A 288,358-nucleotide genomic window follows, 5' to 3' on the forward strand; every position below is an offset into this window, starting at 1 on the left:
AGCATCCGTGTGCGCCAAACCAGACCAGTGGCGTAAGGCACCGGGCAATGGCGCTCACTGGTGGCTCCCGCCTTCGCCCCGGTGTCCTTCGGGCTGGGGCTGAGGAGCCAGGGACCGCCCAGGCCCGGAAAGCAGCTCTACCTGGCGACCGCGGCCGCGCGCTCGGGTCCGGAGCTGGGCTGACCTCGGAAGGCCGGCTCCACCTCGGACTAGACCTGGTGCGGGAGGACGGAGCGCGCCCCGCCAGAGGGGCCCGGAGCGGCCACCCGCACGCCGCCGCCCGCGAACTCGCCGCGAGTGCTGGGCCGCGCTGGCCGCGTTTGAAGTCTCCGGCGCGGCCGCTGGTTGGCGGGCGCGGGTCACGTGGCCCGGGCAGGAGTTTCCCCGACAGCTGGAGGCTGCGTGGGCTCCGGCGGCGGCTCCCGAGCTCGGCGGTGCGGCCTTCCCCGCCCCCGCCCTCCCTCCTCCCCCGCCCGCTTCCGCCCGGCTTATTATCTTCCTTATTGACAAACAGAGCGGCCGCCGCGGCGACTCTCGGCGTGCGTCCCTAGCCAAGCCATGGGAGACAAGAAGAGCCCCACCAGGTAACGGCGCCCGGGCCCCGGGCCCCGGGCCCGGTCCGCGCCGGCGGCGGGGCCCTCTTGCCGGGCTTCGGCCGGCCGCCTCCTCGCCGCCCGGGCAGCGGGGCGAGAACGGGGGCAGCGCCGCCGCTGCGCGAGCGCTGCCGCGTGAGGGGCCGGCGCCGGCCGCCCCACAATGGAGCCGCGATGGCGGCGGCCGGAGCGGCGGCCCGGGGTGTCAGGGCGGCGGCGGCGGCGGCGGCTGCGCTGGCGGCTTCGGCCGCGCTCGCGCCCCCGTCTTCCTGGCTCCCCTCCCCCTCCGGGCCGGAGCCTGGCGCGCCGGGGGCCGGCGGGGCGGGGGTCGCGGAATTGGGGCGGGGGGCGGGGCGGGGGCGGCCGCAGGGCCCGGGCGCGGCCTGCTGGTGACCACGCGCCGCGTCGTGTCCGGGTTGTGTCCTGCAGGCCGAAGCGGCAGTCGAAGCCGTCCTCGGATGAGGGTTACTGGGATTGTAGCGTCTGCACCTTCCGGAACAGCGCCGAGGCCTTCAAGTGCATGATGTGCGATGTGCGGAAGGGCACCTCCACCCGGTGAGTCCCGGGCCTGCCCCGCCGACCGGGTCGCGGCGCCGAGGACGCCCCTGCGGCGGCCGCCCCTCCCGTGACACTAGCGGACCTGGCGGGCCGAGCGCGAGCGAGGTGGTGGCCGCGATAGGAACTGGGTCAGATTGGTCGCAACCCAAGCGATGGTTTGCGGTGATGGGTAATTGAGGAGGCGGTAAGGTTTTTCCGCTGCCTGGAGAGACTACATTATTTAAGGGAGGCATTAGCTACTGCGCTTTAAATTCGTATCGCTGGGTGTAATGCCACCCCCCCACCCTCCCCAGCACACACTCCGGATGTAATAATGTTGGCTGCATTGTTGTGTTAGTGTAGGAATCAAAAACCGTGAAACCCTCTTCAAGAGCAAAAGATGTAATTTAATTTCGTCCTCAAAAAAGTATCTGATTATAGAATACATAGTAGATTAGGCTTCTTTTATATACAGACATGTGGAAGGGTCAGATTAGGGTTCCGTGTAGTGTTTCTATTCTAATTATCTAATATTTTATAGGTAAATAGTTGGAGGGGAACTCAGTCACAGGGACACATTTTTACTGAAAGTATCTGAATATCTTTAGTTTGATTAAATGGCAATCCATTAGACTGTATAAATGAGATAAAATGATCTCTGCCTACTTTCAGTCTTTTATTGTAAGCTTACAGCACGATAACTCAGTCTTTAAAAAAAAAAGACAAACCACTTAAGTGAATTAAGTGGATAAAGAAAATCATTTGGGAAATTCAAAGTCAGAAGCATGCTTAGTCTGCCAGCACTTAGTTACTGTGATTTATAGCATAATATTTAGATGACATATATATTTTGATTAAAGTCTGTTAGAAACTAAATTATCACAAGTATACTAATATGATATAATGTTTTTTAAAAGGGCTATACAATGTTAATATTACAGTAGTATATTCAGTAGAAGTTAGATTTCTAAAAATGAGATATCCAGATTTTAAAACACCATTTTATAGCATTTTATTAAATGTTTTAAAATGTAGAGATAGAAATGATTGTCAATAGCCTGAAATTTTTAAGATTTGCTTAATGAGGCTAGCTGCTTTTGACATATCCCTCTTTTTGTAAACCATAATATGCTTTTTGTATATTAATTCCCATTTACGTTGGGTAAACTACTTTGAACATTTTCGTGATGTCCTTTAAAAAGTAAACTTTCAAACATCTGCTAAATTCAAGGAAACAGAACATTCTAAAGAGAAAAAAGTGCCATTTGCTAAAATGAATGTGGTAACTATTTTTGGACCCGTGATTTAAGTATTTTGAAAAGCAAAGTATCTTTATATCTTTATGTCTATATAAGATTGGATTTAGTTTAGATTGTATTTGTATATCTATGTTAGTACTTTGTACTTTTTAAAATGCTCAATAAGCAATTTTCAGAAAAATTTTTTGGGAGGCAGGAACTTTAACGTGGAGACAATTACTGTAATCAATATCTGGTACGATATTGTTGCTTTTTGTTGTTCCTTCTCTATTTTCTTGTAGCCATTAGAAAAATACTGAAACTAGAAGAGCCTATATGTTTATTTGCAGGGACAGCAAGGAAGGGGGGAAGCTGGTGTCCTACTCCACAGCCAGTCTTGGGGTTAGAGGAACCCTGAGAAATAGAGTAGGTGGTGGCAGCTCAGAAGAGGAGAAACAGGCCGAATACCTGGCACCTGGAAGAAGAAGGAATATAGTGCACAGGGGAGTTGGCCCAGGACAGAGAAGTGGGCCTAGTTTAAAAGAGGCTTGAGGCCCACGTGGGGGCCCCTGACATTTTTTACCAGTACATCTGAGCTCTTATAGATCCAATTTTTAGTGGTGGAAACATTACTTGAGGAGGACTCAGAGAAGCATTGTCATTTGGATTGAAACTGAAGAGGCTCTGGGCAACTCACCAGAAGTCTAAGGGACACTCTGTTCCTAAAAGTAAGTGTTCTACACTACGACCCTCTCAGCTTCTTCCTTCCTCTCTCTGAATTGTCTCTTCTCTTTTGATTTCGGCCCTAAGTTAAACCTAAGAGCTCTAATTTCTCTGTTGTCTTGTTATTTTTCTCCCGCTGTTTCCGAAATTCAGAGTGGAATCCACGTTTGGGTAGAACAATGGAACAGGGCATTGTTAATAAGGCAGATATTGATTGCACCACAAAATATTTTCCTCCCTGGTAATGTTAGAAAAACAGGATTAAAAGATCACATAACACTCTTGAGAAGCAAAAGTTTCAGCAGTTGGAAGAAATAATTCTCTATGACTGACGTGTTAATTAGCAGTGAGGGTAATTTCAAGGATAAGGTTGGCGATTACCCAAGCAGGGACTGGGTAGCTGCAGAGCAGAAGGATGCAGTTTGCTAACAACTTGTTTGCATAACCGAGAGAGACGGAACTTGAATCCCTTGGGTCAGAATGACCTTTGAACTGATTCTGTCTTAGTCGCCAATGTGAGGCCAAGTCTAAGCCATCCCAGACATTTGAACAGTCTTTTCTTTTTAAACCTCCGCAGAAGTTGAAGGTTTAAAAATGGTCTCCCTTTAAAGTCTTCCTGACTTTTTTTTTGTTGTTGTTTAAAGAATATCTAGCTGAAATCCTTTACATTGCAGCGGAAGACCATTTTCATCGGCAATATCCCTGGTAGGTCATGTTTTTCTGCAGAGTAACTGTATGGAATGAAGTGAGATTATATTTGTAGCAGTATTTCAGAATGAAATACGGTTTCAAGCAGCTTCAATTCCTGAATTGATACATTATATTCTTTAAATGTATGCCATTTCTACGACTGAACTTCAGTTTTGCACTTGCTGGCCTTAATTAGTTTAAATTTGATTAATCTTTGAAAAAATTCAGACTCTAAATAACTAGATAGTTCAAGTACTGAAAGTTTTCTACATTGTGCTTTTGTGACAGGATCAATGAATGATAAATGTGAAACCGACAGGAAAGATGTAAAAAAGAAAAAATTACAGTGACAATTATTGTCAAAGGTGCTACACAGTTTCCTTCATCTTTTATATTTCAAATTCTTTTAAAGCAATTGTGTCTCAGATATAAACCTAAGAAACTTTAAGAAATAAAGAACCATTCTGAATCATTGGAGAAAAATATTTAGTATAGTGTGTGAGTAGTACAATCAATGTATGAAGATTGAGTTAGACTGGTGTCTTACTGCCACTTCTTCATATAAGAATGTAAATAAATGCTTAATTCAGAAAGCAGACATTTAAAAATGAAAATGATAATGCTGTTTGTTTTGGTTTTGAACTGTGATTTAAATGAGAATATAAAAACACCTAGTCTGGAGCAGGCTTAAAAATGTAATTTCAAGTGTAACAGGTAGTAGTATATTTTCTCAGGGTAAATTGTAGTAGTTCCTTTAGGGTTCTCAGAGATGTTATTGTAGAGGATGATGAGAAAGATTTCATATATTAGCAAGCGTGCTTGATGTTTTACTAGGAGTCTCGCGACCTGGGTTCTTACCTCATTTTAACCACTTAAACATTCAGCATTCAGCAGTGTTAATTGGACATGTTTTGTACAAGGGCTGAGTTAGGTACTAGACATGCAGTGCTGAGCGAATAGATGTTTGTTCCTTCTGTAAAAATTTTATGATTTTGCTGTCGATTCAGAAACACTTTGTACCAAATTCTATACGTGAGGTAGTATTAGTAGATACTTACATGTGAGCTGAAGAGGTGAAATTTTCTTATTTAGAAAAACTAGTGTTTATGATTGAACACAGTATTATGGTTAGGCTCTGACTGTTGGTAAAAAGAATGAATTATTACAGCTTGTATAAAATGGAGTAAGTGGGAGTAAATGGTATAAAATTCACATTTTGAGGAAACCTTGAAATCAGTTATCATCAGATAAAAATCTTTTCAGTGTTACTGTTCTCTTGTCATACTTGCTTTCTGTCTTCTAATTTGAGGCTTGGCACAGGTTTTCCTAGACTCTCGTTGTGGGAATGTGGGAAAAAGTCAAAGACCATGTCAGTCCATCCGTTTGTCAGAAATGCAACATTCTGAGCCTGCCGTGCCTGGGGAACCTTTCCAGCCACCACGTGGGGGCTGTTCTGGGACTCCTTATTCTAGGAGGTCGGTTGGTTGGTTGGTTTTCGTCTCTGCATCTTGGGTTAGAATTAGTCACGTGGGTTCATTGTTTCTGGAGAAATTTTCAAAGTGAATTAATGTTTGGATAGTCCGGAGTGGTGGTTTTCAAAGTGTGATTTGATCAGCCCTGAGGGTCCCTGAGACCCTTCTAGGGAGTCTGTAAGGTGCAGACTATTTTTGTAATCATACTAAGATGTTATTTGCCTTTTTCACTGTGTTGACACTTGAGGTGGAGGTGGCTGTGCAGAGGCAAGGGTTGGTGCAACTTCTGGCCCCTTAGCATAAATCAAAGCAGTGGCACCAATTTCGATACTCACCGTAATCTTCACCAGCATGCACATGCAGTAAAAAGAATGCCAGTTTCACTTAAGAATGTTCTTGATGAAGCAGTAAAAATGACTGACTGTACAAAGTCTCGTGTCTCTTTTAATAATCTGTCTGATGAACCAGGAAGTGCAAGTAAAGCACTCCTGTTGTTTTCCAAAGTAAAGTGGTTGATTCGAGGGAGACCTTTTTGTAGTTGTTTGAGTTTTGAGCAGAACTGGCTGCTTTTTTCATCAAATATTTTTATTTGAATTTTTAATTTTTATTTAAATAAAATATTTTTATTTGCTGGCAAACTGGTTATTCAGATGTGGGTTTTTAGCAGATACTGCCTCAAAATTAAACACAGTTAAGTCTGTTACTTTGGGGAAAACAATTGATAGTATTTGTTGCCAATGATAAAAATTGAGCTGTCAGGTGAAAATCAGAGGTTTTGAAGACTTGGAACCATCACAGTGAGATCAAGAGCTTCCCAGGACTTTAAAAATGAGATCAGATGGTTATATCAATGAATGTAATTTTTAATATTTTATCATGAAGTTTGTCAATATTTGGAAGGTCTGCATAACTCAGTGCACTGTTTCCCAATAACAAGTGTATGATGTTTCAAAAACATCCATAGATAATTCATTCAAAGTATAAAATAACCAGTGGATTTTAAGGGAACACTATGTAAACTTTGTTGATGTGGTTTCAGATTTCGCATTCAACTAACTTTTAAGAAACAACTCCTTGTTGTGTTTTTATGCAGTATCAAAGAAGAATATCCACAATTATCTGAAAAGGCTATTAGAATTCTCCTCTCTTTTTCAACTACATATTTGTGGAAGTCTAGGTTTTCTTTGTATTGTTGAACGAAAACAACACATTGCAACAAATTGGAGTAGATATGACAGTCCAGATGTCTTCTATTAAGCCGGATAGTAGAGGTTTGCAAAAATATACGGTTACCACTCTTCACACAAAATTATCTTTGTTTTGGAAAATGGAAGATTTTCTTCATAAAATATATGTTATTTATATATTTTTAAATAAAGTAATATATTTAAACTTTTTCTCAGTTTTTATTTTCAATTTGGTAATTTGTTTTTTCTTGGTATAAATAAGACCTACAGAAGCAAAAGCTCTGTTAACTTTTGAGATGTAAAGAGATCCTGAGACCAAAAAGCGTACGTACTACTGGGGTAGAGTTTTACCGGCTCAGGTTTCTGTATATGATACGTTTACGTCCGCAGACATTCATTCTCTCCCATCCTTTTATCCTGTTGGGGGCGAGCTCTCTGATATAACCTAGTGACCTAGTTGTTAAACTCAGGGACCTAGTCTCAGTCTTCTTTCATGTCCCCTCAGCCGTATTTGATGTTGGTAGCCTTTTTAAAAAATCAAAATTCTCCTTCCTTGATGTCTCTAACACTCTTTTTTCCTAGTTTTCCTTGCACATCTCTGAAATCAAGTTCTGCCTATCCAAACTTAGCTTCTCTCTGTTCCTTATTTTGTGTGGGGCATAAACTTTCTGGAACCTGAGCTGATAACTATCATTTTTTCGGCTTTGATCCTGACTTACTGTCTTCTTTCTCATGTCCAGTCTCCCTTTGGATTGTCTCTTGAATCTGTCCTTTTTCCAATTTATGTTGCTATAGTTTAGAAGCTCATATCATTTCTCCCGAGTTATTGGACAGATGGGTCTCTTACAACCCTCCTTACACCCACCCCCACTATCCTATTGATTCAGTGTGTCTATCTATGTGTATGTGTGTATAGTTATTCCTAGAGAAGACCATCATGTCTGGTGGTTTGTCTCCTCTCCCAGGGAGGGACTGTCTTACTTTGGTATCTCCAGAAGCTAGGAAAGTACCTGAAATATGTGGGCATTCAGACTGGTAAATTAATGTTCTCTTACATTTGACTACTTCTGTTTGATACCTGCCATTGCTTTTCCAATAAATTTTAAGCCTATGTTTCTAAAAGTATTATCAGACTATTTTGTCCATAATTTGTAGATATGTATTAATTGTTTCAGCATTTTTTTTCACAATTTTGCTTTATATTTTTGTTTATGTTACTTGATTAAAAGTTTTTACAGTTAGATGAGTAACTGAGATGAGTCATTCTGAGTCTTAGTTTATGTATCTTTAAACATGAAAATAGTATTTTTATAACATAGTATTTTTATTTTGATGACCAAATAAGAGCATACTTAAAGAGCTTAGCACGTCTTATTTCTATTACCATATTTTATTTATTCTTATCATATTCTTAAAAAGGATGTTTACAAGAGGAAATTTAACTTTCCTCAGTTTTGGAACATTTTGCTTTCTCATTTTTTTAAATTAGCATATTACATTATACAAGCTTCATGTTTTAGCATTATTTCAAGGATGATACTGTACATGAATACTTTTGCATTTTTAAGGTATAAGTGGAAAGTTGTATGTTTATCTCACAACTTCCTATTTAGGTCTTTTTATTCAGATTTTTGAAATTTACATAGTAATCCTGAAAAGGAGAACTATTTCTTGACTAAAGTAAACTACTGAAGTCATGGAAGAGTGTAGTATATTATGAAATATATTTTATTCCTCAGTTAAATTGTCAGTTCTCTTTTCCATGATACTTAAAGTTAGTATAGTTGATATCAAGGGCCTATCAAAAAATAAAATAAAGATTTGTAGTATTTGAGATTATTAAACTTGAAAAATAGTTTAGAATTCAGATTTTACATTTGAACTCTGCTGAATTTAAAATGAATGGAATGGGTTAAATTTAATTATAATTAAAATGGAACTAATTCTTATGATTGTAAAAGTATTGTTTTTAATCTTTGAACTTGTTACTTTTAAAGATAAATCAATTATACAAGTTGGCAGACACAAGATGATAGAAATTAGGCAGAAATTTTAAAAAATGGAATTTTCCCTCATCTTGTGCTTCTTTACTATTTCTAATTGTCCAGAGTCAGGCTAATAGGATTAGTCACTGATCCCTTTCTAGAATTTGTTATTTTTGCCTGACTTGTTCAGTTCTTATTCTTCAAGATCCAGCTCATGTGTCTAGTCTCTGGGACATTCTCCTAGGCCTATCTCAAACCTGCCTTTCTTCGTGTCTTTTATTCATACTTCTGATTGTGATCTCCAACTAACTTCAGCATTTCCTCTTTTTTTAAAATTGAAGTACAGTCAGTTACAATGTGTCAATTTCTAGTGTATAGTGCAATGTCCCAGTCATGCATATACATACATCTATTTGTTTTCATATTCTTTTTCATTAAAGGTTATTACAAGATATTGAATATAGTTCCCTATGCTATGCAGAAGAAACTTTTTCAAAATCTATTTTTGTATGTAGTGGCTAACATACACAAACCTCAAATTCCCAAATTTATCCCTTCCCACCCCCTTTCCCCCAGTAACCATAAAATTGTTTACTCTGTCTGCATTCTGTTTCTGTTTTGTAGATGAGTTCATTAGTGTCCTCTTTTTCTTTTTTTTTTTTTTAGATTCCACATATGAGTGATATCATGTGGTATTTTTCTTTCTCTTTCTTACTTTGCTTAGAATGATGATCTCTAGGTCCATCTATGTTGCTTCAAATGGCATTATTTTATTCTTTTTTATGGCAGAGTAGTATTCCATTGTATAAATACAACACAACTTCTTTATCCACTCATCTGTCGATGGACATTTAGGTTGTTTCCATGGCTTGGTTATTGTATATAGTGCTGCTGTGAACATTGGGGTGCATGTGTCTTTTTGAATTAGAGTTCCCTCCAGATATATGCCCAGGAGTGGGATTTCTGGACATATGGTAAGTCTGTTTTTAGTGTTTTGAACAATCTCCATGTTTTCCTTAATGGCTGCACCAAACTACATTCCCATCAAGCAGTGTAGGAGGGTTCCCTTTTCTCCACACCCTCTCCAGCATTTATCATTCGTAGACTTTTTAATGATGGCAATTCTGACTGGTATGAGGTAGTTTGTAGTTTGGTTTGCATTTCTCCTGATAATTAGTGATATTGAACATTTTTTCATGTGCCTGTTGGCCATTTATATGTCTTCACTGGAGAATTGCTTGTTTAGGTCTTCTGCCCATTTCTGGATTGGGTTTGTTTTTTTGCTGTTAAGTTGTATGAGATGTTTATATATTCTGGAAATTAAACCTTTGTCAGTCACATCATTTGCAAATATTTTCTCCCATTCTGTAGGTTGTTGTTTTGTTTTGTTTATGGTTTTCTTTGCTGTGCAAAAGCTTCTAAGTTTAATTAGGTCCCATTTGTTAATTTTTGCTTTTATTTCTATTACCTGGGTAGACTGCCCTAGGAGAACATTGCTAAGATTTATGTCGGAGAATGTTTTGCCAATGTTTTCTTTAGAGGTTTATTGTGTCTTGTCTTATATTTAAGTCTTTAGGCCATTTTGAGTTTATTTTTGTGTATGGTGTGAGGGAGTGTTCTCCAAACATAAAAAGAAGAATTCGTACTGATCCTTCTCAGATTTTTCCAAAAGATTAAAAAGGAGGGAGTACTCCCAAACTCATTCTATGAAGCCACCATCACCCTGATACCAAAACCAGCCAAAGACACTAATAAAAAAGAAAATTACAGGCCAATATCATTGATGAACGTATATGCAAAATTCCTCAACATAATATTAGCAATCAAAATCCAACAGCACATAGAAAAGATCATACACCATGATCAAGTTGAATTCATCCTAGGGACACAAGAATGGTTCAACATATGCAAATCCATCAACATGATATACCACATCAACAAGAGAAAGGGCAAAAATCACATGATCATCTCAATAGATGCAGAAAAAGCCTTTGATAAAAATTCAACACCCATTTATGATAAAAACTCTAACCAAAGTGGGTATAGAGGGAACATATTTCAACATAATATAGGTTATTTATGACAGACCCGCAGCCAGCATAATACTCAGCGGTGAAAAGCTGAAAGCCTTCCCACTAAAATCAGGAATAAGACAGGGATGCCCACTGTCACCACTTCTATTCAACGTAGTCTTGAAAGTCCTAGCCACAGCAATCAGGTGAGAAAAAGAAAGAAAAAGGATCCAAATTGGAAGAGAAGAGATAAAATTGTCACTACATGCAGATGATATGATACTGTATGTAGAAAACCTTAAAAGCTCCACACATAAACTACTAGAGCTGATAAAAGATTTTAGCAAGGTAACCAGCTTTACAACAAATGTTAAAGAAACTTCTCTCGTCATCAAACAAGAAAAGAGAACAAAAGAAAGAGAGAGGAAAAAAAAAGACCTACAAAAGATTGCTTTGGCAGTCAGGATCTTTTGTGGTTCCATAGAAGTTTTGAAATTATTTGTTCTAGTTCTGTGAAGAATGCTGTGAGTATTCTGATGGGGGTTGCATTGCATTTGGGTAGTACAGCCATTTTGATAATACTGATTCTTCTAATCCAAGAGCACAGGATATCTTTGCATTTCTTTGTCTCATCTTCAGTTTCCTTCATCAGTGTTTTGTAGTTTTCAGAGTATAGTTAACCTCCTTGGTTAAGTTTATTTCTAGGTATTTTGTTATTTTTGATGCAGTGGAAATGTTTATGCCAGTTATAAAATTCTGTTTTTTGAAGTAAAAAAAAAGTGAATGAAGGGCCACAAATGGCAAAATATCCTTCTTTCTTATGGGTGAGTTGTATTCCATTCCATATATATGCTGCATCTTTTTTATCCATTCATCTGTGGATGTGCACTTAGGATGCTTCCATATCTTGGCAGTTATAAAAAATGTTGCTGTTAATAGCAAGGTGTATGTATCTTTTTGAATAAATTCTTACTTTGTGGTTGGCTTTATTCCTCTGATAACTATATGTAAGTTTAAAAAGCTAAAGCGCTAAACGTTCTTAGAAACAACAGTACATATATATAAATTTTAAAATATATGCAGTATGTTATGTATATGTATTTACATGCAATGCATTGTATATGTGCAGTCACATTGTAACAGTTCTACCTAATAAAACTGAAAAATGAAAAAAAATTCATCAAGGTAGCAGGACACACGATTAACATAACAGAAATCAGTTGCATTTCTTAACACTAACAATGGACATAGTAGGAAAAAAAGTAAAGAAATAATCCCTTTGAAAATCACATCCAAAACAATAAAATACTTAGGAATAAATCTGACCAAGGAGGTGAATGACTTATACACAGAGAACTAAAAAACATTGATTAAGGAAATTAAGATGACTTAAAGAAATGGAAAGATATCCCATGCACTTGGATTGGAAGAGTCAATATTGTTAAAATGGCCATTACTGATCAAGGCAATCTAGAGATTTAATTCGACCGCTGTCAAATTATCCAGGACATTTTTCACAGAACTAGAACACATAATCCTAAAATTTATAAGGAATCACAAAAGGCCCAGAATTTCCAAAGAAATACTGAAGAAAAAGAATGAAGCTTGAGAAATAACCCTCCCAGACTTCAGACAATACTACAGAGCTGCAGTCATCAAAACAGCGTGGTTTTGGCATAAAAACAAACATAGGGATCAATGGAACAGAATAGAGAGCCCAGAAATAAACCCACAGACCTATGGTCAATTAATCTTCGAGAAAGGAGGCAAGAATATACAATGGAGAAAAGATAGTCTCTTCAGCAAGTGGTGTTGGGAAAAGTGGACAGCAGTATGTAAATCAGTGAAGTTAGAACACTCCCTTGCAGCATTTCCTCTTAAACCCAGGACTGATTTTGTCTTTCTCCTGAAGCTGCGTATTCGCTCTCAATAGGACAGATTAACCAGAGAGAGAGAGAGGAAGGTGGCTGTATTCTCTTTCTAGAATCTAGAATCTAGAATCAAAGTCAGTTTGTGATGCTCATCTTTATTATGTCATTTAGTACACTGCAGTTCTGTTACATTATGCATTTTCTCTCTTGTTATGCTTTGAGTTTCTTAAGAGAAACATGAGATTTTCATTATCTGTTTTGAGGATGTTTAGTGAGATGCCTGGGAAGTAGTGGTGTTCAGTAAAAGTTTGTTGAAAGAGGAATATAGGTATTAGAAAGGAAAAGTTTTTTTTTTAATAGGCTTTGAAAAAGTTAGAATTCTGATACAGGTTAAGTCATCATTTGGAAAAGAACCCTCCTGTATACCTATGTGAATTATCAAAAGTAAATGATCAGAATTGAATAAAATTCTAGAGTTCTGTACATGCTTTTTGAACATGTACCAGAAATTATGCCAGAAATTATGCTGTAAGACTGTAGACTTGTAGGGGAGACCCAGTTCCAACCCCCGGGGAGTTTGAATTATAGCAGAGAAGATAGATACTTGCTAATGAGTAAAGAGAAGAATAAATTTAAAATTAATTTTTCAATGTCATTCTAGTTTTTGGAGACGTTCTATGCTAAAATTAAGTATGCGATCAGTTGTTGTGGCTGTTACCAGTAAAGTGCTTTTGGTAAGTTGTGCTTTGACATCACAGCCAATTTCCAGTTTGATTGATTGATTACCTTTTCCTAAGAAATTTCAGCCAAATGAAGCTGCCACTTCATTGCTGGGTCAAATCCTGTATGTTTGTGTGTGTATGTATATGTGTGTATACATATGTATGTTTTTAAGAGAAAATGATTGTTATATAATTGAAGTAAGATTTCAAAAAACTAAAATGATTACTTGCCAATGGCAGATTTACAAAGGATGGTTACAGATCGTTAAGTTTATATGTATTTAGTACTTATCCCAGAAACTGTTTTTGAGAATAAAATAGTTTATAATAGGAGTTCATTTTTAAACTTAATGTCCCTCTCTTTAGCTGTCTTATTGATTATATTGGCAATGATCTTCAGTAAGTTACTCAGGTTTTTTCTTTTCTTTTCTTTAAAAGTATTGTTGAGAAAATTAAATGAGTTAATTTCTGTAAAGCCCTTATAGTGGCTGGCACAAGTAAGTGCTCACTAAATATTTTGAAAGAATATTTGAAACTTATTGCTACCAAATTAATTTTTAGTTACTATAGGTTGTTTCTTTGGGTAAGAATTCATTAAAAACAGTATCTTTAAATTCTTTGTCATTCCTGTCATGCTCTACTGTGTTCAGAATGATTTCCTTTCTATCCTTCCATTTGCCTGTCAAGCCACCATACACTGGGGAGAGGGAGATGCTCATCTAACCATAGATTTAGTGTTAGAGCCCAGATTGAAATGCAGGTTGTTTGACTTCTCACCCTTCTGTCTCTGATAAAGAGGTTTATGAAACTGTCCTATGTGGGTGAAAGGCTTCTCTGCTTATTCCTCTTTCCTTCAGGATTCGATACTGGACCAGCATACTTAGGTAGAAAGATCAGCATTCTGGGTGTTAATCAAGTTTTCATTCAACGAAACTTTAGGTTACTGGATTTTTATCTTTTAGAGACACATTTTCCTTAAATAATCAGCTTTTATAATTTGTAATTTTAGTGATTTTACAAGTGTGTAAAATATTATGTCGTTTTGAGTTTGAAAATAAATTATGCATTTAACAGATATTTACTGAACACTGTAGTGTTTTGTTTATTGGCTTTCATGATTGCTAAAATCTGTACCTTTTGTTATATATGATCTATAATTGATAATCATCTGTTTTAAGAGATTCAGTAGGCATTTCATTCTGTAGTATCGTTTATTATGGGAATTTGCAGAATTACTGGGAATTTTCGAGCTGGAAGGAACCTTTCAAGAGCTTCCATAGTGTTTAATCATTTCCTGAGACAGGCTAGTTTTTACTTCTTGAAACTTTAATGGTAGAGGGATAAGACAGTCTTCAGAGAGAAGATGTTGAGGGGTATGGGGTAAAGATGATGGTGTTAAAACTTTTAAAATTGTTGAGGTCGCTGTTGTTTCCAAACCCTTTTGTTCAGGGGTTTGAATTCAGTGTGGCGAATCCTCGTTGGAGACAGTCTTAAGAGGTCTGCCAGGTCATGCGTGGCAACCTGCCTAGGGGACACCTTCTCTGTTCACTGGAACTCATGGCTCTAGTTCGGTAAGAGCCTGGCTCTCGTTTGACAAGAAAACAGGCCTGGAAAGATTGTGACTTGTTCAAGGTCATTAGCTGGTTAGTGTCAGATTCAAATGTTTGGATTTCTAAGTCCTTTTTCTTGTTGTGGTAGCCTTAAAATATGTTAGGAAGTAACTTCTTGGGGCGTTTTTCTTATGAATTTCTTTATACCTAAATCTAGTGCTGTACATCTTGATAACTTCTAACATTAAACCTAATAACTTAAAACTAATATAAGAACTTAATGTTAAAACCTGGGCTAGCAGTACAGTGAATGAAGAACTGAAGGACTGTCAGTTGTTTTCCCTATGTTAAAGGAATACTTTTGAAGTAGAAATGTTGACAGACTTCATTTTGATTCTTTTATAATAACATTTATTGTGCTGTATGTCATGTATCGTAGTATTTTTTTAGGAGAAAAATTGCAGTTCCTATTATTTCCCTCTTTTATTTGTGATATAAATACCAAGAATCACCAGTAGTGTAACTAATAACCGATTTGAATAGGTGTATGTATATGAACGTTGTGTGTATAATAAAAAGTTTGTACAGCCCTCTGACAATTTTGAGTTAGGGGTTAAATCACTTTATGTATTTTATCATCTCACCAGGGTTCTTCTGCACAACATCACCCTTTATAAGGTTTACTAGGAGCGATTACCTGCAGCAGCGGCAAGTGGAGAGTCTTTGATGCTGGAGACGTGGCTGCCCAGGAAGTAGAGCGCTGGGTGCGTCTGCACAGAGGGCAGAGTTGTTCTGGTCATCTTTCATCTTTTTCCATCCTTTTTGGTCTCCCCAGTACCCGAAGTCTCCTCCATAATGTTTCTAGCCTGCCTTCTAAAATGCTCTGATTCCTTTATTTTCTTCACTGCATCAGCAGTTCTTCCTTTACTAGAAAATCTTTCCTGTTTTATATAAATCTGAACAAAGTAATAGGTTTAAGTGTGAATGTAAACAAGCTGAACATGGAGAATATGATTGTTTTCCTTAATACAACAACTCTTTTTCTGCTGATAAAAGTATTACGTGTTCATTGAAGACACTAAACAAGTGCAAGGAGGGAAATAGGAATGCCCATCATCATGATGTCCCACTGCCCAGAGAGGCTTTAGCCTGGCACTAGGTGCACAGCCGTACATCTCTTCAAGCATACAGTTCATTCAGGGTCAGCTCTGGGAAGCCTCTTGTGAGAGAGCAAGTTCTGGAAGTAAGGGAAAAGGAGGACATAGGTTTGCCAGTTAGAATCAAGTAACAGGATTCTTGGCATAGAGAGAGCTAGCTTTGTCTCAGAAGGGCCCAGAGGTTTTGAATTGTGCTTTTTGGAGCCCTGAGATCTCCTGAAATTGTCTCAGTGGCTGCCAGGAGGAGCAAACAGACGGGGCTTTGTGCTCCCCTACTCCACTTGAGCCAGATCATCTATGCTCTTAAACATTTCATTTCTTAGCATTTCTCTTAATTTTTGTTTCCTGAGTGTGTTTTGCCATCAGAACATTTTTTAACCCTCACTGCCCTGTTCCATCCTTGTATCCTTCTCTCTGATTCTGTTCAACACAGGTTGGGTTGGTTGTGACTGGACTTCTTAGCCTCGCATTTCCAAGGGAAGAGCCAAAAATGAGTTTTGTATAGTGGTGGGGAGATTTGAAGTTTTTCCCCTTGAAAAGCCTTTTCTTCCTCCCTCCTTCTCTGTTCCTTTCCTTTTTTCTTACCATCTTCTTAGACACTTTGCTCTTTTTTTAAAGACCAGTGCTGGTTAAGGCCCAGAGTGCCACAATCATCAATTAGGTGAATAATGAGCAGTATAATTTACACATGAAAAATGTGTTAAATTCATTATGTCATCATTTTGTACTTTTTGATAAAATTTAGTAAGACTATTCCATTATCTATTTGAATGTGGTTATCAAATTTTCTCACTATTCCCTTGTTGCCAATTTTCTGTGAACTTAACGTCTCTGATTCACACAGCACTTTCCTGTACTACTCCTTTTTAATTAACATTTAAATTGTAATCTTGCCATCCTTCACTTATGTAGGATTTGATTATACTAACTTTAAGTGCAGAAAATATACCTAATTTTGTTTTTTCAACTGCATATTTGTTTTTAATTTTCATGTGTACTCATTATGATAATGGAAAGCAAAAAAAATGAAGAACGTCAATAGTTATGAGTTGCTTACTATTACATAGTGTAGTGGTGAAGAGTTGGGACCCTGGAGCTTAACTCTTTGCATATGTGTGTCTGTCTGTCTATCTATCTATCTATCTATCTCACCACTTACTGGCTTTGCAAACTTGTGAAAGTTATTCAACTTTGAGCCTCAGTTTTCATTTGTAAAATGGAATTGATAATAATAACTAAGGGTGGTTATGAGGATTACATGAAATAATTCTTGTAAAGTACTCGGCACAGTGCCTGGCATATAGTTTAAGTCCTCAAAAAATACTCACTAAAACAATCAAATACATGAGTGGTAATATAGTAATAAACTTCCATAATGACCATACCAGAGCATAAGAATAAGTGCTTTCTACTAAAAAAAAAAAAAGTATTTCCGCAAATTGCTTCAGGGATATTGTCAACCTGCCTACCCTTTTACCCTCCCTCCCAACCTCCCTCATTCTTCTCTTCCCTCTTTGTTCACGTGTGTGTGTGTGTGTGTGTGTGTGTGTGTGTTTTAACCAGATTTGGACTGTCACTTAAACATTTCGACCTTAATGTAAGTTTTAACATCTAGAAAGTGCTTTGGTAGTGGTAAGCAGTGTATATAGACTTAAGAATTGAGCAGTTAAAAGCAGCATTTTTTTTTTAACTACTAGCCATAGTTAAAGAGTAAGTCTGTTTCCAGGTTGGATTGTCAGACAGCATGGTTATGGTCTTTTTAAGCCACTGTGTCATGTTGTTTATGTCATTTCCTTGGCTTCATATCCTCCCATCCGCCACCGTTTCTTTCTTACTTGGTTTCTCAAGGCGCCATCTCTCTCAAGAAGCATTCCTTTATCTGTAGGCCAGAGTGAATGCCCTTTCAATTACTCTTGAAGCATTCTGTGCAAAATGTGATGGCTGTACTTACACAGTTTATTGAAAATACTTCATTTTGTTTCTCTCTCCTTCCCAGGACTGTAGTCTCCTTGAGAGCAGTACCACTGGTCCTGGAATCACATTTTAGTTTAAATCCCCACCTTGCCTTTTAATGGCCACATAACCATAGGGCTTTTTAGTGATGATTAAATGTGATAAGTGATGGAAGCAACTTAACATGGTTTTTAGTTAATAATAACGGTAATCACTGTAAATAATATTAATAAAAATTCCTGTGCCTGTCATTGTGTCTTGCATAGCACTGACAGTACTTAACTGAACTGCAGAGACTCTGTCATTTACTCATTCTATTGCTGCTTTAACCTGTTTTCCACTTTTTTTTTTTTAGTATCACTTACATCATTTCATTTCATGAACCTGTGAGTTTGGGTGGGATATATTTAATTGTGCCCTTTTACTTGATAAAAGAACTTGTGTCAACCTAAATTATGTTCATACTCAATATTTTTAGCAGTTTAAAAAATGTTTTCTTTTACAGTCAATACAATGCATCGTTGAAACCACAGCCAGTAGCATTTGATTCTGTTTTGTTTGTGAATCTTAACTAAAGGCATAGAAACCATTTAGTGGATGTCATTGCAGTAGTCTATGCAGGAGACAGTAGTGGCCCAAACAAGGATAATGCCAGCAGGAGAGAAAAATGAATGGATTCTAGATATGCTCAGGAGAAAATTTATAGGACTTGATGGATGTTGGATATGGCTGTGGGAGGTGGGAAGTTGGGTTGTAGAGAGGGAAGAATCAAGGATTAATCCCAGGATTCTGGCTTAATTACACAGCTAAGTAAAAGGTGGTCCTTCTCACTGACAGGAAACAGAAGGAAGGCCAGGTTTGGGGGAAGGTAGTAGTTCACTTTTAGACTTGTTGAATTTCAGGTCTCTGCGGGAAATCTGAGAGAGGAGATCTCCGCGGCAGTTGGCTGTATGGGGCTTAAGCTTGGGAAGGAGAACAGGGCTGTAAGTGTATGTTTGGTAGTCATCAGCGTACATGACCCAGTCAAAGCTGTGGAGTGAGTAAGACAGAGCAAGGAGAGAATAGACTGCACAGCTTGCGAAAGGAGAATCCAGGACAGAAACTTGAGAAACATCATTACTCCCTGTGGTGGTAGAAGAAGAGCATCCACAAAGAAGAAGAAAGAAATGGAGAAGAAAGAAAAATTAAACAAGGAGGAAGAAGCCCAGGAGAGTGTACTGGTACAGAAATAGGCGGAGAGAATGTTTTCAAAGGGGGTGGGGTGTGGTTGGCCATGGCAAATGGCTTTTACTTTTCCCCTTGCTTTCGGTGTAATGTTTATTTTAGCAAGTGTGGCATTAATGTTTACATTTCATGTTTAACAAGACTGTAATCCTGCATAGTGCTTGCACTAAGCTTTCCATGATAGTTACAGCAATTCTGAATTATTTATCTATATGTTAAATAAAGGAGGTTAATAATGGTAGGTTGGGAGATGAGAAAAATTATGTAGGTAACTAATTCTTTTCAAGGAAGAGTGGTCTAATTATCCAGTAAAAATTTATCAGTAAGCCTCTGCTTTTACAGGTAGCTCCTAATTGTAGCTATAGAAATTAATAGAATTAATTTCTAAAAATTGACTCCATGTTGGTATTAAGAATTTTTTAGGTGGTAAGTACAGTAACTTTGAACTCTTTTTGCAAGATTCTACAGTTAGTTGTGAGGGAGCAAGTATAGTTTGGAGTAGCCCTTATCTTCTGTTTTTAGAAGCAGTGAACCATACCGTTAGATCAGCTAACCAAGAAAATCACAGCACTTTTCATAAAACTGTACAGTATATTTGGTTTGTAAAGTGATAGTCATTGTGAAGTATGTTGGATTTAGTATGACCCAGATTCAGATTTTATGACTGCTGAATAATAAAATCATTATTTATAACACAGACAGTAGTTTGAAAACTATTACTATTGACCTCAAACTATTTGAAATTTATTCTGTTAGAAAAGTTTGCCATTGTTTTATAAAATCAGTTTCATATAGAAAATATGCACTTATATTTTAGAGATGGTTATTAAAAATTGATTTGAAAACTAATGCAGGGCTTAGAGTCCGGTCAGACTAATATTATAATCAGGAAAGGTGAGAAAAAACATAATTACAGAGTAAAGTTAGACTTCCTTATTGTGTTGACATAATTGTGGGCATTTAGAGTATTGTTAGCTATCATTTTTGTGTATTTAACTTGGCAACTATAATTAGTGTATAAAGGACTACATATAAGGCTGCTGATATTTTGGACTAGGATCAAGAAAATGTTTCCTTGAAGTAGAAACTATTAAGAATAGTTAATATTGACTTTCTACAGAAGTATCTGATTTTAAGATGCGGTTTATAAAATGTGGTACTTAATTAAGGGCCTGGGGTATCTGTCAAGTTAGGAAAATCAAAATATTATTGAAGATCAATTAATGTGCTTAAGGTATCCTTAGGAAGAATGGCTAGAACGTAAAATGATACAAAAGAAAAGCTGTACAGCATTGCAACACTGGACAGTTGGTCAGTGTTTAGCACAGTGTAGGAGGTGACAGGAGGTGAGAGATGCTGTTTCATGGTTGTTAGAATGGTGCTTTATTCTGGGATTATAGTCATGTAGACGTCTTTATATTTAACTACATCTTAAAATTTTTTTAATTTCAGTTTTAGAAAAAGTAGCTTGTAGACACAGCAACTAGTTTGCAGGGCTGCTGCACACTCAGACTGTCTGCATTATGCAGTTCTTTGTAATGCTTTGGCTCTGTCCAGATTCATTGATATTGAAACAGAAACACCCTGGAAGGTGACATCTGATTTATTAATCAGTTCGATGAGATTGGTTGGTATAATTCAGTTATTGAGCCTTATCTGCTTCAGCTTACGCTGAATTTTTGGACCTAAAAACCAAGAACCAAATTCAGAGTTGAGCCCCCACCCATCAACTCATAGGTAATGTTTTCCTGTGAGTTCCTTTTAGGCAGCTGATTGACATTCATTTTGCCACTTTTAGCTAAATAGTAATTACTTGGTAATGCTTTCTGTATTAGTTATCTATTGCTGTATAACAGATTACCCCAAAACTTAGTGGCTGAAAACAATCAACATTTATTGTCTTCCCTCCCTCCTTCCCTCCCTCCCTCCCTCCCTTCTATCCTTGTCAAGAATTCAGAAGCAGTTTAGCAGGTGCTTCTGGTTCAGGGTGTCTCGGACTCTGCTGAGGGAGGATCCACGTCCAGGCTCACTCATGCGGTTGTCAGCAGGCCTTAGGACACCTGCTTCCAAGTGACTCGTGCAGCTGTTGTCAAGCCTCAGGACTCTTGCTGTCGGCCAGAGGCATCAGTTTCTTGTCTGTGTGGGCCTCTCCCTGGGACTGCTCACAGTATGGCAGCTTAGCAAGTTATTTGGGTGAAAGTCCCCAAAATGGGAGCCACAGTCTTTATAATTTAGTTTTGGGAGTAACATGCATTGTTTCTGTTCCTTAGAAATAAGTCGCTAAATCCAGCCCATCCTCAGAGGGAGGAAATAATAGAAGAGCAGGCAGATTAGGATAGGAGGTGGGGTCATTGTGGACCATCTTAAAGGCTGCCCAGCACACTATCCTTTACAGTTTAAAACTTTGTGTTATTATTTCAGAATTCTTTCTTGAAAGGGAAGCTTATAGGGGAAACCCCAAATATACAAGAAATAAATGGGAAGCTTTTCTGTCCAGAGACAGAAAAGGGAACTAGGGTACCTGCTAGCATCCTTCTCCCTCATCTTTTCCAAACAGTTTGAATATTAGTACCTTTACCATCTAATAAATGTCAGACAAGAACATGAATATATACTATTTTTCTTAAATTTCTTTTTAGAATTTATCAAGAGTTGCAGTTCTCAATATCTAGCTTATAAAAATCAAATGTTGGAACATGGAAAACGATTTGCGTAAATGTTTCTGGCAACTTTTTAAGTCTAAGTAGCTCCCGTTGGTAAAGTGAACCTAATGTAATGGCTGATTTTGTTGTACTAGCAGATGTAATTTATATATTGGTAGGATAATGATAGTGATTTACTTAGTAACCACTGTCCAGAATGTTTTCCTAACTGTTTCCAAATTACATGTATTTTTAAAAATTACAGTAAGTGTGTTTGCAATTCAATTTTAATATTAAAGTATTCTTGTAGCTCTTTCTTGCTGCACATCATGATTCCTAATGAATACCATAAATTACTTATTTTCTTTATCTTGCAATATAAAGAATGTAGTCTCAAAATAATAGTACGATCATCCCTTGATACCCACAGGGAATTGGTTCTGGGACTCTCTTGGATATCAGATCCCAAAGATGCCCAAGTCCGTTATGTAAAATGGTGTAGGAGTTGTACAGAAACCTACGCACGTCCTTATGTATACTGTAAGTCATCTCTAGGTTATTTATGACACCTAATACAATATAAATGCTGTGTAAATAGGTGCTAGCATGGGAAATTCATGTTTTGCTTTTTGGAACTCTCTGAAATTTTTTTTCTGAATATTTTTGAGTCATAATTGGTTGAATCTGCAGGTGTGGAACCCCCAAATACAGAGAGCCAACTGTACCAAAATTAATACAAATGATAAATCTCCAAATTTAGAATTTTTAATAGTTCTTTAAAGATGTATAAAATCATTTGAAAACAGTTCCATTTCTGGGTGATTATGTTTATAGTTTGATATGCAGTTAGATTCCAGGCATTGTTTTTAAAATGCTTTATTGATAAGAACTTCGTTAATCCTTACAGCTGTCTGGGAAGTAGGTTCTGCTATTATCCCTATTTTACAGATAAATAACAGTTTTTTCCATCTTGATTGTAGGTTAATTTACATTAACAATAAAATAGTACTGTTTTGTTTGTTTCTTATGGGTTCATGTAGAAGTAGTGGGTAAAACTCAGGGAAAGGAGAATTTGATTCAGAAATGGATTTTTTGATAAGCTGTTTAGTGAGCAAAAAAAGAGGACAGTTTCTGTAAATAACATTATTTAATAAGTACATTTATAATTCCCTTTTGACCTTACTTTGGTTAATTGAGGTACACACATTTCCCCCATATTTATATGTGAACCGTCAATAATGTCACTTAAATATGTGTATATAATATTAAATTTTATTATATTTTACATTAGAATTTAACATCTTAATTGAGAATTAAAAAATAGTGTACTTGGAATCATAAAAATGAGTTGTAATTTAAGTTGCTTCCAAACTTAATATACTGTCCAAACCAATACATAGCATTAAGTGAAGGTTAGCTAAGTCACTTTTTTTCCTGAATGTTGTTTTCATAAGTTCAGATTGTTTTTATGGAGTAGATTCTCATCAGTGAACTGCTTGATTTGGTTCTTGATTGCTAAGGAGTAACTTTTTGTGGATGGGCGTTATAATTATTAGAGCTTACAAAGGGTACTTTTGAGTAGAGTATCCTAATTTCTGGAATTTCTTTTCTAAGGTGTTCCGATAAAATCCATCTTAGTTGAGCTTATGGCATAATAACAACAAACAGTTTTCAGGGCTGGTCTCTTAAGTTACCTTTTTGGTTACCTTAAAATCTTTTCAAGATATTTTAATTCTCTTAAATTATTTTTTAAAATGCAGTTGATTTTGTTTTAAATTCATAAGATCTGAATCTAAATGGAGACTGCATGTGTTGCTACAAATAAAAATTGGAAACTATTACTTAGTTCTTAATGACGTCTTTTATACTAGCTTAAATCGTGAAGAAAAAATATTTGGATTATTGCTTCTGTATGTATTTCATCAATCCAAACACATAAGACCTTCATGCCGTGTACTTGCTCACTCTTCAGGGAACTAGGAATGTAGTGAACTAGGAAAGTTAACTGGATGACCCTTTTGGCATTTATGTGTATTACAATTATAAACAGGTCTGTGCAGTGCTCCTGTTTGCATGATTGAGTCATTTAAAAACTAATGCATTAAGTATTACTGTCTTTTAAAACTCAGATTTATATAAAAATGGATGTAATTTATCCAAGACAATTTGTATCTTAAAATTAAGTTGTAATCTAGCAAAAATCTTAACATGGTACTGTCAACCTGTATTAAATACAAACATTACCTCATAACAAGGTTGAAATTTTCACTAGAATTATATTTTCAACTTGTTTTTGTTGAATAATGTTTTATACATCATTTTATCCTATTTGCTCAAAACAAAAGGAAAACTATACATTATCTTTAATTTTTTCCATAGAATGAAGAACCATGATACCATAGGTTTCTTGAAGGTATAGGGTAATTACTAAATAGAAGCATGATGGTAAAAGGAGGAAACATATCTGTGTATCTCCATCAGGGACTAGTGTTTGCAGTCATCACTGCTATAACACATTACAGTGAACGTGTACCTGATTAATGTGAATTGAGTTAAAGGTAAAGGATGTCTTCATGTGAACCTGAAGATTAAGTTCTGTTGAGGAGTCCTTTCTTTTGTTAGAAATCATTCTTTTGTTTGTTTTTTTTAATGACAGATCCAATTTTAAAAGTATAACAGTTAATCAAAAGTATTACTATACTATGTAGTATACATTAAGATCAGCATTATTATTTTTCAGTGGCCTGGCATACTTAATATATGTATATGTCTATGTGGTTGGTTTGTTGTAGGTGACAAATGGTTATTTTTAAAGATTTATTCAGTGATGAGTGGGAAATGCATTGATTTTTTTTTATCTGAAGTCGTACACATTGTTAATCCACTGTGGTGGCCTCTACACCAAAATTTAGTGACTATTCATGACAGTAGCTGGTTAAGAGGTGGTAGATTTTGATAAACTAATTATCCTTGTACTAATACTTTAAAATGATGGTGGTGTTTCAGTGAGATGGAATAGTCTGATAGCTGATATTTTTATATATTAAAATATAGCTGTTCCTATAATAGAAATTTTAAAATGAAATCATTGAAATCATTTTATTTCCCTTGTGTTTCTGATAATGCCAGAAGTTTCTATTGACTTATAGTTGGCACACAGTTTCTGTATTTACTTTGGTGCATATATATAGTTATCTGATGAATTTACAGCCCTTCCCTCTGTAGTTCTATGTGTATTAATAATCTCAAATAAAATGAAATAATCTTCTTATTCTGATAGAGAAGAAAAAGCTGGATCACTTACCAGTAACTGGAGTTCTCCTATTGGGTAATCTCCACAGATCCACATTCTTTGAAGTTATTGTGAATGCCTCGAGGACCAAGGAACCGTTGAAATTTCCAATTTCAGGAAGGTAAGCGAGCGCACTGAAGCATGTCTCTAGCATCTCCCAAATCCCCTTCCCCCAACTTTCTTACGTATACATCTGTACTGCATGCCCCCTCAGTTCCAGTGGATGCCCATCAGGACGATTCTCATGCTGGACAGAAGGGCAAGAGGTGGATCTGTGAGGGAAAAGACCCAATAGGATAACTCAAGTTGCTGGTAAGTAAGCTAGTTTTCAAAAACTTGAGATTTTTTTTGTACATTTCTTCTCTGTAGGAGTTCATTTAATTGCAAAAGAGAGGAACTGTTTTGGGATAGCTTATTTTTTGTAAGGTTGATGTGGATTATGGAGCTTATTGTATGGAAGATAAATACCTAGTTCTTAATGAGCATATGAATAAATGTGACAATAGTTTTAAAGTGTATCATTTACATAATAGTAGTTTATAAAAAGTGTATGTTTATCATCTTTTGGTAAATAGTATAATAGTTCTAAAGCAATGTGAGGAAACTGTGTTGAATTATTTTGTTAATTCCTTTATTGTGTTGCTTTTATTGAAGTAGATACTTGTAATGTAAAATTAATGCTTGTGTCAAATTTGGCAAAATTCTTTTGACATGGTACTTGAACAGCAAGAATAGTTTTATGTAAATTGACTAACATTTTTTACTGACAGTTTCCAGTATACCTTTTAATTTCATTGAAGGTATATTTGGAAAATAATTCAGGGTATGTTGCAATTATATTTATCACTTCCTTGCTTATAATGGGTGGGCTTATTGATGTGAAGGGTGGCACAGTTGGTTCAGTGTGAGCTCTATGGTTCCTCAGATACCAACCTGATTTGTTTCTTAAATGTTAGAATTGGACATAGTTCCTTGTTTCTTCCCCCCTCCCCCACTCATTCTGCATCATTACCAGGTTACCATTTCTAAAAGGGCACTTTTAGCACATAAAGAGCCTGTAGTGATGCCCTGCTCTTTTATAAAATTTTCATCCATTTGCTGGATATGTAGGGCCTCTCGTAATCCAATCCCATCCTGTTTTTCCAGCCTTAATTTCTTCAAGTCGAAACTTTTGTCTTGGTCTTACCTGGATACTTCTCATATTTTTGCTTTGGCTTGTGCTTTTTCATTTTCTTGAAATGACTTTCCTTCCATTCTACTTTTCTGTACTTTAAGGTTGAGGTCAAGCCCTACCCTTCACATAAATCCTTTTATGTTAGCATCTCTCAGTTACCTTGCTTTCTTCAGTGGAAAAATTAGATTGCTATGAGGATTGAATTAATTAATTCATGGAATGTACTTAGTGCTTAGCGGCACATAGTAAACTCTCTTGTTAGCCATTGTGTGATTATAGATTGAGCTTAAATATTTCTGTGATTGTAGGTGTAATTCTTATCTCTATGACATAGTTTAGCTTTAAATATTAGCTTCAGATTGTATTGCTCTGTCTTCATATAAAATTCTTAAGCTGACTTGTATGGTCTTGGGAGCAAGGATAGGATTTTATTGTTTTTTTTTAATCTTCCTTCCTAATGTTAGTGACTACAATTAAATCATACCCCTGAAAAATTAGTTTTTCATGTAGATTCACAAATATACTTACCAGTATTTTCATTTATAGAACAGGTTTATTTGGCTAATCAATCCTGTTTGTACTGTATATTTTTTAAGCCATATTGTATATTTTTTCCTTTGAAGCTGGTATAGTGTAATTATAATTGTTTAGTACACTATAAGCTTCTATTGCACATTTTAAAAGAGTGTATAGTTTTGAGAGTTAGATTGTATTCACAAGACTGTGTAATATTGGACAGCAAATTGGAAGTTCAGCATGCTTGATTTTTCAGGTTTGAATATTTTAAAAGATTACTGCTTGATTTTTCAGAAATACTTGGATTTAAGATACCTGTCCAATGATACAGTAAATGAAATCTAATTTCAAGATCATTGAAGGAAGGAAATACTCTTCAACAGTTTGAGGGTCACTTCTAAATAATCACCAGAGAGCCAATTCAGGTCCAATCAGACAAGCCGAAGTGAAGAACATTTAGTCAGGTGACTCAAGTGCTTGTTTGGAATCTGCCAACTGTTTGACCCCCTGGTTTCTTTGGTGTGATATGGTATGGTGGTTATACTGAGAATGCCTTATTCTTTAGAGATACATGCTGAAATATTAAGAAGTGAAATATCATGACAGATTCAGAAAAAAAATTGTGTGAGTATTTGGGTATGTTGTATGTTATGCGTATGTAAAAAGATAAAAGGAGAGATAAAGCAGATCTGTCAAATGTTAACAATTTTGAATCTAGGTGAAGAGTATACTGGTACATTGTACTTTCAGCTTTTCTGTGACTCTGATATTTTTCAAAAAAAGTTGGAGTATTTTTAAAAGAACTTTATTATGTGTTAGTTTCTCTAATTCTAAAATGGGAATAATAGAATTTATTCTTTCCATGTCTTGATGCAGGTAGGCACAGTGGGATAAGATTTGGTAGAATAGCAGTCAAGGCTTTTAAGAAGTCTTTTTTTTTGACATTAAAGAAGCATTTTAGAATGGAGAAGTTTTCAAAGAACATTTCACCTAGAAGTGTGTTAGTTTAAAATACGTCTGTTTCTTTTTTTATTATTCATAGTGTAGAATAATCAACAAGCAATAAATACATACAGATATACAAGTTAACCAATTAAAATCATGAAAAATACAGCTAGTTATAAAATAATCAATGGATAAAATAAGACTAGATACAACTTAAGAGGGAAGTTGTTAATTTCAAAATAACACTGATGATTCTTCCAAGACCAGATCACAGGGAGACAAAGAGAAGAAAAACATGAAAGAAAAGCTAAGGCGCCTTTGAGGATAGATTGAAAATCTCCAAAGTATATCTAATTGGCGTTTCAGAAGAACGAATACAGAGAATGGTAGGGAAGCAATATTGAAGAAGGAATGACAAAGAATTTTCAAGGATTATAAAAAAAATAATGAACATTATGAAATAATTGGAACTGAATCACAGTCAAAGCATTGTATCAAAACTTGAAGGATACAAGAAAAGTGGTGCTTAGGGGTAAATTTAACCTTAAGTGCATGTTTTTAGGTTGAAAGAAAACAAACAAGCCAAATAATACAATTCAAAAAACTAAAAAAAGGAAAAAGTAAAACCAAAGAAAGAAGGAAGAGGCAGGAAATAAAAATAGAATTTGCTGAAATAGAAAACAGTCAACAATAGAAGCAATAGCAATATTCATTCAAATCAAAGCTGGTTCTTTTCAGTCAGTTAAGTCCTGGAAACACTCATCAAGAAGCAGATGACACAACTAATAAAATTGTAAAATAGGATATAATTACAAGTAACAATTATGATTTTAAAAACCACAGGAAATCACTATTGATTTAAATGTAGATTAATTCAAAAAGCCTAGTGAAATGGTCAGTTTTCTAGGGAAAGCATCACTTAAAAATTGGCTGCACAAGAAAAGGAAAATGCATAGAAACTAAAAATCATTAAAGAAATTGGAGTCAATTTCCCCAAGAAGAGTAAGTTTTTTAACTTTATTGATACCATTTGCCCATTTGAAATGTACAACTTAATGGTTTTTAATATTTTTACAGAGTTTCACAACCATTCCCAATATTCAATTTTAGAATATTTTCATAACCCCAGGAAAAAAACTATGTACCTGTTAGCAGTCAATCCCAATTCTCCCCAAACCCTCCAACCTTAGGTAACCACTAATCCAATCTCTGTTTCTATAGATTTTCCTGTTCTGGCCATTTCATATAAATAGAATCATTCAATATACGGTCTTTTGTAATTTCCTTCTTCAACTTAACATAATATTTTTAAGGTCCAGCCATGTTGTAGCATGTCAGTATACTTCATTCCTTTTTATGGCCAAATAATATTTCATTGTATGGTATACCACACACATCAACTGACGGATATTTGTATTTTTCCCCTATTTTTTTGCCTATTATGAATAGTTCTGATACCAACATGTGTGTTCAAGATTTCCTGTGGACATACGTTTTCATTTCTCTTGGGTTATACTTGGGAGTGGAATTGCTGGGTTGTGTGGTAACTCTATGTTTAACCTTTTGAGGAACTGCCAGACTGTTTTCTAGAGCAGCTGTATTGTTTAACTTTCCCACCAGCAATGTACGAATGTTCCAATTTTTTTATACCCTCACCAACATTTTCATTATCTTTTTTTATGATAGCCATACTAATTGGTGTGCAGTATCAGAAGTAATAGTTTTAATTGTGATTTTGTAATCATAATTTCAGATATACTTTTGGGGAACAGATAATCTCAATTTTATATAAACTGGCCCAGATAATAGAAGATGGAGATCTGCCCTGTTGTTTATCACACAAGTTTAGCCTTGAAACCTAAATTGAAAAGAATATACAAGGGAAAATATATTACATTCAATCTCACTTGTGAACAGAGACAGGAATTTTAATTAGGATAAGAATGTAAGGATAGTTCAATATTTGAAAATTATACCAATGTAATTTATAAGATTTAGGAAATATGATACAAATAAACTTATTAACAAAACCAAAACAGACTCATAGACATAGAAAACAAACTTATGGTTACCAAAGGGGAAGGGAGGTGGAGGAAAAATAAATTAGGAGTTTGGGATTAGCAGATACAAACTACTATATAGAAAGTAAATAACAAGGTCCTACTGCATAGCATGGGGAACTATATTCAATATCCTATAATAAATCATAATGGAAAAGATTTAACAAAAATATGTGTATAACTGAATCACTTTGCTGTTATACCAGAAACTAACATAACATTGTAAATCAACTGTACTTTATTAAAAAAAAAAGATTTGGGAAAAAAAATCTTGAAAAATTGAGTAAAATTATATGATAAAACTCAATACCCATTAGTACATATTTTTTTTAAAGTAACCCTTCAACCATGAAGAGAGGTGAACTTTTTTCTTCCAGTAAAGACAGTCTTTCAAATTGTTTGTCAAACAGCAAGCATCATGCTTAATTGTGAGAAGACCTTAAGAGAAATTCTCATTAACATCAAGAATAAGACAAATATGTCTTTACTAAGAAGATAAGGAAAAAGAAATAAAATCCAAGAGGATTGGAAAGGAATTAAACATAAGATGAACATATTAGTAGAAAATATTTTTCAAAAAATCAACAGACTATATTAATAGTACAGTGTTACTGGATACAAGATCAATATTCAAATTGGCTACAGCTAATTAGAAAATTTAAAAATATGTCTTTTACAGCAGATTCTATAAAGTACCCCAAATTTTACTGAAATATAATTAGATATGAATAAAAGACAGGATATACTATATTTATGGGTGAGAAGTATAAATATTGCATAAAATCACTTCTCTGTGATTTTTATGTAGTTTCAGACAAAATCCCAGTAGAATTTTTTTCTTTTTCTTTGTGGAAAATGCCCTTCATATACAAAAGTAAAGGCACAAGAATAGCAAAGACAGTTCTGAAAGAAGAAAAAGAACAAGGAGGAGAGGGTTGGCACTTGTTAGATATCAAGGCTAATCTTAAAATTTCGATATTTAGAATAGAATCCTACATAGCAGTGAAAAACAATAAAGTGCTGCACACAACAACATGGGATGAATCTTCTAGACCTAATATTGAGCAAACAAATGAGACAGCAAAGACTTTCATATTGTATGATTTCATTTATAGGAAGCTCAGAAACAGGTGGGACTGATGCACGGTGATAGAGATTGAAATAGCAGTTAACTTGGGAGCGTGGTACTGATGGGGAAGGGATATGAGGGAGTGTTCTGCAGCATGAGAAGTGTTAACGTTTTGATCTGGGTTGAATCAAACAGGAGTATACATATTTAAAAATCAAGCTGTACATAGTATTTATATACTTTACTATATATAAATTATACCTCAAAAAAAAAGTAAAACCTTATAGTATTTAAAGTAGTGTGGTCTTACTACAGGAAAAGACAGGTTAATGCAACAGAATAAAGAGTTCAGAAATGGATCTATACATATTTGAGAAGTTGGTAGGTGTTAGAGATGTCATTTTCTATCAGCAGGGAAAGAAAAGGTGGACTGTTTAAATATACCACAACTTCTTTATCCAGTCATCTGTCGGTGGACATTTAGATTGCTTCCATGTAGTATATTTATACAATGGAATACTACTCAGCCATAAAAAAGAATAAAATAATGCCGTTTGCAGCAACATGGATGGACCAAGACATTGTCATTCTAAGTGAAGTTAGCCAGAAAGAGAAAGAAAAATACCGTGTGATATCAGTCATATGTGGAATCTTAAAAGAAAAAAACAGTGTGAACTCATCTACAAAACAGAAACAGGCTTGCAGACATAGTAAACAATCTTATGGTTACTGGGGGAAAGAGACTGGGAAGGGATAAATTTGGGAGTTTGAGATTTACAAATGTTAGACACTGTATATAAAAATAGATTAAAAAAAGATAAGGTGGACTGTTGAATTGTCTTTTCTATATGGAGGGAAAACTAGATTTCTACTTCAGGCTATATGCAGAAATAAATTCCAGTTGAATTAAACACCAAACAAGAAGAACTGTTTTTTGAAGAGAGAAGAATATAGAAAAATATGTGTCTTAGGCATATATAAGGCCTTCTTTAACAAAGTTGAGGAAAAAAAAAAAGAATGAACAAGCAGGGATTAAAAAAAAAAACCATCAAGGATTTGACTACCTCAGAAAGAAATACTGAGGTTTAATATAAGGCATCATAAACCAAACTAAAATGTAATGTCACAACTGGAAGATATGTGCAGTGTCTGTAATGTCTAGTGAATTTGTGTCCAGAATACGTAAAGGTCAAAAGAGTAAGACAGGTGACACAAGTAAAATGAACAGTGGGTAGTTAGGCAGTTCCAGGCAGAGGAAGCTGGAAATTGGACTGAGAAGATGCTTGGTTTCAGCTATAGGGAAATGCAGTTAGAAGCAGGCTTATGAGCCATCAGTTTTCACCCATCGTATTGCAGAGCTCTGCATCAGGTAAGTGTTACACAGTTGAAAATGTGCCTACCCAGCTACATAACGGTTGTTGTTCGAGGTATTGGTCTAGAGAAACTTGCACATTTTCCCAGGGAGATTTGTAGAGGGATATTCATTTGGAAAAAATATCTAAATATCTACAATAAAAGGCATGGATAAATAAGATATAAAATAGTTACATAGTGGGAAATTACCCAGATCTGTGATTGTTATTTATCATTAGTGAATTTTTTTTAATTTAAGAAACAGATTGTACTGCCTGTGCCTAGAAATTGTTCTAAGCATTTTATAAACATTAAGTATTTTAGTCCCCCTAAGAACTCAGTCATAGGCATTATCATTATCTCCCTTTCACAAATGGGAATACTGTAGTGTGGCGGGATGAATAACCCTCCTTACTCTCATAGCCAGGAAATAGCAGAGCTGGGATTCACAGCTAAGATTGAACCTTAGTCACCTGGCTTCAGAGTTCACTATGCCATGCTGCCTTTTGATGTTTATAAATGTGGAGAGACCTCATAAATGGAAGGTCAGGTTAATTGCAGAATGATGTATACAATATGATCCCATTTACACCAAATTCCTGGTGTTGGTTACCTCTGGATGGAGTTGGACAGTGAAAGAGATCTAGTGATAGTGGTGAGCGGAAACTAGCTTTATGGAGTGGCATGTTTTTCCTTAAAGAATATGTGTATTACTTTACTTAATGTATGTATATGTTTATTTTTGCAAAAAGAAACACTGGAAAGTTTGACCTTTATTGCTGTAATCTTTATTTATTCTTGATACTGGATTATACAGAAAAAGAAAGCAGTGACCCTCGCACAATGGCGGTAGTTTAGACCAGTTCTGAGATGGTGAGCAGTGGATGAGCACCGGACACTAGGTTAGGTGCTGGGGATGGGGTGGTTTCATCCTCTGTCTTTAAGGAGTTCAGAGTTTTACAGGAAAAGAGATAAGAAAAATAATTTTAATTCAGTTTGTTATGTGCACATCTCTTACCTTCTTCCTCATTTCTCCAACCCCACCCTTTCCCCTCCAAATGCAAATAGGAGGTAGAAATGTCTTGAATTGGGGCAAGAGAAACAGGCAATGAAATATTGATGGCGATCCTGCTTCCTACTCTTTTACAAAACTTTTATGAAAGAGTAGACTCGATAGTTGTCAGAGCTTTTAGCTTGTTCACCACTGTATCTCCAAAACTTAGTGTAATGCCTTGTGCTTAGTAGACTCCTACATGCTTGAATAAATAACTGAAGCACTTTCACACTTCATTCTCAAATTAATGACCGCCTGAACCCAGAGTTCTCCTTAAGCCTTCTGGGATATCTTCCATTGGTTCCATTTCTTCCACTGATGACTAAAGTCTGAGGGATTTGACCGAAAACACTATATGAAGTCTTGAACTGTTTCGTGCTAAAGAACTCTGACTTGAGAAGTATTTTAACCTGTAAGAAATTTTGGATCTCTAAAATCCAATGTTATTTTCATTGTGCTGAGTCCAGTAGATTTTTTTCAAAACTATTACTCTTCTATTATTGGGAAAGTATATACATATATTTTCAATTATTGTATTCATTGTCTTTGAGTCACCACTGTCTTGTAAAAGTTTTTTTGTTCTGTGTCTTATTTGTGAAATTCTTAATTTACTGAAACCACGTTCTTTTCAAGTTTACAGATGAGCTATGGATTGTTCCCAGATGGCCTTAGTGTTTATAATATAAGGATTCCGTTGTCTCTTAGCATCTGTCGTGGTATCTCATAAAAAGCAGTGACAGTTATTTCCTTTCACCCTAATGAGAGAGATGTGTTTTCCTTGGTAGCAGATTGGAATAGTGTTAGGGGAGATCTTTCCTCAGAGGGTGAATTTGAATATCTGAAAATTGCTGAGAATGGCTAAAGTTGAATAAATCATAGTGAAAGATATTTATCTTACATTGTAAGTTTAACACTTGGATTGTAATTGAGAAAAATCCTAAAACAAAGCACATTACTGTGCTGGGTGGATTTAGTTAAACTATTGGTCAGATCCTGTTCTTTGTGTACGTAGTGCTTCTTTCTTACTGTGTAACCCTTTTGCCAGAGATAACAGGAAGAGAGCCTGGTTAACATTTGGTGGAACAATCCTGCCGGCTCAAGCCCCAACCCAGATATTTGATTCAATCTATTTTCTGGACAGTCTGGTAAGCTGTCATTGTTCTTCACATGAAAATCATCTTATTCAGGATGTACCCAAGAGGAATTTAATACTAATTGAACAAACAACATTGAATTCAATGAAATGTTAAAATGGTCTTGTTAACTTACGGCTTCACGTTAAACAGGACTGATTTATAACAGTGCTATCCAATGGAAATATAATGCAAGCCACAAAAGGGAGTTGCATATGTAATTGTGAAGGTTCTTGTGACCAAATTAAGAAACTAAAATGTCACAGGCGAAATTACTTGTAATGCTATATTTATATAATCCAATATATCTAGAATATTACCCTTTCAGTTATTAGTGAGGTATTTCACAATCTTTTTCAGGACTAAACCTTCAAAATCTGGGGTGTATTTTATATTTAGAACATCTCAGTTTGGATGAGTACTTTTCAAGTGCTCAATACCCACACGTGGCTTCTGTACTGTACAGTGCAGAATCTGCAAAACATTGGGTTTTGTATAATTCTCCTTCTGTTACTTCTCATGAAGGTTGTTTTGGGTATCTGTTTTTCTTCTATTGCTTTGGCTGTTCATGGGTGCTTAGCTTTACTATTGATCATGGGTAACCTGAAACCCTACTGTGCATTCCTAAAACTGACAGAGCATTTAGGTCTTTCTCTTGTGTTCCTTGATATCTAGGTCTACTTGATTTCCTTAGGTAAAAGTATAAAGTTTCCTCCTATAAGCTTTTAACCAGGATATCAGCTCCTGCTTTCATCAGAATATCAGACTCAGACTTTGAACTGCAGGGGTCTGCTTATATATGGCTTTTTTTCAGTAGTGAGTACTGCAGCCCTACACAATCGGCCGTTGATTGAATCCATGGGTGCGGAGGAACCCTGGATGTGAAGGGCGAACTGTAAGTTATACTTGGGTATTTGACTGCATGGAGGTTGGGTGCCCCTAACTCCTGTTTTTCAAAGGTCAGCTGTACATTACTGTCATTGTCATCTCCCTCACCCCAGCAGGGTAATAAACCTCTCCTTTCTTGATTCAAAGTCATTGCTTTGAAGCAGGATTCCTTATATGATGACTTCTTTTTTGTAAGATGAGGTCAAACATCTTACTTTATGGGGAATTGGGTGTCCATTGTCTAAGACACTAAGTGCTCAGAGATTTTCAGATCAGCTCATTTTTTCCCCTGGTTGATACTAGTTGATTTCGCTAGGTGTTCATTTGAGAATGAACACACTGCAAAATAAAGCCATGACTAAGTTACAGCACATGTGACTTGACATTTTGATAGCCTATTAGTTTCACCTTTCCTGGATGAGGGGCATTTAAGAAGATTATTGTCAGTAATCCTACCTGTTCTGAGTTTCCAGTTGTTCTTAATTTATGTCTTTGTTACTCCATGTCCCTTCTGGCAGAATTTTAACCCCGTTCTGTTTTCTTCCCCACCCTGCTGTGCAGGCATACTCACTGTTAGAAGGCGTTGCCCAGCACGGTTAGTGCAGCATTTGACTGTTTCTTAGCCTTGATGTTAAGGTAGCAGTTTGATCAACAGTAGACAGCCTTAGCATTGGAGGTCCTGGCCTTCTGTTGAACATTCTTCTCATTTTCCCAACCACTGTGATTGTTCATCCTATTTAATTTCATTGCCCCTACCCAGATGCTAACTGTGATCACTGGTGTTTTGGCCAGATTTGAGTTAGAGACAGTTGAATATAGCCCAAAAAGGATCCTAGGTAGCATGTGGTAGCAGCTGACTGTGAACAAAACTAAAAACTGGTAGAAGAATGGACTAGGGTTGGAGCAAAGGGTCACTGGATTAGTTTTCTTTCTTTTTATCTTCTGTCCTCCACACTGTTTTATCTGGCCACCACACTGTTTTTTTTTTAATTCAATCTTTAACTTTATCTTTAAATATTCACAGAGACCAGTGAAGTGTCAGGTACTTTTTCAGCAATGAACAAGACATACTCTGTGCCTTCTCAAGTGGTGGTTACTTATCATTCCTTTTTAAAGTGTCTAGTAACTCTTCGCTGTTTTCAGGTCCAAGTCAGAGGTCTCAGCTTATTAGCCTTTGTGGTTCTGCAGTGGAGACTGGGAACCCATGACTAGTGGTGCCAGTTTGACTCTTAGTCTTGTTTTGTTTTTTCCCCTCAGTGCTGTTCTGTGCCATGTTTCAAAGAAACTGAATTGTCATTATTAAACATGCAGATTTCTTTAGAAATTTTGAATTTCCAGCTTCTTTTAAAAAATTGGAAGGTTGGCAATACTGAGCCATGCTGTTCGTTAAAACAGTTTGCCCCATTTATAGGGCAGTTCTTTTCACTCCTTATTGTCTCGGATTTTTGTTATACCTCACCCTCTTTACTCATTTTTGTCACTTACCTAGTCTCTATACATAATTGGGCTCATAATCCCTGTTCTTGATAATCTGGTCCCTCACTGCTCTAAACTCTATTTCTTTTCTTGGCTAGGAACCTTTTAGTACAGCCAAGAAGATATCCTTAGGTTAATCCTGTGCTCCTCCTCATGGCTTACAAATCCTTTCATGGGCTGGTTCCTGTTTGTTTCTTCAGCCTTAGCTCTTGCCATTCCCAGTAATGTTTACGTCCCAGCCGTAAACACCATCCACCTACCTCTGTTGTGCTCTGTTGCTCCTGGCCTTTGGCACAGTAATCTGTGAATGCTATTTTGCCTTTCCTCCTATTCTCTGTCCCCAACCCCCTGCCCCCACCGCAAGTTTGATTAATTCCTGTTATTTTCATTTCTTAGTTTAGCTGTCGCATGTCTCAGAAAGCGTTTCTTGCTCACATACGATCTGCCTGGGTAGCCATCATATGTATTTCCTTCGCTGCCTAAATTTAACCCAGCCTTAACATGTAATACAACTGCTCTCCATACCATTCTGTAGACTTTTTAAGGGTGCCTTCACCTTTGATGCCCAGGGTCTATAATAAAATAGTATACAGTAAATGTATCTTGAATGGATGACTCTTTTTCTGCCAGCTCTTTTAATAATTTCTAATTCTGAATTTGCTTATGTGGTTTCTGTTTATAGAATATTCTTTTCACTCTTCCAACACTTGTTCATCGTCTAAGCTTCAATTTGGAAGATATCCTAAGGGGGTTTTTGGTTTTGAGGGTTTTTTGGCTTAATTCAGTATCTATTGACCTTTCACTTCTTTAAAACTTTTTAGAAACCTCTCATTTTAGCACTTGACGTGGCTTCATTGCCACTTTAAAGTGAAGTTATAGTTAATGCCGCAATTTCATTCTTCAGGTGTTAGTGGCCAGTAGCCTGTGCTTTGCTTGTGGTATATTATCTACCGATTAAGTTCATTCATGAGTCAGACTTCTCCTCTTTTCTAGATTATTTGCTCTCATTCATTGAAAACTCTGACATCTAGCCAGAAATTTTTATTTCTACCTCAATTTCTTCCTCCATTTTGGGCTTCTCCGGTAGTGCATATATTTAAATTACTTGTGTATTTTTTTGTTTCTCACACTAAACTGCAAGCCAAGTAAGGGTTGAAACCGTGTCTATCTTGTTATAATCACCTGCTGGTATAATGTTTTAACAAATACTGGCATTTAGAAGATCTCAGTATTTAACCATATGCATGTCTAAGATCTGACTGTAAAACGGTGAGTGTTGTCAGTAAATTAGGCATGAACGTCTCCCATTTCTTTGCACGTGAAGTATTAGGCAGTTTTTTAGGCAACCCCACTTCATGTCTTATAGGTATTTCAGACTTAACACGTGCAAAATTGAACTTACATTTTTCTCCCCAGATTCCTTCTTTCTAATGACACTCTCTCTTTCCCTTCTCATTCTCTCCCTTACCTTTTACTTTCTGTTCATCTACAAATCCTCTGTGCTGTACCTCCAAAATGTGTAGAATTTTGTCACTTCTTCCCCTCTCCACTGTTGCCATCCTGATATAAGCCGCCAGCGTCTTCTGGCCGCCATTCAGAGTTTGTCCCTAATTGGTTTCTGTGATTACTCTCTACTCCCCGACCATCTAGTAGTCTGTAAATAATAGCCAGGGAACTTTTCTTTTTAAGTTTCCAATGCTCATATAATTTGATCCTTACAAACCCTTTTGTAGAATGACTGTTATCATTGTAATTATTTTCCCAAGGATGCAGTGTTCAGAGAGGTTAAGTGAGTTGCATAAAAACAGCAGTCACTCAGTAGTAGAGCCAGAATTTAATTACAGATTTTCATGTCTCAGAGCTTTGCCTAATCACAAATTCTAAATGTGATTGGCTTGAGAACCTATAAGAAGGACTTTACCTTAAAATCTCCCCAAGACTATTTTGCAAAGGGAGACGTCATTCACATCACTTTTAAAGCAATCAGTGTTTGTTTGTTTTTTAAATAGACTATTCTTTAGAGCTGTTTTAGGTTCAGAGAAAAACTGAGCAGAAGGTACAGAGATTTTCCTTAAATCCCCTACCCCCACACTTAACATAGCTACCCCCGCTGTCCCCACCAGAGTGGTGCGTATGTTAAAACTGATGAACCTATACTGAAACATCATTATCCCCCGAAGTCCGTTGTCTGCATTAGGGTTCATTTTTGGTGTTTTGACAGTCTGGGGGTTTGGACAACTGTATTATGACATGTAACCATTATAATATCATACAGAATAGTTTCACTGCCCTGAAAGTGTTCAGTCCTCTGCCTGTTCCATCCTTCCCTCCCCCCCAGTGCCTGGCAACCACTGATCTTTTTCACTCTGTGCTCTCAGCTTCTCCAGAATGTCATATAGTTGGGATCATATAATCTATAGGAGCCCTTTCAGATGGACGTCTTTCACTTAGTAATCTGCATTTAAGGTTCTTCCACATGTTTTGATGGCTTGATAGCTCATTTCTTTTTGGCACGGAGTAATACTCCATTGTCTGGCTGTACCACAATTTATTTATCCATTCACAGGATGTCTTAGTTTCTTCCAAGTTTTGAGACTTACGAATAAAGCTGCTGTAAACATCCATATTTAGGTTTTTGTGTGGACAGAAGTTTTCAACTCCTTTGGGAAAATACCAAAGAGCATGATTGCTAGATTGTATGGTAAGAGTATATTAAGTTTTGTGAAAAGTTGCAAAGACGTCTTTGAAGTGGCTGTACCATTTTGCATTCCTTCCAGCAAGGAACGAGCATTCCTGTCGCTCCACATCCTCTCCAGCGTTTGGTGTTGTCAGTGTTCTGGATTTTGACCATTCTAATAGGGTGGTCAGGTAATTTTTGTTTGAACTTTAGTCAGATCATGTTACTCTCCTATTCAGAACCTTCGTACCCTACTTTGTTTCCCATCCTACTTAGAATAAAATCCCAAGTTATTTCCATTGTATAAAGGAAGACTTTACATGATGTGATCCTTGGCTACCTCTTCAAACTAACGTTACCCTTTTTTCTCTCACCCATTGCAGTTCAGATATTTTGATCAGCTTCTTGTTCTTTGAACATACAGCCTCCTGCCTCAGGGCCTTTGCAGTTGAGTTGGTCTTGCCTTTCTGAGAATGTTTCATGTCTAGATCCTTGCCTGGCTTACTCCTGCATTTCATCGAGGACTCTGCCTAAGTGTAATCTCTTTGGAGGTACTTCCCCGATCTCCCTGCAGAAAAATAGCACTTCGGTGTCACTCTCTCTTCCCATACCCTGCTTTATTTTGCTTCTGCTACTACCTAATAATATATATGTATACGTTTGTTTATAATAATGTATATAAATTATATGTATGTTTGTTTGCCTGTCCTTGCTAGAATGTATGTGTGCTCCACAAGGGGATATTTCTGTACACCTATAGAGTAGAATCTGGTACATAAATGGTGTTTAGTAAATGTCTGTTGAGTGAATGAATGACTATATTATGTCAAAAAATGCTTTAATGTTGCCAACTTAGAATATTGCCATAGGACATAAGCAGATAATGAGGGCTTAGTTTTATTTTATTTCACAACATGTAAGCTGTGTAATCTAGGAATTTTTTTTTCCTTGTTTGCTATATTCCCATGCCTAGAATGTTACCTGGCAGTAATACACATTTGATAGATATTTACTGAATGAATGAGTTTATATAGCATGTCTTTTTAATAATCAACCAAGCTGTGCTATATATAAATATAACCTTGAAAAGAACTAAAAAGTAGGCTATAGGACTCTAAAATTGGAGGAATGGGAAGAGGAAGAGTGATAATACTACCGTGGTTAAAATCTTTGCATCTGTTCACTTCCACCCATCTTCACCTTTTGCCAGCTGCTCCAAGCCACCACCTTCTCTTGTCAGGGCTGCTCTGATAGTGTACCACTTGGTCTCTCCAGTTCTGGATGTGTCACACTTCAGCTCATTCTCTACACAGTTTTTAAATTTAGAAGTATTTTAGGATCCTGTTCTTCCTGCAGTGGAACCCAGAGTCTTTAACTTGGCCTATTTGAAGACCTGATGTGGCCCATTGTGGATAGTCTCTTAATCTCATGCACGTCTTGCCCCCAACTCCCCCAATATTCTTCAGCCTTTCTTTCAGTTTCTATAGTGTACTGAATTCTTTGCCCCTTTGTATACTCAGTGCTTGTATTCTGCCCGATATAATCTTTTCCCCACGATTTCACTGGGGCAGCCCCTTTGTGTTATTTAAATCTGACCACGTCAGGTCTTGTGAGCAGCCTTCCTTGAAATCCTTATCCACCCCCACTCATGCTGAAATTGCTCATGGTATTGGAGTGGGGTGGGAAGAACAAAATGACAGTTTGTAATTACATATATGTAGCTAACCTTTTTTGTTTACTGTTGTATTCTTAACACTAAGTATGGCACTTGGCACATAATAGGTGCTCAGTAAACATTTGTTTACTACGTGAAATAACTATATAGCAAAAGATGGAAAACAAAAAGAATGAGCATGAAAGGGGAAAAAATACCCCAGAAAACATAGAAAGAAGACCAAGTAAATAACCAAAACAATAAGAGCCAGTGACATAAACTCAGCTATTAAGCAAGACTCAGATTAGATAAAACACAGACCCCAACTTGATATAACAACATGTTACGTGTTGATGTTAGAAACACATTTAGAACAAAATTACTAAGGATGTTGGAAGTAAGTGGATAGTCAAAATAAGATACTAGGCAAACATAAACAAAAGGTTAATCACTGGATTGTATTATTGCTAGACATAGTTGAGTTAAAAGCAGTAAACATCAGGTGAGAGAAAAAGAGAGACACTTTCTAATAACCAAGGACATAGTTACTAATATGAAGATATCCTCAAGTCTGTGTTTTGGTTTTAAAAATTTTTTTAAATTGAAGTACAATTACAATGTGTCTATCTCTGGTGTACAGCACAGTATCCCAGTCATGCAAATACATAAATTAATTCGTTTTCATATTTTTTCCATTAAAGGTTATTACAAGATATTGAACATAGTTCCTGTGATATACAAAAGAAACCTTTTTTTAGAAAAGTCTATTTTTAAATATAGTGGCTAACATTTGTAAATCTCGAACTCCCAAATTTGTCTCCTCCTACCCACTTTCCCCAGTAACCGTAAGATTGTTACTAAGTCTGCAAGTCTGTTTCTGTTTTGTAGATGAGTTCATAGTGTCCCTTTTGTTTTTTTTAGATACTGCATATGAGTGATACATGGTTTTATTTTTTGAAGATGACTCACTGAAGTATTTAAAGTGAAAACTATAGATTTAAGGAGGAAAAGAAAGAAATGATAATGGGAGACTCTAAGACATTTTTCAGTCCTTGCCATATCAATGATATAAAAAGATATGGAGAATCTGGATTCTACAATCAATAAATCTGATATAGTAAATATATCATACTTTGTTATTGTAAAAAGAAAGACACCTTTCCATTTCCCCATGGGAGATTTTCAAAAATAAATACTAGAAAGAAAACTGGGGGGGAGGGAAGATATTATCAACCACATACTTTACAATGAAATTCTAAATTAATAAAAAAGCAGAAACCAGAAGCCAAACCACAAAATCCTCCCAAACTTCAAAATAAAAACCTTAGTTAATTGAGTTAAAAAATGTAAAAACATTCTTACAAAAAATCTTAGATTAAAGGTCTAATGATACTGCAAACTGGCAATTGTAATCTGTCTAGAAAAATAATTACAATAAAATAAAATATATAAATAACGTATGGGACACAGGTAAAATTATTTATAAAAATTTCAGTAGTATATGAAAATAAACAAGTTAAAGTTCACCTAAAAAATTTAATAAAACAACATAAACCTTAGGAAAGCTGGAAAAAGTAATTAATAAATATAAAGATAGCAAGTAATAAATTAGAAAACAGGAGAAGTAGTTAAGATAAATAAAACCAAGAGCTGGCTCTTTGATTAAAAGAAAAATAAGACTAGCTACTTTTCTTTTTTAATAAATGGCAGAAAGTACAAAAATTAATATTAGAATTATAAAAAAGCAACCATGGATGCAAATAATATTAACATAATTACAAAAGAATGGTTGGCACATGAATAAATTAGAAAATACTGGAAAAATACAGTATTTTCTATGATGATATGTTCCAAAACTGATCCAAGAAGACACTGAAAACCTAAATTTACCAGGCATAGATGGGTTTACAAGTGACTTCTTTCAAACCTTCAAGGAAGAGATAATTTCACCTATGTTTATTTAAACTGACCTAGAGGAAATAGGAAGAATTGAGGCTTCCGATTATTGTTATTAAACAGTAAGTGAACCTGCCAGAACCTAAAGTTGCTGTGAAGATTAAACAAGTTAATACAAGTATGATTCTTAGAACAGGGCCTGATGCACAGAAAGCACTCAATAAATGTTATTAGTGCTGCAAAAATAGAACAATGGAGTGGGCGTGATGCAGATAACACCTGATAAGAGAATCCTAATCAAAGAAAACTGCAGGTCAGTTTTGTTTAAGAATATTGATGCATCACATGTGGAATCTAAAAAGAAAAAAAAAGACGACGATGACAAATGAACTTAAATATAAAACAGAAACAGACTCACAGACATAGAATACAGACTTGTGGTTGCCAGGGGGGAGGGGGATGGGAAGGGACAGACTGGGAGTTCGAGATTTGTAGATACTGACAGGTATATATAGAATAGATAAACAAGTTTGTACTGTATAGCACAGGGAAATATATACAAGATCTTGTAGTAGCTCACAGTGAAAAAATGTGAAAATGAATATATGTATATTCATGTATGACTGAAAAATTGTGCTGTACATCAGAAATTGGCACAACATTGTAAACTGATTATAACTCAATTAAAAAAAAAAGGAAAAATGTAATAGATTTTAGAGAACTGAAGACTTTATTCTGGAACTAAAACAGATCAATTGACTGTGTTGTAGGATGTATAATAAATTGTCAGTTTTTCCAAAAAAAAAAACTGATGCAGAAATCCAATACTACATTCAAAATACAATATACTATGACTAATTTGAATTTATTCATAATATACTATGACTAATAGAATTTATTCCAGGACTGTGAAGATGTAATGTTTATAATTCAGTGTGTTAGTAGATAAAGGAGAAAAAGCTATGGGATCATCTTGATAGATCTTGAAAGGCAGTTGATAAAATCAGACATTTATTCCTGGAAATAGTCTTAAGTAAAACCTTAACATAATTAAAATATGCACCACGAAATCCTAGTCAGAAAAGTGCTTCATGGAGATACATTAGAAATTCAGTGATACTAATATTTAGAAACAAAGCAAGGAAATGGCTATCATGATTGTTTAACTTTGTTCTAGATGTACTGAAAGTTACAGAAGTTAGAGAAGCGTGATACAGAAGTAATCCCCAAACCCCCTGGGTGACGTCCAGGGCTTTGTTCTGGGCATTTAGTCGCTGTGTTAAAGAACTATGGCCTTGTTGAATTTGCAGCAATTTTATGGTAATTTCCACCCAGTGCAGTGTTTGCAGTTAGCTTGTTTTACCATTTAAAAAAATCTCATAGAGTTTTATTTGGAACTCCAGTTGATAAAGCGAAAGCAGAGGTGCTTTGGTTGCAGAGGGGTTAGGGAGCTCTGTACTCATCGCCTCTTTCTCCTCATCCACATCTCCCCTACTAGCTCTTGGGAGTGCTGTGTGCAGCTTTTAACAATTAAAACTCTATTCATTGCATGCAGCTTTTTTGTGCCACAGTTGTTAACCGTGACATAATTATATAAAATATGATCACCAACTTGATAATATTTTCTTCTTGGCAATTTTCAGTTCTTCAATTATGGTGGATGTTAAATTAGAAGCAGCTTGGGGCTCGGAGTTGTGAATGAGATGATTAATGTTACCAAAAGCAGATATGCTGCGAAGTGGTACCTGACACCAAGACAGGAGACAAAAGAATCACCAGACAGAATGACACAGCATTCTGAAACTGCCATTTCAAATAAGGGCAGATGGCCCAAAACATCTTAATAGCTTCCGAATGACATGTTGTATGAGATTCTGAATGCTGGTTCTGAGTGACATGTAGAAAGTGTAGGCTATAGAAAGACAAACGCTGCATGATGTCACATACATGTGGAATCTTTTTAAAAAAGTTGAACCCATGGAAGCAAAGTAGAATGGTCCCTTCCAGGGGCTGGGGAGTAGGAGAAACGGAGAAATATTGGTCAAAGGGTATACAGTAAGTTCTGGGGAGTTTAATGTACAGCATGGTTACTATAGTTAGTGATATTGTATTGCATACTTGAAATTTGCTAGCAGAGTAAATCTCTATATATTATCACCACCTCAAAAAAAGGGTGATGTGAGGTGATGGATATATTAATTACTTTGTTGTGACCATTTCACAATGCATATATATATGAATATATCATCTTGTACACCTTTATTGTATACAGTTTTATCAATTGCACCTTAACAAAGCTGGGGGGCGGAAATAAAAGAAAGTACGGACTTCAGAATCAGGCAGACCTGGAGTTGAGTATGACTTGGAATGTGGTCATTGCAATTTTCTTAAACATTTTGAGCCTTCGTTTTCTTCTCATGTAAAAGGAATTTGAAATTAAATAAGTTAGTGACTGTAAAGACCTTAGTATGATCCTTGGCACACATAAGACACCCTTAAAAATTAGTAGTTTTTATATGTTATACCATTTACTAAGGCACTGAAGCATGTAATACATTTTAGGAACAAAATAAAAAGATTTGATTTTTTTAAATGTGTATTTTAATCAGTTGGAAAATCAATTTTATCTGAATATTTCATCCTTATTTACTCATAACTAAAGTCTTGCGACCATTAGTTCTTTAATTGAAGTGTAACATACAATAAAATGCATAGGTTTTATATGTTCAGTTTGACTACACACTAACTTTGAGTATTAATATAGTATTTTCCATTTGCACTGAACTGCTTACTAATGAGTTGCTAAATGTAGTTGGTAACTGTGATAACTTAGTAAACTCTGCTAATAAATTTCTTTTATAGGAAGTTAATGTTCTTTTAAAAAACAATTGATTTGTATTCACTGTTGGTCTATTTTAACCCAGTAGCAGTGTTTTTTATATTTTGCATTTGTGTTCTAGTCCAAAACCAAAAATTTCTGCATGTGGCTTTTGTTTATTAGTACATAGTACATATTAACTGTTATAATCCTGTATAAGAATATAAAGTTTGTCTTCTCAAGTTTATTTTTTATTTATCTCACTTGGGGAGCCTAATATACTTCTGTTTTTCCTTATATTTTCCTTTTATATCAAAAAGCAAACATCCAAAGTAGTCATTTATGCCTGCTGGCTGATTACTTGCATGTATTTATGAATTGTCAGTTCAGCCATGCGTTTGTCTTTTAGCTCTATGTGCTAAAGTGATTTTGGGAAGCATTAGGCAGATGGGGGAGCTAAGGGGTGGAAGGGAAAATCACAACTATTTCCTCAGCTGATCTGGAAGGTAAACTTAAATCTCTTCGGCTCATTAGAGATGGAAGATCCTGAAGTGGCTCCTTACTGTCTTTGCAAAGAGAAGCTGGGAGTTCACTTGTGTTTGGCTGAGAAATGTTGAGAGTAGAGGCACATTTGTCCTTCCTCAGTCAGGATTCTGTGCATCCCTTCCCTAGTCTTTTCCTCCCCTTTTACTTTAGGTAAGCCTCTTTTTTTGTTGCATGTTTCTTTATGTTTGATGTTATTGGTAAACCTAAAATTCCTCTTCTCAGTTATTTTGGAATATATCATTAGGACCCTTTCATTCTAAATTGATGCAGTTCACTTCTGTACAGCTTAATTTGGTCACTTATTGTGATGTATTTTAACTGATTGGAGCTAAACCTGTCTTAGCAAACATAGGAATATTTATTTCCATTCAGAATACTGTTTTTATTCTAAGAAATGTGATGTTCTGCCATAAACTTCAAATGTAGCCATTAATCTAAATTTTGGAGAACTTTATGATGGCTAAATTAAATCTTCTGTTAGCGGATAGAAGATAATAACCATTTTTTGATTTCTTATGACTGAAAAATTAATATGCATTGTAGTCAAAAGGAAATAGATTAGCAGTGGTAAGTATTATTAGGTTCAGTATTTTAAAAAAAAATTCTGATTACAGATAGCTGTCTTTAAAAGAACATTCTTTAAATTAGGAAGAAATCTGATTGTGGGCATCATAAGTAGAAATAAGCTGTCTAAAGAAAATGACAAAAGTAAATTGTATGGCATAATATATTGAAACAGTCAATTTTGATCAAGATTTGTGTTTAACACTTAAAATTAGATGTAGCTCTTTTATTATTTAGGAAGTATATGTTACAGTGATATATATATTATTGAACCTATTTTTTATCCTGAACTGATGATTTGTATATGAATTATCAACAGAATGTGCTTATACTAGGGTAATTTCACTCTGACACCTAATGTGGGTTTGTTTACCTTCCCTGTTTATCTGTAGCATATACAGTCAGTTGGTACTTATGAAATCTCATCTAATATTAATATTAACCTAAGAAATATAATCAGGAATATAAAATTTCTAAGGATCTTATATCTGCTGCAAATACTTTAAGTATTATATATAATTTTTACAATATAAAATGTATATAACATCCTGTGTAGAAACATGAGATAACACATAGAGAACATGTCTGTATGTTCGCACACATTCACATAGGTAGTATATACAGGGCCAGATGGTGAACTTGAAGTCCATTTCCTCTGCTGTGGCATCATCATGCTCTTAGGCATCCAGTCTTAAACACTGAAGTCATTGTTTACGCCTCTGTCTCGGCATCCCCAAATCCATGTAGGCTTCTGAGTCTGTTTCCCACAAAGCCCGTCTAACCCCCGAAGCCCTCTTTAGACCCTTATCACCTCACTCTCGACTGCAGTCATGATTTCTCAATGGTTTGCCTTGTTTCCACTCAGTGCCCTTGCATTGTCCGCAGTGAGGATTCAAAAACGGATTCAACCTTTAAATTTTATTTATGTAACATTTTATTATTTAACATTTCAAGCATAGGCGACAGTAGAGAGAGTGGCATATAGACTGAACTTGTGATAGCTCCTTATTCCTTCAGAATGAAATCCGGACTCCAGACCACTGAGTGTGTTCATCAGAGCTCTCCACAGCCTGGTTCCAACTTGCTGGCCACCTTTGTCTTTACGCACAAGGCTCAGTTTAAGTACCAGCTCCTCAAGGAAGGCTTCCCTGACGGGTTTCTTTTCCACTCTGACTCTCCCGACTGTAGGTGTGGTCTTTCAGTATCCTACCTCTCATTTTTACTTAAAACAGATATTTATTAAGCATATACTGTGTTTAGGCAATTACTGGATTTCCTCCTGTTTCTCCTTCTTAAACTGAGGCCCCATGATGTTAGGAACCATGCTGTCTTCCTCTTTTGGTCTCCTCTTACATTTAGCACAGTGTCTTGCATACGGGGGAGGCTTTGAACTGAATAGTGAGCTCGACAGTTGACCTTCAGTCATGTTCAGCTGTATTATTACATGATAAAATTATGCATGTGAATACTTAGAATGTTTTTAAAATTAAAAAGATACTTCTCTTTCTATTTTTAAAGTAAAATATATTGTTGAGGGTGTGAAAAGTATAAAGACAAAGTAGAAAATTAAGGTGACCTTTGAAACCTAGATATGACAGCCAAAACATTTTTAACAGTTTGCATTGATGTATTCTGTTCACTTTGATCAGCTCTATTCCCTCTCCTCTCTCTCTTTCTGTCGTCTGTGTTCCCCTTTCCTACGCCAGAAACCACTATCTTTTCATGTGGATCTTTGACAAACAGATTTAATTACATATTTCTGTGTACCAGATTATTCTAAAACATTTATTTTCTCACCGTTTCTGTGAGCCAAGAATTTGGGAGCAGCTTGGCTCGGTAGTTCTTGCTCTTGGTTTATCACGAGGTTGCAATTAAGATGTTAACTGAGGCTGCAGTCATCTGAAGGCATCTGCTTCCAAAATGGTGCGCTCTCACTGGCTGTTGTGGGCAGGGAGCGTCAGTATACTGCTGTGTGTTCTTCCCCATGGGCCTGCTTGAGTGTCCTGATGACACAGCAGCTGTCATCTCCAGAGTGAGTGATCAAGAGTGAACAAGATAGAGGTCACAGTGTCTTTTATGACCTAGCCTCCAAGTCCTTCTTAGCTGTTTCTGCAGTGTCCTTCTGTTGATACAGGTCAGCCCTGTTCACTGGGGGAGGAGCCTGCACAAGGCCGTGAATGCAAGGGGTGTGAGACCATCTTGGAGGCCAGCAGCAATTGTCTAGCCCAGCTCTGGAGCTGGAAACACAGAGGGGAAATGAAGAAGCCAGATAGCTTTTAGTTTTTTCCAAATTGAGATTGTGTAATGTAGTATTGGCATTTTGTTTGAAATGACAAAATACGGAAGATTTGAACTTATAAGGATACAGTCTTAAGTCAAATTTTAGTAGTACCTCCACATATTAGCTTTCAGATTTTTTAATATACTCAGTTGTCTGAATAACTTCGAAGAATAAGGATAAATAATCATTTATTATTAATCTTTATTAATACTTATGTATAAGACAATGTGTTAATGTATTTTTGTGTGCACAGCTTTTACTCCTCACAATATTTACTCCTCACAATTATGATTTTGTAAATGAAAAATGAGATTTTAAATAAATAGCAGAGTAGGGTTAGACTTCAGATAATCTTACTTTAGAGCCAAACTCTTAAACACTGTGTCTATGAATCTCAATCTTTCAGTGTCCTTAGAACACAAAGAATATATAACCATACCACCAATTTGGGGTAAATTAAGAAAAAAATTATCACATCTAAAGTAATCAAAAAATAGTATTTTTAAAAGGAATGGTTATTATTTGTAATAAGTCAGATTGTAAAAGAGATGTTGTTTACTAGGTTCGCTGTAGGGATCACGAGCTTGAACTGTAGATCGGGTTCCCCATATTGTATGTTTCTTTGCCTGCTTAATTTCTGCTAACTTAAAATTCTGGGTTTCTGAAATGGTAGCAAGCAATGGTTTGACCAAATAATGCTGGCTATTCAAATTGAATGTGAAATTTCATGTTCCCAGAAATTACGGCTAGTTTCTTAAAGTGTTCTCTTGTACTCTCAGACTGTTGATGAACTTTGTCTCACTAAAATGCCAAAAGTGTGAGTATTTCAAATGTAGATATATTCCAAATTGAGGCAATGGCAAATGTAATATTAATTAATTTCCTGGTTATTTTTAGTGGGAAAGTCAGTCTTTCAGTGATCAACACTGTACACCATATTTGGCTTTTTCTTGTACTAAAAATTAAATTCATTGTGTTGTATCCTAAATCGGCATATTCATGCTGTTCAAGATTCTAACCATATTCCTCAGATGTGCATACTACTTGACCAAGTCTCTAGAAGTCATAGAAATGATCATTTCAGATGTTAATGACTTGAAGAAACGTAAACACTTTTTACTGCAACAGATAGTTTATATTAAGGTAGAATATTCAATATATTCTATAATGTTTTCTTTGCATAGGAAGAAAAATGACTTTTCTGACCACATTGAATCAAAATTGAGAGGTGTATTTTCTTTTTTAATGAAGGTACTAGGGATTGAACCAGAACCTCACGCATGCTAAGCACATGCTCTACCACTGAGCTGTTAGCCTCCCCCTGTTATTTTGTTTACCAGCTAGCCCTGAATATTAAAGCAGCATGTAGATTAGGCGATCAATTGCAACTTCTTTTATAGCTTGATATTTGACAAATAAAGTGTTCTGTCAGTACTGATCCCAACCCACCTTTTGCAGCTGATACAGTAGTTCACAGTTTTTAATGTAGTTTCATTTCTACTGGAAGTAACTTTTCTGTAGCTTGGGATGTCCATGATAAATCAAACAAAATCATTGATCATTTCTCTCTGAAATAGGTTGTCTATAATGACATAATAAGAACTAATTGATTTTTGTTTCACATTTGTGTTTTTTTCTAACTGTAAAACAAAAATACCTGCTAGTAGGCATGTTAATAGTGTTAACTCTTCTAATATGATGCCCAACTACATCATGTATTAAAAGAATTTTACGCCTTCTGCTTTCCCTTTAAACACATCATCAATTTTATGAATTTTTTAAAAACATTCTTGCTATAATGTTTTTGTTATTAGTACAACTATGAACACTGCCTTTGTAGGTATAGACTTCTGTCTGGTTTTGGTGACAGAGTTCATCAATTTTACACTGAAGAGCATATTTTGCCCTTGCTTTGTAAAAACTTACCTGGTTTGCCAGAGAAGTACTATGTTTTGAAAATTATTTAAAAGCTCTAATGCTTGACGCCAATATTTGAAAAAGGATTATACTGTGATCACTAGAGGGAACAGGATGATGGTTTATTCAGAAATAGTTTTCAGATTCATCAGGACACTTTCCGTTTACACGTTTCTTCTCCAGGCACCTGTGCATGCACACCAGTACTTGCGGTTCGCTTACCCGTCGTGCTGATTGACATTCCGTGTTCTATTGAAACCCTGTTCCATGAGTTCTGGCATTTCTGGAATTATTTTCATCTCTACTTTTATGAGCTACAATAACTTTTTATGAATTTGGTTTATACATTACAAAATAACAGTGAAGTTTCTATGAAACATCATAATTGTTCTTACCTCTCTAATTTATGATCATACCAGGCTGTCCGTGGAGCCCTTGATGGGGAACGCTGGCGGTATACAAACCAGGCTTTGACGGCATTGCGCTAAGCTGTGCCAGGAGCAGTTATTCAGATAGCCGGTCTGATTATTGCTCAGAAAGTGACAAGTCTGACTGGTAAAAGGTAAAGGAGAGAGAAGAATGAAAGGAGCCTGATGGTGACTCTGAAAACTGTTGTCTTACCCACTCCAGGCCAAGAAGTAGAGGAAAAGCAACAGAGCAAGGAGTAAGGAGAGACAACACGAGGTAAACTGCGTGCCAAGAATAGCTGAGAACACAGGATAAGGATGAACATTACAAGGGAGTGGAAAGAAACACCAAGTAGAACAGGTGTATGAGAACATGAGGACAGGTCAGGTATTTACCACAGTAACCTCAAGCAGAGGACAGCTTGTCCCGCACTGAAGGTGCTGTCATCCAACGGGTGATTTGCTGTCATCCAGTGGTGGGCTCGCTGCCTCCTGGGTGTTGGACAGAGGCTTCCTTGTCATGGTAGCCACTTTATGGAGGAACTCACAGTGTGGCAGGAAAAGGTGAGCAGGATGGAAGCTAGAGTCCTGTAGTCACCTAATTTTAGAAGTGGCCTCAGTCAGTTTTGCTGCATTCTATTTGTTAGAAGGAAGCACTTGACGAGGTCCAGCCCACAGCCAGGAAGGGCATTAGATAAGGACATGAGTGCCAGGGGATGAGATTGGGGGGGGCATCTTTTCTAAGAAGCAGGCTGCCTGCCACAATAAACATTTTCATAAATGAGCAAATGAATGAAGGAAAGAAGAGAAACTTAAGAAAAAAAGCTTGTACTAGTAAGTCTTCTATAAATACAGGTTACCAGAATGGAAGTTGAACCATAAAACAGAAAATAAATCTCTGGATAAGACTTGTTTTAGCTTAAAGTAGACATACTGATCAGTAAGTACACTGTACCAGTTCATCCATATCATAAGAGAAAGACTTAGAAAATATGAGTGCTGTTTCAGCAGACTCTGACTCAAATGACATCTTTGTAATACTGCCAATCTCTGTATTTAGAAAAGGTAGGGCATCTAAATTTGATGTGTTTCATTCATTGGTTCTCAGCTCTCCTGCACGTTGGAATCATCTTGGAAACTGAAAAACCAAACCAAAAAAGGATACGTGGGCTCTATCCCAGGCTACATAAATCAGAACTCCTAAAGGTGGGGTGCAGACGAGAATATAGCAACTTAGTAACTCCCCAGGTATTTCCAATCTGCAGTCAGTGTTAGGACCCACTGATTTAAGTGATTCTTAATGGAAAGATTTTAGTATGCACCCTTTCTGTGGTTTAGTACAGATTCAAAGAGGAAATAATTTTATGAGCTGCTTTCTTTATTTGGCATATATTTATTGTGTCCAGTATGTGTATAGCACATGTGGGGGATAAAAAAAGAAATATAAGTAGTTTCAAAGTGGGACTAGGTTACACTTCATGATAAAGTTATATATGTATGAACTGCGATTCCCTAATACAGCCTACGTGCACTGTAGGGTTTCATAGGGGAGAGATGCGTGTATGCTAGAGTAAATAAAGGAGGCTGCTTGGAAAGGACAAGATATGGGTGCATTAGGAAAGTGCAAGGTGAAATGCAGTAATTTGTTTCACGTGACAGATCCAGATCCTGGGGTCCGATTTGGAAAACTCAGGACTTCCTTTGATGCTAAGGTGCAGCCAGGGTTGGAAAACTGCCATAGGATCACCTAAGATCCCTGGAAACTTTTGAGTAAGAGGGTTTGATACTCACCTATCCATTAAAAATAAATTAGGTTGTTTTTGTGGTTTTTTTTTTTTTATGCCACTGGCACACGGCAAACAGCAGTGAACAAAATAAAACAGGACAAAGCCCCTGTCTATACTTAGGGGGTGGTAGGCAGCTTGCGTTCCTTTCTGGTAGGGGAAGACAGGCAGTAACTAATAATGCATAGTGTGGTAGGTCGAGAAAAAGGCTTTTTTTCTCTTTTGAAAATAGTTATTTATTTATAAAGTTTATTTTTCATTGAAGTGTGGTTGATGTACAACAGCACGTAGGTTACAGACGCACAATATAGTGATTCATAGGCTTTAGAGGTTATACTCTGTTTATAGTCATTACAAACTGTGGGCTGTATCCCCCGTGTTGTGCAGTCTATCCTTGCAGCTTATTTTACACGTAATACTTTGTGCCTCTTTGTACAGTGTCTGTGTTGCCCCTCACACCTTCCCTCCCCCCACTGGTAACCACTGGTTTGTTTCTCTGTATGTGTGAGTCTGGTCTTTTGGTGGTGGTTATATATTCACTAGTTTGTTGTATTTTTTAGATTCCACATGTAAGTGATATCGTAAGTGTTTTTCTCTGTCTGAGTGGTTTCATTTAGCATAATACACTCCAAGTCCATCCATGTTGCTGCAAATGGTATTCCATTGTGTGTGTGTGTGTGTATGTGCGCGCGCGTGCGTGTACCACATCTTCTTTATCCATTCATCTGTTGACTGACGTTTAGGTTATGGCAATTGTAAATAATGCTGCTACGAACATAGGGGTGGGTGTATCTTTCCAAATTACAGTGTTTTGGGTCTCTTTGGATATATAGCCAGGAGTGAAATTATTACTGGGCCATATGGTAGTTCTATTTTTAGTTTTAGAAACATGCTTTGAAGACAGCAAAGACTAATGAGGGAGACAGAGTAATGGGCAAAGGGGAGTAGAGTTGGAGAGGAACGTGCTACTTTGTCAGGCTAGGAAAGACTTCCCTGACAATTGGTATTTGAGCAGAGACATGGAAAAGGTGAGGGAGTGAGTAGGCAGAGGGGATGGCAGGAGACACCGTCAGGCAGGCGCAGGCCAGGGAGGCCGGGTGCTATAAAAGAAATAGTGCCCCAATTTTGTGTTAGTGTCTTAATCTCCAGTATGACAGCATATGGAGATAAGGCTTTTAGGAGGTAATACAAGTTAAATACAGCATGAGGATGCGGTCTGAATGGAATAGGATTGGTGGCCTTCTAAGAAGAGGAACCAGAGGTCTCCCTGTTTATGTGAGGAACAGTCAGGTAGCCCTCTGCAGGCCAGGGGGAGAGCATTCACCAGAAGCTGAACCCTGCCAGACCTTCATGTTGGACTTCTGGTCTCCGGAACTGTGCGAAAATAGCTTTCTGTTGTTGAAGCACCCAGTCTACAGTGTCTCGTTAGGACGGCCCACGCCAACTAAGACACCAGGAACAGAGGGCTCCAAGGGGGAGAGTGTAGACGATATGGTGGGAAGAGAGGTGACCCTGGGGAGGGCTGCTGACCAGAGCAGGAACTGTAGATTTTGTTCTCAACTGCCATGTACTCTAGTTGCCAGAGTGTAACTAGGGAGGGGGTTTGGGTGGGGAGGAGGGGAACCCATTGAATTGGATGATATAATTTGATTTACACATAGAAGATCAGCTGGCTGCTTTGTGGGAAAATAGTCTGTAGCCAAGAAGTTGAAGAATCAGGGACTTGAGTTATTCACATAACTATTACAAGGGGGTATCAGTAGGGGTGGCAAGAAATCACCTTCCCATTCTAGATCTGTTTTGAAGAGTGGAAAGAAATTACTGATGAATTAGATGTGGATGTGAGAGAAGGTGGGGAATGAATATTGTGTCTAAGTGTTTGGTCAGAGCAACTGGAAAAATGGAGTGCTATTTCCTGAGGAAGACTGTCAGATAATGGAGGAATGGGAGAAGGGAGCAGTCAAAACTGTAGTGTTGAACAGCCTAAGTTATTTTGAGCATTGCTACTAGACATCCAAGTAAAAATGTTAAGTAGGCAGTTGGTTATGTAAGTCTGGAGTTTAGAGATGTTGGGGCTGATGATATAGTATCATTGTACATGGATCATTTGTTTTCAACTTTGGATGTCACTTTAGAATCAGCTTGGGAATTTTCAAAAAATTTCTAAGCCTGGTTCCACCCCTGTGTATTCTCATTTAATGTGGGAGTCGGACTCAGGCATTCCTGTTTTAATTTGATTAATGATTAGGTTAAAAAAATTTTAAACAGCTTTTATTGAAGTATAATTGACATACAATGTACTGCACACAATTAAAGTGTACAATTTGATAAGTTTTGACATGTGAATACACCTGTGAAACCATTACCACAATTAAGATAGTGAGCGTATCCATCATCGCCAGAAATTTCTTTGTACCCCTTTTCAGTCCTTCCCTCCTGTGCCTGCCTCCTTCCCATCTTCAGTTGCTAGGCAACTACTGATCTGCTTTCTGCATAGATTAGTTTACATTTTCTAGAATTCTATGAATGCAATCATACACTATGTACTCTTTTGTGGCTTCTTTAAGCGTAATTGTTTTGATATTCCTTTTGTTCCATCTATCAGTAGTTCATTCCAGAAAGTTGCTGGGTAGTGTTCCATTGTATGAATATCTTTCTTTATTCAGCTGTTCATGGACATTTGGGTTGTTTTCAGTTTTTATTACATATAAAACTGCTGTGAACATTCATGTACAAGCCTTGTGGGGACATATGTTTCCTTCTCTGGATAAATATCTTAGAGTGGCATAGCTGGGTCATATGGATCACGTTTTTTCATATGTTTCAGCATGAGGGGTTTTGTGTGTGTGTGCTTGTATGTGTGTCCTTGAGGAAAACTTTTGTGCCCAGAAAAATTATTCAGAGACTACTTTCAGTATTAAAATTAATGTTCAATTTATTAGTTTCCATTTAAAAACTTAGTTTTCTCTTAAATGTTTTGTTCATTTTCAAATCCTTTTTTCAATTTAAAAGATTTAACAAAATTTAACTTCTTTTTTCCTAGGCGTAGTTATTTTTAAACGCATCACAGGTTAATTCTAATGTGGAGTCAAGGCTGAGAACCATTGTATGTTGTACAGATGGTATTTAAAGCCAAGGACTGAATGAGGTCACCTAGGACACCTGTTTCTCACGCTTTTGCTTGGATAAGAATACCCATAGTTCTGGGGCAAGTTCTGAGAATTTGCATTTCTCTGCGACTCTTAGGTGCCGATACCCTCAGTTGGGCTCCTCTGAGTAGCACCGTCCTGGAGGATTAGTGTAGATAGAAACCTAAAGCCGGAGTCCTGGCTCCTCCAAAGGTGGGATATTGGAAAGAGAAGAAGGAACCAGTAAAACAGACTGAAAGAGTAGCAGGTGAAGCAGGAGAACGGGAGTCTAGTGTTCTAGAGGCTTCTGAAGAAAGTTTTGCCAAAAGGAAAAGAGTGATAAACTCAGTAAAACATGGCTTGAAAAGACCCAGTGAGATGAGAGCTACTGTTGACTAATGGATGTGGTCAAGTGATTGTTAATGATCTTGAAAGAAATACTTTTGGTAGAATGGTAGGGACAAAAGCCTGACTGCTGTGAGCCCGTGAGAGAATGGAGGAGAGCAGTGTGGGGAGTGGGCATAGATAAATCATTTGGTGCTTCTAGTGGAAAAGAGAACGGAGAAATGGGGCAGTGGCTAGAGGGGGATGTGGAAGTAGGGATGGGTTTTCCTTTTTTTCTGGTTACGGCAAGAACTGTCATAATGTGTGTATGCTGACAGGAGTAATCTAGCAGAGAAGGAAATGTGCCTGCAGCAGGAGAGAAAAGACCAGTAGCAGGGATGGTGTCCTGGAGCAGGGCTCCAGCGGACAGACAGACGTGTAGCCTTAAATAGGAGAGTGGAGAGGGAAGTTAGAGTATATGGGCACACATGGGAGCGTGTGGAAAATTTAATCAAATAGGTTCTGTTTCCTCTGAAATAAGAGTCTGTGTCACCCCATCATAAATAAACAAAATACAATAAAAGTTTTGTTCAGTGCTCTGTGCCTGGTGCTTGAAACAGTGATTAGAACATAATGAGTCCTTAATAAACATTTGTTAAATAAATGAATGTAAAGAGTAACCTTGGATTGGAGGGGAGAAGGCAAGGAGTCAAGGAAAGTGGTGTGGAAGGCTGCTGTCTGTCGGTTAGGCTAAGTGGTGCTCGTGGGAATGATAAGGGGGAGCCCTTCCAATAACACGGAGGAAACATTGAAAGGACTTGATTTTATTGGGCTAAGGGAAAGGAAAAGGTGAAGATGACCTGTTTTTTGTTCTGGGGCACGAAGGTAGTCTTTTAAGTTAAGTGAATTGTGATGTTGTTTAATGATTTGAGGGTTTTTTCAGAACACGCTAACCTAGTTTTTATAAGGCTGATGCAGTCATCTGTTTTGTCTGTACTTAACCAAGGACTGTCTCAGTAGCTGCCTAGGAATCAAGTACCCCCGCTACCACCTCCCAAGAATTTAGGGAAAATTGTATCCTGGGCCTCTGTGGAAATGTTTGGTGCTGAAAATTCAATATATATAGACAGTGGAGGAAAAACTCATCAAAATACTCAGCATGAATCCTTGAAATGGTGAGGGACACTATTCCTTGCATTCTATATGCAAACTTGGGCAAGGGACTGGGAAGAGGACATTGAACCTGAGGTGTAAGTTGAACTGGTATAGTGTGAAAACCTTGACTTAGCGCTTTTTGAATCATTTCCTCCCGGGCACACTTCAGGGAAGGATGGGTGCTGAGCAGGTGGGGGCTCAGTGGTCTCCACGTGAACCCCAGGAGAAGTTAGTTTGTTTTCAGTTTTATAGATGGAGGTTCCTTGTAGGACTTTGTTAGCGTGGTGATTCTACTGCAAAAACAGTAACAAAAAACACTTGACTCTCATTAGTATATGTAACATTTGAGGTTTGCTGGTGCGTAAAATAGTGCTGGCGTTAGGGTGGATGACTTCATTGTTTGAAGGTGAGGAAAACCTCTTAGGACTCTTTTATCCTTTGATTTTGTAATCAGTTGTTATGGAAAGCAGACAGACATTAAACCATTCCAGTTTCATGAAAAAGGAAGTAAGTGACTCAATAGCAAGATGACACGAGCAGATTTTTCAAGAAAGTGAATCCTTGGAAGTTGGGACCTAGTTAAATCAGTGTTGACACAATTGATTAATAGTTGTATTTATGCATCATATTTAACTGTTACTTATAATGATTGTTATCTGATGTAAGATCCACTGCACAAGGTGTTGAGGATACAAAAATAGGCAAGGTATGATTTTTTCCCATGTAGGGGTTAGAGTCCAGTTAGTGGGGAGATACAGGGAGAGTGTAGAAGACCAGGATTCTGCAGAGCTGCTACAGGGGTTCCACAAATATTTGGTAGACATTTCTTTTTAAGGTACTAAATAGCCGGTTATATAAATGTGCTCTACACACCCGGTATTAACATGCACAGAAGGAAGATGACCGCTTAAGTTCACCAATTTATTTTGCAGATTAATTCACTTTTTCTTTTAAAATTTCAAAATAAAGTAGTAAATCCTTTATTTATATTCCTCAAAGACAATGAAAAAAGACACATATCCCTAGCAACATTTTTTAAGTCATCAATTTCCCTCTCCCACCTCTGCCCTCATGCAGTAGTTTTGCTCCCAAGCTACACTCCTCAAAACCTCTCCAACCCCCACAACAAATCAAAATCTCTTTTAGCAGTTTCCTTCTGTTTTCCTTTCCTTCTGATTCTTCATTACAAAATCTCAAGAACTGATCTGTCAGATAAGATCTACGTCAGACACCCTGGGAAGGGAAGGTACCCTGAGCCGGCCAGGTGGCAGACCAGGCTCCTCGGAGGGCCTGGGGAGGACAAACCCAGGTACTTCACGTGAAGTAGCTTACATCCCTTCATGCTTCTTAACCTTGCGTGGGCTGCACGCTGCTAGAGCGCTCTGACCGTGAGTCTTCTGGTGACAGTGTCCCACATGAGTTTTTCACATACTCAGGAATCATCTCATGAACAATACATTTTTAAGGACAAAAAGGAAATATGGTTTCTCACATGAATCATCATACAAAAGAAAGGACTTTATCATGCAGTATTTTGGAACAGTGAGCCAGAACCATCTTGTTTTGCTATAGGACATGTAATGGTATTCACTCACTAAAACTTCCTTGATGTGATTCACAGGAGGACAGATGCTGAAGGGTGGGAATGTGTACCTAATCTAGAAATGACTGTGATGATAATTTTGGAGCAAAGAAAATGGCTGTCCTCCCTTCAAAAAATTATGAGCCATCAAGGTTTCCAAAGTGAAGTGTTTTGACAGTGCAGGTGCAAGAAGTGGAAGTAAAGATAAGCCAAAGTCTGTTTAGAGATGTATTTGAAATCAAGAATCAGTGTTTACAAGATGGAAATGTTCCCAGGATTAGGCCTAACAGCTGATGAGGAATTAGTTGCATTAAAAAAACTTTCCTATTTCAGGTCTATATACCTTCAGAGCCAAGTTATAGTAAGGAATAAAAATTAGGGTTTACTCCGTTTTAAAGTCTTACTCAAATTTTTTTTGAGTTCCTTTATTCTGTTCCTTTATTTCTTACTTCTGTAAATTATTTGCAAAATGACTTAAAAGCAGGGGAGTGGTCCATGATGGTGGCTACTTTTCCTGGTGTACTGAAGGTTTAGCCATGAGCTAAAGTTCTTTCCACCTTATTTGTAGTAGGTCCTCTGTTTTTTTTTAAATCATAGCATACCATTTTTTTCCTTCTTGGTGCTTTTGACAAAATTTATTTAGTTAGCTTACTTTTATGTGGCTTCTGTCTCATCCGCTCAGCAACTACATGAAGGCGCAGACTGGGTCTGTCTTGTTCATGGTGAATCGCACGTGTGTCACTTGTCAGACAGGGTGGCTGCTTATGTAAATCTTACTTGGTTAGAGCTGTTGTTAGCAGTGTATCAATAGACTCACAACAGGTTTGGATTTAGTTCAGCCATTTTTACTCATTGAGATTTACTATATGCTTCAATTTACTATATATTTTAGTGTCGTGAAGCAGATTACTTCTTTCGGAGCATATAATGTTGCCTCCTTTAGAAAAGAAGGAGTAATTATTTTATCTTTTTTTTTTTTTGCCTATGCAACTTGACAAGCTAAATTGTGATAAGGTTAATCAAGCTTAAAACATTTTTCTTTTAATAGTTAACACATACAGTTTTTGTTGCAGGATGGTTGGGAGGAGGGCAGATGCACAGTTAGAAATGGCATATATCAAGTCAACATTAACCAGCCTTTTACCCACATGAAAGGTCAGACAGCTCCCAAAAATACTTTGTTCTGATGAATGGTAGCTATCCATAAATGGCTGCTGAAATGTTCTCCTTTTTATGTTATAGGAAGTCAGCAGACCTTCCAAACTTAGTCTGTTTGAACTATTTATGAAGGATACATAAGGACACACAGGGACCCCCAGATTTTGGAATGCCATATTTCACAAGTTACAGCTGATTGTGACATATGTGCATAAGTAGATGACAGTGGAGGACACCTGGAGTATGTCTGGATAGCACTTACTTCACTAACTTGGATGACCTTTTGTCCTCCTTGTCACAGAATATTTAGTGCTATAGGTGTATTGTCAAAACTGTGAATGATAAATCACTGAACATCAAAGGCATACCTAAATGAAAACGATTATATGTTTCACGTATGACTAAAGCATGATGCTGCACACCAGAAATTGACACAGTATTGCAAACTGACTGTACTTCAATAAAAATATATATACACAAAAAAGGCATACCTTATAAATAATGTACTGTCCCTTATATTCTGAGTTAACTATCTCCCAGCTCAAAATGTCCCTACTCTCCTCCAGACTCTCCTCATTAATAGAGGAGGGATCAAGCTAAACCTCTGTAAGATCCCTGGAGAGAGGAGGGCTTTCTTTTCAATCAAGCGCGGTGAAGATGAGTCACTTTAGGTAGAGTGAAAAGATCATCATAAGCTGTGGTCCTCCCCCCCTTCAGGGAAGTACTGTTAAAACTCACTCAGACCCCTAGAGAGCAGCAGAGAACTTCATGTTCAGTAATTAAACTCAGGTACATGTGAGCTTATGTGTACATATATTTGTACTTTGTGTATCTTGTCTCCCAAAGTTGTACCAGATCAGATAATCCTAGAACTGAGGAGCAAAGTCATAATCTTAAGTGAAAATAAACCATCTAATTAAGATAAGAATAGAAGAATGAATTAGTACACATTTAGGAAAATCTAGGATAAAAAGAGAGGGAAAGATTTAACTACTGAAGAACAAAAATAAATAACATTTTTCTTAAGGCAGAAAAGAACCACTATAGAAAACCTGCTGCTGATTAAAAACTAACACAATCAGCAACAAACAGTGGTACGGAAATTACATAGTTGCTTGTCAGAACACTAGTCCCACATTTCCACTTGCCCTAAGGACACCTTTGCTTATATTTTATAAAATCTACAAACCCAGCATGAGCAACACCATCGTTTCTAGTTTGATATGGTGGTCTTCCAGCTTGTCTCCTGATTCCAGTCTCTCATCTGGAGCATCCAACTAATTGTTATTTCTGTGTAATTTTTACCTTTTTACCTTGTAGGAGAGTATGCCTTTATTAAAATACTCAATAAAGAGTATTTTATTCCTACCACTGAGAATTTATTCTTACCACTTGGAAGAACTCTAGATACATAACTTGCTTAAAAATGTTAAGTTGTTTAACTCAACCCCATGGTTTTATGAAGCAAATCATGCTCTACTGATAGGCTTTCATTTTCAGATTGATGGGCCATATAAACAGTGATAATGAATCCAAGAGGATGCTAGAGAGAGAAAACTTGTTAAATATGAAGAAGACTTTGGGAGCAATTGTACTGTAGGATGCGTGAAGCTAGGGGGTTAGGGTTATCCTTTTCTCACATAAAAGCCGGAGTGAGGTACTCAGGAGCTGTGTCACACGATCAGTGGATTCCAACTTGGAGACAAGTGCTGGGGGGTAGGGGAGTGACTGATAATGTTATAAAAACCATTACTGTTTTAATGTTATAAAAACTAATCACAACATAATAGTTAAATTCCTGAAAATCTTCATGATCAAAGATTTCATGATTGAGATATTTACACATTATGGGAAAAACAGTATTGGGTACTGAGGTCATTAATGAATCCAGAAAAACCTAGAGTAACATTCAGTTTTACTTAAAGGCACCACTAAAAGAGAATATAAATAAATTATGTATCTTACGTTAGTAATAATGGCTTCTGAGTAACTCAATTTATTGATCGGTGAAACTTCTGGATTTCTACTCTAGAATGTAAATTTATTTTAATATTTGCAATTTTATTATAATTCACTTTAATTGGCACTTTTGTAAATTCATTTTGCATTAAATTTTGGGATGAAGGGAGCAACAGTACAAGACATAATAAAAGAAGTTGTCAAGCCTTCATTTGTTACGGCAAGAAGAGATTCGGAGCCCCATAATTCCTTGAGAGACAAATGGCGACTGCATCTCGATTGCATCGTATACCTTGGAGTGACTCTCAGTTTTGGGTGACTCACTGTCTCCTAGGCCCTCGTCGAAACACATCTTTTCTCACTTTACCACACCTCCGAGCTGTCTTTGTCCTTCCATATTCCAGCAAAATTAGAAGAGAAGTTAATTCTTGCTTCTCTTGCTTTTCACTGCTTGTTTACTTCTGTGCAATGAGTGGTTGATCCTGGCCAGTGAGTAAGCTTGGAGGCAGTATTCCTCTTCTTTTCTTTTTGATTGAGTTACTGTTGATTTACAACGTTGTGTTAGTTTCAGGTATTCCAGCAGATATATATACACACATACATGTATCTATTCCTTGTCAGATTCTTTTCCATTATAGATTATTACACAGTATTCCTCTTCTTAAAAAACATCTTCCTTCTTCCTTAAACCTTATTTTACCATTCATTCACTTTTCAACAAGTATTAAGTATCTGGTATTCTTCCAGGACTGTTCTAGGTACGAGTTATTCAGTGGTATATAAAACTGATATGAGCCCTTTCCTTGTGGAGTTTCTGTCCAAAAAGAGGAAACACACAGTAAAATTAAAATTGCAGCTTCTTTTCTTAACACTCCCTGTGTTCCTTACTTTATTTTTTTCCAGAGCATTTATCAACATCTAAGACTTTTTTTTTGTTTGTTTCTCATCCACAGCATGTTGGTTACATGAGACAAGAATTTCTGTATGTTTTTGCTAAAGGAATATTTGTTGGTTGAGAAGTGAGAAAGGCACGTCTAATTAGTCACCATGTGCCTGTGATTCTGCTTCTTCAGCCTGTCTTTAAATAACCCCACTGCTGTTTTCCTTTAGTTCAAGCCGTTTTAATTTTTGCTAGATCTTATTAAAATACCATTTCCCTCCGGATTGCTGCCAGTAGTCTTTGTAAGATTCAAGTTTGAATGTCTTCAGTGCTCTCCCATCTTTAAGGGTAAATCAGACTCCTTCAGCTTTTCAGTATCGGGTTCCTTCCTGTCTGTCCAGCCCTGGTTTTTTTCCTTCTCTGCCGCTCCCCGCTCGCCGTCTCAAACTCTATGCCATAGTAGTAACAAGATACTGCTCTTCTTCAGGCTTCTTTGCGACGTGTAGTGGCTAGCCCGGAGGCAGCAGCATAAGCTGGAGTGATGTAGAAATGCAGATTCTGGGCACTAGCCTGAGGCCTGCCGAGGCAGAACCCTGGGAGCAGGGCTAAGCAAGGAAATAAGCAAGCCTTCCCTGTGATCCCGGTGTCCTTAAGTTTGAGAACCACTGCTTTAATCCTTTTTTTGTTTGTTTTAGTTTATTTCTTTAACAACTTCAGCCATTAATTACCATGCTTTCAGTATCACTTTCATTTATGTAACTTTTATTAATCTGCATCATTAACCCTGCTGTCTACGTCAGTCCTACTTTTTAAATTGTGTATTGGATGTCTTTCCTGGAAATCAGACTCTGTAGGCTCTAAAAAAAATTCGCTATCCTATCAGTTGAGATCTGTTTTATATAATGTGTTTCCTATTTCCTCCTTCAAAGGATTTCCTCCTTGCAGCTTTGAATCATAGATTGTGCAGTATTTTCTCTTTGGTTTCTCTTTTGTCTTAACTCGAGAGGAGCAAAAAAAAAAAAAATTTTTTTTTAATAACTCTACTGACCAAAATAGGGTCAGGATTTTCCAGGCAATAGGTTACTGTTGTTTGTAGACCATCTGTTAAAGTGTATTTTTATCTTATTCTCCCTTGCTTTTCCCCTCCCACTTGTTTTGCATCCTCAGTTTTTCTTGCTATCATTTTAAGAATTTACAGACTTAAAATACTTTAATCTTGACTTCAGCTGCCCAAGTTCTGCTGTAAAGCTGGAGGGGTCCTGGACCCTGGACCAGTAGTGACAGCTTGTACCAGCCCCAGAGGGTGAAGCCAGGCAGCACCTCAGACATCTCGGTGCAATTCTGCAGTAGGTTCCCAATAAATATTTTTTGAATGAGCGAGTAAATAGGCAAATCTCAAAGGACTGAGCAGATGTCCAGGATCAAAAAAGCGTAGTAAAACTGTGGCTGGTTACATAAGGAACCTCAAGGATTTGAACAATAAGGAGTGAGAAATTTTGACACTCATATTTATTAAATGAATAAATCAAAGATTTTAAAGGAAGGAACAAAGAGCCATTGTCACAGATGGTGAGATATTTCCTTCTCTGAGGGAGGAGCGATAAATTTAAATGTTATTTCAGTGTAAATTTTCAAGTTTAATTTAAAAACTTCATGCTTATAAGTGTGCTTCCCCATGAGCACAGTTTGATATACATTTTTAATAATTTTCATGTCGATTTATGTAACAGTAACATTTTAATGGTTTGACTGTATCTCTTGGACTATAACTGTTATTATAGTTCTATTTTTGTTGGATAGGAAGACAATAATGTATGTGTTAAATCACTCCCCTGAATTACCTTACATTTGAGAAATTTTTATGTGCAGAAATTATATGTCTAGTTCATAATTTGAGCTATTCTCTCATAAAGAACATATATTCTTAAATTATAGTAATAAAAACAACTTTCTTTTTAACATGCACACAGGAAGCCTCGACCTGTCTCCCAGTTGGTTGCACAGCAGGTTACGCAGCAGTTTGTGCCCCCCACACAGTCAAAGAAAGAGAAAAAAGATAAAGTAGAAAAAGAAAAAAGTGAAAAGGAAACAACTAGCAAAAAGAACAGTCATAAGAAAACCAGGTAAATGTGAAGAGTGTTGTGCCTGCACTTTTGGAATAAAAAAATTAACCATTTAATATTGTCTTTTAACATTGATATATAAAGTAGTATATAAAGCAAAAATAGCAGATTTCATCTCCTTTACTGTAAAAGGTATCATGAAAGTGTTTTTCTGAGTTGAAGCTATATTAGAAATTAAACACAAAGGCCACAAATAAAAGTTTAAATGTGAGGATGCTTGCTTGCTTGCTTTTTTTTTTTTTTTAACTAGATTAAAAGACATTTGTGTTTGAACTATTTCTTTTTAACTCAGAGTGAAAAGCTCGGAGTGATTTTCACAATACTGAACAGGTATTTGCATGAGCTTTTTTTAACCTATCAAAATGGTCCTGGTTCCGGGCAGAACAGACAGTCATGATGCCCTTATCATAAGTGCATATCAGTGGAGTCACAGCCCTGCATATAACTCAGCCTTAGCTGTTACCAGCTGCTTCTGTGTGCAGCTATGTCAGTGCTGTTTTGAAGCATTTGTTTTAATACAATTGGTAAGCTGTCTACAAAATTATGATAAAGCTACAAAAGCACAAGTAGGAGATCATTACTCTCAGAGGTTTTTTTGTCATGGTGAGAAAGATGCATGAATGACTGGTTTGATTAATGTTGATGATTTCAAACATTTAATCATTTTTGTGGCTAGTTACACATGAATAGAGAGCTTTGAAGACAGATGCCTTCATTTTGCCATTTTTACCTAATTCATTATGCATCTGATGTTCAGAAAGTGGGTAGAAAGAAAAGCTAGCTTAAATTTTTATCGTCTTCTGTGTTTAGGCCAAGATTGAAAAATGTGGATCGGAGTAGTGCTCAACACTTGGAAGTTACCGTTGGAGACCTGACAGTCATTATTACAGACTTTAAGGAGAAAACCAAGTCACCGCCTGCATGTAGTGCTGCTTCTGCAGACCAGCACAGTCAGAGTGGCTCCAGCTCTGACAACACAGAGCGGGGCATGTCCAGGTCATCTTCCCCCAGAGGAGAAGCCTCATCACTGAATGGAGAATCTCATTAAAGTTTATTTTCTCCAGTTTCTTAGTCACTTGTCATACCATGCAAATACACAGATTATGCCAAGAAGTACCACATTTTCATGACAAACATACTCGTGCACAATCCATAATTTGCGTTTTACATAGAAATTTGTTAGAATTTGTTAGATTTTATTGCAATCTATGCCTACCAAACGTTTCCGGACTTAACATTTTGGTCTCCACCGTTAAAGGTGCCATGAAAATGTGGTTGAATTATTCATTATGCAGTGTTATTGGTAAGTCTATTTTCACTTTTAGTTTAGTGAATTCTAACACATAATTCTTGAAATCTCTACTATTGGCATGTAACGAATTTAAATTTTTATAACATAGTGCAAGCTGCCTAAATATGTATTATTTGAGAGTTGTGAAACAAATAGCTATATGTATACAAGTCAGAGATCAGCCTGATCAACTACGGCTGCAACAGGATTTTCTTGATGGTCGTCCTCTTAAATACACCTGCTGGTACTTGGTGTGGTCAAATAGGAAAATTGTTATTAAATAAAGAATTTGTATAAACCGTTGCCAATGCTTTTGACATGTTTTACTAAATTATTGTTCTTGAATTACGTTTTTGGTTTTATCTCTTTTTTCAGGGTTTTTTTTTTTTTTGCCTATCTTTCAAAATATTCATTTATTGTAATGTTTACTAGTGAACTAGTAAACAATAAAACTGATTATTTAGTTTTCTAATTCAAGTTTAGTGCTATTGTCATTGAACACTGGTATTTTCTGTATTATAGAGAACATTAAAATTCAAGTAAAGTATTTGGCAAAAACAGAAGAGAAAAGAAACCTGCCGCATTTTAAAAGCTGCAACTTTGGAAAAGCTTTAACTTAATAGTTTTATTGCTATTTCCTTGTCCCAGACTTATCCAGGGTCATAGAAACACGTATCTAATTAATACAGAAGTGGGAACTATTGCACAGAACTGGGAAATAACTAATCCTAAATCAGTTTAATTGGCCTCTTATTAAATATAACAATTCTTATGAAAATCATAGTGCCCTATTTTCAGAAACAATTAGCCAGTTTATGCATTTATCAATATTCTGAAATTTTAAAAGTATTTACAGCCCCCACTTACTATTATGTAAAATTACCAATAAAATATTTTTATGACTACAGATCTTGCATTTTTGTTTACAACTAGTAAAAGTGTTTTATGTTGTATTTAAAAATCCAAGTTAGAAACCACACAGTACTTCTTAAATTCTCCTGGGGTCTCCTGCTTTCTCTTAGCCATTTGCTTAATATATATCACCTATGGGAGACTGCTGAGCTATAAATGAACTTTAAATCGTAACTTGAATGCAAAATATCACATAAAAACATCATGATAGCATTTGAAGAGAGAAAGAAAACTGTAGACCCTGACAGTTGTGATATTTGGTGGTTTCACGTGGTAATGTAATTTTCTGTTTAACTGCAGTACTTTTTAAGGCACAATGGTACTGTCTTTTTTGTAAGATGCAAGTTGTGAAATACAGTTAATTGCATACAGTAAAAGTCTGTGATTAAAACATTTATATACCTCATTCTTTAGTGTTGTTAAATGAAAATTTATTTGTTTTGAAGATACTCTCAGTGGAACCCCAAACCATTGGTATGTTCTTTTAAAATATGAATTTTTGTCTTACTCTTTTTCACATGTTTCAAATGTTTATATATATATATATATATATATATATATGTTCATTTTTAGTCATAGTAAAATTACAAGTATAACTGTAATAGGAAAGAAATTCTAATATATAAGTCAAAACCACTCTTTGGAGATACTGGGTCTTCTAATGATGACCAGATACTTTCAGGATGTGTTTTAAAAGGCCCGCAGGAGAGAAAATCTGACAGAAGATGGGGTCTTACCTGATCGGGCCATAGTCCTCTTTCTGTGTAGGTGGGGAGACAGTATAGCATGGAAATTAAAAGTGCTCACTGGTGTCTGGCATTTGAATCCCTGTTGTAGAACCTAAGTGGGCCTGAGTGAATCACTCAGGGTCAGTTCCCATCTATTAAACAGGGATAATGATAATCATATCTAACTCATAGGGTTGTGGGGAGGATTAAATGTCAATCCATGTAAAATTCTTACAGTTACCTGACACATACGCAGTGTTTAGTAAATATCTTTATAGGTAAAATCCCATTACAAAAACATTATGTTTCCTGTAACAAAAATCATTTCCATGCCCTCTTGGATGATCAAAAGGAATTGTGTTACACTGAATTTTCTACATCAGATGTTTGCTCTGATCCCAGACCAGCCATCTTTCTGTAATTAAGGAACCTGATGGTATGCATTATGAGACAGGAGAAATGAGCTGAGTTGGCTGCGTTGAAATTTTGTTTTCCTTTCATCAGTCACAATTATCTTTACCTGCCTTCATTTCACCCTACCTCAAATACATTTCCAAACCAGGAAACAGACCCAACTCCCATAAATACACCTAATGTTAAAATATGCAAAAAGATTCAGAGCCTGGGCTTAAAGTACGTTTTTAGCTCTGTTTCATCAGTTTACCCTGTTTTTTAACAGTGGGTTCTTTTAGTCAAATTCTGCTCAAAAAGAATTTGGATGTTTTTCAGAGTTTATTACCTTATTTTGATATAAGTAAGAGTGAAAAATATAATTTGAGGCATACAAGAATATATGTTCTTAAAACTTTTTGTATTACACAGTAGAAATAGTTGACTTAATAACTTAAAGGTTTTATTTTTATTAAATGCTTTCCAAAAATTATAGTGATATAGCAGATGAAGTGAAAACATTTAAAAGGAAGGAAAATCTCAGCTTTTCTAAGTTGGTAACATATTTATTGCCTTCCTTTTAGACAAAAATCCTTATTGCCTGGAAAGAATGTAGTTTCTTCATATTATATGCATTCGTGCTAAGTGGTCTAGAATAGTTTCCACTGAAACCCTTATCTTACTTCATTTCTTGGTCTGCAAAATCTCTTTTCCAGAATCTTTTAAAGACCTGGGCCATTGATAGAAATTTCTGTACTGTATTTTGAAACCTAAGTGAAAACAGAAAAGTGAGTGTGTGTGTAAGAAGTATTACTTCGACTTATTAGCACTGGCCCACCTCTTCAACCGCTGGCACCTCCAGTTGTCTGAAACAACCAAAATGTAGAAAAATTGAAGTGTAGAAGTCATCAGTGACAAAACTAGTTGGGCAGGATCAAGAGACAATGGAGGTTACTGAGTACAGGATGTGACTGATCATTTTGTGAAGGCAGAAGGAAAAGACCGCCTCCCTGGCTATTGAGGGTGATGAAAAGTGAGCGCCCATAACAGCAAAGGCAAGGAGGGATAGAAATGGAGCGAAATGTGGGAGGAGGCAGGGGAAACAAAGCAAAAATACTGGCAGAAATTAGAAAGCGGGGGATTGGGATACAATCTGGATGACAGTAGAAAATCTACTCAGGAGGGGGAGAGAACAAATAGAACGTATAATATTGTCTCTCAAGAGTTTTTAAAACAAGCTACGATGAGTCCACAATGTCTCAGTCATTAGGGTTTCAGTCGTGGTTAGCAGACGGCTAAGGCAGCTGTATGTGTAACAGCTGTAGAGCAACTTTCTTCAAAACCAGTTCATTTTAAGAAGTTGTCAGATTTACCTGGAATTATATGAACACTTTACCTTCCTGAATGCACATCCCCGCTATCCCAGTAAATGTCATGCTTTCAGTGTGGCTTTGTAAGCAGCCCGTGCAGAGACTCCTGCCTTTATGGAATGGGCCAGTTCTGGAGCGTATAAAATGCCATGATAAGACCAGGTACTTCTATAGAAAAATTAGGTAGAGCTCTGAAAACTTTCAGTTCTCTGATACGTTTCGTGTTCTGAATTGTTTTGGGGTGGTGGTTTCTCTCCCTGCCCCGTCATCAGTAGGAGCTGTATACTGTACTAATGATTTTACTGCCATAATGCTTTTCAGTAATTCCTCATCTAGATTTTCTTTACGTCAGTATTCAAGTCCGTGAACATTTACAGAATATGTTTTGCGTGATAGGCACTGGTCTTCGGGGCTGGTTATAAAGAGGACAAAGATGTGGAAATCACATCTTGGAGGAGAGATTTGTAAATAAATAATTGTAAAGCAATTACTGCAAGAATTAATAAAAACAGAGCTGGACAGGGTATAGCTCAGTGGTAGAGCATGTGCTTAGCATGCACAAGGTCCTGGGTTCAATCCCCAGTACCTCCACTACAAAATAAATAAGCCTAATACCCCCCTACTCAAGAAAAGAAACATACAGAGAATTAACAGAGAAGAGGCAGGGCTTGGCACTTCTCCCTTTTTTTTTTTTTTTTCCCCTTTTTCCCCCTAGTAAATTCAGCTTGGCCTGAGTATCCACCCTAAGTCCCTACTAAAGATGTTAGGATCTCATTCTGATAGTTACAGCTGATAACAGGTATCACCAGTAGCTTTAGCTAGCTACCATTTCATTACTCCAGCTTGAATTTTCGAAAATTTAAGACTTTTAAGTCATGTAATGTGAGATGATCATTTTTCGATACTAATTTTTAAAAATCGATAAAACAGCTGAATAAGGTTTGCTATTGTCTTTCAGTGAGGATACTGAGAAAACTTTATGTCACTCAGAATCCAAATGAGAAATTTTATTCAGGAATAAATAAAGCTTCAGGAAAAGCTTTACTTCACCTGGGAAATCAATTTACCTTTTTCTTATGAACAATGCAAATCATTGATCACCCTCAGGTTTTGCTTTAGTTGTAAGAAAACTCAGACTATTACTTGCAATAATTATGCAGAACCCAATCACCTATATTCTAACTTATTCTTGATCTAGCTCTATTCTGCTAGATTCCAGTTTTTATCTACTTACCATTCCCCTTGTGTTCTTATAAAGTTCCTCAAATCTTTTTGTAAATAAGGCTAAACAGTAATACTTCAAAAAAAACTGCTTTATTTTAGGTATGAAGATAAGCCCCAGTGTGAACTTTTGGGGGCAAATCCAGTAAAATGATCTAACTGGAATTCCTGAGGAGTGGAAATAATACACGAGTTTGGCCGGTTTTGAATTACATCTAGGTTTAGATCTGCTGACTTACCTGAAAGTAGAGAATGTGGATAAAAGGTACCATCTCATCTTCATATGTTCATTAACTTTTACAAGAGAATTCAGAAACTAAACTGGGTACCAAGATTTATTAATTTAGACTTTTTCGTGTGTATTATTTTCACCATCCTTTTTTAATTCATAATAATAGCAATGATAAAATTAGCCTGTGTTTACTCTTGGGTCGGCAAGATTCAGAAGAGTTGGGATATCACATAAAATCAATTTGGGAGAAGAAAACTCCTGAAGGACAAAATGGTAGTGAAAGCATTAAAAAGGAAAGTAGGTGATTTTCAGAAGTAAAGAGCATGGTGATCTGGCCTTAGGCCCAAGAGGTAGTTTTTGATCTTTAATAAGAGAAAATATAAAAACCTATGATGTGCCCACTATAGGAGAAGATAAATAAATTAAGGGACACTTTAACTTAATTAGAAAGACACAGATAATCTTTTTTACTTTATTAAAAATAAACTATAGAAATATATTTTTTAAAATTAAACATAACATATGGGACTGTTTAGGATGTAATTATATAGAAAGGAATATGGATAACACGAATTCTGACTTCGTTTTTCCACTAAGCACTGTACTTCTGAAGTGTGATGGTACCAGAATTCTTAATTATTTTCATCTTTTAATTGTGAGCAACCTGGGTCCAGAGATTTATCTGTTACTTGATGTTGTTATAATCATGACCTTGACTGATGGCAGGTTTTGGAGAACTTGGGTATATATGTTTTAGTTCTAATTTTCTCCATGACTAAATTTCCCTGCAAATCTGGCTTTTAATTTTACTGACAGTATTTTGGAGGGGGAGGAGGGGGGATTAGGTTTATTTATTTATTTATTATTGTTATTTTTATTTAACTGACGTATGGGGGATCGAACCCATGACCTCATGCATGCGAGGCATGTGCTCTACCACTGAGCTATACCTTCCCCCCACTGACAGTAATTTTTTAAATAATAGATTACAATCTGTTGTATTAATGGGGATAAAATGTTCGGGAAGATTGAACCTGGGAGAAATACAAGGATGGTCCACAGGATATTCCTTCCTCCTCCCTCCCCACGCTGCTTCTCCACACTCTCCCTCCTTTGTGGATGGAAATGCCAGCTGAATTCTGGGATCATACAGGAGTTAAGATGTCCCCATTTATTACTTTTCCACTGCCACTTTGTCTAATCTTATGGCCTGTAATTGACTTTTCTGAGAATGAAGAAAATCACTTTACTCTTTTATCCTCCCCCACATTTACTAGTCTGAATGAAAACTTAAAATGAAGTGCTTTTTGCTACAGCTGACAGCATAATTTTCCAACTTTTTCCTCCAGCCCAACAAGGTCCCTAGGAAACTTTCAGACTGTGGAAAAAGGAGAAATTTCACTGGAGGTCAACTGGAGGAAAGATTTTCACTTTTAGTCTGTTTCTGATTTTTTTGTGCTCTGCAACTAATCTGATTTGTATTTCTCTGATTGTAAATTTTGTTTGCTTTAATCCCCAAGACCAGTCTAAGAGATTTTCATATAGCATTGATTTTTTTTTTCTTTCTGCTTTTACTTTTAATTTGCATCACTCAGTTTAGCATTTATTTGTTGATATTAAGCTAGCATGGTATAAGAGAAAAAACAAACATGCACATGCACTTTGAATCCTCAAAGATTTCCATTTGAATTGTGGACCTTCATTACTAGCCACATGGTTAGCAAACGTCTCTGAATTTCAGGTTCCCTTTTTGAAAAAGAATTAAATATCTACTTTGTATAATTGTTATAAAGATTAAATTAGATTATGCAAAGATCTTTATAAAGTGGAAGTTATATTTAAAAAAAGTCTTGAACTTTACTCTGAAAAGGCTTAGAATTTACCTTTTCCCTCATAGGATGTCTTGTGGTTTTTTTGTTTTTGTTGTTGTTTGTTTTTAAAGAAGTGCTAAAAGGTAGAAGTGGGAAGGAAATTCTGAGCAGGACCTACATTTGCTCTAGAGTGAGTTGGAAAAGATGTAAAAAATAAACACTCCTTAATTGAATGTCTGTTCCATATCCAACATGTACCAGGAGCTATATGAAAAATCAAAGTCAGTCCTTTGAATATGACTGTTAAGAATTGGATTATCTTGTATCTGAGAGTTTTCTAGATCATGGAGGAGGTCTCTATCTCCATGATTTAAACAACAACAAAATATTACTAACTTTACATTTCTTTTCGTCTATCAAAATTTATCTTTTTGACAGGTTGAAGGGAAGCTCAACATTGATTAAAAATTTGGATATAGCCAAACTATCATTAGAGAATTAAGAGGATGGTCTAGAGATGAAAAAATTGATTTAAGAATATGTACATACACAGTAGATGAAAGAAAAGTCTGAACATTATGACATAAAAATATTAAATCATTTTTAATAATGATATTTTAGGAATATCAAAATGTAATATGCGAATCCTGGAAGTGATCAGAAGGGTATGCACATCTCTCCTTATAATCCAAGACAACGGTTCGAACAGCATGTGGGTAATACAAAAATCCTTTCTATTTGGGGAATGCTTTATATACTTTTTCAACAGAATTTCCTTTTTAATTACAGGGTTAAAAGGAACCTAAAGGGATGATATGGTCCAGAACCCTGATGTCAAGTAAATGGATGATTATTCTTCTGGATATGCTCTTCCCATATATTATTGCAGAAACGAAAGCTGCCATTCCAGGATTTAACAATCTGTGGGTCCTTAAATTATTCTTTATTTTCATTACATTTAGTTCGTTGAAATAGAAACAATTGTAGTTAGCATCGCTTTCAAGTAAACATGTATTTGAGTACGAGCTCTTACTCCAGTTTCTTGGTACCATGTCCTTTGGTTTTCGCTCTCAAAATCTATTTTCCACTCTTACAAATGCTTTTATTTTCCATCTTTGTACCTCATTATTTCTTTAAGAACTGTAGTAGTGAAAGGATTAAGTTCATATTGCCATTCTTTTTACTTGCCTGTCTCCCCTTTGAGGGCAGTACAGTCTAGCCCCTTGTCTGGCATGTAGAATATATTCAATAAATGTTTATTGAATAAGTAAGTGTATGTTTTCATTCTATTCACACATCTTGATAGCATGCTAATTTTCTTTTCTTTTCTTTTTCTTTTTTTGGTCAGGTAAGGCAAGAAATTTAATCCGCATAGGGGAGAAACTGAGGCTTAGATTCGATTCGTGACTTGCCCATGGTCACAGAGCCAGCACTTGCTGCCGAGTTACACCACATTTCCCCACCTTGTTTCTCGTGGCAAACTCTTCAAAGTTCGCAGTGCAATTTGAACAGTTTAACATGTTTTTTCTCCATGAAATGTGTGTGTGTGGGTGCGTGTGCGTGTGCGTGTGTTTAAAGCCTCCTTCCTCTCACTTTTTGGCGCTGTGGCTGCTTTCTGGCTCCAATCTCAGTCTATCCCAGCCTCCACACCGCAGCCAGAATCTGCTCTCCAAACGGCAGATGTGATCAGGTTACTTCCTAATTTAAAACCCCTTCGGTGGTTCACCGTTGTTTGCCGGATGAAGTTCACACTCCTTGGTGTACTAAGAAGGCATTCAGGTATCTGGCCCCGTCAGCCTCTCGCCTTATGGCCCATCATCCTCTCTTGCATTCATTTAACGGGTGGTGTCAAACTTCTCTCAGTTCCCCAAACACAAGAGCCTGTTTCACTGATCCCTCAGCCTGGAATTACTTCCCTTACCCAACCCAAGACTCTCAGGCCACTTTGTTATGGTCAAAAGTTCATTAAAAAACAGAAGCAAAACCAATGAGTCACTGGAGTAGTTAGTAGTAAAGGTTTATTGTGCACACACCAAAAAGATAGCAAACCAGGATCACTCAAACCAAAATATGGAATAAGGTATATTGTTATAAGGCAGTATTTTTGACAGTGATTGGTTAAAATATCGTAATATTCTTTTTCTTTCTTTTTTTCAACAGTGTAAACTTAAAACATTAAACTGTATTCAGCTGCTTTTTTTCTTTTAAAAATTCTTCTGTTACGTAAGTTTCAAGTGTACAGCATTGTAATTCAACACTGTGTACTCTGCAGCGTGATCAACACAAGTCTAGTTGACCCGTCCATACAGCTGACCCATCACTTTACAGTTGACCCCCTTCACTCACTTCGACCCACCCCTCCTAGCATTTTCTTAAATGAAAGGGAACTGGTCAGTGGTTACCTCCTGACAATTTGGGGGAACTATTTAAGTCCTGCTCATGATTTTCAGATGCATAAGCAAGAAGTGGTGACCGAGGTCAAGTTAACCTCGCTTACCCTGCAAAATAAGCTAAAGTAAGCTTTGCTTGTTTGACTAACTGGTTTTGTCTGCTCAGGGAATTTTTAAGTCTGGTCTCTGTTTGGTTTTGACTTTAACAGCATGAAGTGTCTCTTGACCGTGCCAGCAGGTACAACTGATTGCTCCTTTGTATGCGTGCGCACACCTCTCCAGGCTTACATCCTAATGTCTGTATGGTTGTGTAGCACTTGCAAGTATCCATTGCCCAACCCCATACTCCAGCTCGGCGTCTTTGTACCCAAGGTAGTCACATTGTGCTTGGCACATACTGATAAATGTTCAATAAATGAATGGAGTGGAAATACGGCTGAGGAAGAGGGGAAAAGAAATGGAAAGCTAAAGACGAAGCTCTCTAGCGAGAACTTCGTTTTGGACGTGCAAATGATGAGTTCAGAGGAGGGACAAAACGTGAAAGGGAAGAAGCTCAGCCTTACAGGCGCTTACAGCCTCGCTGGGAGCAAGGATATGCATGCTCACCAGCGTTAGGAGGTAATTAGATGACTGGGTGAAAATGGCTCATCACTGTATTACAGACCAGGCTAAGAGGCTGGGGAAGTCCCTGCTGAGGAGGCTAGAGCTGAAAAACTTGATTAAGACCAAGAGCCTTCTAAGTGCCAGGCGTTTTTCGTGCGTTAAGCAATTTAATCTTTACAATCATCCTACGATGAGGATATCATCTCCATTTCAGTGACTAAGAATTTAGGTCGCTCAACGTCCCAAACGACCATGTGGAAGAACCATAATTTGCATGTGGGTCCGCTGCCTGCAACGCCCCACTCGTTTCGCCGCACCCCGCCAATGCACTTGGAAGCAGAGGGCTTGGGAGTCGCCGGTCCCCTGTTTCGAAGCGCCAGGACCCCGGGGCAGCCGACCGGAGCCCTCAGGACCTGTCGCGCTCAGTGCGCCGGCGCGTCGGGCGGGCCGCCCGCCCTCCCCGGAGGGGCCGGGGGCCGGGCGATTGCGCGCCGGCGAGGGTGGTGGGCGGGGCCGGGAGGGGCGGGGCCGGGAGGGGAAGGAGGAAGAGGGCCGAGCGGGAGGCCGCGCGGAGGAGGAACTTGTTGCGCCCGCGGCTGCGCGGTGCCGCTCCCTCCGCTCCAGTTCGCCCGGGCGGGCGCGGCGGCAACGGCGGTGGCGGCTGCGGCTGCGGCTGCGGCGCGGGGCCGGCGCGATGCGGCGCTACCTGCGCGTCGTGGTGCTGTGCCTGGCCTGCGGCTTCTGCTCGCTCCTCTACGCCTTCAGCCAGCTCGCCGTGTCCCTGGAGGAAGGAGCGGGCGGCGGTGGCGGGAAACCGCAGGCCGCAGCGGCTTCCTGGCTCGGGGGCGGTGGACGCGGCGCCGCGAGAGGGGCGGGCAGCGCGGGCCCCGCGGCGCATCCCGGCCGGTCGGACAGGTACGGGCCCTTCCCTGTCTGGGGGCCGGGGCGCGGGGGCGCGGGGCTCGGCCTGGCCCGGGCTGCTCGCCGGTCCGTCCCTCGCCTCCCGCCGCCTGGCCGGCGCCTCCCGCTCCTTTGCCGCGGTCTCTGACCCCCTTTGCCCGTTTCCCTCCTTCCCCTCACTCCGGGGGCGAACCCGGCGCTGCTCCAGCCTGAGAGCACCCCACGCTTTTTGTGTCTGCTTCGGACTCTCCCTTATGGACTCTTTAAACCAATTACAAATTAATTTTCAACTTTTAATTGATGATTGCGTTTCCCCCCCTCTTCCTTCTTAGGATTCGTTGAAAATGAGAGGGTCTTACAAAAGCCTTATTGCTGTCTGGCTACTGGGAATTCCCTCTTGTTTCCATGGCATTCAAGCTGAGATATTTAAACCTCAGGCAGGCGCCCTAGTTCAATCCCCCCGCCCCCCGATGAGGCGTCTAATTTTCGTGTTAACGCTTAAATTTTTCATTATCAGCTGGTTAGTTAAATCTGGACAGTGCATTTATGCAATTGTGAATTTTTCTTTAGGAAACAATCGGTCTATTGTGAAACTCACAGCAAGTTAAGAAAAATAAACGATACTTAACGTGCTCACGTCTTTTGTGAGATGAGAGAGAGGTGTCTTTTTTAAAAATCGGAATTTAAAAAGCAAAATAATTACTTAAGTGGATTTACACATATCACTGCCAGATCTGGAAATCAACATGAGATTTAAATGGAAAAAAGAGTGCAACGCTTTATGATTGCTTAACAAAATCTGAGCGCTTCCACTTCCTTGAAAAATAAGCTCCCCTACTTGTGGGCGCCTTTTTCCCGGGTGCTCCCTTAGGCAGAGGCAAAGGTTGCTTTGATACGGAAAAGTATCGGGTTGGTAGGAGGGGAGAGTGTGGGTCTGTTGTAGGCTGTTTAACCTTATCCTTAGAGTTGATGTTCATTCCCAAAGGGAAAGGGGGCGTTTGGGCAGAGGAGCAGCATTGGGAGAGGATTGTCATATTTTCACCAAGGGATTTGATTATAGTCAGAATTCCTGCAGTTCCTAGACATCAGAACTCTGCTCATAAAAGCAGAACTTGCTTCCACAGCCAAGTTTGTCTGCCCTCAGTTATCTGTCCTGGGAGAGGTTGTGACCAGAGACCTGGATGAGCTCATGAAAAGCTGATGGTGGTTTATTATGTTAGTGTGAATCATTTAAAGCTATGGGAAAGAAATTACTTTTGCACTGGGTAGAGCTGTAAGGAAGCAATATTTTAATGAAAACATTGAGTGAAAGTAGACTGATACTAGCATTTCAATTTGATAGAGTTAACATTCATTTTTAGTGCTTTGTTTCAGATACTTCTATTTTGTGACATTTTTATAAATTACATTTGCTGGGCCAGCTAATTTTAAGAAAACTATTTGAAATTCAGGAAAAAAGTGCCTCCATTTTAGTAAATACTTTATAGAGCCTTTACTGAAACGTGAAGTTTGATGTGTCAGAGTCCAGTCAACTGAAAAGATGTAGATTACAGGTTCTCTGAGCAGTGTGACTCATTTTTAAACGAGGCATACTTTTAAGGTGAAACTGAAGGTGTATCAGTCTTTGTAAAAATGTGAAGTGCCTTTCACTACATGTACATGTGTAGAAGTTCCTGCAGAGGAACAACATGGGAAAGCTAGATTGTCATGTTTTTCACCCCATGATTTGGCTGAAGTCAGGAGACATCAGGACTCTATCCATTTTAGATACTGTCATTTCTGACATCTTTTAAGATTTCTCCTAGAGTTCCATCAACTTTTTTGGCTACCCTGGGATATGGAGTAGGTATTCTTAACTTCTCTTCCTATGTGTAAATCATTTGGCCAAAGTGCAGAGGGCATCGGTACTTGGACCAGGATTGGAAACTGTGTATCCTTTGATGCCCTGCAAGTGCTCTTTCTCTAAAGCTGCTGTAATAAGGACCTAGTCTAGGTAGAGTTTCATTAGTGGAAAACAGGGCCAAGAGGCTAGCAGCATCTTCCTTTTCTTGATGGGACTTGGTTATCATTGCATTCTTAACTTTGTTTTGAAGCAGCCTTACCTCACATATTAAAACTATTGTTTCTCTCATTTAAAACGTGGGATTAGGGTTGTACCCAGTAGGCTGCACTGGTCAGATCTTACAGAAAATGTTCATTGCATGGAATTCCTTGGCTGCAATATACTTGGAAATGTCCTTCCAAGTTCTCAAAAACTCTAAAATGATGAGAACAATTTTTCAGTGAAATTTATTATTAATACATTTTGTTTTAATCCATTATTTTGGTATTTAGAAAATGGGTCGGTCTTAGAGTCAGACAAGCGTGTGTTCTTGTTCTGGCTCTGTTTGCTGTGAAACCTTGACCACCTCTCTGCTTCATATTTTTAACCTATAAAATGTAGATTATATTTACCTTAATTTATAGTAGTCAGAATTCTTCACTGTCAGTCGTCAAAAGTCCAACAAAACTTACTTAAGCAAAACGGATATTTATAGGCTTATATGGGTTCCTGAAAGGAACAAAATTGAAGGAAAAAGACCCGGGCAGCTCCAGGAACCTCGACGACGGGGAACTCTCTCTTCTCTCCTGCTCAGACAGGCTTTGTTCATGGGCTCTTTCCACTCCTTGCAGTGTTTCTTCTCTAATCTCACATAGAAAATTCTAGAAAAAGGCCCTCATCGGACTTGCTTGCATCACATGCCCATCCGTGGACCAGCTAGCGTTGGCTAGGATGGGGACCTCTGATTCTCCGGCTGTGCCCCTGCCGCAGACAGAACGTGCCTGGTGGTGGAGAGGAGTGCTGCCTCAGCGGCGGGGGATGCTGGGTGGGCTGTGGCTCTTCCACATTGACTCTGAAGCTGCTCATTATGGACAGTCTGCATTTCAGGTATGCGATCTAAAGCAGTTGTCTTTACTAGATGTCCCGATGTCAGTTACTTCTGCAGGAGTTACACCACTTTGTGGCTTCAGAGGCTCGGGGTGGTAAATCCTTACATGTCACTGATGCATCTTGACAGTGATGATCAAGATTTCACCCTGTTGTGGCTAGACAGCCTACTGGGGTAGTGGGGACTTGGTCAAGAGACTACTAAGCATTTCGGTGAGACCACTTCTGGACCGTCGTGCCCTTTGTGGGAATGACTGTCACACAGGGAGGTGTAGTCCCCTCACTCTCCCTTTCAGGTCTGGTCAGGCCATCAAGTTACGGTTTTCTGCTGGGTCTCAGGAACACAGACATACTGAATGCAAAGTGGAAAGAGTCAGGGCTTTGGAAACAGACATCAGCTTTGCCACTTACTGGCTGTGTTAACCTTGAACCCATTTCCTTATCAGTTACCAAGAACTAAGAGGATCTGTATTACTGGGTTGCTTGTGAGGACTGTAGTCAAATGGTTTGTGTAAATTCTTCAGTGTGGTGTCTGGCATAGTAAAATTACAGCTAATGTGGTGATGGTTTGGATCATTTAAATTTTTAACTGATTTCTTTTTTTTTCTTTTCTAATTTCTGACCTCTGGGAAAAATTCTGTCCTCAGGCCCCAGTCTAGACCTGCTGAACCAGAGTGCCTGGCAGTGGAGTCTGGGAATCTGTATACGTGCTTCAGGTTATTGTTATAAAACTACATATGGAAAACCATGGATTTAGCTGAGAAAGGGTTGGACCACTATTTTTGCACTGATGTTTTGTAGGGAGAAATTTTTTTCCTCTTCCTCGCAGTCATTTTTGAAGAAGAGAGGAGTTAGGCAGTGAACTGTGAGAAAGGCTAAAAGACTTGATAAAGTCACCTTAATCTCTGCTTTGTTAATGCGGAGACATCTTATATAAAACCAGTACTTTACACTGTGTATTTTAGTTCATTGAAGATCATACTTCACATAGCTGTAAAGTGCTTAGCACAAACCTGACTAGTAGTTAATTAATTAAAATAATATTGTTCTGTGCTTTTAGAGGGGAAAGTGATAAGGCTAATGAAAAACTAATGTGTATTTTTGACTTAGAAATCCTATTTTAAAAACGTTAAGGTTATTATTTATGTGTCATATCTGTTGGAAATGCTTCCCCCCACATGTTGACCTAAGTTTTTTTTCAACTACATGAAGTTGAAAGTTTTTATGTGTTCAGATTAGCAGTTTTTTCCTTTATTGTTTTTACTTTTGTCATGCATAGAAAAAATTTCTACCAATGAGGTTTTTCCTTTTTTTTTTTAACAGTTAAATATTTAATCCAGGGTTTTGTTTTGTCTTGTCTTTGAGAGGGGTTAGATTGCACAGTGTGATGCTAACTCAGTTTTGAAATGGCTAGAAAACTGCAGCTCTTTTCCTACTTCTTGAGTATTTGTGAAATTAGATATTTAAGAAAATGAAGTGAGGACCTGAATTAGAGCTAGAAATTAATCTAAGTTGTCTGGACACAGTTTTTAGTTAAAATATATATATTTTAAAGTTTTAAATAAAAACAATTTAGGGAGCATTCATATTTTAAAAAATTAATATATTACCATTATTATTTTATATTTAATGAAGGTACTGGGATTGGACCCATGACTTTGTGCATGCTAAGCATATGCTCTACCACTGAGCTATACCCTCCCCCCTAAAAATAATCTTTACCTGGTGGTGGGAATGGTCTCCTTGAACGTGGCTGTGAGCATCTTTGTTTCTCTCGCAGCCACGGCGCAGGTATCCATGCCTTGACGGTGCATCACTGGTGAGACACCTCATTCAGATTTCCACATTCTTATGCTGGATATGCCTAGACTTATCCCTGACTCTCCACGTTGTGCATGGTTTTCATTAAAGCCTCGTGGCTATCATGGACGTTTTGAAATGAAAAATACTGTTTCCAGTTTTATTTAAAAACATAAAAGACCTTTTGTTATTGGATTTAAGTAAACTTCAAGTTTGAGAACTGTTATTGTGGAAAGCATTATTGTTAAGTGCTCTCTTTAATCCAGAGAATGAAGTATCTCAATTTTTAAAACATTTTTCAAGTACTGAAATTTGGGGGAATTTAATTTTTGACTAGCTTTTTTTTTTTTTAAACTTTTGAAATAAGTATGAATTCCCAGGAAGTTGCATAGACACCCTGTTTATCCTTTAATTCAGTTTTTCCCCAGTAGTATCATCTTACATGAGCTTAGTGTAATACCACTGTGTCGGGAGTGTATGTGTATGAACATAGTGCCATATTAGAACCCCAGAAATTGACACTGCACAACCCGCAGGCTGTATGCAGACATCACCAGCTTTACGTGCACTCACGTGTGTATGCATAGTTTTCTGCTGTCACATCACACGGGTAAATTCCTGTAACCACCTCCACAGGCAGGGTACTGACTGTTTTATTACCACAGAGGTCCCTGTGCTGTCCCTTGATCAGTTTGCTTGTAGACAAGCCACCTAGAGCTAGAAAGATTAAGCCATGTGAAATATGAGGATGAGCCATGGTAAAGTTTTATTTCAGTTTGAGCCACAGTGGAGAAACTTTGCATTTATAGGCTTCACTGATGCCTGATGTCATTGTTCACTGAGGTGAGACCCACTTAGCTCAGCTACAGTTTTGGCCCATTAAGATTATGTAATAGCATTACCTCGTTGAATTTCATATGTCTAACACCCCGTTTTCAAAAGTTTTCAGAAATAAGGGGGGAGGGTATAGCTCAGGGAGGGGGAAGGTATAGCTCAGTGGTAGAGCGCATGCTTAGTATGGAAGAGGTCCTGGGTTCAGTCCCCAGTACCTCCTCCAAATATAAATAAATAAATAAATAAATAAATAAATAAATAAATAAATAAATAAATAGAATTACCTCCCCCTCATTAAAAAAAAAAAAACAGAAAACATTAGTTTTAAGGAGTAAAAACAACTAATAACTAGAAGTTGCGTAACTATCTTTACTTTTCTAATATTTTCAAACTTTTTTTTTTTCTGGCCTGAAGTACAAGTTCTGTCTCCAGATTTAGTTGCTTTTCCTAATTTATCGCTTGTAGTGATGGTTACTTACATACCTAAGGAGTTCTCAGTATTGAGTTTCTATTCTTTATCTTAATCTTTAAACCAAGTTTTCGTAAGTGAGAAAATGTAGATGTGGGAGATAAGAAACCTTAAATAAATTATACTACCTCTTGCCAGCAGCACCTCAGTGTTTTATTATTATTATTTTTTTAACAGTAGGCTGCATGTATACTCACTAGTACATGGGTTTTATATTTTCATTACAGAAGGACGGAAAGAAAAATGGTCTAGCTTGGTGAAGTATGGGAAACTGAGATAATGTAGATAATGAACTTGAGCATGATTTCTTACTTTTCAACTTAAAACACCATACAGGTAGCTTGGATTGAAGATGAATTTAAAAGCATTTAAAGATTCTCTGTTCCCTTTCCACCGGCATTTGTGGTTAAATTTTGCTTCAGGATAAGCAAATATTTTGTTGGGCTGAAATGGATTTTATTCTAGGGGGTATATATGTAGTCCCTGAAGGAAAATTTTAGAAGTATTCCAAATTTTCTTTGTCATCTGAGAAGGGAATCTTAATATATTATGAGAGTTACTGACCAGAAAATGTTTCCAGTCTAGTATTTCTGCCAGAAGTTTTGAAGTTCTATTGAAAATAGTGATCCCCTAAGTAAGGGAGAAATCAGTTTCCAAAAATCTTCAAATTGCCATAGCAAGTTGGATTTGAAATATCTGTTGCTGTAAAATAGAGCCGTAAGTTTTTATGTTGTTGAGTAAATCCCTTGTTAGTTTTAAGCTAAAATTCTCACCTAGGACTCTCTGTTTCTGTCTTACTCTGTTAGGTGTAAAGATTTCTCTCTGTGTTACTGGAATCCCTATTGGATGCTGCCCTCTGATGTTTGTGGAATGAACTGCTTTTGGGAAGCGGCTTTTAGGTAGGCACTTAACTATTTAATTGGTAGATCAGTGTAGGTAGGATTAGATAACCAATTTTTGACTGTAATAGGGCATAAAAATGTTTCTTTTCCTGTGATTTAATATTATCATACAACTAAGTAATTCACTTTTGATTGGATTTTCTGTTCCTTTCCCCACTTGAAGTAGTTATCACTATTTTTTGGTACATACTGTTTATAAAATGCTCGAAAATTTAAAAAAAATGTTATTAAGACAAACCATTGTTTTTAGGACAATTTATGACCTTATTTTTGGTAACAGGTGATAAATTGCTTAACAGGTGATAAAAACAGACTTCCACCGACATTTACAACCATACAGCATTCATCTAATTTAAAGCTAGTATACTGTAAAAACATTTTGTGGGTAGAGGGGGACAGCTGGGAAGGATTTTATTGGTTATTAGCAGAGAGGTTGAATATTGGGGACTGGGAGGGTAAAGTCAGTGTTTAATGAAGGAGCCAATAATATTACATTGTTTATTGACCATTTTTAAAAGTGGTGGAATAATTCAGCTTTGCCCACTTCTCTGGATGGTGAAGGCGTCGGATCGGCTGGCGCTCAGGTCCCTTCCTGCTCTGACCTTCAGTGTTGGTAGGAATGGGATATCAGACTGTCTCGGAGACAGCGGCAGGGGAGAGTGAGGCAGTTGCCTGCAGTGCCCTTCCCAAGAATAAAATTTCTTTGAGAGTCCCCTCTTTTTACTGTGTCTCTATGATGTATTTAAATTTTAATTCCATTCATTCCATTTGCCAGGCACAGTACCAATTGCTTAAGAATCAGACTGAGTCTGGTTAGTGTGGCTCCATCCTTCTGGAGCTTACATTCTGATGAGAGCTTCACCCTAGTAAACCTGGGACTGTAATAGAGGGTGACAAGTTATAGCTCTGATGATGGGAGAAACAGGTGGTCAGCAGGTGGGATCATCTTAACACATCAGGGAAGGCTTTTGGAGGGAGTGACTATGTGATGAACAGGAAATTAGCCGGGCTTAAGGACAGGAGGTAATGTGTTCTACATGGGAGGAAACACATTCCTAATACATAATAGTAGTATGTATTATTAAATTGTTGTATTCCTGATACATTATGCGTCCCATGAACAACTGGGAAAGATGAAATTAGATATTTTAATTGTATCTTGTTGCTATAGAATAGATTGGGTGATTGAAATTCTAATATGGGTCAGTCCAGTCAGCTTATTTAAACTTCTAAACTAACTTTTTTTTTTTTGAATTGAAGTATAGTCAGTTTACAATGTGTTAGTTTCTGGTGTATAGCATAATAAATAGTTCACTCATACATATACATATATTTGTATTCATATTCTTTTTCATTATAGGTTACTACAAAATATTGAATATAGTTCCCTGTGCTTTATAGTAGAAACTCATTTATCTATTTCATATATAGTAGTATCTGCAAATCTTGGGCTCACAGACATAGAAAACAAACTTATGGTTACTGGTGGTGGGTGGGGGGAGAGGGTGAAAAGGAATAAATTAAAAATTAACTTTTTAAAGATAATCTTAACCATTCAGTTTGTTCATAACTTTGGAGAATTGGAGCTCTATATTTTTCATTCTTTCAAGAGTTTGCTAATGAATAGAGTACTGACAAGCACCATTTTGCTATCTCCAGCCTTGTGATGTAAATCTGCTCACCCTGGAAGCTGGGTAAGCTTGAAAACTTTGGTGTACTCTGATTTCTACAACCCAGGCCCCCCTGTGAGTTATGGCGTGAGTGGTCATGTTCCTTCCTCCTCTACCGCGGGAGTACCCGGAGAAGTCAACCCGCCTGAATCCTGGAGTCTCTGCTTATTACCCCTTTTATTTGGGACTCTCTAACTCATTGTTTTCCTAGTGTTCCCAAGTATTCCCTGGAAGGGATGGATACACTATGTTGTAAATCCTTGTTACTGTTACTCTCCTAAATTTGAGACTTTAAAAGTAATACTCTCCACTTGCAGTATTGCATCCATAGTATACATGTGTAACCATTTCGTTACATGTATCATATCATTGTGCAAAATCTCTTAGTGTCTGTTCAAACGTGTGGACAAGCCAAAATGCCCTACAGTTACCACACCGTTCTCACCCTCCGTTTCAGTATTTACTCTAAGCGAGCACTCATTTTTGCCTGACTCTCAGAGCTCCTCTGCCCATCTGGAAAAGCTTAGGTCTCACATTTTCCTGGCGCCAGTGGGCCCTCAGCTGGCACCGTGTTCTTTGCTCCAGCCTTGTCCCAGCTTTCCCAATTTGAAATCTTTATATAATTTTGTTTTGATCAGACTTATCTTGGGGATTATTTCCTCCCCATTACTTTATTATACATTGAATATAAAATAATCCCAAGTATTTTCATCGTGCACATGCTGTTAGTCATTTGTGTCTGCATCTGCGTCCTCAGCCTGACTGACCGCCTCCCAGCCGTACGTCACAGTCCTCATCCCTTTCTGTCTGTCTGTCTGTCCTGGAAACAAAACCAAACACCAGGTCCCTACAACAGCTTGCCTTCAGCCCTTCTCCTTCAAGCATCCTTTGTTCTTTCTCTTCACTAGCAAACATTTTATATAACAGTGTTACTGGCTTCACTCCTTAAAAAATTCACACCTCAGCCCGCTGTGAGCAGCGCCAGCACCCGCCCCCATGGGAGTCACCTCTGACCTCTGGATTGTTCTTCTGAGGCTAATCTTGCTTTTCTTGGCGTTTGACATTGCTTAACACTTCCTCTTTCTTTCTTTCCACTGTGTCAGTCTCTGGCTCTTGAGACCAGTATCTCAGTGTTCTGTTCTCTCTGCTCCTGGACCCCTTTCTCTCTTCCCGACTCCTGCATAGTGACGTTGCTTCGGGCGCTGCTCTTTTCTCTGCCCATCCCCTGCACAGTCACAGGCTCATCTGTTTAACTGCTGTCTTCAGTCCCCAGCTGTCTCCTGAGCTCCCGGACTGCATTTCCAGCTGTGTGCTGCTGATTTTTACCTTGCTGGCTTGGTCTGGCTCCTCACACCTTCCTTCGTCTGCATTTTGTGGCCTGGTTGGTGATGGACTTTCCACACATCAGTCCACGGTGACGCTTCTCACCCATCTCCGCCCACATTGTCGTCGCTCCTGTCAACCTCTTCCTTTCTGCCCCTGACTGGCGCGCATCACTCCTGATACGGCCGCTGTGCGTGCACCGCTTCTCCCTTCTCTGCCCTCCCAGTTACCTGCTGCATCTGTTGTGGTTGTGGTCGTCATCCACTTGTAGAGTGTTGGCTTTACAGGTGAATGCCACATGGTGCTCATTATTTAAACCCCATTATTTAGCAGGTTGCTTGGCAACCAGTGAATGACTGACGATTTTCCCCAGCACTTCCAGGCTAGGTTAGAGGTTTGTGTAGTGAGCCCACTTACAGAGTCTCAACTCTGTTCTGTTTAAGCAATTCCCATGCTTTCTGATTAAATCTTTTAAAAATCTGTCTTTTCACAGCAGGCTGTAAATTGAATGAGGTCAGGATTGTGGTTTTCTTGCTTATCCCCAGTGTCTAGCTTATGAAAGGAGTTCAAATATTCACTAAAAAGAATGAATATCACTTAATTGTGTTCTAAGAATTATACAGATTTAAGCCTGCACCAGCATTATGTGAATGTACTGGTGTCACCATAACCTTAGTACTCACCACTGGGAGTTATAATACTGCCACTTATTAGAGTAAAGTGATAGCTTATTATTGAATTATATCCATTGATTATTTATTGAACATATTTCGTTTAGCTTTGTAAGTCCTTTACGTATTTTCTGTATTGATATTTACCTACTGAATATTTAATACTTATTTTATGAACTCAGAATAATACATTCCACTTTTGCCATTGATTGCAAATATTTTCCTAATTTGTTTTATTTTTAAATTTTAGTTATCGTTTCATTATGCAGTCTTTTAATTTTAATATTATCATATGACTTGAGTTTTTAAAATACTTAATTTTTCTCTTTTTGGTGGGAATTGATTTTCAGTGCATGGAGTCTGTGAATTTGTTACCTGAACAGTTATCTTGAGTGGTCCCATACTAGTTTTAAGAGATATATTTTTACAGGTTATTTTAAATTACATTTTAGCAATTCGTACTTACACTTACTGTTGGATTTTTAGATTTTTAATGCTTTGCATAAAACCTTGCAGAATTTTTTTTAAGTATTGTGTTTTGTTCCAAAAGTGATTTATATACCACCTTTAAAGTAGTTTTACCTAATATGATAATTCAGCACAACTCTGTTTTTTTTACACTAAGAGGAAAAACTTTTTTTTAAGCTACATAGTAAGGAAATTATCATTAGTGTTTCTGAATATAGTTTCCCAATTTTGTTTGACTGTAAGTTTTTAAATACAGGTTTGTGGCAGTTATTTTTTAGTTTGGGGAGATTGTTATCAGAAATTTAATTTGTTTACTTTGAGTTTATATACTTCAATATAATGCTGATTCCTAGTCTAAATACTATATATTGTCTTCTAGAGAGAACACTAGTTTAATAATAGGCTAGAAGAATACACTGGAAGCTTTTCATGTTGTCTAAATTAAAAAATTAGAAGAAAAAATATTATGGTTCCTTTATAGCAGAAATGTTACTTAAAATAAATTTATTCCTAAGGCTTTAAAGTCTGTTAACGGTGTTCGTATTAGAACTTGTTATCTAAAACGTTAAGTGCTAACTTTTTTTCCTGGCCCAGCCCGCTTCCGTCAACTTTTTGCTTTGATAAGTATTCAGATCTCCAGAAGTTACAAGAATAGCGAAGTGAGCAAATTACAGACCCTTCCGTAGGTACTTAGCTGTTGACATTTTTCCACTCACTTTTGGCTGAATTTGAGAGACAGCCATTATGACACATACCTAAGTCTTCAGCATGGATCGCCTAAGAACAGGGAAATTCTCCAGCATCACCATAGCAAAATTGGCACTTCATATCTCCTTATTTTCCTGTTAATGAACTTTATCTTTTCTTCCCCATTCAGGACTCAGTCAATATACATTGCATTCAGTTATTAGATCCATTTGTCTCCTTTTCTCTAGAACAATCTCAGACACTTTTTGGGGGGTTGGTGTCTTTCTTTTGTGACGTGATATTTTTGTTTTGTTTTGCAGAAAGTTCCTTTATTTGGATTCATCTGTCTCCTTAGGATTAGACTGAGGATTTTGGCAGGAGTACTGCATGGAGACATGTGCTCTTCTCTGGGCATACTGTTAGGAGGCATCTGATGCCACACGTTTAACGTTATTGATCGTTTGGTCATGTGGTTAAGGTGGTGGTGTCACATTTCTAACAATATCTTTATCCCCTTGGTAATGTGTGGGGATAATACATTGATACTCTGTGGTTTTAGCATTTGTTAATTCTTCTTGTTCAAACCATCTACTACAATAGAGAATTCTGTGCAAAACAGCACACGACTATTAAGGCTTACATTTTAAATCTCTTGGCTTTTAGATTTGGGGCTGAATCTAGTTATGGCCAGTTAAGCAATCCAGGCCCATTACAGAATCTCATCTTAGTGCCTCAGTGAGGGTCTTTATACCATCATGAGGAGTAGGGTCTGGAGGCATTTACCAGAAAGATCAGAAAATTTAGGGCTCTGTGAAACTGTTGTTTGTCTTGATTGCCTTGGCTTTTCCTTGAGTCATTGTGGCTTCCTCTGCTTTGAGGTGACCTGGGGTCACGTCCCCTTGTTTAGCTGTAGAGAGCGCAGCTCTTCTCCCCTCTGACCTGTCAGTTTTCCAGTGTTGCCGACTGAGGGGCTCAGCAGCAAAAAGGGGAATGGATAGAGGGTGCAGACAAGGAAGGAGGTACTGTTTCTTCCCAATTGCTGTCAGTGAAAAAGAGCAGAGCTTTGAAAAGACCCAGTTTTAGGCTACACCTTACTTGTAAAAGCTACAGCTCAGCAGAGGGGTGGGGAAAGACCAAGCCGTGGTGACTGACCGGAGGTGCTCGGACAGCTGGATAGCCACATGCAAGACTGTGCAACTGTCCCTTCTGCAAACCACTTGTAAAAACCAGTTCTGGGTGGATTGATCCAAATTTTAAAGGGAAGGTGTGTACCTGATATTGTATCTTAATATAATGATAATCTTCATACCTCAATGAAGAGTAAAATATCACCATGCTTCTCGAGTAGTAAATGCTCTCCTTCCAAGAACACCACTTATATGGGACTCCTCCACTTAATACTGTTAACAAATTGGCGTCATAATATTTAAGTTCATGGATTATCTAGGGGAAGTTTCTTTTTCTTGTTTGTTTTTAAGGAACCTCATCTTTAGACTAATTGGCCCGTTAGCCTGAGCAAAGAGTGAGTTATCAGGGTGTGGAGGAGTTTGAGCCTCCCCGTAGAGGGACCAGGGAAGGAAGCGATGCCTGTGTTTTCTAGGAGATCAGTATTTCTGCTGAAGGGCTTTTCTGCTCCTCTGCTGAAGGCCGACCGTTACCAGTGATCGTGTAGGTCAGAGATACCCCACGTAAGAGAAGCAAACCCATTTTCAGGCCTCAGGAACCCAGTCAGACCAGAAAAGCTTCAGTTTCTACCGCTGTCTTAAAGTTCTCTGGGCCCTTAGCAAACCCGCAGGTTAACAGGAAGAGCTAGATGCGCAGTGAGAGCAGGAGCACGTCATGTATATTCAGACTTAATTTATCCCGTTAATATAATGTGATTCCAAATGTTTCATGTTAAGACATTAAGAGGAATGAATTTGACATTCAGGTGTGTTTTACGTAGTCAGTTGTTTGTGTTCAGCATTACTTACCATGATTTTCTGATACCCACGAGCAAGGGACTGCCCGTGAGCAAGACCGAGACTTTCCCCAGGAAACAGTTCTTGATCCACGCTCACACTCGCACGCGGAGGCGTGAATACTCCAGATTCCAAAGGCCTGTGCTGAGGAACGTAACTGCCGAAGTCTTAGCTTGTACAGTAAAAAAAAAAAAAAGATTAATCACCCATCCCCTGCTACTGCGAAATCTCAGTAATGTGTACATACGGCTATTAACGTTAAGCTGTGTAATTTTTAGTCCCCTCCTACGTTTTACAGAAAGGATCTCTGTAAGCAGAAACTGAGTTGAAGTCAGATTGGTAATTTTGAGTTTGGAATGTTTGTGCTTCATAGTACTTTAGTGTGTTACTGGTTTGCTTTATGTTGTCTTCTATTCTTATGCAGCTGTCGGTTCTGAAATGATTATTTTACGCCGGAGTCACAGATGAGGTCTTTACTTCGTGTCGTGAGTGTTAATTGTTTGCAGACACTTTGGCCGCACATAGTTAGTTCTGCTCTTTATAGAGTGGCGGGTTACTGTTAGTTCAGTGTTAAGGTGCAGGAGGCGTGAAGGGCTCCTTAGGCCTGGCTGCTCGGTGTTAGAAGTGGGGTCTGCCGTAGTCGAGGCCAGTAACTTGGGTTTAGGGAATCTTTCCTTCCTTCCAAAATGATGTGCTTCTAGTGTTTGACTGGCATGTGTTACCTCTCATTGATTACTTGGTAAATGGAATAGGACAGCGAAAAAGGTTTTGTGAAGGAAACTTTTTCCTGTAATGAGCGTGGGTGAAGAAGATGGGACACAATACTGAGATGTTCCTGGATGAGTTTATGTCTGGGCTTGCTTTAGAATGAGCTGTTGATGGTGGAAGGGGCTGTGGGGCGGGGTTTTAGACGAAGTAAGGATACCTTTGAATGGATAATTGTAGCTCAGCAATGGGTACATGGGGGTTTGCCGTTGCGTTCTCTCTACTTATGTGTGTTTGAGTTTTTTTTTTAATAAAAAAGTTAAAAATCAAATTGGAAGACCTTCTAATCAGTGATGCTCCCTTTTACTTCTCAAGTGGAGGGATCTTTGGGAGCTCCTGTGCATCCAGCATGATGCTAGCTGTGTACCATTGTTGGGAGAATTGAGAGGTAGTCATTTTTTGTGTTTTGTGGTTCCTAGTGAGGAACATTAGCTGAGAAAGGCTGGTTGAGGATATAGAAATTATGTGATTGATTCAACATTGTACTGTTTCGCAATTTGGTGTCTCTCTGCTTTTTTAAAAGGAAGCTTCAAACTTCCATTTTTAAAAACGGTCAGAATACCACGTTGTTAACATGTTACCCTATTCTAAATCTTCTGGAAAATGTGATCTTCTCTTCTGTTAGGTACAGTGTGAAAGCGCAGCCCGTTGAGAGAATGCACCTAGCCGTGGTTGCCTGTGGTGAAAGACTGGAAGAAACCGTAACCATGTTGAAGTCAGCTCTCATCTTCAGCATCAAACCTCTTCAGGTCCATATTTTTGCTGAAGATCAACTACATGATAGTTTTAAAGGCATAGTAAGTATTTGAGACTTAGTGAAGACTGTAGAGTTGAACTGTCAATGATACACTGTAATAAAATGTTGTTGAACAAAAATATTTATTCTGCAACTCTGCCCTCTTAGAGTGGGTTGTGTTCCCTGCTGCCACTTCCGTCTGAGTCCAGCCCTAGGGCGTGGAGGAAGGCTTGTTTTTGAAAAGGAGTTAGGTTGCCTAGAGTCCTTTGCCAATAGTGGGTTTTATTTTACTGACTATAGTTCAAAGACATTTTGACTGAGAGGTCCTGTTTTAATTTTGTTGCCACCCTTGGCTTGAGCATGCGTCAATCAGTGTGTGCACAAAGGTTTTAATTCTGTTTTTGTTTTTTTCTTTTTCTTTTTCTTTTTTAAGGTTTAGGAATTTTTTTACTTTTTATTTCTTTTTTTTTTTTTTACTGAAGTACAGTCAATTACAATGTGTCAGTTTCTGGTGTACAACATGATGTCCCAGCCACGGATATACATACATATATTCGTTTTCATATTTTTTTCATTAAAGGTTATTACAAGATATTGAACATAGTTCCCTGTGCTATACAGAAGAAACTCTTTTTTAAAATCTTTTTTTATATATAGTGGCTAGCATTTGTAAATCTCAAACTCCCAAATTTATCCCTTCCCACCCCCTTTCCCTCGTAACCATAAGATTGTTTTTACTATGTCTGCAAGTCTGTTTCTTTTCTAGATGAGTTTATTACTGTCTTTTTTTTTTAATTCCACATAGGAGTGATATACAGTGTTGTTCTTTCTCTTTCTGGCTTACTTCACTTAGAATAATGATCTCTAGGTCCATCCACGTTGCTGCAAATGGCATTATTTTATTTTTTTTTGGCTGAGTAGTATTCCATTATATAAATATGCCACCACTTCTTTATCCAGTCATCTGTTGATGGACATTTAGGTTGTTTCCAAGTATTGGCTATTGTATATAGTGCTGCTATCAACATTGGGCTGCATGTATCTTTTTAATCAGGGTTCCCTCCAGATATATACCCGGAAGTGGGATTGCTGGATCATATGGTAGGTCTAGTTTTATTTTTTTTGAGGACTCTTCATTCTGTTTTCCACAATGGCTGCACCAAACTACATTCCCATCAGCAGTGTAGGAGGGTTCCCTTTTCATCACACCCCCTCCAGCATGTATCATTTGTGGACTTTTGAATGATGGCCATTCTGACTGGTGTGAGGTGATACCTCATTGTAGTTTTGATTTGCATTTCTCTGATAATTAGTGATATTGAGCATTTTTTCATGTGCCTATTGGCCATTTGTATGTCTTCATTGGAGAATTGCTTGTTTAGGTTCTCTGCTCATTTTTGGATTATGTAGTTTTTTTTTTGTTACTAAGTTGTATAAGCTGTTTATATATTCTGGAAATTAAACTTTTGTCAGTCGCATCATTTGCAAATATTTTCTCCCATTCCATAGGTGGTTGTTTCGTTTTGCTTATGGTTTTCTTTGCTGTGCAGATGCTTACGAGTTTAATTAGGTTCCATTTATTTTTGCTCTTATTTCTATTGTCTGGGTAGACTGCCCTAGGAGAACGTAGCTAAGATTTATGTCAGAATGTTTTGCCTATGTTTCTTCTAGGAGGTTTATTATGTCTTGCCTTATGTTTAAGTCTTTAAGCCATTTTGAGCTTATTTTTGTGTATGGAGTAAGGGAGTATTCTAACTTCATTGATTTACATGCTGCTGTCCAGTTTTCCCAACACCACTTGCTGAAAAGACTGTCTTTTCTCCATTGTATATTCCTGCCTCCTTTGTCAAAGATTAATTGACCATAGGTCTGTGGATTTATTTCTGGGTTCTCTATTCTGTACATTGATCCTAATGTCTGTTTTATGCCAGTACCATGCTATTTTGATGACTGTAGCTCTGTAGTATTGTCTGAAGTCTGGGAGGGTTATTCCTCCAGCTTTGTTCTTTTTCTTCAATATTGCTTTGGCAGTTCTGGGTCTTTTGTGATTCCATATAAGTTTTAGGATCATTTGTTCTAGTTCTGTAAAAAAAAAAATATCCTGGGTGATTTGATAGGAATCACATTAAATCTCTAGATTGCCTTGGGCAGGACGGCCATTTTAATGATACTGATTCTTCCAATCCAAGAGCATGGGGTATCTTTCCATTTCTTTAAGTCATCTTTAATTTCCTTAATCAGTGTTTTGTAGTTCTTCATGTATAAGTCTTTCACCTCCTTGGTCAGATTTATTCCTAAGTATTTTATTGTTATGGACAATTTTGTTCTGAGTGGAGGGAACTCTTGGTTGGCAATATGGAGGGAAGTGACTTCTTGCTCTGATAAGAAAGTTTTTTTGAGTTTTGGTTTTGTATTAGCTACAATCAATTTGTAATGGCAGAAAACCCAAAATAACAGTGGCTTAAAGAAGATAGAAGTTTATTTGTCTCTCACATAAAAATCGATAGCCTGTGGTATGCAGCAGCCCCATGTCTTCAGGGATTCTGTTTTCGTATCTCTTATGGCTGAGGCATCTTTAACATAAGACTTCTACCTTATGATCCAGTATGGCTGCTCAGGCTCCAGCCATCACACTCATATTCTTGCCAACATGAGGGGAAAGGAGTGAAGAAGGGCATTCTCCTCCTCCTCTCTAAGGACACTTTCCAGAAGTTACACATGACATTCCGGCCAGTATCTCATTGGTCTGAATTTAGACATGTGACTATACCTAGCAGTTTGTGAGTGCTGAAAATATATCCTTTTAATCAGGGCCGCCACGTAACCTTAACAACAAAAATTATTACTATGCAAGTCAAAAACAGATAAATACAGGAGGGAGAACATAGAAGAAAAAGAAAGTTCATGTGAAATCTCGCTACCTTGTGTTCTGAGATGGTGGTAAAGTTGATAATGATACTTGTGATGTCAAGTCTTTTAGTTTTCTGCCAAAATCTTTAATTCTAAGAAGCATGAAGCTTTAGTTACTGTTTTTAAAATAATGAAATTCAAACATTCTCTAACATCATATGCAAAAATAAATTCAAAGGGTCCGGATGTAAGATCGGAAACCATAAAACTCCTAGAAGAAAAACAGCCACTCTTTGACATAAATTGTGGCAATATATTTTTGGATATGTCTCCTAAAGCAAAGGAAATAAAAGCAAAAATAAACAAATGGGATCTAATTGAACTTAAAAGCTTTTGCACAACAAAGGAAAACATGGACAAAACAAATGACAACCTGCTGAATGGCAGAAAATATTTGCAAATGATACGACCGATAAGGGGTTATTATCCAAAATGTATAAATAGCTCATACAAATCAACATCAGCAAAACAAGCAACCTGATTGAAAAATGGGTTAAAGACCTGAATAGACTTTTCTCCCAAAAGGATATGCAGATGGCCAACAGGCACATGAAAAGATGCTCAGCATCACTAATCACTGGTGAAATGCAAATCAAAACTACAATGAGATATCATCTCACACCTGTCAGAATGGCTGTCATCAAAAAGAACACAGATAACAAATGTTGGTGAGGATGTGGAAAAAGGGAGCCCTCATACACTGTTGGTGGGAATGTAAATTGATGCAGCCACCGTGGAAAACGTATGGGAGGTTTCTCAAAAAACTAAAAATAGAATTGCCATATGAGTCAGCAGTTACACTCGTGGGTATATATCCTAAAAAACAAAAAACACTAATTTAAAAGATACATGCACCCCAATGTCCACAGCAGTATTATCTACAGTTGCCAAGATAGGGAAGCAGCCTAAGTATTCATCAACAGGTGAACGAATAGAGAAGATGTGGTGTATGTATGTGTGTACACACACACACACACACACACATACACACATACACACACACAAACACAATGGAATACTGCTCAACCATAAAAAAAGAATGAAATTTTGCAACATGGATGCATTTACAACAACATGGATGGACTTGGAGGGTATTGTGCCAAGTGAAATAAGTCAGACAGGGAAAGACAAATACTGTATGACATCACTTACATATATAAACTAGGGAATATAAGAAAAAAAGAAACAGACTCACAGATACATAGAAACAAAGTAGTGGTCACCAGTAGGGGGAGGGAAGCAGGACAGGGCAATGTAGGGGTAGGGGATTAAGTGGTACAAACCATTTGAATAGACTAGCTACAGGATGTGTTGTATCATACAGGGAATATAGCCAATATTTTGTAATAACTATAAATGGAGTATAACTTTTTAAAATTTTGAATTACTATATTGTATACCTGTAGCGTATATAATATTGTACATCAACTATACTTCAATAAAAAAATAACAAATTTTTAAAAAGGTTCACTTTTTAAAAAGGTTCACTTTTTAAAAATATTTCTATTCTCTTTTTATTTGACATATAGTTATTACAATGTCATGTTAGCAAAGTGATTAAGTTTTTGATAATGCGTTTTTGTGAACTTGATCTCATTATCTGGATTGTTTTCTAAAGTATTAACTGAGGAATTAAGCTTTCCTAACATTTCAGAGAATAGCAACAGATTGCTACCAACTTTGGAAGCCTTTGAGAATGTAGTCTAAAATAAATGTATTGCTTCATCTTATATGCAGCTTCTGTGTTTTCTTTTAATCTGGCTGAGTTACTGCTTGTGTAATATATACTGTATTTAAAACCTTAGTTTTTCTTTAACTATCATAATTAACTCTTGAGAATGTTTGGTTTTTCTTTTGATGAAAGAGTATCAGATATTTTGTGGAACATGCTCTTTCTGCAAAAAAGATGACTAGGTATTAGAATTTAAATTAAAGAAGACTGAGATTTCATTTTGAAGTTGGTATTCAAAGGATCTTTCAGTGATTTATAAGCCACACAGGGAAAATAAAATGCTAGTGTTTGGAAGTAATTAGCTGAGACATCAAAGCAATGTGTTAGAAGTGAAACTTTTCCCTGAAACTATGTTAGAAGGCATTAATATTTTTAAAAATTACTTGAACATAGACATAATTCAAAAAGAGATCACCTTCAGCCTGTTACATAAACTGATTAGTTTTTTCTCCCCCCCAATAGATTGTGAATGCTCTGTACAAAATTTAAATCAACAAATCTGTTGAAACAACAATGATAGGTAATACGTAAACTGAATTTGAAGCAATTCAGTGTCATGAAATGCATTCAGGATACAAAGAGTAAATCTGTTCATCATAGATTTGCAGATCAGAAAATCAGACTTTGCTTTTATAATCGTTTTTTAAAAAAATTGGCACTGGATATGTATTTATTGGAATATTTTATTGCCAGGAATATTCATGCATATTGAGACTACATAGATTAAATATTTTCTAATCAGTTTCATATTGGTCTGACTTGGATTCTAAGCATTTTCTGTTATACATACTATGGTAGTAAAGTTAGTGCTTCATCTTTCTGAGTTTAATTTGTTTAGGTGTTGGGAAGATTTATACATCAGGTCAGGTTAATGAAGGTGCACAGCTTGTAAGGCTCTTCCAACCTTCTGGTTTTGTGATTGATTTCCTTACGACTTTAATTGTGCCTCAGATCTTTATGGTGCTGTTTTTCTGGCAAATTAGAATGATTTTAAGATTATCAGATGAAAACAAAATGGTGGGAAAGAAAAACCTGACTTTCTCTTAATCTTGTACAACAAAATGTGTACTACCTTAATTATTAGCTTTTGAAAAATATTCTGTTTATGATTTTATAGCGAAAGTGAAACAAATCTAAACTGAATTCTTATTTTTTTTTAATATATTTTAGCTTGACAACTGGTCATTTCTACAAACATTTAATTATTCATTATACCCAATAACTTTTCCAAGTGAGAATGCAGCGGAGTGGAAAAAGCTCTTTAAACCATGTGCTTCTCAGAGATTGTTCTTGCCAGTAAGTTTTTTCCCCCATATTTTTTGTTTTTTGGTTTGAATCGTGCTTTTATACATGAGTTAATGAAGAGTTACATATAAATCGGTTAAGTAAACATACACGTATGATTTTTCCCTTTGAACATGAGAAGGAAAAAAAGTTCCCGTGGAACAAATAAAAGCTCCAATAAAAACCTCTGTTAAAAATGAAAAAGTTAAGTAATTTCTGTTGAAATGCTATTTCTTACAGTTTAATTTATTCAGTTGCTATAAACTGTTTTATCTCTAAGAAGGAGTGAGAGATCATCAGATCTTAATGGAGTCAAGTCTTTGCCAGGAGAAATGCAGTGGCAGGGTCACCTTCAAGTTGTAGACTGCATTTATAATGCGAGAAAAGAAGTAGAATGCATCATTAAAGGACCATTTCTGTCTTAACAGCAAGCCAGTTTACGTTTCCTAGGTTCTACCTTAACCCAGACACAAAATTTGAGGCATGTGAACTCAAACGGAAATGGGAACCATTTATTCAGTGGGGCTGTTCCTTGGTGGTGGTCTCCGGTGATAAACCCTGATTATTTTTTTTTCATTCTAAAAATACTCAGAAGCAAGGTTACTTCTTCCATCTTGAATTGAATTCACCCACAGTTTTAAAATTCTCAGTAGTTGTTAGAACCACTGTAATGTAGTTATGGTAGTCAAAATCCTGAATTTAAGAAGCTTACAAGTTTCTGGAAAGTAGAGAATTATGGGGAAGAAACTTAAGTTACTTGTTATTATTAAGTGGATTAAGGCAATTAATTCTTACTATATTAAGAATAGAGTTTATCAAATGCAAGATGTCAGTAAGATTTAAAGTTAAGTTACATTTTGATAGCTGAGTCTGCCAGACGAGTATCTGTTTCTGTGCATGAAAAAAATCTGGATCCTAACATGTCTTTTTCGTTATCTGCTTCCACTGTAAGAAGCACACAAATAAGGGCTTAAGATAGGGGAAAAGCCCAAGGAGTTTTAGGTGCTTAATGCAGCTTCTAAATTGTAAAAATTAAAAAAAATTTTATATTGAATCATTGCGGTGTTACATCATTTAATTATAGTTTGAGTGCCAGGTACCTGTTCTGAGGTGCTGGGTGTATAGGAGCAAATGAAACCGATTTCTTATTCTCATAGCACTTACTGTCTGTATGGGAGACTGACATTAAACAAACACACTGTGACATTAAATGAACACAGACATGTCACTGAAGAGCAAGGAGTGAGAAAAGGCACGTGAGGGTACAGTCATGGCTCTTCTGTTTTGTTCTGCATTATTGACAAGTGTAATTGATGTTGTGATGTGAAATTTGCCACATCATTTGATACTATAATCTGGGAAATTCCTAAATGGAATTTGAAATTCTAAAATTAAATCCTTGAAACCTGTCAAATTGTCCTCATGCTTCACCCTTAACTTCTGCATCTTTTTAACCAGATTTAAATAAACTGATTTTTTTCTAAGTAGAAAACTTTTATTTTTAACTAAGTTTCTCCTCCTTTAAAATAGCTGGATTAAAAGAACTAATGTGAGCTCTACCAACTCCTTCCCCCGAAAGGAAGCACAGAAAATACCGATGTGGGTATTATGTAACCTTATGTGTGGTCTCCAGCTGGCAGTGGCTCTCAGCAGTGGCCTTGGATCCTTTCATAGTGTCTTCCTAGACTGCTAACAATACAGTAGTCTGTAAACACACACTTGTCTCAGGGTACAGAAGCAAAATGTTGATATAAAAACAATTCCCCTCACTCTTCTGCCCCCTAAAAAGAGAGAGAGGGACAGACCTACAGACCTAATTGCAGTCTTTGAGCAAGTAAACCTTCCCTACTCAGGCTCTGTAGTCAGCTGTCAGGATTTCCCCCCAGCCTGTTACTAATATTAAATCAGTGAGGGGGATTGGAATGATTTCAGCCTCGTAACTGCTCATTAAGGTGATGGCTTAACCCTGGCTGCAGGAGGAGGTAGCAGCTTTGAAAAGGAGCAGAATGAAGATCAAGCTCTTACTCTCATTATGTTCTTAACTAAAAAGCTTGAGGTTAAGCTAATCATTTGAGTTTTCCTAATGTACTGGGATAGACAATAAATTTAAATTTGCAGGAGTCAGATTCTAAAGTTTGTGGGTAAAGCAGAAATAAAAACTAACCCTTGGAAATCCCTGTAGAAGACATGCTGGAGATTTAGCATCTCTCAGAAAGTAACATAGCCAGCCTTCCCTCAGAGACGAGTCTTGTCTGAACTCTTGCTCTGCCAGTGCACATTTTCTCTGATTCGCTGGGAGACAGTAAGCTCACAGTTAAGAGCATGGATCTGGAACCAGGTGGTCTGGATTCCCATTTTGGCCCTACCGTTTACTGGCTGAGGCCAGAATGAGGTAAAGGTGCGCCATTAGTGTTCTAGGCAGAGGGAACAAATTTAGAAGGTCTTCATTTGTATTGGTTAATTTCTGTATTTATCTCAGGAAATTAAGCTTTGATATGTAAATTCATCTAAGTTAACATTATCTTCCATTATGAAAAACATTTCCTCTCTAATCTTTGAGGATATTACTTTTATTTTTTTCTTCTAATTGTTAGTATTGAGTTTTTGTTCTTGTTTTCATAGCTTATCTTCTCTAAAAGTTAATATAAAGATTAGCTGAGTATCTTTATATACGCTCTTGTAAAAAAATAACAATTTAGGAAAAATTACTTTTAAAAATTAATGTAAATTAGCTTATCTACTAGATATTTTTAAGTAATTAAAGACTCTTCTATGTTTTATATTAAATAAGTAGAATTATAGTTAATGATTCAACTGTCTCTTCCCATAGTTAATCCTGAAGGACGTTGACTCACTGTTGTACGTCGACACCGATATCCTTTTTTTACGGCCCATTGATGATATCTGGTCTTTACTAAAGAAATTTAATTCCACACAAATTGCTGCCATGGCACCGGAACACGAAGAGCCTCGGATAGGATGGTATAATCGCTTTGCCAGGCATCCGTACTATGGAAAAACTGGCGTGAACTCTGGAGTTATGTTGATGAACATGACCAGAATGAGAAGGAAGTATTTCAAGGTAAGTCACTGATACAGGTAGTTGGTTAACCTGTCTCTGTTTTCCTTCCAAACTGTTGGGTTTCCAATTTAATTTTGCTTTACTGAAAACCAGATTGAACTATTCAGAATTTGTCCACTTAACCTGGAAGAGTTGAAGAAAAGTGTGTCCTCCGTGTTATTAGAGCATTATAGTAGGTCAGAGCGGATGGCATTACATCACGGTGAGGTGACGATGCAGTGAGTGGGCACCGTCTTCCTAGATTGTTATTCAGGCAGGCGTTGTCATTCTGTAGACGTGCAGCCACACAGTATTGAAGCTAAAGTGTGATACATCTCGGGGGAACACCGATTGCAGTTAAGAGCTTAAGACTCTGGATCCTGTTGGCCTGTTTCAAACTCTGAGACCTCGGATAAGCTTTGAACATCTCTGTTTTGATTTCCTCATCTGTGAAACAGGGTGGTCGATAACAGTACCTATGTCATAGGGCTTTCTGAGGATTCAATTAATTAGACCAGAGACTAACATGTAGTAAATGGTGGCTATTTTGGTGCTTTTGGAAGTTAACTTAAAAAAAAAAAAAACCCTGAGTATTTCTTGCCTCTCCAGTTGTGGGGTCAGTGGAAGAGTCAAACAATATTTGAGTCTCTCTGCATTTTAAACATATAGGTATGTTGTACTGTTTAGCAATTTCATGCCGATGAGTCTTAAGTCGTTGTAGTCTCGGGGCACAGGAGTCAAACTGTTTGGTCTTATGTTTAGCTTTGCCACCTGTTCACCAGTACCATAGCCAGCTGGTTAACCTTCAAATGCCAGTTCTCTCAACTGGAAAATAGTGGTAACAAATGGACTTCTGTAGGCTGGTATTTAAAAGAGACCCATTTAAAATGCTTAGTAAAAACATGACACAGTAAGCATTAGCACTTCAGTGTTAGCTGAAAACAGTGGCTTCTGAAACACTTACATAGACAATTTATCCCGTTGCATCTGGTTAGTACTAAGTTAAACATTGATGGATATTATGTCTTTTATGATATGAAAAATATATATACACATGTTTGTGCTGTGTGTATATTGGTCTCATGTTTTTCTTACGGCCTCTGGTGAACTAGAATTTACACCACTGTTTATTACTCCTTTCTGCAGGCCTGATTTAAACCTGTGCCTCACCTGGGGTTGTCCCCTCTCAACCCTTGATTCAGGCAGCAGTCCTCCTTGTAGCCATCGCTGCCCATGTCTCGACATTTCGGTCTTAAGACAGTTAGTACCCATCACTGCTGTCTTCTGTAGATCTAATCAACCTAGGTGTTTTTCGTTTTTTTTTTTTTTAGCTTTCCTATTTTCTGTACCTTTCTGAAATCTTGATTTCATTTCAGCTTTGTCTCCTGCAAATGAATGCATTAACGAGTCTAGTGTAACCTGTGCTGTTGCTTAATAGTAAACGTCTTTCTTCAAGTACCCAATTTATTAATGCATTTTGAGTTTTAAAATTTTCGTGTACCATAAAGTTTTACCAAATAAAACAGGTGTAATGCCATGAGTTCTCTTCTTTTTCTGATGGCTAGACTATGCACAGTAATATTATACCAGAAGATGGTGCTGTAAGATTATGTGCTAAGGAACAACGTCACTGCTTGGTAACTCTTCATTTGAAATTCATAGAATTAGAATTTTAGTGTTTCAGAGAACCTTAGAGATAATTTAACGTGACACCATTATTTGATTTTTAAAAAATTTCAAAGTACAGCTGTACAGTTCAAATCTATGATCATTTTAAATTGACTTTTTGTTATTTAAATATTATTCTTAAATACTTCGAACAGTTTCTCCCCTTTCCCTTTTTTTTTTTTTTTGTTTGTTTGTGGCGTGCTCTAAACCAGCTGGAGGTGTAGATATGGGAGTTGAAACAATTTCTAACCTTTCACACTTTTTTTCTGTGCCTTAATGACTTAATAAAGAAAACTGTGAGAGTATGTTTGTACGTTAATTTAGTAGGTACAGTTTACTTCTTACCTATCATCCCTGTTTCTGACAACTCCATTCTTGCCCAGTGGGGACAACACAGATTTGGTTTGTTTTTGAGTATTGTATTTATGATTGCTGAAATGTTACTATGAAATTGATTGATTTTTAGTTCCTTTTTTCGTGTATCTTTATTTTTCCTAATTGTTTTCCAAATGTGTCTGTAGCAAACATTGCCTTGTTTTTTCCTGTGAACTCTGTAATTGCTTCTGGCACAGATGTAAAATTTTAGAGCTCTGGTGGTACGACTCAGTTACTGGTAATAACTGTTCAGACTGTTTCGTGCAGACCCCTGAATGTCACCCCATGCTTCTTACTGTGTGAAAAGCTATGAGACTGCCCACTTAGGACAGTGGCCATGTGTTAAATTCTCAATTTGCTTTGCCGTTGCCCAGCCCCTACCGTTCATGATTATTCATTTCCAACCTGATGTGATACAATTATATATTTAAAAAATTAAAACAGTAAAAATTTCACTTTTTTGCTCCTTGCTTCTCATAATACTTGATAGACTTGGATATCACACTGGCCTTAGCCGGTGTTAGATAAAAGCGAAGACCCTACTTTGTATTTTATAATTGTATATATAGTGTTGAATCCCTGTTAGGATATTTCTTAACCTTTTTCTGTTTATTAGAGAAAAACCAGAGAATATAAATAAGGCACCTTGAGAATCCTTTTCTCATATGTTTACTGTACCCAGATAATGTCCTGCCGTTTATTACTTTGTAAAGTAATTTTTGCCTGTTTCCTCCATCTGCTGAGTGCAGGTTATGTCTTCTGCACAACTTTGTATTCAGAATATTTAGCGTGGAGTCTGGCATAAAGTATCAGCTCAGTAGATGATTACTGACAGAGGACAGGAGGAGGTTTCAAAAACCAGGCCATTAATGAATTATTGAAAAATATTAGAGAAGAACGTACTTATTTAAGTGAGGTGGCCATGATGGTTGTTTTTACGTATTTGAAAGATGTACGTGATAGAGGACTTTTATTGTGTTACATAAATAGCTTAAGAAAATGACACCAGTGAGCATCTTACCAAAAGGGACAGAACTTCTCAGAGGTCAGTGGAGTAACTAATCTTTGGTAATCGGCGAGTTCCTGGTTTCTAGCATTGCTGGAGCAAACCACGATTAGCCACCTGTCAGTTTATATTTATGTATAACAGACTGATGATGGTGATGTCTGTTTTCAAAGGCATACATAATTCTAAAAACGAAACTAATTTCTCTTAACATAATTCATGTGCATTTTGGTAAGTTTGCTGAAGTAGGTAGATTAGAACTGAATCTTTTTTTTTTAAACTATACCATGCTTATGAAAATTCAAACAGTTCACTGCATTCAGAGTAAAAAGACAAGTCCCCCTGTGCACACCACTCTCCCCAATTTCATTCCTTTGCCCAAGTGACACTATAAAGTGTGCTGTGTATTTTTCAGACCCTTTAAAAAATGTATTTTGAAGCAGGTGTACATGTACGTTAGCACTTACTTGTAGGATCCTTTTCTGTGTCTTCAGTTTGCTTTTCTCACTGAGTAAATACATAATTGACTGATTTTTTTATGTCAGTACACATAGTCTGTCACATTTAGTGTGTGTGTGTGATGTTGTGCAGTATCGATGATGTGGTTTTAATGTCTGTCTGGACTAGTATGAATATGTTGTTATATGGCTGAAAAAAATCTCATGTATTTTAATTTGTACTTTCCTGATTACACCACCAGTGTGGGTAGAAATCTCATGCAATTTTTAGCCGTATCTGTTTCCTCCTTTGTGAATAGCTGTTTGTCCATGCCCTTTTTCCATTTCTGTACTTTGTTTTTTTCTGTTTCTGTTGGCTTGAACTCTTTTTATATACAGTGCTTCTTCATTAAACTCACTTCTCATAGTTTTTAATGGGTTGTCTTGGATATTCTAGGTTATATCATCAGCACATAGTACTAATGTTACTGCTTCTTGTCCAGTATCTTTCCAGTAGGACTTTTCCTGGAAGTTATAAAGAATATTTTGCCCCCTTCAGTGTTTTTCTAAGACTGCCCTGCCCTGGGCCTTGTAATTTTATCTTTCTTTTCTTTGAATAGATGTATTTCTTTGAATAGGTGTATTTCTCTTTATATATATATATTTTTTTCTTTCTTTTCTTTTCTTTTCTTGAATAAATAGAATGCAGTGAAGACTTGAACATAATCTGGTACAGGGGGTCCACCAGTCCTGTCTGTTGAATGTGTTGCTGGTCTTTGCCCTTGTACAATTCCTGTTTTCCTTTTCAGAGCCTAAGAACATTTGCTTAACATGCTCAGTGACTTATTTCAGAGTCATCCTTTCAATAAAGTATTTTCTTATTATTTCCTTAAATAAAACTTGTTTTCAGTCATTTTCTAAACTCATCAGATTTTTGGAGAGAGGGATTTCTGGTTGTGTTATAGTTACTATGTTTACTGCATTCTGAGAGAAACTTCACACAATTATAGCAGATCATACTTAGTTTAAATACTTAGGGTTTTTTTTTTTCCCCCAGGAATCCTGACTTTCCTTACTCAAAGGATAGGTTGTTTATGTGTCCACTGAGTTTTTTATAAATCCTAGAGTAGCTTGTAACAATGTTTTTCAAAACTATTTGTGGAGAAGGATCAGTGCTTTTTTAAAATGCACTGTCATGAGCCAATGCTTTTGTAAAAATAATGTAAATAAGTTACTAGGAAAATATTACATTAAATAGATATAAAGTTATTCTGTTAAGTTGCTATAAAAGTTTCTAAATCTCACTGTTAATTTCTGTACTTAAATCTTATAGAGAACATAAATTCTCTGATTATCACACTGCAAACACTGGTTAAGTCTGGAGAATTTCAAAGAGTCAAACTGGTACAGAAGCTTAGTATTAAACTCCACCCCTTCTTACCCCGGATTCCCTGACCCCCAGCCCTCTTTCTGCTCTGTTGTTTCCTTAGGTACTTGACTGGGTTTTAAAATAATGAGCTATGAGTAATTTCACAGAGGCTGAAAAGGCCTCTGAGGAAATTCACTATCTATTTTTGATTTATCAATTTCAAGTGATCTCTTTGAAATGCCAATAGTGAAAGATTAGCGAATCAGTCTAGGAATAACAGCGATTATGCTGCTACGATAGTTAACACTGAGTCTTCACCGCATGCCAGGTACTGTTCCGAGTACTTTTTGTTTATATACTGACAGGTTTACTCCTCTGCAGCCATCTGACATAGATATGGGAGTATGTGTACACTTAGGACATGGACGTGGGAATATGTGTAGTCATAGGACATAGGTACTAAAGCGACCTGCTTTTTAAGATGAGTCACGGTTGTAGCACTTCAACTGCCGCCCTTCTCTTTCCCTTTCTTCCCCAGCTCCTGTGAGTTTGATCACTTACATGCGCAGCTTCAGATACTTTCTTCTGTTGTCTCCTCCTCTCCAGCTGGACAGCCTTACTCACATTTAGGTTTACGTTAGGGTCGCGTGGTGTTGTAACAAAGGAAGTTTGTTTCCCCTTGTTGCTCTGTAACGATTGGAAGGGCAGGATAGGGAACCATCCTTATGGTGCCATTTTAAACCTGGAAGCCTGAGAGTCTCTTTCTTGTATTTTCCTACAGAATGACATGACTGCTGTACGACTGAGATGGGGGGATATACTCATGCCATTGCTTAAAAAATACAAGCTAAACATCACATGGGGTGATCAAGATCTGCTGAACATCGTATTTTTTCATAATCCAGGTAATCATTTAAATTTCTGTTATTCTTTGCATTTGTAAAAAAAAATAGATAATATTTAGTCAGAAGTGAAGAAATGCATTTATCTGATTTTGGTTTATATTAACGTTATCATTCTTTATGTTTAAGACAGAGTAAAACTTTTCTTGAATATTGATTTAATAGGAAGAGATCTAAGTGCCAAACGTATTTTCTACTGTTTTAAATCTTATCTTGTAAGAGCTGTATATTTAAACCAAAAATTTTGCAAAATGTTAATTCTGTGGAGTTATAGGGTGTGTTTGCTTCTTTTTGTGTTCACACAGAAAGCCTGTTTGTTTTTCCGTGTCAATGGAATTATCGACCAGATCACTGCATATACGGAAGCAATTGCCGAGAAGCCGAAGAGGAGGGGATCTTTATTCTTCACGGGAACCGAGGTGTTTACCACGACGATAAGCAGCCGGCTTTTAGGGCTGTTTATGAAGCACTGAGAAATGTAAGCCTTTTTTTTTTCTTTTTTTAATGTCTTTGGAAATGCTCCCAAGCTTGCAGAGAAGCTGCGCATCCTTCACTCTGCCTCACCAGTTGTCGGCCCCAGCACGCGCACGCATGGCTTTGGCACTCTGCTGCGAGGACGAGTGCTCCTTTCTGCCCACTTGGTGATCTGCGCATGATCAGTGTGAGCTCAGTGATACGTATTTCTTCCGAAGATTTATGGTGCAATATTCACTTTTCCGTATATTGATGCTAAAGTTGTGGCAGATTCGGCGACTGAAAGCCCCTGTTGGCTCCCTCTTGTGCTTGGTTGCCATGTTCCCATGGTTATTTTGAGTGCCTCCTCATCCTCTGTCCAACAGAAATATTCCAGGCGCATCTCGTTGTGCCTTCCTTGCCCTGGCCCTAGAATGAGCTGTTTGTCAAAGGATCTCTGGTTCCTTTCCCGGGGCCCTGGGTGCTGGGCGTGCTTATTGCTACAAAAGTGTCTTCCCTTCTAAGCTCTTTCAGAGACAGACCTAGGAAATACAAATGTGCACAAACACACACACAGTTGTGCTCACACCGATGGTCCAGCTCATCCCCCACCCCCAGCCCCTTCCTTGCCTTCTCCTACCTTGTTCCTATGTTTTGTGTCCTTTCTTCCACAATTGGACTCATGGCTCCTAACATAGAATCTTTCCTCTTTCGCTTAATCCTACAATGCACCGAAAATAATGTAAAAAATGCTCTGTTTATACCGCCATCTCTACTCTCCTGTTTGTGCAAAATCAACCTGCTGTAAAACGTTCAGGGTTTGTGTCCAGCCCTCCCCCCGCCCCCAGACGGGGGTGTGTGCTCAGTACTGTGGGCAGAGGTTACTAGGATGAGTTCTTTTCTCCTCCTTTCAGTGTGGTTTTTTACTCATTTGAAATACAGTTGAGTTCTTTGTTTTCGTATGCTTTCAGTTTTAAGTTTGTTTCCCCTTATCCTTGTTGGTTTAACTTCCAGTTGGCACGTGGATCATATACGTCAACAAGTCAAAACAATGTAAGGGTTTACCTAGAAGTAACATTCCTTCCCCACCCCTCCACCCCAATCCCCCACCCTGCTGGTTACCAGCTTCATTTTCTGGTTTAACCTTCCTGTACAGATGAACAGATACATGTATGATTTGTAATTCCCCTTTTCTTACACGAAAGGTAGCATACTGTTGACCTTTGTTTGCACTTCGCTTTTTTTTTTAAACAATATTCTGAAACTTTGGGCATTTATAAATATCTTCCTCATGCTTTTTCTTTTTTTAAACAGCTGAATGATACTCCATTTTGTGCATATATTAGAGTTTATTCAACTAATCTCTTATATTTGAACATTCTGGTGTTTTCCAACATTTTAAATAGTGAATAGTGCAATAGTACATAACTGGTATATGTATATTTGTATTTTTGGGAGATGTATCTTCAGGGTAAATTCCTAGAAGTGGGAAAACTAGGTTGAAGATACTGGCTGTTTCCTTACGTGGGGATTATTTGCATTCCTGCCGACAATTCATGGCCCGTTACACGCACAGCCTCATCAACAGTGTGTTATCAAGCTTAAAAATTTCACCTCTCTGATGAGTGAGAAATGGAATCTTAGTTGTACTTTGCATTGTCTTATGAATGAGATGAGCATCTTGTTATATATTTAGCAGCTTTTTAAACCTCTTTTTGGGGGTAAGTTTTTTTTCACCTAGTCTTCTGTAGGTGTTAAAAAAATAACTTTGTTGATACATATCTCACACACCACACAGCTCACTGATGTAAGCACTTCAGTGGTTTCTGACGTATTTACAGAGTTGCACAGCCATCAGCACGAGGCAGTTTCAGTCTTTACTCCCTGCCTCCCTGCCATTTGTTACAAGTTACTGTGTATTAAAGATATTAGTCCTATTTCTGTGAAATCTGTTGTAAATATTTTCTCCCAGTTTGACTTTGTTTATGGCTTTTTTGCCATTCAGAGTTATTTGTCTTCTAAGAAGTTTTGTATTATCAAGTTTAAACCTTTTTTTTTTAAAGTCATAATTAGAAAGTCTTTTCTACCTATACTCAGGTTACACGAAAATTCACCTATATACTGTTTCATTTCTTACATTTAGTCCTCTGCTCAGTTTGGAATTTACTCTTTTCCGTGAGGAATAGATCTAATCTGATCTTTTTCCAAATGGCTATCTTGTCCCAGCATCATTTATTTATAAGCTTATCTGTAACCCAAAGATCTGAGACCCTGACTTTATCATGCTCAAAAATTCCGTGTGTAATTTCCGGATTTTCTGTTCTGTTCCGTTTGTCTGTCTGTCCGTGCGCTAATACGCACTATTTTAACTGTAAAGGCTTTGTGCTGTGCTTTGATGTCTGATAGGGCGACTTCCTCTTCACAGCCTGTCCTTTCCGAGTTTTCCTACCTATTGTATGTTTATTTTTCCACAAATATCAACCCATTTAACTACATTTAAACCTTGTTTCATTGGGAGTGTATCATCTTCACATAGTAACGCAGTGACTGCTGATGTTTTGATGAAGTTGAGACATCGTAAGAACAAGGGCTGTCTTTCCATTCCTGTCTTTCAGGGATATTTTAATAATTTTCTTCACACTATGAATTTTGAACATGTCTTAATAATTAATAAACTTAATACTTAACTATAATACTTAAGTACTTTATCTTCTTTTTTGCCTTCGTAGGTGGGGTTTTTCTCTTTTAAGCATTTACTTTATATTGAGTTTGGGAAAAAATTATCCTGTACTCCTCCCCTCCCCCAGATATCTGTTCGTCTCTCTTTTTTTCCTTTATTCTTACAGTCTCTTGTTGTGTAATTCAGGTGAATTGACAGGGGAGATGATTACACTTCCCATACTGCTAGATGGGTGCATGAACCAGGTCTCTGTCAGTGCTGGGGACCAAGACTTGGGGCAAATCCAAATGAGGATCGGGTTTATGATTTTGTTTAATGAGCTGCTCCATCACCATCCATGCAGCTGCTTGGCTGATACTGGGGAGGAGCGTCTGTGACCGCTCACCTCTCATGTAGATGTGCTCACTGTTCTGCTAGACCCTGTCTCATCCTGTGTGGACGTGAGGACAGAACCTAAGTAGAATAACAGGAGTGCTAGTTGGGAAAAGCGTGGAGGTTACTGCTTACTCCAAACTAGCTGTAGGAGGAGAGCCAACGCCCCTGTTTGCTGATGACTGAAAACCTCAGGTCTGCCACAGCCTCGATAATGGGAATGAGGATGGAGGTACCGCGGTCTGCGGAGACGGACTGCACTGGAGCTGTGAGAGAGTGCAGTGGTTTTGCCTTGAAGGGCCAGGGAAGGTCTTGTTGATACGGAAGTATATGAAGTGGGCTCTGAAGAGTGAGTAAGAGCTTGCCAGGAGGGCAGGCTGCCTGGGCTAGAACTGCCTGAGGAAAAGGCTCAGGCGTGTGGGACATCCACGGAGAGGCCAGGTGTTGAGCTGTCTGACTGCGGTGATGGGTGAAGGTTGACGGTGCAGGGCCGGGGTGGGTGTGGTGATGACGTGCTGTGTTAAGGTGATGATCTGCGGTGACGAGGAACTGAAGTTTTCTCCTGGAAATCAGCGTTTCTCAAACTCGGTGGTAGGCAAAGTGCAGACAGCATTGTAGGCTACAGTTTTAGTGTATTTACTAAGTTTCTTGTCCTATAAACTGACTTGACAGGCAAAGTTTCTGAATAATCAGTTTATCATGGTGCAGCTACACTTACTGAAGAATTATAAGATTTAGTGTTGACGTTCATTTTCATGTAGCCGACCTTGTGCGCCTTCAGAAGTCAATGCCGTGTTTGGATAGTGCTTTATCATGGGTCGTCAAGAGGTGATAAACAGGAAGAAAAGTACTTTTGGGGTTCTGAGACTTCGCAGGATAGAAAAGTGCATTCCTGTAAAAATGTGATTTCTTTGTTTCCTTTGAGCATTTAAAAAAATCCATTATTAAGGAATTAAAACTCACTGTTCTTTGATCTTTTGTAAATATACACCTTTGAAAGCTGAGTATTGGTTTTAAGCTGATTAATTACACTTGATTTTTTTAAAAAAATTTTATTTTAAAAACGATTTCAAATACTGAATTAATTAATGATTTTTTGTGTTTGTTTTGGGTCCGTATTAATAGCTGTATTGATCCATTTTTCAACTTAATGAAGTTAATCAGTCTTTTGTAGTGCTCTTGGTTAGCATTTTATCTTCCCTTATCTATAATTCAATGAGAAGCGTAATTTTTAAAAGAATTGCATTCAGACAAGAGTATTTATGCAAGTTTCAGACAGACGCTTAGTCACAGCCTTCGACTCCAGTGAACAGTATGACTTATAAGGAATGTGAACCATCTTTAAAATGTAAATGCATGGCTGTGTCTGCCAACAAATCAGTTTTTATGGTCCATACGTAGTTGTTAAATATTAGTTATTGAGTGAATAAAAATATTAAGATTAAAAATTGCAGATTTGCAATGGGAACAAAGCATTTTATTGCCCTGTGTGGTATTTTCTGCTTCCTAAATTTCTTTCTGAATTACTGTATTTCTTGGTGTTTCTGTGCTAACTTTGATTTACTTTACCTGCTCCTGTTTGCCTAAGTCTCTCCGCAGGGGCGTCTTGATCGTTTCCCATTTCCCTGAACACACCCTTGTACGTAGTTGGCACCCAGCACTCATTGGCTTGAACTCCCTGTCATTCTGCCTTATTTTAAAACATGTCCTCTTCTTTGAAAATGCCTCGAATGTTCTAATCGTGGTCATCATAACCTCACTGTTTATTCACTGCCTTCAGCTGAGTCGTATATATAAAGCTCCATCTTCCTAAAAGTTTGTGTCCTGGGTACGGTGCCAGTGAAGAGGGAGTGGTTAACTGCATCAGGAAGGCTTCTCAGAGGAGCTGACATTGGACGGGCTGAGCCGCAAGGACCAGGCGGAGGAGGCAAGGTGCAGACGGTCAGGCACCCAGGAGGTGCAGGAGGAGGCCTGCAGTCAGGTCAGGGCACCGAGGCCTCTGGGCAAGGGAGTCCCTGGGTGCAAGTTCCGTGCTGCACAGCTCTTGGACCTGCAGAGTCAGAGGACGGCAGAGGGCTGGGACTTGAGGCTGTGTGTGTATAGGTGGAAATTTCGGTAACCTATCATCTTCTCCCTTGAAGGTCAAATTACTTGTGCTGTATGGTGGACTAAAAGATGAGGCACTGCTTTTATTTCAGGAAAATATTCATCAAAAGACTGTCCCAGTGAAAAAAACTTTTTTTAGTCACCAACACTGGGATTTAAATCACATGAAAATGAATGAGCTGAATCTCAAGGATTCCTGGGAACTAACTTTTAAACGCCTTGTAACATTTTCATTTTTTGTCACTGTATAGTGAGAAAAAGATCACAGCTTGGCCTTCTCGTATTACTCGCCTCTCAGCCATGGTGGTCAAGGTGTGTGTTTGTGCGCATCGAAGTGTTACTTGGCAGTTACTTGATCAGGGTGATAAACCTCGGTGAAGGTCGCTTTGTCCAGCGTGGCTGCCACTTTTAACCCCAGACAAATGTAGGCACATCTTTGTTCAGCACAGCACAGTTCCCCACTGCTGATTGCACTTCATCTTTTAACGGAGTTTTTGAAACTGGCTTGGCACAGTTTTGTTTGCTCTTTTGGATAAGCAGTGCGGTTGGAGAGCTCTTGACTTCTGGATCTGAGGTGGAATCCTGTCTTAGCCAGTTACCAGTTTTGTAACTGTGGAAAAATTCTCTCTCCCTGCCTTAGTTGCTTCATTGTAAATGGTGATAATTATATGTCCTCTTTTATAAAGTTGAGGCATATGCATTAATACATATAAAGCTCTTAGAACAGTGCCTGAAAGCGCCATCTTTTTATTTTTTATTTTTATTTTTTTAATTTAATTTAATTTTATTTGTGGTATTAATAGCAATAGTAGTTTTTTTGTTGTTTTCAATAGATTTCTACAAACTTTTTTTTAAATTGAGGCAGAATTGGCATATAACATTATATTAGTTGCAGATGTACATATAGTGAATTTGATATTCGTACACTACAAGTATAGACCATGGTAAGTCGGCTACCATCATTACCATACAGTTACCCCCACTTCACCCATTTTGTCCACCCATCTATCCTTTCCCCTCTGGTAGTCATTTATTTTTTATTAAGACATGGCCCATCTAAAAGGAATGATATTGATGTGTTCAAACTGCATTTCTTCTTCTCCCCTATTGCAATTAATCTTTTCATTATTTTTTTATTCCTCTTAGCACGTTCAGGGCATAACATATTATCTTCCAGGTGTGGGGATGGGAAAGTGCAGGCAGTTAGCAGGAGGAGAGAGAGCATCCTCCTGGGAGTGTTCAGAAAGTGCCGTCTTTTTAACCAGTCCAGCTTTCAGCAGTTTCTCCCAGATCCCTGTGTACCAGCTGTTACTACTTTCATTACATTCTTCCTAGTTAAACTTCCCTATTTTTTTTTTTCTGGTCTTCAAACTGTTTATCTTCAGTGTATAGGATTAGGTTTTAAGAATCACACCAGGAGTGAAGGTGTCATGCAGTTAATGCTCACAGTTTTCTCGCACTAGAGGTACCAAGGTTCAGGATCTCTTCACGGCTCTGCACTGATGAAATCCGTCTTGTACATTAGCATCTCAGTTCGCCCTGTTTGCTAGCTGGGCTGCGGCTACTACAGACTCACTAATTGTGATGCAAATGGCGCGTCCGTTCCCTCCCCCTCGGGGGCAGGAAAGTGGGCCTCAGGCCATTTGCAGCGCTCTTAGATTTCAGGTTCTGAATTTTCTTCAGGCTCTTGCATTTTTCACTGACTTCATACTTAGCCATGAAATGTTCTGTTTTCAACCCCCATCAGTCTTTCTAATTAAAAATATACCTAGTTGCAGATTTTCAATTTACAAAAAATAAACCTGGTCGAAAATACTAAGATCACAAGTTATTTCCACTTAACTACTACTATAGTGCCTTCCAAAATATATTCCTTGGGATATTGTATTTCAGAGTAAAAAAGGATTCTGGTAAAAAAAATATATTGTGAAATTAGTGGGCCAAACGCCATTCAGCAGATGTATTTTCTGTTTTACTTTTTATTGTTTTTCGTGTTCTGGTGTCAAACATGTTTATCCTTGGGGCCTCTGTGCAGCGAGGGTCCTCGGGAAACGCTGGACTGTGCTGTCCTTGTGCATCCCGCCCACTCCGTGCCTCCGTCTCACTCCTTTCCAGCCCAGCCTCGGTCCTGTTACCAGAGCGATGTTTAGCTTTTATTAGTTTCTCTCAGACACCTTCAGAGCTTTCTGTTGCCATCTCACACCTGTCAGTGTCTCTGGGTCTTCTCTGCTCTTGAACGTGTTCTTGCGTTGGCTTGGAATGTCCTGCCTCCTTAACGTCCTCTCTGAAAGGCTTTCCCCGATGCCCCCGGAGATTCACCACAACTTCCTCCCTCCCTCCCCTGCCCTGAGAGCATAGTTCTGTTCAATCCATTGAAATTATTTGTTGGACATCCACTTTCTGTGAGACTTTAAATAGAGGTTGTCAATATAAAGTTGACTGAAGAAGTTGTTTTGGGATTACAGTTAAATTTTTATACGTCTCTTTGTCTTTTTATTTTCTTTCTCTAGTGTTCTTTTGAAGATGACAACATCCGTTCCTTATTAAAGCCTTTAGAACTGGAACTACAAAAGACAGTGCATACGTACTGTGGGAAGAGCTACAAAATATTTATCAAACAGTTAGCAAAAAGCATACAAGACCGTTACACTAGACCACCAAAGGAAAGGTGACTGTTGGTGACTGCTAAAGCAAATGACTTGAAGCAACAAATATCAGAGGGTGTGTGTGAAGGGATAGTCTTGGATGAAGTGTTCAGGAAAGAATTATTCATCTTCAGAATATCTTTTTCTTTTTCCTGAAGAAGTTCAATAGCAATATATTCATGTAATGAAGAATAAGTCAAAGGCTTGGACCCCAACGAGAAGATATTTTTGATGTCTGATGTTTTGTAATGTTATTTGATGTCATTCTAGTATTGATGAAAATATTATTGAATGCTTGTAGCCTACAGACTTTGACTGACCCCGATTCTCCAGTGGGTAAGAGTAGTGGGCGATGTATGGATAGAGAAAGTGTACCTCATCCATAGTGGAAACACTCAAGCTGTGAGTATAGCAATAATTTTATGTCGGCACTAACCTCACTTTAAACGTGTGAGAAAAAAGCTGTTTACAGGAGCAGAAAAGGTTCCGTTTCTAAAGAAATGTGATGTTAACTAATGTAACTATTGACAATCTGTGTGTGCCTTTATACATTTCATCTCTTTTAAAATATTTTTGTGACAATCACGTTTAAAATTATTTTTAGACGATAAAGTAAGCTTCATGTTTAAGACTGAGCTCTATAAGAAAGAGGGAAAACAGTGAAAATTTGGGAGTTTTAAACTGTGCACATTTGTAAAGGGTAGCATTTTCGTTTGTTATCCGCTAAACTGTCTTGCCAGAAGTCAGATCGAAGGCTATAATGCAGATATTGTAGGAAATTTTTTAATCACTTTAAATGAAACTTTTCAGCTTTACTGGGCATTCTGGAAGCAATAAATATGCTGTTAATAAGGTGAGAACCTAAATAGTATATGATGGTGGAAAATGTGACGGACCAAAATGCATGTTATGCTCTCCTGTGAGCAGGATCATGTTACAGCTGCAGTGGGGCGGGAAGAACGTCATCCACTGAAATGCTTTTCCTTCTACCTCAGAATGGCTTTGCAGGATATTTTTGAAGAAGCAGATGTATTGAGATAGAGCCTTACTTAAATAAGTGAGACAACTTTCATGGACGATCTGGCTTTAGAAGATTGTGGTATCTGCCTAGAGAAAAGTAGTTCTGGTTGGGCTAATGTGCATATTGTCCTTTTGTGACCATCACTTAAGACAGTTATTTTTCTTTCAATCTTGAAGGTAGGAAAAATGTTACCTCTCTTAGTGTTTCTGACCGCCCCCTGGTACAGCTAGACTCGGAGTACTTAGCCTGTACTGGGCTGGGGTGCAGGCCTCGTGGTCCCAAGTGCTCTGTGGCTAGCCTCTTTTTCTCTCTTTGGTATTTTAATGCTTTAACAGAGAAGAGAAAATCATGAAGGAAAAATGTCACCTACATGAAAATGGAGGTGCTTTGGCTTTATGAAGACGCGGGGCCCTGTGTGGAGACACGCAGCTGTGCCCTGTCCTTTGCAGCTCAGTCACAGGCAGATTGAGAGAGGAGGGTGTCAGAAAGGCAGATGAGAAGTTGACACCCAGCCCAGCACTCTTGGAACGGATGCATGTAGAGAGCACACTCCGTACGTCCTGGGCACAAAACCAGGGTGGACAGAAGACCTTGTGAACTTGTTGAAATTGAATTTGCTAAATAGAAAATGTGATGCCTAGAATTTTGAAGTTTGGAAGGTATAAGGTCATTTCTAATGGCCCCCAAATGAGACCACTGACTCCTTGTGGGGACCTTGACGAGAGCGGATTCCCGGGCTTCACCTTTGGTGACTGGGGCGCCGCATCTAGGATGGGTCTGCAGACATTCTCCTAAATGAAGAGACTGAGAAATTACACCGAAGTAGAGGGAATAGTGCAGTGATCCTCATCGTCCAGATCAGACACAGAAGTATCTCACCACAGCCGTGCCATTTCTCTCTTTTTTCTTTGCTGAAATACCTTAAGGAAAATCCCAGGCATCGTGGTGTTTCACCTCTGTGAACACCCTGGTAACTGCAGAGACATCCTTCCGCCTTCGGCTTCATTTAAAATCGGTCCTTAGGCAGATTTCCCTTTTGTCTTAAATGTTAGAATCAGAGTACAAACATAAGTCACATTATGATTCTGTTTTTAATAAGCACCTCAGGTGACGTTGATGTCAGTTTGGGCACCACTGGGAACCACTTTGCCAACTTGAAGGTTGAGGGTAGGATGTCACAATTCTTGGCACAGTTGGTGAATTATAAATGTGATTCTAAAACATTAGAGGAAATACTTGGGGTTATTGGCAAGGTATGAGTTTGTATTATTGGTAAGTTCCTTAGATTTAATTTTCTCAGTGAGCAGAGACTCAGCCTCATGGACGCCAGAAGGATTGGGTGGGGCCATGCAGAGTATGGTCATGTTTACCCGGACTGTGTTCTGGGGTCTCATGTGCGCTGTGCCTAATTTACACTGTCACACACTCCGCATCGGGGATCGGTTGGAAGGTTCTTCATCCGGTTTATTCAGACCTGACCTAATTGAGCATTTTACCACAAATTGGGTTATGGCGAAAACTCTCCACTTAGGGACCGTTTTTACGTGAAATTTAGAGTGTCACAGAAAGTCCTTAACAATATTAAAGTAAGTTTTCTGAATTTATCTTTAGATAAGGTAACTTTTTCCTTGAGAATTCTCAAGAAATGTAGTTCTCAGCATTAATGAGGTTAAATTCTAGAACAGCTTAGAGAATGTTTTGTATTTCTTTTCATAAAGCAGTATATCTATGCAGTTTATATGAAGTATCTTATATATTCTTTGAGGCTATGTGTTAGGACAATGCTGACCTCAGAACTCTCTCTGGGCTACAGCGCGACCAAAGTGGAACGACTTTAAAATGCAGGTAGCCTTCACTTGTGCGAAGTAGCCATCTTAGCAGAGCTTGGGAAACCTTTAGAAAATGTCTGGTGATTTACATTTTAAGAAAACACATACTTTTTTTCCCCCTGTGAAGAGTAGTTCATAACGTGTATGGTAACCTAGTTATCTCTGGACAGTTGAGAGCCTGAAACAGTATTACTGCTCACTGACTGCTCTGCCATCTTGCCTCAGATGTCAGATGTTACTGGTATAATGGAAAGAAAACCAGACTGTGAACTCGATCTGAATTCTCTTCTAGGTTAGGGACCCCCGGCATGTACATAACCTGCTCTGTGCCAAAAGTTTGCAGTCCACACGCCCTGGCGACCTCACGAGACTCAGAAGTTGTGAGTCATGACGCTGTGAGACCCAGAAGAGAATGGATCTGAGAGTGTGCTGCAGGTCTGGCTTCAAGCCCCAGCAGCATCACGGTTGAAGTTCTGTTTTGCCCTGCTGTCTCCTGCGCAGGTCTCTCTGTTTCCTTAGGCTGAATGTTTTCTGACAAGCATTACATCTCCAGCATGGATCTGCTTAGATTATGTAGGGAACAATTTTTAAGGAAGAGAAAGAGAATAGAATGATGGAAATGAATGATCAAAGGAAGAAGGGAAAGAGGGGAAGTGAGAAAAGTGAGGATGGAGAAGGGAATAAGTGAGAAAGGCAAAAGGCAGAGGAGAAGAAGAGATGGGATGAGAGGGCAAATGGAGAAGTAGAGGTGGAGAGATGGTCTGGGAGCTGTCACCCCGACCCTGTACCAGTCGGCTCGCCTTCCTCTGTGCCAGTTCAAGAGGCCTTCAGGGTCAGGAGGGGCGCTGGCCTTCATGGAAGGGGCAGCAAGGCTCCCTTTGTTTGACCTGTTGATGCTAGACTCATTACCTGTCACTCTACCCATTGAACATATCGTGTTATGATTCAACATTGTATTTTTTTTTTCAACGGATCCCAATTTGTGAGCTAAGACCTGTGTGGACACAATGACAAATATCTTCCTTTTTAACATCCTTTTAGTCCTCTCAGATGTTGGATTATGCAGGACTGACCACCTGGATTCACAGGGGAGGTTAGGGTGGAGGGGCGGCCGTGTTGGATCTGAAGGGCCGGGAATCTTCTGCAGCACTCTCGCAAATGGTGCTGATAAGGAGTCGGGTTTGGGAATCACCGCCCTGCCTCGAAAGGCAACTTAAATAACCTGCCACGTCTGTTGGTTCCTCAATAGGCGTACTTTCAGTTGGACTGTTACTAATGGAGACCACAGTATTAATGCTAGTATTTTGAGTAGTAATGATTCTCAAGCTGCTGGAAGGCATTTTGGTGTACTGCCAAGAGAACAGGAGACAGCAGGAATACATTAAAGGGGAAAACCTTAAAAGACAGTGTTCAGTGTCTTCCGAAGTTTATATTGTAAGTAATAAACACCTTAGTGTTAATCAGTAGTGATTTAGCAAGCCCACTGATCTGTTGTGTTGTTTTTTTTTTTTTTTAAATAACGTTTTTGATTCCTTAGAGTAAATGCAGAAGGAAAGTAGGGGTGCAATATGCCAGGTGTGGGGCCAGTTACCAGTTTATTAAATGTAATTTCAGGTGTCTTAAAACAATTGCCTTATTGCATTTGAATATTTAATAAAAGTAGATGAAATAATGATCAGTACTGTAACGGTTATCTTTTACCCGTTGCCAAAGCAACCCTTTTGGCCTGTTCAAGTCTGGCTAAACTGTTCTGATGTTTGTCGTTTCTTAATTTGTTGAACATCAAACTAGATTTTAAAATTAAGTTATATTAACTTCAGGCAGGTCGTACTATAATTTTTTTTTAACCAAAAGAAGACTGATGTTAAGTCAAATATCTAGCAATTACAGAATCATAAGAAGAATGTAGAATAGCTTATAATAGACAATTTAAAATTGATTACAAATCAATGTCAGACTTACTTCTAAATGGAAAATATCCTTTGGCACTTCATCTCTACCAATAATTCCAAATGCCTACTGGGATTATTTTTTTTAAGAATTTTCTATAATATATATACTCAGTTTTCAAACAAAAGAAAGCCTTTGAAAAGATAACAGAAAAAAAGAAGGAAGGAAAATTTCTCTCACTTGTAATAATGTGAATGCTGTTTGGCGAGTGTATGGTCAGGCATTTTAACATCAGGCTTAAGAACTGACGTGGAGCCTTTGATGATGTGTAGTTTACATGTAAAGTCTGAATTTGTCAGCATAGTCAAACACAGCATCGAACAACTCCTTGTGAAAGTTGAAGAGAAGCAACAGTGTACATTCCATTTAAAAAGTAAATTGACTTGGACTGTGATGGGAAATAGCTGTTTTCAACCTGTGTATAAAATCTCTTCAGGGAATCTCAGAGTGTTACACAGAAATAATGCGGGGCTTGCAGTACAGCCGGAGAGCGCGTGATCCGTTCAGAACTTAGCCCCGCACACGTGCATCCCGTGCGCTGTCATCAGTATGAAAGAGCTGGGCCGGTAGTTTTTGATGATGTTGCAACAGAAGATCCATGAAGGAGATGGTGTTTGCACCTGTTCCTGAAGTCAGAAACTGGAAGGTGTTTCCATTTTTCACGAACAGTTTGCATAAGTATGTTAATTTTTTGAGTAGCAGTGATTCTCAAGCTGCAGGAAGGCATTCTGGTGTACTGTGATACCCAGTGATTGCTGCTCTTAAACTGCTTTTTACCTTAAAGTACAATGGTTTTAGGGGAATTTGCTTATCTTCTTCCAAGTGTTTTGTGCATCCTGACGTTTATTAAAGGGGGAGTATAAGATTGTAGATTCGGGTGTAACCTGAGAATTACGGAAAGTTGCTGTGTTCTGTTTTGGAGGGAGTTCACCTTGTCTTTTTCTTCAGAAACTTTGTGTTGTTACTAAATAAACATCTATTCAATAAATGTCTAATTTCTTCCAATGACGTGTCTGAATGACTCTAGCAGTCAAGAGCAATTTTGGAATCTTTAGGCTTGGGGTGCTTGATTACTCAAAGTCTGGGCAGAGTGCCGTTCCTGGATTGGCGAATTCAGCAACTGAACAGCGTCATCAGAAACTTGGGTACCTCTGTCTTTCCATCACCGTTCTCAACACGCGAGCTAGGTCTCCCCACATGGCCCCCAAATGGCAGCCAGCGTTCTGGGGCTCAAATGACAACCAGATGCAAAAATATGTCTTTTTTTTTTTTAATATATAATAGGAAACTGCCACCTGTCCCCATTCACTTGCCCTCATAGCCCTAGTGTCTGTGTCTAAAATAATTACTCTGCAAAGGGAATCAAACTTTAATGATTGGCTCAGACCATGAAGATTTGCCCTGAATTTAAGCACAGCCTCCCTTGGAGAATGACAGCTCAGAGGGAAGGAAGCAACATCAGGCTTGTTTTAGAAATCTGGGGGCGGCGGGGGGCAGGCGGCTTGGAAGATAGCTGTCAGGGGGGCAACAGACCATGTGTTATTTTACTGGCCCAAGTATTTCTTACAGTTTCCTGGAAGATCAAGTTTCACATCTGGAGGAAGATCACCTTTTCTGTGCCAGGGTGTAGTTGTGCTTTAAAGGGTCTCTGTAATGTTACGATCTATCGGTTCTCAACTTTACATGTTTTATTCTTCGTACAAAAAGTTTTCTGGTCACAATCATAACGTAAAGGGTTTTGGAAGATTATTGAGGTGACACCTACTTCCAAGAAGAGTTTGAAAGGTCTTTTAAATTCACGATGAAAAATGTATTGATTAGCAATCTGTCACGTTTTCTATTTAATCATTTATGAGTTACAAAATGTCCTCATTGAAAAAAACTCAGACGGTACAGAAGAATTAAAAGTATATGAAGTGAAAAAAATCAAAGAATCTATCCATCCACCCCTAAAAACGTTTGGTGTGTATCCTCCCTGTCCTGCTGTGCACGTGTAGGCAAGACACAATCCCCACAGGCTCGGTTCTGAAATGGTCCCACTTTCTACAACTTGCCTTTTTCACCCAGTAGATATCTTTCCTTGTCGATATATTAGATCCACCTCGGTTTTTAGCTGCATGTTATTTCATGGCAGTGTCCTTAAGTGGAAATTAGCACTTGGATTTCTGAAATATAAAACTGTAAGTAATGAGTTTTTAACTTATTAGGGGAAATAGTAATTAACTACTTTTCCCATTTTTCTAGTTGTGATTTAATTTAAGGTACATTAAATTGTGAATGAACTATAGACCTCGAAAATCAAAGCAAATGTCATATTGTTAAAAAATTTTAATTAAATGGAAAGTTTTTGTACAGTTTACTCAGTACATACTAGTAAATAACAATAGTTATATTTTTGTGAGACTGGCATGTCTGAATATTGTCACTTCAGGATTGCTCTTCTATATTTACACTTTTCTTTCTTAAAAATACATTTTGAGTAGTAAAGTTTTAAAAAATTTATTTGTGGAAATCAACAGAATTTGGCCATCAGTTTTACCTGTGCTTTACCCACTGTTCTTTAGCATTTAAAATATTTTAATAGGGCCATTTAACTGGTTAAAAGAGCTTTTTAATCTATTAGAACAGTGCTGTCTAACAAAAATGTAATGGGAGCACATACTTAGTTTTAAGTTTTCTAGTAGCCATATTAAAAGCAGTAAAAAAACACTTGTAGTTCATTCTAATATGTTTTACTTAATTCAATATCGCCAATATATCATCTGTACACGTAGTCAAGATAAAATGTTAGTGAGATCACTTTTTTTTTCATACTGTACTAAGCATGTATTTTTCACAGACAGCACATCTCAATTCAGAGTTGCCACATTTCACATGTTCAGTGGCCGCTTGTGGCTAACATGCGGGACAGCACAGCAGGGGAGCAAGGTCTCCATGGGTGTTAAAGAATAGGACTTGGTTATAGGAATTGGACCTCAGCCAACTGGGGGGAACTGGAGAAGTGAAAGTCCTGAGGGGAAGTTGGAGGATCAAGGAAGAGCCACTAACCACCCTCCTGAAGCACCGCTGAGGGGGATCTGAGGAGCCCCACCCCGTCCCACCACTGCAGAGGCTCCTGCCGAGGTCTCCGGGAAGCTGCCTCCGTGCGGTGAGGGCCGGGAGAGGGGTCCACGGTGGCAGCTGCAGAAGAGCTGGATGTGGACTGAGAAGAGCTAGGCAAGCTGGAAGCCACCAGGGAAGTCCAGGTCTGTCTGGCAGTATATCCGACTGGGAATTCCTTCAGAGACCGAGGCTGCCCAGACTCCAGCCCAGAGCCAGACAGCTAAGGGGGTTCTGAGAAACACCGTTCTCAGGTTAACAAAATTGACGATAGCGTGTATCTCTGTATGTGTGTGTGTGTGTGTAAATTCATACTCTATGTGAATGAAAAATACTGCAAGCCACGTCCGTAAACAAAGACTGCTGTGGCCATCAAGTCCTCAGCCAACTCATGATGCAGATAAGCAGGCACCTGGCCTCTGCAGCCACTCCCAGTGATGCCCCCCGCAGGACATGAAAGTACAGGACACTGGCCCTAGACAGCTGGATGCATGTCAAAGGACGCATTTCAATGAGCCCAGACATTGCACCATCCCACACATACAACAGCACCAAATTATTTAACTTGAGATGTCTGGTTTTCTTTAGTTAACAGTAATCTTTTAATGTTCCAACTACCTGGGCCTTGTAATAAAACTCCTATATATCCTGGCTCCTCCCATACCTTTTGGGAGCAGTCCCTCCGAGAGATCTGGGAGGCTGTCATCCTGGGCTTGAAGAGGTTCGAGTCCTCAGAAATGTCCACCGAATAAAACATAACTCTTAACTTTTAGGTTGTGCGTTTTATTTCAGTCGAAACCTGCAAGGTGTTCTGTCATCTTTTTTTCTCTCTTCAGTCATTGTAAACACCATTGTTTATATAGATCTTTAGCATAACTTTAATGGCTGCTTAGTCTCCTGTCATTTAGAGGATTTACTTGATCTGTTTGTTAATCTTCTCAATTGTTTAACACAAAATTCAGGCTGGGGTGGTTCTGGTGATGCACTGAAGCAGTGAGTTAGTCAGGTGAAGGACACCAGGACATTCCACAACAGAGTGGCAGTTGTTAACTTGGAATATTCCATTATTCCAAAACTTTCAGTAATTTCTCATCAAAATTGACTAAATTGACTACACTTTCTCTAATTCAATATTATGAAATTAAGAGGGAAGATCATTTCTCTGAGGATGGAGTGATGGCCACATGACCTCAGCTCAGAGGCATGGTGAACTTACATGTGTCATTGTCATCAAATGCGGCAGCATGTGGACACGAGGAGCCCAGAGCAGAAGAGACTAAGGACCCTGCTCCTGGGTGTCCATGAGACGTGCCCCCACACCCCCCTCCCCCCGCTTGGGGACTGCTCAGATACAGCTAAAGGACGCTTAGGAGGGATTAATCTCCAAACCATAAGGCCAGGTGGAGGGGGTTGAGGGAAGGTGCCTGGGTAATTCAGGTTATGACTGAGGGTATCACCGTGCATTTTATATAACAATGTTCAGTTGCATTTTTATGTTCGATGTGAGCAATTAGAAAACCTGGTTCATGCTTCAGCCATCTTTGTATCTCTAGTGCCTAGGGAGAACACTGACGGCATATTCAACCTGGGTAACCAGGAACGGTCAGTGCAGAAACAAGTCACAAGAGTGTGATCAGGGTTTAGGGAGACAGCATCGGATGCTGGAATATCCAGGGCTCGTAACGCTGGGGAACTGTTACCACTTCTAAGCTTAAAGGAGCAGAGCAGGGAGGTGGAGGTTGCCAGAACCCAGGAGAGCATCTCCCTCTGGAAAAGTCCAACTGAAGACTACAGGACACAGAGCCCACAGGCAGAGTCCTTAAAGTGAGCCTCCCAGAGATCAAACTGAGCGAGGAAGGTGGTGGAGGTCGAACTGGAGGGGCAAGAGGAAGATACTTGGCACAAGGCGTCATTAAACAGGTGTTTTTGAGAAGATAAGCCCTGAGCTAGCCATTGTGTGTGTTTATATTTGTTATGAATTTTAGGTAACTTCTCATTTTGATAAATTTCAAACTAGAAAGTTACAAGAAGACCACAAGAAACCCCTTTATACCCTTAATTCTTCTGCTTTTTGCCTCACTTGCTTTATCATTCTCTCTCTTTTTTTTCTCTCTTTCATTCTGAAGATTTTTCCTCAACCATATGAGAGTAAGCTGGGCACATTATGCCTGCTTTACCCTAAATACTTCAGTGTGCACTTCCTAGGCATAAGGACATTCTCTTACATAACCATGGTGCAATTATTTAAATTAAAAAAATTTAACTATGATACAGTTCTGTTGTTTTAAACACAGCTCATACTCAAATTTTATCAATTGTCCCAATAATGTCCTTTATAGCTTTATTTTTCTTCCTGGCTCAAGATCTAATCTCTGCTCATACATCGTGTTAAATTGTCATGTCTCTTGCTTTTTTGTTTTTCAGGGGAGGAGGTAACTAGGTTTATTTATTGATTTAATGGCGATACCAGGGATTGAACCCAGGACCACGTGCATGCTAGGCACCTGCTCTACCACTTGAGTTATACCCTCCCCCTCATGTCTCTTCAGTCTCCTTTAATCTGGAACATTTCCTCAACTTCTCTTAGTTTTTTTTAATCTGAATTTTTTTTTTACTATTACTATTATATTTAGGTTAAATCTATCTATACCTTTGATTTCATGTTATCATAAATTAAATTATTAAGATGTCAGTTGATGAGCCAAACATAAAATGTCTTTGAAGTATTCTCAGTCCTATTTGGATATTACTTATGATGTAACCATGTTTATTGTAATTTAAAGACTAGTAAAATTTATTTATAGAAGGAAAAATATCAACAAAAATATAATTTCATTCAGAGCATTTTGAGACCCCTCCTTTTGCTCCCAAGTCCCAAACATGTAGAATTTATCCTTCCTTCTTCCCCTCCTACCTCCACCACCAACTTCCGCTGCCCTAATGCTCACAGACACAATTATAATCGCAGTCTCGTAGAGCGTCTGTTTCGGCACTTGGCCTTGGGTAGGTTAGATCAGTACCGAGAGTGACCAAATTAATATCAGGATAACAGAAACATCACAGTTAGAAAAAAAATCAATGCGTGAGACAAATGAAGACCTCAGAAGGTCTGCATCTTTGAATAACACACATGAAAACAATTTCCTGCTATAAAGCATATAATAGAGATGTATCTTATTTTTATGACTAATAACAGAAAGTCCATTGTAGTAAAGACCAAAAAAACCGAGTCAAGATTTTAGAAAGAACTTCCTTCCATCAGCACAGAAGCAGATGGAGCCAGGTAGCAGGAATAATGGGAGTCTCTTAATATCTGAATCAGAATGATGCCACCGAGGCATATTTGTAACCTCACATGGCTCCTTCTGTGGCCAGATGAAAAATGTAGTAACAGGATACCAACTGCATGTTCCCTGGTTCAAGGGGGAAAACCTTGAATAAAATAGGAGGTAAATCATATGTTTTGGAATTAGCAATAAAGGAGGCAGATGCTCTGACAATAATGCTGACGTATCCAGGGAGGCATCAAGGACCTTGTAGGATGCTTTCTCTTCCTAATTAAGACTCATTGAATTACGGGCACTGCTCGGGAGGCTTGGATCATTTGCCTTGTTGATAGCAACTCCGAAACACACCCACCCTTGAATTAACGCACTGGGAGTTATTGAAAGGGAAGTAAAATGGTTCCGCAGGCTGATCAGAAGGGCTGGACAAGTGGAGATGAACGCAGTGCTGTTAATTGCATACCGTGGCCCACCTCCAGCGTGGAATATGTCACTGAGTGGGTCAGTTGACCTCTCTGCCTCAGTTCCTTCAGGCTGAAGCTGGAAAACACGAGGAACTCAGACCTACATAGCCTTCTGCTCGTCTCAATCACTAGACTGAACACCAGTGTCAAGTCTATTGGCTTCAAATTCCACTTTGGTCACGTAGAAGCAGAAAGTGACATTTTGCCCTGCTGCTAATATGATTAAGCATTTCCTATACGACAGTCAGAGAAGACATGTAACTGACATAAACCAAAAATAATGAGGTTGCCTTGACTGGGTTTGGTCCCTGCATAGCAAAACCTTGACTATTTCCTGTAAACCATTTTATACCTGATATTTGCCATGCTGGTGTCTGAAGACACATTGTGACCTTTTGAATAGGGTAATTATGTGAGAAAGCTACTGTTTTTCCTTCACAGACAGACTAATGGAAACTCGATAACCTGGGTAATTTTGCAGCTTTTAAATTTAAATACTTGGATTAGGCAGTTCTTCCAAAGTCTGATTCTCTTGTTCTCTTGGAAAATAAATGTTTTCTTTCCTTTTCTAAATGCTTCTTTCTCTGTCTTCCTTTGACCATCAGCTCAAAAGCCTTTGTGCAAAACCTTTCATGGTTTTTTATTATTTACCCAATCAAATGCAAATTTCTTTGGCTGAGAGCTCATAGCTGCTGAAATCTGACCTTGAACTCTTTCTGCTAATTTATGTTCCACTGCTCCCTCACATGAATCCCATCGCAGCTAGACCATGATGCCTGGATTTCTACCTCTGAAACTTTGTTCAAGTTATCCCTTCCTCCTGTAAAATCCTCCCCATGTCCCTTTGTCAATGCAACTTATATCCATCTCTCCAGGCACAGCTTCTGTCCTATGTTGTCCCTGAACCTCAGAGGGAGGCTCACAGACCTTTTCCTTCCTCCAACTCATAGTCTGTGCCACGCAGTTGGCACTTAATCCTTTGTCCCTAGGTGAAGTATTTTGCATTAATGCCTGAGTAACCCATCTTCTAGACAGACTGTAAACTTCAGTTCACAAGAAAAACTGGGTTTTTGAATGTAGGTCTACTATTCAACTGAGAGATTGGAAACTGAGCACTGTATTTTTCTCTGCTTTTTACATAACTTTCACTGCCATATGGAGATAAGGAATATATTGGGGTACAAATTGCTTTTAATGATTCTGTGTGGTGGGGAGGGTTTAAGCTCAGTGCTAGAGGGCGTGCTTAGCATGCATGAGGTCCTGGGTTCAATCCCCAGTACCTCCATCAAAATAAGTAAGTAAATAAACAAACGTAGTTACCTCTCCCCCAAAACAAAAACAAAAACAATACAAAACAAAACAAAAATAAATAAATAAAATTCTAACAGAAAAATAATTCTATGCCAAATGATACTTTCCAACCTCCTAACACCTTGGGCAAATCCCGTAACTTTCTGATCAATTTCTGTTACTAAAACCGTCTAGTCCAGTTAAAAACTTCAATTTCATATCTCATTCAGAGCTCTCCCCCAGTGCTTGTCAGATCTGTTACTCTTCTTCTATCTTCGGCCTAGAGCTTGAGGAAGGGACGGCAGGGAAGGACAAACACCCCTTATCTCCTCTGGGCGATCACAGCCTTCTCCCCTTTGCTGTACTGCTGAGGCCGATGGCAGACGCGCCCCTCCAGGCGGAGCGCAGGTGCCGGCTCTCCGACGGGGCCCCCCCCGCTGCAAAGTTCCTGCGCGTGGAGTCTTTGGTTCCAGATCTCTTCCCTTGACCTCCTCTTGCTGCCAGACCACTTTCCTGGCAAATGGCTCCCTTGCGTGCGACGCTGGTTGAATGATTCCAGCCCAAGTACTTTCTGCGGTTCCACCAGGCACACGGAAATGTCGTGTTACTCATACGGCGGAGCACAGGTGCTGACTCCCTTCGCGCTGGCGCTCTTCATTATAAAAATGATAATCCAGTGAGTAAAATGTTTTTGAATGTAGGTCTGTGAACCACTCTAGCAAATTGATTGAACCCAAGGAAGAGCCTGTTGGAACCTCCAATAGGTTCCATAGGCCGTGGCAGCACTGGTGATAACCTGGAATTGTGACTGGCATCAGAAGAGGGGGGTGCAGTCTTGTAGGACTGAGCCCTTATCCTGTGGAATCTGATGCTACTTCTGGATAGATAGTGTCAGAACTGAGCTGAATTGTAGAACACCCAGCTGATGTCAGAGGTGGGAACCCCACATTGTCTCACAATGGAATTGGGTGAAGAATCTCAGTTGGTAAACAGAAGTGAGATCAGAGTGTGACTATTGTATGTGGTCATCATGATATGTAAATATATTCTTTATCTACCTTCTTATTTTCCTGTTCCACTAAAATGTAAGTTCAATAAGGGAGGAGTCATGTCTGTGTTGTTCCTAAATGAATTTCTCGTATCTAGGTGACCAGTTCCTAGTGGGCACTTGCGACATATTTGCCACGTAGATGAATGTAATCTATGCTATAGATAATATTGTACTTATTTGCAGATCAGAACCTGGGCCCAGGGAAGTAAAGTGACTTATCCAAGGTTATAGAGGTAGTCAGTGATATGTAATAAAATATCAGATGCCAAAGTCCATTCCCCCTGCCATTTGAGAAGCTATTTCTTTCATTAGTTTTGGGGAATCCAAGATGAATAGCTAAATTATGAAAGTCGTTTGATTAAATGATAACTGAAATAAATTCTTCCCATCATTAATTTCAAATTACATTTAATTTTAATATTGTTAGCTGATTTATACTGTCTAGAATTAAGGAAATTTCATAGAATCAGCATAACAGAGTAAAACTTCCAGGCCCTACTGTATATATTGTGCCAATTTTTGTCCTGTTTCTGAAAAGTGGATAACATTTATTTCGGGAAGTATATTTTGAGTTCCCACCTCATTTAAGAGAAATATTAAAAATTATTGTGCTTTATTTCTTCCCTCCCCAATTTTCTTAGTCCCTGATGTGAAGAAGATTGGCAAATTATTGTTTTTAGCTGAGTCCATTACAAAAATCAGTTTATTATTGTTTTTTTAGAAACCCACACAAATTAGCAAGTTCAAAATGTTTATTCTTAAAAGTTTCTCAAAATTCTAAAATAGATAAAAATCACCTTGCTTTGACTAATCGATTACAGTTTTCTATTCAAACTAGATATTTAAACTGGAGAATATTTTCTGCAACAGAGGATGAACTATCAAATTGGTGATTGAAGTCAAGTGAATATCACAAAGAATGTTCTGGAGAAAGTGTGCGTCAAAAATGAGATTCTCACAATAGAAGAGTAGATGTTGTATGCTCAGTAGAAAGGCCATTTGGGGTCTTTTCAGGATAAATCTGTACCAAATTGTAGGTCACCACTGCTGTGCTTCATTCTCAGATGGAAGTTAAAATAAATGAATACCTGTGCTCTCTGAGTAAAGACTGAACTATAGTGCCTTTTTCAGTTTAGTGCTATGAAAAAAGTGACTCCCATTGTCTGAAAGAGTAAGTGTTCTGTAGGGTCTGGAAAACGTTTTTATACTTTTAATGGTAAATTTTAAAATATTGTCCACAGGGTTCTATATTGTACAGCTGGAGGCAAAGTCTGAGCCCATTTCACAGAAGCATGGAGCCTTGATGATTGTATGGGTTTCCATGGTGACACACACAGGGAGGATCTTTTCAATCTTTATAGTCAGAGTGTGCGTTTGCTTATGTTAGGTTGTAAATCAATGGTATTTTAACTGCAAAAATGAAATGCAAAGTATTTTGGCAACGTAGTTTTTAAAAATTTTAATGCACAAGGAGTTGTAAAAGCTAGTAATTAGGGGAAACAATCTCTCCAAAATAGGACAGTTTTGAGTGACAGTATGATTTTGATGTGTCTTACTAATTCCCAGGCACCTCTTTATGCAGAGCACAGTATTAGATAGAAGGCAGAGGACATCTCTTATTCATTGTTTATCCTCCTATTCCGACCACAGCTGGTCAGCCTGGATGCAGGTCTTTGGAGACATCCATCTAAATGATGGTGGACAAGCCTCTGCTTAAACATGTTCCAACACAATTACTTCCCACTGCCCCAGCCAGCCCACTGTGGCTTTGACGACTCAGGCAGAAACTTCTTTTTCTCTTCAGTGAACGTGTGCTTTCCTCTAACCTCCTCGTGCCAGATCTGTCCTCTGAGGCCTCAAAGAGCAAGTCTGAACCTTCTTCCTTGTCAAAAGCCCTTTGGACATTTGAAGGCAAATACAATTGCATAAAATTTGATTTAGTCACATCATAAAGTCAGATTCTGACTTCTCCCTTCTAGGGCTTGGATTTGAAGAGGTTTGTTGTATGGGTCACCTTTTCACTCATTTAAATCATACGAATCTTGTAGTGAACTAAAATCCCAATGCCTTTTTCTCATGCTCTTTTTTTAAAAAAATTTTTTAATGGTGGTACTGGGGGTTGAACCCAGGACCTCATGCATACTAGGCATGCACTTACCACTGAGCTATATACCATCCTACTTCCCATCACTGTCTCAAGCTCTTAAACATCTCCACCCATCCTTGTGGGCTTTGAAATTTGCATTTATCCCTCTTAAATTTCTTCTTGTACTTAACCCATCATTTTGGCTTACCAGGATCTTCATGGATTCTTCTTATATTATCTATCCTTTAATGCTCTTTTATGTCACCTCCAGCCTCATCTCTCATTACCCTCACACACTTGGCTCCATACATATAGTCAGAAATATGATTGTTGAAACAGACCATGGTTTATCTCAATCTGAGTCATCACACATACTGTTTTGTACTACTTTTCCTCTTTTTTCATCTTCTAACCCGTATTCTTCAAGCCTTGACTGAGATCTCTCTTTTTCTAGGACTTTTTTTTTTTTCTTTATACTGGGTGAAATGGCCCATCTCCAATCTCCCATAGATTTTGTATTTTTGTTAAACCTAGAACTTATCAAACTATATTACAATGGTCTATATTTTTACAACCTTTCCTCACTCGCCTATAAGATGCTGAAGGCAGGAATATATATTTTTTTCACCATTGTAGCTCCAGTCCCCAGCACAACACATGTCATATAATAGGTCTTTACTATGTATTTCTTGAGTCAAGTGGCCTCACCAAAGTGATAATAAGCATGTGTATAGGACCAAAGAACCTGTCCAACGATGTGTCTCATTAAACCCTGCTCCCTCAGTCCATAATCTGTGTTTTAGACAATGGTCTTTCAACCATAACTGGGCTCATTACACTGAGCCACTTCCGGCGCACATGTCTTATCTCTCCATGTCTATAAGGACATCACCAAATATCAGGCAGCCCTGTTAAACACCATCCTGAAACTAAGAGATACTATGCATATGGACTTCACTTGATCTATCAACCCCAGAAGTGAAACATTTGTGTTGATCTTGAACTATAATGGTATTTAATTCTTACGTCCAGTTTTTTGTTTGTCTTTCTCTGTATTGTTTATAGAATGCTTTAATCTCATCTCAGTTTTCTGTAGCTTTTATTTGTATTTGCAAAACATCTTTAGTAAGCTTAGAATACCTACTTTTAAAAAAAATATTAAATGCATTTGAGTTATCACTGATCTTTGTTTTTTAACTCCACCTTATGACATCATGTCTTAAAGTGAAACTTTAAAATTTATAGTTTACAGGAGTCTAGAGAAAGGAATTAAGCTTGAGTACGTCCGTGTATGCCAGATAGTTTCCCTGCATTATTGTTTATTCTTCAGAAAAGATTGCAAAGTAGATTTTATTAAACCCGCTTTGTGTAAGAGGAAAGTAAGCCATGAAGCAAGGAAGGGGCGGAGTTGGCACTGGAATTCAGTTAGGTTTGGTTCTAAAGCAGAGGACCTCTGTGAGATCTGATGAAAGCCACAGCCCCCTTCCCAGTAAACACTCAGGAGCCACAGATCAGTTGAGAGTCTTAGTTACAAACTGTAGGAACCAATTTGATTTTGAAATAAGAAGGGACACTTTATGTTTTTAAAATATTGGTAGTTCCCAGAGTCACTGGGACAGCTGTAGAAACAGGAAGAGATCAGTCAGCCAGGAAGAAATGTCCAAACCCACCTTCCAGGCGTGTCTGGTGAGGAATCCATTGTTGAAATTCTGCAAAACACTAGAAGCTGCAGTTTGCACTGCTGTTTCTGGAATTTAGTGCTGTTGGAACCACTGCGGCCACCTCACTTTTTTTTGAAAGTGGGTAAAGTGCATTTATTTTCTTATGTGTGTATGTTTAAGGAAAAGGAGAAGCCGCCTTCCTTCCAGCACCCAATGTGCACTGGGCTTGGAGAGGGTGGAGCCAGGGCCAGCCCTTAGGAGAAGGTGTAGAGGCAGAAGGTGATGGCATTGACCTTGTAGTCCATGAGGAGGACGAGCCGGATGTGCCTGGCTCCTAGGCCATCCCACCTAGGGCGGGGGTGGCATCAGGGTGAAGCTAGCCATGGGGTTCTGAGCTGGAATCTCGCTGTCCCGGGTCAGCCCCGAAAGGAAACCTTCCCTCAGCAGCTCCCAGCTCTTCCACCCAGAGTCCACACACAGAATGGAGAGGCCAGTCTCCCACTGGAACAAGACCTGGTCAATCTCAGGCAACAATGCCCCATGTCTGCCCAGCCTTCCTGAAGCTATAATGGGGAACGGAAACTCTCTGTTGAGCACCTTCTGCAATTTTACGGCAAAACCCAGTAAACCTGGCATGTGAGGTTTCCTAGCTGATCTGGCACCTGCAAAGAGTTGAAATAGTGGCAAGTTCATGAGGAGCTAGGCTGTTGATGGTCAAACAAAAACATCCCATATACTTGGTCCTGCAGCAACAAGCATCAATACCTGTAACATTATAAACGCGGACCCATGGCAACCAACATCATCACCTTGTCAGCATCACAAATGGGGCCTGCTTCCCGGGCCTGCAAGCTGAGCGGTTGCACAGGGCCCCACGCTCAGAAGGGCATGCTCTTGCTTTAATGCTCTGTTGCCACCATCTTGGAATGCTTAATAAGTTTTGAACTGAGGGCTCCAAATTTGCCTTTTGCGCTGGGTCCTGTGCATTAGATAGCTGATTCTGACTACACACGTGGTCCTGTAGCAACCGCCACCAACATGGACCTGGAACTACCAGACTGCCACCACAGAGACGTTCTGCTGGGATTGCCAACGTGCCAACCTCACAGACAAAGTCCTGCAGCAACCCCGCTCCTACCTTGAGAGGGAGAGAGAAACCCATGGAACACAAATTTTGTCTGAATTTTAGGGGGTTATTGGATTTCTTCTCTGTGGTCCCAGGTTAAGACTCTAGTGCTAAAGCCCTTTGCACACCATGATACTATCTCCAGGACTAAAGGAATAAATATCTTTTTCCAGTTTTATGGAGATATAATTGATATAGCACTGTATAAGTTTAATGTGTAATGATTTGACTTACATACATCACGAAACAATTACCACAACAGGTCTAGTGAACACCCATCATCTCGTCTAAATACAACATTAAACAAATAGAAAATTTTTTTTTCCTTGTGATGAGCACTCTTAAGATTTAGACTCAACAATTTTCATTGCTAGTTTTGTATTAATTGGTTTTCTGTCTGCATGATCTGTCCATTGACATAAGTGGGGTGTAAAAGTCCCCTGCCACTGTTGTGTTGCTGTTGATTTCTCCTTTTATATCTGTTTATATTTGCCTTGTATGTTGAGGTGCTCCTATTTGGGAGCACATCTATTTACAATTGTTCTGTCTTCTTCTTGGATTGATCCCTTGATCATTATGTACTGTCCTTCTTTGTCTCTTGTAGCAGCCTTTATTTTAAAGTCTATTTTGTTTGATATAAGTTTTGCTATTTGGCTTTCTTTTGATTTCCATTTGCATGGAATACCTTTTCCCATCCCCTCACTTTCAGTCTGTGTGTGTCTTTAGTTCTCAAATGAGTCTTTTGTAGGCAGCATATATACAGGTCTTGTTTTGTATTCATTCAGCCACTCTATGTCTTTTGACTGGAGCATTAGTCCATTTTTATTTAAAGTAGTTATTAATATGTATGTTCTTATTACCATTTTGTTAATTATTTTGAGGTTGTTTTGTAGGTCTTTTTTGTTTCTTCTTTTGTTCCCTTCTCTTCTGATTTGATGACTGTCTTTAGTGTTATGTTTGTATTCCTTTCTCTTTTTTGTGTGTATATTGACTATAGATTTTTGGTTTGTGGTTACTATGAGGCTTATATATAGCAATCTACATATATCTGTGACTATGGTTAATTGCTGATCTTTAAGTTCAAATGCATTTTACCAACCCTGCATTGTTAGTCTGTATTCTATGTCTGTGAGTCTGTTTCTGTTTTATATTTAAGTCCATCTGTCTTTTTTTTAATTCCACATATGAGTGATACCATATTTTTCTTTCTCATTCTGGCTTACCTCACTTAGAATGGCATTCTCCAGGAACATCCATGTTGCTGCAAATGACATTATTTTATTCTTTTTTATGGCTGAGTAGTATTCCATTGTATAAATATACCACAGTTTCTTTATCCAGTCATCTGTTGATGGACATTTAGGTTATTTCCATGTCTTGGCTATTGTAAATAGTGCTGCTATGAACATTGAGGTGCAGATGTCTTTTTGAATTAAGGTTCCTTCTGGATATATGCCCAGGAGTGGGATTACTGGGTCATATGGTAAGTCTATTTTTGGTCTTTTGAGGACTCTCCATGCTGTTTTCCACAATGGCTGCAACAAACTGCATTTGGGTGGGGTTGATTCTTGACATGGCTAGCTGTGAAGTTTGGGGTGCCCACTGGTGTGTGGGGCTGGATCCTCATGTGACTGGCTGAGGGGCCCAAAGTGTCCCAGCACTGGTGCTTGCCTACTGTTGGGCATGGCTGGGGTCTGGGTTTCCAAGAGTAGTGCCAGCCTGCTAATAGGTGATCTGGGTCTTGACATGGCTGTCTGGAAGGCATGGCGGTCCTGGGGCTGGTGTTGGTCAGTTTGTGGGTAGGGCCAGTCTGATGGCTAGCTGTGGGGCCCCTTGCAGTCCTGGGGCTTGTTAGTTTCACTGGTGGATGAGGCCACATCCTGGGCTGTCTTGTGTGCGAGACTGGATCCCAGTTTGGTTGGACAATCAGGGGTCCTATGGCAGCTGGCCTGCTGGTGGGTGGTGCTGGATCCCAGCACTAATAACCTAAAGAGAGGACTTAAAAATAGTGCTTCCCAGCACCAGTGACCTTGTTGGGGATGAGCTTCCAAAATGACTGCTGCCAGAGTCTGTGTCCCCAGGGTGAGTTTCAATTGCCTTTTGCCCCTCTGGGAGGCTCTCCAGGATTATCAAGTGGATCTGACCCAAACCCCTTTCAATTTACTGCTTCTCAGAGTGTATGAGAGTTTTATGTGTCCTTTAAGACAAATGTTCTGGGGGCTTGTCTGCCCGGTGAAGGACCCCTGGCCTTGGGAGACTGCTGTGGGGCTCGGACCCCTTCTCCTTGGGGAGAACTTTTGTAATTGTAATTATCCTCCCATTTGTGGGTCACCTAGCTAGGGGATGGTCTCTGCCCCTACTACCAGTCTTGTTGTGGTTACTTCTTTATCTCTTTATATCTGAGCTGTAGAAGATCTTTCCTGCTAGCCTTCAGGTCACTTTCATGGATGGTTGCTCTGTAAGTAGGTGCAGTTTGGCTGTGGGAGGAGGTGATCTCAGGGTTTTTCTACTCCGTCATCTTGGCCACTCCTCTTTCTAGAGGAAGAAAGATTTTGCTTGCATGTGGACAAAGGACACTGTGATTTCTTGATCTTAATCTGAATGAGTGTAAACTTAGAAAAGAATGTAGATATTTATCATAGTAGAGCATATCCTTTCTGTAGAATGGTGAAACACTGAAACATATTTTATAAGTGAGTAAAAGCCTGGTGCTTACAGAGTGAGCATGGCTGGAGATCTGAGAGTCATCAACACAGATGCAGAAGCTGAATTAATTAATTCAACAATATGCATTGAGCACCTACACATGCTGGGTGTTCTGCTAGACATAGACATAAAATTTTGAGAATTAACACATGTTACTGCCTTTAGAGTTTCTATCTAGGCACTAAAGCCTTAGGGAGAACAGGTAGACCAAATATAGGAGATACTCAGATACTCATAATTAAAAGGATATGCTTGTAAACACAACTTTTAAATTTTCTAGGAATTGAATTGTAATTCCATCCTTGACAATTGAAATCTGTAACTGCAATTCAAAAATAGCAATGTCATAACTAAACATTTAGGAGGGGGGACATTTAAAAATATGACATTTAAATTTATACATGAACTAAAAAATGAAGCAAGTCCTGTCATAATTTGACAGGCATAATCACTTACCCTGTAATGCAGACAGTAACCTAATAGCAAGATGCTAATAGTACCGTGGTGCAGGTGTAGCTAATTAGCTATTGGATTAGGCTGAATCGAATCCTCTTCGTTTACCTGTGCATAATGTTTGTGCAAAATGCAAATGTGAGCTGTAAGCTGAAATGTTCAAGTGCCAACCCTGGCTCATGGATTGACCTTGAAACAATGAGAATTTTGAACTGGGCAGCAGTCATAGCTTAATTGTAGCTTAGAGCTCAGTCAGATTCCTAGTTCTCCTCTTGACGGTCAAGGTCTGCCCTGAAGTAGGAAGTTCAGTTACTCTGGGCCCTGGCCAAGTGACTAGGTGCGGAGACAGAAGTTATTTCTCATTCTCTTCCTATACGTTTCTAGTTGTCGGATTGCTCTGGGAGAAACGGTAGTAATTACTAGTATAATTAAGGATCATTCGTTTGTTTATTCAGCAAGTATTTCTGGAGTGCCTATCAGATTCCTGCATTGAAGATGTAGTAGAAATGATAGAGATACATGTTGAGTGAAAAATAATCACTTGAGAGTTAAAAAGGGCTTCCATTAATAATTTGTGAACTTTGGACTGAACTCACTGAGAAAATTATTTCTGCTTGTGTGATTCAAGTATAAAGACGTACTCAAGGAGTTTATTTTACTCTCCAACACTTTTCAGCCTCTTTTCCATTTAGTGGGAGAAAATGCTAGTTCTGGCTGATGAGAGCTGAGTCTACTTCTGGGCTGACACTGTGGGGGAACACCGTGATCACGGAGGGGGGTCTGTATTTTCCAGATGATGCGGGAGATGGTGGTATTGTGTGGAAGAGAAGCTCTTGCTGACTCCCGCAGGACATGTCACATGAAGGAAAAAAAATAACTCTCGATGCATTAGGAGAATCTGAGAGCTTTTTCCTTATAAAGGGTTTTGGGGTTGTTTTCTAACACCAGACTACCGAGTCCATCTTGATGAACACAAGCACTATGGTGTGTTTTCCATTCTGGAGGATTTGTTGTTGTTGCAGTGTCGTCTATTGCAGCAAATGACCGTAGATGGATGACCATTGCTAACAGGCAGCTTAGCTAAATCATAGCATCCCGTACCATAGATTATCAATCAGCCATTTCAAGAAATGTGCTAATATGGGATTCTCTCTAAGATATGTTGTTATGAGATGAAGAGAAGGTTCAGAACAGTGTTCACAGCTTCAATTAGTATAAAAAAGAGATCTATCTATTTACCTATCAATCTATCAATCATCTATCTACATTATCGGCACACACAAATGAACGTATGTGGTCTTTTTTATTGTGGGAAAACATACATAAAGTTTAACCATTTTTAAGTGTACTGTTTAGTGGAATTAAACATATTCACATGCTTGTGTAACTATCACCACCAACCATCTCTAGAACATTTTCTGTCTTCTCAAATGGAGACTTTATACCCATTGAACAATAATTTCCCACTTCCCCCTTACCCCAGTGCCTGGCAACCACCATCCCACTTTCTGTCTCTGTGAGTACTTCATGTATGTGGCATACACAGTATTTACTCTTTTGTGACTGGCTTATTTCACTTAGCATAATGTCTTCAAGGTTCATCCATGTTGTAGCATGTGTCAGAATACCTTTCTTTTTGAAGGCTGAATAATATTCCTATCATATGTATATATGACATGGTGTTTACTCCATCTCTATTGATGAATACTTGGGTTGCTTCTAACTTTAGGGTATTGCAAATAATGCTGCTCTGAAGAGATGGGTGTACAAATATCTGTTCAGATCCTTGCTTGCAACTCCTTTGGGCATATACCCAGAAGTGGAATTGCTACATAATATAGTAATTCTATGTTTAATTTTTAAAGGAGCTTCCATATTGTTTTCCACAGCAGCTGCACCATTTGCATTCCTACTGGCAATGGGCGAGGGTTTCAATTTTTCCATAGGGTCACCAATACTTGTTATTTTCTGTTTTTTTTTTTAAGATAATCATCCTAATGTGTGTGAAGTGTATCTCATTGCACTTTTGATTTGCATTTCTCTAATGATTTCTCTAGAGTATAAGTCTAGAGGATTTAAAAGTTATAAATGATAATAGGAAATCTTGCTTGAGTATTTTATTAAGCTATGGGCTAACATAATTTTCATTATTCTCTAAATTAGCTTTAGAAGATAAACCAGAAAAAGTAATTAAATTTTTAAAATTAAAAAAATTACCTTTCCCTTAAAAAATATCTGTTTCAGCTTTATTGAGGTATAACTGAAAATAAATCTGTGTATGTTTAAGGTGTACAACATGATGGTTTCATGGAAACATATATTTTGAAATGATCACCACAGTCAAGCTAATTAGCATTCATTATCTCATGTAGTTATCTTTTTTCTTTTCATCCCTCCACCCTCCCCTCCTCTGGCAACCATTAGTTTGTTTTCTCTATCTATGACTCTGTTTTCATTTAGTTATGTCTGTTCATTTGTTTTGTTTTTCAGATTCCACGTATAAGTGAAATCACATTTGTCTTCCTCTATCTGACTTATTGCACTTAGTGTAATACCCTCTAGGTCTATCCATGTGATTGCAAATGGCAAGATTTCATTCTTTTTATTGGCTAAGTTACATATATCTTCTTTATCTATCTATCAGTGGGCACTTAGTTTGCTTTCATATCTTGGCTATTGTAAATAAGGCTGTAATGGACATAGGGGTGCATTTATTTTTTCAAATTATTGTTTTTGTTTCCTTTAGAAAAAGACTCATTGGTGGAATTGCTGGATCATATGGTAGTTCTATTTTTAATTTTTTGAGGAACCTTCATATTGTTTCCCATAGTGGCTGCACCAGTTTACATTCCCACCAACAGTGCATGAGGGTTTCCTTTGCCCAAGACAATCTATAAATTCAGTGCAATCCCTATCAAAATACCAAGGGCATTTTTCACAGAACTAGAATAAATCTAAAGTTTGTACGGAAACACAAAAGACCCCAAATAGCCAAAAAAAAAATCTTAAGAAGTACAAACAGGAGGTATCATGACCCCTGATTTCAGACTATACTACAAAGCCACGGTAATCAAAACTGTATGATACTGGCATAGAAATAGACACACAGATCCATGGAACAGAACAGAGCACTCAGAAATAAACCCACACACGTATGGTCAGTTAATCTACAACAAAGGAAGCAAGAATATACAATGAAGCAAAGACATTCTTTTCAATAAGTGGTGTTGGGAAAGCAGGACAGCTACACACAAAAGACTCAGACTGAACTACTTTCTCACACCATATACAAAAATAAACTCAAAATGGATTACAGACTTAAATGTAAGTCCTGAAACCATAAAACTCCTAGAAAAAAACACAGGCAGTGTGTTCTTTGACATCAGTCTTAGCAATATTTTTTGGATCTGTCTCTTAAGGCAAGGCAAACAAAACCAAAAATAAACAAATGGTATTACATCAAACTAAAAAGTTTCTGTACATTGAAGAAAACCATCAAACAAAATGAAAAGACCACCTACTGAATGGAAGAAGACATTTGCAAAGGGTATATCTAATAAAGGGTTAAGACCCAAAATATACAGGGAACTCATGCAACTTAACATCAGAAAAACAAACAACCGGATTGAAAAATGGCAGATGAGCTCAATAGATATTTCTCCAAAGAAGACATATGAATGGTCAGCAGACACATGAGAAGATGCTCAACATGGCACCAGGGAAATGCAAATTAATACCGGAACAAGATTTCACATCACATTTGTCACAATGACTATTATCAAAAAGGCAACAAATTACCTTTCCTTTTTCACCTTCTTCAGATGCAGAGTGATGACTGGTATTTGAATAATTTTCATTTGCAATTTTGACCAATGAAATTTCTCACATTTTCCTCAGCATTTGAGTGGTACCATTGTGTAGTGGTTAAAAATACAACTTCTAGACGCAGGCTACTTGAGTTCCAAGCCTGGCTCTGCTACTTATGAGGTGTGTGACTTTGGACAAGTTACTTAACCTTTCTATGCTTCAGTTTACTCTTCTGTAAAACAGGGATAATATTGGTACCTAACTCAGAAGGGTGTTGTGAATATTTAACAAATAAATATATCTAAATCACCTGGAACAATTCCTGGGACATAGCAGATAGTAAATGTATTGGTTATTATTATGGTAAAGTTTAAATATCATGAATCATTTCGTGACAGTACAGCATATGTATTTGGAAAATATGTTGACAGTGTTACTTAGACCTCAAGTAAAGGAATGAAATAGTCTATTTATTATGGTTTCTGGAGAGAAGGCCATGGCTTTGAATAGAGGGATTTATCTGGTCTGTGTTAGTTCAATAAAAAGTAGTTGAAAGTCACCTTTAGTACTTCTCTTAAAAGTAACTAATCTTTTGATATCATGGGGCCTTGAATCAATGGTTACAGATCAATATTTTCTATATACAATTATTGTTCCCTTTCACCTTACACACTATGGGCTGAAAATCAACACACTGTAGACTGAGAAAAATCAATGGGGTACATTTGTGGTTTGGAGAACGGTGGATAGAAGATGTATGTCCTTTTGGAAAACACATACAAAGGAAATTATGTAAACACCTTCTCAGAGGAATCCTAGAGTAATTACTGGATGAATTTGTGATCCAACAGGTTTCTCCTCAATTACTCCTAGAGGGCATATCAATTCATTTACCTTGCAGTAAACAGGCTATCTCAAGAGTCCAAATGAAGACTAAGATTGTCGCTATTGGAGTAATTGGCTCTGGTGCACCCAAACTCAGAATTTACAAACTGCCTCTCATTTCTGGCCCATTTGGTCTTCGTTTTCAGGGACAATTACTACTTACTGCTTTGAAAGGAATCTTATTTTCAGCAGTCTCAAGGAAACACGTCTGAATGGTTTTGAGCTTTCTGTGTTAGGGGAACCAAATTAACTTACTATCAAAAGCTAATTCACATTGTGAAGTATGTCTCTCTAACAACATGCATTCTCTCTCGGGGAATTGAAAAAGCAGTGCCAGGATTTTAAAGTCAGGACCTCAAGAGGGTTGGTTGGCCTTTGTACTGGGAGTTAACTCTGTGACAACTTTCAAGAAATAAACACATTTCGGCGGCTCGGATGGGGAGTGAAATTTAGTGCTGTGCTCTGGCAATCCCCAGGTGCTGTTTACCACTTACCACAGGTGAAGTCTGTGGTATAAGAGCTGTGAGATCTTCTCAGGTGGACGACCACTTCTTTCAAACAGGAGAAAGCCTGAGAGGAAGAATTTGTATTTTCACTTTCTGAATATACAGGTTCCAATGACCCCCGTCCTTGGGCTCAATTCATTTGCTAGAGCAGCCCACTGAACTCAGAAACATTTAACTTTCTAGATATGGAAGAGATGTGCAGAGTGAGGTGTGGGGAAATGTCTTGGATCATCCACACCCTCCCCACGATTGCTACTTTTCCCAAATCTCTACCTGTTCAACAACCTGGAAGCTCTCTGACTCCTATCCTGCTGGTCTTTCATGGAGGCTTCACTACATAGGCATGATTGATGGAATCATTGGCAATTAGTGATTGACTTCAATCTCTAGCCCATCTCTCCTTCTTGCAAATCTGGGAGTAGGACTGAAAACTCTCCTGGCAACCAGCCCCCATCTTTAGGTGAGGGTCCAAAAGTCACCCAGTTAACATAACAAGAGACATCTTAATTTTGCTCTTAGGAAATCCCAAGGGTTTGAGGAGCTCTGAGCCAGAAATGGCGAAGAAGACTAAATATATATATTTTAATGGTGAATCACAATATCACAATTGCCTAGGACTGACTCTGCAGTGCCGGGAATAAGGGAGTAGTTCTTTAGACCTGGATGGGAGGCTGGATGTCATCTGACCAAAACCCTTTATTGTGTGGATGAAGAAAGAGGCCTGGACAGGTGAAGTCACTGGTGAACAGACAGAAGCAGGCTGGGGAGGACTGGACCCCAGGTATATCCATGAAGCATGTCTTATGCTTAGGGGACCAATACATATTTTTTGGGAGGGATGAATAAAAATATTTTAACAAAAATATTTATTATTCATCATGAGAAAAATAGACTATTGGATTTAGTTTATGACTTCGTATTGTTTTAATTTTTAATTACGTATTGGTGAGAGGGTACCATTCATGATTTATGGCCTCTGTAGGTCCTATTTTAGGCTGAAATATAGGTTTATTGGGTCCCAGTTCCTCGTTTTTTCCTCGTCAACATGCCATCTCTGTTTGAGCACCACTAGACGTTTTGATACACCAGAAAAAAATGACATTTCTGGCCCTTCAGTATTTATTTTAATTTTAAGTGAAATGAATACTGAAATAGATGTATCATCTATAATTTATTTAAAACAAAATTTCCAAATTCTTAAAAAAAAATTCAGTTGGACTAAAAGGTCATAGATTTCAAGTATGAAACTATAGCCTAGGAAACTCAAGCAAAATATAAATTTATGACAATAAATAAGCATGTATTATAATAGTATAAATAAATAAAAGGTGAAATATATAAAATCATGCCTTACTAAAATTGGCTCTGGGTAAAATGAAGAAAATTAAATTAGCCACAAAAGGTAAAATCATATGTCTGATGTAATTTATAGCTCTCTTAAGACATGCCAGCTTTAAAGAAATGAGGTCAGTGGTATCATCAGTCAGTTGCAAGCAGATCTTTGTACAAACTTTTCCAGCTGCTGATAATGCTTTTTCTGATTCCACACACGTCGGGAAGCGGCGGCGCAAGCTATAGGCTAACTCCACACGTTTACTTTTGACTCTTTCATCTTCAAATGATCCCATCTCTTTGAAGAGTACTTTTTGAAATTTTTTGTATTTTTTTTTTCCAGAGGGACAATCTTTTTCTGATGGTAAGCTGCAAAATATTTTGTTTTGAAGAAAGCATTTCAGGGTTGTCTTTGACTTTCTTAGTTTCATCACCGAGAGACCGAAGTTGAGGGATCTTTATCAACTTCCTGACAGATTCATATGTCACTTGTTCAGAGAGCCTTTGAATTAGAAGAAGACTTGACCTTTCAGTGGAAGCTTTGCGGTTTCACATCTGGTTGCTTATTGCAAACTTCAGGGCTGTGGTCTTGCCCAGACTTAAAAAAAAAAATGAGGTCAGATTTGTTTTGTGGCATAAATTGACCAACTGAGTCACTGATTTTTGAATACATAAAGGATTCAGATTTCATATTTTTTCAAATATTAAAACAACAGTATCATCTAGAACTAAACATGTATTTTAGTACTTAAAAGTAACGTAGTATATAGCAGAATACTGGAAATGGTGTCACCAACTCTAGGTATCACAATGCCACTTTTTTTTATGCTCCAATAAAACTTTATTTGCAAAAACAACCAGCGGGCTAGCTTTGGCTTCTGTGCCGACCCTTGCTTTAGCATATCTAACATGACAGCAAATACCACATTGGCCTGAGTAACCATGACACAGTCAGATTTACTTTTTTAAAAAAATTTAATTAATTTTTTAAATTGAGTTATAGTCGGTTTACAATGCTGTGTCAATTTCTGGTGTACAGCACAATTTTTCAAGTCACACATGAATATACGTATATTCATTTTCATATTCTTTTTCCCCATTTTTACCACAAGATCTTGAATATATTTCCCTGTGCTATACCATATAAGCTTGTTTATCTATTCTATATATACCTGTCAGTATCTACCAATCTTGAACTCCCAGTCTGTCCCTTCCCACACCGCTTACCCCTGACAACCACAAGTTTGTATTCTATGTCTGTGAGTCTGTTTCTGTTTTATATTTAAGTTCATTTGTCTTCTTCTTCTTATTTTTTAGATTCCACAAATTAGTGATAGCATATGGTATTTTTCTTTCTCATTCTGGCTTACTTCACTTAGAATGACATTCTCCAGGGACATCCGTGTTGCTGCAAATGGCGTGATGTTGTCGTTTTTTATGGATGAATAGTATCCCGTTGTATAAATATACCACAACTTCTTTATCCAGTCATCTGTTGATGGATATTTAGGTTGTTTCCATGTCTTGGCTATTGTAAATAGTGCTGCTATGAACATTGGGGTGCAGGTGTCTTTTCGAATTAGAGATCCTTCTGGATATATGCCCAGAAGTGGGATTGCTGGGTCATATGGTAAGTCTATTTTTGGTCTTTTGAGGACTCTCCATGCTGTTTTCCACAATGGCTGCAACAAACTGCATTTGGGTGGGGTTGATTCTTGACATGGCTAGCTGTGAAGTTTGGGGTGCCCACTGGTGTGTGGGGCTGGATCCTCATGTGACTGGCTGAGGGGCCCAAAGTGTCCCAGCACTGGTGCTTGCCTACTGTTGGGCATGGCTGGGGTCTGGGTTTCCAAGAGTAGTGCCAGCCTGCTAATAGGTGATCTGGGTCTTGACATGGCTGTCTGGAAGGCATGGCGGTCCTGGGGCTGGTGTTGGTCAGTTTGTGGGTAGGGCCAGTCTGATGGCTAGCTGTGGGGCCCCTTGCAGTCCTGGGGCTTGTTAGTTTCACTGGTGGATGAGGCCACATCCTGGGCTGTCTTGTGTGCGAGACTGGATCCCAGTTTGGTTGGACAATCAGGGGTCCTATGGCAGCTGGCCTGCTGGTGGGTGGTGCTGGATCCCAGCACTAATAACCTAAAGAGAGGACTTAAAAATAGTGCTTCCCAGCACCAGTGACCTTGTTGGGGATGAGCTTCCAAAATGACTGCTGCCAGAGTCTGTGTCCCCAGGGTGAGTTTCAATTGCCTTTTGCCCCTCTGGGAGGCTCTCCAGGATTATCAAGTGGATCTGACCCAAACCCCTTTCAATTTACTGCTTCTCAGAGTGTATGAGAGTTTTATGTGTCCTTTAAGACAAATGTTCTGGGGGCTTGTCTGCCCGGTGAAGGACCCCTGGCCTTGGGAGACTGCTGTGGGGCTCGGACCCCTTCTCCTTGGGGAGAACTTTTGTAATTGTAATTATCCTCCCATTTGTGGGTCACCTAGCTAGGGGATGGTCTCTGCCCCTACTACCAGTCTTGTTGTGGTTACTTCTTTATCTCTTTATATCTGAGCTGTAGAAGATCTTTCCTGCTAGCCTTCAGGTCACTTTCATGGATGGTTGCTCTGTAAGTAGGTGCAGTTTGGCTGTGGGAGGAGGTGATCTCAGGGTTTTTCTACTCCGTCATCTTGGCCACTCCTCTTTCTAGAGGAAGAAAGATTTTGCTTGCATGTGGACAAAGGACACTGTGATTTCTTGATCTTAATCTGAATGAGTGTAAACTTAGAAAAGAATGTAGATATTTATCATAGTAGAGCATATCCTTTCTGTAGAATGGTGAAACACTGAAACATATTTTATAAGTGAGTAAAAGCCTGGTGCTTACAGAGTGAGCATGGCTGGAGATCTGAGAGTCATCAACACAGATGCAGAAGCTGAATTAATTAATTCAACAATATGCATTGAGCACCTACACATGCTGGGTGTTCTGCTAGACATAGACATAAAATTTTGAGAATTAACACATGTTACTGCCTTTAGAGTTTCTATCTAGGCACTAAAGCCTTAGGGAGAACAGGTAGACCAAATATAGGAGATACTCAGATACTCATAATTAAAAGGATATGCTTGTAAACACAACTTTTAAATTTTCTAGGAATTGAATTGTAATTCCATCCTTGACAATTGAAATCTGTAACTGCAATTCAAAAATAGCAATGTCATAACTAAACATTTAGGAGGGGGGACATTTAAAAATATGACATTTAAATTTATACATGAACTAAAAAATGAAGCAAGTCCTGTCATAATTTGACAGGCATAATCACTTACCCTGTAATGCAGACAGTAACCTAATAGCAAGATGCTAATAGTACCGTGGTGCAGGTGTAGCTAATTAGCTATTGGATTAGGCTGAATCGAATCCTCTTCGTTTACCTGTGCATAATGTTTGTGCAAAATGCAAATGTGAGCTGTAAGCTGAAATGTTCAAGTGCCAACCCTGGCTCATGGATTGACCTTGAAACAATGAGAATTTTGAACTGGGCAGCAGTCATAGCTTAATTGTAGCTTAGAGCTCAGTCAGATTCCTAGTTCTCCTCTTGACGGTCAAGGTCTGCCCTGAAGTAGGAAGTTCAGTTACTCTGGGCCCTGGCCAAGTGACTAGGTGCGGAGACAGAAGTTATTTCTCATTCTCTTCCTATACGTTTCTAGTTGTCGGATTGCTCTGGGAGAAACGGTAGTAATTACTAGTATAATTAAGGATCATTCGTTTGTTTATTCAGCAAGTATTTCTGGAGTGCCTATCAGATTCCTGCATTGAAGATGTAGTAGAAATGATAGAGATACATGTTGAGTGAAAAATAATCACTTGAGAGTTAAAAAGGGCTTCCATTAATAATTTGTGAACTTTGGACTGAACTCACTGAGAAAATTATTTCTGCTTGTGTGATTCAAGTATAAAGACGTACTCAAGGAGTTTATTTTACTCTCCAACACTTTTCAGCCTCTTTTCCATTTAGTGGGAGAAAATGCTAGTTCTGGCTGATGAGAGCTGAGTCTACTTCTGGGCTGACACTGTGGGGGAACACCGTGATCACGGAGGGGGGTCTGTATTTTCCAGATGATGCGGGAGATGGTGGTATTGTGTGGAAGAGAAGCTCTTGCTGACTCCCGCAGGACATGTCACATGAAGGAAAAAAAATAACTCTCGATGCATTAGGAGAATCTGAGAGCTTTTTCCTTATAAAGGGTTTTGGGGTTGTTTTCTAACACCAGACTACCGAGTCCATCTTGATGAACACAAGCACTATGGTGTGTTTTCCATTCTGGAGGATTTGTTGTTGTTGCAGTGTCGTCTATTGCAGCAAATGACCGTAGATGGATGACCATTGCTAACAGGCAGCTTAGCTAAATCATAGCATCCCGTACCATAGATTATCAATCAGCCATTTCAAGAAATGTGCTAATATGGGATTCTCTCTAAGATATGTTGTTATGAGATGAAGAGAAGGTTCAGAACAGTGTTCACAGCTTCAATTAGTATAAAAAAGAGATCTATCTATTTACCTATCAATCTATCAATCATCTATCTACATTATCGGCACACACAAATGAACGTATGTGGTCTTTTTTATTGTGGGAAAACATACATAAAGTTTAACCATTTTTAAGTGTACTGTTTAGTGGAATTAAACATATTCACATGCTTGTGTAACTATCACCACCAACCATCTCTAGAACATTTTCTGTCTTCTCAAATGGAGACTTTATACCCATTGAACAATAATTTCCCACTTCCCCCTTACCCCAGTGCCTGGCAACCACCATCCCACTTTCTGTCTCTGTGAGTACTTCATGTATGTGGCATACACAGTATTTACTCTTTTGTGACTGGCTTATTTCACTTAGCATAATGTCTTCAAGGTTCATCCATGTTGTAGCATGTGTCAGAATACCTTTCTTTTTGAAGGCTGAATAATATTCCTATCATATGTATATATGACATGGTGTTTACTCCATCTCTATTGATGAATACTTGGGTTGCTTCTAACTTTAGGGTATTGCAAATAATGCTGCTCTGAAGAGATGGGTGTACAAATATCTGTTCAGATCCTTGCTTGCAACTCCTTTGGGCGTATACCCAGAAGTGGAATTGCTACATAATATAGTAATTCTATGTTTAATTTTTAAAGGAGCTTCCATATTGTTTTCCACAGCAGCTGCACCATTTGCATTCCTACTGGCAATGGGCGAGGGTTTCAATTTTTCCATAGGGTCACCAATACTTGTTATTTTCTGTTTTTTTTTTAAGATAATCATCCTAATGTGTGTGAAGTGTATCTCATTGCACTTTTGATTTGCATTTCTCTAATGATTTCTCTAGAGTATAAGTCTAGAGGATTTAAAAGTTATAAATGATAATAGGAAATCTTGCTTGAGTATTTTATTAAGCTATGGGCTAACATAATTTTCATTATTCTCTAAATTAGCTTTAGAAGATAAACCAGAAAAAGTAATTAAATTTTTAAAATTAAAAAAATTACCTTTCCCTTAAAAAATATCTGTTTCAGCTTTATTGAGGTATAACTGAAAATAAATCTGTGTATGTTTAAGGTGTACAACATGATGGTTTCATGGAAACATATATTTTGAAATGATCGCCACAGTCAAGCTAATTAGCATTCATTATCTCATGTAGTTATCTTTTTTCTTTTCATCCCTCCACCCTCCCCTCCTCTGGCAACCATTAGTTTGTTTTCTCTATCTATGACTCTGTTTTCATTTAGTTATGTCTGTTCATTTGTTTTGTTTTTCAGATTCCACGTATAAGTGAAATCACATTTGTCTTCCTCTATCTGACTTACTGCACTTAGTGTAATACCCTCTAGGTCTATCCATGTGATTGCAAATGGCAAGATTTCATTCTTTTTATTGGCTAAGTTACATATATCTTCTTTATCTATCTATCAGTGGGCACTTAGTTTGCTTTCATATCTTGGCTATTGTAAATAAGGCTGTAATGGACATAGGGGTGCATTTATTTTTTCAAATTATTGTTTTTGTTTCCTTTAGAAAAAGACTCATTGGTGGAATTGCTGGATCATATGGTAGTTCTATTTTTAATTTTTTGAGGAACCTTCATATTGTTTCCCATAGTGGCTGCACCAGTTTACATTCCCACCAACAGTGCATGAGGGTTTCCTTTGCCCAAGACAATCTATAAATTCAGTGCAATCCCTATCAAAATACCAAGGGCATTTTTCACAGAACTAGAATAAATCTAAAGTTTGTACGGAAACACAAAAGACCCCAAATAGCCAAAAAAAATCTTAAGAAGTACAAACAGGAGGTATCATGACCCCTGATTTCAGACTATACTACAAAGCCACGGTAATCAAAACTGTATGATACTGGCATAGAAATAGACACACAGATCCATGGAACAGAACAGAGCACTCAGAAATAAACCCACACACGTATGGTCAGTTAATCTACAACAAAGGAAGCAAGAATATACAATGAAGCAAAGACATTCTTTTCAATAAGTGGTGTTGGGAAAGCAGGACAGCTACACACAAAAGACTCAGACTGAACTACTTTCTCACACCATATACAAAAATAAACTCAAAATGGATTACAGACTTAAATGTAAGTCCTGAAACCATAAAACTCCTAGAAAAAAACACAGGCAGTGTGTTCTTTGACATCAGTCTTAGCAATATTTTTTGGATCTGTCTCTTAAGGCAAGGCAAACAAAACCAAAAATAAACAAATGGTATTACATCAAACTAAAAAGTTTCTGTACATTGAAGAAAACCATCAAACAAAATGAAAAGACCACCTACTGAATGGGAGAAGACATTTGCAAAGGGTATATCTAATAAAGGGTTAAGACCCAAAATATACAAGGAACTCATGCAACTTAACATCAGAAAAACAAACAACCGGATTGAAAAATGGCAGATGAGCTCAATAGATATTTCTCCAAAGAAGACATATGAATGGTCAGCAGACACATGAGAAGATGCTCAACATGGCACCAGGGAAATGCAAATTAATACCGGAACAAGATTTCACATCACATTTGTCACAATGACTATTATCAAAAAGGCAACAAATTACCTTTCCTTTTTCACCTTCTTCAGATGCAGAGTGATGGCTGGTATTTGAATAATTTTCATTTGCAATTTTGACCAATGAAATTTCTCACATTTTCCTCAGCATTTGAGTGGTACCATTGTGTAGTGGTTAAAAATACAACTTCTAGACGCAGGCTACTTGAGTTCCAAGCCTGGCTCTGCTACTTATGAGGTGTGTGACTTTGGACAAGTTACTTAACCTTTCTATGCTTCAGTTTACTCTTCTGTAAAACAGGGATAATATTGGTACCTAACTCAGAAGGGTGTTGTGAATATTTAACAAATAAATATATCTAAATCACCTGGAACAATTCCTGGGACATAGCAGATAGTAAATGTATTGGTTATTATTATGGTAAAGTTTAAATATCATGAATCATTTCGTGACAGTACAGCATATGTATTTGGAAAATATGTTGACAGCGTTACTTAGACCTCAAGTAAAGGAATGAAATAGTCTATTTATTATGGTTTCTGGAGAGGAGGCCATGGCTTTGAATAGAGGGATTTATCTGGTCTGTGTTAGTTCAATAAAAAGTAGTTGAAAGTCACCTTTAGTACTTCTCTTAAAAGTAACTAATCTTTTGATATCATGGGGCCTTGAATCAATGGTTACAGATCAATATTTTCTATATACAATTATTGTTCCCTTTCACCTTACACACTATGGGCTGAAAATCAACACACTGTAGACTGAGAAAAATCAATGGGGTACATTTGTGGTTTGGAGAACGGTGGATAGAAGATGTATGTCCTTTTGGAAAACACATACAAAGGAAATTATGTAAACACCTTCTCAGAGGAATCCTAGAGTAATTACTGGATGAATTTGTGATCCAACAGGTTTCTCCTCAATTACTCCTAGAGGGCATATCAATTCATTTACCTTGCAGTAAACAGGCTATCTCAAGAGTCCAAATGAAGACTAAGATTGTCGCTATTGGAGTAATTGGCTCTGGTGCACCCAAACTCAGAATTTACAAACTGCCTCTCATTTCTGGCCCATTTGGTCTTCGTTTTCAGGGACAATTACTACTTACTGCTTTGAAAGGAATCTTATTTTCAGCAGTCTCAAGGAAACACGTCTGAATGGTTTTGAGCTTTCTGTGTTAGGGGAACCAAATTAACTTACTATCAAAAGCTAATTCACATTGTGAAGTATGTCTCTCTAACAACATGCATTCTCTCTCGGGGAATTGAAAAAGCAGTGCCAGGATTTTAAAGTCAGGACCTCAAGAGCGTTGGTTGGCCTTTGTACTGGGAGTTAACTCTGTGACAACTTTCAAGAAATAAACACATTTCGGCGGCTCGGATGGGGAGTGAAATTTAGTGCTGTGCTCTGGCAATCCCCAGGTGCTGTTTACCACTTACCACAGGTGAAGTCTGTGGTAGAAGAGCTGTGAGATCTTCTCAGGTGGACGACCACTTCTTTCAAACAGGAGAAAGCCTGAGAGGAAGAATTTGTATTTTCACTTTCTGAATATACAGGTTCCAATGACCCCCGTCCTTGGGCTCAATTCATTTGCTAGAGCAGCCCACTGAACTCAGAAACATTTAACTTTCTAGATATGGAAGAGATGTGCAGAGTGAGGTGTGGGGAAATGTCTTGGATCATCCACACCCTCCCCACGATTGCTACTTTTCCCAAATCTCTACCTGTTCAACAACCTGGAAGTTCTCTGACTCCTGTCCTGCTGGTCTTTCATGGAGGCTTCACTACATAGGCATGATTGATGGAATCATTGGCAATTAGTGATTGACTTCAATCTCTAGCCCATCTCTCCTTCTTGCAAATCTGGGAGTAGGACTGAAAATTCTCCTGGCAACCAGCCTCCATCTTTAGGTGAGGGTCCAAAAGTCACCCAGTTAACATAACAAGAGACATCTTAATTTTGCTCTTAGGAAATCCCAAGGGTTTGAGGAGCTCTGAGCCAGAAATGGCGAAGAAGACTAAATATACATATTTTAATGGTGAATCACAATATCACAATTGCCTAGGACTGACTCTGCAGTGCCGGGAATCAGGGAGTAGTTCTTTAGACCTGGATGGGAGGCTGGATGTCATCTGACCAAAACCCTTTATTGTGTGGATGAAGAAAGAGGCCTGGACAGGTGAAGTCACTGGTGAACAGACAGAAGCAGGCTGGGGAGGACTGGACCCCAGGTATATCCATGAAGCATGTCTTATGCTTAGGGGACCAATACATATTTTTTGGGAGGGATGAATAAAAATATTTTAACAAAAATATTTATTATTCATCATGAGAAAAATAGACTATTGGATTTAGTTTATGACTTCCTATTGTTTTAATTTTTAATTACGTATTGGTGAGAGGGTACCATTCATGATTTATGGCCTCTGTAGGTCCTATTTTAGGCTGAAATATAGGTTTATTGGGTCCCAGTTCCTCGTTTTTTTCCTCGTCAACATGCCATCTCTGTTTGAGCACCACTAGACGTTTTGATACACCAGAAAAAAATGACATTTCTGGCCCTTCAGTATTTATTTTAATTTTAAGTGAAATGAATACTGAAATAGATGTATCATCTATAATTTATTTAAAACAAAATTTCCAAATTCTTAAAAAAAAATTCAGTTGGACTAAAAGGTCATAGATTTCAAGTATGAAACTATAGCCTAGGAAACTCAAGCAAAATATAAATTTATGACAATAAATAAGCATGTATTATAATAGTATAAATAAATAAAAGGTGAAATATATAAAATCATGCCTTACTAAAATTGGCTCTGGGTAAAATGAAGAAAATTAAATTAGCCACAAAAGGTAAAATCATATGTCTGATGTAATTTATAGCTCTCTTAAGACATGCCAGCTTTAAAGAAATGAGGTCAGTGGTATCATCAGTCAGTTGCAAGCAGATCTTTGCACAAACTTTTCCAGCTGCTGATAATGCTTTTTCTGATTCCATACACGTCGGGAAGCGGCGGCGCAAGCTATAGGCTAACTCCACACGTTTACTTTTGACTCTTTCATCTTCAAATGATCCCATCTCTTTGAAGAGTACTTTTTGAAATTTTTTGTATTTTTTTTTCCAGAGGGACAATCTTTTTCTGATGGTAAGCTGCAAAATATTTTGTTTTGAAGAAAGCATTTCAGGGTTGTCTTTGACTTTCTTAGTTTCATCACCGAGAGACTGAAATTGAGGGATCTTTATCAACTTCCTGACAGATTCATATGTCACTTGTTCAGAGAGCCTTTGAATTAGAAGAAGACTTGACCTTTCAGTGGAAGCTTTGCGGTTTCACATCTGGTTGCTTATTGCAAACTTCAGGGCTGTGGTCTTGCCCAGACTTAAAAAAAAAATGAGGTCAGATTTGTTTTGTGGCATAAAATGACCAACTGAGTCACTGATTTTTGAATACATAAAGGATTCAGATTTCATATTTTTTCAAATATTAAAACAACAGTATCATCTAGAACTAAACATGTATTTTAGTACTTAAAAGTAACGTAGTATATAGCAGAATACTGGAAATGGTGTCACCAACTCTAGGTATCACAATGCCACTTCTTTTTATGCTCCAATAAAACTTTATTTGCAAAAACAACCAGTGGGCTAGCTTTGGCTTCTGTGCCGACCCTTGCTTTAGAATATCTAACATGACAGCAAATACCACATTGGCCTGAGTAACCATGACACAGTCAGGTTTACTTTTTTAAAAAATTTAATTAATTTTTTAAATTGAGTTATAGTCGGTTTACAATGCTGTGTCAATTTCTGGTGTACAGCACAATTTTTCAAGTCACACATGAATATACGTATATTCATTTTCATATTCTTTTTCCCCATTTTTACCAAAAGATCTTGAATATATTTCCCTGTGCTATACCATATAAGCTTGTTTATCTATTCTATATATACCTGTCAGTATCTACCAATCTTGAACTCCCAGTCTGTCCCTTCCCACCCCGCTTACCCCTGAAACCACAAGTTTGTATTCTATGTCTGTGAGTCTGTTTCTGTTTTATATTTAAGTTCATTTGTCTTCTTCTTCTTATTTTTTAGATTCCACATATTAGTGATAGCATATGGTATTTTTCTTTCTCATTCTGGCTTACTTCACTTAGAATGACATTCTCCAGGGACATCCGTGTTGCTGCAAATGGCGTGATGTTGTCGTTTTTTATGGATGAATAGTATCCCGTTGTATAAATATACCACAACTTCTTTATCCAGTCATCTGTTGATGGATATTTAGGTTGTTTCCATGTCTTGGCTATTGTAAATAGTGCTGCTATGAACATTGGGGTGCAGGTGTCTTTTCGAATTAGAGATCCTTCTGGATATATGCCCAGAAGTGGGATTGCTGGGTCATATGGTAAGTCTATTCCTAGTCTTTAGAGGAATCTCCATATTGTTTTCCACAGTGGCTGCACCAAACTGCGAAACGCCACTGTTTGATCCTTTTTCTTCTTCTTTTTGTCTTTCTGCTTCCTGGGCTTGCAATTGATTCAGGTTTGTAAGATAACTTCATGATGTAACTGCATGATGAGTTGTGCCGTCTCTCATGAGTTGGGCTGTGAACTTGACCACTTTTTATTTCTTTGAGGAGATGCTTTCTTACTTTCAAGCAACTGCCTTAAAAATGGACTTTTGCAACATAGCATATCTATTAGTGGATCTAGGATGTTAATTTTGTATGTAGTTCTTATCTATTTGACAACAAAAAAGGTTTGACAGAAACTTAATTAGTAAACAAAGGTGAGAAACTAAGTCTTAACACCCAAACTGAGAGGCCCTACTGGAAGTTTATTTGCGTGGGTGCATTCTGCTGGGGGGGGGGTGCCATTTGATAAAACTCACATAGCCAGTTAAAATAGTTGACCAACTTAATGTTGTAGAAAGCATGACCCTCAGCCACGAACAACCTTTGTGCAACTACATAGAAGGTTATTCCCTAGGCACATCCATGTTGGTGTGCCTGACCTTGAGTTTCCTAAGTATTTCCTAAGTAGTGCGTGAAATTGCTTTATTTGGGGGTAAAAAATAGTCAAGTAGCAGCAGTTTCTTGTGGCTCCATCTATAATTTGTTTCATGAATACTATTTCTAGCGTCTTGTTCTCTCCCATTATTTGGGGGGAATATTTATAATAAAAAACAAACATTGTTTGTCTCCTGTTGTCACTCCCACCTCAAATTATAGGAATTGAGACTTGATAAAAATCAACGTCTGGAATCAGACATTGGCAGGAGGGGCGGGAGGAAGCTGCTCTGGGGCTTCTCTGTCCAGGGGTCTGCTCTGGTCTCCACCCAGAAGGGCTGGCCATATGGTAGGTGAGCATTCTGAGACATTTGTGCCATTCCGTTACATCCTGTTTACCATTTTTTTCTGGTCATATCACACCAGCCCCAATTCATCCAAGCTGGAAAGCCAATATCTAGTCCTAACCGGGACATATTCATTCATAGTTGAGTGAACCTCAGTGCTCAACTATCTGCTCTGAAAATAGGCTTTATTAAGATAGAATTACGTACTGAGTCCACTTAAGAAAAGGTCTGTAAACTCAGTGCACAATTTCAGCTTTTGTAAGGAAAGAAGACTCCTTTTGAACATTCTTAAAATTCTAATATGTTATTAAAAAAATTTATCTTACTAACTCAAAAGGTACAGTTTTATAACATTGTTTGAATGCATTTTCCCTCTTCAATAGTCCTCTTTGTGTATGGCATTGATATTATGTTTCCTAAAATGAATGCAAAGGGAAGGACTGTAGTTAAGTTTAAATGCTTTATTAAAAAATGTATGTTGTGGTTCTATGACATGCATAAGTATTATAAACCAGGTTTTAACTTCAAATTTCATTTTTGTCTGAGACCCTTAACTAGAAAATCAGACATAAATAAAATGATGATAAATAATAAAAATACTACAACAAATAAATTTCACGTATTCGTTTATATTAGAGAAAACTGCTTTACAAAACGTAGTCACAGTGCCACTGCGCAACAAGAGAAGTAATTCCTTCGCAGTGTCACCTCTTCCGCCAGACAGACAGCAGATGGCGCTGCGCTGCCCCTTTTGTCTGCCTTTGGTAACCAGATGGGGACCCAGTTCTGGCAGAGCTGAGCTGAAGACTGTAAACAACATGTTCAGAATTGGGTGAGCAATTGAAGCTACGCATTTAGCATCGTAATTCACCTCCCTTCATACCGATTTGTGTCCTCAAGGACATGGTTTTTGTTATCCTTGATCTAGGGGGCTTAATGCACTGGATTAACAGTGCTCATTACTGCTAAGGGAACCGGCTGCTGGTCAGGAGAAAGGACTCAGTTGTTGCTGTGGGAGGTTGGAAGACTGTTCTTTGCAGCACCCATCAAACACCAAGAAAAGGATGCTGTCTTCTTCCTCAGTTTGTATTTAAGGGTCATTTGGCGCTTGGTAGTGAGCTGCGATGAGAAGATGTGACATGTAACTTGGAGAAGTTTGTGGTTAAGAAGGCGACCCGTAGATAGTTGGTCAAAAACGATTTTCTGCCCATTGATACTTCACTACAGTTTCATTTTGCTGTGTTCCAGCCTTGTTGTGCTGATTGCCTCTGATGCTCACCAACAACCTCTCCTCTCTTTGGTCTCTTGGTCTGTGTCTGTTTCTTTATCTGGGTTTGTTTCTTTAGCTAAATTGTACTTGCTGACCTTGGCAAACAGATACGTTTAGCTTAATTTCCTGAAATATTTTAATAAAAGTGCTTTTTGTGGGAAAATGATGACAGCTCAGTATACTAATCATGTAATTTTCAGCTGGACGAGATCTTAGAGATTACTTAACCCACTTGGTTAAATAATATGGTGAGAGAGTGATGCTTAGAAATGTACAGTGATTCAAGTGCACATAGATGCAGAGTGAGAACTCTAACCCAGGTTTCTCCAGTAGTTTAACAACCCACTTTATGTTATGCTCTATTGCATTTTAAAACAGGTTCAGATCAGAAGCGTCAAAGTTAATTTATGTCACTGACATGATGATCATGGATGGATTTTGGCTGGTCACACTCGTCACTCACAGCCATACATGCAAAGCCGTCCCCAGCTTTCCTGCCTGTCACTGGTCAGCGCTCTGCCCCTGTTCCCTCTGATGTGCCTACGCCAGCCACAAGCCCCTTTGTAATGGGGTTTGACTGTGGTCTTCTCCAGGCTGTGAGGCTGTTGGGAACAGGCTTCCATGTCACTCATGTTTGTCTCTGGGCCCTGCATAATGTCTGACACCCCTTAAGGATTCAAACATGTTAACTGAATGAATCAATGAATGTTTATGGAGACTACTCTGACAATGGCAAACTTAGGTGCTATGGGAAGCCTTCCTTGGACTCTGAACACAAAGACATGCTGGACTAAAGATAAGAGAAACCCTTAACTAGCTGAGCTTGAAAGCAAGAATACAAATCCTCAAATACTAAAAAGCGAGCAAAAGCCATAATGCAGAATGCCGCAGAGTGAGAGCAGGACAGGATGTGTGTAGGAGACATTTTTCACTAGGTGAGTATCAGGTGAGTTCCTATTCATGGGCTCTTCCATGACAAGCAAACATTAAACTGAGCTACTTTTTATACCCTAATGAAGGGCCCTGGCACCAGGGCACAGAAACTTGCTTAATGACCATGTACCTTGGAAACCCCTTCTTTTGCATGTCTCCAAGGAGCCACACGAGCTGCACTGAAGTCACATACTTAGGATGGTAACTGGTGCAAGGGACAGCTGATCAAGTAAGTCAGTAAGGACAGGGGCCTCCAGAGTCTCTCTAAACACCTGAAGTCTGTACAGGAAGCCAAGGGAGAACCACACATTAGCCAACAGCCTAGTAAACTGAGTGTCTCATTCTGTAAGAAGATTGTTCTTATAACTCAAACACATGATTTTCTGGATGCTTGACAGTTTTTTTCTCATTCATAGGTGCGAAAAGATTTGCAATTGCAAAAATAGATCTGCAGGAACTTTCATATTTTGTCATTAAAAAAAAGTCAACACAAAAATTGGAAGCAACCAAGATGTCCTTCAGTAGGTGGATGGATAGATAAACTGTGGTACATCCAGGCAGTGGAGTATTATTCAGCACTGAAAAGAAATGAGCCTATCAAGCCATGAAAACACAGGGAGGAAAATGAAATGCATATTACTAAGTGAAAGAAGCCAATGTGAAAAGGCTACATACTATACGATTCCAACTATATGACATTCAGAAAAGGCAAAACTATGGAGACAATAAAAAGATCAGTGGTTGTCAGTGTTTGGGGTGGAGGGAGAGATGAACAGGCAGAGCACAGAGAATCTTTAGGGCAATAACAATACCCTGTATGATACCTTAATGGTGAATACATGTCATTATACATTCGTCCCAATCCATAGAAGGCACAACACCAAGAGTAAATGCTAATGGTAACTATGGACTTTGGGTAGTTATGATGTGTCAATGTCAGTTCTGCTGTTGCAACAAATTTTCCACTCTGGTGAGGGATGCTGATAATGGGGGTGGCAATGCATGTGTAGGGTAAAAGGCATATGCAAAATCTCTGTACCCTCCCAGTAATTCTGCGGTGAACTATAAATTGCTCTGAAAAAATTCTCTTAATTAAAAAAAAAAGCCAAAAAAACAAAAACAAAAACAAAAACAAAAACAAAAACAACCCCCACCCCAGACAAGTCAACAGAAACATGACTATGGATGCTCAAGACACTTACTTATGGTCATTACTCCAACTTCTTCCAACTCCTTTGGGTTGTACAAGAACCCAAGAGGCTCAGTGGTGCCTTCCTTATGGGGAGGACCATCCAACATCATTCCAGGGTGGTCACAGCTGGTGTCTGTCCAAGCCATGGGGCTTGGAGGCAGACAGCTCTGTGGCTTCTGGACCAAGCTTGGGCACAAGAGCCTTGCCCATCTCTGAAAGCTCCACTCCTAGGGGCCTGATCTGCCCGAGTCTTAACCACTTCATCCCTCCCCACCCCTTTCCCTGCAGCACAAATGCAGAGAGAAAAAAACCAATGTAGTATCTTAGAATATTATCCCACCCCAGCCACAGGGTAGGGACAAGCATATCTCTCCACCTCTCCCTTTCTTAGGATGTTACAAGATGAGGTGCGGTCTGTGAAAGCACTTTCTCAGCTGTACGCTGCTGGACAGAGGAGGAGCCCCAGCTCTGGGGAAGGTGCCGGGTGGGACCTGAAATTGGCCCTCGCTTGCGTTCTCCCTTCAAGATCTAATATATGGTTGTGTCCTTGGGTTGAGCACCAGATGAACTGATCGTGTTCACCTGTGTTTAGGAGTTTGTTGTCCCCAAACGCAAACCTTTAAATCTTAGAATCCCATTCAGTAAGATGAGATGCTCTCATTAGGAGAGCATCTGAGAACAGAGGTCAACTGAGTGAACAGTGTGGTCCTGCCCGAGATCATCTGCTCCTTCCGTGGCGTGTGTGCTTTGAAAGGATGGGTCAGAGATGTGGCCCACACTTCTCGGATGGTTCATTCCCAGCTTCTTCTTCTATCTGTACCTTCCTTTTCTTTTTTTTCCTGTGTAAATTACATTCAGGTTTAATCTGAATATGATGAGACCGACTGAATTAGAGAGAATCTCAAGATTTGAAACCAAAAGCCATAGGTTCTTGTTGCAAACCTGCTGCTTATGTGCCTATGATGTTGGCACATCACTTAACTTCTCTCGGTGTCCTTTTTCTTCCCTGTAAACTTTGGGCTAACGATGCCGAGCTTGTGGTGCCGTTGAAAGACAGAAGTGACGTCATGGGTCTGAAAGCACGCCAGGAAGGTAAAGTCCTTGACAGGAATTAGTTATTGTGGCTGCCTCTGATTTTTATGATTTTTTTGACTTGTATCTTTGATAGTCTGTGACCACTGTTCAACCAACAGTTAGGTAGTCGTTGGTCCCTTGCCCAAGAAAGTTATGACCATCAAAAACAAACTAGCTTTTTGGTCCATGGAAGGGCTTTTCTTAAAGTGAAAGTTCCTATTTTGAGTGTCTTGTAGTGGCTGGGGGTCCTGCTGGGAGTGGAATTTAAAGTCCTCTTTAAAACTCTCCTGGGAGATGGGCCTCCCCTGGGCTCTCTCCCCCAGAGGAAGAGGGGCTTTGACGGGGGTGCCAGAGGGATACACCTGGGCCGTAAGGCTCAAAGGCAGGTCGTTCAGAGTGGAGGTGGGGCCAGCAGTTGTTTACATCCTCGGAGGTGCTTCTCCTCCCAGACTGCTTCTCTTCCCTGTTAGCCCATAAGGCTGCTTCCAGCTGGGTGCAGGTGACTCGGAGGGACTCTTGCCTCCAGTGCGTGGGGGCTGGATAACCACAGAATTTAGCATCCACAACTGGATGTCCCTGAGAGAGAGCGTCTTATTAATAATGATGCAAGGATTGACCTAGTGGTGTGGTTTAGGGAAGGCCTTTCTCTTCTTCAACATCCCTTTTCTGTAGATCTTTCCATGGAGTGGAGGAACTTCAGGAGCCAAGTTCAGAGGATAGACCGAGGGGAAGAGGCTACGGAAATCTCCCAGCCTGGGCTTCTGGTCCAGGCGCACCAGGGTCGGGCATTCCACGTGAAGCTCCCACCCAGTTCTTAGCGTGACCAGCAGTGGATGTGTGACTGGCCTGGACTTCTGTCTCCCTCGGGGTCCCAGCTGGAGCTGGGGGCTGGCTGTGATAGACTGGGTATCAGATGTCCTCATTTCCATTCCATTTACCACAAGTTGTACTGGGGACACCACATGAATAATGATTATAAAAGCTAACATTTATGGATCACTTAAAAAGCAAGTTTGGTAAGCATTTCACATTAGTTTCACTTAATTCATACAACCATTCCTCCAGGGACATCATAATTGTGTCCATTTTGCATATGAGGAAGCTGAGGTCTAGAAGGTAAGTGGTCAAGCCCACACAGTCAGTAAGTGGCAGATCTGGACTTGAATTTGGGGTCTGCCTCTAGAACAAGCTCTTAACCAGTCATAAGTCCTGCTCTGAAGGGGCTTACAGACTCTTGGAGACAGTGAGCCATGAAGTAGACTCTACTGTAAAAAGCCCCGGGGTGTAGACATATCCTCGTGGCAATAGGAGCACAGAACAGGGGGAGTTCCCTGCCCCAGGAGTTGCTGAGAAGCCAGCGGAGATGGGACACTTCTAACCTCCTCTTGGCCTCTCTATTGGTCTGGCTTCTGCTAGCTTCCCAAGAAGCTCGCTTTCCCTCACCCGTTCCCTCAGTCTGGTTAGGCATCTCCTCCCACCTCCCCTTAAAGATGGGAACCGCTCAGGACTTGGGTGTGTTTCCTTCCGCTGTTGGTTGCCAGGAAATTGATGAGGCGGTGGTCACGAAAAAGCCAAGTGACTGGAGGCACTTGTTAAGTCTCTCAGGTAATCTCTGTGAAAATGTCTTCACACGTTCCACTAGGAGCGCCTTTGCATCTAATCTCTACTGAAACTCAGGGCTGGAAATAGATTTTAAATGCTTGATCATCCTCCCAGGCTTAGAAAAATGAGTTACCAAAACAACAGGAAAAACAGACACTTGCAGTAAAATTGGGTCAACTTATAAAGTTTGTCTTATAGAAACCTTTACATTGTTTTTTGTTTTATTTTTTAAAGTAAGAATGAGATCGCTGGAAAACAACTGATACTTTAGGTCAAAGCATGTCATGTAGGGTTCTTGTTAAAAATGCAGATACCTGCACACAATCCAGGACCTTTTAAATGAACATTTGGGGGGAAATGGGGTCCAGGAATCTGTATTTAAAAGATTTCAGGTGATTTTTTTAAAAATGCGAACTAAAGTTTGAGAGCCACTGCTTTAAGTTAATTAGTTGATCAGTCTAGCTATTTAATATTTAGTAAACCCTGTGATCTGCCGTTCACTGCATGCGTTACGAAGCCAGAGCCCTCTATTTCAAGTACCCACATTTCAGCTAGTGACATGCAAGGAGGGTTCACGGAGAAGTCAAGCTATTTAACCACGCTAGGAATTCTGGAATCTCTTGGCTGACTATGGAGGTATGCAGCGAGGACCCGGGAAATAAGCTTCTTGGATGAAATGCTGGAGAGGACTGAAATGGCATTTGGAGAAACATGGGCGGGTAAACTCTCATAGCAGGGTCAAAAGCGAGTCCTGAATTCTAGAAGGATCCAGAGGGCAGCCAAGGAGCTCAGCCTGCTTGGCTATTTGGTATATTTGATGCTGCCCAGCAAGCGTCTCCTAGCTTGGTGCCAGATGCCAGGGGAACGTAAAAATCATGGAAGAACTGGGCTCCCCTTTTGTGGACATTCTGGCTGTGAGAACCTTACCCCACCGGACGAGAGAGAAGCAGCTGCCACAGTAGCGATGGGAAACCACGAAGGGCTTTCGATTTGCATGTAACCACAGGCGTCAGTTCAGTTCAATGAGCCGATAAAATTGATTTTCTCACGGCCTTGACTGGTCGTCATACTGAGTCGCCCAGGTGATTGACTGGTTCAGCATCTCACAGATACAGCCACAGAGTTCAATGACTCGGTCACAGTCTAAAAAATAAATTGTAGAAATGCTGTTTTTTCCCTTTATCAAGTTTCAACCAATCTAAGAAAGTTGCAAGTTTGCTAGGAAATGGGTAAAAGTCTCTGATTTGGTGGCATTGGCCAACACTTGGTATCGGGTAACTGTTAACTCAGCTGAACTTTACCCTGATTTGACTTTGAGAATAGTATGAATGATAACTAAAGAAATTAGATATATTCTACTTTCATTCAGTAGGTTAGCTGGTTGGTTGTTTTTTTTTTTTAATCTTCTGTAACCATCTTCAAATTTTGTGTCATTTTGCTGTTAACTGAAGGTTGGGATCCAATTGTGAAGGCCCTCGATGCTAATCCCAAGGATGGCTTTTCTCTAAAGCATCATTTTTGCCTGAATTGCTAGTCCCGTTGGAGATTTTCAAAGTCTGTGTAGAAAACAAACACACTTAGCTTTCGAGCATGATGAGAACTCTCAAATGATATTAGTCCCACTCATATAGCATTAGTGAAATCCCTGTCATTAGGAAATGTTATTTTATAGAAAAAAGTTGATAATAGGATACAAAGATGCTAATATGGTTAGGTGATGAGCTGATAATGGGAATTTTTTTCATATCAGTGATTTTCATTTGTCACCAGCAAAGCTGATCTCCCTAATATGATATGATATTATAATAAAACCCAGGCAGAGAGTCAGCAGTGAAATTTATGATGCAAAAGAAAAGTCAATAGCGTTATAAATCTTAGAAACTGATTATATTTCAGCTGTCAATGTTCTTGGCTGGAAAAAAATCTCCTTTAATTCCCATGTCTTAGTCCTGTTTACTTTAGTGATACTGAGCAAGGAAATGAAATAGATTTAAATCTTTATCTTAAGGATAACTTTAATGAGTGACAGTCCATCCCCCATGCCCTGGTGGCTGCAGCTCTGCCACCTTCCCCTGGCTAAACTCCTATCCAATTAAGTATACATTTAAATGCGAGTAGTTGGCAGGGTGTAGTCAGCAGAATTTAATTCTATGAGATATAAACCTAGTCTTCTCTGATACAATGGTTTTAAGTAATGACTGGCTGCCTGGAGGTGTGGGACAATCATTTCAGCATCCTCAAAAGATTATGGGCTGGCTTGTGTCACTGACTAGGGAAAGCATAATCTTCTTTTCAATGACAATATAGTGTGGACAATGAGAATTTTTAGCAAAGAAGCTCCCTGGGTGGGGAGAGGAGGAGGGTAAAGCAATGAGATTCATTCAGACCACCCAATCATCCAACTACAATCTCCCGACTTTAAACAAAAATATATAAGAAATTCACATGGAAATCATGACTAGATGGCTGCTATGACTATCAGTGTATTGGGGAAATTCTCAAAGGGACCTGGCAATCCAAGCAGGCTGTTTCTTGTTTGGTGGCACTAACGGAATGGAAAATGCACCAGCAGGAATGTTAAATGACAGCTCTCCCTCCTGGCTTACAAATTAAGGAAGGGTAAGTATATAAAAGTTGCTCTCAACAATATAACAAATACTGTGTGTAATAAGACATGAAAATCTTAGGGCAAGTCTAATTTCAGTGGCTAATGCATGGTCTATAAATACATTTTTCAGCATTATTAATATGTAGCAGCACTAAAAGGTCCACACAAAAGCTACTAGAGCTGATTGAAGAATTCAGCAAGGTAGGAGGTTACAAAATTAATGTTCAAAAATCAGTTGCATTTCTTTACACTAATGATAAATCAACAGAAAAAGAAAGTAAAGAAATATGCAGCAGCAAACATGAAGATGATGAAGACAGGCTGCTTGGTGAATCTGTAGGTATAGTCCAAGAACTGGGAGATACACCGTTACTGAAAAAAGCCTTAAGCCTTGGTGTTCTAACATATAACAAGAGCTGCTGCAGTGTGCAGTGCAGAGGCAGGTGGATCTGTCAGCCTTCCATCAGGCTTTTAAAGAAGCTATATACTGGGGAGGCTAGAAGAGCTTTGTTAGAACCTTATTTCACCCATGACATGCCAGGGCTAAGTCACCCAGAGAGAGATCTGGTTCTTTGAACTTTCATAAATATTTTCACCCTCAGTTTCCTAAACTCTTTATAAAGCAGATTCTGTGTTTTCGCTCATGTGTGTAACTCTTGTTGGCTTCAGACTATGGGAGCAAAAGCTCATGCATTATGTTTGCTGGACCACATCACTTCATGAGATAGTCACTCACAACGTTTAGGGCCAGAGAGCTCCCCTCCTTCCTTCCAACAAAAGATCTGAATTTTGCAGAATTCCCACTTCTGCACTGAGCTCTTGGCTGGGCTGAACTTGGACTTGATCGGACCAAGCTTGGGTCAGAGCCCCACGGTGCAGTTTTCTGCTCCAGGTAGGGAAGAGTTGCTTAGAGCAGGCAGTAAGAGAGACAGCCCCAAGGAGGCGAGCAGTCTTTTCTGTAAAGTTCCAATACTTCTGCAATTGGACCGTTGACTTTCACCCAGTTTAATTTCCTGCCTCCCGTTTATTTAATCTACCCCTGTTCCCCTAACAACCCGGGCTGAATGCGGAAGTTCTTCTGGCTCCCGTTCATCTGCTCTGTGTTGGCCTGCGGCCCCTCCTGCTCCTGTGTCCCTGGGCTTGGGACCTCACGTGCCCACATGCACTCAGATACCGCTTAAACTCATTAGGTACCAGAGCCTGCCTCTGGTCAGTTTTGCCCCAAGAAATGTGGCAAGTGGGCCAGAACTGACTCGCCGTGCGTGATGAATATGTAGGAGTTGGCTCCTGGCTTATTTGTCAGGTATGGGCTTTTAAGAATTTTTGAAAAAAGATACTTGATGATAATAGGGCTGCTTTTTCAGTTTTTCATTTTCTTCCATCAACATCATGTCCCTTAAATTGTTTTGATATATACACACACACACACACACACACACACACATATATATACATATACATATATAGTATAAGGAAATGTTAAAATTCATTCCCCTAGTAAGTCTCTACCTATAGACTCTTCCCAGACAAAGCACGTGTCTGGCATTGCATCAATCTACCCACTTAAACACAGCGCAAGATGAAGGGAGAGAAGGGTGGAGGTTGGAGGAGGAACCAGAGAAGGAGGGAGCGTGAGCTAGCGCTGTGCATCCCAGCATTAATGATAACTACAGGGGCTCACTTACTCCGAGTACTGAGCACCTGCCATGCATTTTCTCAATAAGTCCTTGGAGCTGCTGGTGAAGTCCATTTCTGTTGCCAATTTAGAGGTAGAGAAATTGAGGCGTAGTGATTGTCTCAAGGCTCCGCAACCAATAGGTGTGGGTATTTAAATTCAGATCGGAGGGTGGAGGGTATAGCTCAGTGGTAGAGCCCGGGCTTAACAGGCATGAGGTTCTGGGTTCAATCCCCAGTACCTCTGCTAAAACTTAAAATAAACAAATAGATAAATCAGAACTGTCTGACAGCAGAGCTTGAACTCCTAATCAGCTTGTTAAATTACTTACACATTTTTATGAGCTGCTTGAAAAATATTTAATGACTAAAATTTACTGAGAATTCAATATGCCCTTCCATAAATTTATATTTTGTCTATTACACATAGAAAAACTTGAAAAAAATAGCTGTTCTTCTACCCAGAAATGGTCTAATTGCCCTCTGCCTGAATCAGGACAGCCCTGTGAGCTGTTTGACCAGTAGAATGAGGTAGAAATGACACTGTGTGGTTTCCAAGGCAAGATCATTAGACGCTTTGTTGCATGAAAAAGAGTATGAAAAATATATATATGTATGGATGTAATGGACTCACTATGCTGTGCACCAGAAGTGAGCACAGCATTGTGAATCAGCTATGTTTCAAATTTTTTTTAAAGAAAAAAAAAAGATGAAGCAGCTTCGTTGTGTCCATCTGGCTCTTTGTAATGCTCCTTTTCTGAGGTGCTACCTTTCGCAGTCACCGAACAAAGAGGCCCAACAGGTTACATGGAGAGTCCCCACGTGGGTGTTTCGGTTGACAGCCTCAGCTGAGCTCCCGGCCAAGAGCCAACCACAGGCAGCCACGTGAGTGAGCCATCCTGAAGGTTCCAGCCCAGTCAAGTCCCCGGATGACTGTGGCCAACTTGGTGCCCCAGCTCACAGTGGGTGGAGCAGCAGAACCCCTGGTCAACCCACAGAGTTATGAGAGAGGATAGATTGTGTCTGAAGCCTCTGAGTTTTGGGGTGGCCATTATCACTATGACACAATTATAGATAACTGGAACACACATCCTTTGTGACAGCATGCCATTGGTATGCTGCACAGAGCGAAGGATTGTGTTCCTGTTGGTTCGAGGATCCCTGGCAACAACTCTGTAGCTCGGTGAGGACTGAAGCCCGCTTTTGGGGACCAGGAAAGGTTCGTGGGACGCTTCCTATTGTGCCACATCCCACGCATACTGGCTGTCTCCAAATCCTTCCTGGTTCCCGACCAGATTCTTAACTGTCTGTCACCAGGGCAGAAAAACTCTTATGAGTTGCTGTGGAAGGTTGAGTTAAAATGTGCACATAGATACATACACACACACACACACACACACACAATATATAGATGACCTCAAATGAACACTAGGTATCTGGGTGACATTTGAAAGAAGCAGCCGTTTGGATTTTTCTCTTGCAAAGACAAGATACAGGCTAAGTGATGCATCGGTAAGTGCCTTTTGCGGGCATTCTTAATAGCTCCAGTTTATATGCCTATAATTCTAACGTGAGCTTTCAGGACGCAATAAACAAAGAACAAAGTGCAACCATTTTATGAGATCACTAAAATACTGCATATAATTATTGTCTAGTAATCAGAATATTTTAAAAGCTACTTGATTATAATGAGTGCTATGTTTTAAATGTTTGTCTTCTTTCAACATTGTTTCACTTATACGGAAGGTTTTAAATGTATTCTTTTAAAAACATAATTGAAACCGTTCATCCTTGGCAATATTCTTTCGGTTATAATGATAACTCTTCTTTTTTGAGCACCTCTGTGCCCTACATCTTGGTGCCTCCTTCCGCAGTCTTGCGAGGTAATGATTACCATCCACTTTATAGATGGGGAAACTGAGGCTTAAAAAGTTCGATCACTTGCCCAAGGTCACTCGGTTAATAAATGCAGAGCTGGAATTTGAACCACAGTCTTTCTGATTCCAACGCCATATACTCGTGCTGCACCTTCCACTGTCCTTCTAAAAAGCTTATGATTCAAAAGGCAATTTATAATAAAGAGCCAGACTCACATTGTGGCTTTAAAAGCATTGCCTGCCCTTTCAGGTATAAAACATTTTGTTAGAAGCAATAATAGCGTGATTATAGCAAATGTCTCCACCTTCACTGTTGTGGCTGTACATGGGTCTAGGTTACAAGTTTGAAATTTTACTGATTATTGGCGCATAATTGGCTTCGTGTAGATGATAAATGTATTCCTGATTGATTATCATGACTTGGTCATATTTGAAATGTCAAAGTAGAAAATTGAATTGTCATATTATCGCATGTTCTCATTCAAGCACCAGATAAATATTACAAATGATGATTTTCCACTGAGGACTATATAAAGAATTTATGGAATATTAATAATACTGTTATCCACAACCTTCATGCTTGGTGGATGACCCCAAACTGAAATCATGTTTGACTTTTGAGGAATAAACCTTAAGGATGATCTGTTTTAACTCACTTCTCTGCTGTCTACAGTTTAATAGTGTAACTCTTCCTAAGGACAAGGCATGCCTCCCTTAGAGAGAACTGGACATTTATGACCTACTTGACAACGCTTGTTTTTTTTTTTTTGCCTCAGCCTTTTACTACCCACCATGCTTTGTGCCAGCCAAGATGTCCTCTGGGATGAAGTCAGATCTTCGCAGAGGATGGAGTGGTTGCCCTGAGCCAGTCTAAGCTCGGTCCCCAGTTCTAAACATGGCAAAGATCCCGACAGCCTTAGCAAATGCTGCTGTACCATCTGCAGAAGCTCAGCGTTCCCGTGTCCTCACAGCTCTGACCTCCTTGCTCTCACTGGGACACTGGGGCTCTCTTCCCACAGACCAGTTAAGGAGAAGAGTCTGGGAGAAAATCCTGTGAGGTAATAGGCTGGGGCAACAGCTCTTAGCCTGTGGGACTCAAGCCTCTGCTTCAGGCCCTTGAAATGATTAAAGAGATCTTCAAATTCCCCGGTGCACCGAGCATGGTCTGTATAGCCTGAATAAGCCACAGGATTTAACTACTTTTTAGATCCATGTAGATTGCAGATATTGCTGTGCTTAATGAAATACTGGTTATTTTAAGATAATACTGAATTTATGTTACCTTTCAACAATAAGCATTTTCCTAACAGATATTAAAAAATAATGTCATAGAAGATGCATGGATTTTTTTGTTCTCTCAAATTATCTGAAGTCATCCTCTGGGCCAAGGAACCATTTGTTCAATCCCAGGGGCTCTGGAGAGCTTGGAGGGCTGCTAGGAGGAGGCAGATCCTGCTCCTGCAACCTTGCTGGTTGATGAGGCTGTTGAGGAAAACATGTTCCAGTGTTTTTATTATTTCTTTGATCAGACTGAACATAGATGCTCCCTAAATGCTCCAGATCTGCTCCAGGACTGATATTTTTAGGTCTACGTGGCATAAATCCTAAATATTTTCCAAATCGCAATTTCATTTTATGCTTTATACATAGTACGTGCTCAGTAAATGCTTATTAATGTTGACGAAGAAGCTCCTCCACTCTAAGTACGCCTGTCTTCAAAAAAATCACTGTTAATCATATCCCTATTTGGGAGAGGGAGCATCTCTGAAGTGAATGGAGTCTCTCTGGGTTAGAAAGGAAGGGAAATCAATGCTTCATTAATGTATTGAAAATGTGTCTATTCTGCTCCTCTTTGACATTCAGAAAAGAAACAAAATATATTTTAATTTGAATCAGCCACCTGGCTTTTAGAGGTGGCTTCTTACAGGACTTAATTTCAATCTCTGGGATCCATTCCATTTCCTTTCTGACTCATCTATACCTTTGGAGGAGAAATGCCAAAAGGGTGTGCATCCTCTTTGACTCGGAAACATGCAGTAAACATGAACCCCAGGAAGTAAGTGTTTTGCAAGCCATCATGTTCTCTCCTTCTTTGTGTTCTGTGCCTGATGTTTCTTCAGTTATTAGTATCAGGGTTAAACAAGTTCCATAGTTAAGCCACATTATGGATAAACCCCATTTTGGCTGGCTAACCTAAGAGCCCAATAAACATTTATAATCTTGCTTCTATGAGAAACACCAAACAGCTGACTTTGTGACCAAATCTGCTCAGAGCTGGTACAACTCTTGCCAGACTCGCAGTGTCCCTGGGTCACCTTGTAGTTAGCACACACGTTTCAAATGGCAGAATGCAGACCAGTGTCCTCAAACATTAGTGAGCTTCAGAATCCCTCAGGGACCTTGTTAAAATGCTGAGTGCAGCCCCACTCTCCTAGATTACAGTTCATTGGCTTAGGGATGGGGCACACTGAAACCAGCCACTCTGAGTCATTCTGATGCCCATGAAGAGCTGCAGGTGTGGCAGGGAAGATGGAAACTGGTGCTTTGGAATAAGACCAGGCTTTGGAGGGAAAAGGGTTTCAAGAGCGGGAGCCAGCATGAGTGGAAGTACAGAGGAGAATATTAGTTGGAGGTAATAAAGCGTGCAGTCAGGAGTGTGGGCTCTGTCTGACAACCTGGATCTGAGTCCCGCCACTCCACCATCACCAACCTGTTAGACTTGGACCCCCCTCCTTCACCCTCTCTGGTCCCCAGCCTCCTCATCTTTAAAATGGGATAATGACAGCATCCATCCTCCAGAGTGAATGAGAAAGTGCAGTCAATGTGCTCTGCACCAGTCAGGGCTTCGTAAATGCTGGCTTTTCTTGTGCATATGCACACATGAAGAAGATGCATTTAAAATTTCTTTTTCTTCCTGTAGTTGTAGAATTTATATTTTGAGAATTTTCCTTTTTTATTTGTTTTTGTTCTGAGAGTCACCAAGTCACATGGAGAAATAGGAAGTACCCAGAGTCTAGTGAAAGTCAACATATTCTTTTGGAGGGGGAAAAAAAACCAATTTCTGGAAGTCACGTATTTGGACAAGAGAGCCTGGGCTGAGCCCGGGAAAGGCACGGGCTCCAGGTCAGAAGGACTCGAATTCTGGCTTTGCCACTTGCCTGCTATACAGTTGTGGGTAATTAGTCAGGACCCCTGTCCATGCCTCAGTTTCCTCATTAATAAGTTGAGAGGATGCTAAGTGCTTGTGCCTGCAGAGCACGGTACAGGCTTCTGAGGGGGGTGTGGTACCAGCGCCTCTGCGCCTGCGCCTGACTCCCTCCGCCGTTACTAACTGTGCGACCGTGAGCCCCTTCTGTCACCTTTTTCTATTTCAGTTTCTTCATCTATAAAGCGGGCGTAATTATTACCAGACCTGTCTTAATGAATTGTTATACTCATAATAAGCAATTAGTACATATGAAGCAATTAATACATAACAAAACACTTAAAATAATGCTTGGCACCCATGCGTGCCTGGCAAATGTCAGCTGATGTCAAATTGATGGATTGGCAATTTGGGAGCAAAAATATTCCTTTTTGGGAAAATCTTTCTTATTGGCAGGATTTAAGTTAGTCTCAAGTCCTCACCAAGGACACCCCTTATCTTTCACTATTTCTCAGGCTGAATCTTTTCTCTCTGAGTGAGCTCTCCTCACTGTCCTCTCATAATTCCAGCACCCTTCCTGAGAGCTTAATATACACCAGAAATTCACTTTTCTAGCACTATCCCAGCTCATCTTCACCACAGCCCTATGAAGTGTGCAGTAGCTTCTCCACCTGAAGGTCATGTACTTAGTAAGTGGCAGTGACTGCTCCAAAAGCACACAGTGTTCACCTCTTTGTTTTGCTCTCTCATAAGCCTTCACATCTGTCCTACCCTCTACGCTACCAACCTCAATGTCTCTCTTTTCAAACTCTCTTCTCTGGGTGATCTCTCTTGGCTTTGAACTTCTCAGAGAGCACTTGCTTCCTCTGCTGGACCTCCCATTATCCTCTGTCTCATCCACATATGTCTTTCTAAGAGACGGTAAGTTCCTTGAAGAAAAGGTCTGCGATGTTTCCCTAACAGTATGGATTTCCATCAGGCACCGGGTGGTAATTATTTGTTTAATGGAATGTTAACATGCATGTGTATGAGTTTGCTGCAGCTGCTATAACAGCATATTACAGACTGGGTGGCTTAAACAACAGAAATGTATTTTCTTACAGTTCTGGAGGCTAGAAGTCCAAGATCAAGTTGTCAACAGGTTTGATGTCTTCTGAGGTCTCTTTCCTTGGCTTGCAGATGCCACCTTCTTGCTGTGTCCTCACACGGCCTTTCCTCTGTGCACACACATCCCTAGTGTCTCTCTGTCCGAATTTCCTCTTCTTATAAGGACACTGGTCGCACTAGATTAGGGCCCACTCTGATGGCCTCGTCTTAACTCAGTCACCTCTTTAAAGGCCTATTTCCAAGTATGGTCACATTGTGAGGTCCTGAGGGCTTCGGGGGACACAGTTCAGCCCATAACAGTATATATCTTTAAAATAGCTCACAGATGTATTGAATGTGAAATGCTGGTCAATATTTAGAATTTCTATAAATATATGATCTCATGTAAGTGTATGATCCCTATATGAGACATGCCTTGAAAATACCTCAAATGATACATTGAGATACCCTCAATGTATCTTCCATGTGGGGAAATTTAATGAAAATTAATTTCAGAATTTACCAGGCTGATTACAATAATTTCCAGGTGTCTAACAGGTAAGCTGATGACAGCTATGTGGTCTGCCTAATTACAGCCCATTGGAGATTTTTAAATAACATTTATTTTACACAATTAGTTAGCTCATATATCCCAGATCAATAAGGCCTTGCTACCCAGCCCCCTCGACTCCCTCCCTCTAGGTGTCGCATCAGCAGGTGTGAATCAAATTAGTAATTGGTGATGGAAACTGAATGCAATCAATTACACAATTTTGAGCTGTTCAAATTTAATTCCATTAAATTATATCATGCAACTGGTCCATCATGAAGAATTGAAAATAAGATGGAAAGAAGCAGGCATAAAAGTCTTTCTCTGGGAAAATACAAGGATGAGAGAGGGTATAAGAATATGGTCTTTTCAGGTAGTTATAAGTACCAGCTACAATCACATGACCTGTTACAGAAACAGGGGCTGCAATTGTCATGAGTGTTTACTTAAAAAAATTTGTTAAAAACTTATTTTAAAAAAAGAATATGGTCTTTTGATTCCTCCAGGCCTGGGTGTGAGTCCTAGCTCTGTCATTCAGTAGTTGTACGACTTTGGGCAAGTTTCTTAACTTGACGAATGCTCAGTTTCCTCGCCTGGAAAGTCTGGATAATCACGATCGCTGCCTATGTGTGTTAGATGATGATGGGACAAGCAGTTGTCCAGTACGTGAAAAGCACGGGAGCAAGGACTTTGTCTCTTCTCTTTGTTGCTGTATCCCGGTGTTTACAACAAGGTTGGAAAATGGACGTGCTACCTTTTAATAAACAAACAAATATTTTAATAAATGAACTGATGAATAAATGAATTAACAAAACCAAAGAAGAGCTCCCATAGAACAACAGTGAAACAATTTCCAAGGATGAAAGCAGCGGTTCTCAAGTCTGCTTGCACATTAGAATCACTTGGAGAGCTTTTGAAAAATACTGATGTCAGGGCCTCATACCCGCAGAACTTACTGGTTTGCATTTGGCCTCTAGCGTGGAGACTATTTTTAATAGCCTTTATTATCTTCTAATGTACTATTTAATCAGTACATAGACTGTATAATCTTATGGCATATATAATATATTAAATGCAATAATATAATAATAAGTAGCATATTTATTCTTTATAGCCAGTCTCCTCTCTCTGATATGTAAGCTTCATGGTGCAGAAATTTTTTATGTTTGGTTTCCAGCCATATCTGAAGTGCCTAGGTGCCTAGAACATGTTTGACACAAAGTAGATGCTCAATAGTAAACAAACATATAAATAAATAATCATGGTATATTACTCAAATAATATGGAGGTAGCTGAAGTTTCTTTCTTTTTTATGTAACAGATTTTTTTAACACCTCTATAGTGGTATGATTCTTGTACATTAAACTGCACATATTTCAGATGCACAGTTTGATGAATTTTGATAGCTGTGTACACCCATGAAACCACCACCACAATCAAGACAGCTAACATTTCCATCCCTCCTCAAGAGGTGCAAATTTTGAATTCCCAGTTTATTCCTTCCCACCCAGTTTACCCCCTGGTAACCGTAAGTTTATTTTCTATATCTGTGAATCTGTTTTGTAAATAAGTTCATTGTGTCCTTTGTTAGATTCCACATATAAGAGATATATGGTATTTTTCTTTCTCTTTCTGACTCACTTCACTTAGAATGACAATCTCTAGGTCCATCCATGTTGCTGCCAATGGCATTATTATTCTTTTTTATGGCTGAGAGTAGTATTCCATTGTATAAATACACCATGACTTCTTTATCCAGACATCTCTTGATGGACATTTAGGTTGTTACCATGTCTTGGCTATTGTAAATAGTGCTGCTATGAATATTGGGGTGCATGTGTCTTTTTGAATTAAGGTTCCCTCTGGATATATGCCCAGGAGTGGGATTGCTGGATCATATGGTAAGTTTATTTTTAGTTTTTTGAGGAACCTCTATACTGTCCTCCATAGTGGCTGCACCAATTTACACTCCCACCAGCAGTGTAGGAGGGTTCCCTTTTCTCCACACCCTCTCCAGCATTTATCGTTTGTGGATTGTGTAACTGATTTGATTGCTCTGAAAGAGATGTAAGGTCACTCATTTGGTGCTAGAAGGTAGAGTGGAGGGGCTATACCAGTTCATGGCAGCGGTTATACAATGGAAAGCCCAGAGAAGTCTGGGGGAAGACCCAGAGCAGAGTCACTTGTGCTTTGCTTCCCAGGACCCCCTGCACCAACCAGGTCCCCAGTAGACAAAGAATGGCAGAGTAGTATACCGAGACAGAGAAGAGTTGACAGCCCACAATCATCAAGTTTCCTCATCCTTGAAGTAGAGAAAGTTTTCTATGTCGTTAAGAGGGGTACAGCCACTTTCTGTACCTGAGAGGACAAGAAGGATGCAGGTGACCAATGTGGCCATGGTACCCAGGGAGCAGGGCGGAGCTTGCATGGTCAGCAGCAGCTGCAGTGTGGTTAGTGCCTGATGAATGAGAACATCTGGCCAAAGGTACTAGTCGTGGACACACATATGACCGAGGAAGAAGGAGGTGGAGGAAAGATGCTGTCTATCAATGACAGACGGTGGCCCCTTCAGCCTCCACTGACATAATTTCTGGGCAAAAAAAGAGTTAAAAGGAGGCCGTGAGAATGCTGCATTGATCGAGTTTTCCTGGAAATGAAGAGACAAAGTTTTCTGCTTCGGGTGAAATGAAGTTTGAGCGCTAACATAGGTTGCATTATAGGGAAACAATTTTTAAAAGTTCTATTTTTGTACATCTGAGTTTGTAACTGCAAAATTGATACCCACACAGTAGCTGCCTTATAACATTTTGTCATCATCACGTACTTGACTCATGCTTGTGCTGCGTTCGGCGGCCATGTGTCACACCGTCTTCACAGCCTCACCATCAGGGGAACACCTACATGGCTGACATGCGTGGATGGCTGATATGTGGCCCAAGTCAAAATTCCTGCCAGTATCTGGCCACGTGAGCTTCCTGGGTCTCAGGCAGAGCTTCCTCTTGTGTATAGTAGCTTCTAGATAGCAGCATGTTGGGTGGTCTCTGTGTTGTGCGTCAGCATCTCAATTTATTGCATCTGTTTGATTTCCGTGGCCAATCTTTCCTCAAACTCCAGGACGACTTTGGTGGCTATAGATTCAGGGACCTGGACCGGAGCCCAAAGATGATTCTAGAAGGATAGTGAGCTGGCTTCTCGTGCAAACACAGATCTGACCAGAAAATCTTTTGATTGTTCCAAGGTTCAACTCTTTAGATTGGCATTTAAGAACCTCCACACATCAGTTCCCAAACATTCCGTCAAGTACACACGAAAGTCTTCTATTTTCTCTGAGTGCCATGCTCTTTCTGCTGCCTCAGCTGTCTTTTACATCTGCCCCTTTACTGCCTGAGACGGAAACTCCCCACTTCATCATCCACTCCCATTCACCCTTCAAGTGCCAGGTCTGGTGTCACCTCCTTTTTGGGAAAACTTTTCTAACTTCCCTGGGCAGTCAATCACTTACTCCTTTGGGTTCCCACAAATTTGGCACACACTTTCTGTAAAGCATTTTGTTTTTTAAACTTTGTTCTCTATTTTTTTTTGTACCTTTCTTCCATAAGTCTGGGAATTATTCAAAGGGAAGGATTCATTGTGTTTGAATTATTCCCAGTGTGCCATGCATCTTTTTGCGTGTGTATGTGTGTATGTGTGTGTGTATGTGTGTGTGTGTGTGTGTGTGTGTGTGTGTGTGTGTATGTGTGTGTGTAGAATCCCCTGGGAATCACACGGCCCTGGAGTCTTCTTCTAGAATGTGACATGATCATGTCTGGTACTTTTTGAATTGTTCTGAGCACAACTCTATTCCTACCTGAGTCTCATCAAGGAAGCCTTGGTGCCTGAGAGGTTAGATGAGTTGTTCCCAAAGTGTGGCTCTCAGTCCAGCAGCATCAGCATCACCTGGGAACTTACTAGAGATGCAGATTCTAACAAACTGGGTACAGAAGGAATATACTGCAACATAATAAACATACAAGATGAGTGCACAGTTAACACCACACTCAACGGTGAAAGACTGACAGCTGTTTCTCCAAGATCAAGAACAAGACAGGGGTGCCCACTTTTCCCTACTCCTGGTCAACATATTACTGGAAGATCTAGCCACAGAATTTAGGCAAGAAAAAGAAATATAAGGCATCCCAATTGGAAAGGAAGAAGTAAAATTGTCTTTTTGCAAATTACATATTTTATATAGAAAACTCTAAGGAATCTGACTATAATTAACACTGTATTGAATATGCAAAAGCTGCTAAGAGGGTAGATCTTAAAAGTTCTCATCACACACACACAGGCAACTATGTGAGGTGATGGATGTGCTAACTAATCTAATTGTGGTAATCGTTTGGCTATATCTATCGATCAATCAATCGATGGATCGATCAGTCAATCAATCAAATCATTACATTGTACACCTTAAACTTAGACAATATTACAAGTCAGTTATACCTTAATAAAGCATTTCTTTTTTAGAAATGTGAATCCTTGAACTTTACCACACACCTACTAAATCAAAACTCTAGAGTGGGCCCAGGCAACCTGTGTTTCCACATGTCCTCCAGGGGATTCCGAGTGTGTCAACCACTGCCCAAGACCCACTCTAGGTTATCTCGGAAATTACCGAGGCAGGGAATTGGAGTTGGCAGGGAACTGGGGTTGGCAGGGAATGGGGAAGGTTGAGGTGGATGGAGGAGTGAACCTGGCTTCCCAGTGCCTCTCACTAAGACGCGGGTGCTAGTGAAATCCCGTCGGGTTGAGGTGACTCACTCTCTTGTCCCCAAACTGTTGCTGCCCTAGCAGATTTTTGCATCTCAGCATTTTTGCTAAAATTAGAGCCCTCGAGGAGGAAATACAGAGCTGTGCCATCTCGCTAGGGATGAAGCCACCCTGGTGCTTTGATGGATAGAGTGAGATCAGCGGCGCATGAGAACTGGCAGGCTCCCGGGGGTCCCACGTCGTCAAGGCAGCACCCGGGGAAGACTCTGCAGGGAAGAGCTGAGCCCCTCCGCCACCCCGAGGAGATGTGCTGCGCCACTCCTGACAGGCGGAAAGACAAGGAAGTGAATGTTTTAGTATTTTATAAATCATTTGGAGGAAATTATGTTTTATTTATATTCATTTTTGAATGTATTTGAATTTTTATTACCGATATTTTTCAAAGATGCAAGCTTTGAAGGCAGTCCTGGGGGAACATGCACCTCCAAAGGATGTGGCGGGGGGGTCGACCTGATTGGCTGAGGGGGTGAATATTATTCATATTTTAAAGAGCAGTCTGAAGTTGGCTTTCAAAGGGACCAAATCCAAGTGAAACTGGAAAAGTTTTAAATCGTTGACTACAAAGTACCTGGTTTTAAAAGGATGATTTAGTAAAGTGAATCACAGCGCCACCTAGGTGATAGGGAGAGGAATTCAGACGGAGAAAATGGAGGAATGAGGGATGAATCTTAATTAAAGGGGCTGATTAATTGTGTGGACCACATCACTGGCTCCTTTGTCAGAATCCCCCTTCTCTGGTATAATTGGGTTTGCAGTTGTATCCATTTATTGTCCCTAGACTCAGCTTGGTGACACTGTCTCGTCCAGCTGCCTTCATTACTAACGTCAGAGCTGCTTCCCCAGTGGGATTGATATGTGGCTACTGGAACCAATCAATGCAGTGGGCCAGAATAACTGTACTGGGAGAGTTACAAGGAGGTGCATTTCATGTGGAAGTATGATCAGTGTCTCACTCCTACTCCTACTTTTATGGCAAAGAACTTTGATGCTGTTGGGACTGAAATGAAAATGAACATTTTAATTTGCAAATTTTCATGTTGTGATTTTACCTCTACAAACAGAGATATTGGGTGAGTTTTTCCAAGAGTGTTACATTTTCGGATATAGGTTTTCTTCTCCATCATGTTATGGAATTAGTCATGGGGAAAATGTGTCCTCAATAAATGAGGGATGGCGAATAGAGACATTGAGCATTTCTTCTCCAATGTGTCACTGAAACAGGACACAGGCAAATCTTTTAGGGTGACAGATGCCCGCCAGTGCTGGATGCTGGTACTTCTCTTACAGTATCCAATTTCATAATTCACGTAATTATGCAACAACAACAAAAAATTGTCCAGAGAGAAAACAATGCTTTTGGAATGGAAAGCTAGAGTCAAATAACATTTTTGTTGATGAAAGCTATAAATTAAAAAGTTTTAAACAGGCATTTTGATTAGCAATAGTAGCTGGCACTTATCAATGATCACCATGTGGTAAATCATGCCCAGGACTTGATGTTTATTCATTGGTTAATTCAACTCATGTTTAGTGAGCTATTAACGTGTGTCAGGCACTCGTGTGAACTATGATGATTAACAAGCCAGACTCATGTATGCATTCACACAACTTGTCAAAGCAAGTGTCTCCTGTAGTTGACTACTGAGGAAACTTCAGGCTCAGGGACAAAAAGTCAGAGGCTCTGAACTCTGTTACAGTAGAATCATCTGGAGGGTTCTGTGTTTGGAAATACCGATGTCTGGGTTCTACCCTAGACATTAAACCAGAATTGCTAAGTATAGGGCTTGTGGGGGGCAGTATTTTCCTGTAAATTTCCATTGTGGGGGGTTCTATATGCAGCCAGGGCTTGGGGACACTGCTGCGAGGTCACCCTGGGCTGCCCGTGGACAGGAAGCCAGGAGAACGCAGAGCATCACTGACAGCTAAACTCGGCATCCGCGCGGTGGTGTTGCTGGGTATCAGGAGTCTGCTCCCAGAGCTCATGGATGCTCAGCGCAGTCTCTGCTGTAGCCTCTCGGTTTCTTGAGCAGTTCTGTCAAGGTTCCCGGCTTGCAGACAAATATGTGATCCTCTGAAGGCTTTCCACTTAATAGGCTACTAGGCGCTGTGCGGCATGTGTGCTTTGTAATTTCACTTACGAGGTTTGTTATATATATTCTGGTAATAGCAGTGGCAGAGATAGTGGCAGAGAGAAAGCGCAGCTGAAGGCTCCGCTGGCCCTCTCCGAGGAGAGCCAGTTATCGCTTTGTTTTCAAATAATGCAGTCGGTAATAAGTTTTTGGATGTGTGTGAGCTGTAAATCGTTCTGAAAATTGAACTGAAGATACAATATCGTAAATCTCTTCCTTGGTGGCGGAATATTTATGGGGAGAGCAATCTAATCAGTTATGTCGGTGTGCTGTGTCTGACGTCTGACTGAACGGGACCCTGTACTGAGGATCTATGCCCTATTAGGAGATTTCTCTAGGTGAGCACGCGTGAGCGCGAGTTGGAGGACTATTTTAAGTGGGAAGGATCAGATGATCCTTTAAAAGAATCAAACTGGAGTGCATTAGTAGAGCAGGTAGGGATGTCCCGGCAGCATGGTGCCGGGAAGGGCAAGGAGATGCAGGCTGTGGTCACCTTCCCCGAAAGGCAGCCTCCTCTCCTGTTTGCTGTGTAATTTGGCTCCGTAAATCAATGCTTGTTTATTCTAGGAACTCACAATTTTGCAGAAATGCACATGTCGTTAGATTTGTTTTGAAACTCATTAGCATCACTATAAATACCCCTGAGTGGAAAGTAATGAAATAAAGCCAAAAGAAGTAGTAAAATTGTGGCAAGCTGTGAGAGTGAAGACTCCAGGCTGCAGTACACAACACTCATGACTTTTCTTTGAATAATTAGGACAGTTATTTAAAAGGTAAGAATGTATAATGTACTATTTATGGTTTTTAGACTTTTTGGGGTGGGGATGTAGTGAAACACTTTTTTCAAACAGAATCTGATGTGCAGCCACATTATATAGAACAGATCCAAGGCTGAAGCTGGGGAAGTGATTCAAATCTGGGCCTCCTTAGCCCCGAGGAACATCATGTGCCTGCAGAGCCCCCAGTGTACCTCCACCACCCGTGGGGGGTGAGGGGCAACCACAGTTCTAGAACCGCTGACCTAGTGAGGACTCTCCCCTTTCACAGGTGAGGAAACCAAGTCCAGGAAAAGCCAACCGGCAGAGAAAACAGGCACAAGGGTCTTGAATCCATTCTCGTGCTCCTTCCATTAAACCACACAGCCTATCGGCAGAGAAGAGCGTGGTTACTTTGGGAGAGAGAACTCATTTGTCAAGGGAATGTGATTGATTTCCCCTCCTTCAAGTCTTTTCTTCAATTTCACCTTCACCTTCCTAATAAACTCTACCCTGATCACTCCATTTAAAGCTGCACTCTCCCTCTGGCCTCCTTGTACTCCTTGTAATGTTTGATCTATATGTCATAGGACTTAACATTTCCTTACGTATGGTATCATTTACATAATTTGTTTTTGTTTATTGTCTGACCTACCTGCTCCCCACCCTACTCTTCTCTGGAATCTCAGGGTCATGAGGGAAGGGCTTTATTTTTGGGTCTATTTGTTCACTGATGAACACCGATGTACCTAGAACAGTGCCTGGATATAGTAGGTGCTAAATAAATGTTTGCTGAATGAATAAATTTTATGAAGATTGACTATGTATTTTGAGGTTTTTTTTTTTTTTTTAACAGAGGCACTGAAGCTTGAACCCAGGACCTTGTGCATGCTAAGCGTGTGCTCTACCACTGAGCTATACCCCCCACCCGCAAGACTAATTTCAGATTAATGAGATGATCTTCCATGAAAATCTTGCTCATGACTATGTATAATCAGGTTTTACTGGGAAATAGAAAAGACTCAGCAAATCTAATTAGTTCTACCATTTTCTCCCTCCAAGTGAAAGGTTATGGCCCTCTGAACCAACACTCCTCTGGGGAAGCCGTGTTAATTTTGCTTTCGGTGGCATCTGCCTATTGTGGGCATGAAAACAGGCATGATAGGACCAGGCCAGTGGTGATTATTAATTCAGGGAGTCCATGAACTTGGATTTACCTCTGGCCAAAATTTAGTGTTCTCTTCAACTATAAATGTAGGCAATGAACCCCAGGAGATGTTATCAGCAACAGAAGTCACAGGCTTTTTCTATCGCGTTATTGTTTCAGATGTATCAAAATATTTTTATTTTTTTCCATTTCAACATTAAGGTATCTATTACGCCTATCTCTAGATTTTATTATTTAATGCATTAATAGAGAATCACATATTATACTCAATCACAAATTTGTTAAAAATATTTGATAATTCTATTTCAATATATGTTGCTGCCTTTGTAATGCCATGGGTTTTATTTTAGGTTTTCAAGAGACATTATTCTGAAAGGGAGTTCAGGCTTCACCAGATTGCTAATGAAGCCCATGGTATTGTCTGTGCCAGAAAAGGGTGCAGCAGGAGGAGCTCCAAAGAAGCAGCCAAAGACCAGATGCACAACAAAAAGAGCCAGCATCCTGCTCCCCTCTCCGGAGTGTTCTCCAGGTACCAAGTCTGGCCTCTGTGGGCTCAATCTCACCAGGCCAACCCAATGCAGTTCTGTAGAAACTAGGATTTCCAGCCCTCAAGGGGTGGGTCTCGATTTGATCAGTTAAGTGGAACCCTCCCTGGCTACTCTGCCTGACATTTCAACAACTCTATGAGCATACACACTTTCTAACCCCCGTCCTGCTTAATTCTTACTGCTATTTAATACGCTACATGTTTTGGTTATTTTGGTTATTATCTCTTTCCCTCACTGAAACGTAAGCTTCATGATGGCATGGAATTTTGTGTTTTATTCATGCTGGGTCTTCTAGAATAAATGTGCCTAGAATGATGTGTGGTACACAGAATAAATAGACATTGATTAAATCAATGAATGCATCTTGCCACCTTTATTTTGAACTATGCTGTGTCTGTAGGGGACATGGGCGTCTCTTGGCCTTCTAGCTGACCTTTCTTCCTCATATCACCCTACTGTGTTGAACAGATTGGACGATTAGATGATTGCTTTTGTTTTTTCCATGACCTCAGTTTCCCTCACTGGATTGGACACCTGGTTTCTCCTACTCAATGGAATAAAGTTCACATATTTGGGAAAAAAAATGGACTGGAGCCTTAATTCTCAATTACACTAGTCAAGACAGACAAATGGACAAATATAGGGTATCTGGGCAGCCAGGCCTTCACTCATAGTAGACAAAACTAACTCTTTTGCTGGGCTCAGGGTTGGTTTCACGGTCCTTCCTAACCCAATCATCAGGAACTATTACTCTTTTGGAATTGCACACAGCTTTCACCCTTTTGTCTAATCCTAAACTAAATCCTACTTCCCGTACCATTCGGCCACTGTCTGGGGTCCTGTTCCAACCTAAACTCACTCTTAGAATCTTGATGCATCCTTGTAACACTTGCCCCAGTCCCTGTCTCCCTCACCAGGGCCAAGTCATTCATTCAACAGACCCTGCTCTGGGTAATTCGGTGTATCCATGAGCAGTAGAAAGAAAATTTCCTGCCCTTGTGGTGCTTATATTCTTGCATGGGGAGAGAAGCGTTAAATAATAAACATACTGTAATTAAATTATGTAGTATTTTAGAACATTGAAATGCTACCGAAGAAACCTAGAGCAGGATTTAGAGTGAGATTTAGAATTTTCATTCCCCTGAAGGGGATCAGTCAGATTTGCTCCACTGGCTCTGTCCCTCGTGGTCCTGTCTTCCTCTGTTTGCTTTGTTTGCCTGGTCCTTAATCCCGGCCTGGTGTGGGGACAAGTTATGGAAGCGATGACACACATTGTAGAGGTTGCAAGGAGAGGCAGGGAGAAACAAGTCCAGCCGAATCACAGCTGAAGAGAGCTCAGAAAGTGGCTTCTGACATGATAAATGTATACGGAAAGGAAACAGAAGAAATACTGAAAACATGCTAAAGACAAACTATTCTCTCACGCTATCTCCTGGGGCTAGTTCCTGCAAAATCCATTTAAAAATTCAGAATCCCACAAGCCTTCATTCTTTTTCATCTTTCCCGCTGAGACGAGCTTTGTACCTTGAGGCTATCCAAATGAGAATTAATTAAAATGAAAAGTTCGTTTCCTCACTCTCCCTAGCCACATCTTAAGTGCTCAATAGCCACATATGCTAGTGGTTACCATATTGGACAGTGAAGACATAGAACATGTCCATTGTTACAGGCAATTCTACTGGACATCATTGCTCCGGACCATGAGCGTGGATGGGTCTGGAGCTGAGTGGGTAACAGAAGGTAAGCAGCATGAAGGCCTGAGATGAATGAGAGGTGGGCTCACAACCAGGATTGAGCTTCAGGATGATAGAGAGCTGGGGGCCTGGAAATGAGTCAGGTACTAAAGAAACCAAATCAGAAGTCAGCTGGTGGGCTGTCAGAGTAACAAGGATGAGTACAATAAGAAAAAAGTTGGAGTGAAATCCAGCTGGCTGGAACTTGTCTTACAAGCTCTGTGGGGAATGCATGAGGGGACTTGCTTGTCACTGCTCTTCTGTCCCCAAGAGCTGAGCTTCTTGCATCTCCTCCATGCTTACCTTCCTCCTTCTAAGTTTCCAGCCATCCAGGCCAGACATACTGGAATGATCTCTGACCCTTCGTGAAGTCTGGATCCCTGAGCCCCACCTCTCACATAATTCATCTGCTTTCTTAATCTCACACGTGTTGTTCACATCCTTATTTTTCTCTCCCTTGGACTCAAACCATCAAATCATCTTATTTATCTCTCAGATCACCTTATTATAAAATCTCTCAAATCATCTTACCAGCACTAATCTTTTCACTTTCCAATCTTTCTGATGCACCACTGTAAAATCAGACTTCTTAACCATAGCTTTGATCCTTGTCTGCTGGACCCTCAACTTTACTGGCCTCTCCTGCCTCCAAAATCAAGTCCTCAGTCTTTCCCTGCCGTTTGAGACAGTCTGTGAAATGTTCCAATCTATCTTTTCAAAATTATCTTTTCTTACAGACTCGTGCCCTCTGCTACAGCCAAGGTGGATTGAGTTTTGACCCCTAAATCTGTTTCCTATCTTGATTTACTCACACTGTTCTTTCTACCTGGGATACCTGCCCTTTCAACCTTGCACAACCCAACCATGCTTAAAGACTCATCTTAAATTCCACCCCTATCAAATCTTCTTCTGATTTCCTCAAGTTAAGTGTTCTCCATCTGCTTCTCCAGACTCACTTTCCACCCTTGTCCACTGTGCTTGGCACCTAGGAGGCCCACCTGTAGGGATTGTGTCATTTACCCTCTGGCTTACAGTTGGGTTTGGCCAACAGGACAGTGCTGGAGGGCCAGAGAGGTCAAGGGTTTGTTGCCCTGGCACCCTTCCCATGTGGCTGCAGGTGGCAGAGCCTGCAGTCCTTCCTGAAGGCTGCCACTCCTGTCAGAGGCCCCTCTCTGCAGCCCCTGCCCTTTCAGGTCTAGAGGTGGTAACAGTGCGCTGACATTTCTAACCCTGCCGTGCTTAACCATTTTTGTTTGTCTCTCTTAATTTGCTCCATACCTTTGTAAGTAGTTATTTCAAGAAATGCTCCTCAATTATTCCTTCTGGATGTCCGAATCCATTTCGGTCACTGTCCTGACTGGTATACCTGAACTGGACACTATTACTCTCTCCTTTAAGTCCCTTCTCTCTTAGGGCAAGTCCTGCCATCTTGGATTTTCCTACTAGACTCAAAGTACCTACTGAACACTTCTCATCTATCAGGCAGTATTCTGGATGCTGGGAATACAGTGATGAGCAATACAGATAAGTCCTTGCCACCTTGAACTAGAATAGTAGAACCAGTACTTAAGAAGTGCTTACCACATGGCAGGAACTTTTTTATTGAAGTATATTTGATTTAAAATGTTGTGTTAGTTTCTGGTATATAGCATAATAATTCAGTGATATATATATATATATATATATTCTTTTTCATTATAGGTTATAACAAGATACTGAATATAGTTCCTTGTGCTGTACAGTAGAACCTTGTTGTTTATCTATTTTATACATAGTAGTTTGTATCTTCTAATCCTAAACTCCTAAATTATCCCTCCCTCCACCATAAGTTTGTTTTCTATGTTGGTAAGTTTGTTTCTGTTTCGTAAATAAGTTCATTTGCATTATTTTTTAAGATTCCCCATATAAGTGATATCATATATTTGTCTTTATCTCACCTACTTCACTTAGTATGATAATCTCTAGGTCTGTTCATGTTGCTGCAAATGGCATTATTTTATTTCTTTTATGGTTGAGTAGTATTCCGTTGTATAAATACACCACAGCTTCTTTATCTAGCCATCTGTTGATGGACATTTAGGTTGTTTCCATGTCTTGGTTATTGTAAATAGTGCTGCTGTGAAACTTGGGGTGCATGTATCTTTTCAAATTAGAGTTTTTCCTGGATATGCCCAAGAGTGGGATGGCTGGATCATATGGTAAGTCTATTTTTAGTTTTTAAAGGAATCTCCATACTGTTTTCCACAGTGGCTGCACCAAATTACATTCTTAACCAACAATGTAACAGGGTTCCCTAAAGGGACTACATCTCAACATAATAAAAGGCAGGCACTTTTAAAAGTCCTTTACATGTAGTAAATCATTTACTCCACATGACAAACTTGTGATACATTTCACAGATGAGAAAATAGAGCCTCAGAGAAATTAAGTAATTTGCCTGAGGTCACACAGCCAGGAAGTAGCTGGGATCCTAAACCAGATAGTCTGACTCCAAAGCTCTTACTCTTAACAATATCACTTTATTGTTTCTTACTCGCTTAGTGTCCTTCACACACACAAAAGCACACAGATGACACTCGGCACATATTTGTTGAGCTGATTTGATTAGACAGTCCCGTTAGGAAAGGAGGACACCAATGGGATTATGCTTTCTATAGGTTCAACAAAATTTTGATTTCAATAGCTTTCAAGAATGATTTTGTGGGGTTGGGGGAGGGTATAGCTCAGTGGTAGAGTGTGTGCTTAGCATACACGAGGCCCTGGGTTCAATCCCCAGTATCTCTGTTGAAAATAAATAAATAAGCCTAATTCTTCCCCACCCCCAAATAAATAAATGAAAAGAAATGCCGCTTTAAAAATAAAATAAAAAAAGAATGATTTGGCTTTCTTTTAGTCTGTATCATTTTCAAGTGTTTATCTATAGTAGCAGGTAGTAAGAAATAGATTCTTTTCCCCATTTAATGGAGCTAAATAGCTGGTCACACGACTGGATCTTCATCACGAACAGAATTGTGTGCTCTGACCCTGGGCAGGAGACAGCCTCTCTTGTGACATAGCAAAGCTCAATGGAGAGTATTTGCAGCAAATGTTTAGTTACAACAGACTAGCACCCAACTTGAAATCATTCACAGAAACCCATGCAAGAGTTCACCGCAGCTGTGACTTCTTCCACTGGTGAATCATTCTGTTTGAAATATAATGTACTCAGAAAGCAGCAAAAACTGTAGTTAGAAATCACTGTAATGGCTTTCATGAAAGCTATCGCTAATTTAGGGCCCAATTAAAACTCGAAATCCAATTATTGCTGAATAACATAATTGCAAGAAAGTAACTTGAATTGCACGTATGTCAGTAATTAAGGAAGAAGCTTTAATAAGAGAATCTGTCTGAACCATTACAAGGAGGGGCCAAAGAGTCTGAAGATCTGCTTCCTTTCTCCTTCAAGGTGGTCACAGCAAAAAATGCCCCAGCCGCTGGGTGCTGGCAGTCAGCTCTGAATCTCGTAAACATGCTGTGCTTACCGGGTCCTGGTAAGATAAATGGAGAATTTATGAGCAGGTCAAGGTCGATATCTGAGTCCATATCCCAGGAACATCAAATACATTGTTAGCTCTGAAAATTAAATATCAGGAGCTGCTATTTGTTAAATACTTGAGACGATACGGACAGAAGTTGGCAGTATAAATGTCAAATGCTGTACCTTTCCAGTTCAAACTCAGATTTTTCACCTTGTGGTTAATTTCGCTGCACTGATTCTGTTGCTTGTAATGGAGTGTCCAGGCTGCTGGGCATATGGGCTTGGAGAGCCACAGACTGGGCACACCAAATGGGTCAACTATTGAGTGCTGACCTGGGTGGGGGAGGGTTCGCTGGCTCCTGGCTAAGGCGTGGTGTACGTCTCTTTACATCCCTGGCCTGCAGAGGGCGCTAGCCACAACTCTTCACAGTACCCCAGGTAGGTGACTTCATTTCTCTGCACAGCGCATCAAGCGGTTTGAACTCATACTGAAATACAGCAAGGCCACAATTCTCAGATTGTGTGCATCGCAATCACCTAGAAGGCTTGTTAAAATGCAGATGCTAGGCCCCATCCCTGAGTATCCGAGTCAGTAGGTCACTGAGTCTGGGGTGGGGCCTGAGAATCTGCATTTCTAATAGGTTATGCTGAGGTCACTGTTCTGGGGACCACACTTTGAGAACCACTGGAATAGGGCAAACGAGTCGGCTGGGTCCTCTAGGGAGGAGGTGGAGTTGGGAGTGTGGAAGGTTTACGGGGGCGTGAGACCTGTACAGGGAAAGAATGGAATTGGAAGTGAGTCGGGGGAGCAGTCTAACGTGATGCTGAGCTCACAAATTCTTGGCCCATGAATGAAAGTTGCCTAGAGGAGTCACCTCATTGGACAGAAATGCCAGGCTCTTGCCCCACACTGCTTGCTCAGTTCCTAGCGGCAGTCATCCCCACAAGAGCCCAATGTTGGCTGGAAAGCTGAGGTGACCCTGAAGGAGCAAACAGCTGGAGCCTGTCAGTGACCACGCGCTCTGTATCTGGGCAACAAGTCCCTTCTTTTTTTTTTTTTTAATTGAAGTATATTCAGTTACAGTGTGTCAGTTTCTGGTGTACAGCATAATGTTTCAGCCACACATACACATACATATATTTGTTTTCATATGCTTTTTCATTACAAGTTACTACAAGATATTAAATACAGTTCACTTTGCTATACAGAAGAAATTTGTTTTTAATCTATTTCATATATAGTAGTTAATATTTGCAAATCTTGAACTCCCAATTTATCCCTTCCCACCCCCTTTCCCCCAGTAATCATAAGTTTGTTTACTATGTCTGTGAGTCTGTTTCTGTTTTGTAGATAAATTCATCAGTGTCTTTTTTTATTTTTAGATTCCACATATAAGTGATATCATATGGCATTTTTCTTTCACTTTCTGACTTACTTTACTTAGAATGATGATCTCCAGATCCATCCATGTTGCTGCAAATGGCATTATTTTATTCTTTTTAATGGCTGAGTAGTATTCCATTGTATAAATATACCACAACTTCTTTATCCAGTCATCTGTTGATGGACATTTAGGTCATTTCCATGTATTGGCTATTGTATATAGTGCTACTGTGAACACTGGGGCACATGTGTCTTTTCAAATTAGAGCTCCTTCAGTATGTATGTCCAGTAGTGGGATTGCTGGATCATATGGTAAGTCTATTTTTAGTCTTTTGAGGAATCTCCAGATTGTTTTCCATAACAGCTGCACCAAACTACATTCCCACTAGCAGTGTAGGAAGGTTCCCTTTTCTCCACAGCCTCTCCAGCATTTATCATTTGTGGACTTTTGAATGATGGCCATTCTGACTGGTATATGGAGATAGATACCTCATTGTAGTTGTGATTTGCATTTCCCTGATGATTAGTGATATTGAGCATTTTTTTCTTGTATTTATTGGCCATTTGTATGTCTTCATTGGATAATTGCTTGTTTAGGTCTCCAGCCCATTTTTGGATTGGGGTCTTTTTTTGTTTGTTTCTTTGTTATTAAGTTTTATGAGTTGTTTCTGGAAATAAGCCCTTGTCAATCTCATCATTTGCAAATATTGTCTCCCATTCTGTAGATTGTCATTTTGTTTTGCTTATGGTTTCCTTTGCTGTGCAAATAAGTTTAATTAGGTCCCATTAGTATGTTTTTGTTTTTATTTCTAGTGCCTGAGTAGACTGCCCTAGAAGAACACTGGAGTCCTTTCCTGAAGGCATATCTGAGCAATGCATCTTTGTGTACACCCCGGATACCCATGTTCTCTGTGTATGGAGAAAGTGAGGTGACCTTGGTCATGAGACTTGCAGGGAAGTCAGCAACAGTGGCCAGTAGGGAAGGGCGGGTGGTAGGCAGCACCAGGGAGAGGAGGACTGAGTCAAAATGGAATAGCCATGATCCCCTTTCGTAGGTTTTTGACCCTGCCTGCACAGAAGAATCAGGTGGGGGAGCTTTGACAGATACTCATGCCCAGGTCCCTGAAATTCTGACTTAATTCAAAGGGGCCAAGAACTTGCATCCCTATAGTATCCTGGTAGCTCAAATCTACTGGGAGGAGCCCAGCAAAAGCAGTGCAGCATTTGGGTGACCAGGTCACGGAGGATAGCTGATTCAGGAGGGATGGGCTGGCTGGAAAGGACAGGAAGGGGTCCAAGGCCTTACTGATCAGATTGGGGTTCAACTCCAGCCCCACTGGGCATCAAGAGTGTAAACCAAAGAACCAGGCAGAACATAAGAGTAGTAGTAATAATAGGCACCATCTCTTGCGGTCCTTTGTGCCAGTTGCGTGATTTGCTTTATTTTTTTATTTTTAATTTTCTCCTAAGGGAGGGTATTCTGATTCATCCTGGCTCATGTCGGGACCATTACAGAGGGTAAGGTGCACCCAGTGGATGAAATGCCAGAATCTCAGAAGAAAGCAAGAAATCCTCCTCCCTCAGCGCTGGGATTTGTGAAGGACCATTTCACTCCACAGTAAATAAAGGGCAACAGAGGGAAAAATCAGTTTGACTCAGAAGGAATAAAATTAAGTCCTGATCAAGTCCAAAGACAGTATCCCAATTGCCTAGACAGGTTCATCTTTGATTCCTGTCCTGCTGTCCATGTCTCTCCACTCGGGACCTGTGCCTTCTGCTCACCCAGCCTCCTCCTGTGCTTGCACCCCCATTCCCAGTCCAGTGAGCACAGCCTGTCGCAGGCTGGGCTCCTCTTGTCCCAGTCTCTAGTTCCAGGTCCAAACTATCAGAAATTGGAGAATAGCCCCTGGAAGGCAGGGGCTAATGTCCACGGCCCGGTTCAGCCTCTCCTCCTCAGGGCAGGTAAGAAGCTGAGGAAGGAAATACCGAGGACAATACCATGGGGCTGGCAGGAGGGAGAAATGTTATGATGGGTACCAGTTGAGGGATCCTTCAAAAAATCTCCCACACATCTTTCATGAGTTGAACCCCAATCTGATAAGTGAGGCCTCAGACACTTTCCTGGTCCTTTCCAGCCAGCCCACCCCTCCGGAATCAGCTGTCCTCCATGACTCCCAACTGCTACACCACTTTTGCTGGGCCCCACCCATCAGAGTAAAAGAAACAGATCCAATATGGAGTTAGATTTCTTCTTCCTATTAACCTGTCGATTCCAAACTCCCTGAATTCTCCACAGCCTCCAGCAGTGTTTCCAGGTTGGTGGATCCTAAACAGGAGGGTGGGCCACACTCAGGTGACTCAAATGCTCAGTTTGCTGCTCTGTTTCTGGGGAGAGAATGGGCTGCACAGCTAAGGATGAGGCTGGTGGGTAAAGGGATGACCAGGTGACCGGCACGCAGTCTGGGGTGAACCTGGCCCGCCTACCACCATGTTTCAATCACTGAACCCATCAGAACTATGGATGATAAAGTGTGACAGACCTCAAGAGAGCAATGGTTTGCTCCTCTGCCATCAAGCCCATGGAGTAACTCCTCCAAGGTCATCCTCAGTATGGGCACAGGAGCTCCTGCTCATCCTTATGCTCGCTGACCTTGCTTTCCCACTGCCACAGCCACCATACAAGGGGGAGGAGGGTGCATGGCTGGGCACGGAGAAAGGCAAGGTTTCCACATCTCACACCCTTACCCGCAGCAGGTCTCACCTGGGGCTTGGGGGACTCACAATAAGATAAGGTTAAGAGGAGGTTCATGCAAGGGGGAGGGTATAGCCCAAGTGGCAGAGTGCATGCTTAGCATGCAGAAAGTCCTGGGTTCAATCTCCAGTACTTCTAAAGATGAATAAACCTAATTACCACCCCCCAAAATAAAATAATAGAATAATAAATAAAATATTGAAAAAAAAAGAGACAAGGTTCAGACAGCTCCAGAGTTTCTCTGAGCAGCCAACAACTGGCTGCACCACACCTTTCAAGGTTACAGAGGAGCCCCACCGTACAGATGTGGGCCAGCAGCGGATGACTCTTGCTGAGAGTTTACAACAAAGCCAGAGTAGGGGTTCCATAAGTTAACAGCACCAGGATGGAAACCTCTAGAAGCAGGCACCCAAGGAACAGCCAGAATACCTTTCATTCTTGGGCTCAGGGGACTCTTCAACACGGGGCCAATTTCTTGGGCATCGGAAAGCCTTCCTTTGTGGACCACAGGGGAGGGACGTGCAGGGCTGCCGCTAAGTGGGGACCTGGAGGAGGGGGCAGGTCCCTTGGACCCTGGCAGAGGTAGGCCGTGGAAGGCAAAGGGTTCAAGGACACAGGAAAGGCCATTTTCTTGGCGCCAGTTGATGGGGGTCGAGGGAGCTACTCCCCTTCTCTCCTCTTTTGGATTAAAAACAAAGGCCCACTATGGTGAAGGCTGTGAGCAACCTGAAAGCTTGTTTGGGGCTCATCCCAGAGGAAACCTGTCTGGGCCCTGCTTCCAGTCGCTGGCTGAGGCTCCTGGATTCCCCGTCTCCACGCTGGTGACCAGGAGGCGGCAGCTCCACCCTCACGACCGCATGGCAGCCAGGGAGGCGCGGGCCTGGCAAGGGCTGCCGCGTCTTTGCGGACCCTCGTGGCAGAGCCGGACCAGGCCGTGAGCATCTGCAGCCCCGGGGAGGCCAGGTGGCGGAGCAGGGAGCACGGGGCATGCGCGCGGGCGGGGTGGGGGCGGGGCTGGGGGCGGGAGGCGCCGGGACATGCGCGCAGCGGCGCCCGGGGAGCGGGCCTTGTCCTCACCTCCGTGCCCAGGCCCGCCGGGCTCGTGGAGCTCCGGGCCTCCGCGACTCCGACGGTCCCAGCCGGCCACCGGCTGACTCTTGAAACAGCTCTACGGGAAAGGCGACGCCATCAGGGTTTTACTGGGAAAGAAAGGAGCGCTGAGAGTTTCCAGAAGTCATCCCAGGTCTGGGTGTGCAGTCGCCACGGGAGCTCGGTGGTCAGGGAGCCGCAGCCTTGCGTGGGGATGAGCGACGTCAAGTCAGGGAGCCCCGCGCTCTGGTGACCTGGAGCCGCAGAGCTGTTTCCAGAAGGACCTGGTGAGACAGGCTTCCAAGTCCTGGATGCTCCACGCAGGATTGGCTTAGACCTGGAGAGTTTTTAGGGAAGGGCCTTTAGGCAGTATCTCTGGTGAGGGAGGTAGGAGCCACTGACCCAGAAATCTCAGTCGTAAAATGGGAGTGAAACGTTTATAGTAGTTCCCCCTTCTCTGCCCTGTTTTTGAAGTTTCCATTACCCTTAAGTCAACTATGTTCTGAAAATATTACTTGGAAAATTCTAGAAATAAACAATTCCTAAGGTTTAAATGGCACGCTGTTCCGAGAAGGGTGATGAAATCCTGCCGTTGCGCTCTGTCCTTTGGTCCCGCCCCTGAGTCACTGAGTAGCCGCTGGGTTTCAGATCTGCAGCCTCAGGATGTAGTGCAGGTGTTCGAGTCTCCTTTATTTTACTTAAAAATGGCCGCAAAGGCTTGAGGAGTGATACATCCAAGAGCAGCCCAAAAGTGCTTTCTTTAGGTAAAAGGGTGAAAATCTGTGACTTTAGGAAAAGAAAAAGCACCCACATATGCTGAGGTGCTAAGCTCTATGGTAAGAACAAATCTTTGATCTGTGAAATTGTGAAGAAAGAAAAGGAAATTTTCTCTCTAGTTTTGCTGTGAAACCTCAAACTGCAAAAGTTATAGCCACAGTGTGTGATGAGTGCTTGGTTAAGATGGAGAAGGCATTACACTTGTAAGATATTTTGAGAGAGAGAGAGACCACATTCACATGACATTTAACTGCAGTATATTGTTAAAATTGTTTTATTTTGTTATTATTGTCATTAATCTCTTACTGTGCCTAATTTATAAATGAAACTTTATCTTAGGAAAAACCTAGTATATGTAGAGTTTTGTCCTGTCTGTGGTTTCAGGCATCCACAGGGGGTCTTGGAATGTAGCCTTCACTGATAAGGCTGCTATAGTCTTAATTATAAAGTGAGAAGATCCTTGATTAGTGTTCTGTGGCTGCTGTAAAAATTTGCCGAAAATTGGGTGGTTTAAAATAACAGAAATGTATTCCCTCAGCTTCTGGAGGACAGAAGCCTTAAGTCAGTGGGGCCACACCCCCTCTGGAAGCTCTAACGGGGAATCCTTCTTTGCCTCTTCAGCTTCTGGTGGCTGTGGACGGTCCTTGGCTTCTTTGGCTTGTGAACACATCACTCTGATCTCTGCCTCTGTCTTCACATCACCTTCTCTCTGTGTTTTCTCTTCTTGTATCTCTTACAAGGACACTTGTCATTGGATTTAGGGCCCACCTGGGTCATTCAGTATGATCTTATCTCAGATTCTTAATTTATTCTTAATTAGCTTACTGACATCAGCAAAGACTGGTGTGACCAAATAAGGTCACATTCATAGGTTCTAGGAATCTGGACATCTTTTTGAAGGCCATCATCCAACCTACTGTAATTGTTAAACAAATGCTTTCTGGAAAAGCAAGGGTAAAAGACACTTAGAAACAAATTTTTTTCATGAATGGATGAGATATTTACTAAATAGTCATAATGAAATAGTTCACCATTGACTCTGAAACTCGGATTTTACAAATAATGTTTTTGGTACTTTCACAGATGGTCACCAACAACGCTTTGCGACGATTCCTCCCTGTCCTGGTGGGAGCATGTGCACATCAGGAGGTGGAATCTGTGTCCCTCCTTTTGCACCTGGCCTGAACTTGAGATTTGCTTTGACCAGCAGAATGCTGTGGAGGTGATGTGGACTTCTGGGCCCTTGTCTTAAGCTGCTGGACAACGTCTGCTTTGCCCTTTGGGACCCAGCTGCTTTGTAAAGAAGCTTGGGCCAGACAGCTGAAGGATGTGAAGAGAGAGAGAGAGAGAAGGGCCCAGACAGCCCCACCCTGTTCCAGTCACAACCTCCGATGCACCAGGCATTTGAGTGAAGGCATCTTGGACTTTTTAGCTGAGCACCTAGCTGAATGCAGCCGTGAGACTGATCCCAGCCAGCACCGCGTGGAGCAGAGGAACTTTCCAGCTGAGCCCAGATAAGGTACAGAATTGAGAGAAAGAACAAAGTGTCCCGTCAAGCCAGTAAGTTCTGGGGCAGTTTTGTTACAATAGATGACAAAAATAATGCGGTAAATTGTGTCATCCAGAATTAAAAAAAATTCTTCCATGGGCTAAGGAAAATGGTAATAGTCACGGTGTAAGCAGAAAATGTTTTGATCTTGGGAATGAAGGCTTTTTAGTGATTAGCCTTGGCTGTTCCAGGTCTGAAAAGAAGGTACGTTCAGGACACAGAGAACATGAGGCTAGCGGGGCGGTGTCGCATGTGCTTGCATTTGGGAAATATAGCTTATGGGAAGATTACTTTAGCCAAACTAACTTTAAGTTCTGTTTTTTAAAAATGTATTTTTATTGAAGTAGAGTCAGTTTACAATGTTGTGTCAGTTTCTGGTATACCACGTAATAGTTCAGTCATAGGGGAACATACATTTATTCGTTTTCATATTCTTTTTCACCATAAGTTACTACAAGATATTGAATATAGTTCCCTGTGCTATACAGTATAAACTTGTTGTTTATCTGTTTTATGTATATTAGTTAGTATCTGCAAGTCTCGAACTCCCAATTTATCCCTTCCCACCCTCTTTCCCTACTGGTAACCATAAATTTGTTTTCTATGTCTGTGAGTCTGTTTCTGTTTTGTAAATAAGTTCAGTTTTTTGTTTGTTTGTTTGTTTTTTAGATTCCACATATGAGTGATATCATATGGGTATTTTTTTTTTCTCTCTTTCTGGCTTACTTCACTTAGAATAACATTCTCCAAGTCCATCCATGTTGCTGCAAATGGCATTATTTTATTCTTTTTTACGGCTGAGAGTAGTATTCCATTGTATAAATATATCATGACTTCTCTATCCAGTCATCTGTTGATGGACATTTAGGTTGTTTCCACGTCTTGGCTATTGTAAATATTGCTGCTATGAACATTGGGGTGCATGTGTCTTTTTGAATTAAGGTTCCCTCTGGGTATATGCCCAGGAGTGGGATTGCTGGATCATAGGATAAGTCTATTTTTAGTCTTTTGAGGAATCTCCAAACTGTTTTCCATAATGGCTGCACCAAACTACATTCTCATCAGCGGTGCAGGAGGGTTCCCTTTTCTCCACAGCCTCTCCAGCGTTTAGTTGATATGCGTATTTAAACTTACTTTTTGATAATACTGGGTACTTTTTGGTTAAGATTCACTTCTAACAAATGGTGAAAATCATTTAGTAAAGTCCCAATTGAAGAAGTTTCACTAGCCTGGTCCTTTTTAGAAGTTCCCAATAGAACAGCACCAAAATCATTGCTGTCTTTGCTTAGACCTTCCGTGGAGCAAGAGGCCCATGTGGATTTCAGTGGGCTTTCATGCTGGACCAGAGCCCCTCTAGTAGGCAGAGAAGAAACAGTTGCTGTTAATATCCAAAAATGAAATCTAAGCTGATGTTGCTAAGAAAATATGTCAACAATGCAAGTCATTTTGATTATTTAACCTACAAACAGAACCTGCTTTGGAAGCCCTCCCCTCAGACATGGCCAGTTCTGGGTTCCAGGTGGGATTGGGAGTGGGAGAAAGATCTGTGAACAAGGATGAGAAAACCAGAATATGAATTCCTGAGTAGCTTTGCCTTCTAAAGCAAGAGCTCCTAAGGGAACAGGATTTTCTGATGTTTTGTCATCTATTCCAGGTGTTCCCCAGAATTCTCAATATCAAGGACACTTTTAGTGATCGACATCTCCCATTTTAAAAAATCTACAAAATAATTTTATTAAGTAATTATATGTATAATACATTAATCAAGCACCAACAACACATTTATCAGTCAGAATGTCTGATGAATGTGAGAGCTGATACAGTTCCAGTTGAACACAAATTTTTTGTTGTTGGCTTGTGCAGTTGTATTGTTTGATTTTCACTGGACCTTCAGAAACATAAAAATGCGTTAGGACCCCCTTTGTACTTTCCCAAATTGCTAGGAGTCTAGGGAACCCTAGAATTTGTATCAGGTTATTTTATAATCTTTTTAGAGAGGAAGTAACAATCCTAAGATATTAAAAAGGGTTAAATGTACAGTTTTGGGCATTACAAAGTTACGTGATTGACTTCTGCTGACTCCTGGTCAAAGACATGCCAAAGATAACTGAATCGTGAGCACTTAAAACTAATTTGTGCAGACCTGTCAGGAGAAATTTATGATTTCATTTCTAGAAATAGGGTAAAGGAATGAAATAAAGTCTAATTCCAGTGTGTAAATTAGGAAAATCAACCTCTTCCAGTTTGGTCCTGAATAAACTGCTTTCTGTTTGACATGCTCAAGAGTGTGGTCTTCCCTTTAATTCACATCGTGGAATAATTGCCCTGGTGGAAATCAGAAACATGCAACGTAATATATTAGTTTTACTCAATGATTCTTGAAAGGTGATACCTCAATTAACAAATCCTCAGGGAAGGAGCCAGTGTTGAAAAAAAAAATGTTCCAATCTCATCTTCATAAATCAAGCCATGCAAAACTGCTTCTAGGCACTGGCAAGACAGAAACACCCCCGAGCAGCGAGGCTCTCAACCCTGCCCAGATGTCAGTGGACAGGGCCACTCTTCAGCAGATTTATAAAATATGTCCACCTTTGTTGTTTCTCCAGCTTCCATTTCCTGATACTTCTTAACAGATTGCCCCCTCCTCTGACAAGGAATCCCACACCCTCTTTTTTTCCTTCTCCTTCATCAGACACTGGTTTTGTAATAGTTTTGTTTGTTGATTAATACACAAAATGTTAATGTAATGTGAATGAATTTTAATAGATGTGGTAAATCAAGCGGGCTTGAATTTGAGCCCGTTTACTAGCTATGAGAATCTGGGACTTGGAACTGCTTGCCGTGGTATCCCCAGCATCTGACTCAGTACCTGGCAGGTAAAGAACGAATTGCTGCTGAATGAACAATAAAAGACTTAACTTGCCTCTCACTTGAAGGAATTCAGGCTGAAGGGGTGAGAGAGGGGAAGGCACGGTGGAGTGTTAATGTCGGGGGCTTAGGGAAGTGGGTGAACTGAAGTCCCAGTAGGTCTCCTCTGAGGACAAACCGGACAGTCCTCCAAGGTGCCTGATGGCTATGTCAGAAACAAGTGGGTTTCTTCTCCTTCTTCCCATGCTTTGTCCCTTTGTGTCTCTGGGGAAAACAAGGCGGGACTGTGGCTCCTGGGTGCTGGTACTTCCTTTTTTAGTTATTTTGCTCCAGTTAGGACCAACTACATCGTTTGCTGGGCCAGAGGTAAAATAAAAATGAGGGGCCCCTTGTTTAAAATTTATTAAGAATTTCATGCAAATCAAAATGACAATGAAATGCCACTTCACACTAGGACAGCTGTAATAAAAGAGATGGACAATCACAAGTGTTGGCAAGGATGTGGAGAGATTGGAACCCTCATACACTGCTGGTGGAAATGTGAAATGATGCTAACACTTTGGAAAACACTGGCATTTCCTTGGAAAGTTAAACATAGAGCTACCATATGATCCAGCAATTCTGCTTCTAGGTAGGTACCTAAAAGAACTGAAAACATATATTCACACAAAAACTTGTACATGAATGTTCATAGCAGCATTATTCATTAACAGCCAAGAAGTGAAAACAGCCCAAATATCCATTAGCTGATAAATGGCTAAACAAAGTGTGAATATATCCATACAATGGACATGTTGTACCCATACAGTGGAATATTACTTAGCAATAAAAAGCAGTGAAGTACTGATGCAGGCTACACCACCAGTGAACCTTGAAAACACTCTAAGTGAATGAAGCCAGGCACAAAGGCCACGTACTATATCATTCCATCTTTATGAAATGTTCAGGATGTGCAAATCCTTAGAGACAGAAAGTAGATAAATGTGTGTCAGGGCCTCGGGGAGGGGAGGGTGTGGAATGATGCTGAAGGGTACAGGGTTTCTATTTGGGGTGATGAAAAAGCTCTGGAGCTAGACAGCGGTGATGGTTGCACAACCTTGTGAATAAACTACAAACACTGAATTGAATACTTTAAAAAGGTGATTTTATGGTATGTGAATTAAATCACAATAACAAATACTGAGAATTTCAAGACAGCAGGAGCAGAACATGAAACCAAGTGAGGAGCCCTTCTGAGTTTGGGGCCTGGACAAAAGTGTGTGCCCAGGACGCCAGCTCCCCTCAGCTTTTTAAGGGCTCTGCCCCTTTACCTCCTCTCGTCCAACCCATATTGCATATTTTCTCCCAATTTAATGCTGTGTTAGGTGTGGTGTATAAATGAGGATAGAGTGAACAGACATCCTGATTTGCCAGGGACTGAGGGGTTTCCCAGGATGTGGAACTTTCAGTGTTAAAACTGGGAAAATCTCAGACAAATTGAGACGTTGCTCTCCTTAGTGGCCAGTGAATAGTATTTATGTTGTTATTTCTCTTAATTGAAATCCTGAAACACATCTCCAGGCCTCTTATGCTGACCAGGGGTGATGGCAGTGTGGTATGGAGTGTTGGTTCCTGGCCCCATAATCACCAGGAACCAATTCCTGGTTGACAAGGACGCAGATTCCTAGGCCCCTCCCAGGCCTGTTGAATCAGAACCTGCTTTGTAACAAGATTCCCAGGTGACTCACTTGCACATTAAAGATGTGGAGGACGTAAGATGGCTGAGCAGACAGGATGTCTGGGTTCTGGTCCTGGAGTTGCCACTAGCTGCATTGCAACCTTGGGCAAGTTGCTTCACCTTTCTGGGTCTCAGTGTCTTAACCTGTGAAATGTGGGCGTGAGATTCTTAAAGCTAGTGCTTAACTGACATACAAACATTTGTTAAATTTGTAGTGTCTGGATTTGAACAATCCATGTCTACCTGGCTCTTAAAATCAGATAACACTGCTTTGGTAATTCACTAGCTTGGTAACTGTGTTTAAGTGTCTTTCAGCTTTCTCATCAGGGTTGTTGTAGAGAGTAAGTAAGGTAAGTAGCATTTACAAAGTGCCCTGCTCAGGGTAGACCCTCATTATATGGAAGCTATTGGTTTTTTGTATTATTAGAATCTAGGATTCTGATGAGAATGTGCCATTAGAGTACATCTTCATTAAAAGGCTTGGATCTGGATGTCTTTTTATAAACTGCAAGAATTCTTGTGTCTTGAAGAACATGTGGAATCTGAGTGTCAGGTGGGAGTATGTATTTAACTTTAGATTTCGTACTCAGGTTTGTTTCATTTGGAGGTACTTAAAAATCCAGTCTACATCTACCTGACATATAGCTCTTGTGTCTTAGGGTAGAGTCATCGATTACAAAGATAAAAAAATTAGGAAAAACATCTGCAAATGGGATGTATCAGCATGGTTTCCATGGTTAAGCAAACTAAGCTTTGACCTTTGAGAAAGAATGGTGATTGAAGCTCAGCGCTTCTTTTACCAGTTGACAGGGGCACGTGCCAGTTCTGAGTCTCCAAGATCTTTGTTGGATATTTTTTGTTGTTCTGTGGTCCCAGCACTCCATCAGATTTACGTGTTGGAGATATATTAGCCATAGACTGATTGCAAAGAATCAGCCATAATTTAAAAATATGAATTAACATAAAATGGCAAGCATTAAAAGTTAATGTTAACTTGATGCTCATTTATTTTTGCATCCAAATGAGCCTTATTAAGTTAGTCCATCTAAACATCCGGATTTTCTCTCATATGCTAAGTTGTGATAACAGTTTTTTTATATGCTAAACTCGGATAACAGGTTTGAAAATCGCAGGCCCAGTCTGCTTTTGATATTCAGTTTTCAGTTTCTCCTGTGTCTTGGCTGAAACAGACACCGCTATACAGTTTGGCATAAAGTTCGGAGTCTAAATCTGGACTTTCTGTTTTCTAAAGAGCTCTAATGGAAATTGTAGTTTGACTGTCAGTGCCCTGGGGTTTCCTTCACTGTCAGCACAAGCAATAACTTTGGGCAGGTGGAGGGCGTACAGATGGAAAAGGAGTGTGTGGAAATGCAGCAGGCCTGTGAGCTGTGGGCTTAAAAAAGCAAATCAAGCCAATTGGCTTAGAATTACGATGGCTGGCTTTCTAATGCATATTCAGAGAGGGCTGAAAAAAAATGCATGAAATTTAATTGTACCATAAAGCTGTCACAAGAAAATATATACTGAATATCAAGTAGGGTAACACTTCTTCTGGAGAGTTAATCTGAGAAAGTTAAAAAAAAGTTAAAGAATGTGATAGTTGAATAAATAACCGGAAGAAATAGATGGTGCTAGGGAACAGTTTTGGGCACAAGAAAAGAATTGCACAAACTCAAATTTAATAGGAGAAACATATTTTAATATTTCATAGGGATTAGAATTTCCCCGTTGAATATGTAGAGCAAATGTGGAAAAAGGATTTAAAGAGTGAGGCAGTGTTAACATTTCCTAAACCAAAGGTTTAATGGAGTTTTGTTCCTTTATGTTGAAAATCCAGTGTTTCTGTAATCCAGACTGAAAATGACTAAAAATACCTGATACTTCATCCAGTAGAGATTTGTCCTCCATCTTTAATGTGCTTGTAAATCACCTGGAGGTCTTCTTAAAATGCAGATTTTTTTTGCATTTTTTTATTGAGGTAAATTCACACAATGTAAAATTAATTATTAACTATTTTGAAGTGTACAATCAAGTGGCAAGTAGTACATTTACAGTGTTGTGCAACCATCACCACCCTCTGGTTCCAAGACATTTTCCCCATCAAGGAAACCCCATAGCTGTCAAGCAGTCACTCCCCATTCCTGCCTTCTCCCAGACCCTGGCAATCACCAGTCTCCTTTGTCTCTATGGATTTACCTGTTTTCCGTGTTTCAAATAAATGGAGTCGTAGAATATGTGGCCTTTTTGTGTCTGGTTTCATTCACTAAAATGCAGATTTTGATCTGGAAGGTATGGGGACAGAGCCTGAGGCCCTGCATTTCTAGTGCACTCCTGGACGATGCTGATGTTGGCGGTGTAAGGCTGGTGCTTAGATGGGGCTGGGACTCCTTGGTGTTGGGGCTGCAGCTCAGCGAGGAGCAGGCAGGCCAGAGCACTGACTGGCTGACTTCAGCAGGTTGTTAAACCAGCTTTGGAGTCAAATGGACTTGCTGGCTTACTGAGGCCTGGAGATTTTGAAGATCTCTGACAGATCTTTCCCACAGAATATGTAAGACTTTAGAACAAATGCCCTGCCATTTATGCTTTATTTTTGTTAAATTATTTTTGCCTTCTATATCAGGGATTGGCAACCTGTGGCTAGGGGGCCAAGTCCAACCCACTGTGTGTTTTTGTACCGTCTGTAAGCTACGAATAGCTTTTATTACCATTTTTTTAAGGTTGAAGAATAATCAAAAGAAGAATAATATTTTATGGCATGTGTATATTCTATGGAATTCAGATTTCAGTGTCCATAAATAAAGCTTTATTGGAACACAGCCACACTTATTTGCTTACTTATTGTCATTGGCTGTTTTCATATGTCTGCAGAGTTGACAGAGACCATCTGGCCCGCAAAGCCAAACATACTTTTATCTGGCCCTTTATAGACAAAGTTTGTCAACCCCTGATCTGTATGATTATTTCAGGGTGCAAGTACAGAATAAAGATATCAAGATGACCTGTAAAGTCCTTGTGAAGAGAAAACCATGTGGTATTAGGCATACAAACCGGAAGTTAAACACTATCAAGGAAAATCTGCTCATAGAGATGCGTTTGACAAAGCACGGCTTTTAAAGAAGTTGTAATTTCTTAGTCAAAGAACTGAAAATCAGACTTCTGCTCCTGACCAAGCATTAGAACCTTTATTCTTTTTTTTTTTCCTTTCTTTTTTGAAAAGCCATTCTTGGCCACTTCCTCACATTTCCATGGCTGTAAAGCAGCATGTGAAAATGTCAAGTGCTTTTTAAGAATGGATTTTACACTTGCCATTTTCAAGTGCAGTGGATTTACACTTCAAAAAGTCAGACACGACTTCATAATTGAATTGCACCTGATCTTTTCAAGTGCTGGGCACCGGAACTTGGAGTCAAGGACAGGCTCAGAACTAGATGAGTTTCTAGAGGCTGAATCGATCCTGAATTCAAGCCCTCGAAAGTATCCACAAAACACTTACGCAGGTGATGCAGTCATGGAGGAAGTGCTTTTAGTCCCAGCCCAAGTTGTTGATAAAGATTCACTGTTTTAATTTCCCTAGATTATTTTTTGACATTTGAAAAATAGCCCTAGGGTGACCTAGGATTTATGATGTACCCACATATGATTGGTGGGGCCACAAGGGCAATCTCTAACGAAGCAGTAGATTAAACTTTAGGGATTTTTCTTCTGCCTTACAGATAAATGGACTAGAAGCTACCATTATAAAAAGCCCCAGGCTGCCCCCAAGAAAGGTTCATTAGAAGTTGTTGACTCCCCAGGACCTCAGCCACTCAGAGACAGTCTCTCACACACATCTAAACCTTCACAGAGACATACTCTTTGTGGTTCTTTTGGAAAAATGGGATGTGTCTAAACCCTGACATTCTAGGAAACATTTTAAAAAATGGAGTAAGTCAGAAAATTAAATGAAACATGCTTTTCTAGAGAGCTATCTGGAAAATATTTTGACAAAATTTGTGCTCTTTGCATCAAAGGAATGCACTGATTTGAGTCTTTGAGTCCTTATTTGCTCCTCATACATTAAAGGAGAAACAGATTGTACATAAATCTTTCTAAGACAAAGTCACAAGTAAAATACGAAAATAATATTTGTAAATGCATCTTAAAGACATACCTTTCCTCAGGACAGCCGTGCATCGTTGTAAAACCTGAATGTACCACACGGTTATTCCGTCTCTTAAATCTGGTGGATGATGTGTGAGACTCAGAAGAAGCAAGGGAAGAAGGAGACCAGGAGCATGTGGTCTCACTGCAAACGGAGAGCTGAGCTTCCACCAACACGTCCGTCGTCTTCCCTCTTCTTCCTCTGAATGTTCCCGACGCAGCATTAGCCACAGTGCAAGGTCCTAGGGCACAGGCCTCCACAGGACCACCCTCGCTCTGACACTGCAGGTTCGGAGGGTTCGCAAAACCACCCTCTGGCACCACGTTTCCCTAGAAAGGCTCGCAAGAATTCATTGCAACAAGCCATACGCGTGGTTACGGTTATTACAAGGAAAGGACACGGGTTAAAATCAGCCAGAGGGAGAGGTGCTTAGGGCAGAGCCTGGGAGGGAACTGCACGTGGAGCTTCTGCTGTCCTCGGGACACTTTGCCCTCCTGGGGTCCATGTAAGAAAACACCCGCAGGGGACTGCCAGCCAGGACGCTCACCTGAGCCTTGCTGTCCAAAGTTTTGACGGGGACTTCATTATATAGGTGTGACCGATTGCCCTTGTGGTTGACTCAGTCACCAGGTCAGCTGATTCTTTGTGACCCAAAGCTCCCACCCGTGGTTACTTTTTCTGGTGTGGCCAGCCCCCAACCAAGGAATGTCAGGGGTGGCCAGCACCCACCCTAAACGAAAATACCCCCAGCAGATATGACAGTAGTTACTTCACAGAAGCCAAGGGCAAAGGCTAGACTTCTCTTTGGGGCAAGCCACGTTTTTTACTATACACTTTCCTTTCAAAGTAAAAGTAAAATAAATTATTTTTGGAGTCAGTCATAAAGCGTTGCCAGGCTTTGGATTCTCAGTCTCCTATACTTCCTGAATCTGTTTGTTTTACACATGTGTGAGTGGAGAAGACTTAAGATTCTTTTGTCCTTTGCTAACTTCCTCATCTTTATCCCAAAGACAAAAGATAAGAATTTTTGTTTGTTTATTTATTTAGAGAACAGCAAGACCTTTTATTTTAGGGAGACGATTTCAAAGACAAAACAAATTACTGTGAAAAATATAGAGATTTTCCGCTGTTCTAAATCCATTAGGATGACATGTTCAGTAGAAAATATGAATTAAACTTTTATCCTTTTCTTTACTTACAACTTTTTGAGACCAGCTTTATTGTTTTTAAGATGATAAAACATCCTTATGGTACAGACTTCAAACAATAAAGTAAGAAAGAATAAAGGAAGACTCATTAGCTATTTCACTAACCAGATAACCAGTGTTAATACTCCTATTTACTTACCAGTTTTAACTGACTGCTGTTGTTCTTTTGGCTTGCATTCTTGTCTGTGTTATCCACTGGACCATGAGCTTTCTGAGGGCAGGGACCAGATCTCTCTTTTTTAACCATTGAATCATGAGCTAATTATAGCATGGTATCTGGCACAGTCACCAAAGATTTGCTTAATGATTGGTGAACATCCATCTAATGATATTATTCATATGTGTGCATATAGGTAAGCAGCTGCAGAAAGTAGGATCCTTGGAGTCAGAGCTTTCTGTAGGTTTTGCATTACTTGTATATTCCAACTCTCCTGAACAGGGGTCAGCAAACTAACAACCAGGAGCCAAATCTGTTCAGCAGCCTGTTCTTTGTAAATAAAGTTTTGTTGGAACCTAGCCACACCCATGTGTTTACAGACTGCTTAGGTGGCCTTCACACTGCAGGGGCAGCATGGAGCAGCTGCAGCAGGGACCGTCCAACCTGCAGAGCCTGGGACACTTAGCACGTGGGCTTTTGTAGGAATAGTTTGCCCACTTCTGCTACAGAAGGATGCTTGTCACTTGGTGAGTGTTTGGTATATATTTGTAGCAGAAGTAGATATTATATGAGTTCTATATACTGTGCAAGATGTTTCTCATCAAACAGTATTTCAAATATCCTATTATTTTAAATAGTTCAGTTTTATTTGCATACCATTACTGTATTTGACTAGTTGCCTTTTATTGGACTTTTTTTTTTTTGCTGTTGTAAACAGCAGTACAGTGAACATGCACCTTTTTCTGTGTGTGCAGCTACATCAGGGTAAACTTATGAAGGTGAAGTTTCGAGGTCGAAGGATGGTCATAGTTTTACATTTTTGATGTATTTTGGCAGATTGTCTCCAGAAAGGTAGGACCAATTTACACTCTTAACAACAGTACATTTCCCCATAACTGCTCCAACTCTTATAATAAGATCAGGATTTTTATTCAGGCAAGACATAAACATGAAAAAAAAAAAAGAAGTCGGATGGCAAACAGATTACTTCCAAGCTTCTTTTGGTGATAAAGCTGACTTGGCCTGCCACAATGATGGGAGATAGAAATGGTTTCTAGGTGCCAAATTAAAAGCATGGTAGTGCCCTTGATTACATTTACATTTACCACTAATTCCCTGAGCTCCTGAACACAGGAGAAGAATCATTATGATAATGAAGGAAGCTATTTTTAGACAAATGTATGCATGTACATTTTGGAAATAGAAATGTTATGTTCTTCCTCAGAGAGCGATATGCTTACATTTCATTCATTTGTTCGAGGCAGAACTTAATATCCACAGTAAAATATAACTATTTTTTTTTAAAGGCTCATTTCACCTTTAGAAAAGAGGAATGAGATGGCAGTCCAATTTCTGGGCTCTCTGATGGCAGGCTAAAGGTGTGTACTGACAGTGATGTATTTGGAAATTACTCTGATTCAAGAGTTCACAAAGCTGGGGCCAGGGTGCCCCGTTGCAGGCCTGCCTTTCACCGCCAAAAGCTTGCTCGTTAGTCTTGTTTGGAGGTGTACAAAATCCTGAACCACGGGGGGGTGGGGGAGGAGGGGGAGGTGGGGACCATTCTGTCCTCATCAGCTTTTTTGAAAAGCCAGCTGGGAAGTGAAACCGAGCTCCATTAAGCAGTGCACCGTGAGGGCACGCCGGGTTAAGTTCCTGGACCTGATTGCTAAGCTTCTTATGTTTTAAATCTTCTGTCAAGAAGATTACTGACCTTCTCTTTAATGCAGTGCAAAAGTTAGCAGGTTGAGTAGTAAAATTTCAGACCTCTTAGTCACAGCTGAAACTAGTTATTCAGAAGGAAGAAAAGCTTGCCCGTGTGCTGAGCTGAGGAAAGGGCTGACTTCACTGTGCAGCAAATGGTGCTCTTTCCTTCCTGCCTAATGACTAAAGCTGCGAGGCAGAAAGTGAAATGGCGCGTGGAACGAGGGTTTAGGGGGAGTGGAGCAGATGGGGCACCGGGAAGTGAAGTCAGAGGGAAGGGAGCATCCTGCCACAGTACGTGGCCCTGGGGCACCGGCCATTCTGCCCTCCTCTGGACGAGTCAGCGCAAAATGAAATGAAGGGGTGGAAATGAACTGGTGAATAAGGCAATGAAGAAATACAGACAAGACCCTTCAGAACTGGAAGTCTTTTAGGGCCACAGCCATAGTGCAGAAGCCCCCAATAGATGCCAGTGCTCTGGCTTTTGTGGGATGAATGCCTGAGATAACTTTGTAGGAGAGTTGATGTCTCCCCGAAAAATAATGCACAGGAAAGACGATCTTCCTTGTTTGGACTTTCCAGCTGACTTTTCTTCGTCTTACTGTGCGGTTATTTCAACTGACTCATCTATTAAGGGAAGGAAAAAAATAATAGTTGGAAAAGATAAAACTGACTGTTTCTCTATACCTTGTGAATTCGAGAGACAGCTGTCACTACCTCTGTTTTGCAGATCAGGCATCACTGAATATCTTCATTTCGGCTCTACTTGTGGTTATCCATGCCACAGAACGGGCGAAAGAGCTTTAGCAATCATTTGGAAATGTCGTCAATGGAAATAGAAAATATTCTCAAGCATGCCTGATACATGTGCAGCCACACACAAACCCCAAATTAGCTGGATAATTGCCATCTTTGTTTCTAACTTCCTCCCAGTTTCTTTTACAAATTACAATTGACGAACTAGAACTTAACCAGAGAAGAAAATCCATATGATCGCTGATTAGATCACTCAGGAAAAAAGGAGTATTTGTTTGTTAAATGACTTGCACAGGTTATTTGCTGAGAGACAGCTGCTAAACTGGACCTCCTAAATCAGTATTATTGACTGTAACTCTTGGGTGAAGTCCATTAGAAACAAGTCAGCATTAGAAGCCAGTGGGTTGTTATTTAGGCTGAAGAATAGGTGGTGGATTTATGGGGCTATCTCATCTCAATCCGATGCAGCCCCTCAGCAGTCTTCGGTTACCTTGTTGTCACTCCCTCAAGTAGTTTGATTATGGCTGCTGTACTTGAAAGTAGCAAAGAGTCTAGCTAATTATTCTATGGATGTTTTATTGTGATTGATTTTTGGCAACATCTGCCTTTTTCAGTTTCTGGTTCTTGCAGGCTAAAATTGTGATGACCGCGTTGTGAGAGGAGATTTTTACCTCAGTGCACGCATTTATGTAGTAGAGAAGGTTCACAATTACTTTCAAAGGAGAATTTTGTTCCTGCCCCCGAATGCTCCCTCAGCTCCCCACCCCATGGAGGCGAAATCACCTTACTGGGCTTGTCGAGCTTTTCAATTTTCACCTAAGAATGTTAACCCTATCCCTAGCCCTGCTGAAGTGTGAGGATCTGTAGTGAACTGACAACATAAAATAGCCATAGCTGAGTTATTTTTGGAAGAGTGCACATTAAACTCAGTGCTGGATGCGTCGTCTCGCAAAAGCTCAGCCGAGATCGACAGTATTCATGGAGGCTTGTGTGAAGGCTGCATGGTTACATGTTCCTCTAGATCACCTAAAATATCCCTGGATTGGGCCACACCAGCGTAACCCTGTGTGCCTGGGCTGATTCATACTGGTCCCTTGCAGATTTGCCCCTTTCACTGGCTTGGTGTTGGAGCCGGATTATCGCCAGGGTGACCAACGATCCTAGTTTGCCTCAGGTAGTCCTGGTTTTAGAACTGAAAGTCCATGTTGCAGGAAGCTTTTGTTGTCTCAGACAAACTTGGACAGTTGATTACTGTAGCAGCCACTCAAACACATCCCCACAGAACCTGTGCATCTAATGTAGGGTTGTGAAAAGCTTTATGTGAACTCTTAGGAGCTATTTCTCTTTGGTCTTGGTTTTTTCCTGGGCAACTATGTGTGTAACCAAACATCTTAAGGTTACTGTGAATTATAGGACAGAAGAATTTACTTTCTTTTGCATTGGTGAAAAAGGGCCAGATTTATGCTCAGCTAAGGGAGTCATTCATTTTTGGGTTAGCTACATGCCTGGCTCCATTTTACATGCTTGGTTTCTTTATTTTTTATTTCTTTATCCTTTCCCTGCCACCTCTAGTATGCTAACTTGTATTTGCATATTCATGAAGATTGCCTTTGATGCTTTCGTTAAAGAGGAGGCATAAATAAAAATTGCTATGTTGGACCACAGACAACGTTGTAGTTCAAGTTTTCCAAAAAGCAGACCCAGATAAGGAAATTTACATAGGAACTTTATTAGAATGTGCTTTCGGGAGTCATGCAGTGGAGAGAAGGGAAGGAAACAGGACACACAGACGGAGAAGCTGGCTCCAGCCTGTCCCCGGGGAGCTCTGGAGCTGGGATGGCCCTTCAGGATGGTCCCGGGTGTGGACAAGGAGGCTGGCCCTTACACTCCCTACCCCTTTGATGAGTTATGGGATGTGGCTGCCCCTGCAAAGAGGTATGACCTGGGGTGAGGAGCTCTCTTCAGCTGCCGGCAAATCTCAGAGAGGCCCAACAGTGAGGGCTGTCAGGCGGCAGCAACCGGTAGATTGGATGGATAATGAGTCCTCCAGCATTGTGACCTCTACAGCTAGCACTTCCAGCTCTCCACGGCAGTGCTCTTGACTGAATGGCTGTGTGCAGTTGTAGAAGGAGCAGGGAAGTCTGTGCTCTTTGACTGTAAATGAAGGATAATGCTACCTTGATTGCAGGATTCTTGTGAAAATTAATCAGTGTATAATATATATGTCAGTCACTTAACACAGAGCGTGCCACTCAGTAAATGGTAACTGCTGTCTTTTTTTTCTCTCTCTTTCCACGTGGACCTGATGGATTTGTATGTGAATGGGTCATTTTGCTCAGTGATTTGACTGTGCATGAAGGTAGTTACAGCAGAAGTTTAGGTGAAGAAAAATAAAAGAAAACCGAGACAATTTGGAACATGCACATCCTAATTCCAATGATAACGTAATAGACTTTCTCTGATAAATTAATAGCACGAGAAAAATGACAAAGTATTCTATGTAGAGTATTTGAAAGTCTCTATTACAGGATTTCTCTTTAGTCTCTTGAGTCTCTAGGATGAGGCATTAGGAGAAGCCAGAGGAACAGGCACCAGGGTGGCTGGGCGGCTTCGCCACTTTCCCGGTTGTAACTGGATTCCTTCCATTTTGAGCATTCCTGTGACCCACTTTTTTGTCAGGCACTGTGAAAGCAAGAGACCAAGAATAGAAAAGCGCAAGATGAGAATAGGGATGGTTAAATAAAATGAAAGAAGTTAAAAGAAAGTGAAATAGTCTTAAAGCTAAAAAATTTAAAAATAAGATGAGGTGACTATCACTAGTGGTACATTTTTAAATTAAATATCATCAAAGAGCCAAATATAAAAAGCTTAGAAGACTAAACCCATGGAGTTAATAACCAATAAAATAATGCTAATTTAAAAATAAGAAATTTAAAATAAGGGAAATTAAAAATAGAGCTCAAAAATATTTGAAATTCTTTTTAACAACAGTTACAGATACGACATTGTCTAAATGTATGGCCAAAAGAGTTATTTTATAAATCTCGAATCAAAGAAATAAAAATTAAGACCAAAAATAATCTCTTCAAGTTTAAGACCATAAAAAACTAAGTATGTGAGATAGACTAGGGCCCTGTGGATGCCCATGGAGATTCAGAAGAGCAAAAATTTGTGATCCTAAAGAAGTATTTAAATATTATGTGCAGTTAATTCATTAGTCACTTGGGGTGCTTATTAAAGGCACTTATTCTTGGATTCCTCTCCAAGAATATACATTCTCCTACTGATTAGAAGCCCTGAATCCAGGCCTGGGAATGTGCATTTTAACAAATGTGACAAGTTGCTGATGTCCACTCAGACTTGAGCACCACTGTTCTGAATGACAGGACTAATCTTGCTAGACTGGGAAGGTGAGGACTCCTGGTGGCACTGTGGCACACAGAGCGGCCGAGACGTGGGAAAAAGGTGTTTAATACGGATATTTGAAAAATCAGCTGTTTCCAAGCTGAAATTGGCATAGAAAAAAAGAAAATCATATAAGGCATGCTTATCAAACTTGTAGACAACTCAATAGAAAGAAGAGTTAACTTGATAGATGGTGGCATTAAAACTCAAAAGGGTCTTGACAGGCTGTGAAATAGGATTGAAATTAAGACGTTGAAATGTAACAGGGATAAATGTAAAATCCTCTTCTTGGGATGACAAAAAATTCACTGCACAAGGTCAAGATGGAAGAAAGCAACTTAGTAAGAATTCACAAATGGGCACCCAGGAGATTTTGTTGACTGTCACCGTGATAGACGCCACCAGAGTGAAGAGGTGCTAACAAAGCTAAGACAGCACGAGGCGGGAAGAGCAGAGAGAGGGGAGATGCAATCTTGTGTTTCTCCGCACTGGTCGGGCTGCTCCTTCCTGGATGAAACATTCTAAGGAGAATATCGATGAGCCGGAGCTCAACCAGAGGAAGCAGCCAGGATGAGAGCGCCTCATAATCACGCGAAGTGAGGGATGACTGAGATTTAATTCAAAAAAGGCAGGGTTTTCCAACATTTGAAGGTACCTACCATTTACCGTGGAAAGCAGAGGACAGATGAGACAGTGAGATCTTCCGGAAGCTAAAGGCTGGGGTGGAGATGGACTGAATAGGACCCAGTGGAGCAGAGGGCTTTAGGAGAAGGAGGACTGAAAAAAGGAGATGTGATTTAGTACCGAGAAAGTCAGTTCAGTTGATGGTTAGATGGAGAAGAGTGGTTAGTGATTAGAGAGGAGGGCAGTGGGGAATACATGCAGGCCATCTTTGTAGACAACAAATGCTAGGAATTGGTCAGAGAAAGAAGGGGAAGAAATTGGATGAGTTTTTAGAAAAAGCACCAGACTGTAATTTTGTTTTACGGATAAGGAAGTCATGTGGGTATTTGATGGGGTGACCAGATCTAGGTTTGCAGAGTTAGGTCTGTTGTGCCAGTATAGTACAAATATACTGTTCCCTGTCACTTGCAGAAGTATGCTGATGTGGTTGATAAATGTCATGGTAATTGCAGTATTTGAAGGCTGAGGGCGGTGAGCTGGTGGAGAGACCAGGAGATTGCAGATCTAGTGGTAAACATACACATTGACTGAGCACACCCTGCCAGGTCCTGGCTGGGCAGCAACAGGCCTGGGCTGTCCAGAGAGCCGGGCTGGGGATTCGGTTGGCAAGGGGAGCTCTGGCAGGGGCCATGAATCCAAAGGCTAGAGGCCAAGTCCGGATCTCGGCTGGAATAAGCAGGGCTCTGGCCTTGAGTCTGGCAGTGATGAAAACTTCTGCATTATAATAGAGGATGCTTGAGAAGAGAAGGCTTTAGGGCTCCGATGGAAGCAGATGACGGAGGTACCCTGGGGCTCCTCTCACCAGACCATTCTAAGGCCAACTTCAAAGTCCATTAGTTTTCAAAGACGTGTTGACAGAAGCTCTCTTCTGCTGGGGTTTCTGTCTCCTGAGTGCAATGGAAAAGATCTTGCTTCAATAGCAATAGGCATAAAGTAGAAGCCTATTAAAGCAGCGTGAGCTGTCTAAGTCTAAACCTGGAAGCCGGGGTAATGAACCATCAATGAGGGCTGCAGACATTGGTACTTTTCTGTGAGCGCACATGTAATAGGACTTGTGGATTTGCATGTCCTGCGGAATCCCCGCTTACAACAGGCGGACTTAATGTCCTGGGCTTTTCACATTAAGGGAACCCTGGACTTCCAGCCATCCTTTTAACTGTTCCTTTATTAGTCTCTTTGGGGTTATATTTCTTTCCCAACATGAAAGATTGTTGTGATATTACAGCCTCATCTGAAGTCAAGAGCACAGGCATTGCAGTCAGAGAAACGCAGATGGACGCTCATTTCCATTACTTACCATTTGTTGTTTGCCTTTGGGCAGATAACTTTCTGTATCTGAGCCTCAGTTTTCTCATATGTGGAATGGGGATAATGACAATACTTATTTCCTAAATTTGTTGTTGGCATTAAATGAGGTGATGAATGTAAAGTGACTACATAGTATTTATACTGCCTGTGGCTACTTGCATTGTTCTCATCGTGCTGAGATGTTTGAGGGAAGCGCCCCTTTTTTTAGGTCTCTTCATCACATTTACTGAGCACTTACTTCATACGTATGCGAAGGACTTTGCTGTTCAAGAAAGTTGCTTATCAGTAGTTCTGCCCTGTGCTAGTCTGGTGGGTAGTGTCTGTGTGCTTTGAGTGAACCACATTCGATCCCCTCCTGACATGACTGTGGATTTTTTGAATATTTAATAATAACAATAGTGTTAACAACAACAACAGTGATAATAATACCCTCTTAAAGTGTGTAGAGCAGAACTTCAGGCCAGGCCGCTCGTGACCTCCCCGGGTATTACAACTCAACGTGGACATTGCTTTACAGTTAACCGATGTCTTCAAATCAAAGCGTGTGTGTGTGTCTGTGTGTGTCTGTGTGTGTCTGTGTGTTTAAAGGTTACTTCCTCTTCGTAGCAGCCACATTGCTGCAGGCAGGGCAGGTATCATTTCCCCTATTCTTTTGGTTGGACTCAGTAAGTTTCTATAACTACTTTTGAAAAAGAATATGGATTGAGCAGCTTTTATGAGACTAAGCGAGATTCCAGTATGTTTTGTAATCTTTTGTGACTTCTTTTGAAAGAGTTATAGCTTCAGATTTGGTGGCAGTTTTAATCTATGCCGCATGGCAGATTTGCAGATTAGCTAAAGACGATTAAGGCCTTAGACACTGGAATTAGCAATTTTTTAAAACCATTTTATTGTACTCCTCTTGGGGTTAGAAGTAAGCATTGGCTGTTAGTCGGCACTGATAGCTTTAGAAAAGACTACCTTTTCTTTTCCTTCTGTCCTTTCTCCCTTTGTCCCGTCCCCCCCTTCCTTCCACCCTCCTTCATTGCTCTCTCCCTTCCCTCCTTCCTTAAACATATACTTGGCTCCTATTGTGTACAGCAAAGGGTTGGAATGTACAGATCAATGTGCTTTTAAAATATACTTTAATTTAAAGTATTTCTTGCTGTAGCTTTTTAGCTAGCCTGATTTCTTCTTCTCCGTGGGCTTAGTTTGTGGATTTGGAGCCAATTTACATAACTGATTAAAACAAACCTAGATAGTTTGTGACCCATTTTTATTAGAAGTTTTTCCTCCTCCTCATCCACTACCATGACAATTAAGATAGTTTACACTAACCTGGCTAATGATTTTCAGATTTGAGTCTCAGGAAACTGTAGGCATGAGATTTTCAGAAACACTTAGAAACACCGAGTCTGAATTCTGTCATCTGCAAAATGACAGTATTAACATTTTACTGAAATATATGAATTTAAATGTACTTTGTAATTTTGGGGTTGATGGCTTTTTAAGGCCAAAACTGTAGCCTATGTAATTCTAAAAAATAAAATATGCTTAACTTGATAATAGAGCTTTCTAGGCCATCACTGATACTCCCTTATTAATGGCAATGCTGGTAGTGATGCCAGTAGAAATAGATGAAAAAAGACTCGTATCTATAACAGCATCGTAATTAACATGTCACTAGTGGTCCTTTGGCGTTATGGTTGGAGGTAATAATGAAAATGTCATTTCAAGTTATTCTATCATTTATTAAGAAGAAGTAAATGAAGTCTTCAAAATACAGGTTAAGATCAATGCCATTAGCTGCAGGGTCATTTTAACTTTAGCTGGGCACAAAGGCCACCTTGTCGCTCTTTCCTTTTCACTCCCCACATCGGTCCATGTGCACGTTGTGCGTTTGCATGATAATGTGGCCCAGGAAATGGAGCACAGCTGGAGTCAGTCACACTGGGGCCCAATCTACAGCGGAGTGTAGACACACTTAATTGTCCTGAGTCTGCTTTCTAAAATGTAGAAATGAAAGTGAGGATACCGTCTCAGTGTGGCTGTGAAGATTCAGTGTGAGGCACCCAAAATGGGTAACGTTATTGAGTGCCTCCTCCGTGCTTTCTCTCTCTAGTATTTTTATTCCTCGCTGAACTCTGCTGTATGGATGCTCTAGTTCCATGTTCCAGGTGAGACCGCAGGGAGGTTAAGTGACCTGTGACTATTCCAGAGGTGGCTTCCAGTCTGGGTCTGCACTCTGCGAGGCCTGGGCTTTGTCCTGGTGCCTCCCACACGGCAGGCAGGTCCTCGGTGGAGCACAGCTCTTCTGTTCTCTCCAGGAAGGTTTCTGACTGAGGGTCTGAAAGAATTTCCTCGGATTAAGTTTGTGTGTATATGACTTCCAGTTAAAGTAGAAATATACAACCTTCTAAGTTGGCAGCCTCTGAATTCCAGCTAGGGATTCTGTGTGCTGTCAGTTATGTATTCTTAACGGTAGAGCTCAGAGTTAAAGGTCTTGCTACCACCTTAAATATTCCCTTTCTTTTTGTTTTTTTCTTTTTTTTAAGTTTTATTTTGATATAATTCAAACTTAGAAAAATTTGCAAGAATAGTACAAGGAAAACCCATGCCCTTTGGCCAGACTCACTCATTCTGTGCATATTTTATCCTATTGCTTTATCATGCTCCTCGTGTATTTATGTATGTGTGTGAAGTATACACACATTTTTTTCTTCTGAACCACTTCAGAGTAAGTTGCAGACATCAGATACACCGTGTTCTTTTCCCATGATATACTGCAGTGTGTATTTCCTATGAATAAGGACAACTCTTACACAACCATAGTATAACGATCAAAATCAAGAACTGTAACATTAACACAATTTGTTAATCTAATCCATAGTCTGTGTTCAAATGTTGTCATTTCTCCAAGGCCAGTCCAGAATCATTGGTTGTTTTCAGTTGCCGTGGCTCTTTGGTCTCCTTCTATCTGGAACAGTTTTTGTGTGTGTTTCCTGACTTTGAAAATTTGAATACTACAGTTCAGTTATTTTGAAGAATATTCCTCAGTTTGGTTTGTCTGATATGTCCTCATGATTAGATTTGGGTTATACAGTTTTGGGAGGAAAACCATAGACGTGATATGTCTAACACTAAAGTTACTATCTTTCCTTTGTAAGTAGTAAACAGTTTGGGGGGAGATTCCTTTGAAATTTTGTATATATCTTGCTTCTCATCAAATGTTCACTCACCAGTTTTAGAATCCATTGCTGAATTTCCCTTGTCCTCCATTGAATAATCACTTGTTTTTATCAGTATGGACTCATAGATTCTTATCTTAGTCAATATTTCAAAATTAATTACTTTCATTATTTATTTTGAAGCTCAGATTGTCCCAGATTTGGTCTCTGGAAACATCTTAAGCCGGCCCCTGTATCTTTTTGGCATGTCCCCCTCATTCTTCGAGTACTTCCTCACTTTCTGGCACCAGATGCTCCAGGCTTATCTTGTACTCCTCCTGCCCCAACCCTGGAATGAAACTCCCCCAGAGGTTTGGGTCTTTTTGATGGAGAATGCTATACAGAAATCAAGATCCAGACGCCTTTGATGCCTGAGCGCTATCTACTTCTGATGTAAACAGCTCTCAGTGTACATAGCTGGGAAACACACACACACACACACACCCCGGCATACACACGGATGCCCTTCTAGCTACATTTATTTCTCTTTAAAAATCATAAAGTACTTCTGATATCTCCAGTTCCAACTCAACACCACAGGGTTTTGGAATAGCTTTCCCCTTCTCTATTTGTAACTCCCTTCTCCCACAATAAAGGGCCTGGCTCCCATTATCCTGCAGTATTTACTCATTTACTCAGATTACACAGAATCTAGTTTTAGAATTGTTAACCCACATCACCACCAAAAGTAAACCTATGCACTAGAGTTCAATATTTAGTTACAGCTCTTTTGAGGATAAAAATGAAATACATATGTACGATAAAAAGATATAAATGATTTTTTAAAGAGAAGTTAAAAAAAAAATCACCCAAGATGACCCAGCTGGTAAATGGCACAACCAGGTTTTTAAATTTAATTTAAATTTTAAAAATTGAAGTAGAGTTGACTTAGGGAATTATATTAGTTTCAGGTGTACAATGTAATGATTTGATATTGTTATAGATTGCACACCATGCAAAATTATTATAATATTATTGACTACATTCTTTGTGCTGTACATTACATCCCTTTGACTTATTTGCTTTATAACTGGTAGTTTGTCCCTCTTAGTCCCCTTCACTTGTTTGGCCTATTCCCCCCACCCCATGCCCTTTGGCAACCACTGGTTTGTTCTTTATATCTGTGAGTTGGTTTCTGTTTTGTTAAATTTTTTGTTTGTTTGCTTCTTAGATTCCTCCTTTAAGTGAAAACATACAGTATTTGTCTTTCTCTGTCTGACTTATTTCACTAAGCATAATACCTACCATCTATGTTGTCCAAATGGCAAGTTTTTTCTTTTTTATGCCTGAGAAGTATTCCATTTATATATATATATATTTTATATATATAAATTTTACATATATAAAATTTAACAATGTATATTTATGTATATGACATTTTCTTTATTCAGTCATCTGTCAGCGTGTACTTAGGTTGCTTCTGTATATTGGCCCTTGTAAATAATGCTGCTATGAACATTGGGGTACATGTATCTTTTCAAATTAATGTTTTTGTCTTCTTCAGATAAATACCTAGAAATTGGAATTGCTGGATTGCATTGGTAGTTCTATTTTTAATTTTTTGAGGAATCTCCATACTGTTTTCCACAGGGGCTGCACCAATTTACATTCCCACCAATAATGCAAGAGGGTACCCTTTTGTCCATATCCTCACCAACGCTTGTTATTTCTTGTCTTTTTGATGACAGCCATTGTGACAGGTGTGAGGTGATGTCCCATTGCAATTTTAATTTGCATTGTCTGATGACTAGTGAAGTTGAGCATTTTCTCTGTCATTCTAGAAGTTCCCCTGTGCCTCTTTCTAATCCGTCTCCCCCAGAATAAATGAGTTTTCAGATTTGTTTTGCTGCAGTTTGTCTTATAAACAGAATCAGAGAGTATGTTTTTTTTTTGTATTCCATTTTAAATTCCTCTATATTTTTTAGTTCTTTTAGTATTTTTATAGTGTGGGTCTGCATGATTATTCCTAAATCTTAATTATCGCCTTCATATTTAAATGAAACCCTATCTCTATTTAGCAGAATGGAATCCTACTGATCTTAAACTAAAAACTCTTGGATGGCTTGGAATTAGTTTTCATGAGACCCAGTATAAAACCAGTTGTGTAAATGAGCCTGGTACTATCATGCTACTGATTATCATTCATTTTCCTGAAAATCCACATCAATTAATCAGGCATCATATTACATTCACTCATTTAGAAATGTTTATTGAGCATACCTTAGGTCGTTCTCTAACTAGCCAGAGATCTAGCAGTGAACGAAATAGGTAATGTTGCTATTCTGTCAGAGCTTCATATATTTTATTTCCAGTGCTATTCATGTGTGTGTGTGTGTGTGTGTGTGTGTGTGTGTGTATGTGTAGATCCCAGGGTCAGTCTGATATTGTTGTGGACTGAGTGTTTGTGTCCCCCCTACACCCACCCTGATTTGTATGTTAAAGTCCTAGCCCCCAGTGTGATGGTATTTGGAGACGGGGCCTTTGAGAGGCAATTTGGTCATGAGGGCAGGGCCTGGTCTGATGAGCTTGGTGCCTTTATAAGAAGAGACTCCAGAGAGCTTGTCTGCTCTCTCTCTCTCTCTCTGTGTCTTATGAGGACACCGCAAGAAGGTGGGCACCTACAAGCCAGGAGGAGAGCCTGTTCTAGACTCTGAGGAGGCTGGCACTCTGAGCATGAACTTCTGCCCGCCAGAGCTGTGAGAAAGTGACTGTGTAAGCCACCTGGTTTGTAATATTTTGTTATGGCAGCCCCAGCAGACTAAGACAGATAGCATTCCTTCTGCGTGAAGAACTTCCTTCAACATTTCTTATAGAGTAGGTATGCAGGCAGCGGTTTCTCTCAGGTTTTGTTCATTTGAGAAGGCCTTTATTTCTCCTTCATTTTTGAAAGATTCTCTTGCTAGGTGTAGAATACTGGTTGGTGGTTTTTGTCTTCCACCTCTTTGAAGATGTCATTCTCTTGTCTTCTGCCTTGCATGGGTTCTGATGAGACGTTTACTGTAGCTTCATCTTTGTCCTGTGTACGTAACGTGTCTTTTTCCTCTGGCTACCTTCAACATGTTTTTCTTTTTCTTTTCTTTTCAGCAGTTTCAATATGTTGTACATCTGGGTAATGCACAAGGGAAGTGGAAGCCTCATCTCCCTTGCGTGTGGCCGGAGTGTTCCACCAACAGTTCCCCTGCTGTTTCACACTTGTCGGTGCTTTGGCTGCGGTGCTCTTCCCAACCTCTGGTCCTCATCAGATCTTCTGAGGATACGAGGGACTACCTCCTGTCTCCAGGGGGCCCTCACAGCAGGGAGGCATCCTGCTGTACTTTCTTGACTTCCAGGCTCTTTCTTCTTTGGTCTGGATACATTTTAGACTAAACTCATTCTCTCTCCGCTAGAAAATGATTTCAGAATGCTTCCTCATTCACTACCTTCCTTTAAACATACTCTCTTTACTTCTAAATATCAACCCATTATTTAAACAGGCTGTTTTTTTTTTCGTTGTTTGCTTTTTTGCACATTGTCAAGAAAATCCTTTCAAGTCTTTTCTCTCTTAGTATGATTCATTTCTTCAACTCATGTGTTTAATTTAATTAGGTTGCCAAAGGAGAGAAAAGGGAGGCAACTAAGGGCCATACTCAGAAAAACCGCATGCTTGCTTTTAGGCTCTGCTGTTGCCATCTTGCAGTTCTTAATAACATTTGAGCAAAGGACCCCAGACTTTGATTTTGCGCTGGTTGACCTTGAAAATTATGTAGCTGGGTCCTGAGTTTGGGATTAACATCTTACTCGGGAATTTGGATAGCCAGAAGGTGGTGTAAGGATATTAGATGCCTTGAGCAGAGAGGAAAGAGAAGACAAGGAGGCAAAGCCATCTCTAAGGCAGCAATTGCAAAATAATGTTCTGCAGGGCATCCCATTTATGTGTTATGTGTGAAAAGGCATTAGGAGTCAAATTTCAGTAATGTGTTAAGGAAAGTTAAGTAGATTTCTGTAGAATAGAGCTTTTTAGTATTTAATATGGGGAGCAGTTTTGTGACCAATCCAAATGGGATGTAATCTGTGGCATTTCCAAAATTCACTGAACAGTGGCTAATGGTCTAGAGGGACAAGTGTGCTTTGGGTCCCAGTTTTGGAACGCTGTGACAAATGGGGTCAATAGTTACAGGCTTCCAGAGCAAGGAGAGCTGCTCCCATCAGTAACTTTGGGAACTAGGCTTGTGGATTGTTTAGCAGAGAAATAGAAAGGTTCATTGCTTTCTGCGATTGGACCAAAGGCATGAGTCTGTTTGGCTTTACCCCAGTCTCTACCCCCAGATACCTCCTGGGTCATGCTTTGCCTTTCTTTTTTTCTTTAAGATTGCTCATCAGCTTACACCTTAGTCAATTTTTACCTTAATGGAAGATGACCGTTAATTATTTTTATGAATCTGCCATGTGCATATCTCCATTGGGAATTTTGGAGGAATATTCTCTAGGGGGTATAAGAAAAAGGAGGAGACTTGGCCCCTGTTCTGCAAATGCACGAAAACATTTATTACTAAGTGTATAAAAACAGTGATCAGAGTCTGAGTCCTTTCCTCTTTGGGGATTCCTATGCACAGCATGCTCTGCGTATCCCATTATACCGGCCCTGGCTGGGAGCTGAAGTAGCACCGTTAGTGATCCCGTATTACCCTCTAGTGTAACCATCAGCCTTACTCTATAAATCATCCGGAAAATGAGCCTGCACTTAAGGAGCTTGTGCCTAGCCCACAGGAGGCCACTGAGAAGTGTGTTAGCGAAGTGGGGAGGGGTAACTGGGGAACACACACCAGGAGCTGTTTGGAAGCTGGCACGAGCTAGTGGGCAGATTGCCTGTGAGTCTTCAGTAGGTGCCCATTGCTTGCAGAGCATAGCTGTTATCTAATAATGGCAGGTTTTGAGCCATGGTTCTCAATTCTGGCTCCATCACATAGAAAGAAAAATAAGATAAAATTACTCCATTTTTCTAAGATTCTGATTAAGTTTGTATACGTTGGGAACCAAGAATCTGAATTTTCGAGAGATTTTTCCAGTGGTTCTGATGCAGCAGGTCAGGAACTACTAAATGATGTAAAATGCTGATGGAGGCAGTAGGATAAACTTTAAGCAAAAATCATTAAAAGCACACTTCAAAGTCACAGTGTCTGACCTGAATAACAGCAGATGTTAATGTAATCTGAAACAAACGTTTGCAGTCTAAGTTTTCTTACAGATCTCCTTAAAGAATATTTTTGGTGATTAAAAAAATCTATCATACTTTTTCTAGGATTCATATATTGTGCTAATATTCTTTTCATTATATTTTTATTTCATGATAACTGTAACTTAAAAAAACATTTTATTCTGTTTTTGGAGGAAAACAGTTATACAACAGCAATAGACAATACTGTAAATGCTCTGTGAAGCTCTAATTATAATTTAAAAGACTGCATGTATGTACGTGTGTCTGTGATTTAAAAAAGTTTTTTCCTTTCATGGAGTGTTTTCAGTAACTACTGTGAAGTTTTTCTCACCAGTGACTTTTTACAATTTAGTTTTGTGTTATTCCCCAACATTTTCCAATATTTTATTATGAAAACAACTAATTTTTCAGTGAACACCCATATACTCACTACCTAGATTCTGCCATTAGCATTTTACTCCATTTGTTTCAAAACATATCTGTTTAATGATTTGTCCGCCTCTCTTCCTTGAATCCATCTAAATTTTTGACGCATTCCAAAGTAAACTGCAGACATCGACATGTAGTCTGCAATATTTATTTAGCTATTTTTCTTTTGCTGTAAAATTTGCATACAAAGAAATGCACAAATCTTGTGTGTATTTATTGAGTTTTGACAAACACAAACCTGTATGTGATGCAAATCCCAGTCAAGATATAGAACATGACCACCATCTCATACGTTCCCAGGCAATCCCCACTTTCAGCTTATTCCAGGATTTTATAAGTGGAATCATGTAGGATGTACTGTTCTTTCAGTTAGCATAATGTTCTGAGACTCATCCATGCTGTTGACTGTATTAGTAATTAGTTCCTTTTTATTGCTGAATTGTGTTCCTTCGTCCCATTATACCAGTTTGTTTATCGGTTTTCCTACTGAAAGATACCTGAGTGGTTTCCAGTCTCTGGTGGCTATGGATAAAATTGCTATGTACATTCTTATTCAAGTTTCCTGTTCACATATGCTTTGTTCCTCTTGGGTGAAAACCGAGGCGTGGAATTGCTGGCTCATACGGTATGAGAATTCTGTTTACTCCATATCCTTGCCAACATTAGATGTTGTCAGTCTTAAAAATGGTAACAATTTGCATGAGAGTGTAGAGTACTTCATCATGATTTTAATTTGCTCTTCTCTGGTGATGATGCACATTTCTCATGCACTTATTGATAATTTATGTATCTTCTCTTTTGAAGTGTCTGTTCAGATCTATTGTTCATTTTTTACTGGGTCCTCTTTTTATTATTGAGTTTTAGGAGTGATTTATATATCTTGTACATCACTACTTTGTCGATATGTTTTTATAAACATTTTCTCCAAGTCACTGGCTTATCTATTCCACAAAAAATTTTAAAACTTATGTATGAAATAAGAAAATGAAAGAGAGAGAGTTCAGGCAAAAACATGCTGATTGGTGGCTGGTGGGACGTGCAGGTGACATTTGTAGGAGGAGGTGGCACTGACGTAGGGAGCAGGGAGACTGAAACCAGGAAATGGTGCTAACGTGGTAGAGGGTGTCCTGTGGATCACTTAACTTACATATTCGATTTAAATTTCTCAACATCTCTATGAAGTAGATAATAATCCTAAAATCAAAGTTCTGAGAGTTTTAAAAAGTTGTCTAACCTTTTCGGTTGCAAGTTAAGTAGTCTGGCCCTTAAAGGGTCTGTCTGACTCTTACTCCATCAATTTTTCCTCTGATGAAGAAAACCTTTACATAATTTAAAAATTGCTTATGATCTATGGTAAGATTCATTATGATAAATGCATTGCACCAGTATCTTACCACCAGATGAAAAACGATGAGTTTAATTAAAAAATTAATGTGCTTAAAATAAAGCACAGAGGAAACCATGTATAGAATATATCAAGCTTTTGTTTTGAATGGAATCTTTCCTCCACATACTTAGTATAAGTAACATGGATTATAACTTTTCAATCCATTTTTTGAGTTCTAAACTGTGGACTTAAATGTGGACTTGGAGCTAATTAAAATCAGTATTATTGGGAACATAATATATGCGACCACATAAAACATTTCTTATGAACTTAATACAAAGATAAGTAAAAAGTTACTTATGAGTTAAATTTGTTTTTCCTTCCCCTAAATTGTCCGGTAAAGTAGACTCTCCAGGAAGAACCCCCATGTTCACTTACACGGTGGCTGGGTGCTCCGGAAATACATGTGTCCTTGTAGGAAAAGTGCAAGATGGAAATGGATTCAGGATTGTGTTCATTATGTTGGATTTTTTATTTGGTAAACTCCATCGTGCTTTTATTGGCAAAGCATTACACTATGCACTGATAGAATTCTGAGTGTTTTATTATGTGTCTACTACATTTCATTCCCTGTACTAAACCCTTTTACGTATATTATCTCATTTTATCCTTCTACAAACCTTGTGCATTATCTCACGTGTACGCCCACTTTTAGACATGAGGAAACTGACTCCCAGGGAACGAAGCCACTTGTCTGTGGTCACAGAGTTTGCCAGTGGAGAAAGGAGGGATTCCAACCCAGACTGCCTGACTCTAAGCCCACACTCTGGACTCTTAGTGAACAGAAAACCAATCATCTCTTCTCATCGTACCACACATTATGGTGATATTTGTTAATTTAGGAAGCGTGAATGTAAGGGGTGAAAGCAAGTAGTAACAGGAGCATTAGACAGAGGGAACATTTCACTTGACAATTTCCAGTGATTCTTTTAAACAGCCTCCTTTCCCCAAACCCCAAGTTTTCCCTCTATTCCCCACCATGAGACCACTAGCAGATCAGACTGGCCTGTGTCTGGTTGGCTGTAGGTCGGAGGGCTGTGCAACCCAATGCTCAGAGGTAGCTGATTTCCACCATGTCCTGTCTCCCAGCTCACCATCTGGAAGAGCAGCCAAGAACACAGGTTCTAGGATTTATGACGTGGGGACCCTAAGAAGAGTTGCATTTTTAATTGGAAGGTCTTTCTTCCATTTAGATCCAACTGAAGATGCTCCTTTGAGAACGGTTTTTAACTTAGTAGTCAATATTTATTTGTTTACAGCTGTGTTTTAAAAGGCATTGCCAAGTAGAAATGGATATCTACTTGGGTTAGCATCAAGATTTATTCTTTTAAGAAGACTCAGATATATCGATTAGAATGAAGCTGTGAGGCTTGTTTCATCTTAATACTTTAAAAACTTCTTCTTAGAAACCGACAGTAATTCCCTGTTGAACAGCGCGTTAGACGAGTGCATCTCCGTTTGTCTTCCTTGACTTACGGTGCTACTCTAGCGATCCAGCCTCTTCTCCCTCATTACACACCCAAATAAGCTGTTATAATTGGACCATCTCCTGACTCTCCTATAATACACCTGTTCTTTCCCGCCTCCTTGCTCATGCCATTCCCCCAACCCACTCATTCTCTAGGCTTATTCAGGATAAGCCATTCCAGCTCCAGTCCCACCTCTTCTGTGAACCTTCCCCAGGCACTACAGTGGTCAAGAAGGCAACCCCCCGGTTTAAAGACACCTGTGTTCAAAACCTGGCTTAGTTGTTGACTGGTGATTTATTTTACCTTTCGTAGCTTGCTTTTCACCTGTAAAGTGAGAATAATAATAGCAGGGTAGTAGGTAGATTTTTAAGTAGGTGGCTCCTACGGTCCTTGGTACTGGTGTTTGTGTCCGTGTGCAGTTCTCTCCTTATGAGTGTGGGCAGGACCTGTGACTTGCTCCTAACCCATGGAATCAGCAGAGGTTACAGATATGCGTTGTTACATACACATGATGATGTTTCATGTGCTTGGAACACGTGTCTTGCTAGGAAACTCTCCTCCTTGCTGGCTTCGGAGTTGCACATTGCCGTGTTGTGAGTTGCCAGATGAAGAGGGTGGTGTGGCAAGGAACTGAGAGCGGCTGACAGCCAGTGAGACTCTGAGGCCCTCAGTCTCACAGCCTGCAAGGAACTGAATGTTGCCAGCAGTCATGTGACCTTGGAAGCTGATCCTTCCCCTGTCAAGCCTCAGATGAGAACCCAATCCTGGCCCACACCTTGACTGCAGAGGACCTAGTTAAGCCTCGCTCAGACTCTTGCACCATAAAACTATGAGATAATAGATGTGTGTTGTTTTAGGCTGCTAAGTTTGTGGTAATATTGTTATACAGCACTAATAGGTAGATAGTCAGTGTGATAGATAATTAATAAAGGTATTATCTACCTGACACCCAATCAGAGATTATGTATTTGGTCTCTGCCTCCATTTTCTGGCACACAGCTCCTAAAATCGTGGAATCACAAAAGCGATGTGTTTTTTTGCATGCTAATGAGATGACTGGTGGTTGAGGGCCCCCAGATCCCTCAGGATGGGGGCTGGTTGTCAGGAGAGACAGCCATATAATTAGGGGGTTGAAACTTTCAGCTCCACACCTCCACCTCTGGCAAGGAGAGAGGGGCTGGAGGTTGAGTTGATCACCAGCGGTCAGTGATTTAATCAGCCATGCCAAAATATCAAGCCTCCATAAAAATCCTACATGACAAGAATCAGAGAGCTTCTGGTCATGAGCACAATAATATGCGGGGAGGGGAGCACACCCCAACTCCATGGGGGCAAAAGTTCCTGCATGTGGGACCCTTCTGGACCTTGTCTTATGTATTCCTTCATCTGGCTGTTCATCTGTATCCTTTCTTATCTCCTGTGTGATAAACTGCTAAACATTAGTGTTTCCCTCAATTCTGTGAGCTATGATTGCAAATTATATAACCCAAGGAGGGGGGTCACGGGATCCCCAATTTAACTACAGGTGATAACTTGAAACTTGCCACTGGCATCTTCAGTAGAGGCAGTCTTGTGGGACTGAGCCCTAAGCTTGTGGGATCTGATGCTGACGCCAGGGAGAGAGTGTCAGAACTGAATGGAACTGTAGGCCACCTAGCTGGTATCTGAGAATCCGTCAGTGTGGGAGCCACCCCTCTCCCCCCGTATTTTGTGAATAGAAGTGTTTGTGTTGTGTGTAGAGAGAAAGAAAGTGGAGTTTTTTTCCCTTACACTAACTTAAACAATTACTGTGAGAATTAAATGAATTAATGGATGTGAAGACTTAGCCCTTGGAATCCCTGTAGCACTCACCAGTGTTGGAAGAGACATTTAGGCTTCACCTTCTGGCTGGACTTATACTCCTCTACAAATTCCCTTTGTGTCCAGTCTCTGCTGAAACAGCTCCAGTGACGGGACGCTCACTCGTGAAGTTTCCCCTGGTACAAACGTCATGGGCATCCTTTGCTAGTTGGGACATAGGTGGATATTCTGAGGACTGTAAGGTCAGATCCATAGCCTGATGGTTTGAAACATCAACCTATCGCAGACATACATATATTTTGGAACTTGATTACAAAAGAAGATATTCAGATAGCCAGTGGGCACATAAAAAGGTGTTCAGCATCACTGGTCATTAGAGAGTTGCAAATTAAAGCCACAGTACCTCCCCTGTAAAAGACCAACACCATCCAATCTTGGCAAGTATGTAAGGCATGTGAAGCTCCATCTGTAGTGGGTACAGTGGTTGGTACAACTACTTGAAAAACTGATAGAACCTGCCAAGACTAAACAGATACCTACTTTGTAATTCTGCTCCTTGGTTTATACCTAACAGAAATATGTGCTTGTGTCCACCAAAAGACAGGTACAGGAATGTTTATAGCAGCTTTATTCGTGTTAGTCCAAAACTGGAAAAAAAATTCCAAATGTCCGTCAAAGGAGAATAGATAAACTGTGGTGTAGTCACATGATGAAACAGTCCACTGTAATGAAAACCAGCACACTGCTGCTACTTGCAGCATAGATGAAGCCTCCAGATGTAGTGGAAGAGACAGAAGCCAGACAGCAGAGCGTAGTGTACTCTGTGACTTCATTTATATGAAGTTCAAGGGGGAGGGTATAGCCCAGTGGTAGAGTTGCGTGCCTGGCATGCATGGGGTCCTGGGTTCAATCCCCTGCACCTCCATTAAAAAAATAAATAAACCTAATTACCTCCCTACCAACAAAGATAAATAAATAAATTGTATGAAGTTCAAAAAAAGTAGGCAAAGCTAATCTGTCGTGGTAGTAGTCAGGGTGATGGCTACCTGTGGGGCAGTGCTGACTGGAGGAGCACGCTTGACTGTTAGAGCTTTCTGTATCTTGACACATGTGGTGTTTTCATGGATATATACTACACAAGTGAGAATTTCACTGAGCTATATACTCTTACAATTTGTGTACTTTATAATGAGTTATACTACAGCAAAAAAGTTTTAAAAAGTATCTCTTAGGTGCTAAGTCTCTGGGTTTTTCCATCCACCAATCTGGAGAACAGCAGGTCATCATTAAGGAGGCTAGATGACAAATGAGTTTTCAGATCTTTAGCTTTTATAGTGTAGTCCTTGTATGTCCCTAATTGGCTGATGTGTATCATGTTTTCTATAATGTGGACAAGTTAGAGAGCAGCATTTGTACAGCCCAGGGCACCTAGCAAGGAGGGGGGACACCTTTACATGCTCAGTAAGGACTTCCTGAGAGGGACCCTAAGGAAAGCTACATTGTGTCTTGCCAGCACAATTGCATTAAGCCAGTTCTGTGGTTCAGCAATTGCCCTGTGGTGCACAAGAGTCTTTGTCTCCCTCTGAAAGCAGTCTCTTCTTTTCTTTTTATTTTTTGGGATGACTTTTTTTCTTAAAACTAATTTAATACGAATTGAGATTCTATTTATTGATTCTCTAAACATCCCTGCCTGACCCTCAAACTGTTCATTTAAATGTCACCAGAGAGATTGGAGATAATAAACTCAGATTTCTTTTAAGGCTACTTGGAAATTCTAATCTCAGAAACCCTCTCAGAAACAAAAAAATGCAGGTAGAACAAAACCAAAACAGAACACAAGAAGAAGCCGGACTCAGTTCTGAGGTTAAGACCCCATGTGAGTTTATCCCTGTGCACTGCGGGCTCTTTGCTTGTTTCCTTGGATGCAGCCTTGCCCCGGAGTCACACCTGCCTCCCAGGTAGCACATGGACGAGGCTGACCGTGATGGGGGCTGCTGGTCCCACTCCGCTCCCTCAGCAAACATCCTCTCTGGGATTCGAACGTCTGTCCCCACTGAGCATCTTTCTGTCTAATAGGGAAAAGAACACAATACCTGTTCTGGGAGATACGTAGGAATCCACCAGGGACTCTTTCAGGATAATAAGAGCCTCTAAGTATCTGTTTCCATGCAGTCTTCAAGTGCCGCAGCAGGAGTATCTAATGGCTAAAGGGGCTCTCTCTCTTTTCCAAGAGCAGTAAGTAGGGAAGAGGGCAGAAACCCTCCCCTGGTTCCTGAGGGATGGAATTCCTTTTCTTGCTGTTATGTTGGCTTTCTAATTCCCTGATTTACTGCCAGCGTGGATACACATGCCTCTGGTGCCTGATGTCACCGTTCCATTAGCGTGTTTTGCACATTTTATTGCTAAGCAACAATTAGCGGTGTGAACTCTGCCTTCTGTGATTTCAGTTTGCACTTCACACATGGAATTTAGCTTTCATTTTTGCAACACAGCAACAGTGCTCACTGTTCAGCGAAAGCTGTTTTAGGAGAACCCGAGAGAAAAGATTGAGGGGGCAACACTACGTATTTGGCTATTCAGTGGTACAGTTTTAAAATGTTATTTATGAAAAAAAATCTCCAATTATGCACCCAATAATTTGAAAGTGATACTAAAGGTTGGAGGTAAACTTGAAGCAATTCAGTTTGGCTTTAAGAGGGTACTGATAAGGGTGGAATAATTGTGAAAATCCTAAAGAGCAAACTAAAGGTCCACAGAAAAAATAAAAAAAATTTTTGCCCTCAAAATTTCTCATGATAATAATGAAAAGAAATGCTCTCCTTCCAACCTCAATACCACATAGAATTCTTTTCATCGGGTAAATGGGATATTATGAAAATTTAATGGGAATAATAGATCTAGGAGTAGAAGTAAGTTAAGAGTAGAGTGAACAGGGAAAAAGCCTATTAAATTAAATATAAACTGGTTTCTCCTTACCCTTAAGAGAAGAAAAATGACCATGTTTTAGCTTGAAGATTGCTTTCATGAAAATGCAGTTTCTTGTGAAATACTCTTGTTAGAAAAATAAAATTATCAACATCGAAGAATTTGGTAAGTAGAGAAGCAAGCTTATTTTTCTACCCATATAAGAATAATGGTTAAAAAATTCTACTGAGTAATCATATTGCCTCTTTTCCATTGAAGAAGAGAGGAAACTGTGGATAAATTATTTAGGGAAAGTGGAATCTAGATGTTTTACTCTTTTCATAATGAGAGGTCTAATTTTTAGTATCTTCTTAGAATCTTGAAGAAAGACCCGGGAGGATCATGGCTGAGAAGAGCCCCAAGTGAACGAGAGAATATTGTATTTTTGATTCTCTCTTAACAGCTCTCGGAAAAACACAAAAATGTTATTTTAAGTGGAACAAGGATTTATAGGGAATAAAGTTTTGGAGTTGAGAAGTATTGATCAGAGAGCCAGATTCCCTCACAATGTAAGAAACTCTGGGACTAAAAACTCTTTGATAATTAATTCACAAGCAAATGGTTCTACTTTGAACAGCGATTGCTTAAATCTTTGAGTCTGGCTTTATTGTACCAAAACTGCCTCTCTTTAACTTCACTTTCCTTCAGTTTGACGGACATTTATTAAACTTACTATGTAGTCTCCATGCATTTAATTCGGGTAATAAAGGGCTTCTTGTCCTCAAAGAACAGACAGTCTAATAGGCAAGACTGATAAGTAAGAAACCATAATAATTAAATTATTTCTAAAAGATTTGTTTTGGTCTTGTGTTGTTTTGATATGATTTATTCTATCCAAAGTTATGCACTTAATTTTACATAAAAATACATTAATTTGTATCATTTAAAATTGGGTACTGATTCTTATAAGAATATATATTTCATATTGAAGTCATTCTTATGTATCTTTCTCGCTTAACATTATTTCATGGATACACTTTCTTCTAATTTTTCAGCCCATGTAGTTGCTCTTAATGCCATGTAATAGTCCTCCATTATCTCTTGATTTGTTTCTTTTTCTATTTTCCCAGGTTCTTTCTTCCAGTTCAAGCAAATAGCCTGCCCCTTGGGCCTCAGGGGAGGTGTCTGTCAAGGTGAAGGGTAGAAGCATGTATGTAGACTTCTGGATTTTGTTTCTCAAAGCCTAAACCCACAGGGGAACTCAGAATGTTTGTTGAGGTGGTGGGAGGGCCAAGGAGATTTACTAAAGAGAAAAAAGAAAGTGCCTCTGCGGGTAGCATTTCCTGAGACCAGAAAGGAGGTTAGAGAGGAGAAAGACGTCTGTAGGTTCCTGAGAATTGGGGATCCGGCCCTGTTTCCTGGCAGCAGAGCCAGGAAGGTGGGAAGCAGGGAGAGCTCAGGCGTGGAGTTCCCAGTCTCTGCAAAGACTCCGATGACCCAATGGTGTCACAGAGCAGCAGGGCTCCTGGGCCCTGGCAGCCTGTGCCTGTAGATCACAGGGGACAAGCGGGCAGGGCCAGCCTCTTCCCATGCCTCACCGCTGGGTCTCCTGAACCTTCCTGGGGGTGGAAAAGAGTCTTCAGGAATGACTGAGCTTAAATTCTCTGCCTGCTTGGCAGATTCAGGTCTCAAAGTTAGAGTTCAGCTGAGTTACGGAAAATAAATAGACATTTCTTGCACAGCTGAGTTCGGTGACTCACGTTCATATCTGCTGTACAACTGTGATTTGCTTAATCATTCTTTGGCTGCATTCAGGCATTTTTCAAAAGAAGAAAATGAAGCCCCCCGTTCTAAATTTATATTACTGAGTTTTAGAACTTAAGCTCAGATTTTATATTAAATCCTACAAAATTTAATCATGCTGGTTTTGTGTCACTATTTCCATCTATTTGAAAAATTTAAAAGACTGATTTTGTCATCTGAAATATTATCCATCTCTTCCAGTTTAGTGTTGTCTTCAGAAATGATCAGCATGTTTCCTGTTTTCATTGAAATGGTTACTAGCAATGTTGAACAGTCCAGAAACAGGGACAGAACCGTATGGCATGCTGTTACGGCCCCGTCTCCAGCTTTAACATTTATTAATGATTCTTTTCCTGGTTTTGTTACTTCCTCAGTTTTGATTCTACACATCTGTATTCTTATCCAGACTATAGTTCTTAATCTTGATGACAAGTACTGTGAATGATGTTGTTTATTGCATTGATGGTAAACATCTGCTTATCCATCATCTCTGTTAATACTGAGCAAAACATGAGTGTTGGTAGTGGAGGGGAAGAGGACGTGTGAATAAACAAGGTACCAGTGTGATGGCCATGTCCCGAAGGAAAAAAATTCTTATCCTCATGAAGTGTCAAAAATTCATAGAATAAATGGGGAAGGGTGTAGCTCAAGTGGTAGAGAGCACATGCTTAGCAGGCATCAGGTCCTGGGTTCAATCCCCAGTAAATCCTCTAAAAAAAATTAATAAACCTAACTACCTATCCCCCTTAAAAAAAGAACCCCAAAATAAGTAAACATTAAAAAAATTAAAAAAAAGATTCATGGAATAAACCACACACGACACTGCCCGATACAGTTCACCTTGTGACGGACAGTTAGTAGACCGCTGAAAAGTGTGTTCTCTGGGAGACGTGGTAGTAGGATTGCGGACAACTTCTACTTTATATATTGTATATTTCTGAAATATTTAAATTTTGTACTTGAATTATGTTTATTTATCCATTCGTTTATTCATTCAAAAATATAATGAAAGATTGTATGTGCTAGGCACTCAGGATACACTGCTGAGCAAAGTCATGTCCTGTTTATTCCTTTGTGGAATTTCGTATCTAGTGATTAAGTTACTCTTACTGAATTCTGCAATCAGAATGCTTGGACTCAAATTCCAGTCTCTCCCTTATCATCTGTGGGATCTTGGTCAAGTTCCTTTGCCACTTTATGCCTCAGTTTCTTCATTCATAAAATGGGAGTAATAATTGCACTGCCAAACCCTTATGCTTAGCTGGATAGTGGTGAGAATTAAATGGAAAGAATATGAGAGATTTAATGGAGTATGCAGAACATAGTAATTTATTGTGTATTCATACTAGTGAGGGAGATAGACATTAATTATGTGTTTATGCAAATAAATGTAAAATGGTAATTGTGACAGGTACTTTGTGGAGAGGTACATGGTACCGTAAGAGGGCATGGTACTTCTCATCGGGATAAGATGTGAGATCTGAGCTGATCAAGGAGGTGTTCCTGAGGAAGTGATGAGTAAGCTGAGATATGAGTTAATCATCCAGAAAGACAAAAATGATGTTAAGATTCCCTCTAAAAAAAAAACGCCTGGATAAGACAGGTAGGGAGGACGCCTGGATAACAGGTTGTTTGGCTGATGGCCTCTTTGCTAGGATCTGCTGGCTGTCTGGGCTTTAAGGAAAGCGGTCTCTGGTGGATATTAGGAGAGGTGTGAGAAGCAGAGTGTAGTTCAGGAGGAGTCAGAAGGGATACGGGGAGAGGACCAGGACCCCAGCCTGTTGGTTGCAGGAGGGTGGATCCATTTCTGTTTGGGCAGGTTGGACACACATCATGAGGTGATGCAGGGGCTGCAGCCCGATGCTCTCCAGGGGCCTCCGTGTCCTAATTCCAACATCAGGATAGTCCGGACAGGCCGGGGGACTGCAGATTATTTCCAGGTCATAAGTGCTACTGGGGAGGAAGCTTCTAATGTAATCTTGCCGAGGTGTACTCCCGGGTCACTAATTTAGATTAAAAAATATGAGTATGTGAATGGACATTATGAATCTCTACACTGAGTTTCTCAAATTTCAAATCATCAGACTCCTTGGCCAGGGAATGTCATGGATGTCTTTCAGGGCTGGTTACGAGAAGCAGCGGGAAATACCCTAACATGTTGGTCCTCGGTGGGCCACGTGAGACGGAGCTGACAGGAGTCGGGTGAGGACTGGAACACTGCTGAGACAGGTCGGGGCCAGTAGAGGGAGACGACAGAATGTAGAGAAAAAGTTGGCTCCAGAAAATGACGGTGAACTTAGGCCCCAACCCCCAGATGCCGGCAGTTGAGAGTAGGCTGCAAGGGGACCCACAGACCGCAGGGCTGGGGTTGGTAGGGGCCCTGCGTCTTGTTTCTACTAGGTTTTGGTTAACAGTTGTGAGCAAGACAAAGCTCATGTCACTGTGAGTGGTGGGAAGAATGAAGCTAAGCCTGTTCCTTTTGTATCACCTTTTCCAGAATTTCAGAGCCATCAGGTCCAGATTTTTCCTGAGATATTGTGCCTAAGGGTTTAAGATTCCCATAATTTTGAAAACTAGAGCTTTCTGGCCTCTTACTTAGTGTGTGTGGGTCCTTGGGTATCACTGACACTGATTCTCTGATTGCAATCCCTGGGCCGTGCAGGGGACTCGGCCCCATTTAATACCAGCTGGAGGTTGCTGCTTCACAGCCTCAAGTGTCTTGGGCTCCTGTTTTTGTGCTGCTTTTAACTTTTCTACTTCTATGTTCTGATTATAAAAGTAACAAATGTTTGCTGTTTGAAGGTTCATAAAAATATGACATAGAGAAAAAATTCCCATAATCTCACCAGCCAGAGGCAACCAGTGTTATTCTGGCATATAATTGTGGCATTATTTTTCTCTGATTTTCTTTTTTTCGTAAGTCAAGAGTATTTGCGATTCCATTTTGTATCCTGCTCCACCCCAACCCCTCTTAATCTCATGCCATGTTTTTTTTTCCATGCCATTAAGAACTCTTCAGAAACATAATTTGTAGTGGCTTCCTAAAAAGCTAAAGATGGAAATACTGTAATTTACTTAGCTGTTCAGTTTCTTCTTAACCATAATTATTTCTTCCCCAATCTGAATGTCTTTCTTTTCAGTGAAGACAGAGGCTGTCAAGGACTTGTGTTCCCTTCCTTCTCAGTCATTTATTACTATTACACAGTCTTTCTTAAGAATTGGGCCTATCCCTTCCATCTTCATTGATTTATCGAACACGGTTAACCTTTGTATTGTCTTAGCATTTTCTCCAAAGCCTCAGCTCACTGTGCTATTTAGCTTCTCTGTCCTCATCTTACAGATGCTACTCACTTGCCCTTTTTCCTGTCTTTGGTACCTGCCCTTTCAAAGCATCAATCTATCAGAAGTTTCTCTGTACAGACAGTTTGGAAGGTTTCAGGTGGTGCTGAGAAACTCCCTGCCTTGAGCAATCTTGCCTAACTGCCTGAAACTTTCAGCGCCTTGCCATGTAACACACCTCCTTCATCCATGGAAAAGACAGACCTCTAGACAAATCATTGCAAGGAAAGTTTGAATTTGCAGGGGTTGGGTTGTTCTGTACCCTCAAGAAAATGCGCATACATCTCAACAAAAAAAGGTGTACTGGTCGGCTTGGACTGCCATGAAAGATCACAGACTGAGAAGCTTAAACAATAGAAATTAATTTTCTCACAGTTCAGGAGGCTAGAAGTCCAAGATCAAGAAGCTGGAAAATTCGATTTCTGGTGAGGTTTCTCCTCCTGATCTGCCGACAGCCACTTTTTCCTCTGTATTGTCACATGTCACATGACCTTTCCTGTGCCTGTGCTCAGAGGGGCAGTTCTCTGGTTTCACTTTCTCTTCTTATAAGGACATTAGTCTTGTTAGATTAGGGCCTGACCCTGAAGATCTCACTTAAGCTTAATTATCACCTTAAAGGTCCTATCTCAGATATAGTCTTATTGAGAGTTAGGGCATCAACATACGAACTGGGTGAGGGGGGAGCACAACTCAGTCCATAACAAGAGGTGACAGTATTGTGACATTCTGCAGCTTTTGTATTTGTTCTATGAGAAGTTTTGTTTGCTTGCTATGTGGAATATTATTTTTTATGAAAGAAAAGAATGCTTTTACCTCTCATTTGCTCTCAAGTAGAAGGATGATGTTGCCATTGGGTGTTCGCTGGCACTGCCAGTCGTCTGAGAGAGACAGCTCTGACCTTAGCCACAGTCCTGACAAGTCTAGGGAGCCTGACTGTGGACAGACCTGTTTTCCTCACTTTCTAACTGAGAATACTGGGAGGGGCTTTTAGGTGCTTGGATTTAATTGGAATAATTCAAGGAGAAGTATCACTAGTAGAGCTAGAGACCAGCGTGGGTTACTTTGAGTATTTACTCAGCACGTACTTCTGAAGGCCTGCTATGTGACAGAGAGGATACAGAGGTGGACACACAAGATCCCTGGCCCCACTGGCCCAAGATTCTTATGAGGAGACAGGCAATAAACAGATAAACAGGTAATTTTATAATATGTAGGTGGATAAGTGCTATAAAGCATAAAGCAAAATAGGTGGCGAGAGGGTTACGGGAGTTGCCATTGTAGACAAAAGGTCCTCTCCAGGGAGATGTCCTTTGAGAGAGGACCGAGGGAGGGGAGGGAGGGAGCCGTGCAGATGTCTGGGGAAGGGTGTTCTAGAGAGCTGACTTGTTGATAAAATGTTTCTGCTGTTTCTCTTAGCTGTCTTTACTATTCACTCATTGCATATAAAGAGAATCTATTATTAAATGTAGGATGTTTCTAGATCTTTGACCAAGAACTTCCCCCAAGCAAGATCCTTTTCTAGTTTTCTGATAAGGATATGAGCTTTGTAGCTTTTCTTCGGGGAGGCTCTGTGACCGAGGCGTTCGCAAACACAAGCATCTTCAGGTACTTATAACAATTTTATTATTGTTATTATTATTTTTTACAGAGTGAGCCCTGAAGAAAGTTTGCACTTCTTCCTCACTCTCTAAACAAGTATTTCACAAAGTTTGAATTGTGATTCTCCTGCCTACTGGGATGCACCCCCTCCCAAAAAAATGTCCTTTGATAAAATGGATTGCACTATATCCATCTCTTGGTCTTAACAGCGCACATTAGCATAGTAAAGGCTCTGAGAAGTCTTTTAGTAAGATGTTTAATTTTGCTTAATGTTCTTCAAGCTTATTGACTATGAAATTCTAAATATGGGACCCCCATATTTAGAAAAAAATCTTTAGAGTTTAGACTTCTGCTCTAAAGCAATATAAACCCAGTACCATTCAGATGAAATACAAATGTAACGTCACTTTCAGTGTTCTGTTTCTAATTGTCAGCAAACTAGTAGCTTTTCTAAACTATTCATCCAAGCTAACATGCCAGTTAGCATCACAAATACAGCTCTTATTAGAGGGACCCACAGATCTGTGCAACGTCAAGCCCTTACCTGGTGGTTTTGCACACAGCCCATTCGACATTCTGTTCCCACCAAGTCTCCCTACCTGGCTTCTTTCTTAGGCTCTGCTTTGTGCTTTCCTGGGTCGTAGTCTTACTCCTTTTCACCTTTTCCTATTTGGCTGGAGTCTCTTCAGCATAATCTGGTAGATACTCTAACTGTATGACCCATGCTTTCATTTTCTTCGCTTCATTCTTGGGGGATGCTAATACCAAAAGCAGCCGTGGAAATGTAGCAAAATTGGGTCTGTCTGATGCCTGGGCTTGAGTCCCAGTCCTGCCACATACATCACACACAGTGAAGCACTGGGGGACTTCACCCTGGGGCAGCAAATCCTTGTGGAAATGGGGTGTGCGTGTGTGTGTGTGTATATAAACTTCAAAATTCTTCTGTTGCCATTTTATAGGGCAGGTGTTAGGATTAAATGAGTCTCTTAGCCAGGCCCTCAAGTGGTAGTTTTTTAACATTTTGTCCTCTAAATCAGATTACAAGATTTTCTACTGTTGAAATCCTTTTAACTGATGGAAACCCTTTCTTTTCCTAGAGTTTCTTTACAATGTAGCCTCTTCTGTCTATATTTCACGCCTATCCTTTATTGTACCATGAGATCTTCAGTAAATAATTTGATGTTATTTATCACAGAACTTGCAGTGGGATTTAGTGAAAAAGAAAGCCTTAGGGCAAAATTGTAAAGGTGGTTAAGTATTTGTTTTCTCCCTTTCAGTTCTCTTCTCTCTCTCTCTCTTTTTGAAAAGCACTGGGGTCCTTTCCCAGGGCACCTGTGCCCTTCATGCCGCATGCCCTCAACCTCACCTCCGGGGCTGAGATGTCCGCACCAGCCTGAGTCTTTCCCTGCCTCACCTGCTCCTCCATCAGTGCTCTTTTTCCTCCTGACTCCGCCAACTCCAAGTGCAGTACGGAGAAACTAGTGCAGGACAGCTTACCGGTGACGGATTACTGCTGTGCTCAGGCTCACTCATTTCATACTGAGGTGATACCCATCCATTTTAGCCTGAGTTTACCTTCAAATTTTATCCCATTTTCTTTAGCCTTTACCTTACTTTCAAATATCACTTTTTTTTGTTATCATTTAAAATAGATTTTTTTTACTGAAGTAAGTTGACGCACAAGATTATATTAGTTTCAAGTGCACAACCAGTGATTCGACATCTATATATATTACATATTATATTATTATATATAACATATTATATATTATTATACATTAGATTATCACCACAGTTAAGTCTGTCACCACACAAAGCTATTATACTATTATTGACTATATTCCTTATGTTGCACATTACATTCCTGTGACTTATTTATTTTATACCCGGAATTTTGTACCTCTTAATCCCCTTTATCTGTTTCACCCAACCCCCCACTTCCTTGCCTTCTGGGGACCACCAGTTTATTCTCTGTATCTATGAGTCTGTTTCTGTGTTGTTTTGTTTGTTTAGTGTTTTTTAGATTCCAGATATAGGTGAAATCATATAGTATTTGTTTTTCTCTGTCTGCCTTATATCATTTAGCATAATACCCTGTAGGTCTGTCCATGTTGTCACAAATGGCAATATTTCATTCTTTTTTACGACTAATGTTCTATTTCTTAATATATATATAAAATAGAATATTATATATAAATAGAAACAGAATAGAAAAAATAGAATTATATTGACATATATATATATGATAGACATTAATTATGTGTTTATGCAAATAAACGTAAAATGGTAATTGTGACATGTGGAGAGGTACATGGTACCGTAAGAGGGCATGGTACTTCTTATGGGGATAAGATGTGAGATCTGAGCTGATCAAGGAGGTGTTCCTGAGGAAGTGATGAGTAAGCTGAGATATGAGTTAATCATCCAGAAAGACAAAAAAGATGTTAAGATTCCCTCTAAAAAAAAAAATCCCTGGATAAGACAGGTAGGGAGGACGCCTGGATAATAGATTGTTTGGCTGATGGCCTCTTTGCTAGGATCTGCTGGCTGTCTGGGCTTTTATGCAGAGTGGTCTCTGGTGGATATTAGGAGAGGTGTGAGAAGCAGAGCATAGTTCAGGAGGAGTCAGAAGGGATACAGGGAGAGGACCAGGACCCCAGCCTGTTGGTTGCAGGAGGGTGGATCCATTTCTGTTTGGGCAGGTTGGACACACATCATGAGGTGATGCAGGGGCTGCAGTGAAGGAAACCATCAAGAAAATGAAAAAGCAGCCTACTGAATGGAAGAAGATATTTGCAACGACATAACCAGAAAGGAGTTAAAATATCCAAAATATATAAGGAGCTCATACAACTCAATACCAAAAAAACAAACAATCCAATTAAAAAATAGGCAAAGGACCCAAAAGGACATTTTTTCAAGGAAGACATATAGTTGGCCACAGACAGATGAGAAGATGCTCAACTTACTAATCATCAAGGAAATGCAAATCAAAACCACAGTGAGATACCTTCTGTTTGTCAGAATGGCTATTATCAAAAAGACAACAAATAACAAGCATTGGCAAGAATGTGAAGAAAAGGAAACCCTCATTTATTGTTGGTGGGAATGTAAATTGGCGCTACTGCTGAAGGTTCCCTAAAAAATTAAAAATAAAACTACCATATGATCCAGCAATCCCACTTTTAGGTATTTACTCAAAAACAAAACAAAACAAAACAAAACAAAAAAAACACTGATTCAAAAAGATATGTGCAACCCAGTGTTCATGGCAGCATTATTTACAATAGTCAAGATACAGGAAAAAACCTAAGAGCCCATCAATAGATGAATGTATAGAGAAGATATGATATATATGTCAGCACTTTAACGATGAGAAAACTAAAACCCTGAAACCCAGAGAGGGGTTATAAGGAATTCAATCAGATGTCAGAGGTGGAGGATTTTCACCACACTGACCTGAAAGGATTCTTGCTGAAACTGGACTGAATAGGCCAAGGACAGAGCCGAAGGCAAGATCTAGTCAAAAAGAGGACTCAGAGGAGACTGACTAAAGTTTGGTCTAAAGAGAGAGTCTTTATCAGAGAGAGGTACTCCTTAAAAAAAAAATTGTGGGTTACATTTTCCTGATTGTCTCACATTTTAAAAAATTATATGCTGACCATTGGGTATAAACAGTAGAGACTGAAGTAGATCATATTTGCCCAGGACGAGGGTGAGCTCTGGTGGGCTCCAGAGCTGAGCTGGGTGGGGCTGGACTGCTCACTCTAGTCAGTTCAGTTCATCGGTGGTTTTGGGCGGTTCTGCAGCTGGACTGTAGCTCCTGCCTCCTGCAGGCTTGAGCTCTGAGCGCCCAGGAATTTGTGGAGCTTCCTGTTAACATCCAGCTCTGCCCCCAGCTTTCTGTGCCCGTGAAGGTCTTGGTGCCTGGCCGCGTGTCCTCACTGTCCCCCAGCTGTGCACCCTGTGAAGGCCCCTGGAGGAGAATGGACGGGCCATGTGTCTTTTGGGCTCCTCCTTGTTCCGATCAACATGCCAGCTCAGGCACGGCTGTTAACAGTCCTACAGCAAGTAGTGTCTTTACCTGCCCTGCTCCCAGGGATGAAAGCAGCTGCCTTATTCTCACCTGGAAAAAGCTCATCTCTCTTTATCTTGTGACCTTTTATTACAGCATAAATGAAAGCAGAACTCTTTCATGTCTTCTTTCCATTTTTATTTTTTGATTGAAGTGTAGTTGGTTTACAATGTTGTGTTAATTTCTGGTGTACAGTGTAGTGATTTGGTTATACATATACATATATTCCTTTTCATATTCTCTTTCATTATAGGCTATTACAGGGTATTCAATATTGTGCTATGCAGTAGGACCTTGCTGTTTATCTACTTTATATATAGTAGTTAGTATCTGCAAATCCCAAACTCGCAATTTATCTCTCCCCACCCCATTTCCCCCCTGCTAACCATAAGTTTATTTTCTACATCTGAGTCTGTTTCTGTTTTGTAAATAAGTTCATTTGTTTCATTCTTTTTAGATTCCACATATAAGTGATATCATATATTTGTCTTTCTTTGTCTGACTTACTTCACTTAGTATGATAATCTCTAGGTCCATGCATGTTGCTGCAAATGGCATTATTTTATTCTTTTTTTTATGGCTGAGTGGTGTTCCATTGTGTGTATGTGTGTATATGTGTGTGTGTGTGTGTGTGTGTATACACACCACAACTTCTTTATCCAGTCATCTCTCATTTCTTCCTGACTTTCATTTCTTATCATCCTTGGCTGTATACTTTATGCTGTCCTGATGGATCTTTTGTTCATAGCCCCCCTCACCTTTCCCCACCCTGTCTGAGTCCAGACCCTTCCTTCTGTGTTCTGATGATAGCATGTGGGCTACTTGACAAGGTGCGTGCTCTGTTATGTGTTATTACTTGTCTGTTTCCCCCAGGACTGTAAACTCCTCACAAGGGCTGCTCCAAGCAGTGCCTGCATATACAGAGCAGGTGCTTAGTTAGGTGCTTAATAGATACTTCTTAAGTCGAATGAGCTGCATATCCCTTAATCTTTCTTCATTTACTTGTTCCTTTATCATTAATTAATTCCTCCATTACTCAGGCATTATAGAGCACCTACTGTCTCAGGAACTGGGGAAAAGAATACCAAGAAAAATGGTTCTTAGTCCAAAGACAGTTTTCCTGCTTTTAAGGGACTAGCTGTGTGTGTGTGTGTTTCCTTTCTACTGAAAAGGCTCAGCAAAAACTCTTCTAACAGAAGCCTCTGTGCTCCAGGACTTACCTGCTGCATTTCTGGGGCTCTGTAGGATGTGGGGTGTTAGGGTGTGGGTGGATGGCCCAGTTGGGCAGGTGGGAGGCAGCAAGTTGGGGAAGTGCTCCACAGACTTCTGGGAGGTGTGGGGGTTGGGGGGGCGGTTCTTAGGACGGGAAAGCCCTTTGGATCTTGGGTCCTGTCTGCTCTAAGCTGTCCATACTTTGATTCTCTTCTAACAGAAGAAAAGCATTTTTAGTTTTTAAACAAATAAACAAATTGCAACATTTGTAATTAGAAGTTACAGTGACAAAATAATTAAACGATAAATGAAAGGTGTGAAAAAAGCATCCCCTTCCAAAACCTCTGCATATAAGTGTAAAATCTGTTCCAAATTCTGCATATGTATTATGTTTTTGCTTCGAAGGCCTATGTGCTCCCACGAGCCCCTCCCTCACCAACATACACAGTGTCGAAAATATTTAGGAGACTTGGCCAGAAATAAAATCATGCCAGACAGATAACACTGACATTAAGCTTCTGCCTGCAGGAACTTGCCCCTGAAAAGCACAAAGGTGCTGGACAAGGAAAAGAGGGACAAATCTAAACAGAATCCATGGAGTCGCTGGATACCCACGAGCACTTTAAATATGTGGATGCTTGAGGAACTGGACAGGTGGGCCTGGTCCGGCCGAAGGTGTAGCGCGGGGCGTGTCAGGTGGACACGCTGTCGGTCAGAAGCCGTAAAAGTTGCACATTGTAGAAGTGATGCAGGCTAGCTAAAAAGCACTTAGACTAGGAAAACAGGAAGCAGAAAGCCTGGGCGGGGATGGGAGCGCGCGGCTGGGCGCGGCGCCAGCGCGGAGGAGGCGGCCCCGCTGCGCGGGTCTCAGTGAGCCGGCATCGCCGCCGCTCCTCCTGCTGCCTCGGCCGGCGGGGGCCTCCAAGACCAGCTCCCGACTCTTCGGAGCCTGCCGGGCGCCGCGTTCTTACTGATTCCTTCCTCATTGCAGATTTCACTGAAACGCAGCGCTAATAAAGTTGGTAAATGGAAGCCTGCGCCTCTTTGCGGAGAGGTTGGGGCAACGGTGTTTGAATGTTCAGCAGAGCTTTTCCCATTCACCCTAAAAATGTAACAAGAGGTTTTTGATGAGTTCAGATTAGGAATGATGAGGTGCTGGGGATAGCAGCTGTGGAGCTGGGGGCGAGGACTCCCCAGATTCTGACACCTCAATTCTGAGTTAGTATGCCAACTTCTTTTTCAAAGCCTGCGGTGTATAGCCACCAGTTTCCAAATGCTGACATCCCGTTTCCAGTTGCACTTAGGGATTGTGGCAGCTGAGTTATGAGCTACTAGACAAGTGTGATGCACTCTTCCCTGGGCACCTTGGGAAGACATCCTCCCTACATGATCACGACACAGTCAGGAGACCTACTTGACCAAATCTTTCCTATTGGGTTCAGTCAAACTGATCGTATCCTTATTTTTACGAATGCATTAGTGAACTTTTAAAGTTAATCTTGTCAGTATCCACCCCCCCCCCGCCAAATCGCCATATATGTTTTGAGTGTCAACAACATTTCTTTACTAGAACCTCTGAAGTTAAATACAAGTGACTCTTGATTTTCCACTAGAAAAGCAATTTGGATACTTCTCATCTGCATGCTTATAGCTCTGTCTTAGAAGACAAGGAGATTTAAATCTTGAGCTGCTTTCAGAAGACCTACTAAGTACTAAAAATATTGTAAAGACGATGCAGAGATGTTCATTATAGTCATTAAATACACAAATTCAGAAAGTAAAAGTGTAACTGTAAATTATGCAGAAAGTTAACAGCATATATTTAAGTAAGCTACTTGAGGGCAGGGTTTGTTTTCTCTTTTGTCCACTGAGTTCCCTGCTCTGTCAGGAGAAGGGTCTAGAACAATGCCTGGTACACAGAAGGACTTCAATAAACATTTGTTGAATAAGTGAATGGAATATGTACTTGTCTCCAAAGTGGTTACTTAATATACGAAACACATTTCAATCAATAATACTGTCACTGCTTAACTATTTTTTGGGAGGAAGTTATTTTCTTTGGGAATTTCCTTTAAGACCAGTCCCATTCCTTTACAGCCATACTTCAGTTTTTGAATCAAATCAATACATCCTTGAATGAGTGAGTTTACTTATGTTATTTATCAGGTGTAGATCCAAATAACTTTCTCAGTTCATTCTCAAAGGGTGAATTTACCATCCTGGAGGTTATTAAAAGAATTCCTTCGGCTCTGAAAGCAGTACTCTTAAGAGGCATGCCAGAATGTTTGCATTAATAAAAGCTTCATTGGAAAAAGTGTCCAACTTCCTGAGATGAATACCTTGAAGGGAATAGCACTCATCTGATTTATTCTTGTGTGTTTGATAAAAAAATCAATTCTATTACTCATATTTACATTACACTCCTGGAAAGAGCTTAAGTGAGTAAAGAAAGAGGCATAAGAATTGTTTGTTCTTTACCACCACTCTCCTAGAGGTTTTAAGCCGGCTGAGAATAGGAGCTGCTTCTTTCTTATTGGTCCAATTTTCATTCCTTAAATTTTAATGCACTTTTATTCACTTCTAGAAATCCCAGAATCTATTTCCCAGGTTTCATAAGTTATTGTTTTTAATTATAAATTATACATGATTAAAAACATAAAATAAAAATACACATGATATACAATTCAAGAGTAAAATGTTCACAGTGTATTTGAAATAAAGAGAACAGATTTAACACATAGCCGCAACCCAAATTTCACTACAATGAAAACAAAGGGATTTTTTTTCACCTTAAGCATTTTTGTTTTGAAATATGCCTTACTTATGAAAATGTGATTTAAAAATACAAAAATTTAATAAATTGCTATAAAACTAATGCCAGGTAATCATTACCTAAATCAATAAAGTGAGCCTTGCCAGTATCTTAGAAGTTCCCCGGGGTGCCCATTCCTTCCCTTTTCTTTCCCACTAAAGAGAACCAATAACCTCTTGATTTTGTGATAATAATTTTTTTGCTTCTGTCTATACTTTTCCATATAAGTAGGCATCTGTAAACACCCTGGATTAATTTTGCAATTTTTGAACTTTATGGAATTATGAGGGAGGGATGTCTGACCTCTTTCAGTTAACATTATGTCTGAGATTTATCCACACCATTTATCTTCATTGCTTAATATTCCATTGTATGAGTCTGCCACAGTTTAGCTACTCTATGCTGATGAACATTTGGGTGGCTTCCAGTTTTTGGTTATTATGATTAGTGCTGCTTTGAACATGCTTGTACGTACCTCCAGGTGCACATGCGCGTGTTTTCCTGTTGGTGTTTAACTGGGAGTGGAACTGTAATGTATGTTTCCCCCAAAAAGCATTCTGTTCCTCTGTATCCTTGTCAACAGTGGGCATTTTCAGTCTTTAAAATTTTTGTATTCTGATAAGTATGTAGATCTCCAACTTTGTTCGGAGTCATTAGTTGTGTTTTAAAGAGATACAAGTAACAAAAAATGTTACATACTTACTGATATAGGCCTCTCTTTCTGTGTGTTACTTGTGTGGATCCACATTTCCATCCGGTATTATTTACCGTCTGTCTGAAGCACATCCTTTAACATTTCTTGTAATATGCGTCTGCTTGTGATAAATTTATTCAGCTATGTTAAGTCTCTAAAAGCCTATTTTGCCTTCATTTTTGAAAGCTATTTTCACTGGGTATAGAAATCTAGGTTAATAATTTTCTTTTCTTTTAGTACTTTGAAGATACTGCTCCACTGTTTTCTTACTTGCACTGTTTCCAGTGAGAAATCTGCAGTCACCCCTTGCCCTGAACATTTTGTTTTCTCTATATAACATGTCTTAAAATCTAGCTGATTTTAAGATTTTCTCTTTCTTGCTGACATTAAGCAACTTGATTATAATGTGCTTTGGCATAGTACCTTCATGTTTCTTTCACTTGTGTTACTTTGAGCTTCTTGGATCTGTAGGATCTTGGATCTTTATAATTTTCATCAAATTTAGAAACTATTTGACCATTGTTTGTTCAAATTGTTTTTTCTCCCTTTCCTCTTTTTTTATTTTCTTCTGAGACCCCAATTCTTAGGCAGTTTAAAATTGTCCCATGAACATGGATGCTCTTTTCTTTCTTTCTTTTTGGAATTTTTTTTCTCTCCATGTTTCATTTTTAAATGTTTCTGTTAGGATGTATTTTCAAGGTAACTAATCTTTTATCCTATCTTGTCTAATTTGCCCTTGATCCTATCCGGTGTATGTTTCTCTATGACAGTATGGTTTTTATTTCTAAAATTTGAGTCTTTAAATGTGTTCCATGTCAGTACTTAATTTTTTGAGCATAAGAAACAGTTAAATAACTTTTATTTATCTGCTCTGCTATTTTTGTTATATGGTAATGCTGAATGCATTTTGAACTATGGAAGGCATTTTATTTTTCTTTTACAATAATTATTTTTACAGTCAGTATTCATGTAGATGTACACACATGTTTTCTGTTTATTTATTTATTTAACTTCTTGGTAATATTTTTAAAATCCCAGAAATATTTCATTTTGTTAATAGTTGAATCTATCCATCATTTTCTTTAGGCATCTAGGTCTTGCTTAGGAAGGCCTTCCCAAACCAAGATTATAAAAAATACTGTTAGATAATTTTACCTGTATTTTTATAAATTTTATTTTTAAATATTTAGACTTAATTCATCCAGATTTGTTGTTCTATATTGTGTGAAGCTAAGGAGCTTAATTTTTTTCTAGGTGATTAGCAAAATTGCTCCCTGCAATTTATTGAATATCTATCCTCGTCCTCTGATTTGTAGTATAGCTTTATTATATGATTATTTCTTTATGAACATGGGTCTTCTGTTTTCTTGCACCAGTGCTCTGACTATTCTAATTACTGTAATATGCAGTAATTTATATGGAACTGCAGTGTGACTACAGTGTTGCATTATATTCTATAATGATGGGCGACAACAGTTGGATAAGAAGCTAGCTTCTGGCTCTGTTATTTACAGACATACAGGCTGAACGAGAGAAGCAGCAGGACTCTGTGGACAAAACTGTGATGTAGGTGAAAGAGGTGGTCCTTTCTCCGTTTTCTCTGAACAGCCTTTCCAGATCTCTGGCTGCCAGCATCTTCATGCAGTCCCAAGCTACACAGCACGCTCCTCAAGGCCTGCTCCCCTGGGGGCAATATCTCTTTCTCCAAACCTATTTTTTTTAACCATCTCCTCCTAAGTCTACTCTTATCTGGTCTACATTGGAAAGACTTGAGAAAATAATTTATACTAAGGCATTGATGGCTGATGTATAGGTTTATTGTAGTCATGGTAAATGCATGGCTTAATACCAACATGTATCCTCCAGCACCTAAAGTAAGCAGTCATGGTGTATATTTTTGGGGGCAAATCTTGGCCTTGACTTGAGAACCTTTGTCAGTATAGCCCTTCAGGAGTTCCTAATGCTTCATCTGAACTGGTGTGGAGGTTAGAATTAGTTTTCCACCCTGGAAATAGTGTTTTCTTTTCCCAGGAGAAAGAGGCACTGGAAAAATGGAGTCCTGATGCTGGCTGTATTCATTGCCTAGGGCTGCACCGCAAAGTACCAAAGCCCTAGTGACTTAAAACAACAGACCTTTATTGTCTCACGGTTGTGGGGTCTAGAAGTCTGAAATGAAGCTGTCAGCAGGGCCATGCTCCCTCCAGTGGTCCTGGGGGAGAATCTTTCCTTGCCTCTTCTCATTTCTGGTGTTTGCCGGCAGTCTTTGGCATTTCTTTACTTGTAGATGTGCCACTTTAATCACGTGACCATCTTCTCCCTGTGTGTCTTCACATTGTTTTCCCTCTGTGTGTATCTCTATCTGTGTTGAAATTTCCCCTTTTTAGAAGGGCATCAGTGAGATAGGAAGTTGCCCTAATGACCTACCTTTAACTTGATTACCTCTGTGATGATCCTGCTTCCAAGTAAGATCATCTTCTGAGGAAATCGAGGTTAAGACTTCAACATGTGAATTTTAGGGGGGCAAATATCAACTTTTTACAGTGGCACCCAAAGTGGTAGGTGGGAAACTATTCTTGTGTGCGTAAGAGCAGTCCTGCACTGTAAACACTGCCTGACAGTGGAGGGGCACTGAAGGTGGTCATTGTTATTATTTGTGTGGTTAAAGAGACCCTGCGCTGAGAGTCACAACCCAAGATTAAACGCTTCCAGACAATTTCCAGAGGATTTAGCAGGATTATTTCATCTTTGCTCTTACTTAGCTCAATTTGAAAGGGATTATGAGGCAGTGTGTATTGCTCACTAAATTTTTCCCGTGCCTTTTGCTGTAGACACAGCCATGCAAGCAAGATCTAGGTGTGAATACACTGGCACATTTCTCGAGCAGGTGTTTGTTCGTTTCTTTGTTTGTGATGAACCGGAAAGTTTTGAGCTTATGAAGGAAGACTCTAGTTCTGTAGTATTGACTTTTTGGTATCACAAATTACAGACCAACTGAAATTTATGAGCACAGGCTCCGCATGCTTCATGTGTGATTTGAGTTCATCTGTGGAAAATGAGCAGAGGCAGGAAGTAAATTATGAAGTAAGGAGTAGAACTCACTAGGCATTTGTGGGATTTCTTGGTCAGCAGATTAGCTGATTCATGGTTAAAAAAAAGAACTTATTAGACTGTGCTTTATGAAGTATTAGCTTTTTATTGCTTATGTGAAATAGGCATAATCTAATTTTATTATTAGTGCAGAACAAATGTGCCAAGTCTTGAAAGGTGTGCTCATCCAGGAATGGATGAAGACTGTTCTGGAGGTCGAATTCATTTGATGCCTCTTGGGAAGAAGTTTCAGGTGATTAGCCAGACACCTGGGTGGTGCCACTCAGTGCCTTGCTGTTTCCTTATTAGTTAAAAATAAATTCCACATTTCGGGTGGGGGGGTGCATATAGCTCAGTGGTAGAGTGCATGCTTAGCATGCACGAGGTCCTGGATTCGACCCCCCAGTCCCTCCATTAAAAAATTAAAAATTAAAAATTAAAAAAATTCAATATTGTTTCTTTTATTAAGGAAATCATGGCAGAAGAGCACAGTTCTTTCACAACAGTACACTGGTGTCTCTTATTTTGCAGGTGGTTTGTTATGGACAATTAGCTGACAATATTGTTTGATTTGCAGCAGACAGGGAGACTACATAGCATGGTGGGGGTGCATGCACTTTGGGGTCATACAGTCCTGAATCCAAATATCAAGGCCATTTCTGGGCTCTCACAAGCACAATTCTTTATCTGAGAACCTCAGATTCCTCACTTTTAAAATGTGGGCAGTGGTATCATTGACTTTTTTTTTTTCTGTATTGTGAGCATCAAATCAGATTATCAATGTAAAGTGCCAGTACAAAATGAAATTTGCAACAAAATTAGTTTCTATCCTTTCTCTCAAATCTCATTTTTTTTGTTACATGATCTTGTGATTTGATTCCTATAATTTAAAATTAAAACTTAACTCTACTTGAAGGAAAAGTTGATCAGGTAAGGTCTCTTTAATGTCTCATGACTCCATAGAAGAGGGCACTGCTAACACTGTTTAGGTTCAGCCTTTTACATAAAACCACCTCTTTGCAGGAGAGGCACTAGTGTAAAGTACGTTAGGAGAAAGGACATACATAATCTAAAAGCATAAACTCCAGTGCTGAGCTCTTGTTCGGGGAAGCTATATTCTGTTTCTTAAGTAATTTAGAACGAGAGGCACTCTAATATTATTTCCTTCTGTGTTTCGCCCTAATCTGTGAATAGTTCAGAAGCATAACTTACTGGCCTTTTAATGCCATTCCTGCACTATTAGAGAAAAATTGAGTTTGGCCCTGTTTGCCAAATTTGGGACAGCTAAGATGACAGGAAAAAGGAGCCCTCAGCTTCTTGTTTTAATTTTATAAAACTTTGTAGTTTTACTTGAATAACTATATTGACAATAGGATGGAAGAAAAACCTTATATTTCCTAGTGTTGAAAGTCTTTACTGAAACCACCTACTTTGAAAATATTGTCTTCTTATAATAAGAGTGACTAGCTTGGGTACAGGCTTTTAAAAATGAACTGCATGGATTGTAGTTTTTGTTTTAGTGGCACAAGAATTAATGGGTTGCCTTCTATGTGGCTACTGTGCAGTATCCTGTGATTTTTTTTCCTCTGCAGAGCTGTTATGTATGCATGTTCACTAGTTTTATTGTTTGACTCGCAAATATCTATCTCTGGCTTCATAATGTGTGTGTAAGCATTGCTGGGTGGTACTATCTGTAATTTTCTTAATTTCTCAAGAAAGAAATGGTGTTGGATGGTCAACCATTGATTGCTTAGCAACATAGCATTTTTTAAGCAATCTCCTCCTTTCAGGACCACGGGAAAAAACTATCCATGTGCTTGGTCTATGATTGGGACAGAATTTTGCTACCATAGCTCTTCTTAACAGCAATGGATGCCAGCAGGTTTATGACTCCATCTCTAGAGTTATTGCCCCAAGAAATAATATTTCAGTTGTAGCGATCTCTGTGAGATATCTCTATACAGATTCTCCTTTACCTTGTGCTTTGAAACTGTCAATGGACCAACCCTTCTTATGATCAACACTGTCAAAAATGTAGATAGTAGAGGTGTGTAAATCAGGAGAGATTTTTGAAAAATTGAAATATTGAATGAAAACACTGAAGTCGGCTGGAAACCACAGCAATATCTAAGGCTCAAGCATTTTCTAACATCCATATATTGCCAGAAAATAAGAACTGTTTGTTTGAGATAATCTAGAGTGTCTTTCGGCTTAGTAGAGTGGTTTTCCACTTCTGAACAATCATGCGGTGCCAAAAAATCTCCTCTGAGTTGGCCTGATGGTCTAGAAGGTCTTAACTTAGCCATGTTGCACAAGCACTGTATTCTTAGATACATATTGCTTGAGAAGTGTGTTTTAAGAAAAAGTGTGTACAAGCTGACACACTGGTACAAATGTGTGAAAATGATACACAGGCAGCTGAAGTGTTAAACCCTGCTGCACGCTGGATGTATAATTTCCAGTGAAGTTATCTTTGGTAATTAACCTCTGATGTTTCTTAAAAAGGCCTGCTAATCTGAATCTTCTTTGGGGTGCCTTGGAGTTTCAGATGATTGTTTCAGACACTTAGAATGACGGCCGAGGCTTGTCTGAAGAGGACCTGGTTTTCCTGCTTCCTAATGCAGCAGCAAGAGGAACAATATTTCGCACATACGAGGCGCCACTTCTCAGTTTCAAAGCACTTTACAAATACCAATTAATTGCTTTGAATGGGGAGTTCTGCAGCTGCCAGGGCCAAAAAAGGAGCACACAGTGATTGCCTCATTATCATTTACAGCTGTTGAAAATGTTTTCAAAGAAATAATTACAGATTTTCATATATATATATTTTAAGGAAAAAAGGAGCAGGGGGAAGGCTACCGAGGATCTTTTGAAGCGAATGACTCTTGCCTTTCCATTCCGTCTTGAGAGCAGCATCTTTGTTGCAAACAATGATCCTTCCTTAGACAAAAAGAAGAGAGGAGCGCCGTGATACTGCCTCTCCGGGAAAATGCAAGGCAGTAAATCCTCTTTTAGAAAATCTCAGTCTCCCTGCTTTTCAATTTGGGGCTGTTTAGGATTTTTGTTTATCAGTAGTGGGACTGCTGCCGGACTTTGCTTGATGCGGCCTTATTTAATGTCTGTTCCAGTGTTGGCTTTGTCCCCCTTTAATTATGCATGAAAACAGAACAAGTAGACAATAATTGATAGTGCTTCTTGCATTGTTTTCCACAGAGCTTTATCACCACAGGGGGCCAAAAAAAAAATATCCAAACAGTCTCCCTGTCACCAGGAAGAAAAACAGGCAGCCCTGGCCATGAAGACAGTTTTCTTTCTTTCTCTTTTCTTTTTCATTCATTTTTTTTCCCCCTTCCCTTCTCTTCTTTTCATAATGTGAATCTCCTGGTCGGGCAGATAAGATGCTAATTCTATTAATTTTCTTATCAAAATCAGCGAGGTAACTGAAGCTTCCAATTTAGTGATTTATTATCCAGAGCAAGCTGTGCGAAGTGCACCTTTCATATTCTGTAATTGGCACTAGAGGGGAAGAGACTTTCAAGGGAGATGCACTCAGCTAACCGTTTCCATTTCAATTGACTATTGAGCAAACAAATGCAATGTTCTTTCATTGGCTTAAATCATTTAAAATGATAAAGCTAGCAATTCTGCACTTGAATATATGCCAGTGGATATCTATGTGGAAGATGCTGACCCCTAAGACATTAAAATATGAGCACAATAACATCCCTCTATAGGATTTTGCATCAATAAAACATCCAAGTGTGATATGTTAATTGACATGCAAAAGGCCAAAATTGATCACACATGTAATCTGACCCTTATTATGACACCATCCCATAAGGCACTGGAAATAAACCTCTTTCCTTTGCCTGCTGACTGCTGGATTCTTCTATATAGAAATGGTGGCTGCAAGCAGTGGACTGCAGTATTTAAGCATTGAAATAGAAGCCAGTATCAAGGGCAGGAACATCACCAATTGGAAAAGAAAGAAAGTGGGGAGGTTTTGGATGCCAAGGGCAGATGGGACTGGGTCAGATATAAATACAGAAGGGAGACTAGATTTTGGGTGGGCAAAGTAGCTACTTGTTGTTTAGTGTCTTTGAAAAGTTCAGGAAGGCTCCTCTGCCCCAATTATTAGCCTCAGTAAAACAGAACTTGACTTGCAGGGTTCCATTTCTTTGTTTGTGACCATAATTTTCCTTTAAAATAAGATGTTATATAATAATTGCTATCAACTAGTTGAATGATTGCAAATACCACTGTATATGTTGCCATGTTTAAATCTAAGAGCCAAGTGTTAATTCTCCCATTTCACAGGTAATGCTTAGAGAAAGAAGCTTGAGAAGTTAACTATTATACATAATACTTAGAGGCTTGGGAAGTTAAGTAACTTGCTTGATTTCACTTGGTTGGGAAGTGTTCAAGCTGGAATTTGAATTCAGAACCATGAGATTTTAAACTCTTTCTTTTTTTAAATTGAAGTACAGTCAGTTACAATGTGTCAACTTCTGGTATACAGCACAATGTCCCAATCATGCATATACATACATATATTTGTTTTCATACTTTTTTCATTAAACTCTTTTTTTCTGATCACTGTACTGTTCTTCCTCTAGACTTGTATTTCTGCAGGAATTAACACACCAGTTCCTTAAACCTTCAATATAAATCACACTTTGAATTATGCCATACCCAAACCCTTGAATTACTTTTTTGGTACTTAAAACTTCAAAGATAACATATTAAAAATGGGATCACTGTTTCTCATGAAATATAGTTTTGACAATTTTGAACTTCCCTTCTAATTCTTTGGGATCTTTTCCCCTTACCTGTTCTGGGAGGAACGGGCCGAGGATTATTTCCCCCTGTAGAGTGCTGTCCATGGTGCCTACGGCTGGGAGATGTACTGCGGTGGTGTGCACGATGATTTAGACATTTGTTTGGGCTTTTAATCTTTTCTCATCTGCACGCACCACCAAAATAAAAACCAGTGAAGTATGTACCCTATAAATCTGCTTGTTCTCTCACTCCCCAGAAATATTTCAGGAAGAACTTGACACTTGTAATCAGAACTGGGCTTAGATGCTGCCTCCTTTTGATTCAGCAATTCTGCACCCCTTCCTTTTCCATTTTAAATATCATGAAAGCAGTGGGGGCCAGAAGGGCATGGGCTGGGGTAGTGCTGCTGTTGGAAAGATGTAAAATCTACTTATGGGAGATAAATTTCCACCTGCCTTCAAATGTGTAGCTTATTGAATTAAGGGAAGAAGAACAGTGGAAAGGGCAGTTAGTATGTGTTGCAGGTTACACAGGTGGGGAGAAGCCTCCGAGCTTCGTAGGAGGTACAGCAGAAAGGCACGCGTATGATGACAGTGACACAGGGCGAACGTTCTTTGAGAACAGAGTTGCAAAGGACCATTGGATGTTATTTACAAACAGAAGGGACTTGACAATCATTAGCAAGATTTGAGTCTAAAGAAACACCTTGTTAAAAAGAAAAGAGGAAAGTAAATAACAACTATTATGGGATTATAATCCTCTGGGTTCCTGGGAGGTATGGAATATGTAGGAGCAGGGCATAATAGCTTGGCGTGGTGAGGGGAAGCGTGGAAAGGTGGACCACAGGAAGAGGGAAGAAGGACAAAACTATGTGATAATTATTACTATTTGCAGAACACCGTGTGTCATGCACCGTGCTATGTGATTTCCCTGTATTACCTCATAAATAGTTACTTCCATTTTGTGGATGAAGAAATTGTCTATCGTTCTATGCTCTAGATTGTTTTGCAAAGGCATAACAAATAGGGTGAATTTTAGAATTTCTATGTGTCTACCATTAGTGGAAAACTAGCTTCAGAGGCACGGATACTGTGGATTAAAAAGAGAAAGAAAGCATGTATGAAACAACAAAAAAAATTGAGAACAGCTGATGCAGTGGTTTGAATACTACCCTAAGATGATATAAATCCTGATTGCTAATAGTAGAATGTCAGACAAGGCACAGAAATTCTCTGATCTTCTGTATGAGCTGGAATAAAGTTTCTGCTGTTACCTACAAGTTTCCACGTGTACCTTCTGTGTACAAAGGTGACTTTGCCTTCAAAGGGCAATGGGAATTGGAACTGGTATGAAAATAGGACTAGGAAATATATAGTCTTTCAGGAAAAGGTCATTACATACTGTACAGAAGCTCAACTTTTATTTTGATTAAATACTTTTTCAGTGGGATTTACTAGCTAATTACTTCTCCAGCTTTGTGCCTTGGCAAGACTTACCTGATCTGTAATGTCTGCTGAAGGACTTTGAAGCCTCAAGGTTTGTGTGCTTTTATGTAAAATTATTAATATTAATAATGATTAACCATCAGTGGTAACTGGGGTGGGCCAAATGGCCTTTTCTTCGTTCAAAAACTTCTTTATGTTCTTAGTTGCAAAAGGCAGAGGTGATCATGCAGAGATATCAGTGACATTTTAAATTCAATTATTGATCTTGGAGTGAAGTTTAAATAATTAACTCAACAAGGGGACTGCCTTTCACTTGTGTCAAATTAGAAGCTCTAAATACCATCTGCTTCTGTCACAGGGAAACTTTTTACCTGTTTGTAGCCATGCTGAGCTTGGGGTTCTCGTTGGCCTCGTTCTTAAGGCCCTCATCCATTAATCTTTCTAGGTGTTAGTCCGTATCACTGGTAATTAGTCTTTTAAGTTGCATCCAGATGGAATGTATAAATTATTAGACGTTTACTGCCAGGCACGAGTGTAGATGATTCATGGACCCACAGTGCTTTCCTCTGCTCTCTGTTAAGAAGCTATGAAGAGTATGCAGTTGGAAAGACTGACCTTCACACTTTGTCTTGATTTCAGCAATTGCTGGCCATTACAGCTGGTGTGTCTGGAAACAATGGGCTGTGTTCTTTTTGATTTTTTTAGACTTATACATTCTTTAATTATCCCCTGCTTCTTTGGGTTCCCTTTTCTATTCTTCCTTCTCTGATACCAGTAGCACGTCTCTCCAGAAGTAGCCTTGTCTGCAGTGAAGGTAATTTTGCCAGCAATCTCCTGCCTTGGCCAGTGGTAGTGAAGTTGGAGGTGGTAGGGGTAAGAGGGGTGACCAGACTAGATTTTTCTCAGTGAGGATTTAACCCTGAATACATGTGTCATCCAGCTGCAATCCTGACCTAAGGTACATGAGATCTGGAATATAGATTAAAGGAAAGAAAGTTGGCCATGGGGCTTCTGTGACTCTCTTGGACCTTTTTTAATTGTTGCATTTTCCTGGCAAAACATTTCCCCTAGATAAACCCTGGGTGGCCACCTACATTTTCTTAAATGCCTATGTTTAAGCAGTGAAGCACTTCTGGAGAAAAGTGAGAGCTGAAATTGTAGGACTAAAATTTTATGATTACTTCATAATTAATATATAGGAAATATATAAATGGAAATTTATTGGCTTATGTGAGTGGAAAGCTTAAGGGGTGGTCAGACTTCAGGCATAGCTGGATCTGGAAATTCGGTGTCATCGGGACTCTGCTTTTCTCTTCAGCTGGATGACGAGATGACATCTAGCAGCCTTAACTAAGCTTATACCATCTTGGTAGTGAGAGGGAAAGAACGTTCTTTCTGATAATGGTAGAAAATTTCAGGCTGTTGTCTGATTGGCCAAGCTTGGTCACGTCACATGCTCATCCTTAGGCCAGTAACTCAAGTGTCAGTCCTATGTCTACCCCGCGGATCCAGGTCCAGGCTGCGTCCACTTAAATCGCTTGGGCTGAGCAGGCTTAGAGTTGAGTCAGGCGGGGAACATCCATGTCATTAATCACATTCAGAAGTGTTCTCAAAACTGCTTAGCAGTTCCTACTGCAATCTTCTGGTCTGAGTTGCATTTATGCTCTTAACAACAAATATTTCAAACCATCTCCACTGTTGTCAAACCTCTGATCTCCCCCCACCTCACCTCAGCATTTTCTCTGACTCTCAGTGGTGAGTGACCTTCCCTTCTACCTTACAGAGCTCACTACAGATGGAAAGCCGCGCCATCGATCTCCTGCCACCTAACACTTATGCAAATGCATTTACATCTCTTCTCCTCCCTTCTGCTTCATTGGAACAGGGGCTCCTCTTTCTGTTTATGGCGAGTGCCATGATCTGTGCTTCTTCCTGCCCTCTAACACCTGTACTAACCATCCCCCTCTTTTTCATGCACGTGCTACTGCATTCCCCTACCTGGGACTTGCCCATTCTCTAAATCTTGTTGTTAATCATATATCCCTTCTCTGGCTACTTCCCTAAAGCTTTCCCTCCTTCAAAGTCAAACTTCTTATGACTAGTGACAATCTTTGCTGTCTCCATTTCCTCAGTCCCCGCTTAGTTTGTAACCCACTCTACTCTAACTTTGACCAAAACGGAAAAACCCTGTTATGTGCCTTCTGCCTAGAACGCTTCAGTGTTTGCCCACTGCTCTTAGGATAAAAATCCAAATTCTCAAAATGGCTTAGAAAGCCCCAGACTCTGGCTCCTGTGGCGATCTCCAGCCCATCTCACACCACTCTCATTTCACATTACAACTATTGTGTGTTTTAGTTTCTCATACATGTTATATCATGTTTCCAGTAGGAACTAAGTGGTGGGTTGAAACTGTGTGACTGAGGAGAGTTTCTGAGGGGCTAGTTACAAAAGTCAGGGTTAAGGGAAGAGAAGAGATGATGAAGCAAGCATCTGAGAGCGGTTACCAAGAATGTAGATCCCTGCAGGTCCCAGGGGAAGGAAGGACCGCAGGGTCCTGAGATGGCCTTGCTGTAGCCGTGGGATAGGACCACCCAGCAGGAGCTGTGCTCGTAGAGAGCCTGTCACAGCAATTGCCAACCCAAGGGCCGGCAGGCAGAGAACCAGGAGAGTAAATGCCTCCAACAACTGGCTAAAGTTAGCAGAATCCAGAGGACAAAGAAGCTGAGTGCTATGTAGAAGTTAACCTTTTGGGGTACAGAGCAGGTAGAGGAGGGTGGAGACGTGGATTAGGAAGGGCAGTGGATCATCTCCAGTTCCTTCTCATCAAGGCAGTCTTGCATATTCTGTTCCTCTGCCCAGATACTCCTTTTTGATGCAGATCCTCTTCAATGAGTTAATTCTTTTTCATCCTTCAAGCTTCAGCTCAAAGGTCTGTTTCTAAGGGAAGTTATCTTGAATCAACTCATAGGTCAAGGCCATTCATTTACACCCCCATGGAGTCTTAGTGCTTTCCTTCTCGGCGCCTATCTCAGTTTGTAATTATCCCACTGTTAGAGTGGCATTTAATTGATGTTTGTCTCCTCCTTAAGGCTCTGTACTTCACACAACTGAGTCATGTTGCAATCCTTAGGCCCTATCACACAATGCCTAGCGTACAGCAGGAACTCTCTAAATACCTGCTGAATGAATAAATGGACTGGAAATGTACTCGAGGCACATTAAAACATTTACCAAGTCTCATTTACAACTGCTTTGTGATTTCATTCTTTACTCTGTTGCCCCTGGTCTAGGCATGTGCTGTTTTGCTAGGCAGACAAGCTCTCCAGTGCTTTGGCCAGATGGGCACAGTCCTGCCTGTTGGTAAGGCAGCTTCAACTCATGATTCTCTCATGACGTTTTATGTAAACGCATTATTTTTCCCTTGTTAAACTTGTGCTTGATCCGTCACCTTGCACTAAATGCAAAATATCTGACTGACACCAGCATGCTTTTCTTTCTACAGCAGAAGAGGACTTTAATGCTTTAAAACTGACAGAGATGGGCTCTGCTAAGTGTTCTGGCTTCCCTGGTATCTCAGTTCAGCTCAGATAACACACGTTCATTGAGTGTCTACTCTAGACCAGACGGTGTTAAGTACCAGAGAGGCAAAAATGAACAGAATGTAATCCTATATGTAAGAAGTTTGAAGTCTGGAGGGGGAAACAGACACATAATTAATTAATAGACAGCATGGTAGATGCAATGGTGAGAAGCAGACTGTCTGCGAAGGTAATAATGACGCTTCGGCTTCGGAACGCTCACTTGCTGGGCCTGTTCCGAAGTCCTGGCAGTGTGTCCACGTGGGCATGTGTTCTGTAAACTTTGCGGACGTTAGCTGTTTTCAGTTCACTCGGGTGGGACTGCGTTCTCTCTCTACTCTGGCTTCCCCCGCGCCCCACTTGCCCTCGTCTTAAAGAGCATAAGACCAGCAGCAGACGTTTGGGGGATTTAGGTAAGAAGTCGAGATGACGCATTTTGTTTGTGTTTCGTGAGATACATTTATGTGTGCTCAGTCCCCTCCATGTATGGTGAAGCTATTACCAGTCATCCTGGCGTTCTAGGAGTGCTTTATCGTCTATTGTGTCACTCACCTGACACTGTGGCATGAGGGCACAAGGCCAGAGTCTGCAGGACGTGGGGAATGTGTCCACAGTCCTGGTGTGAAAAGAGTAAGGGGTGGAGAAAAAACAAAATCTGAAATAAATGGAGCCAGAAGCTAGTCTGTGGAACAATCTTCCAGTCATTTAACGTGCAAAACCAGAAGCAAAGGTTTCCATTTTCCCTGATGTCTGCTTAAAATGGAAGATCTTTCATGTACAATTATAAACACACCATATGTTGTTTTTTGGATGGGAAGTGTGTGAAACAGAATTTACCAGAAGTTCTGTGTTTGTAGCAATGTAGAGAGCATGTCTGTGTCTAATACAGCATGTTTTGTGAAGCCCAACTATCAATAATAAAAAACAAATATTCACCAACTGTGGCAAAGGAAAGACTGAGTTACGTTTCTCCTCTATGGGAAATATTACAAAATCATTGTACAAAGAGGTGATAAAGAGTATGCAGTCAACAAGCAGGAAAATGGTACCTTTGTCTGCTAGAGATAACAGGCAGTTAACCAACTAAATGTAGTGTTATTTTTTTTCTGTTTTTTTGATAGATGGTTTATTTTTTGACTTTTCAAAATTAGTAATATAATGTGACTTTTCTCATTACAAATTAGTAATTCGTTGTGATTTTTGCATCTAACTTTGTATTTGTAAATTTGTATTCTTTTGCTTAAAGAGGATCACAGAAATTATATTAGTGTCAGGCCCCAAACACCTAAAGCTGCCCCGGTGGTGACCGAGGTGGCACCAGCTGTTGAGAGAGTTTCCAGTTTTGGATAGGGGTTGGAAGGGAAAGGCAGGGAAAAAGGAAGGGATGCTTCCTTACCGAAGGGGACACGTACGCCGAGGCCTAGAGGATGAGTAAGGCTTTTCCAGATAAACTCTCCAAATTGCAGAAGGGCTTTCCCAAATCATTGGAATTCTTTTTAGTCTTGTGCTCATAATTGGGCACATTTGATTACCTGCTTCTTTGAAGATGTTGGCTTCCATTTTTATGCATGGGTGTCTTTATTTTATAACTAATGGTGGAGAGAGGAGGAAGTCTGGGGTGAAGTCTTCAGGGCTCTGTGGATTGAGCTGGAGTCTCCTACAGAGAAAAGGGGTTAGAACTTGTGGAGCCCCAAGGGTGTCTGGGGCTCCAGGCACAGACAGGACTGTTTCAGAACCCAGGCAACCATTTTCCTGCATCTTCTTGGAACCCAGCTTCATCCTGGCTTCAGCCCTTTGGCACGGACAGTGGTGTAACCCTGACGGTGGTTGACGGAATGTTTCTCTGAATGGCCATGCAGGCTGCTGAGATGGGTAAGCAGGGACCAGAGCCAAAGAGAAAGACAGGTAACCATGCAGCCCTGGGTGACCTCAGCTGGCAGACTGGTTTGTGGGCTTACTTATTTATTCAGTAAATATTTATTGAGTTCCTAGTATGTGCCAGAGCATATTCTAGGCTCTGGGACTATAGTCCTGGCTTCTATGGAATATATGGATGATATTCCCTGAAAATAACAGGGAACAAATGGAACTTTGTCGGGGAAAGAGGCTGTGTTACAGCCACAGGTCTAGGCCACTAAATCTTGCATTGCATTCTACTCTATAATGTTGCTTATTTTCATAAAAATAAAGTTTTCCCTGCCAACTCATTGAGGAAAACCAATAGTCCAGGAAGGTGTGATGTGCGTAGCCTGGCATAGAAACCCCCCAGTGTGAGCTTTACGGTTAACTGAGGAGAAACCATCTGAAGGATTTCAAACAAGGCAATGAGTTTGTGTCGTTGCAGATCCCTGTTCCTTCTCAGTGGGCTTGAAGTAAGGAGAACGGGAGACAAGTTAGGAGGCTACTGTAACACTCCAGACTGGAGGTGGTGAGGGCTGAGGCAGAACTGGGGAAACAGGAAGGAAAGAGAAGGGTCAGGTTCAAATAATACTTGGGGAGTAAAATGAACAGAACTTGGAAACTGATTGCTTGAGAGTGGCTGCAGGAGTTAGAGAAGTTGAGGAAAACAAACGGTTTTTAGAGTGAGTGGTCAGGCCTCCAACTGAGATAGACTAGGAAGGCGGAGGAACATTTCAGGGGTAACGTAATGAATTCAGTGTTGGACGTGTGGGGTTTGAGATGCCCATGAACATCTGGTGGAAATGACTGTTAGAAAGTTGGACCTTCAAGTCTGCTGAGGGAAGTGCTGCCCGACTGCTGAGAAACAGTGGCAGTTACTGGAATGCAGGTGATACTGGTAGTGGGAGTGATGGAGGAGACGGGTGAAGAGGAGTGTGGAGAGCAGCTGAGAACAGGGCAGCAGCCCAGGGAGGGGGCACTAGGGGACGGTGAGCACTGAGAGTGGGGGCAGAGGTACGGGGGCCTTGGGGTGTCTGAGAGGGGCCAACAAATGGGGAGTTGCTGAACCTCATTTACTCACTCAAGAAATATGCATTGACCATCCCTGGATATGCTGCAGCATCTCTGATTACTCGGTGACTGGCGTCAGATGCCCAGATGGCTGTATCGTTGAAAACGCATATGATTAACTCCTTGGTGGGAAGAGATGGCTCTCAGTAAGGTCCCTGAGCCCAGGGCGGGAAGGCCCAGGACATGGAGCATGAAGTCAGCAAAGCTGTTGCGAAGGCCGGCCAGATGGGGACTGGGGGTGCTGGGCACATGCGGCACACGGGCCAGCCTGAGGGACACCACGTGTTGGCCACTGGAGGCATGCTGGGGAGCTTCTGTCCTGGAACCCAAGCCTGCCTGGTGCGCTGCTGGCAAGCGCCGCCTCCAGCACAAATGCCTGAATCCCTCCTTAAGCCACGAGGCTGCGGCTTGCCGGCTGCCTCCCCCAAAGCAGCCCTCGCAATCTGTTCAGGGCTGTCTCTGCGCCTGCCCGGGAGGAGGTGGAGGAACTGTGCACCGTCTGTGAGGCTGAGGCGAGGAAAGGACTGATGCCCTGTTTTTGGAAAATGATGAAGAAGGAAAATACTCTCATCATTTCAGAAGTAGAGTTGAATTCATAGAGTAGGTAAAAAGGACACCTTACCACTGGCAATAATCATTAGTTTAATTCTGTCAGATATGTTCACAGAGATTTCAAGGTTGATAGAATTCTCAAACAGAAAATGTTAAAAGATCTAAGAAAAATTACAACAGCCTTAGAAAAAGGACTTAAATAATTAAGAACAGTCTCAAAGGAATTATAGAACATCAGAGAGAAGTTTTGGGCATGCTTGTGTTTTAAAGAAGAAAATCTTAAGACAACGAGGGCTTTTTTTTCCCCTTAAACAAGTGAACAGTTGTTGATTCCGAATGTAAGCACCGTTCCATTTTTTTTCTTGCACCGGACTCCTTTAAAAAGCTTTTTATGGAACAGATGGCCATGTGTTACCTGCTTTAAATACATTCGTTTGATCCTCAGACAGTTGTGATATTGGCACTGTTACCTCTGCTTTAAGGAGAAGACAGCTCAGAGAAGCCAGGTAAAGAGCTCTTTTCTCCAAGCTGCTAAGTGACAGAGCGGGGCTCTAAACCCACAGGGTGGGTGGAGCTGGGGCTTGGGGTCCACATTCCTCTGCCATAGCTCTACATCTTGGTGCTCCCCACTTTCCACACTGGATGCTACTATATATATATTTTTGGATTTGGGAGCCATGGCTCCTAATCACTTTCACATCTGACTCGAGACCTGGGTATGGCCTGTCAGAAGACAGGGTGGCTGAGCCTTCCAGTGGCCTCGCAGGCTGTCTCTGTCAGGGACACAGTGGGAGGGACAGAGAGCTTACAGTGTGCAGCTCAGCCCCCTTCTTGATTCTCCCCACGATTAGCGATCCATTGTGGGAGACTGTGAGCGGTGGGGAGGAGGCGGGGAGCAGCCCCCACTGCCAGACTTGGGCACTGAGTCACCACTGTGGGGGGGGGGCAGGATCAGGAGGGCGGGCACAGGATCATGTTGTGCTAGGCTCCTTGGGGTAGAATAGGTCAAGCCTTCAAGTCTTTAGCCTTCAAGTTTAATCAGGGAAGACAAAATCAGAATATATAAGAGGGCATGTAAATTCATTTCAGCACTAAAGTTAAGTAGAGCTGTTTCCCATTGGAAAACAGAGTTTTACTGACAGTTCCTAATTAGATTCCATCACCTGCTTCCCCTGTTGGTGACGGCATTAGGTGGCAGGGTGATGGCACTGGGAGATTTCTTGGAATTGAATGATCTTTGATTTTTATGTTGTCTTTCGCCCCCAACTGTTTTTACAGCATTGTTACAGGAAGATAAATTGAGCAGAGTCTAGGCCTGCCCTCTATTCCTGATGAAGGTGTATCATGAAACCTCAAATAAAATTATAAGCTAAGCATATGTTGCTGTTTGTTTACTTCATTACAAAACCCCAAGTGTACATTCAGCCTACTGCTGAATGCCCAGTTTAAAAAGCCATCATCCCATGAGCATCTTCAAGATACACAGTACTGTAATTTTTTCAGTGTTTGCTTGTTGTAGAGCAACTTTGCTGAAATCTGCTCGAGCTCGTTGAGTCATGATGCATTCTGGGTGAATAATTGTCTTTAGTTCACTCTTTTTGTGGTCCTTGTCACTTTTTAAGGCCTTAAAAAAATGTGGTCTGGCAAAATGTTTTTCTTTTGTTTTATCTGCTAGGCTGCATGTGTAATGTGGTTTTGCAGATCTGATGGTGAGAGACTGGCTAGCTTCCCTACTCATTTAGGTGCCTCTGCTGGCGGGGTTTTCTTTTCACTGTCTCTCATCTGCCCTTCTGAGAGATTTACTGGCCAGATGTCCAGGATCAGTGAGGAAGATCTTGGATGCCAGAGTCAATATTTTTTCCCTATCATCCTGCTGGCCCAGGGAGTTGAAAATCTCCATCAAGAGTAGCTAGTTGTGGGTGTCTCTAGTGGAAGTATTGCTAAAGAGATTGTAGGTTACTAGACTAACCCAGTTCTAACATGTTTAAAACTCCTCTGATGTTTTCAGCTTTATAAATTCTTTTTTTTTTACTGAACTTTCTTTTTTAAACTATCTTTTCTATTCTTCCATTTCAAGTCTGTTTATAACTCTTCTTATCTTTGACTATATTTCTTCCCACCAACAGTGATATTTCTACAGTGATTGCATTTGCAATTGCCTTTTCTACTCGCTTGACGTAATCTTGCCAAGCAAGTGGCCTTGCCACTCAAATTATGGTCCTTGGATCACCAACATCTACATCACCTCTGAGCTGTTGGAAGTGCAGGGAGAAATGGGATGTGGGTCAAAGAGTGCAAAGTTTCAGTTATGCAAGATGAATAGATTCTGGAGATCTCATGTCTAGCAGTGTGCCTATAACAACACTGTGTTGTATACTTGCAACTTGCTAACAGGGTAGATCTTAAGTGTTCTCACCACACACACATATACACACACACACACCCACCCACCCACACAAAAATAGTAACTATTTGAGGTGATGGGTATGTTAATTAGCTTGATTGTAGTGATTATTCACAATGTTTCAAAAAATCAACTTGTACACCCTAAGTATATACAACTTCCATTGATCAATTTTACCCCAATAAAGCTATTTAAAAAAAAGTAAAAAGGAATGTAGGAGCTCAGCCCTCACTTTAGGTCTGTTGATTCAGAATGTGTGTTTTCACAAAATTTCCAAGTGATATGTATATATGTTAAAGTTTGAGAAGCTCTCTCCAGTATAGCCTTGCAAACTCAGTTTCTCCTAGCAATTTGGACACAGTGGGGACAGTTACCAAATATTTTTCACTTTGTGATGCATTGGGGTAACCATTGACAAGTGCAGTTCTGGAGTGGAGTGCCAGAGGAAGAACTTGCTCGGTTAGGTTGGAACCGTGTTCCTAAGGCAAGTGGCCCTGCCAGGGCTCTGGATACGTGGATGATCTACTGATTTTCATCATCTGCTTCTCCCCTCTCACACCTGTGCAGCGAGGCAATGAAGCCACTGCAGCAGATTGCTACATTTCTAAAGAGAAAAGTAGTGTCACTTTAGAGCAAAAGTCCACGGAATGGTGGGGAGAGAAACAGTTGTCTATTTCCATGACCAGTGCTAAGTGACACATTTCATAAGGCAACCAGATGCTCCATTTCAGCCATGTAACGTTATTCCCCATGAGACAGGGAAGTGGGGGAGCAAGTCCCACAACCGTGGGGCCAGCGGGGGCCTCGATGTGGCAGCCTTGTCACAGGAAGCAGAGTTCATAATTGCTTTTTTTTCAAGTTAACATGACAGTTTCAACAGTTATGGATCCACATTTTCACAAACTACTGAAGTCCAGCAATTTACCATGACAGTGCATCTCCAACTTTAATATGAAGTTTAAAGGCATACGAATCTCCTGGGGATTTGGGGAAAAGTGCAGGTTTGGATTCTGTAGGTCTGGGATCCTGGGTCTGGGGCTCTCCATTTCAAATAGGCTGCCAGGTGATGCTAACACGGCAGGCAGTTCGAGTAACAAGTAAGTGTGACACATTCCTGTCTATTCTAACGTAAACAGGAATTTCAAACTGAGGGGCAATGAGTGTTTTTAAATGCAGTACCACCTGAGCCACTGTTCCATTTCAGAACGTTTAATAAGATTTAGGAGAGTACTTGTAGTGGTGCATTTTCTTTTTTAAAATTAGACTTCATATCTCTTGCTACCACAGATTCAACCAGAACAGAAAGACAAAGTGCATCAGCCTTCAGTCTCTTTTGCCGCCAATCCATCCAGCATACTGTCACCGACATAATCTTCCTGAAACACTGCTCTCACCGTGTCACTGCTCTGCTCAAGAATTTACAGTCGTTTGCTATTTCCTAGAGGATCAAGTCTAAATTCACCTGCCAGGGCCTCAAGGACTCTCATAACTTGGCTTCATTCTATTTATTCAATCTTATTTTCTCCCACTCCTCAGCCGGAACTCCCCCTGTCCCTCAGGCCTGCCTCTGTGTCCCGCCCCTTCCACTGCCCGCTCGTGCTGGGCTCACCTGAATCGTGCCCAGTCTCAGTAGCAGTGGGCTAGCTGTCCAGCGATACCGTCTCTTACTTTTTCAGATCACACTGATCACATCTTTGAATTCCTATGGCCAAACAGTTCAGCAACCTAATTGAAATTTAAAATCGCCTTGTGTAGTGGCTTGAATAGTGTCCCTCCCCCAAATTCATGTTCACCTGGGAAGGTCGGTTGTGCCCTTATTTGTAACTTACAAGTAATACATCTTTGCTGATGTATTTAATTAACACGAGGTCACACTGGATTAGAGTGAGCCCCAAACCGAGTGACTGTTGACTTTAAAAGAAGAGGAGCAGACACCAAGACACACATGGGGAAGAAAGCCACATGAAGACAGAGGCAGGGACTGGCCGCAAGCCAAGGAATGCGAGGAGCTTTCAGGAATCCTGGAAGAAGCAAGGAAGGAACCTCTTCCAGAACCTTTAGAGGGATTGTGGCCTTGCAAATACCTTGATCACAGCCTTCTGACCTCAAGAACTATAGAATAAATTTCTATAGTTTTAAGTCATCAGATTTGTATTAATTTGTTATAGCAGCCATTGGAAACTGATAAACCTTGTATTAATCTTTGTGTAATATACGCATGTTGATCTTGACTGTTTAACTACACCCCAAGTCTCTGAAGAATAGGGACCCCTATTCTCTTCTCATATTCTTTGTAGTGCTTTACATGGAGCTAAAGCAGGGAAGTAAAAATATCAATTGCTTTTTTTTTTGTTTTATTTTTTTGTTGTTGAAATATATTATATATACTGTAAAGTGCAAAAATCTTAAATGTGGCAACTTTTAAAAAAGCGAACACACTCACCGACTTACTCCCCAGATCAAGGTAGAAGACATGCACAGCACCCAGAAACCTCCCTTGTACTGCCTCCCAGTTAGAACCACTATGCTAATTTCAATCCCTACCCATTAGCTTTGCCTGTTCTTGAATTTTATATAAATGGAATCATACAGAAACTTCTTTCCATCCACACTGTGCTGGGTGGTTTATTTGCATTGCTGCACTGTAACAATTTATACCTGTTCATGAAATGAATATATCACCACGTATTTGTTCTGTTCTGGAAATCATTTGAGTCAATTCTGGCTTTTGGCTATTATGATAAATGTCAGTGTAAGTGTTCCTATACCACATTTCGTCAGGTCCATACCTCGGAGTGGATTGTTGAGTTTTGGAGTTTATTTATTATTGCATGGTCCAGCAGTTTGTTCCTTTTTATTGCTGAATAGTATAGCATTGTTATGAGTATGCCACAATTTGTTTATTTGTTCACCTGTTGATGGGCATTTGAGTTGTTTCCAGCATGGGACTATTGCAAATAAGAGCATGCAAACATTAATTTTTTTGTAAACACATATTTTCATTTCTCTTACGCCTGGAATATCTAAGAGTAGAATTGCTGGATCATAGAGTAAGTGTGTATTTAATTTTATAAGAAACTCTCCAGATGTTTTCCAAAGTGGTCTTAAATTACCATTTTATACTCCCACCAGCAAAGTAGGAGGATTTTAGTAGCTTCACATTCTCACTAACACTTGGTATTGTCAGTTTTCCTAGTAGGAAGCATTTGAGTTAGTGTGAAATGTTGTATCATTGTGGTCTTAATTTGAGTTTCCCTAAATGAGTAGTTATATTGGGTACCTTTTTATGTGCTTATTAGCCATGTATCTACATTCTTTTGTGAAGAGTCTGCTCATGTCTTTTGCCCATAAATTTTACTGGGTTGTTTGCTTTTTCATTGTTGATTTGTAGGGGTACTTTTATATATTCAGGACCCAATCTTTGTTAGATAGCTGTGTTGTAAGTCTGTGACTTCCCTTTTCATTTTCTTAATAATGTCTTTCAAAGAGCAAAAGTTTTCAACTTTGATGATGTCCAATTTATCATTTTTTCTTTTGTAATTTTTTCAGCGTTCTATCCTAGAAATCTTTACTCACCCCTGGATTATGAAGATTTTCTCCTATGTTTTCTTCTAGAAGGCTTACAGTTTCATCTTTTATATTTAGACCTGTGGTTCATCTTGAGTTTATTATGTGTATGGCAGAAGATGTGTTGATGTTCTGTATATATTAAATATATTCAGTTGTTCTGGCAACATTTCTTGAAAAGACTATTCTTTATTAAATTACACTGGCATTTTTTGTATACATATATATATTCATTGAAGTATAGGCAGTTTACAATGTTGTGTCAGTTTCTGGTGTACAGCACAATACTTCAGTCATACATGAACATACATATATTCATTTTCATATTATTTTTCACTATAAGTTACTGTAAGATATCGAATATAGCTCCCTGTGCTCTACTTTTTTTTAATCTATTTTATATATATATTTATATATATTTTATATATTTATCAGTTAGTATCTGAAAATCTCTGAATGACAATTTATCCCCTCCCACGTCCCTCCCCACTGGTAACCACAAGTTTGTTATTTATTTATTTTTTATTTTTTACATTTTTTATTGATTCATAATCATTTTACAGTGTTGTGTCAAATTCCAGTGTTCAGCACAATTTTTCAGTCATTCATGGACATATACACACTCATTGTCACATTTTTTTCTCTGTGATTTATCATAACATTTTGTGTATATTTCCCTGTGCTATACAGTGTAATCTTGTTTGTCTATTCTACAATTTTGAAATCCCAGTCTATCCCTTCCCACCCTCTACCCTCCCCCCCCCCCCCGGTAACCACAAGTCTGTATTCTCTGTCCATGAGTCTATTTCTGTCCTGTATTTATGCTTTGTTTTTGTTTGTTTGTTTGTTTTTGTTTTTTAGATTCCACATATGAGCGATCTCATATGGTATTTTTCTTTCTCTTTCTGGCTTACTTCACTTAGAATGACATTCTCTAGGAGCATCCATGTTGCTGCAAATGGCATTATGTTGTCGGTTTTTATGGCTGAGTAGTATTCCATTGTATAACTATACCACCTCTTCTTTATCCAGTCACCTGTTGATGGACATTTAGGTTGTTTCCATGTTTTGGCTATTGTAAATAGTGCTGCTATGAACATTGGAGTGCAGGTGTCATCCTGAAGTAGATTTCCTTCTCGGTATAAGCCCAGGAGTGGGATTCCTGGGTCATATGGTAAGTCTATTCCTAATCTTTTGAGGAATCTCCACACTGTTTTCCATAGTGGCTGCACCAAACTACATTTCCACCAGCAGTGTAGGAGGGTTCCCCTTTCTCCACAGCCTCTCCAGCATTTGTCATTTTTGGATTTTTGAATGATGGCCATTCTGACTGGTGTGAGGTGATACCTCATTGTAGTTTTGATTTGCATTTCTCTGATAATTAGTGATATTGAACATTTTTTCATGTGCTTTTTGATCATTTGTATGTCTTCCTTGGAGAGTTGCTTGTTTAGGTCTTCTGCCCATTTTTGGATTGGGTTGTTTATTTTTTCTTATTGAGTCGTATGAGCTGCTTATATATTTTGGAGATCAAGCCTTTGTCGGTTTCACTTGCAAAAATTTTCTCCCATTCCGTAGGTTTTCTTCTTGTTTTATAAGTTTATTCTTTATATCTGAGAGTCTCTTTCTGTTTTATAAATAAGTTCGTTTGTCTTTTTTTTTAGATTCTACATATAAGTGGTATCATATGGTATTTTTCTTTCTCTTTCTGGCTTATTTCACTTAGAATGACAATCTCCAGGTCCATCCATGTTGCTGCAAATGGCAATATTTTATTCTTTTTTATGGCTGAGTAATATTCCATTGTGTAAATATACCATAACTTCTTTATCCAGTCATCTGTCAATGGACATTTAGGTTGTTTCCATGTCTTGGCTACTGTAAATAGTATTGCTATGAACATTGGGGTGCTGCATCTTTTTGAATTAAGGTTCCTTCTGGATATATAATTAATGAGTGGGATTGCTAGATCATATGGTAAGTCTGTTTTCAGTCTTTTGAAGAATCTCCATACTGTTTTCCATAAGGGCTGTACCAAACCACATTCCCACACACAGGGTAGGAGGGTTCCGTTTTCTCCACAGCCTCTCCAGCATTTATTGTTTGTGAACTTTTGAATGATGGCCATTCTGACTGGTGTGAGGTGATACCTCATTGTAGTTTTGATTTGCATTTCTCTGATAACTAGAGATATTGAACATTTTTTCATGTGACTATTGGTCATTTGTATGTCTTCATTGGAGAATTGTTTGTGTAGGTCTTTTGCCCATTTTTGAATTGGGTTGTTTGTTTTTTTTGTTATTAAGTTGTATGAACTGTTTATATATTCTGGAGATTAAGCCCTTGTCAGTCTCATCTTTTGCAAATATTTTCTCCCATTCTGTAGGTTGTCTTTTTGTTTTGCTTATGGTTTCCTTTGCTGTGCAAAAGCTTATAAGTTTAATTAGATCCCGTTTGCTTATTTTTGCTTCTATTTTTATTGCCTGGGTAGACTGCCCTAGGAGAACATTGCTGAGATTTATGTCAGATAATGTTCTGCCTATGTTTTCTTCTAAGAGGTTTATAGTGTCTTGTCTTGTTTAAATCTTTAAGTGATTTTGAGTTTATTTTTGTGTATGGTGTGAGGGAGTGTTCTAACTTCATTGATTTACATACAGCTGTCCAGTTTTCCCAACACCATTTGCTGACGAGACTGTCTTTACTCCATGTATGTTCTTGTTTACTTTGTCAAAGATTAATTGACCAAAAACTTCGTGGGTTTATTTCTGGGCTCTCTGTTCTGTTCTGTTGATCCGTGTGTCTGTTTTGGTGCCAATGCTGTTTTGATTACTGTAGCTCTGCAATACTGTCTGAAGTCTGGGAGGATTATTCCTCCAGCTTCATTCTTTTTCTTCAGTATTGCTTTGGCATTTCTGAGTCTTTCGTGATTCCATATAAATTTTAGGATTATTTGTTTTAGTTCTGTGAATAATGCCCTGGGTAATTTGATAGGGATTGCATTAAATCTGTAGATTGCTTTGGGTAGTATGGCCATTGTAACAATATTAATTCTTCTAATTTGAGAACATGGGATATCTTTCCATTTCTTTAAGTCACCTTTAATTTCCTTAATCAGTGTTTTGTAGTTCTCCACATATAAGTCTTTTACTTTCTTGGTCAGATTTATTCCTAAGTATTTTTTTTTTTTGGATGTACTTTTAAAAGGGATTGCATTGGCATCTTCATTGAAACTCAACTGACTCTACATGTGTGAGTCTATTTCTAGAGTCTCTGTTCTGTTCCACCGGTCTGTTAGTCTTTTCTCACACACTACCACATTCTCTTTATTACTATAGCTTTAAAATAAGTCTTAAAATCAGGTAGAGTAAGTCCTTCTTTTTGAAGATAATTTTGGCTATTCTATTCTGTGCATTTCCATACAGATTGTAGAGTCAGTTTGTTAATTTTAATTAAAAAAAGCCTGCTGGGATTTTGATTGGGGTTGCATTGAATACATAGGTGAATTTGCATAGAACTGACACCTTAACAATATGTCTTCCATTTCACAGAACATGATATATATCTCTATGCTCACTTAGATTTAAAAAAATTTCTCTTTGCAATGTTTTGTAGTTTTCAGTGTAAAGATATTGCACATTTAAATTTATTCCTGAACATTTTATGTTTTTTATGTTACTTCTAATAGTGTTGTGATATTGTTATTTATAAGAAAAAATATATTTGATCCTTCAGAAGACGAAAATATATTTCTCATATATACTTGGTCTTTGTCCAAGATCTTTGCTTCTGGTGCACAGTTCCCCAAACCCTTGGAATTTCTTATGTGTTGGGAGTGATAAATGTATCCTTGTTACATTAATGAGGGATTTTGGAAGGCATTTGGAATGGCAGCTGCTTGCCAGTGGAGCCAGCCACATGATTAAAGGGTTGGAACTTCCAGTCCCACCACCTTAACCTCTGGGGAAGGGGGAGAGGCTGAGGGTTGAATCAATCATCAGTGGCCAATGATTCAATCAATCATGCCCATATACTAAAGTCTCCATAAAAATCCAAGAGGACAGGGTTTGGAGAGCTTCCAAGTTAAGCACGTGGAGATCTGGGGAGAGTGGCATGCTCTGAGACAGCATGGAAGTTCCACGCCTTTTCCCCATAGCTTGCCCTATACATCTCTTCCATCTGGCTGTTCATCTGTATCCTTTATTATATCTTTTTATAGTAAGCTGACAGTCCAGTAAGCAAAATGCTTCTCTGAGTTCTGTGTGCTGTTCTTGCAAATTAATTGAACCTGAGGAAGAGATTGTGAGAACCTCTGATCTACAGCCAGCTGATCAGAAATACAGGTAACAACCTGGACTTTTGACTGGCATCTGAAGTCCAAGGAAGGAGTCACTGGAACCTCCAATCTATAGTTGATTGGTCAGAAGCACAGGTTCTGACTCCACTTGGGCTTGAGACTGCATCTGAAGTGTAGGTAGAGGGCAGTCTTATAGGACCGAACTCTTAATCTGTGGAATCTGATGCTACCTTTGGATAGGTAGTGTTAGAATTGAGTTGAATTGAGGTGAATCCTCAGACACCAGCAGCGTGCAATTGCTTGGTGCTGTGGGGTAACCTCCCCACTTCTCCCACTGGAATTGGCAGCAGACCAATTTAGTATTATTTGTTAAATTTCACTTTTCAATTATCTGTTGCTCTTATTTAGAAACACATTGATTTTTGTATATCGATATTGTGTCTTGAGACCTTGCTAAGTACACTTGTTAGTTCTAAGGGTATATAGATTCCATAGGATTTCTATGTATGCAAACAAGTTGTCTGATAATACACACAGCTTTCTTTTTTTCTCAGCAATCTTTGTGCTTTTTATTTCCTTTGGTTGCTTTATTTCTCAGTCTAGACCCTCCTAATCTAGGAAGAGAGGTGTTGAGAGCCAATATCCTTGATTTGTTTTCTGTTTTAGAGGAAGAGCATTTTTTTAACCATTAATTATGAATGGGCATTAATTTTTGTCAAATGATTTTTTTGGTATCTATCGAGGAGATTATATTGTAATAATGTAGCAAAATACATTGACTGATGAATGAACTTTGCATTATTGGGATCAACTCTATTGGTCATGCTTTATTTTATTTTTCATATATTGCTGGATTTGATTTGCAGCTGTTCTGCTGAGTAATTTTGTACTTACAGTCTTGAGGTGTATTGGTTTTCCTGTATTGCTTTTGTCAGGTTTGGCATCAGTATACTAAGCTTATAAAATGAATTGGGAGTGTTTACTTCTTTTATGTTTTTTGAGAGAGTTGGTTTGAGTTCAGTATTATTTCTTCCTTACATGTTTGATAGAGTCCACTACTAAAACCATTTGGGCCTTGGGTTTTCTTTTTGGGAAGGTTTTAAATGACAGCTTCAATTTTAAAAATGAATACCAGGCTTTTCAGATTTTGTATTTACTCTTGGTTGATTTTAGAAAGTTGTTTTTTTCAAATAAATTGTACATTTTATTTAAATTGTCAAATTTATTATCATAGCATTCATAATATTATCATTAGCCTGCAGGATGGTGTGGCAAAGTCCCTGCTTTTATTCCTTGTGCTGTTAATTTGTTCTCTCTTTCTCTCCCTGTCTGAGTCTTATTAGAGATTTATCATTTTCATTAAATCTACAATGGGTAAAATGATAGAAAATTTCAGGATATACCTGGAAACTCTAAAAAAATAACTAAGTGAAAATCCTAGGGCTAATAAATATAATCTCTGAAATTAAAAATAATCAGTGCATGGGGTTAATAAGTTAGACTCAACAGAAGACAGTTCAATACAAATTATTGAAACTAAAGTACAATGAGAAAAATATTGAAAACATTGAAAAAACCGTAGAACTCCAGTGACCTGAGGGAAATTATCAAGCAGTTGATCATGCATGTAATTGGAAAGAGAATGTGTCAGAAAAAATATTGGCCCCAAGTTTTCCAAATTTGATTTAAAAAGCCCCCACACATCAGGGAAATTCAGTAAAGAAAGTTACAGAAAAGAATCTGAAACAGCCAGAGAGAAAAAGACATTCTTCATACAGAAGAATGTTAACAAGAGTGATGGCTGACTTGTCCTCGAAGACAATAGAAACCAGACAGTGATGGAGTGGCATCTTCACGACGCTGAAAGAAAACAACTGTCAACCTAGAATTCTGTATTCAACCTAGAATTCTGTATCTAGTGGAAATACATTTCAGAGGTGGAAGAGAAATAAATGAAAACTGAGAGAATCTGTCACCAGCAGATGCACACAAAGGACATGTCAAAGGAAGATCTCTGGCTGAAAGGAATGAATGACATGGTGGAAATTCAGATCTGCAAAAAGAAATGAAGAGCCTCAGCATCTCCGCGGTGAGTCCAGCCAGGCTGACAGTGTCTGGTAGTGGCTACACAAGGGACGGTGTCCTCAGTAGATTTTCCCTGTGGCCGAATCTCAATAGTGCTTTGTCTCAGCTATTTCTTTCAAGATCCAGATTCTCCAGCATTCATACGCATTCTCTGAGTGTTCTGATAAATGCCTAATGAATTTTTTTTTCTGTTGCTGTAACTGAGAAGTGGGACTAGTTTCTACTATGAGGTTAAAAAAAAAGAGATAATGCATTGTAAAGATTTAAAGTTCTTAGGATGCTGCCTGGCACATATCCAACACTTAATTTTTATTGGTATGATCATCATTGTCATTTATTTAACAAATACTTTTTGAGTACTTACTACCTACTAGGCACTGTTCTAGCTGCCTTGCTTTCCCCGTGAACAAAACAAGATCTCTGCCTTTGTGGAACTCACATCCAGATAGGGGGACACAAGCAATAAGTTGTAAACACAATATGTGAGCAAATTATCTATCCCATGAGAAAGAGAAAGTAGAGTAGGGAAGGGAGGATGGGAAACACCAGGGCTCAGTACATTGCAGTATTAGACAGCGTGGTCAGGGTCAGCCTCATTGAGAAAGTATTCAAGCAAGGACTTGAAGTCAATGAGGGAGTTGATAATGGCAGAGGAAATAGTTGATGCAAATGCTCTGAGGAAGGGAGCGTGGAAGACAAGGAACAGCAATGTGGAGCTACGGGTGAAGTAGAGTGAGGGAGGGAGGGAGAGAGTACTAGGGAATAAGATTTTTGTTATTCTGCATGTCTCTAGCATGACCCTAGACACTACATATGTTGTCCTTTGGGTTTTTTTTTTTCCTGAATCCATTGAACAGATATTTCTCTCTAATGTATTGGAAGCCATGGAACCAGGTCTTTATATTTTACTTCTTTCGCCCCATTTGTGCAAAAAGCACACTCAACACGGACCCAGTGGTGCTTGTTGAATAAATGAATATACAAATGCCCCCGCTTCAGTTCTCCCATTCAGCTGTTGCATGTAGACAAAGTCTGCTTGCTCAGTCTGTCTAGACTCTTAAGCTGTGTGATGTCAGAGCTGACAGCAGTCTTGCTTGCTGATTCTTTCCCAGGTCTGTCATGGTGCCCAGCATACGGAGATGGCCAGTAAGTGTGTATGGAATGAATGACTGAAGCCACAATTTGCTGGTCAAAGAATTATCTACCTATACCTTTATCTATTTCTCTATGTCTCCATCATCATCACCCTCATCACCATCTATCTACGTTTACCTATCTATCAGACATGTGTATGGAATTTTAAAAAGTTGATTTCAAATTGTTAAATAGACTTCATATGCTATTAGTTGAGAGTATTGTATTAGCAGGAACATGACTCCATTATCTTCAGGTCCATAACCCTTCACTTCTTCCATTGCTATGCTGCTACCACCTTAACAACCCCCACTCCAGTGAGACATGTGGGTGGGTGGCTATGAAGGCCCGCCCCCATGAGTACACTTGACAACCAAGGGATTAAAACACAGAGATTGTAAATGGTGTAAATTTTTCATCACAGTGCAACTTTCTTTGTCAGGACAGAGGTGCGTTTACTGCCACACAAGACAGACCTTTGCCCTGAGAAATAGTATTAGTGCCCAGAGTCTATTGATTTCCTTACTCTGTATGTTACTTGTTGTAACTTCCAAGTTGGCATATTTATGAACACTGAATATTACATTGGAAATTGTATTTTTCCATCTATATTACATTGCTTGTGAACATTGCTATGAATTTCAAATTTGTGCATCTAAAACATATTACAAATAAGATGTATGCTAGTCACATTCCACTTAATGTATATTGTGCTGGCAATGAATTAGCCAGTAGCCCATTGGCAAGTTTCTTTGGGGGCAATTCACCCATAAGATCAATAGTGGAAAAGGGAGGAACCTCCTGGTCCAACTTAACAGCATGACAATGATTTAACAGTAACCTTGACAAGGCTCCCAGAGTAAATAATTACCATTTCCATCCCTGTTTAAGATAGCTTGTTAGGTACAAAATATGTGAGTAGTTAAACATCACGAATTGCTTCTTGTTGGAGATCTTCTTAGGATGAGAAGATAATTTCCTATGCAAGAGGTAGAGGAAGCAGAAAGAGGTATTCAGTCCTGAAGATGCTGCTGACACGCAGAGAAGAAAAGGTTTCAGCTAAGACGATGAGAAAGTAGTGGTCACAAAATAACTACGTTTTTGGAACAAAGAAGGGTTAATGATGTAACACTAGTAAGAACATCATTAGAGAAACGAGTCTTGAAAGCCAAGGCAAAGGGTGATGAGATAATGAACGTGTAACTGGCTGTACTCAATGTACAGAAGTCCTCTGGGTCTTAAAAACACATCAGAGGCTGAACTGATCCGGAAGACGGGGAGGGGCTCAGGAGATCGCCCTGTTTCTAGGCTCACAGGCAAAAGTGCCCGGTTGGCTCAGTCTTTCCAGAAGGTATGAAAATTCCAAATCCTGCCACTTCTCTCAGTGATTTTTGATGGGACTGCTAAAGTTTCTAGTTGATACAGTTTATTTCATTTCAGCAGCTGCTGTGGTTTTATGTACACTTCAGTACTTCTGGAGACCTTCCTGTTACATTTCCTTCCTCCCAGTCATCTTCCCTAGCTTGTCCTTCATCTGCACACTTACAATGTGCAGAGGTCCCCCAAGATTTGTCTTCTTCCTTTTCTCTTGATCATACTCCCTTTCCTTGGGCAACCTCATTCAGTCACGTGGCTTTGAATGAGTCTATCCTGGTGACTTTCAAAGCCTCGGTTACAGTTCTGATCTCTTCTGTTAATAAAGTCGAATTTCCAGCTGCCTGCTGGCCACGTAGGTGTTTGTCTGCTTCTTATAACTTAGGTTTGTTGTATTCTCCCTCAAGCTGATTCCTCCTTTTGTGTTTTCTGTTCGGCTTTGGAGCACCACTACCCTATTCTGCTTTTTTACTTTGGTTCGTGTCTCAAAATAATTCCCCCACATTTCCTCTCCCTCAGACCCCATCTTGTTGATCCTGTTTACTGTGTCTCTTTGATTATACCACTCGTCCGTTCACTCCCCACTGCCACTTTCCCCATTCAGACCTCATTAATTTCCCCTTGACATATTTCATAGGCTTCCTTGTAGTCCTTCTGTTAATTCATTGATTCATTCATTCACTAAAACTTTACTGAATGCTGTTACATACCAGACACTCTTTAAGGCACTCAGGATACAGCTGTGAGCAAAACAGACAAAAACATCTCCCTCATTAAAGAGCTTATGCAACAGTAAGGCAGGGGAGGCAATAAAAAGACAAGGAAATTCATAACATGCTCGAAAGTAATGAGCAATTTGGAGAAAAATAAAGCAGGACAAAGGGGAAAAGGGGTGGCAGAGGGCAAGCATTGCTTTTTTGTTTATGTCCAATGAGAAATTCTTTGATAAGGTGGGTTTTGAGCAGAACCCTGAAAGGAAGTGAAAGAATGAGCCAGGTATATATTAGGGGCGATAGCAGAGGTGGGGGCAGGCTTAGTGGATTCATTGTTCAGCTCTGCCTTCTAAGGCAACAAGCAGGCTGAGTTTGCTGGAATGGAGTGAATGAGAGATGAGAGAAGCGAGAACTTATGCTTCTGCTCTGAGCAAGACGGGACACTATTAGGTAATCGTATAATGTCAGGCTCCGTTACCAGTACTATATAAATATAAACTCATTTAACCCTTAACAGATCTAGAAGGTAGGTGTTGTTATTATTATTCCCATTTTACAGATGAGAGACCTAGGCGTGGGGCACAGTAAGGGAGCTTGAATTTAACTCAAACCTGCTTAGAATCCATGCTCTTAGCTACTACACTATGCTGTTGAAGGATTTGAGCATGGAATGATGTGATCCGTATTTTAAGAAGATCACTCCGAATGCTCTGTGGACAATAGACTACCAGGTACAAGGGTGGAGGGAAGGAACCAGTTAGGATACTGTTTCAATAGTTAAGGTGAAATAACAGTACATTGGACTAGGGTAACAACAGTAGACACTGGAGAAGGGTTAATTTGTTAATATACTTTGAAGGCAGAACTGATTGGCTTCTTGACAGATTCTATGCATAGAGTGTAAGAGAAAGAGAGAAGTGAAGCATGAATCCAAGCCTTTTGGTCTGAGCAACTGAAAGAGTAGAACTGACATTTACTCAGATGGGGAAAGCAGGGGTGTGAAACAGGAAGCACATTTGGGCTGGAATGTGGGTCATGCATTGTAAGTTTGGCTTTGGACGTGTTAAATTTGAGATGCCTACAGACATCCAAATGCATATGTTGAAAAAGCAGTTGGATGTATGAATTTGGGACTTGGAGAGAAGTCAGGGTTCCAGATACACATTGGGGAGTGTCAATCATGGATGACACCACCCAGAGAATGAATATACATGGAGAATTAGAAAAGTTTCAAGGATCAAGTCCTGAGGAAGCTCGAGAATGGAGAGATCAGAGACCAGAGGAAGAAGTAGCAAAGAGGGTAAAGGAGGAGTGAGGGCAGAGAACTGAGAGAGTGGTGTCTTGCCAGCAGAGAAGACAGCGTTCTAAGGAGAAAATCATCAGTTATGTCAAATATGGCTAATTGTGTACAATGGATACTGAATATTGACATTTAAGGTTAGGAATGTAAAGATCACTTGTGACCAAGAGCTATTTTGATGGAGCAGTGGGCATGAAAATTTTATTGTCTGTAGGTTCAAGACAGAACAAAAGTCAAAGAGTCTGAGACAGAAAATTTAGATGACTATTTCAAGGAGATTTGCTGTAACGGAGAAATCATGTTAGTAGCTAGAGGGTTGAGTTTCTTAGAAGCAGAGCCTGAGTTGAGAGATTTGGGTATGTGTGATTTTTAGAGGGAATGTCTTGGGATGGAGGTGAGACGGGAGCCGGAGAGGGAAGGGGAGGGAGCTCTTGAAGGATGAGGCTTTGGCTGAGTCTGCTTCACTTTGATCCCATGGGGTAGTCTGGAATATGAATTGCACCACAAAATTGGTTCTACCCTAAAGCAAAGGGCTCGGCTTCTGTGCTCCCATGTCAGTTTGTCATGGGTGGTATTGTAACCCCGTGGGCAAGACTTCTCCCTTTTGGCGAGGGGCAAGGTTCTGAAGACTGTGGTGTATTGGCAACCAACATGGCACCTGGAGATGGGTCCACCAAATTGGTTAGATAAAGGATTGAGGAGAGGAACCAAGAGTATTCACTACAGAGGGTCAGTGGAACTTATTTTAAGTAGGAGATATTATCGTGTATTTCTCATGAATGGAAAAGACCTAGCTGAGAGGGAAAATTAATAATTCATGAAGAAGAGAGCAACAAATTCCACCTCTGCAATCCAGCCTTTAAACATTGACCATAAATCCATATCCAACAATAAGACAAGATACTCTGAAAAATCATCCTTATAAGCACTTTTTTCTTTATCACTATTTAAAGACTGGTTCTTCTGTACAAATCACATTACTTAAGGCTTCTCTGTCTTTTTGGATGGTCTTGCTCCCCTAAAATACTCATACCCACCTTGACCTTATTCTCCCGAGTCCTTCTGGTCTTTATCCAAAATGATGCATAGAGGATTGGTAGGTAGGCAAGATGGCAGGTAGGAAGACCCTGAGTTCACCTCCGCCCACTGACACACCAAAATTACAACTATTTACAAGCAACTATTGATGAGAAAGACCATAATCTAGTGGAAAAGATCATCTACAACTAAAGATATAAAAAAGGAAACACAATGAGATAGGTAGGAGGGGCAGAGACACTGTGTAGTCAAGACCCACACTGTTGTGTGGGTAACACACAAACTGGAGGATAAATACAGTTGCAGAGATTCTCCCCAAGGAACAAGCAGACTGAGCTCCACACTGGGCTCCCCAGACTGGGGGTCCTGCACTGGGAAGATGAGCCCTAAAAATGTTTGGCTTGGACCATCAGTGGGTGTTACTTTCTGGAGAGCCAGAGGGCTGTGGGAAACAGATTCCTCTCTTAAAGGGTATACACAGAATCTCATATGCCAAGGACCCAAGGAACTGGAAAAATAAGAACAAACTAAACCCGAAGTTAATAGGAGGAAAGAAACTATAAAGATCAGAGCAAAAATAAATGAAACCGAGACTTAAAAAATAATAGAAAATATCAATGAAATGAAAAGCTTGTTCTCTGAAAAGGTAAACAAAAATGATAAACCTTTATCCAAGCTCATCAAGAGAAAAAGAGAGGGGGCCCAAATCAATAAAATCAGAAATGAAAAAAGAAGTTACAACTGATATCAGAGAAATGCAAAGTTTCATAAGAGATCACTGAACAATTGTGGGCCAACAAAATGGACAACCTAGAATTGGACAAATTCTTGAAAATATAAACCTCTCGAAAGTGAACCAGGAAGAAATAGAAAATCCGAACAGACAGATTACCAGTAATGAGATTGAATCAGTAATAAACTCCCAACGAACAAACATCCAGGGCCAGATGGTTTCACAGGCAAATTCCACTAAATATTTAGAGAAGAGTTAACACGTATCCTTCTCAAACTCTTCCAAAAAGTTGCAGAAAAAGAATTGCTTTTGAACTCAATCTACCAGGCCAGCATCAATCACTCTGATATGAAAATCAGACAAAGATATCACAAAAAGAGGAAATTACAGTCCAGTAACACTGATGAACATGTAAAAATCCTCAACCAATTATTATTATTTTTGTTTACAGACTGTTTAAAAATTGAAGCATACACTGGACAATATGATGTAAGTTACAGGTGTACAATATTCACAATTTTTAAAGATTATAATCCATTTACAGTTATCATAAAATATTGGCTATATTCCCTGTCTTGTACAGTATATCCTTGAGGCTTATTTTATACCTAATAGTTTGTACCTCTTACTCCCTTGCCCCTGTATTGCTCCCCTCTCCCCACTGGTAATCACTAGTTTGTTCTCTGTATCTATGTGTCTCTTTATTTTTTATTATATTCATTAGTTTGTTGTACTTTTTAGATTCCATGTATAAGTGATATCATATAGTATTTGTCTTTCTCTGTCTGACTTATTCCGCATGGCATAATGCCATCCGAGTCCATTCATATTGCTGCAAATGGCAAGATTTTGTCTTTTTGTAGCATAGTAGTATTCCATTGTCTATATATATGTGTGTATACATATATATACTTCATCTTCTTTATCCATTCATATTTTGATGGACGCTTAGGTTGCTTCCATATCTTGGCAATTGTAAATAATGCTGTTATGAACATTGGGGTACATGTATCTTTTTGAGCTAGTGTTTGTGTTTTTGTCTTTTTTTTTTTTTGGAATATATACCCAGGAGTGGAATTGTTGGGTCAGATGGTAGTTCTATTTTTAGTTTCTTGAGAAACATCCTTACTGTTTTCCACAGCAGCTATGCCAATTAACATTCCCACCAAGAGTACAGGAGGGCTCCTTTTCTTCCACATCTTAACCAACATTTGTCATTTGTGTTCTTTTTGATGATAGCCATTCTGACAGGTGTGAGGTGATATCTCACTGTGATTTTGATTTGCATTTCCTTGACAATTAGCAATGTTGATCATCTTTTCATGTGCTTTTTGTTGGCTAACTGCACTTCCTCTTTGGAGAGATGCCTATTCAGTTCTTCTATTGCTTGTTTTTAATTTTTTTAATTGAAGTATAGTTGATTCACAGTTCTGTGTTAGTCTGTGATGTACAGCATAGTGATTCAGTTATATATATATATATTTTTATGTTCTTTTTCATTACAGGTTATTACAAGGCATTAAATATTGTTCCCTGTGCTATACAATAGGACCTTGTTGTTTATTTATTTTATATATAATAGCTTGTATCTGCTAATCCCAAATTTCTAATTTATGCTCCCCTGCCCCTTCTTCTTTGGTAACTTCTTTGTTTTCTATGTCTGTGAGTCTGTTTCTGCTTTGTAAATAAGTGCATTTGTATCAGTTTTTGATTCCACATATAAGTGATATCATGTAATACTTGTCTTACTCCGACTTACTTCACTTAGTATCATAATCTCTAGGTCCATCCATGTTGCTGCAGTTGGCGTTGTTTCATTCTTTTTTTTGGCTGAATAGTAGTCCTATATATAATACGTATATAATATACACATATATATTGTTTCCATGCCTTGGATATTGTAAACAGTGGTGCTATGAACATTGGGATGCATGTGTCTTTTCATATTAGAGTTTTCTCCCAATATATGCCCAGGAATGCGATTGCTGGATCATATGGTAACTTTATTTTAATTTTTAAATGAATCTTCATACTGTATTCCGTAGTGGCTGCACCAGTTTACATTCCTAGCAACAGTGTGGGAGGGTTCCTTTTTTGTTTTCACAGCCTCTCCAACATTTATTGTTTGTGGACTTTTGAATGATGGCCATTCTGACTGGTGTGAGGTATAACTCATTGTAGTTTTGATTTGCGTTTCTCTGATAATTAGTGATACTGAGCATCTGTTCACGTGCCTATTGGCAATCTGTATGTCTTCTTTGGAGAGAAAAATCCAGGTTGTTTCTAAATACTTTGAGAGTGTTTTTCCTTCCTCTCGATTTCAGCAGGATTATTGAGGATGACAGGTGAGAGATTTTGCTGATAGTAGGCTGGGGGAATCATAAATACCTCCCTTTATTAGCTATCTCTTCCTGAACTATTCTGTAGGAATAAAAGCAAAGGAGAATTAAATAAGGCAAAATACTTAAAAAAAAAAAAAAAGAATCTCCTGTGGTTTTGGCCCTAAACCTCGAACACAATTTGTAATCCAGCAGCTAGATAAAGCAGGCTAGATTCCATGGATCGTGCTTTCTTATTTCACAGTGTTGGTCCCAGAAGCCTAAAACCAACAGAAGATGAGAGAGTATAAGAAGAAAATATACTCCCACTAAAGTCTACTGCAGAGCTGAGATGGTCCCGGACCCCAAGCCTTTGAGGATGAGGGCAGAAGTGGCAGAAAATCAGAAGAAGCCCCCAGGGCCATTTGCCCTTGAGAGGGAACAGAAAAAGAGAAAGTAAGGGGTGGGGGAGAAGCTTACTGAGAGGAGGAAGGAGAGGAGTAACAATGCTGGGCATTTACTGAGAGCTTCCTATGTTCTCAGTGCTTTATGTATTAACTCTTAACCCTTGATTGCTCTTTTAATCTTTTTTGATTAATTTTTCTGTTTAATTTTTCTTGACTAATCTTTTAATCCTGGGAATTAAGTACTATTATTAACCTTCTTCTGCATATGAGGAAACTGAGGTACAGAATCACTAAGTGACTAACTTGTTCAAGATCACACAGCAAATCTGTGTCAAAGAATTTGACCAATCATAAAAGGCTTCCTCTTCTTGGAGGAAAGGGGAGATGGGAAAGGGATGGCGAGGAACATGCACACTTGTTCTGAAATCACTGTCCACTAGAGATGGTTTAGAAAGGAGGATGATTCACTGATAACGGATCTGCACTGGTGGAAGCTAGCGGCAGCGTGAAGTGGATAACAGACACCTGCTGCGCTCACCACCACGCTTTCCTCCCACTTTCGCCTTTTGTCCTTGGACGAGTGAAACTTTTGCCCCCCTGTCCTCATTGCTTAGAGTTTTCTTCTCAGAAGGTTCCTGGTGTCTTACAGGAAGAAAATTTTTCTTCCTACAAGTCCTTCAGACAAGCCTGAATCCTAGAATCAGTTTAGCTCGTTCAAGCTTCAGTGGTGAAACTTATAAAACACGCATTTTAGAAAATAACAAAATGCTGGGTATCATAAGGGCTTTTGGTTTTTCAGAACATTTTGAAAGATGTTTACAATCTGCTTACCTGGTCTAATAGTGTAATGAAGAAAAGAATTTGTACGCTCCACCAAACCCTCTGCATACTTGTAGCCTAGTACAGATAAGTCATTATTGCTTTTTCTGTTTACATAGATTTCTTCCCCTAATAAATGATGGTTTTATCTTTTTCTCAAGTCCCTGAGAAAGTACCAGCCTATGGATAAAACTGAGCAAAAATAACCAATGATTGAGCTGAATTTTAGAATTTCTCAAAATTGCTAAGGCAACGGACTTCACGTAGTCAACTTTAAGAGAAGTATGTAGGAAGAAGAATAAAATGAATAAGGAATAAAATTTAACAAAGCAGAATGGATTAAACAGTTACGATTTAGATCTAATAAGTATTTGCTCTCAGTCGTCTGATACCTCAGCTAGCGCCGTTTTTATAGCCTATGTTTGCAGCAGGTGCCAGAGAAATTTTTTTTTCCTCAACCATATGATAGTTTTATTTCTTGGTGGATGGAGCTGACTTGAATTTTTAAAAAATAAATTTGTCTTGCAAATGTAGTCTCCAGGAAGACTAATTTATTCCACAGAATGGAGGTGTGCCTTCATAAAATACAACACATAATAAAATGAAGAAAAGAAGAACATAGCTCAACTCAACAAATACTTTTGAGCATTTCTTATGGGCAAGGACTGTACTGGATGCTGGAAGTATAAAGAAGAATAAACATCACTTCTGTCATAGGAAAGCTCGCAGAAAAGGTCATATTTGAAGAGGCTATCTAGTCTAATAGAAGCGGAAGGCATAGCAGGAGAATGGGGGAGGAGGGGAGAGATGCCAACCTGGGGGTTCAGGGAAGGTTAGGAAGTAAGTACTTTGACTGAGCTGCAGTCTAAAGGATGAGTAAGAGTTACGCAGGTAAGGAAGGAGGGTAGGCTGTTCCAGGAAGAGCAAAGGAAAGAATCTAAGCTGTGCTCCAGAATCATGCCTGTTTGGAATTATCTGCATTTGGTTTTACTAAAATCTAAAAGGCAAGGGGCTAGATGATGGGTGAGGAGGTTGGGAAAAAATGAAGCTCACGTCATAGACATTCTTCTATCTCATGTCTTGGGCATGTCCTATAGACATTGCTAAGCAATGCTAAAAGCACATGGTAAAGGCATATGCTGGAGACATGATCAACATGGTGTGACTGAAGTGGAAATCAGTGCAATAAGGGAGACCAGAACAGATCCATGTATCATCTGTAGTAATTTAGGTTATAATAAAGGTAGTATTTCGTATCCGTGGAGGAATACATAAGCTACACAATAAATAGTATTAGAAATATTAGTTATTGATTCAGAAAAAAAGAAAAAAACCAGACTGTTATCTCAACCACTTCAGGTGATTAAGCAACAGAATATAAAAGAAATTATAAAAGCATTTGGAGACCATACTGGAGCAAATTTTTATAAAATTGGAGGTGGAAAGGGCTTCTTTAAATAAGACATAAATACTAGAAGCCATGAAAGAAAAAGATTGGCAGATGTAATCTCATAAAAATTATGAATTATCTCAGCACAGTGAAAGGCATGATAAAGTTAGAAGATGAGTAACATACAGAGAAAACTATTTGCAGTATATTTAATGGATGACTGATTATTATGTAGATTGTATACAGAACTTCTGTAAGCCATTCAAAAATAGAAATATGGGTGGAGGTTATAAACAGACATTTTACAGGAGAAATGTAAAAGGCTAACAAACATATGAAAAGATGCTCATCAACAAATTGGGTAAATATGAATAAAATATAAATAATAGAAAATGTTGGTGGGGATATTGAGAAACAGCCACTCTCGTACATGGTGATAAATATTTGGAAGGCAGTTTAGCATTGATTTATGCAAATAAGTAATTCACTCTGGTGGACATCCATCCCAACCATCTGTGATTTCTGTTTGGGAATCAAAACACTTCCAAGTAAGCTGGCTCCACCTACAATAGGCTTCAGAGGAGTGACATATGACTTAAGCCAGTCAGGACATTCTGTCTCTCTGACCACAATGATTGATGGTGCAGGAGTGGACATTTGAGCTGAGCTAAGCTAATCAAACCAGAGAGAATCTCAGGACTTCTGCTTAGAATTCAGGGCCAAAACACCTCTTCTCTCTTGCTGGATGTAGCTGGGGACACATGATGCCCCAGAAGCTGCTGGGAGCTAACTGGAATCAGTGACGTGAATTATCCTTAGGAGGAAGTGAATATTGGGGAAGGCAGGAGAGGAAGACGGGAAGAAACGGGATGCATTGGATCAAGACTCTCCACACCTGGAATTTGAATTAAATCAGCCTATACTTTCCCTCTTCTCAAGAAATTTGAAAATGACAAGAAAATAAATGAAAACAAAGTGCACAGAACAGTTAATAAAGATAAAAAGAATAAACCAGTGAGTTAGAAAATGGGAAAATAACAGAACTAATAAATAAAATAAAAAGCTTATTTTTGAAAAAAATAAAATAAATTAGATAAAGATATTTGAGCCAAAAAAGGGAGAAAGTACAAATGTGAAAAACGAGAAGTGATTCAGGGGCAAATAACCACACACAGGAAAAAAATTTTTTATTGAAGTGTAGATGATTTACAATGTTGCACAGAAGGAAATTAAAGGCAAGAGACTGTTCAATTACTGCAGGCAAACCGAAAATTTGATAAAAAGGACAAATTCCTAGTAAAATATAATTTACTTATAGTAAGTCCAGGAAAGATTGAAACTCTGAATAGAATGATTTTAACAAAAGATATAAATTTGTCAAAGATCTCTCCTTGGGAAAATATCCTGAAGTCTACTCGTCTGTAAAATAGAAATAATCCCACAGCTGTTTAAACTGCTCCAGCTCCTAGAAAAATAAGTGTAATGCTCTATACCGAGTATAATAAACTCTGGCAAATAATGCTGCAAGCAGAACCTTTGGGTGAAGTTCATTCACAAGTGCTGAGGCAAAATCCTAAGTTAAATGTCAGCAAGCAGAGTTCTACAGCGTATTAAAATGATGAGATCACACGATCAGGTGGAGTTTATTCTAAGAATACAAAAATGTAGTTCAAGATGAGGAGAAAATCATATGACTATCTTCAACTATGCTGAAAATCCAAGATCCAGTCTTGATAAAAACATTCAAAAATGGAAAATAAACAAAATGGAAAGTCCAAAAATAGATCTAGGTATACACTAACAATAGTGTATGCTAAAGGTGGCATCTCAAATCAGAGGAATAATAAATGGTGAGTCCACTGGGGCAGTGGTACATGAGTATAACTATTCTTTAAATTCTCTATGTATGCTTTCTACATATGTCTCTATGTATGATATATTCACAGTAAAATAATATACAATGGTGAGAAGCCTGTTTTAGCAAGCTAAGGGGTCTTTTGTCCATTACACAGCTTCCTTCACGTATGAATATAAGAGTTTGGTGCCTAATACACAAGAGATTCCAAGAATCAGTAAGAAAAACACGAAATCCAATAGAAAAATAGGCAAGACACACAAATAGGCAAGTCATAGATGGGAAAATGTGAATAGCTATTAAGTGTATAAAGAAATGGTTGTCGTTAATCAGAGAAGTTAAAACCACAAAGGGATGCTGGCTTACACCTAGATGCTGGCCAACTTTAGGAAGTGGAAAAATACCTCATGCTGATGGAGGATGTGAGGAAACATGGTTCATGAGGGCAGGGACATTGTCCAGTTTTGAATCTCCACTGTAAAAGGCTTTTTGCAGGCATAAATGCGGATTTGGTCACACTTGCTGGTATCTCTGTGCTTGGGCGGTCCACCTCCCCACTGATTCTGGACTTGGCCACGTGAATTGTTTTGGCTGCTGGGAAAATAATAAATGTGATTCAGTTTGAGACTTGCAAAGTTGTTTGTTCTCTGGTACTGATTTCTCTTGCTGTTTTTGGACCCTGAGATGGTCATGTGAAGAAGCCCAGCCCAGCGTCCCAGGTGATGAACGGCCCCTGGAGCAGAGGTTAGCTGTCCCAGCTAAGGCTCCAGCGATTTGAGACCACGAGCCTCCAGCTGACCTGGTAGAGCAGGGGGGAGCCAAGCAGCGATCACCTAAGACTAGCAGAAAATGGCTCAGCTGAGCCTAACTTAAAATACTGACTTACATAATAATGAAGTAAACAGATGGTCATTTTTAAGCCACTAAGTTTTGGGAGAGTTTGTGATGCAGCAAAGCTAAGTGCTATACCAGCTCATAGGAATGTACATGGAAAATAAAAGGGGTGCTTGATGATATTTTGCCCAGGAAATGAAT

The 288,358-nt window shown here is 39.5% G+C and overlaps 2 protein-coding genes across 12 annotated transcripts; both read left to right on the forward strand.

The window, feature by feature from the left end:
- Positions 1-405: 405 nt before the first annotated feature.
- On the forward strand, positions 406-66,963 carry YAF2 (YY1 associated factor 2). 6 transcript variants are annotated; one of them, XR_012078401.1, is made up of 6 exons: positions 406-584; positions 1,023-1,148; positions 2,719-3,096; positions 21,987-22,096; positions 24,898-24,969; positions 25,063-25,100. XR_012078401.1 is itself a non-coding variant. In XM_072972978.1 (5 exons), exons 1-5 carry the CDS (start codon positions 559-561, stop codon positions 66,415-66,417), a joined length of 615 nt encoding a protein of 204 aa, XP_072829079.1. In that variant the 5' UTR covers positions 441-558; the 3' UTR covers positions 66,418-66,963. The 6 variants fall into 6 exon arrangements, 2 of the variants coding, with proteins under 2 accessions (XP_072829079.1, XP_072829078.1); XR_012078404.1 differs by lacking the exon at positions 21,987-22,096 and having other exon boundaries at positions 25,063-25,128; XM_072972978.1 differs by lacking the exons at positions 2,719-3,096; positions 21,987-22,096; positions 25,063-25,100 and adding exons at positions 65,217-65,369; positions 66,180-66,963 and having other exon boundaries at positions 441-584.
- Positions 66,964-76,762: 9,799 nt separating this feature from the next.
- On the forward strand, positions 76,763-183,166 carry GXYLT1 (glucoside xylosyltransferase 1). Of its 6 annotated transcripts, none has more exons than XM_072972980.1 (8): positions 76,763-77,232; positions 84,056-84,148; positions 92,322-92,493; positions 98,245-98,370; positions 101,189-101,440; positions 107,056-107,179; positions 107,482-107,654; positions 115,298-121,237. In XM_072972980.1, the coding sequence occupies exons 1-8, from the start codon at positions 77,012-77,014 to the stop codon at positions 115,457-115,459; spliced, it is 1,323 nt and encodes a 440-aa protein (XP_072829081.1). In that variant the 5' UTR covers positions 76,763-77,011; the 3' UTR covers positions 115,460-121,237. The 6 variants fall into 6 exon arrangements, with proteins under 6 accessions (XP_072829081.1, XP_072829080.1, XP_072829082.1 ...); XM_072972979.1 differs by lacking the exon at positions 115,298-121,237 and adding an exon at positions 182,615-183,166 and having other exon boundaries at positions 76,882-77,232; XM_072972983.1 differs by lacking the exon at positions 115,298-121,237 and adding an exon at positions 169,399-169,896 and having other exon boundaries at positions 76,883-77,232.
- The last annotated feature ends 105,192 nt before the right edge of the window (positions 183,167-288,358 follow it).

Source organism: Vicugna pacos, chromosome 12 (genome assembly GCF_048564905.1).
Source record: "Vicugna pacos chromosome 12, VicPac4, whole genome shotgun sequence".
Lineage (NCBI taxonomy): Eukaryota > Metazoa > Chordata > Mammalia > Artiodactyla > Camelidae > Vicugna > Vicugna pacos.

Excerpts from the sequence above, each read along its gene's own strand:
- GXYLT1 (XM_072972979.1), top strand. The coding sequence starts at position 77,012 with ATGCGGCGCTACCTGCGCGTCGTGGTGCTGTGCCTGGCCTGCGGCTTC. Across the intron at positions 98,371-101,188 it reads CTCAGAGATTGTTCTTGCCA|TTAATCCTGAAGGACGTTGA; the intron begins GTAAGTTTTTTC and ends CTCTTCCCATAG. Across the intron at positions 107,655-182,614 it reads TTTATGAAGCACTGAGAAAT|GTTTTCAAGAGACATTATTC; the intron begins GTAAGCCTTTTT and ends GTTTTATTTTAG.
- YAF2 (XM_072972978.1), top strand. The coding sequence starts at position 559 with ATGGGAGACAAGAAGAGCCCCACCAG. Across the intron at positions 1,149-24,897 it reads CGGAAGGGCACCTCCACCCG|ATCCACATTCTTTGAAGTTA; the intron begins GTGAGTCCCGGG and ends TAATCTCCACAG. Across the intron at positions 65,370-66,179 it reads AACAGTCATAAGAAAACCAG|GCCAAGATTGAAAAATGTGG; the intron begins GTAAATGTGAAG and ends TTCTGTGTTTAG.